Source organism: Phodopus roborovskii, unplaced genomic scaffold (genome assembly GCF_943737965.1).
Source record: "Phodopus roborovskii unplaced genomic scaffold, PHOROB, whole genome shotgun sequence".
NCBI lineage: Eukaryota > Metazoa > Chordata > Mammalia > Rodentia > Cricetidae > Phodopus > Phodopus roborovskii.
Genome location: NW_026125546.1, coordinates 1,241,742 through 1,523,312, shown reverse-complemented (window position 1 = coordinate 1,523,312; position 281,571 = coordinate 1,241,742). Strand labels below are relative to the sequence as shown.

General features: G+C 38.6%; 3 protein-coding genes across 4 annotated transcripts; 2 read left to right on the top strand and 1 right to left on the bottom strand.

Annotated features, from left to right (window-relative positions):
- Positions 1-22,626: 22,626 nt before the first annotated feature.
- Mios (meiosis regulator for oocyte development) lies at positions 22,627-51,228 on the top strand. The gene is made up of 11 exons (XM_051177128.1): positions 22,627-22,771; positions 28,622-29,955; positions 30,231-30,329; positions 33,780-34,034; positions 35,627-35,796; positions 38,037-38,102; positions 39,361-39,519; positions 42,357-42,509; positions 44,056-44,260; positions 49,818-49,947; positions 50,997-51,228. The coding sequence occupies exons 2-11, from the start codon at positions 28,662-28,664 to the stop codon at positions 51,091-51,093; spliced, it is 2,628 nt and encodes an 875-aa protein (XP_051033085.1). The 5' UTR covers positions 22,627-22,771; positions 28,622-28,661; the 3' UTR covers positions 51,094-51,228.
- A 14,845-nt stretch (positions 51,229-66,073) lies between these two features.
- Positions 66,074-69,050, bottom strand: Rpa3 (replication protein A3). 2 transcript variants are annotated; one of them, XM_051177127.1, is made up of 4 exons: positions 68,886-69,050; positions 67,750-67,824; positions 66,854-66,962; positions 66,074-66,352 (listed from the first exon to the last, which is right to left on the bottom strand). In XM_051177127.1, exons 1-4 carry the CDS (start codon positions 68,982-68,984, stop codon positions 66,333-66,335), a joined length of 303 nt encoding a protein of 100 aa, XP_051033084.1. In that variant the 5' UTR covers positions 68,985-69,050; the 3' UTR covers positions 66,074-66,332. The 2 variants fall into 2 exon arrangements, with proteins under 2 accessions (XP_051033084.1, XP_051033082.1); XM_051177125.1 differs by having other exon boundaries at positions 66,074-66,415; positions 68,886-69,048.
- A 201-nt stretch (positions 69,051-69,251) lies between these two features.
- Umad1 (UBAP1-MVB12-associated (UMA) domain containing 1) lies at positions 69,252-223,627 on the top strand. Its single transcript, XM_051177124.1, has 4 exons — positions 69,252-69,360; positions 85,342-85,445; positions 182,194-182,255; positions 223,191-223,627. The coding sequence occupies exons 2-4, from the start codon at positions 85,364-85,366 to the stop codon at positions 223,446-223,448; spliced, it is 402 nt and encodes a 133-aa protein (XP_051033081.1). The 5' UTR covers positions 69,252-69,360; positions 85,342-85,363; the 3' UTR covers positions 223,449-223,627.
- The last annotated feature ends 57,944 nt before the right edge of the window (positions 223,628-281,571 follow it).

Below are 281,571 nucleotides of genomic sequence, written 5' to 3'. Positions count from 1 at the left end.
AATATGGAAACAAAAATCATCTCTGGCAATAGAGCTCAGGAAATGGGGCATTGCCTAAGCCTGGGACAGTGGGTGCCACGCCAGCTTCCTCATCAATTCTGATTGAGTTTACCTTTTCTGCACCCTCTAATTTTTTTTTTTTTTTTTTTGGCTATTATTATTTTAAAATGTTTTCTCTTAGAATGACGTATGCAAACAGCAATTTGAAACAATTGTTTTGTTTTGCTTTACATTGTTTATTCCCTAATATAGTTTCCTTAATCTTCTGGCATTTGGTTCCCAGCTTGAGTAATGTCACATATGCAACACACATTGTCTCCAAGAGGAAAGTGACAGCATAAATCCCCACAACAATCTTACGACTAGCAGAATGTCCCTTTTTATGTTTCCGTCTTTCAAGTTGTTTCTTTGCTTCCTAAGCAACTACTTCCGATCAAAAATATTGGGCTGCTATCTAGAAAAACTAAACAATTTTTCATTCTAATAAATACCAAAAAAGAAGTTAGATAAATCTTAACTGTGAAAGTTCAGTTTTAATTTGATTCTTCCCTTCACTCAATGGATAGAACACTTCTTTATTCAACACCCATTGGGGAGGAAGTAGATTTTTAAATAACAATGATTGACCCCTGCTTTAAAAGAAATTGTGAACATGGGGTATGTATGGTGTGTGTGTGTGTGTGTGTGTGTGTGTGTGTGCTTGTGTTCATGTGTGGGAATTCTGGCGCATGGGTCCCACAGTGTGTGGGTAGGTGTAAGAAGAGTACTTTGGGTGTTGGTCCTCCCCCTCTGTTATGAATACTGGCTTCCCTGTAGTTTCTGTAGTTGCAAGCTGTATCTTCAGCCCTAAATCCTGCTTTTAATAGAGAAAATATTTTCTGGTTTTCAATTAGTTGACTCTACTTTCTGGAATTGGTGTTGTACTATATGTGGATGACTTCTTTGATCCCCCAGTACAATGTATTGAAACTTTTCTTATACTGAAAGCAAAGAATAGTATCAAACCTCAAAACAGAATGTAAAGACAGAGCACATTTAATTTTTCTCCATTGTAGAGTTTATAAACTATGGGAGAAAGTTAACAGCCACAAAAAGGATAAGCCAGAATTAGAGAGAAAATAAAGTTGAGCTCTTTATGCAGCCACCTCTCATTATCCCTAAACACCCCCCCCCCCGGGGCTCATAGCCTTTTACACTATCCAGGCTTATGGCAAAGCAAGAGAAGGAGGCTGCATGGCAAGAAATTTATATTTGGAAACTATGAGTTTAACTTTAGGGGCAAGTGGCTCAGGAAAAGTCATCATGGGCCAAGTTCCAACATGTTATGAGTCTCGCTTTGCACTGTGTAAATCTTAATGTTTGACCATCAAAGGTGTGAACACTCCATCATAGAACTTTCTACTGGCTGAAAAACCTTCTCCTCCAGATTTGGGTAGTTTTATCCAAGTCTGAAGGTTATGAGCAGTCCATGTTTTTTGATACCTGACTAAATACAGCTAGCAATATGGTTAGGGATCTGTAGAACACATAATAAAAATCAGAGACAGATATTGGGGTTAAAGCTGAAGATCAGAGAAGCAAAGCAGCCAGCCACTGAGAGTGGCTGCATTGCTCCTCAGACTCACTGAGACTGCACTGACTTCCTGTCTCCTCCTGCCTTGTGTTCCTCTCTCTGCCCAGCATGCCACTCCTGTCTCCACCTCCCTACTGCCGGGGTTAAAGGTGTAAGCTCTGTTTCTCTTTTAGACTGATTCACTCTCGTGTAGCCTAGGGTGGCCTTGAACTCGCAGAGATCCATCTGCCTCTGTATCCTGAGTTCTAGGATTATAGGTATATTGCACCACTGCCTGGCCTCTATGGCTATGGCTAGCTTTGCACCCTGATCTTCAGGCAAGCTTTATTAAATCATAAATAACATATCACCACAGGGCTCAGCGCTGGTATGAATAATAAATCCAATAAACTGGTCAGTGTGCATAAGATTCGACAAAAGTGAATAATTTTTGAATTCCCGAACAAAAATGTTTTAAGAACATCATGTAGCTTATTATCCCCCACTGTGTCTCATTCTGTCTCTGCCATAGCATACTGTTTCATACAATATTACTTCAAATTAAGGTCACGGAGTCATTTTTAAGTTTTTATCAAAATGCAATTTTTCTAATATAATAGCTTGCTTCTTCTAGTCTTTTAAATTCTGCATGAAGGATATATCAGTTGTAGATAAAGCTTAACAGGAAAATGAATTTGAAGCAAATTCTCAATTTACTATTTGGGGTTTTGAAAGCTTTTATACTAAAGTCAGTTGCTATAATAAGTAATCATTGCATATATCAAAAACTATATATATGTAACTTTATAAAAGTGATTTTTGCTTACAATCGCATATTGTATGTTTTGCTAATTGATCAAATTCAGAAATGCCAAATACTAACATAAATTTGCCAGGGACTACCATAACTCTTAGACATTATTGCTTGAAAAAAGATATTTGGGCACCACCTTGTGGAACATTGTGGAAAGTGTGAGCGTCTAATGTCAGCAGTGCTGAATGAGTGGGATAGAAGTTGTTTCCTACAAATTTTCATTTATTAATGATTTATTTATTTTTGATTTCTGTGCATTAGTGTTTTGCCTTCATGCATGTCTGTATGAAGGTGTAAGATCCCTTGGAGCTAGAATTACAGACAGTGGTGAGCTGCCTTGTGAGGGTGGGGGTTGAGCCAGGGTTCTCTGTAAGAGCAGCCAGTACCCTTAACAACTAAACCATGTCTCCAGCCCTGACAAATTTTACTAGAAGAACAAAGATGTGAGTCAAAACAGTGGCCAGACTATTTTCCTATATGAATGGAAAAACTAGCTAACGTAATATCCCCACGAAATCCACCTTCGTGTTAATTAATTTGTTTCCTACTATGTGAGGAATAGGTAGAAACAAGTAACAATGCAGTAGTAATCTGGTGTGAGAAACAAGCAAGTAATAAAGCAATCGGGAGGGTCTGTAGAGATGGCTCAGAGGTTGAGAACACTGGCTGCTCTTCAGTGAGACCTGGGTTTCATTCTCAGACCCACAAGGCAGCTCACAACTGAACTGCCTATAACTCAAGTTCCAAAGGCTATAACACTGTCTATTGGCTTCCACAGCACGCTGCCCAGGCATATATGCAAGCAAAACACCCAAACCCATAAAATAATAATATTAATTTAAAAGGTAATGGCAAATTTTACCAAAAATGCTTATATAGAGAAACATTTTTATGTTTATGGAATATAACATGATAATTCAGTACATGTACACATGTATGCACTGATTTGTAATTGGCATCTTAAACTTTACTACTTAATTCAAACATTTTTTCAGAAGTAATCTGTTTTGCACACTTTCCTGCCAGCCGGGTCCCAGAGCTGCATCAGCCCCCAAATATAGTAATCAAATTTGAATTATGGAATTCTGAAATGTCTAGGGGAAAGACTACACAGAATTCCACCTGCAGAAGAGTGAAATTGGTTTATATCACTTGGCTTGTACAAAAATCAATTCAAAGTGAATCGAAGACTCAAATCTTAAAACTGAAACTTCTAGAAGGAAACACATTCAATGTCCTTCAAGATAATGGTTCAGTCAAGAACTTTTTAAAAAGAGCACCAGTACCATAGGAACTAACCCCAAGAAGTATTAACAGGTAGGACTACAAAACAAAACGTTTCTGTACAGCAAAGGAAACAATCAGTAGAGTTAACAGACAGCTCACAGCATGGGAGATCTTTCCCAGCTACACTTCAGAGAACGTGCTAATGACAAAAATTTTAAAAAATTGCAGAAATTAAATACTTAGCATTTAATTTAATTTAACTTGTTATTTAATAGTAAGATAAATACCAAGGAGAAAAACTGCCAATCAACAAATGGGCAAATAGCTTTTTAAAAAGAAATACAAATGGCCAATAACTATTTTAAAAAGTGTACAATATCCCTCGTCATCAGGGAAATGTAAATTAAAATACTTTGAGTTACTACCTCACCCCACTCAGAATGGCCATCAACAAATCTGACAACAAATGTTCAAGAGAATGTGTAGAAAAACAAGCTATTATTCACTGTTGGTGGAGGTGCAAAGTAATACAGCCATTGTGGAATTCAGTTTGGAAATTTCTCAAAAATTAAAAATAAAACAGCAATATGATCCAGCTATTTCACTCCTGGCCATATGCCCAGAGAATTATATCCCCTACCATAGAGATATTTACATCCCAAGTTTATTGGTTCGTTATTCACTGTAGAAAATAACTGGAATCAACTAAATTGTCGATCAGCAATGAATAATCAAAATTTGGTATATATGTTATATAAAATATGCATATAAGTTGGTATATATAAAATATATATATAAGTTTATATATATATGTATATATATATATACTAAAACACTACTCATACCTAAAATGAAGATAAAATGAAGATTAAAAAAAAACTTGCTAGAAAATAGATGGACTGAGAATGTACAATATTAAGTGAGGTCACACAATCTCAGAAAGAAATAAACCTCATGTTCACTATCATATGCAGAATCGAGTCAATAATATATGTAGATGTGTAAACAAATATACATGTCAGTGCAGGATATGATGAAGAAGAAAAAGCAAAGAAGACTAAACAAAAGATAAAGAAGAACTGCGTACAGGTAATAGATATGACTTCTGAAGGAGGATATAAAAATAGTTACAGTTTCTATTGCTGTGAAGAGACATGACCATGTTCACTCCTTTAGTCCGTTATCACCATGGCAGGGAGCATGGCAGTGCATAGGTAGACATGGGACTGGAGAAGCAGCTCAGAGTTCTGCGTCAGGATTGTGAGTGAGACTCTAGGCCTGGCTTGAGCATCTGAGAGCCTAAAGCCCACCCCTAGTGACAGACTTCCTCTAAAGAAGCCATAATACCTAATAGTGCCACTCCCTGTGGACCAATGTGGACTTTTTTCATTCAAACCACTACACAATTTTTCTAGTTCCATTTCTATCATGTTTTGGGGGTTTGAGGGTACAAAATATATTCAATACTTAAAATGTAAAATTTAACATGAAGCTTCATAGCTTTCATTCAAAATGCCTATTCTAACTCTATACAAATTCACTGAGTTGTATGGATTTTGGGTCTCATTAATTTGGATATGCAAATTTTTGTTTTTTTTTTAAGTTTTTAAAAATAATGAAGTTCATAAAATATAAAAAGGAGTTTATTGGTGTCTGTAAATTCTTTTGAAAAGCATCTTTACTTTTTTTGGTGGTGGGGGGTGTTCAAGACAGGGTTTCTCTGTGTCAACCTGGCTGTCCTGGAACTCACTCTGCTATAAGGTAGGTCTTGAACTAAGAGATCTGCTTGTCTCTACCTCCTGAGTGCTGGGATTAAAGGTATGTGCCACTACCACCCAGCTTGAAATGCATCTTTTAAAAATGATAGAGTAATGATTTGGTGTGTGTATGTAGGTGTGTATGTGTGTGTGTGTGTGTGAAATATCAATTCTGGGATGCAAACTATGGGTAATGTGTGTCATTGTCCTATGTTATTCTATTTTCTGCATGTTTGAAAATTTCACAATAAAATTGTAAACCAATAAATAAATAAGTAGATAAATAAATAAAAGATCTGTAAAATAATTTCCTACCCAGGCTATCATGGAAGATGGAGTTATAGGAGTGAGGGGAACAGGGTCTCCACTGATTTAGTTAGGTTTCTATTGTTAGGATAATGATCACGACCAACAGCAATTTAGGGGAAAAGAGTTTATTTGACTTATATACCCCAGGACAGAGTTTGCTGAGGGAATTCAAGAGAGGAAACTGAAGGCAGGAATTTGGAGGTAGAAACTTAATCAGAAGCCCTGGAGCAATGCTGTTTGCTGGCTTTCTTCCCTTGGCTTGTACCGCCTGCTTTCTACACACCTAAGGAACACCTGCCAAGGGCACGGCACAGTCTGAAGTGCACTGGACCTTCAGCTGCTTTCTTCTACACCCAAGGACCACTTACCAAGGGGTGGCACAGTCCACAGTGTACTGGGCCCTCCCACATCAATTATGAATCAAGAAAATGCCCATAAGCTTGCCTACAGGCCAATCTTAGGGAAATTTTTTGTTTTCAACTGAAGTTCCCTATTCAGTTGGCTAGATTGGGTCATGTTAACAAAAATCTAACCAACACACTTGCCCCTAGGATCCTATGTAAGATCCCACACAATCCACTATCTGTTGGATTTAGTCACCTTTTTGTTCTCTAATTTCCAACTTACATTAACAGTTTTATTTCTTAGCTCAAAAAGTGTTTTCACAGCCTAGAACTTATGATCTTAACAATTTCTTTTTGCACAGAGTTCTTAGATGCTCAGCTTTCAGATATCATTGTGTCAAGCTCTTTATATTCATAATTCTTGTCCTCAAGAGGACTTTCTTATACACACGTGTGCGCGCGCACACACACACACACAAAGCCACAATTTTTTCATCATATTTCTGTTTCTTTCTTGTGTACTACTGGAACATGACTTCAAGGAAGCAAGGATTCCATCGGTCTTGTTCAATAATTGGCAAACATTTTCAGTTAAAGGACAAGTGAGTATTTTTGGTTTGACAGTTACAGGATATTTATTACAAGTACCCAAAACTATTACTATAGCACAAAGGCAGCCTCAGACAAATGTGCATACAAATGAACACAGTGGTGTTCCAGTAAGATTCTGTTAATAGGCAGCAGAATAGATTTGGGTAATTGATCATAGTTTGTCAACTGTAGGTAGATTACACTGAGAATAACAGATAATTTCTAGATAGCTTATGAAATATTTAGAATCAATGATTGAAAGTCTGAAGACTGCTGTTAGGGCCACTCAATCAACTCACTAGATAGCTACCAAACACACAGTTAAGAACACAGTTTAGGTTTCAGACTGCAGCTGAAGCAGCATACTTCTTAAGTGGATTTCTTGACCCTCATCTTCCTTCACTCCAAGTCTTCTGTAATCTATCCTTTAGTTGAATGACTGATGGGAGATATCATTCTGTAAATATGTTTCTCATACTGGTTAATGAATAAAGCACTGTTGGCCAATAGGAAACCAAGACAGGTAGGACTAGGAGACAAGGAGGAAAGAGGAAGTAGTAAGGAGGAGTCAGGATGGAGAGACTGGGGAGAGCACAATGCCAGCCCATTCCCTGGTAAGATGAAACCAAGTGGAAGTACTTAGATTAACAGAAATGGGTTAATACTTAAGACAGAGCTAGCCGATAAGAAACTAGTACCTGGCCAACAGCATTATACCTAATACAGTGTCTCCGGTGTGTTAATTGGGGCTGCCACCGCAGTGGGTCCAGGCCATCAGGGAAAAACTACTTGTAACAAATAACTTTGAGCTGATAGCTTTAAAGGTATTATGCTCTTTCAGTGTTAGTGACAAAAGTCCAGCTCAAACTAGGTTAGACAAAACCAACACAGTATTAAATGTGTTAAACATTCTTGGGTAAGATTGGGGTCTGCCTGAGATGCTGTGTGTCTAATTACCAGGAATCCTGTTGCTCTGCAGGACAAACACACTGGAAAAATGAATCTAAGCCTTAGTCGGTTTAGTTAGCACATTCTCCCTGTGCATTTTTTCAGCTCTGCGGTGTTTCTCTAAATCCAAACATGTTTCCTGTAAATGAGAGACACTGCTGACAGCTCCATTTGCATATCAACCCAGCATCAGGATGAGCCTACAAAAGGTCAGAGACTGACTTATTTGTGATCTATAGCTAAGAGTCCTGGGATCATGTGTTCATTACTAGTCTAACACAAGCCAGATGAATTATCTATCTTCAGTCCTGTTGTGTCTGGAAGACACTATTTCCTTGGAGTCATCCATCACTTAGTTCTCTTCTACATAGAGTCTTGAGCCTTGAGGGGAGGGGTGTTATAGGGTCTAATGGGTTTCTCTTAGAGAAGGAGGCAAGTAGATGAGGAATCAATGGCACAGGCTCTGGAAGCAAATCAAAGCAACAAGCTCTGTTTATTAAGGAAGGGGCAAGCCTTATATAACCCCCAACCTGCCTAGAGTGAGAGGGAAGAGGATCTGCTGTGCTAGCATTTGCTGATATGATGGGGCTGCTTTTCCTTAGTCCACATCATCTCTTGCTACAGCTCAGCTACTGTTATCAAGGCCCTCAGGCAGACCCAGGTTGGCTCTCAGGAAGTATTTATGATACATGCTTTTAATATTGGTTAGGTCTGATCTAGATAAGCTGGCCATTAGGGCTTAGTCATCCCACAGAGGGGTTTAATGAAGACATCCCATTTAAGACTTGAGTGTTCCAGTATCTATTCTCTATACATTGTCCAGTTGTGGGTCTCTGTGTTAATTTCCATCCACTGAAAGAAGAAGCTTCTCTAATGAGGGTTAAGTGATGCCAAGTATTATCTTGTGGAAAAGAAGCTTTCCTGTAAAGGTACAGAAAGTAAACATTTTAGGCATTGGGGACTACTTGGTCTCTGTGGCAACTGCTCATCTTATATATAGATAACTTTTCATCCTTGTTAGAGGAAGTATGGCTGATGGCCTCATTGTACTATGTTGAACAGTTCACAGAATGAAAGAAGGGCTTCTTCTAGACAAAAAGCACCATTATCTGCAATAGCTATTTGCCAGGCATGATAGTGCTTGGAAGGTTGAGGAAGAAAGATCACCAAGAGGCCAATGTGACATAATGAGTTCCAGGCCAGCTTAAGCTACAATGTGAGGTCATAGTCAAACTATCAAAGATGAACTACCAAACAAACTAGCATATCACTGTTATGTACAGCAGACATTAGCCAGCTTTCCACTTCTATGCCAAACCTGCTGTTGTCTGAGCTCTGGAGAATGATTTAGAGTAGCAAAACTTATGGTTCTGAATAAGTGAGTTTGTTAAGTAGCAACCTAAAGTTAAAGAAAATAGCAAGAAACGGATATAGATTGATAGATAGCTAGATGATAGCTAGATATATAATAAGTAGATAGATGATAGATAGATAGATAGATAGATAGATAGATAGATAGATAGATAGATAGATCAGCTGGAGTTCCTGACAGAGTCCCAAGCAAAGCAGCATCCCCTAGGGTGAGACTTCCAAGTAAAAGAACAAATAACAGTAGAGAATTAACACAATAAAATTGGAGACTTAACAAACATCCAAAAACAACCAACCAGGTAAGTTGTGCCAGTCATCTGGAGTTACTGTTCCATCTTTCTTTCTGTGGATGAGCTTCCTGTGGCTTAGCTTCTGGCTTCTCTTTCCTGCTACAGGCATTTTTACATCACAGGAAAAACACTAGTAATCTCTGTTGGAAATAGTTCACTCTTCTGGCTGTTTTCCAGGGCACAATGTTTTTACTCTTGGGTGGATTTCCTGTTCGCTTTTCTGTTTATAACATAGTTAGGGAACCCCGCTAAAAGATCTTGGAGAAAACTTGACATAAATGTGTTTGGGTCCAAAGTGGGGAGTGGCCACTACAGCTACCTTCTAGAGCTAGCTTATCAACGAGTTCAAATGACATGTGATATAAAGTACATGTGCCAACTGACTATTCTGTTGTTGGTGGCTGCTTTCTAATACAGTTGAGTCATTGCAACAGAGGCCATTAGTCCCCAAAGCCTAAACTGTTCACTTTCTGTCCCTTTAAAGGAAAGCTTGTCAACTTCTGTTCAGCATTGTTCAACCTTTATCAGAGAAGCTTCTTGCAGTAAATGATAAATAATACAGAGACCCACAACTGGGCAATGCAGAGAGAGTGAGAGACTTTGGAGCACTCAGTCCTAAATAGGATGTCTTCATCAAACTCCTCCCCTCAAGGCTCATAGCTATATGTAGAAGAGGAGATGATGGATGACTCCAAGAAAACAGTCTTGAACACACAACAGGGCAGATACATGTGTAAACTTACAAAATCTGACAGCACATCCAAGGTTTGCACAGGTTGAAACCAGACAAAATTCCAGTAGTGAAAAGGGGACATGGACCCAAAATCCTGTTCCTAACTAGAAGCTATGTAAGTGAAACATGTTGGAAAAGGGAGCATCAGTTTTCTAGAGTAGAATGTCACTGGATGTATCAAGCCCATTCCAGGACAGGCTCTGTGGTGATTTGAAAGAAAATTGTCACCAAAGGGAGTAGCATTATTAGATATGGCCTTTTGGAGTATGTGTGGTCTTGTTGGAAAAACTGTGTTACTGTGGAGGTAGAATTTGAGGTCTCATATATGTTCAAGCCATGCCCAGTGTCTCAGACTACTTCCCGTTGCCTGCAAGTAAAAATGAAAGACACTCAGCTACTTCTCCAGTACCATGTCTGCCTGCATACCACCATGTCAAACCATGATGATAATGGACTAAACCTCTAAAGATATATGCCAACCCAAATAAATGTTTTTTTCTTTATAAGGATTGCCATGGTCATGGTGACTCTTCCAAGCAATAGATAGGACAGAAGTTGGTATGCTGAGTGGGGCCTTGCCATGATAGGTCTGACCAAGCTTTTGCTTGAAGAATTATGGACCTTGTGACTGTGGATTAGAAAAGCAGTTGGATGTTTTAAGTGCTTCTGAATGGGCCCTACTAATGGGAGCATGGAGGACAGTGGTGCTAAGTGTAATTTGTTGAACTGTGGGTACATGATTCAAGAGATTTCAGAGGAAAATAATTAATATATGGCCTAGATATGGTTCTTGTGATATTTTGGTAAAGAATGTGGCTGCTTTTTGCTTTTGTCTGAAGAGTATACTTGAGGCTAAAGTGGAGAGATTTGGATTAATTCCATTGGCAGAAGAAATCCCAAAATAGTCTAGTGTAGAGTCTGTCATGTGGTTACTAGTGCTCATGCTTATAAAGATATATAATGAAAAGGACCTTGCTGAGCAAGGAAAGATAAAAATGTACTATTTGAGAAGAAAAAGAACACTAGGAAGTGGAATAAAACAACTACGCCCTGTGTTCAAGGAGATAAACAAATTAAGAAGGCAAGGTCCCACCCAGCTAGGTTTCTAAATTACAAAAAAGAAATAAAGGAAAGCTGATATCCAGGTGAGACAGGGCAGATCTTTAATTCTAGCACTTAGAAAGCAGAGGCTGGCAGATCACTGAGGTCAGCCTGCTCTACAGAGCGAGTTCTGGGACAGCCAAGTTTAGGTAGTAAGGGTCACATCTAAAACAGAAAGCTGGAGAAGAAGTAATGAACAAGGGGGCCATGTTCTAGCCTAGCAAGCAGCATTACCTATCCATCAAACACTTTATATCTCATCTTTTCTATGCAGCTTCCCCAATTTCCCTAGCTATAAACATTGTAATTGTCTTACAGTTATCTACTTTAACTGAGTTTTCTATATAAGATGTAAATAATCTTGGAATATAGTTCAGTGGTAGAGGGCTTGCTTAGTATACATGAAGTCCTGGGTTCAAATCTCAGTAATAGAGAGAGAGGGGGGAGGGAGGGAGGGAGGGAGGGGAGAGAGAGAGAGAGAGGGAGAGAGACAGAGTTTGTGCTTCAACAAATAAAGCTTTCCTGAAGATCAGAGTGTGGAGCTAGCCACTAGTTAGCCACAGAGACCAGGGAGTGGTGACCCACACCTTTAATCCCAGTATTAGGGAGGAGAAGTAGGCAGATCTCTGTGAGTTCAAGGCCAGCCTGGAAAAAGAGCAACAGAGCCAGGCCGTAGAGGCTCACACCTTTAATCCCAGCACTAGAGAGGTGGAGACATGAGTGATGGCTGAGCAGAGAAAGAGAGTAATATAAGACAAGAGGAGATAGGAGCTCATTGCATTCAGTCTGAGGATTCCTAGAGACAGGATCTTGCGCATTCAGTCTGAGGATTCGTGGGAACAGAATGGCCACTTTGGTCTAAGGAGTCAGTAGAGGTAAGAACTACTGGCTGGCTGCTCTACTTCTCTGATCTTTCAGCATTAATCCCTATATCTGACTATGGGTTTTTATTATTAAAATTAGGATTTGTACTACACACACATATACAAGAAAAACATGTAGTCTATCCAGTTGATTTTGAGTTTCAGTTAAAAATACATGGCCTGTTATCATGTGCATATCATAATATTTAGAACATAGTTCTGAAAATTTTTATTACCCTTCTGAAATTTAAATTTAAATTGATTTCCTGAGCAATTTTGTAACTCAAACACCAACCTATTTTCTGATTATTGCTCAGACATTGTTCAAATATTAACATAGTCATCATGGATAACATGTATACAATTGATTCATATGCATATGGGTCATAATAAGTTAATGAACAGAATCCCATTCCCTGGCTATAGCAGTGATTCTCAACCTTCTTAATTATGTGATCCTTTAATACAGTTCCTCACGAGGTGATGACCCCCCAACTATAAAATTATTTTCATTGCTATTTCATAACTGTAATTTTGTTACTGCTAGGAACTGTAATGTATATTACCTGATATGCAGGATATCTGATATGAGACTACAAAGGGGTCACAACCCACAGGTTGAGAACCCCTGAGCTATAGTGACTCATTTAAAAGAGGACACAATATAATTTCTAGTTTGGGCCAATAAGACTACAAAGATATTTGTTGGTGATTTCTAGGGAAGAAGCTTTCTTGCTCTTTGGAACTTTCAGAAAAGACCCCACATGTGAAGAAATCCCTATAGATAAAAAGAGCCAGATGAAGCCAATCAGAGAGCCAGAGAATTAAAAAAAAAAAAAAAAAAAAAAAAAACATGGTCCACATTTGCATCACTCCATCACTGAATCAACATGGATGGTCATTATATTGCTGGACTCATGCATGGCACATGATCCAGATTTCCCCTTTGAATTGAACTGGCTCAACCCAAAGTCTCTTAAACTCTCTGCATACTGTGATTTCTTCCAGTATTACCTATAGAAGCATTCATCTAACAGAATTTACAGCATTTTGCACTGGGATGTAAACACTTTCTATTGCCTAATGTTAACTCACAAGTTAAGGGAAGACATTCATTATTATTTTACTTCTGTCATTGTGTGTGTGTTTATGTATGTACATATGTAGACATGATGATTATTATTCATCAGTAGTAACTGTAGGACAAAGAATTATTTGAAATGTTATATTCTGAAACTATCTTCTCTTTCCAAAGACTTTGGTCACTTAAACTTGAAAAATTCTTTAGGATCTATCATGAGAATCCTATTCCTCCACCTTCTTATTCTGTAATATTTCTGCTACTGTATATTTTTTTGACATTTGTCTGCCCCTGGTTCAATCATACCTGTGGGAGAAGTAGTGATATGTATTCTGAACAATTAATGTTAAAGACCAATATCCCTTTTCCATTTTGCTTGGACTGGAAGACTAAAACTGTGCTAAACATCATTTATATGTGTGATTTCATCTTCTTCATACTTATGTTTCAAGATTCAAGAATGAGAGTCAGAAAGTGACATCCTCTAAAGCTGCAGTTTCTGGAAAATAGAGTGCCAAGAGTTCAAAGTCTAAGAACAGAAACTAAGAAGCTTGGTTTGGATCATAGGAAGGGTCCAAGCCATACTCAGTGATTCATACTGACATTTGATTTCCTTGTTTCTGACTATAAAGTATATTTCTTATTTAATGCTAAACCCAGAGGAAGAATGCTCTAGGCACTCACTAATAATAACCATCTCCTGTGTATATATGTAGACATAGTTTCAAAGTAACTATGTATTATTTCATCCCTTTGGATAGTCTCCACTCCCTAAACTCTACCTGGTAAAATAAATACAAATGAAAGAAAACTTTAGCTTCAAAGGAATCATTTACAGTAATCAAAATTTCAAAGAGCTAGTAGTAATAGATGTTCATTTTAACCACAAAAACTTCTGGAGTCAATACTTTTATTAGAATGAGTAATCCTGTGAAAGTCTATTGAATGTGGTGTGTAGACTTACTTATATCCAGAAACATCAAAGCAGCTGCTGATACATTCACATCCTTTAGAGGCCCATAAATGAGAGTCTTATTTCCCAAATATTTACATAAAGTTACAAGAGAGAAGAACTTTCTGTCAATAAGACAGGTATTTAATAAATGCAATTTTAATATTTATATGAATTAACATAAAGTATTCCTACATAAACAGAGAATATCAAAAACCTCCCATTAGGCTGGTAAATTTACATATATTAGGTTCAAAATGACATTTAAAAATTTACCATGCACCAAAACCTCAAGCATGAACTTAGCCTGTTCCAGATAGTACTAGAGAATGTTTAAGGTTGCCTGTAGAAACAATTGGCCAGGCTCCCTTTTTAAATAGCCCAGCCCCTTGTAATCAGATTCAGTCACTTGGGACTCTTCAATTATGCTCAATACATTTACTTCTGACATATTAATAAAGGAGTGAACATATTAACATGGATTGGAATTTTAACTCTTAAACAACTATGGAGATTCTTTTTTACATTAGCAAAAGTAAAGCTGCTTTCTAGAGAGACTGTTTATTAATCAAAGTTTGAGCATCCATCACATGATAATTTATGTGCCATGTGTGAGCGTGCCTCATTACTTATGGTATCATTCTCAGTACTATTCCACACTGAGAAAGTTCCTCTCTTGCAAACTGACAATGGCAATCTGGAATGACAGCAATTGATGCCATTGCCCCTCCACATCACATTGCACTTTTTATGCAATTCAATCTGTATGTAAAAGAAAGTTTTGCATACTGGGTATTAAATTTTATAATTTGTATTATCATGACTAAAGAACCACCTTTTTGTTTTTGTTTGTTTTTAAGACAGGGTTTCCCTATGTAGTCCTGACTGTCCTATAACTCGATCTGTACACCAGGTTGGACTAAAACTCAGAGATCCATCTGCCTCTACCTCCTGAGAGGTATCTCACTTGCCTAGCATGTGTAAAGCTCCAGGTTTAGCCTCTAGCACTGCAAATTTTAGTTGCATAAAAATTGTTTTCTTGTTTACAGCTCTGTGTTACTATTTCATTAAAAGAGTAGGAGCCCATTGGCTGCATCACAATACAAATTTGTTCCCCTACTTTCATACTCTGTTTTCAGCAGAATATAATTTTCCTTGCAGGCAGAGATCATGAATCTTTGGGCCTGTCTTTAACAGAAAAGTGATTTCTTTCATATTTCATTATAAAGCTATGTTGTTCTTATTGGTAACATGTCCATAGCATGTGATTAACTGAACTGAAATTGGGGGCTTTCTCTTCCTCAGTCCAGGCTGCTGCTGACTGGAAGCTGGAAGTGAAAAAAGGGCATCAGAAACTCTCTTGTTTCCCTATTTGGGGGTTCCTGTTTTCCCCAAAATAATGAATAGCAGTGTCTGGCTGTTTTGGGCAGAAGTGAATAAATAAAAAAAGATCTACTTAGTTTGAGTGTTATTTTTCTGTTACTGTGATAAAACACCATGACTAAGGTAACTTACAGAAGAGTTTATTTGGGCGTGTATTTCCAGAGGAATAAGAGTCTAATACCATCAAGGCAGGGAAGGGCGGCATCAAGCCCAGGAGTCACATCTTAAACCACAAACAGGAAAGAAAAAGAACAAACTTGGACCAGTGAAAGACTTTTGAAACCTCAAAACCTATCCCCAGTGACAAACATTTTCCAGCAAGGCCACACCTTCTAAGCCTCCCCAAACAGTCACTAAATAAGGACCAAGTATTCAAATGTCCAGACTATGGAGGATGTCTCATCTCACACCACTACACTTGGTTGGTTATAGCCTGTTTTGATTTCAGAAAGTGCCCAAGTACTCTTGTATAATCTTTGGAGACTTCTTTGTTGTGACTCTCATATCTAAAGTTCTCTTAATGCTGAATTTAATAAAAATTCTCTTGCTAGGTATCAAATACAATTTCCATAACATATCATCTTGTCCTCAAAAGGATGTTTCCAGCATATTTCTCCCCAGGATGCTCTACTCTGGCCAGGAAGTCCTGTTGACACCAACAAGTTAAATCTTTCAGCCTGGTGGTTCCATTCATTTTACAGGGCAGGCTTAGCCAACCTCTGTGCTGACAAATGTTCAGAGTCTCAAAGCACATACCCCTAACCTCTTGGGCCATGTTTTCTCCTACAAGTGTACAGGCATTACTCTGTAAGAGCAGCTCAGCCTGTTCCTAACTCACTCCCCTATTCTAAGACATACAAAGCAAGTTTCCCACAGAGAACAGCACAGAGACCTCACCTACAAAATTAATTCCTCTAAAAATAGTATTTCACAGGCTCATCAGTTGAAAGAACTTCATATCCTTAAGAGGTTTTGAGTCTTAAGAGAGCAAATCTCATTCCAGCCTTGCATGGGCAGTGGCAACTCACCTTGAACTGTGGGAATATTCAGTCCCCATTTCCCTGTTCTAGTCTACTAGGGCTAGGGCCAACACTAATGACAAAATCTCATTTTTTACATCTTGTTACATAAATGATTTGTGAACAAATCCTGAAAGACACACAGATAAACAAAAATAGTTATTATGGTAGAAACATCTGAATTTTAAGATATGGCTTTCAGTATTACATTAGCAGCATTTTTAAAAAATCCACTCTGATTAAAGGTATTTATTTGCTTGCGTGGTATTCATTGTTCCTTGTGGAAAATTTAAACATTAATATCAACATAGAAATTTCAACTTTTATAGGTATGTATACTGGGAAAGGCAACAATAACAATGAAAATAAATGAGAGAAATTAGGATTTCAGAGAAAGAACTGAGTTTAGACAAATGACAGTCCCTAGATTTTGTCCCTCCCCCACCTCTTGTACTGACCACGCCCATTGGCGCATGGGCACAGGTGCAAATGTGTAGGGTAAGCTAGGTCTGGGGTCTGGGCTCACTCCCTTACTTTCTGGTCAAGTTTCAGAGAGCATCCAGGTGACATTCTTGGAGCAAGAACTCATGGCAGTCATCTGCTTGTTTGTTTGTTTGTTTGTTTGTTTGTTTGTTTTCAGGACAGGGTTTCCTTTGTTTTGGAACCTGTCCTGGAACTCGCTCTATAGACCAGTCTGGCCTTGAACTCAGAGATCTGCCTGCCTCTGCCTCCTGAGTGCTCCACAGATCATTCTAATGCAGACAATTCTTAGTCGACATTCTCTTTTTGTGGATGATTCTAGCCTGTGGAAACTGACAAAGCTAGTCAACACAATTGGCTCCTTGTCAACTCAACACACACATACATCACTATTAAACCATAACTTTTTCTTTTCGTTTGTCCCCAAGATCTCATGTTAATATCATGTTATAAAACACAGTACAACTTTAAAAGTCCTGCAGAAAAATTCAACATTTTAAGTATTTAATGTTTAAATAAATGTCTAAGTATTTAATTAAAAGTCAAAGATATAATAACTCTAGGCTTAATAAAATGCAAAATAATTTACATAGTTTCTTATTCCAAGAAGAAAGAGCCAGACCATGGTTACAATCAGATCAAAGTAAAACCAAATTCCAATAATCTAAATAGTTCAGAGTCTGACAGTTAAAACTCTTGATCTTCTGGGTTCTAAAAAGCTTGGGTAACCTCAACTTTGTGGTTCTGCCATCCACAGCACATGCACCTTATCTAGTAGGCTCAGACTTGAGTCATTCCATACCTGCCATTGTCATTGGTGGCCATCCCATAGCCTGGCATCTCCAGAGTTTCCACTGCAACTAAGGCTGTACCTTCATAAATGGCCTCCCAGTCTTTTTATAGGGAGGTGTAAACTCCATCACACTGTCAGCCTCAACTGACTTCCATGAGTCCTCCATACTTTTAAAACCAATACCATGTAGGGAATTCCTACACATTACCAAGTTCAGCTAGTGATACATTCTTGGATCTCTGCGAACCTCCGCTCTTAGGTGCTGAACCTTAGCAAATATGTCCTAGAAAATTTCACAGCGCTGCTGCTCTGGCATTAATCACAGCTGATTGTTTTCAGCTCCAGCTAACCAGCATAGATTGTGCCAGTAAAGCACAGGTTCACTTGCACAGATTCTTAATCAAATATATCATACAAAAGACCCTGATAGAGGCTTTGAGGGACTCTCAAACTTCCTTCTGAAACTTCACAAGCCATGCCTCTAACGCCTTCACTTATATCAACTTTCTTATCTTCCCCATTCCCACAATAATAGCTCATTAAGTTCTGAATCCTTACACTTGATAGCTTTTCTAACCCGAAGCTACAGAGTTTTCACAATATTTCCCAAAACAACATGGTCTGTTTCATCATGTTCCCCACATTCCCTGAATTCCTGGTTCCAGTTTCTTCCCTAAAGAGCTCTCTGTTGTTGTGATTAACACCATGACCAAAGGCAACTTGGGGGGAAAAAGAGTTTATTTTATGACAGAGGTCAAGGCAGAAGTTCAGGCAGGAACTGAAGCAGAGACCATGGGAGAACATTGATTACTAGTTTGCACACATGGCTGGTTCAGCTAACTTTTATACTCTATACCACCACCACCACCACCACCACCCACTGTGGGCTGGGCCCTCCTGCATCAATTAGCAATTTAAAACATTGCTCCACAGCCGATCTGATGGAAGTAATTCCTCAATTGAGGGTCCCTTATCCCAGGTGCCTCTATTTTGTGTCTAGTTGACAAAAACTAACCATTACACTGACTATTATCATCTACCATACTAACATCTTGAGTTTGGGTTGAGAAGTTATGTGATAAATGAAGAATCTAAATGAAGGGTCATTTGAGGGCTCTCCAAGAAGGTAAGTTTGGCTACATATATGAAATGGTAGGAAGAAGAGAGCAGGCACCACTAGGGAAGACTCTTAACCTGGTTGAGAACTAATCCCTAAACCAAGTCTATAGGTTATAGGAACAGAGAGACTATCAGAATGTAATGGCATTGTCTGTTTCTAAGTCTCAAATACAGTTCATTCAAATACTGTTCAAGGAGAGGCATAGGACAGAAAATAATAGTCATGATGTTAATTTCGTCTCCAGAAATCTTAAATGATACAAGGAAGGATCCTTCAGCTTTCCAAAATTGCTAAGACTTAAACTACTGAGTTCCCTTTGCATTCCTTAATATATAGCTTCCATTTCTGATTCATAGTTATTGCTGCAATTTGCCAGGCAGTGGATGAGAGAAGCTTCCCTTACAAGGAACACGGTCCATTTTTGCTCACACTCACAGCTTTTTGCCTACATCCAACTGAAAGGGAGGCCAAAAGATATAGATATAGATATAGATATAGATATAGATATAGATATAGATATAGATATAGATGTGCATAGTCATCAAGTGCCTTGCTAAAACTTGGAGGCAGGTACGCTATTATAAAATGGTAGATGGTACAAACATGGTAGCACACAACTGTAACCCTAGCACTCAGGAGGTAGGGGTAGGAGTAGGAGGGTCAGGAGTTTGTGGTCAGCCTGGTAAGTGCAACACCCTGTCTCAAACAAACACAACACAGAATTTTAAAAAATTAAAAAAAGGAAAGGAAGACATGTGAGAAAGGAAGGGGGCGGAGGGAAAAGACAGTGGAATCTGGACATGTTCGACTGTAAAACTTAATGGAGGATAACTATAGGTAAATAAGACATTGCTTTCTACATGAAGTCTTATGACGTCTTAGATACATAATCAGCTTTGGATTAGTTAAAGAACTTTCCAGCTGGGGAGAAATCACTGCATAGCATAGAACCAACACAACATTTGCCTGATCAAAGAAACCGACTCACAGGGACCAGAACAAAGAACAGGCTGATGATCTGGAGCCAAGTGAGGAAAGTGTTTCAAGAGAGAGAAGCAGTCGGCTGTGTATGATGTGCAAGCCTGAAGTCTTAGTCAGTGGAACTGGCAGAGTGACTATCATTGCTGACCTTTGGAAAACCGCATGGTAGGCATGAAAGACGAAGTGGAATAAATTCCAGAAAGACAGTAGAAAGTGGGATCAGATAGAGCAAGTACGATCCTGTCCTTTGAGGAAAATGGAGTGATTTGAGCATGTCAAGTAGCCTCAGCAGAAATGATGAAGCTAAAGACACCCAAACAGAAAAAAAAAAAAAAAAAAAAAACAAAACCCCACAAAAACTCAAGCGGATAATGTCATGTCTCACAAGAGCAGAGAAAACATGTGTTCCCTACATATGTCTGCTAGAAGTGTGATAGTGATTGAAGAAGGGTGGTGAGACAGTGAACAATGGGGAGCGGTGCTTTAGAGATCCCTGCCTAATAGTTTTAATTTTTTTCTGAAGTAATAAGTAAAGTCATGTATTGATGGAGTTGTCTTCATATGGCAGGTGCTGATAAAGCCATTAAAAATGTGAGGTCGGTCTTACTCATGTGCAGACATATGTACCATGCAAAAAACAACTAGAAGATGGGCATGATCATGCTGAAGTGATGGATCTTATGATTATATTCTCTTGATTATACTTCATGCTCTTTAAAAGCAGGAGTCAAAAAATGAAATACATTTCTCGAGCTCGTCCTCTTACCAAAACGACCAATCACTTCCCACTCTGCCCACAGCCAAGCACAAGCACACAAGCATAGGCTGTCAGCCAACTGAAGGGGATCTATGTCAGAGAGGAAACACCTGCAGCATCACTCAGGCACCACACCCGAGAACCTTCATCACTCACTGGATCAGTCACCAAGCTTTGTCCACCTCACTTTCTGAATTACCCCCACAGGCAGTCTGCTTGTCTCCTTACCACCGGTTACTTGACTCTTCATTATCTTTTACTTGGCTATGGTACCCTTCTAGCTCTCTGTGGAAAAACTGGTTATCCCACTACCTTTCTAAAACAGCCTGTGCAAAGAAGTAAGCTAATTTTTTAATGCATTTCTAATAAAACTTCTCAACCTCTTCCTATGTCCTTGATTTATTCATATAGTAGTTTCCCCTTCACCTTGATGGATGTGTATAGAGTTCATCAGTAGACACGCCAGTCCGTGATTAGTGTCAAACTTAAATATACTATATTTTTCTATTAATATATAGGTATTATAAAGTCTTATTTATAAATTAGGCACAGTAACAACAACAATAATATAATATAGTAGTTATAACAGAAACAGTTGTCCCTTTGTCCTCACCAGTGATGCCAAAATCTATATATCCTCAACTATTCTATCTTGGTGTGATATTGGCAAATAACTTACATACATTCTCTGTACTTTAAATAATCTCTAAATTACATATACTGGAGTACATAATGTAAATGTGATGTGAAAAGTTAGTATCCTACATTCTTTAGTAACCACAATAAGGAAAAATGTACAAGTTTAATTAATATAGGCATACGCAAACATACATATGGAGATGCAGACAGATGAGAGACAGAGACACAGAGAGATGGAGTAATTTTCATACAGCCAGTCTAGCTCAAGTTCACTATATAGCAGAATCTGGTTTTGAACTCTTGATGCTTCTGCTTCAATCTCAGGGGGGTGTTGATATTACCGATGTGCTCCATCATGCCAAATTTTAAGAACATATTTTGATCTGCAGGTGTAGAGCTGGAGGAAAAGGAGACGCAACAGTGCTATAATAAAATGTATGTGAATCTAACCCTTCTTGTGATGATTTGTCAATATGATGCCAACATGATAAGATGAAATGAAGTGATTGATGTAGGCCTTGTGATGTAGTACTAGGCTACCAGGTAAGGTTTACTTGAAGGGTAAGCCTGACTGATTTTATAGCACAGAGAGCAGATCAGGCACACTGGAACAAAAGGTGCTCAGGGATGGACTGAACAGGACCCAGAAAACTTTCATCACACTCAGAAATCACAATTTACGAATCATTTATTTATGAGATCATCCATTCAATGTTTTCAGACTTTGGCTGACGAGTGGAAATCCGAACTTCATACAGCAAACCCACAGGTAAGTGAGGGACTCGTTTTCCCACTGCTATATCCTTTCCTCACCCAGCATTTTCTCTTTTTCAGTACTAGGTTTTTCTCTTCCAACTTTTCCTGTGTTTTACCTTTTCATTTATTCCATGTTTGTCTTTCTTAGTCTAGTGGTCCTCAAAGAAGCTACGTTGACCCCCGACCCACCCCGAATTGAGTGTTCTCAAGTAGTATTCAATTAGCTTAAAATACTACTCTGAAGTAGTATTCAATTAGCTTAAAAAACCCATCACTCTACAGGGACCATGTCTTTCTACTCATTTCTGTATCCCAACTTCTCTTGGTGTTCATGATAACCAAAGGTGAAAGCATGAGCCCCAAATCCTGAGTTTTCTCCTGCATCACTGGTCATTACTTTCCAGGGTTAATTAAGATGGATCGCATATGTTAAAGCGTGTGCACTTGCCTGGTCCTTGTTATTTAGCTCCTGAGAACCAAACAAACTCCACAAGCCCACGAGTCAAGAATGGCTCGCTTTCGGGGCTTCCGGGGCAGGGCCTAGGCTGGGCGGAGCGCTCACGAGAGAGGAAGGCGGGGACTTTAGTCTGTAGCTCCGCCTACGGGCGGACGACGGAAGGGGCGCCACGCGAGGGCGGGGTCTTCCCTGGGCGGAGCGCTGGGGAGGAGGGCGGGGCCTCCGAGCCGTGGCCCCGCCCCGGGGCGGCCCCGAGCGAGGAGAAGGCGGGGCTCGAGGCGTGGAGCTCGGCTTCCGAGGCCGCGGTGGGAGTTTCGGTCGTGGGCCCCGCGGGTGGCCCGGGTCCCCGCCCGCGCTCCGGCGGCCATCTTGCCGGCGCGCGGCTCGCGCGGCGGGAGGGGCGGCGTCAGGCCGGAAACGGCTGTGTGGCGGGGCGGCTCTCCACCTCCTCAGGTCAGTGAGTGCGGCCCGCAGCGGGTCTCGGCGTGGGCCCCGGGGCGGCAGCTGCGGCCGCGTCCTCAGGGCCCCGCCGGCGGGTGGCGTCCGGTCCCGGCGCCGGGCGGCTGGCGGGCCTCGTGTGGAGCCTCCGGGCGTCCGGCGGCCGCGTGGCAACCGCCCTCGGAGCGGCCGCGGCGGGTGTGGGACCGCGTCCCCCCTGCCTTTGCCGAGCGGCTCGCCCGGGCGACTGTCTGGAACGTGGGAGTCGCGACCAGATTCCTGGTTCTCTCGGAATAACCCCGGGGGTTCCAGTCGTACCCGGTTCCATTCTCGTTAAAGGGCCTGTCACCCCGAGAGCTCTGTTCTCCACCTGCACGAGTAATGCACATCCCTGAGAGGAACGAAGCCTCCCTGCCTTGCTGAGTTGCTCAGCAAGTGACTACTCTAGTTGGCCTTTTTGAATAACTATATTTTAACGAAAATAGGGACGTGTGCCGTGCCTTCATCCTGGAGATGGTAGTAACTGCAGATTTCCCGAAACTGCTACAGCGGTGAAGCCCCTTAAGAAAGTAAAGAGACACCCCCTCCCCCTCCAAGCATACGCTTTTATGTTTTGCGTTATTATAATGTTTTGGACTTGTGTCCAGTAGACACGTGAGGCTGAGATGTGTAAAGTACAGACTAGATTCCCTAGACTTAATGCAAAAAAATGTAAAAAGTTCAGTGGGTTTTTTTTGTTTGTTTATTTGTGTTGGTTGTATATTTTTAAACATTTTTGATTTGATAGGTTAAGTTAGAAGATACTTAAAATGCCACTTGTTAGTTTTGAAATGTGCCTGCTAGAGAATTATAGACCATTGCTCATTGTATTTCTTTTGTATAGTGGTGAACAGAGACTCTGCACGGTTTTCATTTGTTGAGAAACCCTGGAAGGGAAATGACTACTTAACTAAATCCAAAGGTGAGGACCTAAATTATTGCAAACTCCTGCCTTCTCCACGGATTCTGCAGTGTCTCCCAGGACTGTTTGAAAGAATATTAGGAATACCAACATCTGTGTGAAGCAGAGAGCTCATCGTCTTGGATGTTAGAACTTGGTGGGGTGGAAACTAGGTAGATTTTACTAACCAAGTCTTAAGGGATTGGTAAGGGTCTGAGTTAATTAAGTGGCAAAGAATTTCCGAGTCTTTCTTTCTTTCTTTCTTTCTTTCTTTCTTATTTATTTATTTATTTGATTTTTCTCTCCAGATTCATATTATGTATGTTAATGAGCAAGAACCCATCCTTATTGTGGGTTAGATTTCTTCAGGATGGTTATAGTCACATTTTTCAGGCCCATCTTCGTAATGTACAACCTGTGTGGTAGCACCAGCCTACCATTAGAATGGCTAGAGTTTAAGTCTCTACTGTCACTATGTGACATTCTTCTTTTACACTGGGTCCTGTAAAAAAGGGTAGCTGATCCCTTCTTTCCACAGCACTTGACTAAGACGGAAGCTGACAGACCTGGCACAGGAACCACACCATCTGTTCTTGACTTCGTTCCCTCACAAAATGAGAAAGACTTATTAGTTCCTTTCTAACTCAAAAGTTCTGTGATTTCTTGTGTGTTACCTTCAGAGGGAAGAGTTCATTTTAGCTCCCTTTCCAGGTTACAGGCAGTCATTTTGGGAAAGTCAAGGTGACAGGGACTTGAAGCTGCTAGTCACATTACCTTTGTAGTCAGGAGCTGAAAGCAGTAAATTAATGTGTGCATGCTCACTGCTCCACTCTCAGACAATCCATGATTCCTCCACCTATTGGAATGGTGCTGCCCACATTGTGTTGTCTTCCTCCTTTGCTTAATATAATTGTGATAGTCCCTTTTAGACAGGCCCACAGGCTGTCTACACAATCCCTCATTGAGATCCTGATCTGGTGATTCTGAATTATCTGAAGTTGGCCATTAAAACTAACTCACATACACTAACTCACATCTGTTTTTGAGACAGATTTTCTGTCTCTGAGGTTGACTCTGAATTAATTCTTGATCCTCTTACCTCCACCTCCCAAATGCCAAGATTACAGGCGTACACCACTACACCTAGCTTACAGTAACAATTGCATTTTTGAATTGTATTTTCTATATGTAATCTAAGTTTATTTTTGTTTTTTGTTTGTTACATACTTTATATCAAGAATAAGTTTACAATATGGAATTCTAGGTTAAAGTGTGTTTATATTAGTATTGAGTTCTTTTTCTTCTTTTCGGGGCCTTAGCAAGAATCTCAAGTCATGTTTATTAAGAAGCTGCCTCTATTTGTGAGAATATAAGTGTGACTGTTATTCCTTACTCCAGGGTAGTAGTTTTCAACATTTCTCCAGTTGTGATCCTCAAACCATAAAATTATTTTTGTTGTAATTTTACTACTGTTATGGATCATGTTGTAAATATTTTTTGGAGATAGAGGTTTACCAAAGGAGTCCCAACCCACAGGCCCAGAACTAGGTGGTATCTAGTTTTTCTTTTTGACATCTTAGCTAGTTCCTATTACATGATTTGCTTCCCTTCTTCCTCATTTTTCAGTATTCAAACTCTTTTCTATTGAATGTGTCTATTACTAGAATGCAGCTTTGTTAGATGACCCTGTTTAACACTCTATTCCCAAAGTTGAAAATAGTGCTTGGAACACACAAGGTGCTAAATAAACAGTTACAAATAAATAGAATACAATGTATTAATTTAATCTTTTAGGATTGGGTTCTTCTGTCACTAGATCAATTATAACAGTGAGAGCTTTGTTCTTGACTTACAGCAAGGTTCCACTGCTAAAAAGAAGTGTTGATTCCTTCTGGGGTAGGAAAGGGTGGAAGCATGAGGAAACAGGTAAAACTTTGAAGTAACAGTTGTGCGAAGTGTTCAGGGACTCCCTGAACACATGCGTTCATTAGACAAATACTTACTGTGTACTTGAAGTACAATGGAAAACCAAAGATATTTCACCTTTGTCTTGGAAAACATAATCTAGTAGAAGAGACTTAAATGGATTAAAGAGAAAGAATATTATTAATTGAGAATATATTTCTAGACAGGAGAACATGGCTGATTATAAAAGTTTAGGCTGTTCTCTTAGTCAAGAGTGCTAGGAGTGTAAGGTGATTGGGGAGAGGAGTGGATTTCAGGAACTGAAAGAAAAACAGTGTAGCTAAAACACAGCAAGTAGAGTATGCCAGAAGGTTAGACCAACAGGTAGAAGCTGAAGGTATTCACAGATTGGTAAACTATTTAATTATGTAAGCTGGTTGCTCGTGTTGTGCGATGATTATTCTGATATGGAGAGATGATTTAGTGTAGTGCTTGCTACAGACTCTTGTGAAAACCTGAGTTGAGATCCTCAGAATCTGTGTGAGAAACAGCGTGGTGATGTAGAACTGTAATTTCAGCACAGGAGAGGCTGTGGAGAGCACAGGAGGGTCCCCTGAGTTTGCTGGCCAACTAGTGTTGCCAAATCCTTGAGCTCCAAATTCATTAAGAGACCTTGCTTCAAAAATAAAGTGTACAAATTGAACTGGGTAGGTTATCTTGAAAAAATAAAAAAAGACAAGACCTTGGGAGGCGTGAGAATGAAGGGATGTATTTTGGAAGAGTAGGGAGTGAATATGGTGAAATTACATTGTGCATATGAAATTCTCAGAGAATTGCTGAACATGTTATATTAAAAAAGAGGTAGAGAGTGATAGAACATGAACTGTGACCTACAAATATGTACACACCTGTATACATAAACCATACATGCTCACATTTATGCACAACATAAAGGTTATCCTGACTTTTAAAGGTTTGTAGTGGAAAGATAATTCAGAGAATTGCTAAGCTAGTATCACAGACTAGAAATTATATGTTCTCATGCCATTTATAGTGCCTTGAGAATATTTTCAGTGTAGTATCCTGAATTGAGGCGGGAAAGAGGTACTTAACTGGTATAATCTAGGAATAAGGAAAGGCAAACAACAAACTGGAAAAGGAAATAAAAAAAGTAAAAGTGGTATTAAGGATATAATTGAAATGACTGAGAGCTCCAGAAGTGTTAAAGAAGTAAATCCAATATAAGAATCCCTACATACTTTTTTCTAATCATCTAAATTAGATGAGAGTAGGAAAGATGGTGCAATATAGTTAAGAGCACTCTGCTCCTGCAGAGGACCTGAGCTCAGTTTCCAGAACCCACATCAGGTGGCTCACAGTAGCCTGGAACACCCATCTCTAGGAGATCCAACACCATTTCCTGGCCTTTAAAGGCACTGCACTCATGTGCATAAACACTCAGACTTGCACATATACACATCCTTAGATGTTTTTTAAAAGTTAAATATTTATGAGATTTCATACACACAATGTATTTTTACCGTATTCACTCCCTACTCCTCCCAAATGCATCCCTTCCTTCTAACGCTTCTCAGATTCTTGTCTTTTTTATTTTTTTTTACGATAACCTCCAGTTCAATATGTACACTTTATCTTTTTAAAATATTTTTAAAAGTATTTAACTTTTAAAAAATTAAGTACACACTAAGTGTATGAAATTCTGTATTGGGAATTCATGTCTAAAATTTTTTTCAAGATCAAGAGTTACAGAAATTATGTGTGAGTTGAATACTTACCAAAGCATATCTTTACTGGGGATGTATGGTAGTCCATACCTGATATTTGGAGTAGATGTAGGTAAATCATATGTTCACTTTTCTGAAAACTGAAACCTGGTTGTACAAATATAATTGCAGTGAAATTTGTAAATATTTTGTAAATTTGTATCTAACCTAGTAATTCTTGCAGCCACTTGGAAATACTTACTATTTGCATCCTCTCTTTACTATCAAAACAAGAATTTTAAAAACTGTTCCAGTTTTAGTCAAGACTTATCTAGCCTTATAAAATTTAAAACTAAGAGCTTCTAATGGTCACTTAACTCATTTTTCATGTGTACTGCTGATTATAAAGTAATTTTTAAGTAAAACACAATCAAGCCACTTTAATATATTTTAACATATACTAAAATATAATTAATATACTATACTCATGGTTGTTGAAACTACTGATGAAATTAAAGTTGTTCATATTTTAAAAAAGAGTCAGCTTAAAGAGAAATAGTCAGTAGATTATAAGTAGTTCATGAATGCATAAAATCTGGGAAGTACTAATCTAAATGACATTATTATTGAATAGATGAGAAGGTCATCCTGTTACTAATTATAGCAAAGTTAGAGTCAATCTTACATCTCCTTTGTACATTTCAGTTTTTATTCTGCTGTAGAAGTTTGGTTCTTACTGTTGAAAGATGAAAACATCAATGTCCTAATGTTATACTTTAAATTATATTATACACATATAGTAAAATTAGTCAAAAGTAAGTAAGTTAACTAGCACTCAGTAGCTCTCTGTGGCTGGGAATTCCCATGTTTGCACAGATATAGAACACTTACCATTGAGGAATGTTTCATTGAGTGCTGCTCTAACCAGTGCTTAGGGATGCGATTCATACATTGCTTAAGTTTTCCTTTTCATGGGTATGGCACTTATTAATTTACTCATCATGGTGAAGTTATTATAACCTGAGGTTAAGTTGAAGGCACCAGTAACTGTATAATTAAGATAATTCATCATGGGAAATAAAGCTGGGATAGGGTTCTCATATTCCTACTAGATCACTTTATTGGAGGAAGTGATTATTCTTTCTCCATTTTTAATCAAATGAATATTATCTGAAATCTGTAGGTGGAGAGAAAAATATAAATACAGAGAAGAAAAAAAGGGTACTTGGTTGAGAATTCAACTGAAGGATTGTTATTTGTTGATATTTTAAACCTCTTACTTTTAAACACTTTCAGTGAATGGACCTGACTGGACTTTTTGAGCCTATCAATAAACATGAGCGGTACCAAGCCTGATATTTTGTGGGCACCACACCAGGTTGATAGATTTGTTGTGTGTGACTCAGAACTGAGCCTTTATCATGTGGAATCGGCTGTGAATTCAGAACTCAAAGCTGGATCATTACGTTTATCTGAAGACTCTGCAGCTACATTACTATCAATAAATTCAGATACACCCTATATGAAATGTGTTGCGTGGTATCTCAATTATGATCCTGAGTGTCTCCTGGCAGTTGGACAAGCAAATGGTCGAGTTGTACTTACAAGTCTTGGTCAAGATCATAACTCTAAGTTTAAAGATTTGATAGGAAAAGAATTTGTCCCAAAACATGCTCGACAATGCAATACCCTTGCATGGAATCCACTGGATAGTAACTGGCTTGCTGCTGGTCTAGACAAGCACAGAGCTGACTTTTCAGTTCTGATATGGGATATCTGCAGCAAATATACTCCTGATATTGTTCCCATGGAAAAAGTGAGACTTTCAGCAGGTGAAGCTGAAACAACGTTATTAGTAACAAAACCACTGTATGAGTTGGGGCAAAATGATGCTTGTCTATCTCTTTGTTGGCTTCCAAGAGACCAGAAACTTCTCCTTGCTGGCATGCATCGTAACCTAGCCATATTTGATCTTCGGAATACAAGCCAGAAGATGTTTGTAAATACAAAAGCTGTTCAAGGAGTGACAGTAGACCCATACTTCCATGATCGTGTTGCTTCCTTCTATGAAGGTCAGGTTGCAATATGGGATCTTAGAAAATTTGAGAAGCCAGTTTTGACTTTGACTGAGCAACCAAAGCCCTTGACAAAAGTAGCGTGGTGTCCAACTCGGACAGGTCTGCTTGCCACTTTAACAAGGGATAGTAATATTATTAGGCTGTATGACATGCAGCATACACCCACTCCCATTGGGGATGAAACTGAACCCACAATAATTGAAAGAAGTGTTCAACCTTGTGACAATTACATTGCTTCCTTTGCATGGCATCCAACGAGTCAAAATCGAATGATAGTTGTGACTCCCAATCGAACAATGTCTGACTTCACAGTTTTTGAAAGGATATCTCTTGCCTGGAGCCCCATTACGTCTTTAATGTGGGCCTGTGGTCGTCATTTGTATGAATGTGCAGAAGAAGAAAGTGATAATTCCTTAGAAAAAGATATAGCAACAAAAATGCGCCTCCGGGCTTTATCAAGGTATGGACTTGATACAGAACAGGTATGGAGAAACCACATTTTAGCTGGAAATGAAGATCCACAGCTCAAGTCACTCTGGTACACACTGCACTATATCCTTTGTCTTGTTAACATTTTGAAGGAAACTGGGTAAATATACTGAATGTTTTCTGTGCAAACACAAATTATATAATCTAAAATTCTGAGGTAAAATTGTTTAAAACTGTTGAAAGTTTTAGTCTGTAGACTGGGGACAGAAAAGATGATCAGTAAAGTGAAACTGTCTTATTTGTATAGAGTCTTAAGAATTTGCTCCATATAAAAATAATTTTAACTTTGAAACACTTTATTATGCATAATGACCAGTATTTCCTATGCATTTAAATACTTATGAAGCAGTATACAGAAGATATGGATCAAAAATCTCCAGGCAACAAAGGATCATTGGTTTATGCAGGAATTAAATCAATAGTAAAATCATCTTTGGGTAAGAAAATTTCATTTTATATTTTTAAATACATTTATAACTTTTGGGTTCTTACTTGATCCCTAGTTGGTTAAAATTTATATATGCGCACACACACATATGCATACACACACACATATATATCTTTATCCCTCTTGGCTTTCTGTTAGATATTTTAGTGAATTGTTAAGTATATTGAGTGTATTTATGTCCAGATGCTTTGTGGAAGCAACTTTGATTCTTTGATGTGACATAGACATTTCTTAACTCTCTTCATTTGTTATTCTGTGCTGTTTATTTGAAGACCCACTTCAAGTGAGGTAGTATACAAGTTCTTTTATAAGATGCTGACTGTTAGTTTGGATTTTATCCCCGCATCATGTGTTTTAAATACTAAATTAAAAGCTCTCTATCTGAAGAAGATCCCTTTGATTTGCTTCCCAAATACTTTCACAAGGGCTATATGACATGAAATATGGCCTAACTTGAAGAAAATACCTGGAAGTCCTTGATGAGTAAGTGAAGGAATCAGTTAAAGGATAAATTAATGTAAGATTTAAATTGATAACTATTTACAAATAAAAGACCCCCCCCACCAAAAAAAGTACTTTCAACCTAGTTGCTTTAAGCAGCCGTTCTTACTCTTTTTGTTGAAATTGTGATAATGTTATGTTGTCTTTTAACTTAGGGTTCAACCTCCACATTTTATTAGTTGATTTGTACTCCATCCAGTTAAGATGCTAGAAAAATAATTTACACTATTTAGTCAAAACCATACCAGAAATAATAAATTCTATTTAAAAATAAGTAATTTGGGGGTGAGAGTTAGGAGAATATTTGTCTAGCATACAGGAAGCACCAGGTTTAATCCCCAGCATTGCATAACATTGAGTGTGTTGGTGAACTCTGTAGTTTTAGCTCTTGGGAGGTGGAGACAGAAGGCTCAGAAATTTAAGGTCTTCCTTGGCCAGCTTGGGTTACATGAGAACCTAGTTCCTGGGGGAAAAGTAATTTTGGTGTGAGAGTGTTATTCAGCAGTAGATTGGTACTTAGCATTTCGCTCCCCATCTTCAATTTCTCTATACTGCCCACCTTCGACCCCCCCCCCCCCCCGAGAAAAATCCCTTTTGGTTGGTGATATACCTCAGCAACAGAGGACCTGCTTAACACATTCAAGGCAAGGTTTAAGTCACAGCACCACAAAACTATTAATTCATATGTAATTATTAGTTTATTATAATTAATTAACTTACCTTACAACTTTTCTCTAAAACAAAAAGCTATAGTTTAAAATACTAACAGGATAATATTTTAGGCTTGTCACAAACCACCAGCAAGGTGATGATCACACAAGTTATTTAAAAGCATGAATTCTAGGTATTGTGGAAAGCTTCGACCTGTTTTTATTCCTGGTAAGGTGTTTAGACTAAGTGATTTTTATTTATATACATAGATGTTACATGTATAAAGTTTAACTTAAAAGTGACAACAAAGTTCTAAATATTTATCTGTATAAATTTTTTTGTTTGTTTTGAGACAGGGTTTCTCTATGTAGTCCTGGCTGTCCTGGAACTCACTAATACAGTCCAGGCTGGTCTGGAACTCATAGAGATCCATTTGCCTTGGCCACTGTGCTGGGATTAAAGGCATGCACCACCACATCCAGCTATTTTTCTCACTTTGATGTTGATTTTTCATCCCTTGAGAGATTTATTGTTGCTAGGCAGTTTTGGGTCTTTTGCTGCATAGATTGTCTTATTGTCTCCAGGAGTGGAGTCTGGGCACTGCTCAAAGTCTCACAAAGTTAAAATGAATGTTGTGCCTAAATGTTAGTGTTTTCTTCTAGAGATCAGAATACTCGTCCAACCTCATGTGGTTGTTGGTCAAGTTCAACCACTACAGAAAGAAGACACTTGTAGGAGATAAAATTCCTAGGAAGGGGAAAGAATTGGACTTAGATAAGATTCAGCTTTAGATAGAAGATGAACCTATCCTTTACTAACCAGAGTTGTGTGTTGGGGGGTGATTTTAGGGTTTAGTGACCAGAGGCTGAGAGGCTGAGGATTCCTTATAATTGTAGTTGCTATGTCCTTTCTGGTTGCTTGGTGGCCAGGGCCTACACATGCATGACTCTTGAAAGTGGTTATAGTTCTTTGCTTTTCATAGACTCCGTAAACAAGGTGGCAGTTCTGACTGCTTTAAGACCCAGAGATCTTGTCTACTGCTTCTCTTACTTGTAGACTGTCTTTAAGGGACTGATTAACTTGAGCCTAGACTATGTAACCACCTATTGAATCACTCAGAGTCAATTGAGTAAGGAATTCAGTCAGCTCTGTAAATTTTTTCATCTCTTGTTAGCTTTCTTGTCTAGAAGCTAGTCATAGATTCAGATCAAATTCCAGAGGAGGTGATTATTTAAGGGGGTAGTTCTCAAGCTGTTGGAACCCTGGGGCCCTATTTCATTTTGTCTACAATCAATGGATGCCCCCCCCATCACAAAACCCCCACCTACCCACACAGAGTTTCATTATGTAGCCTTGGCTGACCTGGAACTAGCTGTGTAGACCAGGCTGGCCTCAAACTCAGCGATCCACCTGCCTCTATTCTGGAACTAGCTGTGTAGACCACTCATTAATAATTTTCTCTGAAAATCTTTTTGTATTTTTGACAATTTGATTATAAAACTTTCTAGAACATTTAGGAATGTGTTATAGTTGATAAAGTCCCTAAATCTCATGTTTGTACATTTTGTCTTTATTTGTTTAAATGAAATTCCTTTACCTTTATAACTAACTACCATGATTTCAGTATAATGCTGTAAAAGTAGTTCTTTTTTCTTAAAAAAGATACTATATAGTTTTCTAATTTAATAGCAGAGTAAGACATAGTCAGATCATTTCCAATTTATTTTCTTTTTATTATTTATCTTGAAGTCCTTTGATGATTGTAATCTCATTTTTTTTCATGTATGTGGGTAGTTGTGTAGCAGATTACAGTAAGGTAGTTTAGCACTCTCTTGTTAAGTAATATGTGACTGCACATACACAGGAGAAAATGAAGAGGGCATTCCTTGCAAATAAAATAATTCACCCACCTACTTTGTTGGAGTTTGTGTTCTAGTGAGAGAACAGATGTGAGAATTTATGTTAAATGCTGTGTATAGGACATGCAGGAAACAAGTGGTGAGTTAGATAACAGCTATCTAGTTTAGAGGGTAGAAGCGGTGGCTCAGCTTAGCCAGCCTGAACATCCATTCTTACAGCAATAGCTTCTTAGTAATTCAACTGTGGTGTAAATGTTTGATTTAAAATTTCAGTGTACTGCTTATTTATGCTATTGTAAGGTTATGGCTGAGAAGTCGAATATTCTAAATGTTGAAACTTTTTTTTTTTTTTTTTGTAAATCTGGTGCTGCCTAATAATGTTTTAAAATAACAGTGAACAAAACTATAAAAACATTTTCTGTTTTTAGGAATGGTGGAAAGCAGCAGACACAATTGGAGTGGCTTGGATAAACAAACTGATATTCAGAACTTAAATGAAGAGAGGATTTTAGCACTACAGCTTTGTGGGTGGATAAAGAAAGGAACAGATGTAGATGTGGGACCATTTTTGAACTCTCTTGTGCAAGAAGGAGAATGGGAAAGAGCTGCTGCTGTGGCTTTGTTTAACTTGGATATTCGGCGAGCAATCCAAATCCTGAATGAAGGAGCATCTTCAGAAAAAGGTATTAGGTTATGTTCGGAGAATTAGAGGTTCATAGAATCCACTAAAAAAAGGGATGTTGATAGTTTTTAGTTATCTAGCTAACATTTTGTACACATTTTTATTGAAAGGGAAAGTTTATCATGCTAAGATAACATTAGCCAGTCCCATTAGCCAGTCTTGATAGATCTGTAAAAACAAAATGTTCTTAAATGGCCTTTTAATAATAATGTATTTCCACTTTCCCTTTAAAGAAGGATCATATACATTAAGGCATGTATGTTGGATCTTCTTTTGTTTGTAAGCACTTTTACTACAAACATTTGGTTATATTTTAATGTATATTCTCACTTTTGGTAGTATACTAAATAGTATTTTTGTTTAGACCAGTGAAGATTCTTATGAAAGGCATACTGTGATCTGGAAAACGTTTCTACTTAAGTCTGATTAAAATATATCTTCTGTGTAGCAGAAGAGAGGGAGGAAGAAAGGAAGGAAGGAAAAAACAAAAGTGATTAAGTTTCAATTAGCCAGAGTATCCTTAGAGAAGCAAATCGGTCAAAAACCAAAAATATCCCCTCCACCTGTTTTTTGAATCAGGGTTTCTCTGAGAAGCCCTGGCTATCCTAAAACTCGCTCTGTAGACCAGGCTGGCATTGAACTCAGAGATCTGACTGCCTCTGCCTGGGATTAAAGACGTGTGCAACCACTGCCTCAAATGTTTTCATTTTAAAAGACTTAAAATTCAATAGAGTAGGCAGAGGAATGAAGCACCAAGTAAGTATCTTGGAAAATATTTTTGTAAAAGTGAATAATGAAGCTGGTAAGAACAGAAAGTGGGGGTGGGGGTATCGTTTTAATTGGAAAAGCAAGAATGGTTAGAATCAAAAAAAGGTAGAAAATGCTTAAGAGAAAAAGCAATGAGAGACCATAGCTTTGACATTTAGAGTGAAACTTAAGAAGGCTGTGCAGAACTGAAGAGCAGGTTGGCAGCTTGCTAGCAGCCCTGTATACCACAGAGCAACTGTTTATACAAATCATTGGTAAAGAATGCTTTGTTGCAAATATGCCTAAGTGCAGTTTTTTTTTTATAATTTTTTTATTTAAATTTGAAACAACAAACTTGTTTTATTTACATGTCAGTCCCAGTTCCTGTCATCCTCTCCTGTTTCCCCCACCAACCACCATCCCATCGCCTTTCTGCTCCCCGGGGAGGGTGAGGCCTTCCATGGGGAATCTTCAAAGTTTGTCATATCATTTGGAGCTAGGCCTAGGCCCTCCCCCATGTGTCTAGGCTGAAAGAGTATCCCTCTATGTGGAATGGGCTCTCAAAGTCCATTCGTACGTACACTAGGGATAAGTACTGATCCACTGCGGAAAAGAAGTATTTATTATACATAGGATTACAAGTGTGTATGTGAATTGTTTTTTAAGAATGGAACTTTTCCCAGTGTAATCTACCAAATTAGCAGTCTTAATTTTTTTTCTTATTGAGGTAGGCTTCTTTTCTTGGGAAAATCCACCCTCTGATTACCGTGTTGAGTATTTCAGAACTGTGGGAAAAGGTTATTAAGCTTGTGATCACTTTGATTAGTGTATATTTTTACCCTCCAGGAGATCTGAATCTCAATGTGGTAGCAATGGCTTTATCAGGTTATACGGATGAGAAGAACTCCCTTTGGAGGGAGATGTGCAGCACACTACGTTTGCAGCTCAACAATCCCTATCTGTGTGTCATGTTTGCATTTCTAACGAGTGAAGCAGGAGCTTATGATGGAGTTTTGGTAAGTTGTTTTGTTTCCCCAGATCCTCCTTTGAGTTAGAACAGGTTTGCTTTTTGTAGTTTTCTTAATACAGTTTTTAGCTACATGACCAAGACTATTTACTGAAGAACTGCAGAAATGTACAGCTATAAACATACACACATATTTGCTGTTGATTTTGTGTATATGTGTGTATATATGTGTGTATGTGTACAACTGATCATCAGTTGTTTTTGCTAAAGTGTGCATATATATCTCAAGTTAATGTTCATCATTTTCAGACAAGTTTTGTTTGGAAAGCAAATTATACAGTCATACTGCTTATAAGAAATTACATTTTATTTAGTCTTCAGTTCTTTTAGTCACTTGTGTAACCACATCATTTCTCTCTTGTCATGAAGTGAGGTTCCCTTTCCTATTACAGCTGTTAGTCACAGCTTTACATAAAACTTTTTTTGCTTTGTAGTCTCTATTTTCTTTCCAGCAATTAAACAAAACAAACAAACAAACAAAAAAACCACTTTCTATATTAAGGTTTATCCCTTTGGTTTACTGTTAGAGCATTTCTTATAAAATATGCATTGTTTCAGTAATTGTCAATCTATAAGATTTGTAAAAATATGTATTTTATTGACCTCTCATACTGAAGATTTAAATAAATGTTAGTGTCCTTTTTGACAGTGTGTAGTTTATTTTGCCCATTGCTTTTAATAAATTTCTGGTGAACCTTTCTGAGCTCTTCAAATTAATATCAAGGAATGTTTATTTTTACCTGCTATTACTATATTTGTTAAACAGAAGATTTTTAAGTCTCGTGTTTGAGCTATCAGAATACTTATAGCTAGAGAATGAGACTAGAAAAAGAAATGACTCAATTGCTCACAGTTTATACATTACATCTCTGTATTTTAATTTGTTACCTATAATAAGATGCTGTCTTCTCTTATACCAAAAGGGAGAGCTGAGAAGGAAGTTCATATATCCAAGCTATTTCAAGAATGTATTTAATATCTGCAATTTTATTTACATCATCATATTTATATAAGTACTGAATTTAGAAGCCAGATAAAGATCCAGTCTTTACTCTGGTACAGTTTAACTTTAGCTATTCAGTTAACTGTCAGGACATTATGTTTCTCAGATATGAAATGGGTCCAGTTGTGTTCTAAACCTTTTTTTTTTTTTTTTAAGCACATGTAACTGAGTCTATGAGCTTATTCCCTTTAGAGATAGACTCATTTTATAATTGAGGGAAGATAGTAAAATGGGTATCAACTGAAAGGATGTTAGGTTTTCAAAAAAGAAACTGTTTAATAGAATGATTTTGATAGTAACTGGATCTTTTTGCTACCTATAAATTATTTTTTATTACAAATTTACTTGGACCTTTCTAAGTTTATACTAACAAAGTTATTTTTTGTAATATTGATGAGTAATGTCTTACCTCTGAAGAGTCTGTTGTAAACTATCTTTATAGTAGTATTAGACAGAAAGGTCTGTTTACAACTTCTAGGCTTTGTTTTTAAGAGTTATAGATGTTCTTTATTTTTTAAAGGTAGGTTTATTTTTATTTTATGTGTATGGATGTTTTCACTGGATGTATGTCTGTGTACCATATGTGTGCAGCGTCAGAGGAGGCCAGCCAGATGTGAGTATCAGATTCCCTAGTATTGGAGTTGAAGATGTTTGTTTGAGCCACCATGCTGGTGTTGCAGTATTGAACCTTGGTCCACTGGAAGAGTACCCAATGTTCTTATCCACTGAGCCATGTTTTCAGCCCCAGGTTATTAGTATTCTTATTAAATCTGTATTTGTATACTCAGTCATAGATTTCCTAAATTTCATGATTAATTTTATTTGTCCAAAATTAATTGCTTTGAAAGAAAGATTAGATGTCATTTTAAACTTGATATTCTATACTTTGTGGCTTATAGTTTATATTGGTGTTATAGATGAAAGAACTGATTTTTTAAAGACATACAACTGAATTAGGCAAGTCTGTGTTTGAAAGGTAAATCTGTACTGTCAAAGACATTGACCTTAGTACTTTATTTCCCAATAGTAACATCAGAAAAGGCTTTTTTTGGCAATTGGTGAGTCTTCCAACATCTGAACATATATACATATGAAAATGTATATAATACATATGTATTTTGTAATACATATAAAAATAAACTTACATATTAGGTTCATATTTAGTCTATAAAAATTGAAAAATTATGGCATGAACAGTTGTTTGTTTTTTTTTTTTTTTTCCCCAGTATGAAAACAAAGTTGCAGTCCGTGACAGAGTGGCATTTGCTTGTAAATTCCTTGGTGATACTCAGGTGAGAATTGATTCAGTTGTATATCTGAGGTGATTAATGTTTACTATGAATTGTTTTAAGAAACTAATCTTTACATATAATTATGTGCCTGAAAGTTTTTGCATAGAACCTAAAAAGATACTTATTAAATTGAAATTATAAATATGCATGTGAACTAAATTTGTTTTAGAATGTTAACTTACTAAATTTGTTTTAGAATGTAACTTGATGTTTTAGTTTAATTTTGTTTTTAGAAGAAAACTTAGCAGATACAAATTTTAAACTCAAACAAAAATCTTTTATTTCCGTACCTAAACACTTACCTGTTGCTTCTGAGGGCTGTGAGGATGAAATGCACACAGAATGACCAGCAGTGCTATTTTAATGACAGGATGTTGGGGGAAATGAAGAGGAATGTTGGCTGGAGTTTAGAACAGGATGAATTAGAACATGTAAAGGAAATGGTTATTATTGATGATTTTCAACGTGTATTTCCAATTCTGTGGTTCAATTACATACTACCAGGATAGACAAGAATTTGCTGTAAAGAGGACACTTCTTAGAGTAAACATAGGACATGTTAGTTTTGAAAATGATTGTGAGAACTAGGGAGATAGCATAGTTCAAGGAACCCGTGAAAATACCTGGGTGTAGACCTGTAATCCCAGGGTTGGGTGGCAGAGACATGAGGATCTCTGGGGCTTAGTGTTCTGCCATTCTACCAAATCAGTGAGCTCCAGCTTTAGTGAGAGCCCTGTATTCTAATATACTGTGGTAAGCTCCTGAGAACGACATCTGATGCCCATCTTCAGCTTCCACACAAAAATAAATTAAAGTATGAACACCGTATTAAAACTTGAAATAGATGTAGACATGCTCATTTTCCCTACATAATTGAATTATTATTACAAGTAAGTTACATATTAATGTCACTATCACTTTACTGACTGGCCTGAAAGTTTTTTACTATTTCCTTAATTTATAAAGTTTGCACTGTAAAAGTAAAATCTTTATTTATGGTAACTCAGGTAACCTTATAGATGCTGGCCAACTTAAAATTGATGACTAAAGCTTAAATATGAGTGGTTTTATAGTTAGACCATTCTCATAGCTTCTACCAGTATTTCAGATTTGATACTTACATACTTAGATTCTGGCAAGAGTTTCTGTCTTAAAATGCTTTCCATCAAGGACAAAATTGTTCTAAATATAGTAATTGAATGTTATAAAATGTGTAGTGAAACAGATTGCATTAGAAAAATCACTTTGAATTTTTCAGTTAAATAAATACATCGAAAAGCTGACCAACGAAATGAAAGAGGCTGGAAATTTGGAAGGGATCTTGCTCACAGGCCTCACTAAAGATGGTGTGGACTTGATGGAGAGCTATGTGGATAGAACTGGTGATGTTCAGACAGCAAGCTACTGCATGTTACAGGTTAGTCTGACACAGCCCTTAAAAATCAAGTGCCAAACCATATTCTGCATGTTGTGTTCTTAACTAACTCATACATGCTCTCTTCCTTGCTTAGGAGTTTTAGTTTTAGTTCTACCTCAGTGATCTGTTGGGGGCTTGTATTGTCTCTTACTGGCCCTAATCACATCAGTTTATCCAGGTTCTTCTCCCCCCCCCCCCCCCCCCCCCGGTCTGAGAAATACCTGTGTTGACTGCATCTGAGTTTATGTGAAGCTCTTTTGGAACCCGAGCCTCAGGTTGGAGTCCAGTCCTCCTTATCAAGGACTCCTTTCCCTGATCTGAACTGTGGTTTCATTTGAACAGCAGAAGAGAACTTATACTTCAGTACTTTTAACCCCCAATGTCCTTTTTATTAACAACAAGGTAATTTGAATAACTAGTTCATCAACAATTTTCTTTTTTTCATTGCTTGAACAGTCCAGTAGTTAAGCCAGACTCCAGGAAAAAGTTGCTTTCTACTTTTGTGGCAAACGCTTCTCTTCAGCAGTCTTAGCCTTTTGTGCGTGGCATGAGCGCCTTTCTCTTTGGTGTCTTCTTTCTTTTATGTCAAAGCCTGTCTTACCTTGGTAAACAAATCAAAATGTGCTTACTCCTTCCCTTCTGCATGTTTCCTGTGAGCTCACCTAATGCCGGCTCAAAATGCAATGTCAGTTTATATAAATATCAAGCCACTACTCATGCGAGAAAAGGTATTCTGCTATACTTTTCTCACTGGAATGAGATCTTTGTCTTTTAAATGAACTACTGATATATGGCTACAGAGTACACATGGTTTGGTAATAGCACAATTTGTAAAATATTAAAGTGCATTCAGTATATAATGTGACCTTTAAAAAGTCTACTCTGATAATTGCTGCTATTTAGTTGAGATGTTTCCTCTGTTTATATTTATGTGGCCAAGATGAACTCTACCATCATGCTGTTTTCATTTTGTTTGTCCCTTTCCTTTTGTTCCTTTGTTTTTCCTGCCTTACTGTCTTTTATTGGCTTTTAGCCATATCCTTCTCATTGTCTTTTTGTTAAAGCTGGTGCCTTGGGTCTTACACTATGCATCCTGAACTCATCAGAATCATATTTTCCCATCATACTGCATTTCACACTTGACAAATCATAATGTCCTCTCTTTACTACCTCACATCGAGGACTGGGTTTTTCAGTATAATTTTATTTATACATCTTTTCCTTTGTCTAGTGATCACATATTTTACTTTATATATATTATAAGCTCCAACTTACAGTGTTGTTTTTGCTGTAGTTAATAATTGTCTGTTCTATGAATTATAAGAAAGGAATTAGAGACTTTTTTCTTTGTTCATTTGTTACTGTTCCTAGTGTCTGTTCCTCAGATCCTGTGGATGTGAGTTTAATCTTGTTTAACCACCTTGTTTATTCAGTAGCATTTCTTGTAATTCAGGTGATGGTCCCAGGTTATCTTTACCAGAAACAACTAGTCCTTCTTGGTTCTTCTTCAGCGCTTTAAGAAGCATTTTCATATTCATCTGGCCTCTGATTAGCAATTATGTTTTCCTTGCTTCCCTGCATGTGATGTTTCATGTTTTTATGGATTTCTTTCAAGAAGTTCTCTTTCTTTTTTATTTTTCAGGAAAAAAAATGACACTTATGTGCCTACTTATAGTTCTTTGTACCCTGCATGTTGATTCCTGAGCTTTTGGGGGTCTATCAGTTAACATTTTTTCATCAGGTTTAGGATGTTTGGGTATTTTATTTCTGACTTTTTTATCTCTTCTTCTCCTTATTATACATATAGTAAACAAGTCCTAGTGTTCAGAGGCTGGGGTTTCTGTTCATTTTTTTTCTTCCTTTTTTATATAATTGACCTCCTCCTCTTCAATTGAACAATTTTTTTCCCCCTCTTTTTCTTTTTGGTTTGAGACAGTTCTCATTGTATTATCCTGCCTGGCTTGGGATTGATTTCGTAGGCCAGTCTGGGATCTGCCTATGTCTACCTCTGTGTGCTGGGTTTAAAGGTGTAGTGTGCTTCAGTGGAACAATTAATGTTGGTTTGTTTATTTGTTCTTCTCTGTCACTTCCCTTGTCCATTAAACTTGCCAGAAATTTTTTTTTTCTTCTTCTATCCACAAGTATTTTTAAAAATAAACTTTAGAAGTTTACATTCATGATTTACTCACTAGTTAAGGGGAAAGGGATTATTTTCCATTAGCCTTTAAGTGTTTTTTTTTTTTTTTTTTTGAGCATATTTTGCATTAAAGCTTTCTTCTGCAACTCTGACACTTATATCTGTTTTAGAGATATTCTTATTGGTCAGAAATTGATGTTCTAAATGAAGAGTTTTGGAATAAATTTAGGAAAACCAGCTCTTGCTTCTCATTAATGCCTATGTGCATTTCACATTTAATTTATGTGAAAACAGTATTTAACTGTTAAACATGAAGGGCCAGCCCCAGTCATAGTTTAAATGTTAAGTATTTTGATGTGTAACTTGGATACATTATAAGCAGAGTTTTTTAATCCATAAGCTTTAATAGTTAGGACAAGGGCTTTTCTTATCAGTGCTGACTTCGTTAGCCAGGAAGGTGGATTGTTTGCCACTTGCTCCTTAAATTCAAAAGGGAGTTTCACTTCCTAGTCAAGTAGGTATAGAGTTACATCACTAATGAAGTCCAGCTTAAGGTAGGTGAGCGAGGCTTTCTTCATTAGGAACCAGTTTCAGGAAAAGGCCATTTCTTCTGTTAACCCACACTCATGTGCTACCCAGAAACCTCTGATTTAAACCAGGACATTTGAAGTGTGTGAAATAATTCATGTTTTCTTTTTAGGGTTCACCTTTAGATGTTCTTAAAGATGAAAGGGTTCAGTATTGGATTGAGAATTACAGAAATTTGTTAGATGCCTGGAGGTTTTGGCATAAACGAGCAGAATTTGATATTCACAGGAGTAAGTTGGATCCCAGTTCCAAGCCTTTAGCACAGGTAAGTAGAGAGAAGCCAGTGTTCATATGTGAGAATCAGATTAATGAATTATTAGCACCCTGTCTTTTATTTATATTGGGTTTCTCCTATTGTCTTTGTCTGTCCCAGAACACACCTTGTTCTTAATTTTTTCCCATTGTATTATTATTTATTTCTGATTGCTAACAATCATCTTGTGCAGGTAAACTTTACTTTGACATAAAACAAAGGACAGTAGGCCCAGATGATCTTAGGAAAGCCTAATTGCTAGGGTTGTCCAAAATTCATTATCTGCTAAATTCATTTAGAATCTCCAATGTTAGTAATCCCATGTGTGTATTGTTTTATATATTATTTATATGCAGCAGAGCAGAATTTGGAGATTTAAAAAAACAGAGTAAGTATAAACCTATATCTATACGTGGCACTTTTAATATGAGATCAATTATCATATATCATACTATTACTTCAGATGTTAAATATTTGGTTATCTTTACTGTGAACTCTGGATGGTGTTATTTTATTTTGGAAGGAAGTTGAAAATTATTGTGATAGTTGAAGTAGGTGTTTTAGTCAGACAGTATTATACCATATGTTACTAATCTGGAAAAGCTGGAGTTTTCATAAAGCCTAGTGAGCACCTTCTAATGGCTATTTTTACCATCTTACCAGCTTTGCTTAAACTTTTAACGTACCGCTGGAGCCTTAATTCCTTTTCATCTTAAAAAATATGGGGGATGTTTTGTTTTTTATCCTTAAATGGAACCTGGGGCCTTGTATGTGCTAAGTTGTTGGTCTCAGCAGGCCTCCCTTCCCTCCCTCTCTTCCTTCTTCTTTTTTTTAAGAGACAAGACTGTCACTAAATTACTCAGGCTGGCTTTGAACTTTCAATCTTCTACCTCAACTCCCTGAGTAGTTGGGTCAGGAAGCCCAGCTCAGAGTATTGCATTTATAAGGAGATTTTGTTCATAAGATGGGTCACTGAACTTTGGTTTAGTGGTTGGTTGCATGTTGGTGTCTTAGTTTCTCTTCTTGTTGCTGTGAGCAACTAACAAGAAGCAGCTTAAGGGACTGGGGGAATATAGCCCTTCGTGGTGGGGTCGGCATGGGAGCAGGACCATGGCAGCTCATACTTGTGCCATAGTTAGGGAGGCCAGCCTAAGAAACTTGAAGGGCCACACCAAATGACCCACTTTCTCCTGCTAGGCCATATAACAAGGCCTATTCTCAGCTGTGAAACAAGTGTTCTATGGAGCACATTTAATATTAAACCACATTGGGTATTTTGTAATGGCCTTGCATGCATTCCAATGTCCCTGCTAATTTAAAATGTTAAGGTCTAAAGTTCTAGTATTTCACAATATGAGGGTCTTAGGAAGAATGTAATTAAGTAAAGTTAACAGGAAATACCAGATAATGTAACTGCTACATGGAGACATGAACTGAGAGCTAATCAGACAGATCATTTTATAATGTAAAATAAAATTTTAAAATGTATTTTCTTAGTTTCAGACGTTATAGTTCCATTGTGGTTTGCACTAAATTGCTCTTTTCATTTGCTTTGTAGGTATTTGTGAGCTGTAATTTTTGTGGCAAATCAATCTCCTACAGCTGTTCCTCAGTGCCTCATCAGGGCAGAGGCTTTAGTCAGTATGGTGTGAGTGGCTCACCAACAAAATCGAAAGTCACAAGTTGCCCTGGCTGTCGAAAACCCCTTCCTCGATGTGCACTTTGCCTCATTAATATGGGAACACCTGTTTCTAGCTGTCCTGGTATGACATAATTGTACAAAATATTTTTCTGAACTTACTTTTCCTACATAATTGAATTATTGTTGCAAGTAAAATATTTATTAATGTCTCTCACTTTATTGACTGACCTGAAAGATTTTTTTTAATTACCTCTTTAATTGATAAAGTCTGTACATTAAAAGTAAAATCTATATTTTTACGGTGGCTCAGTTAACCTCATAGATGCTGGCCAACTTAAAATTGATGACTGGAGCTTAAATATTAGTGGTTTTATAGTTAGACTGTTCTCATGGCTCCTAGTTCAGATTTGGTGCTTGGAATTCACTGTGCTCACAGCTGTTACCAAATGCCATGTATCCATAGGGCTTTTTGGTATTCCCAGAGTACTGTCACATTCCTTCTTGTTTCATCCTCATTTCTAATACATAAATTATTAGCCCAGAAACCAATACGCCTTTGTTCTTAGTTTTAGTCTTGCTTCTGCTGTTTTGACAGTTATGTAGTAAATAGATGTGGGGTTTTGTTGTTGCTTGTTTGTTGAGAAGGGATCTCATTATGTAGACCAGGCTAGCCTTGAAATCAAAGAGCTCTGCTTGCTTGTGCCCCCCAAGTGCTGGGATTAGAGGTATATGCCACCACTCTGGGGCCAGGGTATGGTTTTCGATGATTAAAAATACTAATTTTTTTTCTAAATAGTTAATATGGGATTTTTTTTATGAACAGCAAATAATATAATATACTTGGTAGCTTTGACATTCTAATTATGTAACTTGAAAATGATACTAATGTCAAAAGTCTTCATCAAAAACATTTTGACATGAGCTGGTCATGGTAGAGGAAATGTTTAACAACATTTAGGAAACAGGCAGGCAGGCAGATCTTTGTGAGTTCATGTCTAGTATGGTATAAATAAAAAGTTGCAAGACATCCAGACCACCTACATAGAGAAACCCTGTTTTTAAAAAACAATTTAACAAAAAAATTATTTGGCTATTTGATATACTGGTTAATGCAAAAGTAGCCATTGTGTCTTTTCCTCCATGTGTAATGTTTTCAAGATACACCTTGGTATTTATGACAGTGTCTCATTATGTTACCTTGGCTGGCCTAGAACTCATGACCCTCTTGCCTTGACCTTTGAAGTACTGGTGTACACAACCAGTTACAGGTGTACACAACCACATTCCCAGGTTTGGTTTAAATTTGAATTAAGTGTTTTTATTTTACATACTACATGCTATCCATATTTATGTGGTCTTGATTATACCAAAATTGTAACAATTTGGAGCATCTAGTACAATGACAAAACAAAACATATCTGTGAGGACTGAGATACATAAAAATAGTTATATTTAGTATAGCCTTTGGGCTATAAATCTCAGGGAGTTATAGTGGATGTTTCCCTTCTGTTGGCACTATAGTGCATTTCATTTTTTTTATTACATATTAGCTTTTGATCTTTCCTAGTTTTGAAATATATATGAAAAGATAAATGATTTAGAATTGAAAAAAATCATGAGTCAGTTTAAGCTATTGTGGAGACTAATATAATAAATGTGGAATACTATGATTTATTACATCATAATGTTTGTTGCCTATAACACAAGTCTATACTAGTATTTACATATTATGATAAGGTTGATGAACTGAGTCCAGGAACCTTTTAGAGCCCATGATGAACAGTAAACATGGGACATGGAGAACGAATAGAGAATAAGGAAGAAGGGCCATATCTTTTGAGTAGTAAGGAATGGGCCACAAGTCCTGTGTGTGTCATTTCAAAATCTTTAGAAAGATCTGGGATTCCAGAGGATTTGTTTGTTTTTCAAGACAGGGTTTTTCTATGTAACATTCTGGCTGACTTGGAACTCAATTTGTAGAGCAGAGATCTGCCTGCCTCTACCTTGAGAGTCCTCGGATTAAAGGGATTCACTATACCTGGCTTCAGAGGATTTTTTTTAAAATGAATTTATAATACTCTCATTTGACAATAAAACCTGGTCAAAATCAATAAGAGTAGTAAGATTTTTATATACTTGTGAATATCCACATGTCTTACTGCAAACATGCTACTGTACTTAGTTACAAATGTATCTGACTTTCTTGATTTGTTATAAAAAGTGTATTTGTTATCACTTTTACAAAATCCTCAAACCTTTTGAATTTTGAAATGCTTGTCCATTGGGGATAGAATGAAGAGTATTTTACAAGGAAATTGTTAGGAATTTTGAAAGAAACATTGTAAGTTTTAGAAAGGCTCAGAAGGAATCGTTTGAGCTACTGCTCTGGTGCTTGGCCTGCTTTACTATGTTATAGTCATGAAAACCTTTCTATGTGTGGGTTGATAAGGATGGAAAGTGTGGGGGAATTTATGCTGAACAGCGCATGCCGCCTCAGTGTTGTTGGATCTAGGATGTGCGTTCATAGGAAGCAGAGCACAAAAATGCGGAGTCTCAACACATCCTAAAGACTCTGATACAGTAAACAGGAATAGTGAACACATCCTAAAGACTCTGATACAATAAATAGGAATAGTGAACACATCCTAAAGACTCTGATACAATAAATAGGGAATAGTGAGTTTGTTCTTTTTATCAGAGAATCCTTAGTTTCAAAATTAAACAGAACTAATGGAACTCAAACATTGTCTCCCAGTTTAGAAACACAAGCACACAGACCTCTGGGGTGCTATGCCTGTAGTCAGACATTATATTATCATACCTCATGGTCCTAGTAGTCAGTATTCATGAGCTTACTTAGTGAACCTCTCTTTTTCTGCTTTACAGGCATCCATGTGCACACACACACACACACACACACACACACACACACACACACACACACGGTGAGCACACATTCTTCTGAGCACAAGAGTTGCATATTGTTAACTCAGTTATGTATTCAAACCCTCTTAAGTTTTAATTAACATAAATTTTAAACGTTTTACAAACACTTGTTAGTACTTGTTATGTGTACAAATAAAACCACACATAAAAATCCTTGCCTTTCTAGAACATCTAGATGGTGACATATTTTATACTGATTTCTTCCTTACATTAGTGCATGGGTGAGTCTCTTGATTTCCAAATATTTTGCTGTGTGTATCTTCTCAATTCACTGTAAGTCTTTAAAAATTCTAACACACTTGATCTTAAAAAGTATTACCTCTTTGTAGAAAGGAGAACTTTAATATGTCAGGTTTATTTAAAAAAGAAAAATGTACACAAGAAGTACTCTGTTCTAGACTGTCCCCTCTATAAGTTAGGAGTTAAAAATAAAGGAGCTGGAGAGGTGGCTTAGCAGTTAAGAGCACTGGAGTTGTTCCTGAGTTCCCATATGATGGTTCACAACCACCTGTTAAGTCCAACTTCAGGGCTCCAATGTCTTCTTGACCACCTCAGACACTACATGCAGACCTGGTACACAGACATACATACAGGCAAACACGCACACACGCATACACATACATATAAATAAACTAAAAAAAAAAAGCCCATAATCATTAAAGAGATTGTTATACAAGGGTATAAAATACATGTTTATAAAAATCTGTATTTTTCTTCTTTTCCTTTTTCTCACTGTTGATTTGTTGGTAAATCCTTTAGAACAATTTCAGTGCAACTACCTCCTAATTATTATTTATACATTCTTTTACCTTTATACCACAAGCAGAAACTTATGGATATTTTAAGAAACTTCCTAGCTATAAGATTATTCCTGTAGTTATTAAAAAGTGACTAGCAATGATACAGGTAAATTTTTTATTATATATGATGTCTTAAAAGGTAATAAATAATTGCTTAGAGGTAACTTATTTTACTTTAATTTTTTTGTATTTTTATCTTTTAATTGTGTGGGATCTTAAAATATTTTAATTTGATTTGTTGTTTTAAAACAAAACATTGGGGTAGCCAAAATTAGTAGAATCAACATAGTTTTGAAGCAGAAAAGTGGCATAGCAAATGTAGAAAAGCCTGGGGATGTCCAACATGCATAATATGTAAGTACTACAGGAAGGGTCAACAAGAAATAAGTACGAAGATGAACGTGTATAAACAAATTTTATATAGTAGCACATATCTTTTATTTTTAACTGAACATGGATGAAAATATTTATTTCACATATAGTGATAAATGGAAATTCTAAGAGTCCCCTCCCTTCCCTTGCTTAAGTCATGGTCTACACCAGTCTTTTTCATTTTTGAGAAAGGATCATAGTATATAGCCTTGGCTATCCTGGAATTCACTATGTAAACCAGCTAGCCTCGAACTCAGAAATCAGCCTCCTTCTGCCTAAGTTCTGGGTTTTGAAGCATTTGCCACCACACAGCAGCCCTTTCTATACTAGTCTGTTGTTACCTGATGTCTTTTTAATTAAGATATGATTATGTTACCTTCTACTCCCAGCCCCTTCCAAGTCCCACCCCTTCGTTCCTTCTCAAATTCATGCCTTTATTTTATTAAAGAGACAGCACACACACATACAGATACAGAAAATATATAAATATATATTTATATAGCTCACTGATTCCATTTAGTGTTGCTTATATGTTTATGTTTCAAGGATGACCATGTGATACTGAGTTTCTTAATCAGCCTATTGATTATATGCAAACATTACTTTTGCTTGAAGTTTGAGTTTTGTGCAGAAGGCAAGAAAATTTTTATTTGATTTTCCTGTTGTATTTAATCTCGGACTTGTACTTCTAGGTTTTTTTTTTTCTTTTTTTATGCAGATGAATTCTGCTGTAATTTGTTTATTTTTCACTGCTATTAATTTTCTCATTCAGGAATATAGTAGGATTTTCTGCTATACTATTAAACATTTAATTTCCCCATTTTTACTAGAATGAATAATGTGCTGCTGTGAATATTTCATGTGTCTCCTTTAATTATGTTCACAGTGTCTCTGTTACATTTACGTAGAAGTAGAATTGGGTTGTGTCGTTGCAGGAGACTGCCTGTATTTTGCCTGTTATTTTTATGTCTGTTCAGGAGATCGGTTGGTTTGTAATCTTTCTTTCTCATGCTGTTTAATTAATTAATTGTTTATTTATTTAGTCATTTTGTTAGCACATTGTACTGAGCCCAAGAGGTATCACATGAGCTTTCTTTTTTTCTTCTTTGTAAAACTCACCTGAAACCTGTGCCTAGATTTCTTTTTGGAAAGGCTTTTGACTAGTGAAATATTTTTTAATTCAGGTAGTTTCTTACTGGGTTTGGATAAGTTACATTTTTGCACTTTTTGTTGACCATAACAAATATAGGTAAACTTGCTAGGTGTAATGGCACAAGCCTTTTATTCCAGCATTTAGGAGACAGAGGCAGGTGAATCTCTGTGAGCTCTAGGCTAACCTAGTCTACATAGTGAAAGGACAGCTAGAGCTATATAGTGAGACTGTCTTGAAAAAAACAGCAACAAATATGTGTGTGTGTGTGTATAAACTATTTAGTACTAGGTATTAACATTAAAATTGTTATTTCAATATGGTATATGATTTCTATTTAGCATAGTTACCCTTTAAGAAATTTAAACTGCTCTGATGGTGCTAATGGCGATCACTTTCTGTTTCCATAGGTGGATCCAAATCCGATGAAAAAGTGGACTTGAGCAAGGACAAAAAGTTAGCTCAGTTTAACAATTGGTTTACCTGGTGTCACAATTGTCGGCATGGTGGGCATGCCGGGCATATGCTTAGTTGGTTCAGGTAAACAGCACTTTCCTTCCTTGATAATCTTACAGTTACAAAACATAAACCACGTAGCCTTTTCAATAGTTTGGGCTCTTGGTATCATTGTGTTATGTCAAATTAAGGAACTAATGTTAAACTAAAAGTAATACCTATGTCAGCCAGGTTTGTGGTGGTGCTTGCCTTCAATCCCAGCACTTTGGAGGCAGAAGCAGGTGGATCCCTATGAGATGGGTTCAGGGATAGCTTGAACATAGCAAATTCCTTCCTATAATATTGTGACCTTGCCTTTATGGATTAAATGTTTAACATTATTTAACCCCATTAGGGGATAGGATATTTATCGTTTTATATGTCTTATAATATCTCATATAATTAAATTATGAGTATAATTATATAAATACATACACACATGAATATAATTACACACACACACACACACACACACACACACAGAGGCAAATCTAGTACATTAGTTATTTCCAGGTAAGCTCTGCATAAATAGCTCTTGCAATGGAGAGTATCAAATAAACTGATTTTGACCAGTGCTCGTGGACCTGTGCCATTCATTAGCATAACCCTCTCATGATCCTTGTCTCGTTTGTGCTAACCTTAATACAGTCCCCATACCCTTAGTAATTGTTTTGGTATATTAGTGTAGAAAGCGAGACTGTTCATTTTTAGTATCATTCTCTTCAGAGTTTACCTTGGTGATTGTTTCTAATTTGATGCTCCTTTTATTTATTTATTAAAATGTATTTATTTATTACATATACAGTGTTCTGCTTGAATGTATGCTTGAATGCAGGCCAGAAAAGGGCACCAAATCCTATTATAGATGGCTGTTGGCCACCATATGGTTGCTGGGAATTGAACTCAGGACCTATGGGAGAGCAGCCAGTGCTCTTCACTTCTGAGCCATCTCTCTAGCCCTAATTTGGTACTCTTAATGCAGTTTTTTACTAAGGGTTTTAATTTATATGCTTAAGCCAGTGGCATTTTAAAGATAATTACTTAAACATGTTTGAGTATGTGAAGATTCCTAACTGTTATTTCACATTTTTCAGGGACCATGCAGAGTGTCCTGTATCTGCATGCACATGTAAATGTATGCAGTTGGATACAACAGGAAATCTGGTACCAGCAGAGACAGTCCAGCCATGAAATGTTACACCTAAAAGAAACCTTCAAGTGTGGAGTTTTTTAATAGATGTCCGTCATAGTTCAGCAACATACCTCAGAACAAGTCACTCATGACTTCCTATAATGGGAAAATAAATCATTCTGTCCGACCAGCAATTTGATGTTTGAGTGATTTTGATGGCTTCTGAGAGGCAGATGCTGCTGAAATAAACATCAGCATTATGTGTGCTGTGCAGTATGTTAAAGTTCATTTGAAACAGCCTTCTAGGGTTTTGTCAGTAATGAATGTGTATAGAAGGTTTTAGAATAAAAACAGACTTTGTGTCTGCATCTTTAATCTGAACTTGATATGTTTTGATAGAATCTGTACATATTTAAAGCCAACTGGCAAATTCAGTGATTCAGATAAAATATGAATTTTTACATTGAAAATTAGTACCTGACCCACACTGGAGAATAAATGTTAATATGTTTGAGAAAAGTACGTGTGTGTGTGTGTGTGTGTGTGTGTGTGTGTGTGTGTGTGTGTTTGTGTGTGTGTGTGAGAGAGAGAGAGAGACTTCCTCATTTATATTTTAATGCAAATTTTTGACATAGGTCATTGTTGTCTTCCTCAAAAAATCGAAGTTAAGAGTAGGCCAGTGAGATGCTTCAGCATATAAGGGGCATGCTTCCAATCCTAATGACCTGAATTCAATCCCTGGGGCCCACATGTTGGAAGCCGTGACTCCACTGACCTGTATAAGGGCACCATTTCATGAGGCAGGCAGGTGGACACAACACTTAGAAAATAAGAAATGAATAAAATAATTTAAAAAGAATGTATCTCTAAACTTGTTTTCTTTATAAAGAAGTGTGTGAAATTTCAGGAAAACATGCTAAAAAGGTTTTTAGTTTAATTTTTTTCTCTTCCTGTGTTCTGATTTGTCTTTGGAGATTTCTCTATTCATCCATACTAACTTAGCATTCTCACCATAAGGAGTGTTGTCTGAATATAAAGTCTTTGCAGGATCCCATGTAGGAACTGGTTTGATGGTGCTGTCAGTTCTGGGGTCTGCCTTTTACCAAGGTCATTCCTGAGGTATACTTTATATGTAAGTGGCTAAAAGTATGTGTATTGGGGCCAGTTCAAGGACTTTGTTTGCATTTTTTGTCTGCCTAATTGGACAGATTAAAGAGAATGGATTTGTATAATGCTTCTTTGTTATCTGCTGTGTATAGCATCTGAACTGAATTTTTTGCTGGAAATCATAATCTTAGAGGATCCTTTTCTTGTAGATTTTGGGGAGATGTCTGAAGCTGAATACTATTAAAAGCTTGTCAGCAACTAGACTATCAAAAGACTAAGGTCTCATTAGACAGGACACAAACTTGACTTACATATTCAAGAGAAATTGAATCTTGTTTAAGACTGATGATGCAAAAGGCATAGAGTAATGTTGGGGCTAGTGTGTATCTGCTTTACATTTCTCCTGGGTGACAGTTTTCAGATGGGAAACTTGGCAATAATGACTTATTTCTTAGAGAAATTGCCATTATAGGAATAAATCTTAGTACTTTTATTAGTATATTATCTTTAATAATAGGTATAAGTTAAAGTACTCTTTTTTTTTTTTTTTTTTTTTTTTTTGTCTTACTGTGTCCTTAACATGAGCTTCAAAGTAATGTCAAACTCTTAGGATGTAAATTTTTACTTCTCCTAAAAGTTCAGTATGAAGTTAAGTTTTTGATACTTAGTATAAGGCATAAATATGAAGTCTGTTATTTAAAAATAGACTTATTTGTAATCATGATATTTTAAAAGTTCGTCTGTCATAGCTTTCTAACATTTCCTTTGAGACTAACAATACAGCTTCCATGCTGTCTATCTTGCCTTGCATTGTATGTGGTAACAAAATAGATTCAAATCATTTCTCTATTTTTACTCCTTAGGTCACTGACATTTGAGACTAAACAGATATTGTTGAGTTATTTGATGTTGTTCCCATTCTATACATGAGGTAACAGACATAGGGACATTTTTACTTAGACAAAATAAATTATGACAGCTGAAAATATATTAGAACATGATTAAAAGGATGGCAAAGGATAGAAGGAGTAGGGTCATTGTGAACATAGCTAAGCATACATAAGGTGAGTTCGCAAAGTTTTCTTAGTACCACATACGTACACACAGAGGGAGAAAGTAGGGAGGGTGCTATTCACCTGTCTGCATCTGTTAACAGGGAGTATCTGCATTTTAATGACTCTGGGAAGGAAATAGTTCTAGAGAACACCATGAGCAACAATTAAGTCAGTGTAAGTGTTCTTCAAATGAAATGAGCAAATACATATTAAGATCCTTAGAAGGGCTGGGGAGATGGCTCAGCAATTAAGAGCACTTGTTGCTCTCTTAGAGGACCTGGGTTCAATTCCCAGCACCCACATGGTGATTCACAACCTTCTGTAACCCCAGTTTCATGGAATCCGGCAGGAAAGCGTCTGGTGCACCTATGTTCATGTAAGGTAGAATAAATAAACCTAAATTTTAAAAAAAAATTCTTAGAAATAGTCAACCTTTTTGTCATAAGATGGCAGAAAGTTATTTTATGAGTTAGTAGGTAGTTGGATATCCAGTTGGATAAATGCACAGATATATGTGCATATATATGTTATATATGTATGATGTAGTTCTCTGCTTCAACAATAAATATTAAAACATACACAGGGAATACTAATCAACTATTTGATAAAGTAGATATTTTTACTAAGGAAGCTCCATGCCATTGGTAGGTGAAGAAGGCTGGTTACATGGGAACATAAACAGCATGTTAAGTATATTTCCAAGGGAATTTGACAATCTTCACATTGGCTTTGGGTAATGTTTCTCTTTTTGCTATCTAGCATTTACTTTCAATAATGAGAGATATAAAAATAAACACAAATGTATATCATCCTTATCACCGGCTTTTACAAGATAACTGTGACCAGGTATCCTCTGTTGCCATCATGAAACAGCCAGTTGTGATTTATCCTCAGATAAAGAAATGTGCTTCCTAATAGGAAAGTTATTACAGTTGTTAATTTATTCAGAAAGTGGTTTTTTTCGGTTTTGTGTCTAGTAGTAATACTGCAGTAACAGCATACTCTTAGTCTAGCACCTAAATATAGTTAGAAATTGTACTTCACTTTCCATTTAGCACATTGAGGAATGTTTATAAAACTTCTAATTTCCCTGAAGTCACTGGTATATAATTATTAACTATCTCAACCTTTTCTCTCCTGTCTTTGTCATAGATTTTCTGAGTATTCCCTTCCGGCTCTGTGGCCGTGGTAGGAAGTCTGCCCTCTCCATTGTTGTTATCCAACTTGGAGTGCATATACATAATTCATTTATAATAAGTTCTTTACAGTAAGTGGCGAATTCTGAATGTGCCCAGATGCCCATTCTTCTAATAGACCAGCAATCATCTGCATGCCTTGATTGGTGGACATTGTTAAGGTCATAGAGTTAAATGATTGATGGTGCCATCATTGCTGTGGAATGAGTGTCTGATGAAAGTCATAGCCAAATGCACAGTTCCACCAGACTCAGGTTCAGAGTCATTCACATCAATGTTTAGATGTGCTTCCTCATTTGTACAGATTGAGATTGTTGCAGCATTTGCATCCTCACATTCAAAATGTCAGTCTCTTTCATTTTTGTTTGAATTTTAAAAATAATTTTCTAATTATTTTCAAATAATTGAAGGAAATAGTTGTCCATGATATCTTCCAAAATACAATTTCCTTACTAATACCATTGATAGGACAATGCTTTGCTTTAGGATTAAGGATAATTTGTATAATGGCAGAAATGGCAATAATAATTCAGCACATAGTCTTTCATCCAATTTATGAAAAGCATGCTGCCTTAATGTAATTTCCTAACTGGAAATTCAGATAGAGTAATCTAATTAAGTTGGAATCTTAAATCAAAGTCACAAAGACAGAATTGTCTGGAAGTATATTTGAAGAGATTCATGTCTCAAATGCAAAACAGACATGTATGAATTCACAAAAACCATTAGCTTTGCATCTTTTTACTTAAAAGAATGTTAGTTTCCCTTATGTATGCTTTATATACATTTGAGTTTACAAGAAACCCTGAAGTTTGAAATAATAAATGCCCAGATTCATACTTATCCACATTTATGGTATAGCCATCTTTAGTTAATGATCTTTAGTCAAATATGAAGTTACCATTGTCAAATATGACAATGTTTTTAAATTATGTAGTTATGTTTTTAAATAACATATAATAGCAGTATTTTGTGAAAAAAAATGAGTTTTACAAAGTTATGCTCCAATTTAATAAAGTAAAATTACTTCATCCATTTGGAAATTCACGTTAGACAAGAATACTTAATACTTGCACAATGTAGGTGTACATAAATTTCCTAAATAGGTGGAGGTATACATTTATAAATACAAATGTTAAGCAACAAATCTGAGAGTTGTCTGTTGCAAAAGAAATATTTTGTCTTAAATCTTCTGACCTTCCATTCCTCAAAAACAAGAGTGTACAGAAAAAATGACGGCAGGTAGCGTCCACTGAGAGACAAATGCCTTTCCTGACCACCACACTTGGGAGACAAGTAGCCAGGCTGGCCTTCAGCTCATGACCTTCCTGTCTGTGCCTCCTGTGTGCAGTTTATCGAGCCTGACTAAAGAAGCATTTTTAAAAATTTAGTATAATTCTTTGAATGAATGCTGCAATATTGTTCCAAACAGGGAATATTAATTTCCACTAGAAATACTGATACAGACAGGAAATGAATAAACTGGCACAGCTTCTCAGGGTCATTTTACATCACCACTCCTGCCAGTGTTCTGAATGATAATTTTAAGTATACTGTGTTGAATTACTTCTGCCACGAGGAAGTATTGAATGAAGTATATGACTATTTCCCATTCGGACCTTGAGATTAAAACTGTATCATCCTTCCAGATAAAACATCCTTAGGAAAGACCTCCCCCCACCCAATAATTTATTACTTCTAGTTTGTCTCTTCTACCGTTCTTTATTTGGAGTTCACTTCCAGTATGTGAAACTTGGAGATTTCTAAATATCCTTTTGCATGTATATTCTAGAATTTGAATATTTTTCTCTAGCATTTAAGCAGAGTGAAAATGGATTTTCATAGAACAAAATTGCCAAACATATGTGACGGAACTGTAAGGAAGTGGCAAACAACTTTAATCTGCAAAAAGGCTTAAAAATAGCCCTGGTAGTTATGCATGAGGCCTGACAATTGACATTTCCCATTTTGGCAGCATTCACCTACAGGCCCCTCTCTGCCCCAGAACACACTTGTCTCTGGGATAAATGATTAATGAGCTGCCTATCATTTCCACTTCTTCTGTACTGAGTGGTGGAGGCTTCAGTTGATCACATTCTAGCCATCAGCATTCTTACTGAAACTGAATCTGCCACTGCCAAGTTGTGCTAGAACAATTAGCATTTCAAAAAAATTATAGCATTAAAGATAACAAGGCCTTTCCTGGTCATTGTCCTATTTGCCAAGGAGGTTTTGTTGTTTGCCTTCCAGGAGCAATATAAAACTTTATGCTCTTGTCAAGATCTGCCATGTCTGGAATTACACTTCTTTTTCTGGGCTTTCTGAGACTGGACTTGCTTCTTAACCGAGAATTTCTCCTACCTTGGTATTCTGAGTACTGGGATTGCAGATGTGCATCATTATGCCTGGCTTGTTCTTTTTGTCTGTCACTGGCATGTTGTATGACATGCAAATGTATCTTCCATGGTGAGCAATACAACTGCCAAATTATCTTAGATTGACACATGATTCTCAGATCCTCTTGTATTTGAGCAAGCAGATGTTGGAAGGAAAGGACAAGAACATCATTTAGCTGTCAGGACAATGTGAGCTACATTCTAAAGCAGATGGCAGAAAATGTGGGTCTACATAGCCAATGAAAACAGGACAGCTTGTGGTTTTCGTAAAAGATACATACAAGGAAAAGGAATGGGGCTTAGACCTTGTATTTTAGCATTTCTCTCTACCCCTGGGATTGTCAGCAAGCATTCCTGAACTTAAACAGCTCCTTCATTTACTTGTAGCTCCCAGTTTACCCAATCCACTTGTTTTTCCTTTGTTCCTTTCCATCCCTTTCTGAATTTCCTAAGACTTACTGTTTAATTTATCTCTGAATAAGATTCATTCCCCCAGCTGAAGTGAATATGCCCCTAGAGCCAAGGCTGATTTTGAACAGAGGGCAACTATCCCTATACTTAATGATCCTTTCCAGAGTTTAGCAGTTGGGTGGTGGGTGGTGGTGCTGAGCGCATTTTAAGAAGCAACTAGAAAAGGTTGTTTTGAAGAATGCTAACTAGAGGGCATTTTTATCCAATATTGATTAATGCAGATAGCGGTCATTTTCTTGGATTTGGGGAAATGGGTAGAAAGGGATCATATTAAGCAGCAACATTGAAATGATAATTAAAAAAGAGGGGGGGGATTTCTATAGGATTTCTTCCTTCATCTTTTAGATTCTCCAGTAAGAATTAGTACTCTTTTCAGCCACTGATGAACTGGCTAGGCCAAGCTTTGCTTAACAGCTGGGTAGCAAGTAAGCAATGAACACACTCTTCTCTGTGCTTGATTCAAGTAGCTTACCATTCACAATTTTCCTCTGCAGCACAGCATTCTAGGTAGCAACTACCAACTGGTAGTTGTTTGTTGTGCATTCTTAACTCAACCACTTAATTGGAGTCTGAATAATAGGACATGTAAAATTACAAATAAAGTAGAAGAAAAAGGACCAATCTGGGAAGTGTTCTAATTAGGTGGTAAAACTAGAATTAGGTCTAGGGTCTAGACTGAAATCTGGCACTCTTCTGTTTGTCATACTATTTTGTCTGTTTCCTTTAAGGGTGTGGTTCTGGTACATTGAGCATGCTCCAGTGGATGGCCCCACACCCAAGAGTGTATTGCAAACACAAATTAAACTCTATGGGACATTAAAAAAAGAAAAAAAATTCCCCCAGTCCTCTGTCACAAGAAGCAGGAACTGAAGATCAAAACCAGGTGGAGACTGATATATATATATATATATATATATATACATATATGTATATATATATATACATGCATATATGTATATATATATATATACATACATACATACACACACACACACACACATATATTTGTGCCTAAAGTTTTCCATTTATATATTAGATGTTTTGCCTAAAGCAGGAGATCTGTCTTTACTGTTCATATAGTGATTAAGCAAGATACTTAGCAAACATTCCCTTTTCATTTTAAAGTCTGCTATCTTGGACATAATAGTCAGGTTTCATGAGTGTCATAATCTACCCCTTCCTCTGCTGGAGGGGAAATGTTTCCCTGTGCCACCTTGATTATTGCTGTTAATCTTGTGATCACAAGACACATGTAGTTGAATTTAGAATATGTAGGGAACAAAGAGGCAGCAATGCTGTTCAAAGGTCATTGACTTGGATTTTTAAAAGCTGAAATACATCCATCCACCCTGTCAATGGTTTCTGTGATGTATTTTTAGACAATGTGAATTTTGTTGTTACAAAGCTGTTTTATTTCATCAAATCCCTGAAATTCCCTAGCTTCCTTTCCAGTGAGGCATTCATTAGAATTTGCAAGCTGCATTTCATGAGTTGCAAACTGTACCAGACATACCTAGATATGGCACATTATATAATACTTTGCCTCCCTTTAATTAAGACTCACAGATGTGCACACTGTAGGTGGACTTTATTTCCCAAATAACCACACAGTTACTTGTTATTAATTATAAATGCTTAACCAATAGCTTTGGCTTATTTTTAGCTAGCTCTTATAACTTTAATGAACCCATTTCCAGTAAGATATGTGCTGCCCCAATGCTCATTTTACGTCATACACATACTTGCCATGTTATTTCTGAGTCTGGCTCCAAACTCCTCTGACTCTGCCCTCCTTCTTCCCAGCATTCACACTGCCCCAAAAATCCTGCCTAGCTATCAGCCGGTCAGCTTTTCATCATCAATGAGAGCAACACATCTTCACAGTGTACAGAAGGATTATTCCTCAGTTTCCCCATTTTTGTCTAATTAAAAAGGAAGGTTTTAACTTTAACATAGTAAAACTATAACAAAAAAGTTATCAAGAAGTAGTCACAATATCCAGTCCATTTGTATTTGGCAAAATTAGAGAAAATATTCTGTTATCTAGGTTATCTTTGTGAGTCTAAAGTGTTGTACCTAATTTACCTTTTACCAAAAGAAAGGAAAACTGTAAGTTTAAATATTTCGTTTTTAACTCCATCAAAGACCCCAGAAGGACATAATGTTATCTAACAACAGGGACATTTGACTGCCTGGACAGTCATTCATAGTTCTTTTGTAACACTGGAACATCCATCTTTGGCCTACAGACCTAATATATCTATCTGACAGACATTTTGAGAAGCAGAGACTTTAGAAGGACTGGCTTACCTTGTCATGACAAAGTTTGACAGTTGCTTTTTTTGTGTGTATCCTTCTGGTCCTGTTTGGACAGTATATTGTCAGCAGTTGAGGCAAGGGTAGTTTCTTTGCTGAAATGGCTATTTTTGCAATAAAGAAAACAAACTTCATACAGGTTTTTTTTGATGCTCATCATTCCTTTTTTGAAGTAGATTGGTTCTGTCAGGAGCAGACATGTTTCACTGTCAATGAAAAGCCTTAGGCTATTAAAGTATTTTAAATGTCATATTCTGTAGGTCTCTGAAGTGTTTGAATACCATCTATCTATCTATGTATCTGTATAACCTTAAAAACATACCTAATGTGACCTTAAGTTTGACAGTTACTACTATTATTTTTAAACTGTTTTTATGACTATTAGTACTTTTTCTTTTCTCTCCCAAGCCTTTGTATATTTTCAAATACAATGCAACCCATTTAGAGGATTTTTCCATCTTAGTGCATATCTGTGATCTTTTCTGTCTGCAAGGGTAAAACTTAAACCTGCCATGCAGCTTGGTTCATGGCATGCTGGTGGCTCTTGCCCTGAAGACACAAGCCTGTAGGCAACAGATAGTAGACATCTCTCTGTACCATGGCCCATGTGAGGGACTGTTTGACTTCCTTTTTGTGTGTGTCTTGTTTTTGAAACCTTTTCTTAAGCTTTCTTAGGTTTTATGTGGATATATGTGGCCTAACCCCATGTTGGAATGCCATTTGTAGATGGAATTTTCTGTCTAGACCACTATCAGCTCTGTCCTACCAGCTGCTCTCCAAATAACCAACCACAGGGAGACTAGGTATTAATTGTAACTGCTCAGCCTATAGCTTTTGCTTGTTTTTTAGCTAGCTCTTGTAACTTAAATTAACCCATTTCTATTAATCTATTCTCTGCCCTGAGACTTGTTTACCTCATGTACCTACTTCCATGTTTCTTCTTCTGAGTCTAGCTCACAATCCTGACTCCACCCTTCTTCTCCTCAGTATTCTTTCTACCCCCAAAATTCTGGCTAGCCATTGGATAATCAGCTTTTTTTTTTTTTTTTTTTTTTTTATTAAAGAGTAGAGCAATACATCTTCACAGTATTATAGAAGGATTATTCCATAGCAGCACACAAGTGATATCTTAACCATACACAAATTTCTTTTCTGAGAGCTTCTCCTTTAAGCTTTCAGTTGAGTCACAGAATACAAGAGTATTGTCCTTACTTATTTGAACACACCTCAGTTTTAAAGCTCAAATGTTCTCATAATGTATTTTTACTAAATTGCTTAAAAGATATCCTTAAGTTTATACCTCAAAGTTTAGGTCATATGATGAAAGATCAAGGGACAATGACAATACAGAACCCATTTTAATTTCTGGAGAAATAGGCAGGCTATTAGTGCTAATTTTAGCAGAGTGGGAAAACCAAGGACAATAAATCACCCCATTTAATGCCTACTGGTAACTAAGTTTACATTTTGGAAAGTCACAGTGTCAGTTCATAATGGGAAAAGAGAGAAAGACTGAAACCTCTGCAGCCTTAATCTCATTTTTTCAAAAATAAGAACACTATAAATGTCATATTTAATCCCAACTTGTTTTCATAATTTGTACTTTTGGAAGTGAAACAAACTGCCCAGAGGCCCAGTTCTTTTAGGTCACTGGTTTCCAATAGAAAAATAAGTCCACAAAACTCTGCTGGTTTGAAAGAAATGGCTTCTAATTACTCCTGCTTCTCTAAGTCTCCAGTGTGTTCATCTGGAAAACGTTTAGTCATTTCTAAGGAAATTCCAAAATGAGGCAATCCCTGTTCCACTGTCTGCCTTGCATAAAAGGTCAACTACATGACCAACTAAACCATAACATTGCTGAGACATATGGAAGAAATAATTTGCTAAAAGGAACTCTGATCATTTCAAAGGGCAGATGTAGCTCTTAAATAAAGTGTATTCGGTTATCAGGCTCAGTGATTTAATATAATTTAAAGCCTCTCAAAAGCAAAAGAAATATTACAATGTTACAGTGAAATATGGTGCTATTTCAATTTGTCTTAAATTCACTTGACACTATTTGACTAGTATATGTATGCAGTATGTCAGTTGGAGTTGAACTAAAATAAGCATTGGTATCTTACACCTAGACAGTGCCTAATGTAATGGTCTTAACTTTTAATTAGTAATTATCCATCAATAAAGATCTTCCTGTTGATTAACTTTAAGAATTCAGGTAACAAGGTATATAATTTTTCTACTCATTTAGAACTATCGTTAAATAAGATTTATTACCTTAACATTTTATGATGTGAGATTTTCTTGAGTAATAATTCAAACTGTGAAGAATGAAGTTGCTTGGACAATGAGACTAGTTAAGTCAGTGTTAACTATGGCATTGACCTACAAACTCTTACTCTAGTCATCTATATTATTTTCTTCTAAATTGTGGCATTTGATAACTGCGTTCAAGTCTTCTTTATTTGTTCACCCAAAGAAACAATCACATCGAAACAGAAATTTTTAATATGCAGAAACCAGTGTATTTCAGACTATGTGTTTTAAAATGAGGAACTACTACACAACTTAATTTTCTGTTATGTTATGTAATATGAAAGCAGAAGTAATATTAACTGCAACTTTATTCCTTGCAATCAAGAGGAACATAATACATTATAACTTGTTCAAAGCCTACAATTCTGGTCTTAATTAGCCATCTCATATATAACCCTATCCTGTAGATCAATGGGGTCATAAGAAACAAATGGCTTACGTCAAGCCAACATCACTATTAGAAAGTAACTCAGAACATGTGTTTTACTGATATTCTAGGTTTTACACCATCTCCATATGAAAGGCAACTTGATGGCATTAAGATTAGCTTTATCTTCAAAACAGATATGAATAAAATTCCATGTGAATTAGATAAAGGAAGAAACCAAATTGAAGTTTCATAAAGTAAAACCATATCTGGCAGCTCACAATCAGTATTTCTTTGAAACCTTGGATCAATTGAATACTAACTAATTAGTAAGAGATGACACCTTGAGAGTAGGCTAGGCTGCTGTGGACAGACTTCAGACTTTTATATGTATCTTCAGTAATTAGCTTAGAACTTAGGACCAAGTATTGTAGAAGGACAATCAATGCATATTATATTAATATACTAAAAACCCAACCTCCAAATTCTATACACTTACTAATAACACTAGTTTGTTACTCATTTAGCTCAGAAAAAGATGCTTTCCCATTTGTATATAATTTTGCCATGAAAAACGAAACATAACAGTGAGCTATACAGAACTACCACTTAAGGAAACCATTTTGGATTTGTCATCTTCTACATTAAATTCTGATAATCCTTGTAAAATTTCAAATTTGAATGTGTCAATAAGTTTAAGACTATTACAGTTCTAGAGCTGGCATTTTTTTTTTACAAAGTTTTTGTGCTATGTCATTTCTGTTTCTTAGTTTTATAAACAAATAGTTTTTAAAAGGTGTAAGTATACCTACCATATTAAAAATGAATGAGTGTACTGAAACTCCTTCAATATTTACTGAGTTCTTACTAGGAGTAAAAAATTAACATATAAATACTGGAGAATTTGCATTTGGGAAAATGAAAACATTCTAAAATTGAGCATGGTTAGCAATTCTACACACACACACACACACACACACACACACACACACACACACACACACACAAATCACTCAGTTATATGCTCAGAATAGGTGAACTGTATGATTTGTGAATAACATGTCAATGAAATCACTGTAGAAAAAAAATCTGGAATCGTGGCAGGGAAGTACTTGTTTAGACAACACTTCTTCAGTTGCTGGGCCAATGGACATCCTGGTATACAGGTTAAGTTAAAGCATCATGCCATTAGCAAGAAGGACTCAAAGAAAGCAAGGTCCTAGGCTGACTTAGTACAATTTGAGGACACTCAATATTTGATAACACTGGGTTGGTTAACACAGAACTGGAGTTTGACCCCTTCTCTAGTATTTCAGACAAAACTTACTGGAAATGGCTGATGTTCCTCCTTGATTTCAAACTACACTTAACATTCATTTCTTATAATAAAAAGCTTTACCATAAGTAGCTGTGGTACTGTTCTTTAAGTAATCTGTAGATTATTTAAGGGCTATAAAAACTTGAAGGTAATCAAATTATTCTGACCAAAGCATTTGATAACCTAAATTGAAGATTTTGGCTCATGGTTTCAGAAAGTTCAGTCCATGGCCACATGGTTCCCTTTCTTTGGACCTGTGGTGAGGCAGAACATCATAGCAGCTGGAACTTGTGGAAGAGGCTGCTCATGGCAGGCAAGAAATAAAGAGAAGGAAGGAACAGAGACCAGGTAATCCCCTTCCAAGCTGTGTCCCTAGTGACCTACTTAATCTAGAACTTTCCAAAATAGAGCTCTAAATGGGGACCAGATGCTTACCACATGAATCTGTGGGGTAATTTCATACTCAAAAGATAACACTGCACGTGTGACTATAAAAAGATCATGGCTGTTTCACAGTGCATATATATATATATATATATATCACCTCCTATAGGCCACCATTCAAAATTATAAATTCAAACTTGTGCAGATATTTCAGCTCTTAACAGGGCTTCTATAAAGTAGAAAAAACAAAGTTACATATCTCCAATATACAAAAATACAAAGTTGAGAACAACTAGAGAGAATGGGATTAAAGACCAAAATCCAGTTCGGCAAAAGTTAAATTCTTGTAGTTTCAGGTGTGGCATGCATGGCATGTGGTGTCGTGATGTGAGAGTGCTAATAGGTTGGGGCAGTCCTGCCCTGATGCCCTTGCCCATTGTAGTCCATGTGACCTCTCTTCGGTTGGCTCTACCTGTTGCCTGTAGTTTCCCTCTGAAGACATTGCTGTTGTTTGTTTCTGGCATCTTTAACACCCTGGAGTCTCCACTGCAACTTAAGTTTCATGTTTCATGCTGTCATACTACCTGCAGATACTCTGACTCAAACACACTGTCTAGACTCCCAGGTCTTCCTTTAAATATAGGTGGAATCCTTCATGACATTCAACTTGAGTTCTACATGCCTGAAAAAACAAGCACCATGTAGATGATGTTAAGATGTACTGACTGCCTGGGGAAGAGCCAGGCCCATTTAGGCCATGTCTGAATAGGCTAAACAATGCCTGCATAGCTAAACACTGGGGGGGGGGGGTGACAAAACAAAACCAAAAAAAAAAAAAAACAAAAAAAAAAAAAACCAAGCCTTAGAGCTGTGCACACAATGTTCCTGGAGCTCCCTTAATAATGTAAAACCTCCCAAATGAGTAACAAACTCATTCTGTGATGCCCTCATGGTATCTTTCCTACACATTTACTTTCTTTTTCATGGTTCTAAGCTCTGAACAACCACATATATTCTCTTTGTGACCACTTTAAATGTTCCCTTTCTAGCCCAACTATACATTTTCCAACACAGCTTTTCTCTGGTTCTTATTATAAGCCCAGCTAAAAGCTGTGTGCAATGAACATGTCATGGTCCAATATTAATCTGTCTAGAAATTCTTCTGCCAAATGAATGTCTTCATTTTGAATTTAGCCTCACTTAGGTCTCAGAACATGGGCAAAAACATAGACAAATCCTTTCACAGAATGTAATACAGATCTTCCAGTCTAATTGCCAAGAGCCTCATCTCCACTGGAAAACTCATGAGCTATCTTTATTTTTATTAGCATTTTGGTCTCCCAAGCTCCCAGTGTTATTTATTCCTCATTAAACTGTGCTGTTAACATTCCAGGACTTCTCTAGTTGGTTCCCCAACACTTAAGAATCACAGTGACATTTATCACAGCAATCACCTTACTTCTCTGGTACTCAGTGTGTGAGTGTGTGTAAATAGCTGTTCTTGTCACTGTGACAAAATACCTGACATATACAATTTAAAGGGAGGGCTTAATATTGTTGGGTAGCTCATGGATAGGGCAGAAGAAATGCATACCATTGTGGCCAAGAAACATGACTACAGTGAGGGAAGGGCCAGGGACAAGCTCTACCTTGAGAGACAAGCCTCTAGTGATGTACTTCCTTTAACTAAGCCATATCTAACGTCTCTAGAACTTCTCAAAATAGCTTGATCTGCGAAAGACATTCCATATTCGGAACATAAAAACGGTGAGAATTCCATTATAAGAACAATGACAGTTTAAAGGCTAGAAGAGAAAGTCAGATGACTCCACTAACTCAATAATCAGAAATCACTTCTTTGTCATTGGTATATGTTCATTTTAAAACACAGAATGAAAAAACACTTCACAAATTAGATATATGCCTGATCTTTCACGCGCCAAAAGCATTTTCTAAATATTCTATCAAGCAGTAATGAGCATGGTAAATGGTTATTAAATCTGTACCACAGTTAGCCCAGGCTTTCATTTGGTAGATCTAAAAACCGACCTTACAGCTACAAAATTCCAATTTTAAGACTGAAAACAACAACAACAACAACAAAAAAACAATTGACTAACAGCATGTTATTTTGGTTTTTATTATACAACAGAAATCTAAACTCTAAATTCTTGATTCAGACCCTATGCAGAAGTAGTTATTTTAAAAATTTTATAGATTGTTGTAACCTGTTACATAATAGATTTACAACAAGATACATAAAAAAGAGCAAATTAAATATTAGATATTAGAGGAGTCTCTCATTCAAACTGAAGAAGTCTTCTTTAAAAACTTTCAATGTAGCTCACTGACAATCATAAAAAAATTCAAGAAGTTCATTCATGTTGTATAAGCCCTAAAGGAAAAAACTGAGGTAACTCATTGATAATCTTCACAGCTTCATTGTAAAGTTCAAGATCTGGAAGAGACATTTAAGCAAACACTTAATCTACAGTAGAATCTGCAGCATTGACAGTCACCTGAAGTTTCTACCTATTCCTCTCCTTTTCAGAATCCATGTTTATTTAATCTGGGTGCCCCCAAAGAAAGGAGAGATGATAACCTATTTTGTTGTCTATTCCATAGTCATTTTTGCTGGGTCATAATTACTGCATGTTCAAGCTTTCAATTCACATATTAGAATATTAATTTCATCATAATCTAAGTCATCTTTATCTATAAATAGTATTTACTAAGTTTCCTTCACCTGCAAGAAATGATTAGTTTAAAAGAAGGTCTCTTCTCATTCTATAGAAATTAAAAATATCCAGGACTGAGATTTAAGACCAACACAAAGTAAATAAAAGTTTTTCTCCTACTTACATGAGACTGCTAAGTAGTATAATGCTTTACTTACCAAAGCGAACACAATCTTCCTTAAACTGGACATAAGATGCACACATTATGGTTGCTTTGGCTGTGACTTTCCCAACTACTTCCACAATTCCAGAGATTTCTTCATCAAGCTAAAATGTTGATAAAACTGTCAGTTAGGTATATTGACTTTTTCAGCTGATCATGAGCTTGGAAAACTGTTCTATAGTTTCTTGTTTTTCAAATTGTTTCACAGCTTACTAATTTTTCATTGTAAAAAAAAGTTTCAAATTTTACCAACATTAAAAACAGAAATTATAGTTTGTCAAAAATCTAAGTTTTGTTATCTTTAGAAGATGCTCAAGATCCAAAGACACAGTTATTTAAGTTGAAGGCAAAGACACTGAGGATTTCAGAGTTCCTGAAATATAAACAGGGATTTATATGAAGTCACTGAGAACTGCGTATAAATCTTACAATGTGTGTTCTATATAGAATAACCAAACACTATACGGATTTGTCTTCATAAGATCACAAAGATGTTTTTAAAAATACATGTGACTTAAAAGTTAAAAATAGAAAATAAAGATGGTTGGCAATACCATTAGCAGTCTGAAGCAGGAGCAGTACCTGGGGCCACCACTTCAAGGTCAGGCTTGTGTATATGACAGAAGTTTGAAAATATTTTCATATGTACTTTATGGGTATCTTTTTAAGTAATAAAAATTATTATCTAACCAATACTTAAGGACATATTCAGAAACACGGAGCTCTAATAATTAGTACAGGTTAGAAATGGAAATAAAATATTAGGGCACAGGTTTGATTTTAAAGCTAAGGTTTAACAAGTGCAGCCTTCATACACCCATCCACTAAATCAGAAGTAATAAAAAAACAAACAAACAAAAAATTAAATACAAGACATCACTTAAAACATACTGGCTCCATCAATTCAATCGTTCCATTTTTCCCTTCTCCATCTGAAAGAATAAACATTTTTCCAGTGGGATGAATCTAAAAAAGAAAACAAAAACCCACATAGATTTACAAAGTAGAATCTACAGTAATGACATAGTTAAAAAATTCATTGACATTTTACTTGAACATAAGGTAATTGGGTTTTGGACAGTTTATTTGGTTCAAGTTATAACCTTGTTACCAAATCACTGGAGGAAGCCCAGCTAATTTTGAATTTCTAGTAAACAATGAATACTTGCTTAGTGTTATGTGTGGCTTCTTGTTTTATTTGTAAAATCTGGCAATTGTATACTAAAACTAAATTAAGGAAGTTTTCACTTACCTAACAGTGGGAATTCTGCTGACATTCATGGTTTAGTTAGTACATCTCACAGAAGGGATGCTTTTAAAGTTAGGAATGAAGAACTAAAGAACTGGTTGCCAGATCTGAGGACTTCTCTTGGGATCTGAATTGAGCTCTGCCCCTTGTGGCCCTGAGCATTTCAGTTAATTATCAACACTCTGGCTCAGTCAGCCTACCTGTGAAGTTAGAATAACATTCCTTTCACTTTGGGAATGTGTGAATGAAATGAGCTAGTAAATAAGTCTTACAAATGATTTTCTTTTCCTCGGCTTTCTCTGAGATTTAGGGCTAATTGCTCAGCTATACAAGGAAAGCTGTAGTCTTAAGACTGGGCTAGAAGATACTGGGGAGCTACAAGATATGGGAGGGGCTATCAATGTTTCTCAGAAAAGCTACTGCAACGCGAAAAACAGGCCCTTAACAGAGACGGTAGCAAGAGACCAGGAAACACACAGATTCATCAGCCAAGCAGGGCTAAACTACAAACTCAGACAGTAGGCAGTGGAGCCAGATCTATCAGGTAAATACAGAACGGGCGCGGGAAGCGCTGGAACTACAAGTTAGCTCATCCAAAAACACTGTTTTTGCGACACAGAAGAAGCGGCATCATGATGGAGCTGCAGTGGCCTAGCAGTGGAAACTCTTGCTCGTGGGAAATAAAGCAATGCTGCTTAAGGAAGACTACCTGCTTTCACCCTCCGCAGCCACACCTGGGTGGCCACAGTGCCCCGCTCTTTTGCCCGAGCCCGCGCACCTTTTCCAGCTTCCCCACGAAGCACACGGGCCGGTCGATGAACTGCGCTAGCATGCTGGCGTTGATCCGCGCTTTGGGGAGCTCCATTATGTCCACCATGATGGTGCCGCCAACCCTTGGAACCAGCGGGAAAGCAGTCAGGTCTGACTGCTAGCTGCCCGCCGCGCCAACACACGCAGATTTCCCGGTCACCAATCAGAGGAGACCCGCGCTCCAGCGCCACCAATCAAATCCACAGAATCGTCCAGTCGCATTGCTTGGGGCTTGGGGAGGAGCACCGTGCGTCCGGAAGTACGGGTCCACTGCCTAGTGACTCACAGCGTTCCGGAAGTTGCTCGGGCTGAAAGGAGGGGGTGGAGGAGGCGGGACTGGGAGGGGCGGGGCCGAGGCCACGGACCCGGGATCTGCGGTGCCCGAGCGGCGACTTGACCCCGGAAGTCGGCTGGAGTACCGTGACGGCGGGCGGCGGCGGAGTCTCAGGTAGCTCTTTCTTGCGGGAAGTGTGTCCATCTTCGCGCTCCTCTCCTCCAGAGGACTGAACCGTAGGGCTGGGGGGCGGAGTCATGCGCAGGTACCTGAGCGCCGAGGCTCCGGGGGTGACAGTTACCCGCTCCTGTGTGGGAAGCGCGGGTGCGTGCCGAACCTGGGGTTTGTGTTTTTATTTTTGATGTAGATCTACCTGAAGGGGATCATCATCTCCTCCCTCAAGAGGTTGTTGCTAGGAGACTGAAGTCTATTTTATATAACAACGCGGTGTCACGTACGCGCCTGCTTTTCCCACCAGCAGGAAGAGGTGCTGACCTTTTCTTTACAACTAGTACAATTTCTAGCTTTGGCGGTACGGAGTGGTCTGTTTCCTCACTTAACTGGGTGTGAGCGAATACATGCATTTGGATTCCGGTAGAGTAGGACCATTGGGCAGAATCAGAGGAGGTTGGTTTCACCAGCTGTTGAATCCAAGCTAGTGCTTCTTTACCAGCATCGCATTTCCTCCATCTGCAAAACGAGGGGTTGGCTAATTTGCAAGGTCCTGACTTAGTATTCAGGTATCTGTACTGGCCAGTCCTTGGGGTTCTGACAGGACATGTCCTCAGCTGCAGCCACTAAGAACACCAACTGTGCATATTCACTATGTTCCCTTTTTAAAAGGGCCCTGCCCACCTCCCATCCTTATCTCTTTCTCTCAGTGTTTCTATCTCTGCCCGTCTCTCCCTCTGTCTCCCTATTTCCTCCCTCTTGGTGCTCCTATCTCCAGAGGCTGGTCTCCCCCCTTCCCTTTCCCCGTTTTATGACCCCTTTCCGTAATTACCCCCCCCAACCCTGTTGCATGGCATCTTTCTCTCATGTGCTGCTTTTCTTAGGTTACAACACTGGCTAATTGTAATTTGGGGATATAATATTATATATAGTTCACTGAAGTAATTTCAGGCATAGAGTTGACTGAAAGACAATTTATTCCAGGATTTGGGGGTAAATTCTCGGAGGTTCCCCTGGTTCATAGTATGACTGGAAGCTGGTGGCTATTCATTCTAGTGATGTCACCGACGGGGATTGGGACCAGGAAATTTCAGAACGAGTGCACATGAAAATACTTTCAAAAGAGGTTGCAGAAATTAGAACACAATTTTAGTTGGGTCTCATAATTATGTGGAAACAGTGTCTGGATTTTCCTAAAGCCACATTCTATTATCTTTAAATTAAGGGTCCTAATTGGAGTTACAATGTGATCCTGCACTTGTTTAAGGTCTTGAAATAACTGCTTTGAGATTTTTATATGGCAATTTGAGATTGAAATCTTAAATGACTGTTAGCTTTTCTTAATATTTATAGTTAATGTTTGTCTTAATTCTGTTGTTGCTAAAACAAGTTTACAGCATTTCATTAGTTGTGGGATGCATTTTGTTTGGGCCTGGCAAGTCAGTATTACAACATTCCGGGTCTCCCCGAAGCTTTTCTATTCTGGTGTGTAGCACTCTTCAGCTCAGTGAAAACTAGGTGGTAGGAAGTAAGTTAGTTCCAGCTTGCTTTCTCTGTGTACTGTAAGCATATTTAACGATGCGTTCAGCAGTAGATTCTTCCTGTCGAATTATGGAGAGCAGCTAAGAGCAGTCAGTGGTGGAGGGCTGTGTTGTTGGGTGTTTCCGGGGCGGCCTCCTCCCACCTCATGGGGAGGAATCTCCCAGCCTGCACTGAGATTCTCATTCAGTAACCCATGTCTTTTGGGAAAGCAGTCTTCACCCATGCAGGTTACCCCCATTTAAATCCTTTTGAAAAAAACAGTTGTATTTTTGAGTTAGCTTACAAGGTAGTGGGTTTCCTTGAGGTCCTTTCATACATCCTTAGTCTTAGTTAGACTATTGCAGCCCCCTACTCTACCCCATCCTCTGTTCTCATCTCCGTTTAAGCCTTTTCTCTCTAGAATTCTCCCCCAACAAAGTATTTCATAGCACACATGCTCTACTGCCCCCCTTCCTTAAGATTTCTCTACTCCCATCTTTGACATTTTGTAGCTTCCTGACTTAACACAGACACCACAAGTTGAACACCCAAATCTAAACATTTAAAGCTAGAATCCATATATGAGAGAGAATAAGTGGTATTTGTGTTTCTTGGCTTGAGTTGCCTCATTCCAAATAATAGTTTCCAGTTCCTTTCATTTTCTTGTAAATGTCATGCTTTGCTGCACACCTGAATAAAACTCCATTGTGTATACATACATCTTTTCATTTTCTGTTCCTCAGCTGGTGGACATTCATGATGATTCCATTTCCTAGCTATTGTCAACAGAGTAGCAATGAACATGGATGTCAGACTATCTCTGTAATAAGCTTTGAATATAAACCTAGGAGTGGTATAGCTAGGTCATGTGGCACTTAATATTTTTTTTTATCTTTCTGAGACCAGCTTCCTGTCTTAGTTACTTTTCTGCTGCTGGGACGAAACTTTATGACCAAAAGCTTTGTGATACAGAAAGGGTTTCTTTGGCTAACATATCCTGAATCACCGAGAGAAGCCAAGGCAAGAGCTCAAACCTTGGCTCCTAGAGGCAGGAGCTGATACAGAGGTCATGGAGGAGTGCTGTTTATCGGCTTGCTCCTCATGGCTTGCTCAGCCTGCTTTCTTATAGAACACAGAACATCAGCCTAGGTGGTATCCATCCACTGTGGACTGGCCCCTTTCACATCGGTTGTATATTAAGAAAATGCTCTGCAAGTTTGTCTTCTTGTCAATCTTTTGGAGACATTTTTTTTTCCAGTTGAGACTCTTCCCTCTTAGATGACACTAGCATGTGTGAAGATGACATAAAGCTATCCAAGACATTTCCATATTGTCTTCACTAATTTACATTTCTACCATCAGTAGATACCTATACTGGTATCTTCTTCTTCATCTTCTCCCCCTCCCCCTTTTTTTTTCTGGTATCTTCTTTTGTGTGTGTTTTTCTGTTGTTTTGTGTTGATGATGCCTGTCCTCATTGGTGTGAGATGGAATCTCCAAATAGTTTCCCTGGTAGCTAAAACACTTTTAAAACTGTTTACTAGCTGCTTGTGTTTATTCTTTTGAAAATGCTCTGTTCAGTTCCATACCACTGCCTTTTTTTGTTTGTGTTAATTGTTTTCTTGAGTTCTTTTTATCTCCTAAATACTAATGCTCCTAAATACTAACTCTAACTCTAACTAGAAAATATTTTCTCCCCCTTTGTAGGCTGCCTCTTCATTCAATTGATAATTTTCTTTGGATATACAAAACCCTTTGAATTTCATGAGATTCCCACTTGTTTATTGGTCTTGTCTCCTGAGTGATAGAAATTCTATTCAGAAACTCTCTACTATGCTGGGGTTTTATTGCTATGGAGAGACACCATGGCCCTGGCAACACCCATAAAGTACATAAAGTAAAACATTTAATTGGGGCTGGCTTACAGTTCCGAGCTTTAGTCCATTATTGTCATGGCAGGATCATCACAGCATGCAGGCAGACACAGAACATGGTGCTGGAGGGATAGCTGAGGGTTCTACACCCTGTTCAGCAGGCAGCAGGAAGACAGAGTGCCACTGGGCCCGACTTGGGCTTCTGACACCCCAAAGCCCAGCCCCAGTGAAGCTGTTCCTCCAACAAGGCCACACCTCCCAACAGGAACAACTGCAGACACATATTTGTAACCTTCTTATTTATTTCTGTCTTATTGCTCAAGCTAATCCAGTGCTACACTAAGAGTGGAGGAAGTAGACACCCTTGTCTTGTTGCTGGCTTGTGCGTGTGTTCTTTCGAGTTTTCCTCATTTAATACAATGTTGGCTATAGATTTGCAGTATATAACCTTTGTTATGAGAGATAGCCCTTCTATTCCTAGGTTCTCCTGGCCTCACATTCATTTGTATAGGTTTAACTCGCTATTCTTCATGAATTTCAGGTTTAAGATGGATCTTTATGTCTCATGTGTGAGATGCACAGCCTTTCTTGGTTGGAGTCTATGCTTTTAAGCCAGCTGACAATTTCTTGCTCTGGGTTTTTTCTTTTTGTCTGGTAATTTAAAATTATAGATTTATATTTTGGGGAACTTTTCTTGTTTTCTGGTTTGATTTCAGGCTATGTTTTTCAGGAAACAATGTTTCCACTTTACACAATATTTGGCCCCAGGCTTTGTGGCTGTTCATTGTGGGACATGGGTCATTAAAACCCAGGCTTGTATCCATTAGAAATCACTAGTGGCCACAGGAAGGATGCAAATTGTTAGTACTCAGATATTCCCCCATAGACTTTTAGCCCTTTCTTCTTTTTGGCCTCTGTAGAATTGCCTTATCTTTTATGGGTTTGACTGTACAACCTTAAATGGCATTAAGATGTATTTTTACATAGTTTGTATGTAAAACAAACAAAAACATAAAAGCAAAACAAGAAACACACACACGTGTGTGTGTGTGTGTGTATGTGTGTGTACAATTTTTTGGAAATCTGAATTTTCATATTACCAGAAATGTTATATATGCTCTAGTGTTATTTTTCAGTAGGTATCTGACAAGAATGTAGTAGAGTTTTACAAAAATACTTGCAGTTAGGGAACAAAGTCAAAGCTGGATAAGCCCATGCAAAAGGAATACTACTTCATCACTGCATTTGCATAAGGAACCCAACATAGCCATGCACTAGAGAAAGAAAGGTGCTGAGGAATGAGTGAGTTATGGTCAAAGAATTTGAGTTTAGAAGATAAAGAGTTCTGGAGATGGGAATGGTGGTGGTAATGGTTGCATTACAGTATGAATTTACATAACACACTGAACTACATGGTTAAAAATAGAGTTAAGCTGTAACTTTTCTGTTATATGTATTTTAGCAAAATCAGTGAATAAAAAGGTAATGTTACGTGTACCGAAAGTACATTCATTAGGCTATTCCCAGCCATTCTCCATACTGAACTCTCAATGTTTCTCCTAAAATCTGAAACTGGTCATTCAACTCTTCATCCGGCATTCTTCCAGCACCCACCAAATTCTTCGACATCACCTTTGGCTGGTATTAAGAAATGCATGCCTATTCTTCTTCATCCCATGAATGTTATTTAAGAGAGTTTGTGTGGGAATTCTGGTTGGTGAAGACTACAAATACAGTTCTACATTAACCAAGAAAATCCAAGTTGCTGTCCAGAAGGAAGTGTCTGGACTGGAGGTCTAGAATCCATATAGGGGAGTATTTTTCCTCAGCTCTCCCTAGCAGCCCGGATAGGTAAGAGATCATGGCCTCTTATAATCAAATGTGTTTAATCAGTTGTTTTCTACATTTTCATCTACTTCTTGTGAGACATCAGACAGGTAATCTTTTAGCCTTTGAATCAATCCCTCTTTCCCCTTGCTCTGTTGATCTCCATCTAATCGATGGAGAGGCTGGGTTGATGACGTAGCTTTTTATTGTTGTCATAGAGCTTCTTGCTGTGTCTATTCCTGGAAGTTAGGTGAATGAGTGACCAGGTTGCTTTGATTCATTCGGTTCTAATGGCTCGTAGACATTCACCGTGTATGGCTCTTCTAGGTAGTAATTCGGTGTTAGGTGGCTTAGACTATAAAAGGCCTCTAAATGAGTTGGAAAATGAGGACTGTTTTGTAACTCTCTGAACTTGAAATTAGACAAATCCCCTGTTCTGTTTACAGAGCCTTTTGTGTTTTGCTTGTTTGTTCTGTTTTGGTTTGTTTTTGTTTTTCAAGGCAGGGTTTCTCTGTGTAACCCTGACTGATCTGGAACTTGCTCTGTAGACCAGCCTGGCCTCAAACTCATAAGGATCCACCTGTCTTTGCCTCCCAAGTGCTGGGATTAAAGGTGTGTGCTACCACCACCCCGCAGAGGTCTAATGGGCACACCAGGCACCCTAATTATCACACTCGCTGACTTTATTCTTCATGGGATATTGTTTATTATATATGGTCATTTCACCTAAGATGTTTGCCATACTAGAGATGTGTTTTATGTTCAGACTGTCAGAAATATTTTTCAGAATGTGTTTTTCTTTCAGGGTTGCAACACTAAATGGAGTAGGAAATATTGTTTTGATAGCCTATGTAGTTTTTTGGTTTTGGGTTTTTTGTTTGTTTGTTTGTTTGTTTTGTTTTGTTTTTTATATCCAACCAGCAAGAGTTGTCTTTGGCATTTACGTAGAATTATGTTTTTAATTTTCTTAAAGCAGAAAAAATAAATTGTTAAATCATTAACTTAGAAGGATTAATATGATCCTAAATGCTATAAATTATTTTCTTGGTGAGTGAATGAGACTGGTATGATAATTTGCAAGTGCAACTTGCAAAGTCTCAGAAGTTGGTAACTTGGCCTTTCAGATTTCAGTATCACCCCAATATTTACCATAGAAAAATTATGCACAGAGGTTCAGCAGACAAGGTGCTTGCTGCCAAGTTTGGTGACCTACAAGTTGTCCTCTGATCTTCCCATCTGGACCTTGGCATGGGCTTATGCACATGTGCCTGTGTGGATGAGTGTGAGAGTATTTGTGTGAGCACAAACACAATAACAAAAACTGTTTTACACTTCAAAGGTTTTAAAGAGAGGGGGGGAGTTTGTTTTGTTTGAAATAAACCCTCTAACTTGAAGGTGTTCCCTGACTGGAACTCCTTACATGGTAGGTGATAATGACACAAAACATCAGAGGACCAAGAAACACTCTGTTTTTTAATTATGCACTGCCAGTATTCACAGAGAAGAAAGGAACACTGTTCTTCATCCCCAGGTGAAGTCTACACTCCCGGTTCTCATGGAATTCCTTTATTCAGAGGGCTCTCTGCTCAGTCGTTAATATTGCAGGAATCCCTTTCATCAAATGCCTTGGTTTTCAACTAAGGCCAGTCTTGTTACATGGGGAGCATTTGTTAATGTACAAAGGTCTCCTGAATACCAGCATTGAAGGGTATTTAGTAGGTAGAGACCAGGAATTCAATTTAGCATACATTGTATAGGATCACTGTGAGAGACTTGCAGGGGTGGGGAAGAAGAGCCTCTCTCTCTCTGGTCACTGTTAAAGCATGCTTGGAATCTGTACAAATTGTTTATGGTAACGATAAGTTCTTTATGTTTATACCATACTTTTCCACTAGATACTCGTTTTCCCGTAAATCCACAAAGATGTCGGGGATGGGGAAGTTGGATTCCTAATTCACAGCTGTTGCACATGTCCTTGCTTCCCTAGTTTTCTTGAGCAAAATGACTGTCAGTAAAACAGAATCAGATTAGCCTCAGCCCACAGTAGCTGGAGCACTCCAGGAATGCCTTGAGGCAACTCTGAAACAGATTGTCACAGATTACCTGGACTTCTAAAGGTGCGGCCCCAGCCAGGACTGCTGAAATAGCTTGTATGTGCTATCACGGACCTGGATGAATATAGGACTCTGTAGCCATTCCACCTTGGCCAAATGGGGGAGCACTTCCCCTGGGTTGTGACTGGTTGTGACACTGTGACATCTCTGGAGCTCCCTTGTACTTTTCCAAAGTCCTCTCTAGTTTGATGCTCTGCGTGCAACTTGTAGTTAGTTTGTGATCATCTAAATATTTTTAGTGTTTTTTGTTTGTTTGTTTGGTTTTTGTTTTTATTTGTTAGCAGTTTGCTAAAATTACCCATAAGGTCATGTTAGGAGAGTAAGGTTCATTAGCTCAAATGTTTTTATTTTCTGTTGACATATAGGCATCTGTTGTCACTTTCTATTTAGGCTATAAGTGAAAAGGTTAGGAATGTTAAGTTGGAGCATGACAGCTCTTAAAAGTGAGGCTGTGGAATGCTTGACTCTGCCTTATCTTGCAAATTCCCACAAGACTTTGAAAATGAAGCCATTACTGTTGGAAACAAAGGCAACATTGTCTTGCAGAATCAGATGTAAACTGGTAATAAACTCCAGTACAGTCCTGAGTAGGAAGGACTGGAATGAGTTGCAAATGAGATGGCACACATCTTTATGTGGCATCAAACTCACTAGCATAGTATTGTCAAATTGAAAATATCACCATTATCTACATAATCCAGCATGTTTAATTTGGTAATCTGGTGTGTGTGTGTGTGTGATACCTTAGTTCATTGGCTGGTTCAATAGTAAAAATATGAAACCTTTAACGGCAGGAAGTACAGTTGCCACCATCAATGTGTCTGTCTGTGCTGTTGAAGTTAGTCTAATGCGATCTGAAGCTATTTTCAAGCTACTCCTGGCTAGAAGGGGAAATAGAAATCAAAGAGAAAGAAAGAACAATGAAAAGTTCCCTACTGTTAGTAAAGCTCAAGCTGTTTTATTTATTTGTTTCTTTATTTTGATGTCCAAGAACATTTTTATTATCTTTTGAGAGAAAAAACAACAGATCAGACCTGCTGTAAAATCTGTGCAGCTGCCAGGAGAAGGGAATTGTAAGAGAAAGCCATGTTCTTATTCTTAGCAGGGGAGAAGGCACAAGAACAGGCCTTCAGAGGAAGAGCGAATACTCCCAGATGTCAGGGAAAGCAGGCTTGAGTTCAGCCAGTGTCTGTAAGAGATAAAGAGAAGAAGGAAAAGGTTAGGCTTTTCCGAGTTAGGACAGGTCACGTAGCAGAGCGCCTTGGAGCAGCCTGACACATGCTCTGTGGACTACTATTTTTCAAGGATCTTAAATGGTTGAGAGTGGGCATTAAAATGCACTGTTTAGGTTTCATTGGATATATATATCTTAAAGGGTTATAAAGGGTTTTATTTCAACATATAAACATTTTCAGTGGGTTGAGAAGTACAATGTCTTAGAATTTTCAGTGGAAATCTTCAGGTATAAACTTAAGACGTGGATGTAGCTGATCATTCTTTTTTGTTTGTTTCTGGTTTTTGTTTTTCAAGACAGGGTTTCTGTGTGTAACAGCCCTGGTTTTGTAGACCAGGCTGGTCTCGAACGCAAAGATCTGCCTGCCTCTGCCTCTTGAGTGCTGCGATTAAAGGTGTGCGCCACCACTGTCCCACTAGCGCTTATACCAGGAGTAGGGTACAAACACATGCGGATGAAAGGGTCATGTGAGAGCCCGGATACAGTCAGTAGTTTTGAGACTTTAATGACGTTTATCCTTTCCTGGTTTCTTACCATTTATAGTGAATTTGGGTCATGTTTGCCACTGTCACCATTTCCTTTCTCATCCCTGCACACTCCTGCTGAGCCCATTCACGACAAGCCGGTCCCACACTTCCACGTCTTGTTTGTTGTTTTTCTGTGACCCACTGATTTGATTCCAGCGTGGATTGGGGGTTACTTTTGGGAATATGGGCTCCACTGATGAAAACTACTCTTTGTTCTGAGCTAGCATTGCTTGGCAATAGTTCCTGAGGGAGGAGTAGGGCATCAGGAGCTCCTTCCCCATCCATGATGGAATGCTGCGAGGCCTCATCTTGTGCAGGTCTTGTTCAGCTAACTACCTCTGGAGGTTTATAGGTGTAACGACCAGACATCAGCATCACATAGCACTTCTTCAGCTCTTCCCACCCCCATCTTCTATGATGTTCACAGAGCGTTGGAGGAGCTGATACAGGTTTCCTTTCCAGAGCTGTTTTCCTTAACAGTCACTTGTTACTGGCACTTTACCAGTTATGAATCTCTGTGTTAAACATTCCCTACTGCAACCAGAAGCTTTTCTGACCAAAACTGAGTGCAGCACTTACCTCTGGGTATAACCATGTATATTTAGAATTCATTTGAGGTCCAGTTGATTGAATATAACAGTAGCAGTTTTCCCCTTAGGGCCTATTCCACAGCCATAAGATTTTGACTAGAGTTCCAGGTCCAGGCGTGAATATCATCCTTTGAAGTGTGCCTTAATTCCAATCAGAAAGTGGTTGGTTACACCATAGTAGTCATGCCACTATTGGAACATTGGGCACATTATGCCTGGTAGGTTGGTATTCTAATTCACCATGTTCACATATGGGTAAGACTGTTGATGTTTTCTCTTCCTAGTGGCCTACATAGCACCTTTTGGTACTGTGAGAACCTGCAGGATGGAAGCATCTAGCTTGGTTCCTATATATTCTTCAACCATAGTATGTGGTGTCTTCAGCAATAGCATTTTACTATCTAGTTCCGGTTGGCTTTGTGACTCTCTTCCATTTATACCCAAACTAAAAACAATACATTTTTCATTGTGATCAAGCAGGTGTACTCCTAAGCAAAGGCTCACAAAACTTAAATTGCTGGTAAACAATGCTGTCAGATAATCATTTTACCTTGTTTTCCTCTCCTGCCCCTCCTCTCCCCCAAAAAGCTGATTTTTGTTCAAAAAGCTCTTTTTGTTTCAACTGAGTGAGACCTATACTGAGTGGGATCTATAGCTTTAAACAACAACAACAACAAAAACAAAACAAAACATATGTAAGGCTCTTATTGCCAGTGTGAACTACCTAAATTTAAACCCTGGGAACCACATGGTAGAGGGTGAAAACTGAATCTTGCTACTTGCCCTCTGATTTCTGTATGTTCTCCATGTCTTATACTTCCCCACTCCATACTGTAATAAATAGTTGGAATAGTCTAAAACAAAACAAAACTGCTAGATCCAATATTTAGTTACTTAATTTATGTGTGTATTTGGCCTAAATATAAGTCAAAGAAGTAGAAAATAAATTATTTTACCATTGTGATTTAATGATTTTCCTGTTTTGTGTTGTTCATCTGTGATATGGAATGCAATGCCTTTCTGTGACTGTTCTACAAATATCTTTTGCTTGTTCAACTAGTATTTTAAAACACACAGAAACAAAAATCTAAGTAGAATGAGGAACAGGAGGTGACCCTTTGAGAAATCCTAGTTGGTGATTTAACTGGTACTTCAGGAGGCATTTTGAAACAATTCATGCTTCTCATAAACACAACATCTTTCGAAGACTGTTGAGCTGAAGGAGCACATAATGAATGGCTGCAGCTGATTTACTAGAGAATCAAAAAGTCCATAGGTTTGTGGTCAAGTAAGGAGCTTTTAATCACTCAGTAGCACCAGGTAAATACTGATGCGTTTTGTCAAAACTGTGTTTACCAACAGGGATTAATTATCTATCAACTTCCTACAGGCTATCTCTTAATTGCTGTAGAATTTCAGATTAGCCAAAATAGTCAGTCACAAGTGGACAGACTTCAGGAATGATTTAGAATACCTAAAGTCTTTCAAAAGATTTCCCATGCTGATTTGATTTAAGCTATTAAAAATTAACATTTTAGCTCTAAAATTATTATCTGAGGCCAACTCCAGTTTACATAATATTCAGTCAAGCAACCTAATATTTTACAAAATTGCTTCCTTATAAAAATTATGTTTTTACATAATGTTTGAATTTCTCGTATGCCTTAAAATCATATTGAAATGGAATTGGTTTTCTTTTTGTTACTAATTTTTTTAGTTTAGCATTTAAATGAGTGGGCCTCATGGTGTCTTTTTCATACTGTTTTTCTTCTCTTAAACATTGCTTTCCTTACTCAGCTCATCACTCTTTTCTCTATAGTCATTTTTTACTGACTCTTCTTTAGCCGCATTTTGTACTGTAAGAATAACTGAGCTATATTCCATATCATTTCAGTACACTATGCCCTTTTCCCCAGACATTTCCTGTCTTAATCCAGTTGTCATGCTTAGCCTCTGTAGCATTGCTTGAAAAATTTAATCTTTGCACAAGGCTCTCCTAGAGTGTATGATTTAATATTCAACAAATCTTAGTATACTGCTCTGTATATTCTATTTTTTTAGACTTTTCAATAATTTGTCCTTATTCTTCTCAGTCTTGATTTCTGTGGCTTATCTGCATATCACCCCGATTCTAGTGAGATTAAAGTCTTTGCTGTCCTGTAAACACCCTGTTCCTTCTTACATATTGGTCCTTCTTAACAGAAGACTTTCCCTCTCTCTCATTTGTATTGAGGCCCAACGAGTAGTCTACATGGGCTTTAGGAACTTGTGGTGATCTTTTGGAAGTGATTTATACTGTTTAATGCATTCTTAATATAAGATTAAAATTGCAAAAAACATGGAGCACAGCTCTACACTATTTTGGTACTTCTCAGTAGAAATTAGTAAACTTCCTTTACATTTGTGTTTTATTTCCATAGTCATGCACTTCATAATGTATTGTTGCAGAAGAGGATTCCACATTGTTTAGGATTTTAATTTTTCAGAACTATGAAATTTACACATTGTTTGAATTTTGGCACAAGCATAAAGAAAAAATGTGATTATAAAAATATGTATATATTTTCTATCATAAAGCGTCTGCTCTAGTTTAGTGTAGTTACATTAACTGGGAGTCTGGTGGAATTTAACAGATAATAAACCTGAGAAATCTATGTTTTTCTTATGTCTTAATCTTTTTGTAAGTTATGTAACCTAAAAGGAAATCCTTGCAATAGTAAGAAAAGATAATTTTATTATATACTCTACCGACCCCCACTTCAGAGCCATGAGATGTGTCCTGCCCAGCTTCTAGCATACCTGCTGGGTGTGGTCAGAGTATATCATTAAAATTGAATCCACTGACCTTTATGCTTTGGCTCTGTTGATTGCCAAAAGAAATGTTTTGTTTTCTACATGGAGATTACCTGTCCAAACACAAATTGGTTTAACACTTTGAGATGGTTTTCTGAATAATTATGAACTAAAATGTTTATATAACACCTAAATATGCTATTAATATTCATAGCTTTATTGAAGTATCATTTGATTTGCACGTTTCTTCTCCCACCTGTGGCTTTAGAATGTGAAGTCTACCCCCATGTACCTCTGAGATCCCTTGTCTGTCTATTAGGATGACTCAATTCTAGCTTAGTCAGGAACAGTATCACTGCTAGCAAATAATGGATTTTTAAGAATAAATAAAATTTTGCTCATTATAAATATTTAAAATACTGAAAACAGTAGAGAAGGAAAAGAGGCTGGAGTCTGCCCAGGACCTCATACAGACATCATCACCCTTGCACATCAGAAGCAGCCCTGGACCACCGTGCTGTTTACAGGTCCTTCTTATTTCGGGGTGCTGCTCTAAGATTATACCCTTGCACATTATTGCCCCAGAAGAACTGTAGGCTGTTGACAGTTTGTCCCCCCATAATACGAGTCCAGTGCTGTGTCAGCCCTGCCCTGAGCACCTAACCAGTGGTGGCAAAATAGAAATACAAAGTAAATCAAAGTCTTGAACATAGATGCTGTGGGATTTGGAGATGCCTTCAAAACAGAGAGGAGCGAGGCTTGGAAAAGTAGGGATTGATCGAGACAGAAATGGAATGAAATGCAATCAAAAGAAGAATGTTAGTGTTGAAGGCCCACACAAATGTCAAGGAGTTTTAAGAGTTCCTTGTCTTCCAGGTTTTGTTTTTACTACACGCACACGTGCGTGTGTTTGTGCGTGTGTGCATGTTCATTTTGCAGCACATTATGACATTGCTTGAGTAGAGGTGAGGGAACAACTTTTGGAGTCAGTTGTTACACCACTCAGGATTCTAACTGCAGGTTAGCCAGTCTGGGAACTGTGAGCTTGGGCTGTTACCTGGTCTCTGCCTCCCTTCTTGCCATTGGAGCACTTGGGTTACAGCAGGGAGCTGCTCCTCCTGCTTTGTCCATGGCTTCCAGGGGCCCATATTCAGGTTGTCAGGCTTGCACAGCAGGTGCTTTGACTCACTGAACCCAGGTTTCACTATGTAGCACTGGCTGAGAACTTGCTCTATCGACTGGCCAGCCATTACAGCCATTACCTTACTGTGGTCCTTTTTCCTGTGGTAGCCAAGGACTGGAATTATAGACATGAACCATCACACCTGGCCTTGACATCCTGTTGATTTGAAAGCAGATACCACTAAGATTTGGCTGTGCATGGTGGTGGGTGCCTATAGTCCTACCTGTCCTAGATGCTGAGGAAGGAAGATGAGTGAGGTTAGCCTCCATACCATACCAAGAACCTGTCTCCACCCTCTTGGATGCTGGGATTCTAGGCATGTACCACAATTTCCCTCTTTTCTTTTTGTATTTTCATCTAATCTTTTTTTTTTTTTTTTCACTCCTTCTGTGGAGGCCATGTCTCCTGGTTTTCTCTGAAAGGGTACCAACCTATTTTCAGGGCTTTTTTTTGGGGGGGGGCACCTTAATATTAAAGCACTATCTTTGAGAATGGGGGAGGTCATCTTCCTGTATTGAAATACTATCCTTTTCTCATGGCAGGTGTTTTGTCCTTTACATTTTTTATTCCTTTCTTTTAAAAGAGAAATCTGCTGGGTGTGGTGGCTCATGCTTTAAATCCCATCCCATCACTGAGCACTGGGGATTTGGGACTGGCAGAAGCTGCCAATTTTGAGTTCAAAACCAGTGTGGTTTAAAAAAGTAGGTTCTAGTCTAGTAATGCCATTTTTAAAACAACAGCAAAATAAAATAAATAAAAAAAACAACCACACACACACACACACACACACACACACACACACACACACACACACTGAAATCTGCCAGCTCTGTTTTCTGTCAATAGGTTCAGTAGGTTCCTTCTGCCATTTGTTTATATTGGGCTTAGTGTCCTTCCTGGACCTACAGCTCTGGTCAAGATAATCTGCATAAATTCTAGGACCCTTCCTAGCATCACAAGGCTTTTGCTATTGTTAAATATTAGGGCTAGAATTTATGAAAATTAAAATTAGGAATGCTTTCTACCATTAAGACTCTGCCTTATCTTTATTCTTTTTCCAAAGGGACTGCAGGTAGCATATAATGTGCTCTTGTTAGCACTCTTTAGCTTTTATCCTAATTGTTTTCCAAAAGTTTTCATTCCACAGGAATGTACAAAGACAGTAGTGGTAGGTGGGGTGTCTCTGTGGGGGGTGGGAGGTGGGCGGGGGACAATTCACCAATGCCAAGATCTGTTGTGGAATATTATTGTGACTAAGCAAAGATGCGTTACTATTTGTTTTATGCTGTAAAATATAACTTTGTGAAGGTATGTTACATTTGTTTCTGCTGCCTTTGTTAACAAGGTGAAGATGTGTTACATTTGTGTATGCTACATTTGTCTAATTATGTAACAATGTGTGGTTGTTTTTTGCCTTGCCTGCCTAAGGCACCTGATTGGTCAAATACATAAACTGAACAACCAATAGCTAGGCAAGAGAGGGATAGGCGGGGCTGGTGGAGAAAGAATAGATAGGAATCTAGGAAGAACACGTGAGAAGGAGAGAAGGAGGGAGGAAGGGTCAGAAGCCAGGCAGCTTCCAGTCAGACACAAGAAGCAGTGAGTAAGATATACATATAGAAGAAAAGAAAGTTAAAAAGCCCCAAGGCAAAACATAGATGAAGAGAAACTGGTTAAGTTATAACAGCTAGCCAGAAACGAACCTAAGCTAAGGCCAGGCATTCATAGCTAATAGTAAGTCATGATTTGGGAGGGGGTAGGTGGACCAAAAGAAAGCCGGGTACAAAGATCTGTCTGGATGGGAGTTTGGGGTTGGCAGTGGCTTGCTTTTTTATAAAGTGTTCAGCACAATGCTTGAAGCAGGTACCCGGGGGTAAAGGGTGTCTGCGGCTCATTCTTTTCTTAGTTAGTGGCCTTGGCTTTATGAGGCTTCAGATAAGTATGGTAGGGAAAAAGCCCACACAAGTCTTTTCCCTCCTTCAAACTAATGTTTATTCTGTGGTTTGTGAACTTCTTTAGATTCAGGGTTGCCAGTTGATTTTAGTCTTTCATGGAGCATTTTCCCGAATGTTTTTCTGAATCCTCAGAAAGTGACAGTGCTTGTACTATGAACTCTCAAGGCACAGATTTTAGACTATAAAGATATGTGTCTTGGTTTATACTTTTATCTTCTAATAGCTAGAGAACATTTGATGCTTTTAAGTCTGGCAATAAACTACGTTAGAGTTGTTGTTGTGCTACCTTTATGACAGGCTCTCTGCTAAGAAGGGTGGGAGTTTGGTGCCATCTGAATTGACCTCATACAGAATGTCTGTTTCAGATAACAGCAGCAGCCGCTATGTTTCACTTCTTCCGAAAGCCTCCAGAATCCAAAAAGCCCGCTGTACCAGAGCCAGAAGCAGATGGATTTGTCCTCTTAGGTGAGTCTTTTTAAGAAACAAGATCCTAATTAGATGAATTGTTTTAAAAGTTAGTTTGGTGATTATATGGTTGATTTCTACTGTGTTTTCTAATTTCAGAGTAAGTTGTGTGTGTCATTTAGAAAGCATTGTGGATAAGACTCCTTCTCTGACCCTTCCCTTTGACTTTCAGGAATCAGTGCTTGGCCAGACAGAAAGGCTCTGTTAGCCCCAGTGATAGTGTCTGGGAAGCTGCAGACTCTCATGGCTCCCTCCTCCACCTCCAGAGTTTGTATACAGACTTGAGAAGACTCTCAGGCCTTCTGGAAACGGTTATCTTCTGGAGTTTAGCAATAATGGTCTCTCAGGAATTTATTCCAGCTAAGTCTGATTTTCCAACCCATTCCCTATTTTTTTTAAAAACATCTTTATAAACTTAAGACATATATATAGAGAACTTCGCTCAGTTTTTGTTTACACACAATTAGAAATGGCACCATTTCTCTTTGTCACTGTATACTCACTTCAAGAACCCGACAGTGACACACTTGTGTGTGTGAAGTCATACAGTTTCTAGAGTTTTGTTTTATGTATCTTTTTACCTTCTACCTCTTCAGTTAGCCAGCCTGGAATATGAGAGACAAGGCCTATCCATGGGAAGTGACTTGCTTTAGTTTGATCTCTGTAACCTTGACCAAATGTTGTGTCGTTCATCTTACAACTGCTCTAGTAGGGGTCTATTTTGCAAGTCTCCTGCCTCAGCAGGTACGGTTCATCTGCTATGGGCTGCCTGTCCTATCCCAGGAAGACTGGAGTGAGAAGCATCTTTGATTGAGCCTCGGAAGTCTCACAGGCTTCCAGATTTGCTATTTCATGAGGGAATTTCCAAGATTTAATTACTCTAATATACTCAGTAGCAGCTGCTCTGTCTGCTGTACCCACACTCCAATGGTACATTTTCTCAAAGGCTGACATGCTGAGCTTTAAGCCAGCTTTCCCAGGACCATCTTGAACTGAGCATGATTTATATTCCCAGGACTATATGTCTCTGGTTGAGACTTATGAAGAGGAATCACTTTGAATGTAGTCCTAGAAGAACATAAAATATGTAGTGTACTTGGTAGTACAACTTGTTCAAATGCCCCATAAAGACCAGAGTTCCCAGTGCCAGCCAAGGCCTCCTGTCTCTCAGGAACCGGCAGCTGAGACTCGTGTCTGGGTAACCCTGTTTGGTTTTAGATGCAAAGATTCCAGCTTCACTAATTTCCTTGTAAAAAAAAAAAAAAAAAGGTATACCAGGCTTAGCTGGCTGTCCTGAAGTGTCATGCTATCGTTAGTCACTGTCATCTCTGTCCTTTTACTTCCGGCTTCCTTCCTCTTTTCATCTGTCACACCATCTCCTTTGTCCCTCAGGAGGACTGCACAGGGTGACATTTAAGCACAAATATGAATGCTGACTCTACAGCCAGAGCCTTTGGCATGGGAGCCCAGCTTCACAACTTATTAGGGTTTCTAGCTTTAGGAAGCTGTTTAACAATCTTGCGTGTCACCGAGCATGTTATCTACGTACCCGTACCCTATGTGGTCAGTGTGGAATTAAATGAGTTAATGTGCATACACTACTTGGAATAACCTGCAAGGGAGGTGGTTCTGTCACGGTACACGGAGGACTTAATTTCCCAGCTTCTTCTTACATAAAGAAAATTGAAATTAGCCTGGGTCATCTGATCCCAGCGCCGTCTTTTTACTCTCTGTGCTGGTGCAGTCTTAAAATGCTGCACTGTCAGCATTGAAATTTGTAATTAAACTTGTTTAGGTGATCTAAAGCAAGAGGCATATGAAGTTGTGATGCGCTGTTAACAAACAATACGGGGACTGTAGACAATGATACTGTTCTGAACGTATCAAAGAGGTGGACGAGAGGGGTTAGTGTTTTCACCAAGTCCTCAGTTTTAACCTGCCATCGGTGATAGTTTAAGCTTAAAAATGTTAATGTAAAATATCACCATCACAAACCTGTCAGCATTCAAGGCCTGAACTGACTTTCCTGATGACAGCCCTGACAGTTACTAGGAATGTTGTATTGTCTTTAAAAAATATGACAAACTTTAAATTTTATTTATTCTGGGAGGCTGCCCCTTTTGCCATGCCGTTCAATAGCAGTGTCTGTGTGGCATCTACTTTAGTCTCAGGGCATACCATATGAAGGTACTTTGAAAGGATAAGAGGTACTCGTGAGATACTTTTAGTGATTTTATTGTTAACATGGAGCCATACTCTGTATTCTGGAATATGTACTAGTTACTTTTCAATGGCTATGATAAAAATACCACAGCCAAATCAACTTATAGGAGAAAGAATTTATTTCAGCTTAGGGTTCCAGAGGACTAGATGTCCATAGTAGCATGGAAGGCATGGCGGCCAGAGGTTAGGGACGTAGAGGCATCACATCTCACCTTTTCAGTCTGACCCAGGAAGCAAGGGGAGAGAACTGTAAATCAGACAAGGCTGTCAACACACAACCCCCAGCTCTTCCTCCAGCTAGCCTCCAGGTCCTAAACTTCCATAACTTCCCGGAACAGTACCACCTACTGGCGATCAAGTGTTCAAACTCAGGGGTACGTTTTGATTAAAATATGTGATCTTAATCCTAGCACCCTGAAAGGCAGGATCTCTGTGAGTTCAAGGCCAGCCTGGTCTATAAGTCGAGTTCCATGGCAGCCAGGGCTAAACAGAGAAACCCTGTCTCTGAAACAAACAAATAAAAAATCCAAACCACTCAGTATATGTTCATGTAAGATTTTAAAACTATTGTATGAAATAGGTACATTACAGAAAAAAAAAAAAAAAAACATTAGTTTTGTTTTCTTTCTTCTGAATGATAAAAGTATATGATGTAGAAACAGTTTCCTGGCTGTCTGAATTGGTTAGATATCTCCTTACTGACCCTTAAAACCTGTTTCTAAGAAGGTCACAGTAAATTGCACTCTTAAGGCTAGCAATGACATCCCTTCTCTTTTTCCACTGGGGAAAAAACCCTTTTCTGAAGGCCTGTATTTCTTGCTTAACATTGACTTGACATTTGGGCTCCAGCGCGAACCAAGGCACTTTTGTTGATAAGGGGACTATCTAGAGTTGGCTTATGTTGATGGAAAGCCTCTTTCCTTCCTAAACTTTCTACAGCTTTTGGCCTTTGTAAATTGAAGCGTATGCAGAATAAGAATAAAGGGAGAGGTGGGGCTAGTAGAAAAACATCCTTTCCCTTGTGTAACCAGTGTGTATTCACATAAGAAGGCAAGAGTTCATTCAGTAATGAAGTTGAAGTAATCCTCCAGGGTACTCATTTTACACAAAAACAAATTGCAGTTTTCATTTGCATCACTGGGTGGCGATTTTTCACAGCCTTGTGCTACTGTTTAAAAAGCCAGCAAGCATGGCACTGTTTGTAATTACCAGGGCCTTCTTCTGTTATGACACATTTAATTGTGCTTTTAGCACATTATCTTTAAGTTGATTACAAATCTACTAGTGCAATGCACAACCTTGAAGTTATTTTCAATTAGGAAATGGTGTTGCCTACATGTTGGCATATAATAAGGCATGCATTAGCTTATTACGTTATAGCAAAAATAGGGAAAACAGTAGCAACAAAAATCATAGAATATAAAATGAAAGAAAGTAGTGTAGATTATTGCTGTTGCCTCCACTAATATTGTTGACCAAATATTGCATATAATTTTGGAGCTGGCAGAATGAAATTGGGCAAGCGGACTATTAGACAAAAAGAATTGGGTTACGGTACAACTGAAATCAATCACATTTTTCAGTATATGTAGGCACGTCTTAAACTAGGGCGTGAGAACTCTTAGTTTCCATCAACTCCTTGTTTTGTAAAACTGAATTTTAAAACTATTTTAGTAATTCATAGTAGCTTGGGTTTCATTTTTAAGTATTGGCATTGAGATACATATCTTATTCTCCCGCCTTTACATAGCTTAAGTATTAAATCAGATTTCAGGAAGTAATTGGTTGTCTAAGGGTCTTTCCTATTACATTCTTCATTCTGGGAATCAAAGCATGTACATATTCTTCAGTAAGACCACTGTATTTTTACTTGGGATTCTTAAAAGACAGTCTCTCATCCCCCGCCAGCCCCCATCACTGGGTTCTGATGAAATGGGCCTGTGTTTGGCTGAGATAGTAGGGCTAGAAATCCCCTGCAGATGTTCCCAGAGGATATGTAGGGCTAAGGAATACTGTAGTTCACTCTCTGATTTAGTAACTGTATACCATTAAATAACATGTCATGATGCTTTGAGAAAGACCCCATTAAACAGGAAGTTGCAGTTTGTCTTCCACTTCCCTTGGACCATGTCAAATGACAAACAGCAAGTGAGAGCACAAGACTTTTGGAAAACCAAGCTTTTAATAATGAGCAGAAAGCGTCATTATTGGAATAAGTGAAGTCTGTCTATACATGTGATAAATTTGGGAACTTTTTTTAAGCAAGTGGAACATTTAGGAAGCATTTTGTTGTTTGATTACATAAGTGCACATTCCCAGTGCTCTGTAACTGTTTTGTCTAGTTTCAATGTATCTCTATTGTCTTTAGGTTAGAGTGTTTCACAGATATTTAAGAATAAGAGCCAAGATATTTTTAAACTTATATTTGTTGTCTAAAACCACCGTGCAGTCATATTTCTAGTATAGCTATAGGGATGGCCAAGTTGGCTGAATTATTGTGATAGTATGCTCTCAAGGATGCTTGTTGAGAGTATGATCTGTAGGGGAAATGTTAATGTGCACATCATTAGGAATCTCCTCTAAAGGTTTCTTACAGGTTTTCTTAACAGCAGTTTCTGCACCTGAGACTAACTGAAAAATTGTGATAAGTAGTTTCCATGCTTTCACTTAAAATTCACCCTGATCTTACCTGTTGAAGAGATAAAGAACAGACCTTGTGAAATGTCCAATCACGAGTATTGTATTAAAGTAGCTCAGGTGGGATTGGAAGACATAAAAGTCTTTCTGATGGGAACTACCACAGCTGGCTTTCTGTATCTGCAAGTTCCGTATCTTTTTTGTTTGTTTGTTTATTTTTCAAGACAGGGGTTCTCTGTTGTTTTGGAGCCTATCCTGGAACTAGCTTTTGTAGATCAGGCTGGTCTTGAACTCACAGAGATCCGCCTGCCTCTGCCTCCAAAGTGCTGGGATTAAAGGCATGTGCCACTATCACCTAGCTCTGCAGGTTCCATATCTAAAGAAAGAAATGATGTCTGTACTAAATGATGTGTGTAAGGTGTTCCCCCCTTGTGATGGATCATTCCCTAATATATATTGGATAACTATTATTTTTGTGTTATATTGCCTTAGGTTTAGTAAATTGTGTAAAGCTGATTTAAAGTGCATGTGATATGTCTAGCTACATACAGATACCACATCATTTGTTTGAACAGCTGAGGAACCTGGTGGGATCCTGAGCTCTTTCTCTGGCCCAGGTACTGTGTGGTTTGCTAAGGAAGCTGCTGGTTTGTAGGCCTATCCTACATCTAACAAAACAGAGTCTTAGAACCCAAACCAGAAAAACCTCACATCCTCCTATCAATGTGGGGGGGGGGTAGTGCTGAGGTGTTGGTGGGTGAACAAAGCATTCTCAGGTGATAAGGCAAGACAAGATAGAAGGTCATTCAGGGCCAGTGGAAGTTGCTCTTTTGCTAGAGAGAGTAAGTATATCAGGGCCACTGATGATCAATTTGTCTGGAAAAATAGTTTCTGATGGGCTGAGACATCAGAATTTTATTCCCTATGCAGTAAGAACCTTTTAGTCCCTTTTTAAAGCATAGATGATTTAATTTTTATTTCAAATTTAGTAATAGCTTTTAAAAATGAAGTTAATTTGTATTGTTCTATGAAAACCAAGAATCATTTAAAATTATTCACAGTATTATGCCTTGAATTTATTTCTGTATTTGGGAAATTTCCACACTAGGGTGACACATAAACCAGACAAACAATAATTGCACAGCATGGGACTGTACATTGTATAACAAATACCTAGGATTCAAAGTTTTCATATCCTTCAGTTTTAACGTGACCCAAGGCAGAATATAATAGTATGTATTTCTCCTTCTTTCTTCCCTTTTTTTTCTTGCCTAGTGTCCACTTTGCATTTAGATATGGGATTGTGCTGTTTGCACATTCTAGGAAAACTTTCAAAAACACAGTAGTACTGGGTGTGATGGAGCATGCCTTTAATTGCAGCAGAGGCAAGTGCATCTCTGTGAGTTGCAGGACAACTAGGTCTACACACTAGAGATGTCCTATCTCATGAGAGAGAGAGAAGTAGAGAGAGAGAGAAGTAGAGGGAGAGAGAGAGAGATGACAAATAAACACCAAAAATTAACGTACAAACGCAGCTGGTGTGTGTCTTCCCTCACTTGCCCAGCCCCTCCCTCATGCTGGGTTGTGGACTTGGTGACTTGGGCTACCTCTAACTGCTATCTTGGCCATGATGCCTGGTTATGTTGTGAAGGTAACTGGAGAGTACAGCCGCAGAGCTGCTGGCAGACTGGATGCGTCCATGTGCTGCTGTAACAATACCGTAGACTGAGCGATTGGTACAGGAAATTTATTGACTTATTCTTCTGGAAGCTGGAAAATGGGAGATCTAGGGCCTCCAGGACATTTGATGAGGGGCTTCTTGCTGCATCATCCTGGTAGAAAGACAGGGAAGGCAAGAAAACCAACACAAAGAACTGGGCCCTTTGCCAGGAACGTGCTCTCACAATGCCCTGGTGTTGAGATGATGGCATTAATCCATTCTTGAGGCTAGAGCTCTCCTGGAGAATCACTTCTTAAGTTCCATCTCATAATACTGTGACACTGTCGTATCTATAGGAGCTTGGGAGGGAACGGTGTTTCCTGATCTTAGAGCAGGCTGGAAGGCCACCCTCTGCTTAGATGGTCACTGGCCAAATCTACTGAAAGTGTGCCTTGAGCAGGGGAGCCTGGCTGCAGAATTGGGGCTTGCTGCCAGAACTGATGATCAGCCTGAAAAGAGTGTAGCTAGTGACAAAGAACTTGCCTGCAAAGTGTAAGGCCCTTGTGTCACCCCCCAGCACGGAGACACACAAGTATTCTTTTCATCAAGAGTGGTATAGACGTTTATGGCATGCACACTTCATATCATTAATGATGTGTTAACTACTGAGTCAATGACTTACAGGAATCGTTGTTCAAATTTTTGGAATTCTAAGTCAAACCATTAAGTACTAAACGTATGGAATGACTTATTTTTTATTTCTGGAGCCTTCCGTTTTCTGATACATAGGCTGAAAATATGCTTGACAGCAACAAAGGAAAACTGTAGCCGTCAAAGTAGCTTAGTGATAGATTACTGTGCTAATCAACCATTGTCCTTCTGTTAGGGCCCGTCTTAGCCATTATTGTGAATCATTCTAGGAAGTCAAGTGGAATGGTCTGGAAAGATGCTGAGACTACATGCAACCATTTTTATAGGTGTCTTTCTGGGAAAAGAGTTTGCACTGCCTCATTTAATATCTATTACCCTAAAATTGCCAGGCACTAAATTTTTGATGCCACCTTGTTTTGTAAGCTGTTTGTTGTTCTTGTTATCAGGTACCTGAGAGTTCAGCTTATGAAAAGAAAAGGTTGTTTTAGTCTACAGTTTTAGATGTTTGAGTCCACCTGGCTAGCTTGTTGCTTCAGTGGTGTGATGAGGCAGTATATACATCAGAGTGGGAAGACTTTAGGAAAAACACTTCCAGCTAGAAAGTGAAAGAGAGGAGGACGGGGAATGAGGGTATGCCTGCAAGGACCTGGGATACTAGTGACTATTGAGCTATGAGAGATGCTGTGTTCTTAAAGTGACAGCATGCCTAAGAGTGACGCATCCAGGACCTAGCATTTACTTTATGGGTCTCTGAGGGAGATGTAAGAACCAGACTGTTTCTTTCAAAATTAAAACTACCACAGTTTACTTGAATTGTACATTAATAATCCTCAAAACAGCACATTATAAGGATGATGGTCAACATTTTATTTTAAAATATTTAGTATTTCATCATAAATTGAGTTATGGATTTTAATATTTCTCTATTAGAAGATAAGAATGAGGCAGCATCAATAATTTTTAAGGCTAAAGGAATCTTAGGAATAATTTTCAGCTACCCTCACCTGTAATTATTTTTAATAGTTACCTATTCAAAATAATTTAAAGTATCTAATTTTTTTGTTTGTTTGCTAAGTCAGATAAATATACAATAGAGCTACCCAATTAGAAAAAAAACAGCCAAAAATACATTTGATTACATTTGAACCAGTTATAATGGAAATTCTCTCTCTACTGTGAGATGCCTTTCTTGCCTATAGGCTTCTTTTTATTGCTGAAGCTGGGTTAAATATATCACCGTTATGAAAATATGCTAATACATCCAAATACATTTTAATATTCTCAGTTGGGATATGTGTAAATGTTTTGTGTCCCTAACAGTATGCAATTTCTCTCAGCTCCTTTTAAGCCTCCAAGGTTACAGGATCTTGGAGCATGGAGTGTTCGGGGTGGTACAAAATTGGTACTTCTGAGGTGGTGGTTTGTGTGCAGCTTCCTGAAATCAGGGAGAGGGGCATTGAACTGCCAATATTGAGTAAATGTCATCTTCTCCAGGTTCTAGGACACACAAGGCTTGGGATTTCAGGCTCTTCATGCTAAGATTTTCTATTAGTGCTAGAATCAAGCAACACTATATAAGCAACTCTCTTGCAGGCATGGTGTATCGATTAGGAGCAATGTCACTAGAGGAACACTTGCCAAAGGGCGGTATTACTTATGCACGCGCTCCTTCCTCAGACAAATGTGTTATGCTCACGATTTTTTGCCTTGTTTTATAACCTGCACATTAAAATAAATGGCACATTAATAGAAATTTAAAATTAGACCCATCAAGGACATAATTTTGTTTAATGTGATAATTTATATTATAGCTTAAGAGAATGTCATAGTGGACATTTGACTTTGAGTACCCGGACAGCACTCAATGTGTGTAGGGATTATGCTGTGAAGGCCAGGATGCGGCTGCTTGCTGCCTATTTCCTTTCCCTTCTTACATGTTTCAGGTGTTCTTACTGGGTGAGATGCCTTCTCTGATGAATGAGAATTAGGCTCTCCTAAAGCTTTTTTTTTTTTTCTTTTTTACTAATACTCTTGTTTTATATATTTAAAAAGATTGAAAAAAATCCTTCAGTTGCCTTAGTCTCTGCTAGACTACCTCAATGCTACTAAATGTTTTCTTATATACATTGAATTCTTTGTCAGGACAGCAATAAATCTGTGTACTGACTGCCAAACAAAAGGCATATGGCAGTTTAGTCTGACTGCCTTGGCTGAACTTTTACTGAATTTCTCTTAAAAAGAGATAGAAAAACATAAGACTGACAGACAGCTAGGATCTTGGGGAGACTTAGGCTGGGGACAAACTGCTAAGCTTCAACGCTTTCAACATGTGCTATACTGGTTATTCTCCACCTCTGGATCAAGACCACTTTCGACCCTCTCTCAGGGGTTACCATCTTAACTATCACACATTTACATTACTATTTCTAACAGAAGCAAAATTATACTTATGTAATAGCAACAAAAATGATCATATGGTTGTGGTCACCACAACACGAGGAACCCTTAGGAAGGTTGAGAACCACCTTGCTATAGAATTGAGACATACATGATGAAATCCTGTGTTGACGGCTGTTCTGAGAAGGAAGCGAGCACTTCGTTCCCTAGTCTTGCATCTCTCCTAATGTCAACATCTCTTTGGGCTCAGTTTAGCTCCCTAGTTCTTTTGTTGGAAATCTAGTTGCCAATAACACTAGGCAGTTAGATTAGAGAAGTTCTGCCTTCATGAACCAATTAATGATGTAGTAGTTTGGAGTAGATCATAGGAACAGGTTCCTATTAAAATAGAAAAAAAAAAATAGAGGGTGTGGATGTTTGTCCTGCATTTGTCTGTGTACCACATGCTAGTGTGGTACCCTCAGAAGCCTCAGAAGAGGCTATGAGGTCCTCTGGAACTGGAGTGGGTGCTGGAAATTGAACCCAGGTGCTCTGTAAGAGCAGCCAGTGCTCTTAACTGCCAGACCATCTGTCCAGCCCTCAGTTTGGACATATTGTAAAGACTGAGTACTTAGTTGCTGATTCCAGGAGTAAAATAGATTGTACTGAGAGGTGGTATCTTTAAGAGGCCCTAAGAGGGGAGATTAGGACAGGCTCCTCCCCCTTCAGAGAGGATTAATAGTCATCTCTCAGGACTGCTTGCTCTAGGATCAGATTATTTACTGTGACAACAAGTTATTGTGGAGAAAATTGGGCCGCTTCTCTTTTCTTGCTGCCTTCTGTCACTATGTAGCTCTTTTCCATTCTACATATTCTTGTCACTGCTTTCACATGAACTATTACAGTGCTGTGATACAGTCAGAGGACCTTCTAAGCCAAATGCATGGTGTAGCCCAATCTAACACTTCCACCGTACCTTTTCTGCATCAGCTACCTGGCCTCAGATGTTTAGTTATGTAAAATAAACTAAGATATGGATTCAAAGATGAATTCTATCCCTTGCTATGGAACAATACATAAGAACAATAAGACATGTCAGTTTGTCAGCCTGAGCCCTTCTGGCCTCTGCAATTTTAAGAAATGAATCCCAGTTCTTTACAAATTATCTGCTCATCAGTATTCTGTTATGGCAGGTACATAAAATAGTCTAAGCTACCACTTTTGGTCTCTTGAAAGCACTTAGTCAGCAAATAGAGGAGGTAGCATTGGTTATGGTTGTTAATGGGGAGATAAGTTTACATCCCAAAAGAAAAGTGGCTTGGGTAGAAATAAAGATGGAATTAGGAGAGGTATGTTATTTTTCTTGCATTCCCCAGAGCTAGAGAGTAAAAACAGGGATCTCCCTTAGAAGGGAAGAGCTGCATTGAGGGACAGTCAGGAAAGCAGATGACTGGGTAGGATGTTATGTGCACATTCCTGCTACTGTTTGATGGGAATTTGTATTTGTACAGTCGTGCTAGGAGATTAAGTTGACAATATGTACTGGATGTTGACAAAGTAGGTATAACAAAGTAGGTGTTCTTTGCCTCAGTAATTACACTTTTAGTTGTTTATCTTTGATACAGACAACTGTAGCTTATAAAGATGCTATAGTTAATGTTTTTGTTGTGTGTATTTTGTATGTTCACCATGGCTTCTGAAGGAAAAACATTGACTCAACATCACATGACAGGTGATTTAACTCCTTTGTTACAATATACTGAAATTGTATATTTTACAGATTGTCTGTAAATGATTTAAATTCTCTAAGATATTTATAGCAATACTTACATTAGTTGATAGACTTAAGCTATAGTATAGGAAAGTCTCAAACTTGTCATTTAATGTTCTATAACAATTTAGTAGTTTAAAGCATTCCCAATAATGAAAAATGTCTTGGCCAGTGTTTTATTAATTTTTCCAGTGTTTTCATGGATGTTGATAATACTTTTATTCCCAGAGTTGCTTCGTGAAACCAGAAATTACAATCTTAAACATTAAGGTAATTTTTTTTAGCTAAGATTTCACTATATTTAGAAGTGTTTATTTATTTTTAATGGGTTATCAAAACTTATGCCATTTACTTTGTGATAATTTTTATCATAATTGCAATAATATAGCTATTTTGGTAATTGTCTTATATTTCTCTCCTCTCAAATTAATCTGCAAGGTATTTCTCTGAAATTTTGTTTAAAGCTCTTTTTGCATTTATGTTTATCTTGTTTGTTATTAGTGTGTGTGTGTGTGTGTGTGTGTGTATACATTTGCAATGGGTACATGTGTAAGTGTGTGTGTGTGTGTGTGTGTGCACAGACACTCCATGGCACATGGAGGGTAGTCAGAGGGCACATTTCAGGCATCTGGTCTCACCTTTGACCCTCTCAAGGCAGAATGTTGTTTCTATCATGCTATAAACTCCTGTCTAAGTAGTCCTCAGACTTACTGGGAATTCTCTTTGTTCCACACTCCCCTACCCCATCTCATAGGATGTGTATCTGTCATCTAGGCTGCCTGGTCAGGAAATTCCAAGGAAGCTCTGCTCCTAGTGTTGGAGTTATAAGGAAGTGCCAGGTCTTTCAAATGGGTGCTGGGATAAGTTAGCCCCCTAGTGCTTTCTTAGAAAGCATTTAACCTGCTGAGCCATCTTCCCAACCTATGAGATCTTGTTGTTGTTGTTTTTTTTTTTTTTTTTAATTTTATATGTCAGTGCCCATATGTGTATGTGTATGTTTACCACTGTATGCCTGGTGTCTGCAGAGGTCAGAAGAAGGCATCTACCCCTCGAGACTGCAGTTACAGACAGTAGTGAGCAGCAAGTCCTCTTACTCAGTGAGCCATGTCTACAGCCTCTGTGAGGTTTCTTTCCTTTATGGCTATTATCAATTGATCTGACTGTTACTACGTTATTGACTGGAGGGAGCTAACTTTTTTCCAACTTACTTATTGAAGAAATTTTTACTTAAAAAATGGCAAACTCTTGGGTGTCCTTCTATACTTATGGGGTAGCATTGTTAAGTAATCGGAAATTTATTTCTCTGCATCATATCAAAACATTGCTAAGAAAGATTTAGGCTTGGTTTGCCAGTGAAGAGAGGCACTGTTGTTCCCTTCCAGGTAAACATACATCATTTTGTTTATTTGATGTCAACATTTTCTCCACTACAGTTTATCTCATGATCTCATGTACAATTCTAGGCTCAGCCAACTTTGGGGTTTGATTTATAACATGCAATAGCTATGCTCCATCAGATAAGAAAGGATTGGAGAAACCAACATCTGCTAACTTTGGCTTCTCCTGTCTTTTGCTAGACTGAAATGATTGTTAATCTGATACTGTCCAGTTAATGTTTGTTGCATGATGTTCAGCGATGGACTTCCCTTGTCAGTTTCCTGTACAAAACTTCCCCAGTGTTTAGTCTCAGAGCAGGAACATTCAGGCTCTTCCTAGACCTTGGCATTTGCTGCTGTGACACAGTCAGTTTCTGACTGTGGACTTTCTGCCACAGGCTCTGACCCGCTGTGCCGCAGTCTTGAGTGAAGAGATTCTGCTCTGAGCATGTGCACCTCAGCAAGGTCCATCAGCAGTCATTTTTGTTCAACATAGTCATCTGTCTTTTGCTCCTGATTTTTGTAATAAATATATCATCTTTAGATTTTTTTAATTTTTCTACATCTGTCTTCTGTAATGCTTAATTTCCACTGTATTTGCAATAGCATTTTGTACATTATGTTTTATACATTTAACAGGCAAGGGTTTGGAAGATGGATATGAAACATTGACCTTTATTTGGGGCATTTTATGTGTCAGTGCCCATATGTGTATGTTTACCACTGTATGCCTGGTGTCTGCAGAGGTCAGAAGAAGGCATCTACCCCTCAAGACTGCAGTTATCATATAATGAACTAATAACTGATTTTATATCGTTTTTACTCTGAAGTTGGTGATAACTCTCAAAAAAGCTTCCATTACATTTATATATGTGTGCGTGCATGTATGCATGCCTGTCTGTATATGAGCATGCACATACTGTGGTATGTATGGGGAGGTGAGGGGGCCACTTGAGGGAGTTGGTGGTCCTCTCTGGTCCCAAGGATTGGACTCAGATCACCATGCTTGTCAGCAAGTACCTGCTCCTGCTGAGCCCTCATGCCAGCCTGAGATTCACTGTTTTAGTCAAGATCATCAGGTATTTTTTTGGTGTTGTTGAAACAGGGCTCTTGTATGTGTGAGAAAGAGAGACAGTTTTGCTATGTAGCTGAGGTTATGGTTATTATAGTGTAAAGTGCTTTAAATTACGAAGTGTCCAGCAATGAACTACATGCAGGGATGTGCTATTTGTTTTGTATCATCAGGTGTCTCTCACATGTTGGGTGTTCTGGAGTAAGCCTTGCACTTTAAATGTGACTCAGAGCCCTTCCGTAGCTGAAATGACTCTTGTTTAATTAGACCAAAAGTGTGCTTAGATAAAAATGGTGACACTTCTTCAGACTACCCTCACAGGATTTGTAACTTTCTCTTTAGAGAATTTCTTGGATTAGACTCCTTTTCTGGTGATTGCCATTGACTGTTAGAATGTACAACAATTTGGAACCATCTCATAGGTGGGGAAGATGTTGGGGTGTGCCAACTCAAAGCTCTGGATCCGTGCCTGGGGATAGTTGAGTTGGTCAACCTGCTGGCTTTCCTGCATCCACACCAATAGAGCCTCTTCCCCCTCTGGACAGTTGAGGGTTGGGACCAGCTCCCCCATGCTCATGCCCCCTGGGCCAGCTCTCCTTCATCCTCAAACCAGGGTCTGCTGCCCTATGCTACTAGGGCCACACCACCAAGGCCAGCTCTCCTGCACTTCCCTGGTGTGGGGCAGGGCTGGCTTTCCAGCATCCATACTGTCCAAGCCAACTCTCCCAAGCCCATGACACTTCTGGTACCACCATGGTATGGTGGTTGGTTGGGAATTGAGCCAGCTTAGAGCAGCCCTCGAACATCAACATGGCTTCTGGGTGCAGTACAGACCCTATACATCCTCATAAACTTCAGTGATTGTATGGGCCACTGGCATCATCCTGGTCCTGGCTGCCTCAGGATCATGGGTCCATACATGCATGGCCCTAGGATGCAGCATGGGACGGGACATCACCAAGGTCTCACTCAGGTGGCTGTGAAGGGCTCTCACATCAAGGAGTTCCCCCAGTTCTGCCTCTCTTCATAGTGCATAGACCACTCAGCTTCTCTTTCTCTCCCATCTCTCCCATGCATACTTGCTTGCTTCCTTCCATCATGCCCATTTTTTGTTTGTTTTTAATTAGGTAATATAGCTTTGTGGCTTGTTTGTTTGGTATGCATATGTATGGGTATGTGTATGTATGAACATCCTTACGTGAAGAACAGAAGACAACTTCAAATTGTCTACCATCCCCCTTTTTAGGGGGAGGGATGCAGGGCATCTCATTAGCCTGGATGGCCCCAACTAGCTTAGACTGACTGGGCAATGAGCTGTAAGGGCCTTCCTGTCTTCCTAGTGCTGGGCTTACAGTTATACACTACCATCCCTGACTTTCTTAAAATTGGTTCTGGGGCTCAAACTCAGGTCCTCATGCCTCTCAGACAAGTACCTTACTGACTAAACCAGCTTGTTAGGCCTGCTTAGTTTTTTTGAGACAGTCTCACTCTGTGCTCAGGCTTGCCTTGAACATGTGGTATTCTCATGTTTTGCATTAATATGTGCTGTAATTATAGGCATGAGCTACCATGCCTATCCAGAATTAGCTTTGTCATCTCCTAGATTTATTTTTGTACTTTTAATTTGAAGGTTAAGTTTATTTTTGTTTTAATCATTCATAACTTAAGCTTAGAGTTTTATAAGAATTTCTGAATTAGAAGTACAGAGCTGTTTAGTTTATACTTGTGTTAAAATAGTAAAATCATTACACTGTTTAAAAATAGTGGCACCAGACTGTAGTAAAGAGGAGGACTGGAAAGTTTTGCTTCAGACACTGCTGGAGAATTGAATCCCTAGGGTGGTCTACGGCTGAGATGCTCCGGTCTCTTATATCATCTCGAAAATGGTTTAGTTCTAAATTTAAGACTAGAAAAAGCTCTTTCCTTCTTCTAGGCCATCACATTTAGTACGTTTTCTAACTCCAAAGCTGTTGGGGAACCACACCTTGTGAGACTCTGGAATCTTAGTATTTGTAAAATGCTTTTTAGATATTAGGTGTTCAGTAAATCTCAGTTGAGTAGATGAGAAGATGAATTCACATGGGAAAATCTCTGTGCTAGACTCCAAATTACAGTTTTAAGCACTAGAAATTTTACCTATGGTTAAAAATAAATCTGCAAGGTAAAGTAAATGGAAACAGAAATGAAATATCTTTCCCTTGTAGTGATATTTTACCTACTTGTAAGCCTTTAGGGTACTTTTTGAGTTGCTCACTTGTAGTTGACCTCCAGCTGTCCTTAGTTCCTCTTCATGTTCCAATAGTGGAGTACCATAGACTGGCACTTAGAGATTTATTTCTCAGATGGGAAGGCTGCAGAATGCACTCTGTCTTCTCCATGTGTGGAAGAGGCAGGTCACCTTTCTAGAGCTTCTTGATCTAGGACACTATTCCCATTTGTGAAGACTCCAACCACATAGCTAAGTACCACCCAGAGGCCTCCTAATACCCTCACCTTAGGGGTTAAGATCCCAACAGACTCATTTTTGGAAGACAAAAATACTCAGTTCATAAAGGGGATCACCAATGAGCTCAAAATATAGAATAATAAAAAAAAATTCATACAAGTGTAGCTCACACTTAAATCTCTACAGCTATTTAATTAATAGCATTTAGTAATATATTCAGTATCCTAGAGGAAACCTGTGAGGTGGAATGGAGTCTGAACTATTTAAAATATATGCACACACATATATGTTTATATATATATACATATATATATATATATTAATTACATATATACATATACATGTTATATACTTTCCTCCAAACTGTGAAGTTTAGGGCCTTGAAAACATACATAAAGATGAAATTTCTGCAAGGAACTTAGAATCTTAAGGGGAAACTGGGGTTAAAGATCCTTAGACTGGAAGTGCTTCATGGAATTTTTGTTTTTTTCTGGAGCAGCCTTGGTGCATCAAAGATAATCATTGGGGCATTTTGTGCATGCTAAGCTTTGGGTATAAAAAGCTGTACTGCCTGTTTACCATCCTTATTTGGAAGAGACTTTCCCAGATCTTACTCTTCCACAGTTTCTGAAGATTAAGGATTTCTAAAGTAGTCGTTGTGAGTGTCTGCTTGTCTAGTGATATGGTCTGTCTGTGTCTTGTTCCCTTTGCTGCACTGAGCAGCCAACTCAGGGTCAGCCAACTCGAGGCCAGCACCCTACCACTGACGGCCCCCTCATCTGCGGTACTGATTCATAGTTTACTTCGGTCCCTGTTTTATAGGTCTTTCTTGTTACTGGTCTTTCAAAAACATAATTAGGTTAATTAGGAGCATCTGTAGAACAAGAGGTTGGTTGTCTGTTAGTCAGCTCCCTCCAGTGTTGCCAAGCATTTGTAGTTTAGGTATTCTTAGATATTTTCTGGCAAGTCCTCACTACATCTCTGACCACCTGCTCTGGACAGCTACCGCAGTGTATTTGTATATCCTTCCTTCTCCCTTTACCTATCTCTTATAGTACTTCATTGTAGCCATTTCTGTTAGTTAGGGTTTCATCAGCTATGTCTCCCGGTTTACTGTAGCTGTGAGGAGACACCATGACCATGGCAACTCCTAAAAAGAAACCATTTAATTGAGGGTGGCTCTCCTGCAGTTTCAAAGGTTCAGTCCATCGTCACCATGGGGAGGAACAGACAGATGGTGCTGGCTGAAGCTGAGACTGCTACATCTTGCAGGCAACAGGAAAGCTACTGACTGTCACACCGAGGGAAGCTTGAGTAAGAGACTTCAAAGCCCGCCTCTGCAGTGACATACTTCCTCCAGAAGGTGTGGCCCAGATTAGAGGTGTGCCGGCAAAGCCTCAAGGTCTGGATTAAAGGCATGTGTCATCCAGTCTCCTCCAACAAGGCCACACCTCCTAATAGTGCCATTCCCTGTGAGCTTATGGGGTCCAAAAACATTCAGACTACCACAAGCTATAGCCCTTGTTCTCTTTCAATCCTCTGGTGTCTTCTTTTATGAACTGTTACAATAAGATGTCGTTTGTAAATTGTAAAAATCACTGAAATTCAGTCAGAAGGGAAGGGTATACAAAAATATAGTTGAAATTTATGTAAGGTATCTCAATGTCAGGAAGTGATTATGTGAAGATCTAATCGTGCCCACTTTTATTATTTTTTGATTGAAACCTAGATTTTATAGATGAGTTTTCATAGTTTGGCTTTGGCAACATGGCATTTGATGATATCAGTGTAGTACCTGCAGGCTGTCTTGTATTTAGACTCTCATTAAGATCTCCTTGCACTGAAACAGTCACCAGTGCCCTCTTCAGAGCTTGGAGTCCCCGTGCTTCTTAAGCTAACTTTCAAAGAAGAAACTCTTTTTTTTTAAACATACTTTTAGTGTTATGTATTTTACTAGATCTAGTTCTTTGATTTGATATTTTATGGATAAAATGTAAAACACAGTGAGAGAATCCTAGTGTGGGAGGCAACACAACTGGGTTTCACATCTACCCATGACCAGAGGAGTCCCATGCTGTTTTTATAAAAATGCTGAGTGACAAGCCACTTTGTGTCTGTTATGAATAGTTTTGTCACCATCTGTAATATTCACTATTCTGGCCACAGAGGAAAATCACTTGATTCTTACTTATATCAGTCTTTGATCCTGTTGGAATAAAAATTTAAGATGTGTTTTTTGAAGGAATGTGAGGAGCCTCCCCAAAATTTCAGGGTAATGTCGTCAGCCAGTTTTCTACTTAACACAATACTGAATTTAGTGCCTCCTTAAGAGTTCTTCCTTGCCAGACTTGTACCAAATGACTATTCATATAATCAAGTACAGCTAGTTTATGTTATTTGCCCAAGGTAATTACTATTGCCCACTAAAATGGCAATTAAAGTCTACTTGATATTTTGAAAATGTGCTTAAACTGAGGCCAAATTAGGATTGGGTGTGTGTGTGTGCGCGTGCGCGTTTGTGTGTGTGTGTGTGTGTGTGTGTGTGTGTGTGTGAGAGAGAGAGAGAGAGAGAGAGAGAGAGAGAGAGAGAGAGAGAGAGAGAGAGAGAACATGCTTATTTTACATGATTGTCTATTTAGTTTTGGAGTCTTGTCAAGCTCATCCCTAGACAAACTGATTTTCCTTCCCTCAGTCATCCATCCCTCAGTGAAACTATGCTTTCTCCATGTTGGCATATTGACTGTGTAGTCTCCACATGCATATCTTGGTAGGATGCCATATTGTTGAGTGTTCATGAGTACAGCATCTCTGCCATGTCTACAGAACATTAGTGAAGAATAGTCATTCTTTTCCCTTGGTTCTTTGAATCATTATACTTCCTTTTTCTTTGAAAAATTTCAAAAGATGTGGTCATTTTATTTATAGGTGAGTGTTCTGCCTGAATGTATATATGTGCACTGTATGCATGCCTGAGCCCACAGAAGTCAGAACAACATCAGATGCCCTGGAGCTTGGAGTTACAGAAGATTGTGAACCACCGTATGGGTGCTGCTCTGAGATTCAAACCCAGGTTGGAGTTAAACATCCCATGGTCACTTACCCTCTGCATTTTGACAAGTTGCAGATCTGTGTAACAGCCTTTCTCTACTATAAAAGCAAGCTTTAATGTGGAGTAAGAGCTGCACTTAGTTGGAGGCTGTGTTTATTTAGACAAATAGTGGTAGTAGTTTGTCCTTTAGAGTCTATGACTTCTCCAGCCCAGGTTCCCTGTTAGGTGTACAGTATGAGACATGCATTCCCTCCTTTTGAGCAGGCCTAATTCCTATGAGACAGCTGTTTGTACCTCCAACATGTAAGTGCCATTGCTAGGTGTATCTTGCCAGGCCTGGCATTATTATAGTTCCTGGGATTCATAGCTAGAAGATGAAAGTAGTTAACTTTTCTCTCCAAGCACCTTCCTACACTCTGACAACCATCAGGGAGGAAACATCCAGGTCAGGACCAGCTTAATTCCTCCAAGACCTGTGACCAAAATATGCGATGTCTTCAGCAATAGAACATTACTTTCAAGTTCTGGCAGAATAACAAGGCATTAGCAATGGCCTATATTGCTTTGTGTCTCTAACTTCTCTAATCAACAAACTGAAGGAGGGTATTCCTTGCCTCTGTCTTATAGAGTTCTTATCTTTTCTTCTAGAAGTTTCAGTTCTTCAGGTTTCCTATTAAGGCTTCTAATCCATCTGGAGTTGATTTCTGTGCAAGATGGCAGATCCTTGATAAGAATAACTCTGGATTGAAAAAGTTTCTTTTGGCTCACAGCTTGAGCGTATAGTCCTTCAGGGCAGGGAAGTCACGGAAAGAAGTAGTGTAAGGAGACAGATGGCCCCATTGCACCCACAGTCAAAACATGGAGAGTGCTTATTGCTGGTAGCTTAGCCCACTTTGTCACTTCATGCAGTCCGGGACCCAAACCTAGTTAGTGGTGCTGCCCACTTTAGAGTGTTCTTCACATCTCATTTAACCTGATTCTTAGTCCCTCATAGGTATGTACAGATGACCACTGAATCTCAATAATCCTTCATAGGTATGGCTTGTCTACTAGTTGATTGATTGCAGGTCCCATCAGATTGATAACACTAAGCATCATGAAGGTCAAAGGGGCTCAAGAAAGCTACACTGTAGTATATGAAAAGCCTACAGTAGACAGCTCACTCCCACACTAAAGACATCAATATATTCATGAAGCCATCATGCTCTAATCTTCTCATAGCAGAGTCCATCTCCCAACACTGTTACATTAGGGATTAAATTTCCAACACTTGATCTTTGGGGGAACTCATTCTCATCATAGAAGTTATCTTGTGTTTAGTGTTAGTGTATATTGGCTACTTTAAGACAGAATAATACAGTGAAGATAGGTGAAATCTATAGTCTGGACAAAATGTAGACCATCTTTTGAGAGGGAAAAACATTTCTAAAAGATGAGTTATTGATGTAGGTTTGAGAAAACCCTAGATGGAGTCAGTGAAGCTGATCCTGTTAGCCTAGTCTAGGTTTGCTGGTTCAAGGACAGAAGGACAAGTTCAGGAAATATCAGAGGGACTTGGGAATTTGAGTAGTTCAGTGATTGAAAAGGTGATGGAAACTGTAATCATTTACACTATCAACAGTATACGTCAGGCTTTTGTTAGTTTCTAGTAGGTGATATTTGTAAGTGTCCCAGTGCCGTTATTATTTTATTTCTGAGAGTTGGGGGAAAATGAGGTATACAAAGCTCAAATAATCCATCCAGAGACACATACTAGTTGATAATGATTAGGAACATGAGCCCCTTTCACATGAGCACTAAGAACGCTGGACTGTTAAGAAGCTAACTAACTTGCCAGTGATTGCACAGGGAGTGAGTGACAGAGTTGAGATTTTGAGTTAGCCTGTCCGTGCTTATAACTAACCTACATTCTGACTGCTAGTTTTGGTATTTTGGGCTAGACCATCTTAATTCATGTAGGTTTAAAATAAATCCAATGCAGTACACATTCCTGCAGTTGTGGAACTAACAATGGCCCAAGGGCTGATAGCAAATCTTTCTGAGTGTCATGCTCATATTTCTGTCCCCTTGTTATCTTTGAAGTCAGTCCTTAAAAACAATAAATTGTGTTGATGATTTTTTTTTTGCTGACTATAAATATAAAACTATTACATTAGCATTCTTGGATTGATAAAATTGTCATTTGTGTATATATTGAGAAGTTGATATACATAGGCAAAGATATGTTTCTGTAGCCGTGTGTGTACTACTCTGTACAGCAAACATTGTGTTAGCTATGATGGTAAACTGTGTGGTACTTGCCCTCCTAGTGGAAATGAATGCTGCCAGCACATTATAATATCTTTATGACTATCAAGTTAAATTTGTAATTAGGCACTTTTTATTTGCCTTGAACAACTTTCATGGAAGCAGGGTCTTGCTTTCAATTCCTAACCAATGCTACCTTGATTAAATCTTTTAAACATGTTAAACTTATGCTCTGTTTGGCAGCAGGAATGCCATGTGCTCTTAGATTGTTCCAGTGTAATTTTTAAAATGAAATTGATTTAAAGTGTGAGTAAATGATTTCAGCACTTATTAAATAATACCCATCTTATACGTAAAAAATACTTTGGAACTTAAAAAAACCAAATCTCTCATTTTCTCTGATCCAGAAGCCAGTTTAATTTTTGCCTTAAAGCTATTCTTAGTGTTACTATCTAATGCTTTTTAAAAATCAGCCAAGATACCTTTGGGCATTTAAATTCCTTTTCTGTTCGGAAATGTCATTAGCTTGAAATATAAAGATGCTCTCCAAGGAAGCTGGTTTGCCTCGCCAGATCCTGTAATGTAGTTATTTTGCAATGTGATCCTTCAAACCCAAACACGGAGGCTGCTTTCCACAATGCCTTGTTGCCTAGACAGTGATGTCATGTTTTAAGCATGTTTAGTTTGCAAAGGTCCTGCTTTTGATCCTTTGGTTGTCACTTTTTTTTTTTTTTTTTACCCCAGCTTCTTCTGAATTACAAAGGTACTGAAAGTAATTTGCTTCATTAAGGTCTGTTGCTGACACTGTTGTATTTCATTCCTCATTCTTCTAGCCTCCTTCATTAAGACCATATTCAAATTTGGATCATGGTTCTGCTGCTACATCCACGCCATTATCATCTAAATAGCAATTACATATTCAAAAACAACAGCTTCTCCTTAACTGTCTGTAACTTAACATTACACATAGATTCAAGTGGGAATTAGGAGTAAAATGAATCTTTTCTTTGTGCTTTAGGGCCCTGCCTTTCATTCTTGCTTTACCAGATAATGTTGAATAAGCTTTTTAGGACTGAGAAAGACCAAATGGATTGCTCAGCTGTGTGTGTGTGTGTGTGTGTGTGTGTGTGTGTGTGTGTGTGTGTGTGTGTTGTATACACTTGTATGTTAGAAGTTTCTATATTAGCTAACCAACTTGCAGCGACTATATTCAATCACTCACATGTTTACTATTTAGCATTTACCCTTTTGGATACACTGGGACAGATTAGGAGATTAATATGTTAACAAAAGCAGCAGTGCTTTATAACTTGAAACATTTAAAGGAACTCATTTAAGACATAACATTGTATTTGTCCTTTGTAGGTTGGACTTCAAAAACAGAAGCAGGTTCTGGCATTAAAAGTAATATACTTTTCTAACTACTGTGTTTTAGTAACCTTACAATTATATTGTATGAAGAGTAAGTACTGAGCTGACTTGCCTTAAATAAACATGTTGCTCTTATGGGATACTAAGGGTCTTGGCAGATGTAATAGGCATAAGCATTAAGGTGTTTTGCTGTTAATAGATGGTTTAAATGAAAGTTATCATGCAATATCAAACACACTGTGTGTGTGTGTGTGCATGTATATAAGTATAGCAAGTTATATTGTGTAGGTTTCACTTTAGAATTTCTTAATCAGGAGACATGGGGGGGGTAAGAGGAAAATTGGGAAATAAAGATAGTAGAACCTTAGTCAGAGGGAAGAAGTATTTAAGAGCCGGAAAAGGTCAAGGACATCACAAGAAAACTCACTCACATAATCAACCAACCTGGGCTCATAGGAGCTCATAGAGTCTAAACCAACAACCAGGGAGCCTGCATGGGACTAACCTAGGACCTCAACATATATGTGACAGCTATGTAGTTTGATCTACACTCGGGCCTTCTAACAGTGGGAGCAGGACCTATCCATACCGTATTGGCTGGTTTTAGGTGCTCTACTCCTCATACCTTACCCAGACTTACTACAAAGGGAGGTGCTTAATCTTACTGCAGCTGGATATGTCATGTTTTGTTGATCCATGGGAGGCATTCCCCTTTCTGAACAGAAATGGAGGAGGAATAGACTGAGGGACAGAGGAAGGTTGGAAGGAGGGAAAGGAAGGAAAGGGAAGACAGGAAACTGTGGCCAGGATATAAAATGAATAAATTTAATTAGTAAAAACTGCATATTGCCAAGTGGTGGCGGTGCACGCCTTTTATCCCAGAACTTGGGAGGCAGAGGCAGGTGGATCTCTGAGAGTTGGAGGCCTGCCTGGTCTACAGAGCAAGTTCCGGCACAGGCTACACAGCTATACAGAGAAACCCTGCCTCAAAAAAGCAAACAAACAAACAAACAAAAAATGCATGCCTTTTAAAAAATATTTAGTATATTCAGTTTGTATCTTAATATATTTTGTAACTTTCTGCATGATCAAGGAACTTATTAAGAATTTTTGCTTTCAGTTGTTTGAAATGAGCTTTCATTACATTTTAATGTGTATTCTCAAATATTTTGTATTAGGTGTATGTGTGTGTGAATGATTTTACATTGGGTTGCTTCTAAATACAAAATTGTTAAGTGAGATTTTTTGACACATTTTGGGGGTAAGAATATTAGAAATCTGCTCAATTGTGGATCCTCACCAGCTACTGTCAGGTGATCTACCCATTGTCCTCTTACCATCTTGTGAGGTAGTCCTCTGAATAGTCTGGAGAGATCAAATGTTGGTGTCCATTTCAACTGGTGCCAGCTGAAGAGGACATAGTGCAGGCAGAGAAAGTGGAACATAGGGAGAATCCCAAGGAAACTTCAAGCTGGAAGCAAAGTCAGGCCCTCAATTTCAAGCACAGTAAAGCTTATGGGATGCATAGGGTGTCTTTGCTCAGAGATCATCTTTGCTAAGCATCCTGTTGGACCTGCCCCTGAATTATAGTTTGCAATACTACTTTGTGTAGCAAGCTTTTTTTGTTTGTTTGTTTGTCTACCTTTGGACCACCATCCTGCATATAATGACCCAGAAACTTATTATTAATTATGAAAATTTGGCCTTTAGTTTAGGCTTGTCTCAAGTAGCTCTTATAACTTAAATTAACCAGTTTATATTGATCTACATTCTGCCACATGGCTCAGTTATCTCTACTTAGTATGGTACATCTGACTTGCTCCGAGTCTTCTGGTGAAATCACACACCTAAATTCTTCCTGGAATGGAAGTCCTGTCTATACCTCGCTCCTAGCTGTTGGCTGTTCAGCTCTTTATTGCATCAAACAGAAGGTGCTCTAGGCAGAGACACTGCTTTATAGTATAAAGAAATATTCTATAACATTTCTCACTTTTTATCTAAATAAAAAGGAAAGCTTTTAACTCTAACATAGTAATATGATATACAATAAGAACATTACATTTACAGTTATTACATGTATGATATCCAGTCCACTTGTATTTGGCAAATTCAGAGAAATTACTCCATTATCTATTCTATCTTGGTGAGTCCAAAGTTTAATACCTAAACAATCTTCTATCATAACCTGCATTACCATTCTAAAAATATATTTTTAGACCTAAAAACATTTCCTGAACCTTATAGACTTTTCGTCCCTTATGTAAGTTTCTTTTCTGAATTTGGTAACAAGGAAAACTATAACTATGTAGTCCAACACCATCAGAGACCCAAGGATATAATATTACCTGAGTAAGCAGAAATTGAAGAGCAAACAACTTCTAAATCTGTAGAAATGAGAGAGACATTTGGCTGTCTGGACAGTCACCCAAGGTTTCTTTGTGTTGTTGAAACATCCATCTTTGTCTTATAGGCCTAGATTGTCTGACAGACTTCTCTGTGAAGCCAGAATTTTAAAGGAATGTCCTACCTTGTCTTGGCAAAGTTTGGCAGTCATTTTTTTTTTTTTTTTTTTTTTTTTTTTTTTATCCTGCTTGTCCATTTGGGGCAGCATACTGTCAACAGACCAGAGTATTTTCTTGCCTAGTGACTAACTTTGTCGCAATCAAAGCAAACTCTATATGGATGTTCTTTGATGCCCACCATCCTTTTTTTTTTTTTTTTTTAAGGTAGATTGGTGCTGCCAAGAGCACACATACCTCACTATTATGAAAAGCCTTGTATTAATAAAACATGTTAGATATTCTATATTCTCTGAATTTTATAGCTCTCTGAAGTGATTGAAGTTGACCTATCTAAAATATATCTTTGTTTAACCTTGAGAATATACCTAAAATGATTACAAGTAATAGACTACTAATTACCAACCCATATATCTTAATTATACTTCACATTTTAAATAAGCTACATAGATACAATACCTTAACAAGTGTAGAAACACACACACACACATATATAACATTTAATTTGTATCAATATACAAAAATCCATACCACTGTAAAATATTTAAGATTAGTAATTGCCTTTTAGTTTAAAGTATATTCAATATTTTACCCTTTTTTCTATAATTTCTATACCATATCCCCATTTTTCTTTTCAGAGAGAAATCACTGAATCCACCCTTCTTTGTTTAGCTTTTTTTCCCTGACCACGACCAATAACAACTTGCAGCCAACCCCTCTAAATGATGATAAGCAATCATAATCTATTGAATGATCAAATCCATCCACTCTAAGTGTTGGGAGTATGAACATTGTGTTCTCTAGACTGCTTCCTGTTGTCTGGGGGCAACAGCATATTTTGGGGACCCTGAGAAAATTGAGATAATGTTCAAGTCCTGGGAAAACTAGCTGTAATGTTTGTATTCCAGTCTCTGTGTAACAGAAAATGCAGGACTTTTTTGAAGTTGTGGTTAGATTAGTCTGTGAGGCTGGACCTTCAGCTAACAGCTTTAAGTTTCCCTGAGAGGTTTGTAGTTCCAATCTGATCTGTGGGTAGTGTTTGTCAGCTTAATGGCATTACCACAATCCATCATTGGGGGGGGGGCATCAATCTTTTTTTTTGGGGGGGGGGAATTTTTAAAGGTTGCTGGGAGGAATGGCCACATTTCACTGCAGAAAACTTAAACATTTTAAATGTTTTTCTGTCAATTCAGCAGCTGAGCGTGAATCTACTGATACTTTAATTATTGTCTGTGGCCACACGGCCCCACAGTCAGCACCTGCTTGCCAATCAGAGTGTGGCCTAGTGGGGCTTCAGGTCCTACAGTCCTAGATCTATTGCAGCCATGATATGTAGGTTTAAATTAAATCTCTACCTTTGTATTTATCAATAAGACTCAGGAGTCAAAGGCTGGGGTAGAAACCTGCTAACTCAGAGAGAATGATTAAACACTAAGTGACCTTGCTTTTTGGCCAGAGATAGATACCACAAGGGATAAGTCTCTTCCCTCATCCCAGAACCAAAAGGAAACTCAAACCTAAGTCCTCATCCTTTCCTTCCTGTGTGTCTTCTCTAACCAAATTGCTGGTTTCTCCATGGTTAATTCTGGCCAGCTAGTCACTGGCTCTGCTCCCTTGATCCAAGGTAAACTTTACTTAACTGTTATTTATTTAACAGTCTGGGAGGGTCACAGTGTGATCAAAATATCCTACAACAACTTTGTGACCAACAGAAGGAAGTCTTTAAGATGACAGACTTTTATTTTTGTTTTGTTTTGTTTGAGACAGGGTTTCACTCTGACTGTTCTGGAACTTGCTCTGTAGATCAGGCTGGCCTTGAACTCACAGAGATCCACCTCTGTTTGCCTCCTGAGTGTTAGGATTCAAGGTGTGGGCCACCACTGTCTGATTTAAGATGTCAGATCTTACAAAGCACTATTTTAAGTTGATTATGCTAAATAGAATTTTGTGGTACATGGTTGTAATCCCAGCACTTGGAAGGTCTTGAGGTCATCTTCAGCTATTAAGCAAATTGAAGAAGAGAAAAAAAAAAAAAAAAAAAAAAGAAAAGGAAAATGAAAAAAAAAATGAAACAAAGAGTTGTTTTAAATAGCTCATGCTTATGCAAATAGAAAATTTAATATAAACTTGAAGTGGTTTTGTTTTTTTAATAATAAAAAGGTATTCAAATGACAATATAATGAACACCTGTGTACGAGCTATTCAGTTTAAAAATAAGTAATTTATTGTTCATCTTGAAGTTCCCAAATCTTTTATTCCCACCTCAGAGCTAAATTCTTCTCTGTAATTGTATCTTTCTGATTCTCTTTAAAACAGTTTTAGCATATTATTTCTATTTCTAATTTAGTTTTGTGTGTTTTAGAACCCCATCTAAATAGAACCCACAGTCACAATGCACATGAAATACTCTGCACCTCACTTCTGGCAAAATCATATAGTTTAGTAACTGTGACCTGAATGAGTTTGAATTACTGACCGCATGATTTTCATTATAACTTGCTGCTGTTGTATATGCTGAATTTTACCCGTCCATAAATAATGTCCTGTTAGTATATTCTGTCATGTGAAAGTATGCTTAATATGCTCCCCTATCAGTCAAACTAGATGTTTAGTTATTTTCAAATATTAAGAAGAGTGAAAAATACTATAGATTCTGCTTCTCATGTTTGTGTTCTTATTAAAGATAATCTTATGTTTAGAACTGGTATACTGACATTTTTAGCAGTGGGTTGAGTAACATTTCATATACCATTCATTAGGTTCATATTTCATATGATAAATAGAATTTAGATCAGATAATGAAGTTAAATAATAATGTAAATAGAGGTTATAAAGTAATACTGGCATTGCTCATTTGGCAAAGAGAAACATTACAGAACTGGGATGTTTTTTTCCAGCGATGTCCACTCTATCTTGAGTACACCATCTTGTTTCCACAACACCCCCAGTGATGCTGTCTTTATTAGTGCATGCCGTGTCTACTGCCATTCTCCATCTTTACCTGGAATGAAATAATTACTAAGAATCAAGAACATAGAGGCAAAATCAGAATTTAAAAATGTATACCTTCAAAATCACAGTTTAACTACTTTGAAGGAACAACTTAAAGATACCTAAAATTAAGATTGTTTTACATGCATGATATATGTCTTGTCATTATTGTTAATATTATTAATATTTAAAATTGCCTCAGGGTTTTGATTCTTTTATTTTAATTTTTTTCATTGCCCAATCTCTTTTTGTTGATATCATTCTTGATACAGCACTCATTAAATATGGATGGTAATGGTGGTAGAAACGCCTGCCTGAGGTAGGTTTATTGTTGTTGTTGTTGTTTTCCTGACTCTAGATACAGTAACAACCTAAGCTGGGGAGTGTTTGTGTGTCTGCATGAGTGTGTAAGTCTGCATGAGTGTGTGTGTTAAGCTTCAGAAGTCATTTTGATTAACAGTAAAGAACCAATTTGAATTAGAATTAACTTCCTTGGGATTTGCTAGTAGTATACATAATTTCTAGCAGAGAGAAAATGGAAATTTTTCAAATAAAATAGCATTTCTGTGGATAACTTCTTTTTTATTAAAAAAAAAAAAAACATTAAGAATAGTTTTTCCTGACTTTCTGTTAGTTGACAAGATTTAGTGAAATTGTGGTTTCAAACATCTTTTGAGTAGATTTGTAATATGATGGGTGAGCTATGTGGGAGGATCACAAATGTGTGATTTTAAGTCTATTTGAAACCAGGTCTGAGTCTTGAATTTGATCTACTGTGTAGTATGCTGCAAAGGACAGATTAAACGGGAGCAATATAATTAGGATAAACCATTGCATCTGCACTTGTAGCACAGCAACTGAATTGAGAACCAGCTGCAAGATGGTGACTAATCTCTCTGGCAAGCCTACATGAGGGTGTAGTACAATATGCCAGCTTCAGCTTCCTGAGCACATGTTCCTGCCACTGGCCTTTGAGCAGGTGATGGCGGTGATGCAATCTGATTATACTGCTGAATGTATTCTAACCACAGCCAACAGTTGAGTCTCACGATGGATTTCACAAAAGACTTAAATATATATTCTCAGAATTTCAAATAGTGGTCGTAGCACTGTGTAGTAGTTTATAACCCTATGCTTGAAAGGCTTTCATTAGTGTTCACATGTAAAATGAAAGTGAAGAAAATAATATGGAAAGAAGCTCTTACTCAGAACTGTTCACAGCTTCTGAACAATACTCAGTTCAAATAATTAGACTGTCCAGACAGTTTCACTCTGAACAAACAAGAATTGGTAAGATAGTAGTGTGTTCTGAAATGCTAATGCAGTACATTTTCCATAGTCAGAGAGGCAGCTTCCTAACTCTTACCTGTTCTGTTGAGGTGACATTTAACAGTGTCTTTCATTAAAGGTGATTAAGAAATCCTCTGCTTGTCTTGGATCTGAGCCTTTTCTCCTAGTGTGAACAGAATAATAGTTTCTTCTTCCAGTGTTAGTACAGAGGAACTTGGTAAGGATGAACAAAGCCACATGTCTGAGAGTGTGTGTTGTCTTTGGAAAGAAGTACTGCCTGAGCCAAGCTACACAAGGATTTCTGATGGGGAACTGAATAGAATACTTAGAACTCACCTGTTTGTCTCTGTTGTTAACATCCACAAGCATATGGTACAACATTGCAATAAAAGGGATATGAATTCCACATGCTCATATAGAGTTTTCAAATACAGAGTTTGTAGATTACCTTTGAGAATATAAAAGGAAAAGGAGGTGCACAAACCTCCTTCCTGGTAGTTGATACACTTGGTGTACAGGAGAGTAATGGGAAGCATGTTAGATGCAAATAAACCTGAACGTGATCCATTACTTCAGAATCTGCAAGCTTGGAGAGAATCCCAGGCATTTTCCTCCCTCACCACCTCATGAATTGGATATATGCTAATGAGATAAACACCAGCTACTATAGTATTAACTATAGTATTATAGTATTACAGATCACTAATTGTAATTCTGTAGCCAAAGCACTGGGGTTCCAAATATCAGGAAAATTTTCAGTATTTTCAAGGGGACATTTTCATAGTAATTATAAAAAAATGAAAACTCTAATCGCTATTATACTAAGTAATTTTCTTTGCTTTGATAAAACACCATGGCCAAGACAATGTATAGAATTGGGGAGTTTATTTGGGTGATGGTTCCTGAGGGCTTGAACCCACGAAGGTGGAGTGGAGGCAGCAGGTGTAGGCCTGGCAGCTGAAGCAGAAAGTGGAGGTGACATTATGAACCGTAAATGCAAGGCAAAGAGGTGAGCTACATCTGAGGCTAGTGTGGCACAAGTCTTCTAACTCTCCAAGCCCAGATCCAGTATTCTTGTTCTTCCCACAAGGTTACAGTACCTGAAGCAGTACCACCATCTGGAACCAAGTTCTCAAATGCCTAGGGCAGTGAGGGACATCTCCTTCAAAATACCCCCAGTTATTGGCTTCTATATCAATTTTGTGGAAGGTGCTAATTTGTTGGCATACATTTTAGTTAAGTAACATTATTCTTTTTATGAGATTATGTGATTACAATATTTCTCCCTTCTGCTTCCTCCCTTCACACCTTCCAGTATACCCGTCGTCTTCTTTTACATTGAAATTGGCCTCTGCATTGGGGCCTGCAGACCAGACCAAGGTACTGTTTAATTATACTAATTGAGCTTTGGCCAAGTTGCACAACATCCTAGAGCCTGTGAACCGGCTGAGCTGTAAACAGTTAATTAGATGAGCTGCAACCAGGGAGCTAGCTGACTGACTAGATGTGGTCTGTGCCTCTCAGTATTTCCTGTAAATGTTGTCTGATCATGTCATTGGGTGGGAGTTCTCAGAATACACCCTGGTTCTGGAGACTGCCCCATTTGCAAAAGTTGTTTGGTTTGGTTTGCTCAAATAAACTCTGTTCAAATCTCATTTTTCTCCAATACATAAAAACATAAAACCTGTGTCCATAGAGTATGTGCAATGCTTTATTGTGTACATTCATATTTAATGAATACTATTTCATTCTGAGAAATCATATTTATCTCCTCGGATATTTTTTTGTTGTTTGTACCTGGCAGGGAAAAAAGCTTAAATATTCTTTATTCTGCAGTGCCAAAACTTACTCCTCCCTAGGTGTCACTAGTCCCAGGGCTAGCCATTCCTGGGCTCTCCCAGCCACCTGCTCTTGTGAGAGCAGTGCTGTTAGACTCCACATGCCTGGGCCGTGACCTCCAGTTCTACCCGCATCATCACAAGTTGTGTAATTTTATTATTTCATTAATGGCCACATTGTGTTCTACTGTGCATATGTACCACATTCTCTTCATTCGTGGATGAATCTTTAGTTTATGTATCTTGGCTGTGTGATTACTGCTGCAGTAATTACAGGAGCATAGATGTCTCCAACATACTAAGTAGTTTGATTTCTGGATCATCCAGTAGTTTTCACTTTGACTTTTTTTTTTTCTTGAGGAACCTTTCATAATGGCTGTATTATCTCTGCTAGTGTGCAGATTCTCTTCCATGCATCCTAGTAGCACCTGTCTTTTGATAATACAGATTTTTACTGGAGCGAGGTAAGAGCTCACTGTAGTTTTATTTGCATGTCCTTCCTTGATTCTTATTGATGTTGCGGTCTTTTTTAATATACACAATGATCATTAGAATTGGCTTTTTAAGTGTATGTGTCTTTTTTTTTTTTTTTCTTAGTGAATTTTTGGGGTTACTTGTATATTTTGGTCATTACCTCTTCTTCGATGAATAGTTTTCACATGTTTTCTCCTACTCTATATGATGTCTGCTTGTTTCCTCATTTTACAGAATCTTGTAAATTTAAATTATTAACCCATTTAGAGTTGGTTATTTCTAACTGATGAGAGATAGGGGTCTACTGTGTGGTATACTTTTGGTATATAGGCTTTCAAACTTCCCAACACAATTTATTGAAAAGACTATCCTTTTCCCGATGTGTTTTCTTGGCATATTTGTTAAAAAAAAAAAAAAAATCAATCACTTCTGGGACATTCCTCTATTCCTTTGTCATGCATCTGTTTTTATGCCAGTTCAATGATGTTTTAGTTGTGACTAGATTTAATTAATCTAAGGATTTTTTTTCACATTTATATATGATAAAAACAAAGGGCAGATTGCTGAATAGTTGAAGGCTTAATGAACTGAGTATAAGTATGCTGCCTTCTATTTCCTGAAGCTATGGCTAAGTAGCATGGAGAGAATTTGGATGAATGGGTGGGTTGAATTTGCCCTGACCCAAAGTGTGTTTTTATGAATATATGTGGAACTACTTTTCAGAACCCTTTGACTATGGGTCTCTGTATCTGCTACCCTCCACTGCTGAAGGAAGCCTCTCTGATGACCATTGGGCTAGGCACTGATCTGTAAGTATTGCAGAATATTATTAGGAATGAGCTATCCATTCCCAGTTGCTGGCTGTCCATGCAGTGGGCTTCTTTTTGTGCCTTGGGCCTCAAGTAAGACCAGTCATTGGTTGGCCACTCCCACAAGCTCTGGGCCATCATTGACCTAGCACATCTTGCAGGCTGGACAGGTAGAGGAGCCTAGCCTCCTTACAGAAGATGGCCAGTTCAGCCTCCATATCCTCCATTACTATGAGTCCTCATTAAGGTCATCCTCATAGGTTTCAGGAAGTTTTTACTGCATTAGGTTTCCACATCACCCTAAATGCCCACCTATTCCAATCATCTATCTCTCTTCTTTATTTAACTTCTATGTGTCTGTGGCTTGTAGATCAATTATCATTTACTTATCAGCTAATATCCACTTATAAGTGAGCGTATATCGTGTTGGCCTTTCTGGGTCTGGGTTGCCTTGCACACGATGATTTTCATCTAGTTCTACTCATTTGTTTGAAAATTTCATGATGTCACTGTTTCTAACATTTGAATAATATTCCATTGTGTAAATATATCACTTCTTTTTTCTTCATTGTTGGGTTGAGGAGCATCTAGGTTATTTCCAGTTTCCAATTATTATGAACAAAGCAACTATGAACATAGTTGAGCAAGTGTCCCTGTTATAGGATGGAATATTCTTTGTGCATATGCCCAAGAGTGGTATAGCTGGCTCTTGGGGAGATCAATTTTCAGTTTTCTGAAGAAACATTATATTGATTTCCATAGTGGCTGTACAAGTTTATACTTCCACCAGTAATGAAGGAGTATTTCCCTTGCTCCACATCTTTGCTGGCATGAACTGTCACTTGGGCTATTGATCTTTGCCATTCTGATAGTTATAAGATCAAATCTCAGATTCCTTTTGATTTGCATTTCCCTGATGGCTAAGGTGTTGAACATTTCTCTATTGAGAATTCTCAGTTTAGATCTGTACCCCATTTTTTTTAATTGGATGATTTGGTTTGTTGGTGTCTAGTTTCTTGAGTTCTTTATATATTTTGGATATTAGCCCTCTGTAGGGTTTGGAGTTGGTGAAAATCTTTTTCCATTCTTTAGACTGCAGTTTTGTTCTATTGATGGTATCCTTTGCCTTATAGAAGCTTTTCAATTTCATGAAGTCCTTAGTACCTGTGCTATTGCTGTTCTGTTCATTAAGTTGTCTCCTATGCCAGTGCATTCAAGGCTATCCCCCGCTATGTCTTCTATTAGATTCAATATATCTAGTTTTATGTTGAGGTATTTGATCCACTTGGACTTTTTGTTCAAGGTTATAGATATTTACCTATTTGCATTCTTTTACATGCAGACATCCAGTTAGACCAATACTGTTTGTTGAAGATACTCCCCCGCCCACCCCCACCCCAGTGTGTATTTCTGGCTTCTTTATCAAAAGTCAGATATTTATAGGTGTGTGAATTTATGTCTGGGTCTTCAGTTTGGTTCCTTTGATGAATGTGTCTGTTTTATGCTAATATTATACTGTTTTTTACTATTACAGCTCTATAGCACAGTTTAAAATCAGGGATTGTGTACCTCCAGAAGTTCTTTTATTTTATAGTTCAGGATGGTTTTAGCAGAACCCCACAGAAGAGGAGGGGATTGAAAGAAAATGACTCCCAAAGGGAGTGGCACAATCAGGAGGTGTGGCCTTGTTGGAGCAAGTGTGTCACTGTGTGGGCGGGCTTTGAGGTCCCTTTCCTCCAGCTTCCCTCAATGTGACAGTCAACTTCCTGTTGCCTCTGAGTCAAGATGTAGGGCTCTCAGCTTCACATCTGTCTCCACACAACCATACTTCTCACCGTGATGACCTCTGAGACTGTAAGTGAGCCATCCCAATGAAATGTTTAATAGGAGTTGCTGTGGTCATGGTGTCTCTCCGCAGCAATAGTAAACCCTAACAAAGACAAGGGGGAGGAAGGATTGTAGGAGCTACAGGAGTCAAGGACACAGCGAGAATACAGACCACAGGAGCAACTAAGCAGGCCTCGTAGGGGTTCACAGAGACTGAAGCAGCAACCCCTAACCCCACATAAGTCAGCATTAGCTCCCCTCATACAAACTATGTTTGCTAAACTTGAGATTTTTTTTGTGGGACTCCTAACAGTGGGCATGGGGGTTATCAATGACTCTTTCGCCTGTTCTAGAGATCTTTTTCCTCATACAGTATTGCCTTGTACAGTCTTGATATGAGGGCTTATGCCTAGTCTTGTTGTGTCTTATGATATCATTGGGAGTCTTTTTTTTGGGGGGGGGGTTTGGTTGTTTTTTTTTTTTGTTTGTTTGTTTTTTGTTTTGTTTTGTTTTTTTTTGAAGGGTAATGGAGAAGCAGTAGAATTAGGGAAAAGGGGAGGTGGAGAGGAGACAGGGAGGAATGGAGGGAGAGCAGACTGTGGGGGTACTGAGAGTTGTGGAAGGAGGGGAGGCTCTAGTAGGGATGTATCATATGAGAGAAGAATTTTTTTTTAAATAAAGAACTATTTAGAAATTATCTTCACAGATACAATAGAGATGTAGCCATCTACATGAAAATAGGCCTTCACCAATGAGTGGTATCCTTATGAAAACATGGAAGAAGAGGAAAATGCCATCTGGCAACAGACTCTGAGTGATGCACCCATGAACCTGGGAGCACCTAGAATTATCAGGAGTACCAGAAGTGAGGAAGAGAAGGAACGATCCTGCCTTAAAGGCTCATAAAGTATGGCCCTCCTGACATTTTGAAGTCAACACAAGATGGTGAGAGGGTGGATTTATCACTATGACCACTTCGTAAAAATAGCAAAGTGGATTGGGGGGGGGCAGAGAATGGGAGGAGGACTAGGAGGAGAGGAGGGAGGGGAAAGCACAGCTGGGATATTTTTTAAAAAGCTGTATCATATATGAATGTTTCTTCTTGATTTGGATTTTTTTCCAAAGCTACATCAAAAACCAAAACCTAAAGACGTAATGTGTGTAGTGAGGTTCATGTGGTCTAGATCTGCTAATGTTATCAAGTTTGAATTCTTTCTAAAATGCCCTGGAGTCTTTCAGATGCTTTCCCAGTGGAAATCAGGTGACCTTTTCATGATTACAAACCACTGGGATTACTGCCATCAGGACCCATGTTACCTTAAAGAGAAGCTCATTCATATGGTGTTTGATTTTTGTCTCATAGAGAAGAGACTTTTATAACCAAAGGAACTGGGTCTTTCATGGTATCCCACCAGCAGGAAGACTCTCTTCTCCCTCAAGGACATTCTCTATGCAGTGTGGCTGAACCAACTGCTTTATCTCACTCCATGATCTTTTGTGACTATTCTTGTGAATTTTGGATACCTGTCTCCCTTTTTATTTTGTAGAGCTTCTCATGTTCACTGACCCAGTTTCTAGCATTTAGAACTTGATTCTGTTGTAAAATATTATAAAGAAGAATACCAGTGTGGAGCCAGTCAGATTGGTTCATATTCAATATGTGTGCTCATCAAAAGATAATTTTGGAGCAATTATTTGAACATAAGTATAATAGTTTTGGCCACCTCCAAAACTCCAAGGTAAGCTATTTTTACCAGAGAAAATCCTATCTCTGACACCTCCCAGGTGACAGACAGTAGAGTAGGCAAGTCATTTAATGTCTTTTAGCATCAGTTTGCTAATTTATATAATTAAGATGATAGCACTGCTGTCAGAGCTTGATGAATGAAGTAATACATAGCGTGTCTAGCAGAGAGCAGCAACCAATAAATGGTTTCTTTGACTATCTTCTAAATGGTATCAATATTCTTTAATAGTTTTGTCTGTGTTCCTTCTCCTTCACTCATCTAGCAACACAGTGGGCTACTACTGTTAGTCCTGTTGGTAGGCATTTGGAATAAGTGAAGTATATGGTATATTTAACTGCCCTTATAGCCTTGAAACTCCAGGTGGAGAGCTAGATAAAGTATAGGACCACTTAAATACATGTCAAACAGAAACATTCATAAAGGGTGAAAGCAGTTGATGAGATGTAGAAAATTGAGGAAGTCTTCTCTGTGTAACTAATATTTGAGCTGAAAATGGTAAAATGAATGTGCTAACTGTATATATAGAGAATAGAGCCTGGGAGTTTAAGACTGCATACAGGATATGTATAATGGCCCTTTGGAGGGAAGGATTGCAGCACAGTGATTAGTTAGCATCAGGCCTCAGTGCATTGAACCAGTAGTATGACCACGATGAAGCAGACCCAGCTCATACCAGATTCTGTACTCCCTGGTCCTCTCTTTATCTTATGAGAAGTAGACCTGACTTAACAAATACAGACTTGGTCAGACACTCCACTTTCTTCCTTTGAGAGAAGTTAGCCCTTCAGAAGGATGCAGGATGTTTACACACTTGAAACTTTGCTTACCTGCTTGTTCATCTCTCATAGCCATTCTCCACTTCAGCACATTTCTCTTTCACCTATAAATAAGGCATCACGTTTTAAGCATATTCCAAATTTTTCCTGCCATTGTTCTCTAATTGCTCTTACCTCAGCTTTAAACTTCTTGGAACCCATTAGCAGGATTTCTTCCCTTCCCCCATCCTGGACCACTTTAAATCCATGATGCTATTTCCTTTGGCTTCCATCTCTGCTCTGAAGTTTTGTTTTGCCAGTAACACTAACTTGTTTTCCTCCAGCCATCCTTTGTATTGGCTTGCTCTAGGTTATATAATCACTAAAAATGTTATCTCCTCTGAAATAATTTATCTTAAGCCCAGAAATCCTTCTTTTATATAACAAATTTGTTCTCCCTTGGATCACTATAACCACCTGTTAACTTACCTCATGGATAGCTGCTGCTCAGTTTCTCATCACATCTGTCTACTTTTCTTGTCTATTCCAAAGCTTCAGTAAATGGTGGCAGGGTTAAGTTTCTGTTATTTTGATCCCTTTCAGTTTTCTACACTGAGAAAACCAAACTTTAAAAAAAAAATCTTTATTTTTTTTCATTTTATTTTGAGATTATAATATAATTACATGATTTCCCTCTTCCCTTTCCTCCCTTCCTGCCTCTTCAAATACCCTTCCTAACTCTCTGTCAGATTCATGGCCTCTTTAATATTTTTTACATACATATATGAATGTGTTCATCTATATGATCATAGATATAACTACTCAGTTTGCATAATGTTACTTTTATGTATGGTTTTTGAGCTGACTATTTGATATTGGAATTGGAGGAAACTATTTCTTAGTTGCCACTAACTTTTTTTAGCATGCCCCATTTCAAGGATATTAAGTATTGCTGGACAAAGTTAAAATGCCGTTTTTAGGTGCTGTTGTTGTTCATTGTGGGGTATTAAACTTGGGGCTTTGTTCTGGCTAGTCAAGTGTTCTGCTACTGATCCATATCTCCAGCTGCTTCATTAATGCTATAATTTGTTGTTGCTTTCCAGTTGTCTGAATTGTCAGTTCTCCCTGGCACTGCATTTCATCTGCGTTGTCTTAATATGGAACATTTCGACCACAGCAATGCATGGGATCACTTGGGTGTGCTCTAAAACATATCAACACTGTTAGAATTTTGGTATGAAATGCCCATCTCAGTGTTACGTGTTGAATGTTTGGTCCCCAGATGATGATGAGACGATGGAAATGTGGAAAGTAAGGCTTAGCTAAAAGAAGAGAGTCGCTGGGGACATGCTTTTAAAGGTACACCTAGTCTCCAGTTTCTTTCTCCTCTGCTTCCTGTCTGCATATGGGAGCTGCGCAAGCACATTCTCCCACCATATGGACAGAACCCTCTGAAACTGTGAGTTTAAAATCTTTTCCTTCACTTAAGTAGTTCTCTCGGGCATTTTGGTCATAGTGATACAAAAGTAATACAAATACCCGAGATACTCTCTGTGGTTCCAGCCCTAGGGAGCTTATCATAATTGGCCTGAAAAACACATAGCAGGGACTTTAGACTCTCCCCAGGTGATTGATCCTAACATGCAGTCAAGATTGTTAACATAGAGGCTGATGGACATGTTTGAAGTTTCTTATGCCTTTTGCAAGCTCTTACTTCAAATAACATTTTTTTTTTCTCCCTTTGGGCTTCCTTTTAGTTACGTCTATATTTTTATCATTCTTTTAGACTATATTTCTATTTATAAACAAGAAGGTATACTGTAGAACAGCATTCTTGACTATGCCTATAGCAGCCTGGTGTAGGTAGTGTTTACCACATCTTGCTTTCATCAAGAGTCCACATCAAGTAAGTACACTCCATGCTGTTCATAGCATGATATAAAAGTCACCTAATAATGCCTTGCCTGGATGTATTCCCATCATTAGGTGACTGTAATCCATCAATTCTGCACAAATCCATAAAATCCACAAAAAGAGCAAGTAGATAACAACTGAAAAGGCTGGGAGATGGCTCAATAGGTAATGTGCTTGTCATGTAAGCATAAGGTAGTGCATGCAAATCTCCAGAATGCATGTATTCCTGGGCATGGTAGTGTGCATCTGTCATCCATGGAAGCTCACAGGGCAGCTACTCCAGTAAACACAGCAATGAATAGCAAATAGGACCCTCACATGTGTGCTGTGGCAAGTGTGGCCTGCACTTACACACACAGGTATGCATACACATGGATGTGTGCAAATACATAACACACACACACACACACAATTGTTTTCCCCTTGTATTTTTATTTCCCTTGTGCTATAACTTCCTTGGTGCATGTTGGTAGTAACTTTCTCTTATTGACTGCTGCTAGAGATTCATCTGTATAAACAATAAAAAAAAGTTAATGTGGTCTAAGCCAGTGGGGAAATGAAGATATATATATATATATATATATATATATATATATATATATATCTTCATTTCTAGGATGCTATAAAACATTTTCTAATGAGTCCTTATTATTTTAATAACATGGGAAAAACATGGGAAAATAACAGCCATTTCAGTTATTTAAATTGTTTTTCAGGTTAAATTTAAACTTTAATCTGTTTTATTTGTGGCAGAAGAAATTATAAATGACTGAAATCATAAGACTTTAACACTGTAGTTTAAATTTACAGACTTCAACATAACCACCAGTTTTTGGTAATCCAACATTCAGGCTGATTTTCCACCTCATTGAGAACGTTCTCCAGCTGCTGCCGAGTGATTTCATAAATTGCATTCATGATCCTGGCTTGAAGTTTCTTTAAAGAATGTGGTCTGGATGAATACACAGTTTTAGCACAGTCCCATAAAACACAGTTCAGTGGGATAGGTCAAGTTTAAAGTTGCACAAGGATTTCATAAACACCCTGAGTAGATGGGCACTAAAACTCTGTGTTATGTGGAAAAACCTTATAAAAGGATGGCCACGTTCCAAAGGTAGATTAAGTTGGTCATCTATGAAACAATTCCCACTACTGATGCTTCTTAATGGTACCACCTGCTGGTTCTTTCATATTAAATTGTGTGAAATAACACATTCTGTAAACTGATGAACTACTTATTTATTTAATAAACCCGTCAATGAAAGAAACCTCTGTCATAAGAAAAGGAGTTATTTATTAGGCTCAAAAGGTCTTAAGCCAGAAATGTCAGGCATTTTTGTAGACAAAGAATGTCGTAATCTGGCATTGTTTTGTTTTGTTTTGTTTTGTTTTTTTTACCAGCAGTAAGCAGTACACTGTACCCAGTTGGGATGTTTGTCATTTATTTGGCAGGAGACTCCAGAATCTCTGGGTAGTCAGCTGGATGCCAAGTGAAGTCTCATAGGAGGACTCTGTGCCCTTGGTGATCTTTACGTACTGTGAGGCTCTAAGCTTGCGTTGATGCCTTCCCTGTGTTCATTATTTATTGCTTTTTTGTGAAAATTTCTTTCACCCAGGCATTATGTTGTTATTTTAGAAAACAAAGCCAGTTTAAATTTTATATTCCCACTTTAGAATTGTGGCTCTCTTGTTAGAATAGATGTTGCTCATGGTTTGAAATTATTGCGGTGCATGAAGGGAACAAAGCACAGAAAACATTAGCAGTATGTGGCCATTTTGGCTATATGGGCTGGTGTGTTTTCAGCCATTGTATGGAATTAATCCCAAGGCACTCTTTCATGTTCCCAGCCACATTAGTTAAGTCAAGTGTCCTATTAAGATACTGCACTGAGTTTCAACTTCACTGAACTTTAAATGTTCATGATAACATTGTTTCTATTTATATGTTGTATGTTTAGCATACTTTATTCTCATTAATAGCTTAGATCCATCATGGAAATAAGTGTTCTCCAAGGCAAATTCACTACATATTTAAATGATTATGAACATGTACCATACTATGAATATCTTGCAGTAAAGAAAATATGAATGTAATATCTGGTAGTTCTAAGCATTTAGTTTTCTTGCATTTAAAGGGATATAATTCTCTCTTTTGTTATAGTAAGATAAATAGCAATACATCATTTTTTAAAAAAGTTTTGATAATTTTGCTCAGTGTTATTAGCAAACTGATTATGAAGCTACTGTCTGGCTATTTGGGAGAATTTCTCCCCCTCCCCTAGTGCATGGGACTGCAACCCCTGGAGGAGGGGAGTCCCATACCAGATATCCTGCATATCAGATACATACACTATAATTCATAACATTAACAAAATTATAATTATGAAGTAGCAACAAAACAATTTCATGGTTTGCGGTCACTGTGACATGTGGAACTGTATGTATTATAGGGTTGTGGCATTAGGAATGTTGGAAACCACTGAACTGGAGACTCATATATGCTAGGCAAGCACTCTATCACTGAGCTATAGTTGTAGACCTTAAAATTAGTTCTGTAATATTTAGACAACTCTTCATCAATGGAATGTTAAGAGTTTGATTTTCCTATAGGATGATTTGAGCAGGCTAAGTCAAATTAAGCTGTTAGATTCACCCTAAGGTGGATGTGAATCTTCCCTCAGTTCCCAAAAATGCTCTTATTTCTGTACTGTGGGATTATAGCTAACATTTATTATTAAGTGTTTTATTTCAAGAAGTTACTGATACCTTTGAAATTGTCTTCTCTAATTTAATTAAGCCATATTGTTAGTGCTTATACCTTTAAGGTTTAACATGCCTTCCTATTTGGCTTTCAGTAAAGTAATTGGAAGACATGTTTATCCGCATTATTTGGGAAACTATGTAAATGTTATTATGGATTTGAAGTTGTGGTGTAAATGTTAGAGACCAGTTCAGAATACAGTTGGTAGGGAATGGAAGAAAATTGTGGCCAGGGGTGAGTTATATCACATTATAGTGTGAAGGAGAAGTTCTGGTGTTCTGGTGCTAATTGTATGCTGAGATGACTAAAAGTAATGAATGATAAGGTCCCATATGTTAGTATTTGGGCATCTGTACTGGCCTGTCCTTGGGGTTCTGACAGGATACACCATCAGCTGCAGCCACTAAGAGTGCCACCTATGTACATGCACTGTGTTCCCTTTTAAAAAGGGCACTGCCTACCTCCCATCCTTCTCTCTCTCTCTCTCTCTCTCTCTCTCTCTCTCTCTCTCTCTCTCTCTCTCTCTCTCTCTCTCTCCCTCTCCCTCTCTCTCTTTCCTGCTGCTCCTGTCTCTGGATGTCAGTCTCCCTCTGCTTTCCCTAATTAAAAAAACAAACCCTCTGCTTGAACCCTGTTTCATGGCATCTTTCTCTTATGTGCTACTTTGCTTAAGTTACAACATTGGTGGTCTAACGATTAGGATTCCTGGCTTTCACTCAGGCGACCTGGGTTCGACTCTCAGTATGGGAACCAGCCTCAGGAGACAGAAACATCAGGAGAGAGGAGAGAGGAAAGAGGGGAAGAGAGAGTGGAACTGACAGAGGGAGAGAAAAAAGGAGAGAGAAGGATGGGAGTTGGACAGGGCCCTTTTAAAAGGCAACATAGTGAATATGCACAGGTGGTGTTCTTAGTGGCTGCAGCTGAGGGCATGTCCTGTCAGAACCCCAAGACAGGCCAGTACAGATGACTAAATACTAATATCTTATTTTAAAAGTACAAAGCAAAGGATTTTGAATTTTTTAAACCTAAAGCAATGATAAATGTTTGAGTAGATAGATCATGATTTAAACATTGAACAACACATGCATGTTTTAAAACACTCCCGAATGCCTAAAAAGTATGTTCAATTTTACTTAACAAGACTATTATCTGCTACACTAACAAAATTGAAAAGAATTTATGTAAAAGCTTATGTAACTACAATCTTGACTTGAAAAACAACTCAGTAAAATATGTGTGCTGATGGTTTAACAATAAAAAAATCAAAAGGAATATTGATAAAATTAGTCCTTTCTCCACAGCACATTGAAACTAGATGCCTAGTCTCTTATTCTACATAATCTCTCATTTTACATTTTCCTTAAAATGAAATAATTGTGCATTGGTTTAATTACCCATGTCATATCTTTTAGCCTTTAAAGCAAATATTATGCTAGCTAGCTCTTACTTTTCATTCATTAATACTCTTTTTTTTTTTTTTTTTGAGAGAGAGAGAGGTTTTATACTCTGAAGCCCAGATTCACCTCAAAGTCCTGTTCTTCTGCCTTAGCATTCAGTTCTGTAAATACAGGCCTGAGGTCTCACCCTTGACTTTGTTGTAGTGTCTTAAACTCTAAATGCATTGATTAAAATTTCATTGCATTTTTCCATAATGCTCAGGAGGTATAAGACCTAAGACTACTTACTATACCAAAAAAAAAAAAAAAAACTTAATTCAGTTGGATTGTAGTTTTTAGAATAAAAATAAGGTTACTTAATATTTTATTATACATTATACCACCAGAGATGTGCTTAATGAATATATTGTAAACACAGCATTATTTTAGGCGACTATCCCATAAAATATGTGTCTTATGAAGGTAATGGCATAAACTTGTTTTTGAGGAATGTACCATAGAAATTACTGTTTAGTAAACAATAGTTTGTTGGTGAAGAATGATTATGCCTTAAATAAGTATGGTTACAAGGTTAAAGAGAAAGGTTTGAATTAGGTGATTGCTGCCACTCCTGATAAGACAGCTATTCTAGCTAGAAATAGCACATAATGGGATCAGATTACAAGGAATGGTAGCATGATATCAAGTCATTTTATTTTATAAAATACTTTTCTCTGGTGCTGGAACTTTACTCCAGGGTCTCACATATGTTGGGCAAGTTCTTCACCACTGAGCTACATCACCAGTTCTTAAGGTAAATGTTATATTTTATGTGTTCTTAAGAATGGCATGCATGCATACAATTGATTTCAGCCATTATGCCCCTTCCAACTCCACCCAGATTGCCCCCATATGCTCCTTTTAGCTTTATCTAATCTTTGTCTGTTTGTTTATAACCTAGAGTCCAAATATCATAGATGTGGAGTCTTCCCCTGGAGCATGATCAACCTACCAGGAACCACACCCTTAAAACCAACTCTTTTTCCCTTGGCAGCCCTGATTCTCAGTAGCTTCTGAGTTAGAAGAGATGGGATCTTGGGTGCCCCTCTCTCCTACCCATGTTAAAATGTTTACTGGATTGATCTTGTGCAAGTCTTGTGTAGGAAACCACACTGCAGTGAGTTCATGGATGCAACAATGCTTTAATATCAAGAAGACATAGTTTTGCTCTAGCCTTCCCCAACTTCCGGCTTTTAGAATTTTTATGCCCCATATCTCAGGATATATCCTGAGCCTTGTCCCATCTACAGATGAACACTCCACAGACACTGTTCCCCACACTTTGACCAGTTGTGAGTTTCTTTCTTACCCTCTGTCACTAAGCAAAGATTCTTCTTTAATGAGGGCTGAGAGTGACATTAATCATCAGTCGGTTAGAGGTATCTTTAGAAGGCAATTTGATTCTGTGTCCATTCAGAGAAATAATAATAGAGGCTCCCCACCCCCAGGGTTTAAGATCTTCCAGCTGTAGATTGGTGGCTAGATTGACAGTAGAAGGCATGAGTTTTCTCCTGTGGATCAGGTCTTAAATCTAACCAGAAAGCAGTTGATCTCAAGGTAGTTTTTAAAGGTACAATATGTAGAAACATGTATAATGTAGAGTTCTGTAATATTTTAACCAAGAGCACTGTCAGTTTGTCATACACATTTCATGGACAAGCCATGCAGGATGTCCCACATCCTCAGCTCAAAATGGAACTTTTCCTAATTCTTTCCTATGAAGGTAGTTTTTAATCCAATAATTTTCATTTTTATAAATGCTGCTGTATTAATTTAGGAGAATTTACAAACAACTCTGAATTTCCTTCTATAGAATTTTTGCCACACATTGTGTTTTAAAGGATTTGTGCTGATGTTAGGAATAGGTCTTCGCTACCTGTCTGTGACCTGAGAACCATTGTTGTTTTGTTTTTGCCTTTTGATAAAAATATTTCCATTTCTCAATGAAAGAGAATCTGTGGGGTTTGTTCCACTAGAGAGTTTTGCTATTTGGTGAGAGAGGGGATGGGTGTCTTCTAAATGTTCAGTAAAATGCATGACATGTAATGCTGTGCTATATCATCCAGTATCTTCAGTGTGTTCCCTTTGGTAGAAGGCTGGTTGCAGCTGGGGATTTCAGTGTTTTTTTGTAGGTCAAGGTGCTCCTAAGTCATTTCTCTTCAATTCCCATAATGGATGGGGTATGTCATCTCTTGAAGAGCTGTTGAAACCTTTTGCTGAGGCTAAGGCCCTTGAACTTATAGTTCTACTTTGAAATAAATGCATCTCCATAAGTTCAGTTCTTATTTTGAGCCGTGCACTCCCAGGTCACAACTTAGTTTTGCCAATTTGATGACTAAATGCCTCTCATCTGCTGAGTGCCAGAGGAAGGCATTCTGCCTAGGTTAGATCCCTGATCTTAATGCCTTTAAAGGTCCAGTTGTCTTTATTCATTTAATTCCAGTGTGCTCTTCAAGCTCTCTGCCAATAAAGACTACTGGGTATGCATGAAATCCCTTATTTACTTGCTGATCTTCTTAATGCATCTATGAGCATCCCTTCCAAAAACCACATTTTATTTTTTTGAGAAAGAACACCTTCACTTTTTCTTTCTTTGATTTTTTTAAGTTTATTTTATGTGTATGGTGCTTTGCTTGCTCTTAATGCTGAGCTACTGTTCTAGCCACACACTTAATTATTTCTTAATATTTTCATGTATAGTATCAGAGCAGTGCATGAAACAACTGAGATAGTGGTTCCTCAGGATGGAAAAATGGGAGGAGTCAGTGTACTGTGTGTGTGTGTGTGTGTGTGTGTGTGTGTGTGTGTAAGCTTTTCAAAAAAAAAAAAAAATATCGTGTTACCAATGGCCCCTTGCTAGCTGAACTGTGGTTTCTAGTGACTTCTTGTAGAGTAGGTCACTTTGCATTCCCCAGTGGCAGGAAACAGAAATCAACCTGGGTCCAGGCTTATTGTGCCTGTCTGGCTTCTTGTCTCCTTGCATGTTCTCTTCCTTGTGTTGAGTTGTGGCTCTGCCACTAGATCTACCAAAGCTTCAAGAAATTAAAATATCACTCACACACACACACACCTACCTCTCTAGGGGAAAGAGCCATTGTCTATTAAGTTACACATTTGAATCTGAATCTCAGGCTCTGCTCCTTACTGCTGGGACTTTAGTGAGTTAATTAACCTCTCTGGGCTTCAGTATTCTTGGCTATGAAATGAGGATGATGACACAGTCTCAGTAGGGCTGTTGTGATGTTAACCTATGTAATACACAGAGGCAGAGATGAGATCCTTGGGCCTGGCTGGTTAGTTAGATTAGCTCAAATAGCAGAGCTCCAGGTTCAGCAAGAGATCTTGCCTCAATATAAAAATAAGGAGTGAGAACTCCAACTTTGACCTTCCACATGTATGCGTACACACATGTACACACACCTGCATTCATTAGGGCACTCCCACACATGCAAACAAATATATGAACATAAACCACACACACATATTTACTCAGAAGAAAGTTTGCCCTTATGTTTTTATCTCTTATAAAATTATTTTTGCTTTTCTTACCTAAGCATCTTTTCTCAGGTAGACTTCCTTGACTTTGCTATTTTGTCTCTTTATGTATTGTAACTGAAGAAAGAATGGGCAAGATAAATTTAGCAAGAAAGTATAGAACCATCATAATGTAAGACATTTGCTTCTTTTCAACTATTTTCTTTTCCTGGAAATCAAGTCTTTCTTTGATTTTATCTATTCTTTTTGCATGCTCTAAGTGAGAATCTTACAGATTTGTTTTAAACAACTCACCCTGGTATTTAATGTAGGCTTGTTTTCTTTCTTTGTTTGTTTGTTTGTTTGTTTGTTTGTTTGGCTTTTGGTGGGGGACTGGAGAATCTTGCTTGTTTAGGAAGATAGTCTGAGGTAGCTTTTATTTATGGGGCTGGTTGTGAGTGGTGAATTACAATGTGAGAGCCCAAAAGGAGAGTCTACTCTAGTGTCCAGGGACTTGGCCTCTGGAATGTGCTAGATTTTCCTGTTATAGTTCATGTCTGGTTCCTGTAGCATTAAATACCTATTTGTTTGCAAGTCCTTTACTTTCTTTATGCCTTGGTTTCTCTATCTATGGAACTGAATGATGGTAGTATCCAATTTATCAGATATTTATAAAGATGTCAAAGCCCAACACAGTGTTTGTGTACACTTGTCTGTAAATATTAACAGTTACCATTATATATACTGGAAATTTTCAGTGTTACTAAAAAAAGAAGAATGTATTTGCTTAGGATCACATCAGCTTCTAAGGCCCTAATATAGCCAAAGTAACAACAAAAGTTGTGCCTGAAATGAAAAAGTCTGTAGACTAATAAACAGTGTTAGTTAATGAAAACATTCAGTTTCTTAAAGATAGCTAATATCCTCAACGACTAATGTAGACACTGTATGGATTTAGTATTTTTTCTAATGGTTTTCCCATTATGGGATCAATGAAAGTGAAACAAACAAAATGCAGGTTTGTTCCCATAGGTCTTCTGTGCCAAAAATTAAATCATTGTGGTATTAAGCAAGTCATAAGTTTACATCATCTCTATTTGAGGCAAATGTCTTACTGTGGTATCTGGTGCTAGCCAATGATTGAAGCAGGACCTCTTGGTATTTAATGAATTATTATTCAGAATCAGCTAGCACTGGGCTATTGCAGCAGTATGAAAGCACAAAACGGTATGGTTTTAAATTTCCATTAAACACTGAATACCAGGTGTCTGTCCTGGTAACTAATTTTATCAGGGTCTTCTCTGTAGTGTTACTATTAATCTAATCCCCCACCCCACCCCGGGTTATGCCTAGGGCTGTCATTTTTCTTTATATCTTTCTTCTGCTTCACTATTTTTGGTAGGACAGAACCCTCAGCCGTCACCTTTTCTGGAGTATTAATGATATATCCCCAGATACCATTGTTTTTTGTTTTTGGTTTTGTTTTTTTTAATCTGTGCATTGAAGCTACTGTGTATAGACAACTTGATATAGTACATATGAAATTTTGTTGATACCTAGAGAAAATTAATACAGAGATTGGGAAGAAGTGATGGCAAAGAGAGTTAAGTGCAGGGAATCCTTTTGTTTGGAATTCTACAAGGAGAGACAAAAATGAAGATAAAATAGTAATGAGAAATTATTTTCACATCTCAGTACCAGTATCCAGGCACAATATCTAAACAGTTTATAAGCTTTTAAAATAATTAAAAGGTTTACATGTTGCTTGTTAGATTTCTTAAGCAATTTAGATTACTCTATTTTTAAAGAGGGAAATTAACTGGAGGTTAATTCAATTCTGCATGCTGACTGAGGACATGGAAGTTCTTAGTATGGGTGGCTGGGTCAATAGGAATTGAGGATTTTATATCTCACTGCCATTCCTTTGAAGATCCCTGAAAAATCTATCATATTTTCAGCAAATTTTGTCGTCTTCAGTGAGATTTGACATTTTCCCCATTCCTCCCATCCAAGTACTAACCAGGCCCGACCCTGCTTAGCTTCCGAGATCAGACGAGATAGGGCGCGTTCAGGGTGGTATGGCCGTAAACTATTTTCCCCATTCCTAATACCTATCATTTGGGTGTACATGTCAACAGTATAACAAGTATTTCTTTGGAATAAGTAATTGGTTATTTCTTCATGTGCATTGTACTATTGATATTTTGACTGTGATATGTCATGGAAGGATTCTTTTCTGGTCATATCTATTTGGGGTTCTAAATGCCTTTAGTGTTTGAATGTCCATTTCTTTCTTTGGATTTAAGAAATTCTTGGCTATAGTTTCATTGTATAAATTGCCCAACCTTTTAGACTGCAGTTCAGCTCCTTTTCCTATAATATGTTTTCTTGGGCTTGGTCTCTTGAACATATCCCATAGTTTGTGAACATTTTGGCCATGTTCACTGGTGTTTTTTTCTTTATTTATGTTTATATGTATTGTTTTCTTATCATTATCTTGTGTCCCTGAAATTCATTCTTTTGGTTAGCCTTATATGTTGATTATGTACCCATTACTTTTAAAAATTAAAATATAATTACATAATTTTCTCCTTTTCCCTTTCCTCCAACCCTTCCTGTGTACCCACCTTCTCAAAATCATGGCCTCTGTTTCGTGTGTGTGTGTGTGTGTGTGTGTGTGTGTGTGTGTGTGTGTGTGTGTGTGTTTCTAAATATATAAATACAACCTGCTCAGTATGTATAATTTTACATGTATATGACTTTAGGACTGACCACTTGATATTGGATAACCAGTTTCTGGAATCTTCCCTGGGGAAGACTTTCACCTTCAACATTCCTTAGTTGTCTGTAGTTCTTTGTCTGCAGTTGAGGCCCTATGAGCTTTCCCCTTTTCATGTTAGCATGTCTGTCAATGTTGTCCTTGTTCAGGTTCTGTTTAGGCAGCCATGTTGATGAGATTTGATGGGTATAGCTTCTCTGACATGCCGGGAGACAAAAGCTCACAGCAAACTTTTTGTTCTTCTGGCTTTTACTATCTTTCTGCCCCCTCTTCTGCTCTGATTCCCAAGCCTTAGGTAAAGTTGTGTTGTAGATAAATAATTTCCTTGACTGGTTTTCAGTTGGGAAAATATCTACTCAGCTACACATGTATATATAGATTTCTCTGTCTTATATGCAAATTTTGGTAGATAATATGATTGATTCCCTATGATTTTTTCCCATTATGTTTTTAATGTGGTTGAATTTATAAATTTATAAAAGTTATCATAAATGTTGTCACTAGACCAATACTGGCTTGAACCACCTCCGTTGTATAAAACACATCCCAGTGCATGATAGATTTATTAATAAATGTCTGGTGACATGTCAAAAGTTTACATAGTAAAGGCTCTTTTGTGTAAAACATACTTATCAAATTCTGTTTAGTTGCTATTATAAAAGTATTTTCACTAGATTTACTTCACATCCAAAAATTTGTAAATATACTGAAATGTATTTGTGTTTGAATTTTATTTCTTTTAAATGTGTTAAATGTATATCTGGTTTTCTTTTTAACATTTCATTGCTTTTTTAAGGCCCTGGGAATGGGGTGTGAATGGTGAAGGGGACTTACAATTAATTAATTCAGTAGTCCTTTTAAGCAGCTGGTTGTGTGCCAGACGCTGAGCGGTATGTTGTCTCTGTAGTGGTGCCCAAAACAAACACAGTCCCTGTGCTTGCTCATCTTACAACCTAGTGTAATAGCCAAGATTTGTACATGCATATGTATATACCTGCATACATAATGCTATGCATATACATTGTGAATACATACTCATTTAATTACACATAGTAATGATAATAAAGAGGAAAAAGGAAGCCATGCAAGAAAGAATTATAAAGGAGAACTAATTTAATCTGAGGAGTTACCAAAGTCCTCACTAAGGAAATGATACTATTTATTTAGTAGTAACAATAGTTGTGTATGCACACTCACATATGGAAGTTAGGGAACAAATTTTACGCAGTTGGTTTTCTCCCTCCGTTCATGTGTTGCTTTCCAAGAATCAACCTCAGATTGCCAGCATTGCTGGCGAGCATTTGACCATCTGGGTCATCTCATCAGCTGTGGAAATGATATTTGAACAGAAACCTGAAGGACAAGTCATGATTACCTGAGTATCATGTATCATAGGTGGATGAAACAAGAGGTACCAAGGCCTGGAGGCGGTTAAGATTGTAGTTTATTACAGGAGCTAAATGTACTAAAGCTGCCCTATTGAGGAGAGCGGAGTGTGGGACAGAGGAGAAGAGCGGGCAGGCCAGAACACACGAGGTACCCACCCTAGCAATGCCCCTTTAGCTTTCCTAGTTTCTGCTGTCACTCTAGGACATGACTCAGATCTGAAGAGTTGGAGCTGCTAGCCTCAGATGCGAGAGAATATGGGACATTTGTCTTTCTGAGTCTATGTTACCTCACCACATACGATCTTTTTTAGTTCCATCCATTTACCAGACTAGACCCTGGAGAAGAGTGGTATTTTGAGATTTTATTGCTGTTTCTCTCTGATTTTTAATTACACCATAACTTTATTTTGAAAAACAGCTGCATATGGGGTGCAACTATCAATGACAGAGTCCATTTCCTTGCTCTACCATTCAGACGGCATTTGTGATGTCTAGCCAATATGCTAGACACCATTTAGCTTCTGTGGCATAAGAAAGAACTCATTTTATTGAGCTTACCTTCTAGTTGGAAGGTCAGAATGAGTTGAGTTATCAGGAAAAGTACTGTATCTTTCCAAACCAAAGAGAGTTTATTTTATTAGATTTATGCTAGAAACTTGCAAGGAGTTGAAGGAGAGCTGAATGTCACTGAGTGTATTTCACTTCAGGGCCTATAAAAGCTAGTCTAGTGTAGTGATAAATGGTCTGTTTCCCTACTCTTTCCACGGCCCCTCCTTAGGCTTTTACTTCAGACTCTCTGGACCATGGAAGCTTATGTTGGGTCATTAGTCTCTTCTTCTCCTTGGCTGTTTCTTCTCTCCTTGCTTACCCAAGTCTGGTTGGCAAGAGGATCTCAAGTATCTTGTGAAGGTGCCTTTCTCACAACAGATGGCTGTTCCATCTCCAAATAGTGTGGTATCTGTGATGCCTGACCAGGTCTTCACTAACAATGTCCTATCTGAATGCCTGGCTGCCCCCATCACCTGCATGCAACTCGAATTTGTACTGTTTACTTGTGACACAGCTGTGGATCTGAGCAGAAGAAACATGGCAAGAAAAAAAAAATAATGTGTGTATGCTAAATTTCACAAAAACAGTTGGGAAAGGGATCTAGGGGGACATACTAAGTCCAAATCATAGCAGTTAGTTAGAAAGTGCAAGAAGCAATATAAGTGATCAAATTAGCTGATAACTTGAAAGAAAATTTGCAAACTCACAATTCCATTTTTGATGATTTACAATGTCCGCCTTGCTCTAGCCTTTTCCTGGGATGGATAGGTCTAATGTGCTAGGCTGGATCTCCTATTACTTTCAGGTTTTCAGTTCACACATGTTGCCTAAATATGTGCATGCAGGTTTTGCTTTAGCTACTGGCCTAGTAAAAACCTCTTGTGAATGCTTATCACCTTGTAAAGTAGTTACCAGAGTTACAGTTCAATTGGCCTGCAAGTGAAAAGGCTCTGACTTCCCTAGAGGGAGAATAAAAAACATATGAGACAAAACAGCAGGGACCAAAATGATGTGGTGTAGAAAGTGGCTGAATGCCAGACAAATGTCCTGTCCTTCAAATCTTTTACACCTTTATCTGGACTCACTAAAAAAGCCACCTTGCTTAAGCAGCTTTTGTACAACTTGGAACTGTTACCGTTTACACAAATAACCCCTATTGCCACTGTCAGATAATAAGGTACTTTAGAGTTACAAGTATTTATTTTTTTTTAATGTTGCTGTTCCTTTTAAGTGGAAGGTATACATGTGTGCAAATTGTTGTTCACGAATATTACCATATTTATTTTAGGTGTTACTTGCATGTATTATTGAAAAGGCTGTTGAGTGCTAACTAGGCAAACTAGCCTTCAAGTATACGATGAGGCCTTGAGAACTCATTTCTAAGTATTAGATAAGGGAGGAATTAATAGAGCCTAGTGTTCTGTTGGAGTTATTACAGCAATACTGAGCTAATAGTGCTTTTCAATTCCTGCCTTAGGGCAGGGAAAATCAGCCTGTACTTGCTCGGTATCAATAGTTGCTGTTTAAAAAATAAAACAAATCTAATATTCTGTTTCTTCATAGTTGTTAAAATTCTTAAAACCAGAAGGTTCTATAAGGCCCAATTATGCTTAACTATATTTTATTTCATCATTATTTTTGTGTGGTATCCCACTTTGTAGCCCTAGATTAGCTCAAGTATGTAACTCAGGCTGGCCTAGAACTCTTCAGTCCTCCTGCCAGGATTGTGGGTTTGTCTTGCCTGGCATGGGTGGATGAGTATCTTCAGTTCCTACTTCTTCCTCAACCCCTTTACTTCTAGTTACTTTCCCTCCCTTCTTTATTACAGACGTTTATCATGCCTTACTTATGTATGTCATGAAACTGGTGGGTTTTTCCCCTCTTTTATATTAATCAATATTCATTGTACAAAATACTGGATTTCATTATGAAATTTTCATTACCTTGTTTCTAGTTAGGGAGAACATGTGATCCGCACTCCATTTGTAACACTTTCTATATTACAGAGCATTTCTTAACATGCTTATTTCTTTGATACTTTTCATGAATGCTAGAGCAAGGCCTGGCAAATGTTTCATCCTGGCTTATGAATGAGAAAACCTGAGACCTGGAAACATGCTGTGACTTGGTCAAGATCAGACGCTCAGAGCAGAGAGTGGTTCTAGCTCCATCATAGTGCCAGCCAGAAAGCTGTGAATCCCATGTTATTGAGACACTTGGCAATTCTGAAAGATATTTTTGCCAAGATATAATATACATTTTAGCCAGTTGAAACTGCCTGAAGGCTGCCAGAGTACTGACTCCCAACAACAGAAATGCAAGGTTTCCATCCTTTTGTCTGTGGATGGCGCCCTCTAGATCCCGATTTCAGAAGGTACAGTTCTTTATTGATATTTACTAAGTTGTCCTGTTTCTTCCTTATAATGGAGAACTTCACCGTTATTATCTTCATGTTAACAAGTACTTTTCCATGTTTCTTATGTTTTAGAGTAAATAAATTGAATCTTAGCAGGGCATTGGTGGTGGCTCACGCCTTTAGTCCTAGCATTCCGGTGGCAGAGGCAGGTGGATCTCTGTGAGTTCGAGCCCAGCCTGGTCTACAAGAGCTAGTTCCAGGATGGGTTCCAAAGCCACAGAGAAACCCTGTCTCGAAAAGCAAACAAACAAAAAAATTGAATCTTAACCATGCCATTGTTTACAAAATATACTATTTCTCAGCCAAAGATAAATTATAATCATTTAAGACAGCTTTATATATGGTTTATATATTATTTTATAGGTTCATAGTTTTGTGTTTATATTTTATGGAATCTCTATCTCATAAAGTTATGTGATATTACAGTAATTCTTTAACCCAAATTCTATTTCATGGATTAGAATGACTTCTAAATGTAGTGTTCATTCAGAAAAGAAATACTTATAGAAACATAACAGACCAACAATGAACTTCATTACTAGTCCCAGAATCATTCAGTGTTGCTAGAACTGCTATAACCGAGGATCTCATAGATGAGAGAGGACTTAGTTTGTCATTGTCTTTTTATTTACAGCGAAGTATTATGACACATGAATAGTGTGATTGTATTGGCTGTTTGCCCCATTCATCAAATTTTGTAAAATATTTTACCTTTTTATACCTGTGAAAAGTTCTATACTATGGATTCTGTTGGGAGTCATAAACTCTGCGTATAAATTAAACGTTTTGTTGCTTTTAGAAGCAAATATCTAAGGAAAGGAACATAATCTTCAGAATCCTTTGGGACTTAACTCTGTCAGCATGAGACTTTGCATGGCCACCAATGAGCCTGGACACTAACAAACTTCCTGTGCTCCGAATGCCCTCTTTTTTTCTCTCCTTATCCCTAGTGAGAAACATTTTCGTTACATATGACAGTATTCTCCTTGGACCACTCATCACCTAAGTTAGCATGCAGCAGTGTCTCAATTTGCTTTTCTTTTTCTTGTTTTCAGATTTCCCTTGATAGTCCTTTCGCAAGGTATGACCTTTTCACACTTAGTATCCCATCAGCAGAACTGTTTGGTATTCAAAGACAAACTCAAATACCAGTTACTTATTTTTTCGAGTTAAAATAACTACAACTTTGCCATGAACATGGTGAACTTTGATGTGATAAATTATTGGAAATGGCCCTAACACTTTTCCCTTGAAGAGCTTCTTTTCAGATTTTTATAATCTGACTTAAAGTGATGACACACTGTGGTGTGATTATTTTCCGACAGCACACATTCTAATGGCCAGTACACGTGTGAAGATGAAATGGCTTCTCTGGGTTTGAACTGTGTCCACCCAATACAAGGGAAAATATTTGAGGACATTAGTTAATGTATTTTCCAGGAATGGAAGTAGGTAAGCATTTTTTTTTCATAGCTTATGGAATTTTTAGCAATTTTAGACTCTACTCCTTAATTTTATAGCATTCTTAGTGGCAAAATTTTTTTCCAGAAAGAAATTATATGACCCCTCTTTTGGCATGCTCAGGAAGGCAAGTCATAAATCCTTGGCCTCGTATTTTTCTAAAGTACAACTGAGCTTTACTATTTGATCTAATGTGCAGATATGATGAAAAGATTCATAAAGTAATATATATTGAAAACTTTGAAAGTTCTTGTAAAAGGTGCAATAAACTAAAATTTATTGCACAGAAAACATCTAAAATTAAAATGAATCTTTTCTATGATGGCATATGCAAGCTATGTAAAAAATTAATAATGTAAGAACTAATGAAAGGCCCAGTGTGTCACATTTGCATTCATAAATATCCGTGAAGGGTCTCTTTCACCAATGTTATTCAGTCTTAGTCCAGGACTGGGTCATACATTAAGTCTTAAGAAGTAAGGAGAAAATAATTTCTCTTCATTATTCTGCTAGACGCTCGGGAGCTGTGGTCTATAATATTATAGTTTAATATATAAGCAGAAATCTTAAAAGAATAGAGTGATGATGATTAATTGTAGTTATAGTAACTAATTTTTTATTGAATGTCTGCCAGGATCTATGCCATCTACCGCATCTTTGTATATAGTTGGGAATTTTTGTTTTTCCTTTTTTTTTTTCTTTTTGCATGTATATATATATATATATATATATATATATATGTGGCATGTGTGTGTGCACATTTTTTTATATATCTATGTGCACACACGTGTGGGTGTTTACATGTAAAGGCCAGAGGTTGATGTTTTCTTTAGTGCCTGCTTTATTTACTGAGGCAAGGACTCTCAGCAAACCTAGAGCTCAGCAATTAATTCAGCTAGTCTAACTATCCCACTTGCCCTAGGAACGTCCTGTTCCTGCTCCTGAGTGCTGGGATTACAGCTGGCCTGCCACACCCACCCAACATGTATATGGGCTCTTGGATCTAAATTTTGATATTCACTCTTCTCTAACAAAAACCTGATGAATCCAGCCATGTTCCCAGCCCCATGTGTGCTTTATGTATAATGTGATTTTATCATGTTATAAGAAATTTATATAGAATTATACCCATTTCCCCATATCTGGGAACTGGAGCTCCAGGAAAATAAATGACTTGTCTAAAGCTGCTTCAATATATATATATCACTATATGACTTCATGAGACCAAATGATCAGTCTTTGACTACTCTATGACCAGAGATGGATGGGGCATTGATGATGTACTGTTTTGATCCATTGTAAGGTAAGTCTTTGGCACACTTGGTAGAAACTAGTAAAACGCCTTTCAAATTGGTAATTTCTTGATTATGCTTCTCTGCTTATTTCATATTGCACATTGATACATATTTTCTCATATTTGCCACGTGTATGTTCCTGTTTAGTGTCTGACTGTGCTCTGGATATTTACATTCATGAATTCATGAAATACTCATTGGTATCCTTATATCCTTGTGGTATCCTATTATTATTTCACAGATAGAATACCTGAGGTATTTAAGAGGCTTGATAAGGTCATGTCCACAGAAAGCAGTTAAGCATGGCTACTTTGGCCCCGAAGTTTGTGCTCTTAATTGCCTATAGTTTAAAGTTGTATAGAATTTGGCAAAAGCAGTAACTGTACGAGTACTACTGCTGGGTACCCAGTAGGAGAGGATAAATGGGGATACTGAATAGTATCAGTAGAATACTTGGGGAGCAATAACCTCCATGGATGTCTTGAAATTCTGTATCTTAACCATAGGATGAGTTGTGAAGAGAAACTGAAAAGCAGCTTTAGTTGCAGCTGTGTTCAAGTCAGTTGAGACCCCTGCTTTATAGGCTGCTTGAGACTGGGCAGGAGTTCCCTGTGTACATGGTGTACATGGCCGAGCAGAGGGACTATACCCTTGTATTGCTGCCCATATTCAGCCACTAGTTACACTGGTTTAACCAATTAAATACTCAACTCTGAAGAGTATTTCTCCCTTAATTGTATGTGCCACAGCTTCGACTCATGTTATAAATGAGAGCAATATTTGTGGGTGTGTGGGGCAAATGAAACCATTAGAGTTGTTCCATTAAAGTAAGTTGACATTTCCAAGTTTCCCAAACGTTAGAGAGACAAACACTGGAGCGGCCATCAATAGATTGGTAAAACTGTAACTAAAACTTCTGAGGTGAGAAATTTCAGTTGATTAAGATTTTAATTTCTTTCAATCTTAAAATTTTGGCAAAACTGTCTTTAAGCAATCCCAGCTTTGATGGGGGAAAGTCAGAAAAGTAAATTAGAATTTGTAGTACCACTTCCTACTAGCTGTACTAAAGCCTGGAGTGGAATCTCCCGGCGGGGACTGGGGGTGGGGGGTGGGCGTGTGTGGGCCAGTTCTCTGGGTTTGCTCAGGAACCTTTTATGCTAGTTTGCTAACTGTAATCAAGGCAAGATGACCAGGACCTGATTTCCTGGGATTTAAGTCTCAGGGCTGGGAGAACCTGAATCAGTGTGCTCACATCTGCCTGTGGTTTAGCAAAACCTGAAACATTTTAAGATATTTAAGCCACAATTAGCCAATAGCACACACTTTTTCTCACCCTGAGCCTTCTCTCACATTCCCTTCCATGTGATGGCTTTGAAGTGATTATTATAGGCTTTATCCAAACTGTCCAAAGGCAAACTAAGTTGAGGACACATAACTGCAACTGTAGCTTGACAGGCCTTTTAATATGTTTTTAAAAGACATAAAATTACAGATTCCTGATTTAGACAAATGTAAAGTGTTAATTATTTTCTTGCCTTTATGTTTATTTACTAAAGAATTGGAGAACTTCAGATAATTAAACACAGAACCAAATTAATAAAGATGCACCGTGAAATAAAATGAAATTATTCTGACATCAAAAAGTATGTAAAAAAGATTAGATCATACCAAGACCAGTAATTCATTGAGAAGGACAGTTAAATTTTAAATAGAGGTAATAAACAAACCTGATGGATTGCTTAAAAATCTAGTTAATGGCCACTGGTCAAACAAAGACTATGGAGAATCTGAATTGTCACTGAGGTACTAAATGTTACATAAATTGAAGAACAGTATTCTGTTTTGGATTTCAGAGTGACTTTCAGAGGGTCATTTTTTTTTACCAGTAAATTTTGTGAAACCCACTGGTGTGTATGTGTACACACAAGAATACTTCTCAGGTGCTACGCTGTATGTTTCATACACCTTTCTATTGCAACTTCTGATTTATATCTATTTATTAGTATACTGTATTCTATTTCTACACTCTTTATGTAGCCCTTGAAGTGGTTTTGTTTTTAAAGATTAAATAAGGTCATGCCCTTTCTGTGCTCAAAACCCTATAGTAGCTTCAAATTCATCTGAAAATTAAACTCCAAGACTTCTGAGTGTGTCTAAGGCCTAGAGTAGTGAACCTGTTTTTTCGCTGCCATTTGCTCCATTTGGGGGTGGGTAGACATCTACTCATCTGTGATGTGTTTCTGTGTTCTACTCTTTAAAAGCCAGGACTGTAATAGTAAAGTTGTATCTCTGCTTATAAAATGTAAAGTCAGATTCAGTTCCTCTTTTCTCTGGCCACCACTGGTTCCTTCTATGGTGAGATCATTCTTCTCTTCGTCGCTAATAGCACTCACTGAGGACATAGAAACCTTGCTAAACAAAGAAAAAAATGGAGGCTCCTTTTACTGGGGAGCACACTGAAAGAATATTGTGCGGTGGTTCCCAGCTGCATAAGAATCTGGTCCTCCTTAGGCTGGTGAGATGCTCAGTGTGTAAAGTTGCTCATACCGAGCCCGCCCATCCAGATTTATCCACAGGACACATGGCAGCAGGAGAGACCTGCCTCTCAGATTATCTCCTTACCTCTATCTGGGCAAAGTGACACATGCCACATAATAAAATTTAAATATAAAGAAGAGGATAGAGAAAGACAGAGAAAGAAATAAAGAGAGAGAAAAGAAAAGTGAAAGAAAGGAAGGGAAGGAGGGAGGGAGGGAGAGAGAGAGAGAGAGAGAGAGAGAGAGAGAGAGAGAGAGAAGGGTTTGATGCTTCCCTTGTGCTAGATTGAATTTTAGCATTCACATTTGAATTCTCTCTTTCACATTTTAATCACTGTGCAAAAGGAGTAAAATCTGTCTCTCTTCTCTCCATGCATCTCACCACAGTCTAGATTATGCCAGAAAAGGAAAAGGCTTTCACATTGGCCCACATATCCCAAAAATGATTCCTAAGTATATAAAAAGTAGATATTTTTTTTTCAGAAAAAAATTATCACCCTCCCTGTGGAGTGGGGGATGGGGTGGGATGGGAGGGAGGGAGAGGCACCTGGGATTGATATGTAAAATAATAAAAAATTAAAATATTTTTAAGCAAAACTATTTTTAAACAAAGTAATGATAGGTCAAATGTTTTGGCTGAGTTTGTATATAATGTTAATCTATCACTGCCTATTGAGCTGTTTATATTTTAAGAATGTAGCGTTTCAGAGGACTTTTGGATATCTGAAAGCCAAAGGGATTATGGTATAAGATTGTAGTAATAGTTATGCATGTATATACTAGCAAGCATACCTGAATAGATGTGATAAGAGAACAAACTAAAAAGTATACAGCCTTTCATCTTTAAGTAGTATTTGTTAGAGCTGTGTTACCCTAGAGCAGAGGATGAATGACATCAAAGAATATTAAGTGGAAAGTCAGTTATGTGTAGTGCTGTCAGAGAAGTGAGCAATACAAAAGCTGACGATGTATGAAGCGGGGCCCCAGTGGGTGAAAGACAACTTTGTGTGAGAGAGTTCAAGCAAGTGGTAAAACTTGTTTGGAGATAGTAGGACTTTTGAGCTGAAATTTTAACTTAATGAGCCTGGGGGATTTACCAAAAAGGAGCTGTTCATCGTGTTCTTGGAAATTAAGAATTAACACGATCGACCTTGATAATACATGGGAAATTATTGATAATGAAGGCAACAGAAAACCTATCTTAATCTTGGTTTGAAGTCAAAGGCACATCTTATCACCAGTCCTTGTGTTGACTGCTTTATACAGAGGGAAGTAATGCCCCGGGTATTTCTCTGTGTCTAGGTCTAGACTTCATTCTGGTTGCAGGTTGGCTGCACATAGCAGTTGCAAGCCAGTCACACAGTTCTTCAATTTGTAATGGTGGTTACTTCTATTCTCCATACTATGTATACTATGAAGGAGATATATATACACACATATATACGTGTATATATATGAAATTCTCAGTCTTTCTCCCTTGGGTTTGTATTTTCTGAACATGGTCCTTATCTCCCCCGATATCGGGAACACACTTCTATAATTTTCTAGACTTTTACTGCCTTACTAAGCACATTTAGACTTAAAATCAGCTTGGAAATCTGTTAAAAGCTTCTGGGTAGCTCTACAATGCTGACAGGGTTGCAGATCTTTGAGCTCGACGATTCTGAACATTTTTCTGAGATTTAAATACTATTTTATACTAAGTTAATGTGCATCTTCTTTTATCTAAATGAATGCTGCTCTTTCGAATATGATTTTCTCTTGTGAAGAAAGGAAAATATAACTGTTTTAGTAGTTGGTTAATGGAGAAATATTAAGAGAGGATATCTAGTCATAAGCAGTTGTCAGTTCTATTTTGTTCCAAGTCTGACATCTTGAGACCCCTGGTCTTCAAGGACTCCTTGATCCTTTGTTTGTTTGTTTGTTTGTTTTGTGTTGCTACTACTATGAGGTATTTAAGATGTGAGAAAAGAAATGATTCTCAATCCCATTCCTTTTTCTTATTATTATTAGTAGTAGTAGTAGTATGTTTCCATTTAATCCTCTTCCTCAGGAAAAAAAAAAAAGTTCCCCTTAGAAGTGTGTCTGTCATTCATACTCAGTTTGAAACTTTGCAAACTATGTAAATATAGAATGGGAGGAGGAGGTGGTGGCAACTGTCTTTTTTGTGCTATCTTACAGAGGGTACAAATATTTCATTTTATTCGGAAGCTGATATAAATGAGTGACGTTTTTGTTTTGTTTTGTTTTTTTGAGAGAAGGTTTCTCTGTGTAACCGTCCTGGCTGTCCTGGAACTGGCTCTGTAGACCAGGCTGGTCTCAAACTCACAGAGGTCCACCTTCCTCTGTCTCCTGAGTGCTGGGATTAAAGGTGTGTGGCACCACCTATAGAATCAAGTTTTTTTTATGTTAATTTGTACATATTAGGTAGTATTGATTGCACATCTAGCATTGGCTTGAATCCTGTGTCCACATTTGCTATCTCAGTTAACCTTTCTGAAATGAACTTAGCATTCCCACCTTGTAGAGCTGTTGTATGGAAACAGAGAATAGAGACTGTAGCTATAGCAATGACTGGTACATGGCAAAAGTAGATATAATATTAGCAGGTACTAAGAATAACACAAACCACGAAGCCTTCCTCCTCTTTCAACTGTATCTTTCCTAGTATCTACAGTAATTATAAATGATTTAGAATAAACATAATTATTTGCATACTTAAAATATGTTATTTGTGTGTCCTGGATTGGCTTCATCTGGTTTCAGCATAGACACCTCTAGCTGTTCCTCTATTTGATTCTACAAGAATTCTGGTCACAGGATGTCTGACCCACTCACATGTGGAGTCTTGTACCACTGTTTAAGAATGAAACTAGCTTCAGGTCAGCATTCCATAGAGGCTGGTTTTGTTTTTTTTTTTTTTGTTTTGTTTTGTTTTTTTTTTTTTTTTTTTTTAATGATCTGCTTTTAATTCTTTGGGATTCAGCCTTCTAGCTGCTCTGCTATTGGAATAAAGTTGTCTTGGGCTCTGCAGTCTAAATGTACCACTAACCCAGAGCATCCTCGCACTTCCTCACACCTCTGCCTCATTTTCTGATTCTCATGCATGTGAGGTATAACAAAAGGAGTCATTGTTTTCAGGTAGCTTTGAAGTCGTTTGTCATGTACCAATGGATAATTAAAACAGCAACCAAAGTTTGGGGGTGGGTGGGGGTGTGCTTTGTACTAACAATGCTCAGTCTTTGGAACATCACCCCCAGTATATACTAAAATTAGGATGTCACACTTCCAGCAAGAAGAATGTTTGGAGAGAATTTCTATCACAGGAAGTGACAAAATAGCTACATAAAGGGCAGGGCATATATAAAGCTGAGGGAACAATGGAAGGCTAGATGGGAAGAAGAGGTTAAGGAGAGGGTAAAGGGAGTTGATAAAAATTGCATAATATGGAACCGCTAAAGACCTTTTGCAAAGACAAATACTTTTCTGAAATTTTTTTCATGTATTTATGGAATTGGCTGAATTATGCAGAAATAGGGATCAATGGTAGCTAATGCAAGATGTTAATATGATTCTGATTTGGTGCCTTCAGGTAGCCAGAATAAAGTGCAAAGACTGGATGGATAGCCCTGGTACTGCCCCGCTATGTGCACATTCTGGAATTTGCAAAGGTGGCCTTTTGCCGTGCATTTTACTTCCATCTGTTAGGAAGATATAAATAGTATGTAGATGCAGGTATCCATAGAGATATTTTGATTAGGATAAGACACTTGACTGCCACCTGCTGGGAAATTGTTGACAAAAATTGCAGTGTATACATCTGTGGTATGACTGTCTCTCCCCGGGTGAAACACTCTTGTGTGTTATACAGCTTTTATCAGTCCTGTTGGTTACCACAACATAAGTAGGAGTGATAGACTGATCACATTTGTTATCAAAGTGAAACAGGAAGGAAGTTAAAAGCCTGGAGAGTAATGAGATTGATTATCACATTAATAAAAGTGGATTTTCTCTGAGTGTCACATAGTAGATTATTCTAAAAATGGAAAATTCAATAGACTTGTTCACCTATTCATTCTAGTGGTTTGCATTTAACATGGTGACAATTTTATCTTTTCTTCTAGTCTCTGATTTTGTTTGTTTGTTTGTTTGTTTGTTTGTGACATCCAACATCCCTTCCTTCCATAGACTATACACCTGAATCTTTTCCTTCGCCTATGAACATTGCTTTTTCTCATTTCTCCTTATAGTCTCCCTCAGGTCTCCATGTTTGTTCTTTTGAAGGCATTAGATGCACAATAAATGTCCATTGAGTTGTGTTGCCTTTGTAGAAATGCTTATAGATTTTCTGTGAGGTTATTTGTAGGCAGCTGGAGACTAAGGGTGTGCCAGAATTAAGAAGGTAGAACCCTGTCTTAAAAACAGTTCCTTGTTTTAGAATGCATTCTCTTCGCAATGGACTAGACTTTGATGGCGAAATCCAGTACTGTGTCGACTCCTTATCATGGGTCCTTTGGCAACAACACTGGGAGAACAATTCAGTTGGCTCTTTCAGATGGGTGTGTCTCATGCAGAAAGGACTTTTTTTTTTCCATTTTAACTTTTTTGAAATTAAAATATAAATATAGAGACTACCTTTAAAAGTGACGCTTCTCAAGATTTTAACCTGGGGGAAAATGAAAGTGATTTTTAAAGATTTGAAGTTTAGTCAAGTAAGTTGAATACATTGATAACTAGTTACTTTCTGGTTATCACCACTTACTCCTGTTAATTATGTTTCCTTCCATTTTTAATAGGATATGTGTATCAAGGCAAGCTCAAGAATTTCACTCTTGTGATCTGACAAGCATCAATCATGTAGCTGTTTTGAGCAAATATTATGGGAGGCCTCTGGAAAGAGACCAACACTTCAGTTTGTTCTTGCTTTTCAGGCGAAGACTGGCTTAGTGGAAGAGAGCACATATGTACCTGCTTCAGTGCGAGCAAGGACAGGAGTCATAATATAGGACAGATAGCTGGATTCCCTGAGTAAACCTTACTGTGAATGGGCCACATATGTGGACTAGCTTTATTTCTTTTCTAAGTTGTACATGTTTTTAACCCTTAACTTGTTTTGGTCATAGTAGAATGTGGGTTCTGTTCCTAAGGTCTTTTGAATGAAAAGCACGGTAGGTATAATTGGTTTAGCAGAATTTAATTTCAAATTCAAAGAATAAAATTTTTAGCCACTTTAGTTTTTGAAATGCTCTTAAGCTGCTATCAAAAGGAAGGGAATGCTAGATTAAAATAAATAAGGATATAAGACAGGAGTTTTGTGTTTATGTAAACCTTGTGCTGAGGAGATAAATATCCTGAAATCCCATAGCCAAAATATATTTTTAAAATGTTTTGAGCACAGGAAACCAAGCTGTAAACAGTCTAGTAGGAAAAAATGCATACTTTCATAAATATAATTATATAGTATATAACAATAGGAATCTCTGATATTTAATTAAGTTGCCTTTGACTTTATTAAAATTGATGAAATATTCTCTAGTTATTGGAAATCCAAAGGCATTGAACCTTTTTAATTTGAATGTATGAGATTTAAGCTAAGATGCCAGTCTTGTTCTATTTAAACATTCATCACCTCCAATGTTAGCTAACTCTCAAGAAAAGAACTATCAAGAGCCAGACATGATAGCTCAACCCTGAGGAGACTGAGACAAGGGATTGTTATGAGATTAAAGGCAGCTTTTCTTGCAGAGTTCCAGGCCAGGCCAGTCTTTGCTATGGGTTGTGTCCAAAAAAAAAAAAAAAAAAAAAGAAAGAAAGAAAGAAAGAAAGAAAGAAAGAAAGAAATTATAATTAAAGTAAGCATATACATCATAGAAAAATAAATACTCTTGAAAAATCCTGACAATTTGTGTTAGAATCATCTCAAATAACAATTACAAAGAAATGACAGCAATACCTGAAGAGTTTAGGACTGTTCCGGAAAACAGTGATATGCAGAATACTGCATCAAAGACCAGTCACGCTGAAACTGGTGTTCAGAAGGATAAAATACTTAGTAGTGCTGAAAGGAAATCAAGGTTAATATCAGACAGAAAAGTGGGGTATGGCATTTGCAGAGAGCCCTCGTAATTGGTAGGTCATTTTGAAAACTTGTTACAGTGAAGCAGAAAGTAGAAATCACCTAAGAACCATGAGTACTAAGACCACATTTGCCCAATAATATAACCAACAGCTGTTACTGTTTTGAATGGTTTGGAAAATAGAGATTATAGTGCATAATAGAGTGTTTGCCTCTCCTATGAGGCTATGGATCCAATGCCAGTACTTCAATTAGAAAGGAAGAAGGGGGGGGGGGGCGGTTCTATAAGAAGGAAGAATTGACCTAATGGAAAAGAATTAAAAATTTCTTTGGTTAAGAAATAAAACAATATGGAGTTACTCACATAAGAACAACTTGGTGGAAGACAAATTTATTTTCTTTTAACTTTTTTGATAATTTCAAATATGACTACTGTGTTTTCTGTTCTTCCCCCCAACTTCTGTGTCCCCTCAACTACTTTCTCGTATATTCATCTCTTCTTTATTATTGTCACACACAGTCATGTATACGTAAAAATATAGTCTGTTGAGTAATTTAGGTATGTACTTACAGCTGCCTGCTTGGGGTTGGATAACTTACCAGGGGGCTTGACAATGAAGGAAATTGATTCTCCCTTTCTCAGCAGCATTAATCATCTGCAGCTCTTCATCCATTGGTAGAGCTATTTCCCTCATCCACATTGGCATGTCAGCTGGTATTGGCATTGTTTGAGTCTTGCTTAGGTAACCATATTGAGATCTCATGGGTGCCCCTTTCCTGAACATATAGAAGACACTGTCTTCCACAGATGTCCAGTCCTCTGGCTTACAGTCTTTCCATCCCCTTCTCCACGGTGTTCTTTGAGCCTTAGCGATAGGGGTTCTCCAAAGTCAGTTGTCCTCTGATATTTTGACCAGTTTTGGGTATCTGTGATGGTTCCACCTGTTGAGCAAAAGAAAAGAAGCTTTTTTGATGGGAAGTGAGAGCTCCATTTCTGTGAGAAAGCCACTGTGAGCTGTGCTGCTGGGGCTAGACCTCCAAGTGTAGACATGGCAAGATCAACTTCTAGACAGTTATTTAAATTAAGCTGAGACCCATGGAAGGTGGGGGTGGTGTGAATCCTTCCATAGGCAGTTCTCAGTGTCTAGGTCAGTTCCACAGCTGCTCAAGTAGCATTTAAGGCAGGGATGGCAGCTGGATTACCTGAAGGCCCACGCTTGGCAATGGTTCGAGATTGGATTGGCAACAACATGTTTTAACAATGAGGTCATGTTTCCACTGTTGTCTGTCCCGGTAGGATTACTGTTGTCTGTCCCGGTAGGATTACTCTTTCCCGTTGTTTATAATCTGTGGTTCAGTGTATACATTCAGGAACCATTCAGATGTCTTTGCCAGGGGCCCTGCTGTTTTCTTAGCACTGGTTTTGATGTAGGCTTCTAGAATTTCTCTTATCATCTCTGAGCCTGTCCTGCTCTCTTTTCAAAGTACTTCCTTCCTCCTGCAGTGTGTGCCCTCTGTCCTGGCTTAGTCCTCAGGCTTGCACTTTGTCACTGTCTATTGATGACACTCATTCCTCCAGTGCCACTTTTTAAGAACAAATAAGTTGGATACATTAGCATCTTGCCTGTAAAACTTTTTTCCGGGACCCGACAGAGCACATCTTCATAAAATGGGAAGACAGCATTCTAACTAAAATCCCTGAATTCTGTTTCATTGCTTTTCATATTCTGCCTCTCTCCACTTCATTCTTTATGTAACTGTTGTTCTCCAGTAGCCTTATTATTAATCTGGCCTTGGAATCTGTCAGTGAAAATGTTCTTTAGTTCCTAGTATAATATTCCAATCCTGAATACTAGTGATACTTAGGAAAATCACACTATTGTGTACATCTTGTACTTTTTTATTAAAATATTTATGATTTCATTAAGTATAATAATTTTTGTAGCAGCATTTGAACCCTAAATCTGCTTTTTAACATTGAAAATTACTTCAGAACTAAAACTTACTACTTCAGTTGACCCTTTTAACATTTCCTGAGATCCATTTCTATGTCAGGTGCTGGAGTTAGGACTGTAGTGAGGATGATGAATTTATGTGTGACCTACGAAGCTCACATTTTTGTTCTAAACAATAATTTGTAAAAAGTCATGCATGGGTTTAATAAATATGTATTGAACTCTAGCTCTGTGGTAAGAATTTGGCTAAGACCTCAGGATATATGTAGAGTGAGCAAGACAAAAATAAAAGTCTTGCCTACATGGATCTTACTCTCCTGAAGAGACAGATCATTGAACATAAATAGAGAGAAATGTATAGAATTTGTGCACACTTAACCGACCCGATGAGTGAGCCAGATGAGGCAGTAAAAGAGCGCTGCCCCACACAGGGACCTTGCCAAAGAGGGGGGATGGATGTGAGCTTTACTCTTCGAGAGAACAGAGAAAAGGGTCAGCAGCTAGCGGAAGACCTCGGATTCTTTCAGGCGATCCTGATCAGCACACATGTATCTGAACTGTTGAAAATAAAAACACCCTCCTGAAAATTATTATTTATCCCATATTTGATATCTTTGGGATGTTTGTTCTTTGCAAGTACACTTCCTAATTGTTAGCCAAGGAAGTAGCTGTTGTTCATATAATAAATGCTAGGCTACATGGTACTTTGGGCCATGTCAAGTGTGGTGAGCAAAAGACAAACACAGTAGCCATGACTAATTGTTCTGGACAGGACGGTGTTGCCAATCAGCAGCATTTCTCTCCCAGGATATGTACACAGTCGATCCTGTCACAATTAAAAATCCATATTGCCACAAGGTAGTGCTTAGCCAAGGCATGCTGCAGTGCAGCAGTTTTTATTGGGAAATAAAATATTTACTGTTTGACACTGAAGTTTGTCTGATTAATAAATGAATATTGCCTCAAATTTCAAACTTTGTCATGGAAAAAAATGGATTTTCATGTAGTTTAGAAATAGCACATCAGGTACAAGTATAGAGAACAGTTGTGTTACTCTTGTAATAAAAGAACCCAGAGCCTTCTAATGTGTATATCTGTAACCACTTCTGAATGGTGCATGTGCTGGTTTGGCTGAACATGCAGCCTTCTTTGAGCAGTCAGTAGGTTCCCCAATGTTTTCTGCTGATGCTGTAGCTGGTTAGCACTGGGGCTAAACACAGGACTTCACTTAAAGCACAAAGGTAGTATTTAAAAACTGTTCCCATCTCTATTTGGTCGTTATTGAAATGTGTATTATTTTCCAACAACTGAATTTGATTATTTAGGTAAGATTTGGACAGTTCATTTTAAATTACAATATTCATTTATTTGCGACTTCAAGATCCTGTCATGTTCCAGGCATAGACCTAGATGTTGGTGACATGCTGATGTTGGGGACATGCTGATGAGCACAGCAGATGCCGTCACCTCTAGTGAGCTTTACATTCTGGTGGTTCTTATACTCAATTTTGCTCATCTGCCTTCATGTTGCCTCCGGCCTGGGGAAACACAGACAAGGAAAATAAAAGACACATTCTGTCTTTTAAAAATCTTTCTACCCAGGAGATGGCTTGAGTGTGTGGCCTCAGAGATGATTACTACTATTTATTGTGAATAGTGAACATTCCAAGAAATTAAGTCCTTAGCCAAAAGTAGGATTAGACATTATGCATTGCTAAGCTTGTTTATTTTGGTTTCAAGTGTGGAATAGCTGGAAAGCAGCACTTTCATACAGAATAACGAGGATAAACATCTTTGCAAGGGATCCTCTGCTGTGGCTGATGTGACTTCTGTGACTGAATGGCTGCTGTGGCTGCCGTGGCACAGCAAACAGCTCCAGATCATACCAGCAAAAGGAACACTATCCTTCCAAAACATTACAGTGTACACCTAGCGGCTAAATTCTCATTTTTATCACGCTGATCCTCAAAGTACCTTTGGAGGTAGATACTATTAACCCTCCATATTATAGAAGAAAGCTCTGAGGATACATAGTTTGCCCAGCGTTCAAGCTCTGTGAGAAGCAAGGCTGTGACAGCTGTGTTCTGGCTCTGACCTCTGCTCCACTGTTTCTCACATCCGAATATACACTTGCTTTCAGGCTTTTTCATGTTCTGAGTTTGCCTTATGAAGCAGGAATGGTCTTAGTTCCTGTGAAGAAAATGGGCACAATCTCCACCCTTACTTTGAAAGAGAGATTTCCTTTCTGAGTGAATCTTTTAGAAGGGTATTTTAGGTTGAGTTCTCTCTCATGTCTGTCGTTTGCTTCCTGAAATACCATTTATGGACCACCTTGTCTGCACTTCTGCTCATCCAGATCTCCTCTGTTGTAATCAGCTCCTTTTCCCTAATGGACAGTTTATAGGCTCTAGACTTCGTATCCAACTCATTAGCTTGGTAGTAGCATGTTGGCTGCACCTGATCAGCTTTATTGTGGAATTTTCCTTTTGTCCCATAAAGAAGAAAGGAGAGGAGAGGAGAGCAAATGGGATACTTGGGGGTAAATTGTATAAAGGAAGTACATGTCCACCATAACATGGCATGTGCTTTATGGTTGCATTATAAGTTACTGAAGAGGATGAGGCAGTTGGCTAAATAGATACATCTGGGAGTGGAGAGGCTGAACCTGGGTAGAAATTAGAGAGGAAGTGCCTGTTCAGAAGATAATGAATGAAGGTGATGGTGATGGAGAGTAAGAGGCAAGTTTGGGAAGTACAGCTGTGAGCTGAGAACAAAGCATGATCCATGACAAGTCCCTCAATTGTGAAAGTGTCCACAGGAAACAGAGCAAGTTCTGCAGAAACTATGACGAGTTCACTGGGGGAAGTGCTGGGGTTAACTGCTCTTGAGACAGTCAGTTGGAGAAATCAAGTAAACGATCAGAAACATGGGATGCAATGGATGGCCTTGTAACCCAAGAAAATGTTTTTCTTTGGAAATTGCTTTCACAGTCAGAGACCTCTTGGTATATCCCAAGTTACAGTTTTGGATAAAATCCCCTAGAGATGGAATAAGAAGAGAATAACCGTAGGGAATAACACAGGAAATGGGAGAAAGGAGCCTGCAAAACAGCCAGAGAAATATAGCCAATAATATGTATGTATGTATGTATGTATTATGTATGTATGTATGTATATACATGCATATACACACACATACTGTGTGTGTGTGTGTGTGTGTGTGTGTGTGTGTGTGTGTGTGTAGCTTTAACAGTTTTTAATGTTTTCCTTAGGACTCTTTGAAGACAAAGAATTTGTATAGCCAAGTTCTAGCAAAATGTGGCCAAACTGTTTCTATTCCTTAAATATCTGTTGCATTGCCTTATTCACAAGTCCCAGTTACAACAGCCATCATCAATGACCCATAGTTGATGAGAACCATCTTTGCTTAAATCACATACAGTCACCATTTCAGGAAAGAAACAGTTTGTAAATGAGACAGTCTGGAAAGGTCATTTGTTAGTAGGTGACATATGGAAGGCTAGGTGGCAGCATGGTGAAGCGTGCAATCCCTGTAGCAGACATAGGATGTTGTTTTCACAGGAAGCCTGTTTATTGATTTAGGTGACTGTTGTCTTGTGTGAGTAAGGGATCATTGCATGTAACAGTTCTCCCGCTGAAGTGAAAGCACCTATCTGATCACATTCAAGTTTCACTACAACACTCTTCCAGTTAAGTGGGTTGTATCCTTAAACTCACTCTCTTTCTCTCTCTCTCTCTCTCTCTCTCTCTCTCTCTCTCTCTCTCTCTCTCTTTCTCTCCCTCCCTCCCTTTCTCTCTCTCCGTCTCCCTCTCCCTACCTCCTTCCTTCCCTCCCTCCCTCCCTCCCCCACCTCTCCTCACACACATTCAGGGTAGAAATGTATAGCAATAACAGAGTTCATCCAATGCCATGGAGGGTGTAGCTGATACTAGCCATGATCCACTTAGGATCCCCATGCTCAGAAGTAAGGTAGTGCTGCCCTAGGGTATGTGTTCAATGACGTGTACAAAGAGATTTTAAAACTTACATTTGTAAGTTATTTTCCCATTATATGGCAAGTTTTGTTTTTTAAGTAGATGTATTAATACAGTACCTCATGTTTGTAAATAAATTATATATGATTTATATAAATATAAAGGGGCAGAAACTCTAAAACACTTAAGTTGCTATGTGTGTTTGATTAAAATGTACTTCCAAGTGAAGCCACAGTGACTCTTCAATTGTAGCAAATAAACTGGGAATGTTCCAAAGCTTTAAAAAAAAAAAATTATCAACCATTTTACCTATCAGATTCCAGGCAATTTGGTTGCAAAATGCAGATATATGCCTCAACCATATCTTCGTATTCCAGTTCTTAAGGACATGGCTAAACACAAGTTCACAATCATTTGCTGTATCCTTTGTAAGCATGCTGAAGTTTTCTCATGAACTACCTAATGTCTCCCTGCATACAGTATGTTCCTTGCAGTCACCCTTTAGTCACAGGCAGTTTAAGCTGTTAAATAGTATCTGGCTCTAAAAGGTAGGCTGATGGAGTTCCTATCTCCTGGTACATCTGGTAAGTTAATATATACAGTCTGTGAGTACCCTGCAGGGACCTGTTTTTACATGCATACCGGGACGTTTATGTCGAAATCAAAGGCCATGAATCAGAAGAACACAACTCTTGTTTCCAGCGTACTAGAGGCTTAAAAAAAAAAATGGCTTTGAAAAATTGAAAGTAGTGTGGTTTGTTTTTATTGTGGAACCGATCAGGAAGAACAATTTACAGTCATTGCCATTCTTCGCAGCTGAATGGAGTAGAGGTGCCCGCCTCGTGAAATGGAGCAGCTGCACCCGTTTTCTCTGGGCTCACAAAAACATTTGCTTTTTAATCGAGAACTTTAGATGGCGGGGTACAGTTTGTTTTCATGATGGAAGTGGTCAGTTGTGTCTTACCAGACAGCTGTAGTGTAATTAAGAAAAACTGTGTGAAAGTGGATTAAATATAACAGAAAGACCCTTTTTTTAAAAAAGGAAGGAATTTCATCTTAAATTTATTCACTTTTTTCCTTCCATGTGCAAAAGTGGAAATATCATTATAATTTCTGCACAGGTTCTGCTGATTTGCAACATTATTTGGCTCTAAGGAACACATGGTGCTCTGCTACAGTGCTTGTTTTTGTAAAAAGTACTAACTAAAAAGTACCAGTTTCAAGATGATTTCATTTCTGAAAGATATACCTTCAAAATGCTGTTTTTAAGAGGAATTTTACAGTTATGTTTCTGCTAATTTTGATGCATTTAAAAAGTCCGTGATCTTCTATGGAACGGAGTTGCGTTTGCTTCTCAAACCCACTTTATAAACAAGAAGTCGAGTATTCTGGGATTTTTTCTCCTTTGAAATTAGAAAGTGAAAAGTGGGAGATGGCGTTTATTCTCCATGAATTGGAATAATGGAATAAGCTCGGGAAGAGCAGCCCGGCTGCGGGGGAACCCTCAACATCAGGCTGTCAGCTGACTTTGAAAAGCATACACTTACTTTATGCAGCAGATTCTGAAATAAGAATAGAAATGCCTTCATTTGCATCACAGTCTACAGTAGAAAAATAACTGCTGCAAGGTCAGAGGGAGCTGAATTAGAAAACTGTTGTGTGCACAAATAAGCAAGATTGGTGGTAGACGCTTACCCATTGTGAGTTTTTATCCTGGTTGCCCAACACTAAAATACAAAGTTTCAACCTTGACAAAATAGAGGTGCCAGCTGTAGATTTGCTAGTAGATTTTATCATAGACCAATGATTTTTATGCAGACACCCTCAGAGACTGCATTGTAGTTGGGGGAATTTGGAACACTAGATGCAGGAAGGATGTGAGATGCTTGGGCTACAGCCACTCCTAGGGCTTCTTCCTGAAAGAGGCAGTTTGTCTGGACTCTGCTGGAAACTGAATGTTGTAGGGAAGAAGGCAGCAGCCATTTCCTTCTCAGCCTCACACTGCTGCTCTTCGGGTTCCTTTTCTCTTCTTTTGCCACAAGCCATCAAAAACACCCAAGACTCAGGCCTGAGCTGTCCTAAATGGCGAACCATGATGGCAATGTGAGAGTCACTTCTTTTTCCGGAAGCCCTGGTGTGCATCACACTCTTGCCCCTTCTGAGGAGCCTGGCAGTTTCAGATGCTGGCAGCTTGGGACTGCCCTCTACACTACACTGCCCCTGTAGAGCATAGGCACCAGAGCAGGGTGTGTGGTGGACCCTACGCTATGAAGGGATCGTCTCTGGCAGGCTCTAAGCTCGGGAGTGTTGAAAGGAAAAAGCAACATGATACAGTAAGAGAATGAACTGGAAATTCTAGTGATAAAAAGATTCAAGTCCCCGCTAGCTGACCATTCCGTAGGATCATTCTCTAGGTCTCCATTGCTACATACCAAACAGGTTGTTAGTCTAAAAACATCCCTGGAAAAGAGCACAAGTAAAACTTTTATTACTATGTAGGTAGGAAGCCACTTCATTCATTCATTTGCATCTTTCAAAAGAAAAGCAAGGAAGCAAGCAAACAGCTCTTGGCAACCAAAGAAAGAGAACACAGCAAATACTAAACTTTCCAACCAGATCCTTTGCAAGTGCTGCAGGCCTCCTGGATAAATAATTTATAACCGTTTGATTTCAGCCCACCACTTTCTCAGTGCTAATCCAAACCCACTCCTCCTCCTCAAGGTCTAGCTTCACTCTCTTTCTTAGTCTCAGTAGACAAGCTCCTCCTCAATGTTTCCAGAAAAGTTGAGCAAGGCTAGAGAGAACTTCCCTGACCAGACTCAAATGTCTCGTATCTAACTTCCTTTCTAGTTCTCCTTCGTGGAAGGTGTAGTCTTCACGATCCGATCTCACTCTGCCTGTCTGCTACTTGCCTCGCCAGCATTTCAAGTGCTGCCAAACTGGGCCCTTTTTCAGGGTCACGTGTTGCTTCATTTTCACTGTCAAAAGTTTCTGCATCACTGCATCACTCGTTCATCACTGCCCATGCTTAGTTTCCGTGTATTGCAGTCTGCTTTCCATCTTCCCCATTATGTTGAGGTTCATGTTGCAGAAGCCACTACTGCATTTTGTTACCTTTTGTAACATCCTAAACATCCTATACTTGAACATTTATCCCTCATTGGCTTCGTGTGTCAGTTTTACTGCCTGTCCCCTGTGTCTCAGGGGACACGGGACAGGTCCCTGTGGCAGATCCCCCTAGGAGTCAGTCCATAGCTCACACACACAGTGCACAACGCTGGACTCAAACAGGTAGTCTCCCATGTGAAGTCACAGTCCTTGGAGCTGACTAATGAATTACAGAAGAGAAAGTGAGGCTCTGCAGTATATTCTTGCTTAAAATGAATTAAAGAAAGAGCTGTAATAGGAAATGGCTAAATTGGACTTGGTCAAAATTAATAATCTGTTCTTCAAAAGATATTCTTCAAAAATGTAAATTTTCTCAGATCAGGAGAAAATACATAGATAAAGAGGTTGAATTCAGAATAAAAAGGACTTCCAAATTTTAATAAGCAAACAGCTCTTCCCTTTCAAAAAATGACAAAAGGTTTGAATGACTTGATTAGAATCTGATTAAAGAAGACCAGTGAATTTTAAGTAAACTCAGGAAATATGCTCAACATCGTCACTTGCTCAGAGAATGTAAAGTAGTGTGTAAGGAGTACAGGTTTTTCTGCCTGCCGCCGCCCGGTCTTGTCCCGCCGCCACGCCGCCAGCCCCAAATAATACACAGAGACTCTGTATTTGATACAATACTGTTGGCCCGGTTACTTGTTTCTTATCGGCTAGCTCTGTCTTAATTATTAACCCATTTCTGTTGATCTATGTATTTCTCTTACTGGGGAGCCGGCGGCATACTGCTTTCTCCAGACTCTCCATCTTGATTCCTCCTTACTACTTCCTATTTTCTCCTTGTCTCCTAGTCCCTCCTATCTTCCTTTCCTATTGGCCAACAGTGCTTTATTATTAACCAGTATGAGAAACATATATACATAATGGCATCTCCCATCATCTCCTCTTTTCTGTCTAAATAAAAAGAAGCGTTTTAACCTTAACATAGTAAAATATGTAACACAACAGTTATCAAGTAAGAATCACAGCTAACAATATTTAGTCCATTAACATTTAGCAAGACTAAAAGAAACTATTCTATCATCTATCCTATATTTGTGAATCTAAAGTCCTATATGTAACTTATCTTTAAACCTAACTAAGGAAAACCATAACTATTTGTCTTCAACTCCATCAAAGACCATAGAAGGATAGTATATAAACTCTAGAAATGACAGAGACATCTTGCATGATCAGTCACCTGAAGTTCTTCTGTAATCTTCCATCTTCAGCCCATAGGCCATAGTGTGTCTGGCAGACTCTTTAGCAAACAGGAAACTTTAAACTGTCTTTTTGTATTGGCAGTTTGTCAGTCACTTTTCTCTGTATCCTGCAGACTGTCTGGCAGACTCTTCCATGAAGCAGGAACTCTGTAGCAATGTCTATCTTGAATCAGCAGTCACTTTTCTGTGGATCCTGCATGTCCAGTTTATACATCACAAAGTCAAACAGTCCAGACAAGAGCAGTATCTTGTCCACATGGCTAGTCTTGCCATATTGAAAGCAAACTTCATAATGCATTTCTTTGATGTCCATCTTCCTTTCTGGTGCAGGTGGTATTGCCAAGAGCAATTATGTCTCACTGTCACGAAAACCCTAAACCACTTTAAATGCCATATTCTGTAGGTCTTTGAAATGTTTGAAGAATGCCTATTCATCTCAAATACATCTCTGTATATCTAGAAAACTTAACTAACTTAACTCTAAACTTTGACTATCATAGATAATTATCTATTATCTGTACTACATTATACATTACATTTCCAAATGAGCTATATAAACACAATACCTAAACAAAAGAAATATAGATATCACAAAATTGACCTTAAGCTGTATCAATAAATGAAAATCCATTCCAAAACAAAGTATTGATATCTATACCATAATTCCCTTTTTACCTTTAAAAAGAACTGGCTGTGATCATTAACCATTTATAACCAAGTCCATTTAAATGAAAACAAACATTTATAAACAATATTTGGGAATTTGGGCGTCATTCTTTCCAAACTACTTCCTGCTGGTAAAGGGCGCTGTCATGGGGGAATCCTAAGAAGATGCAGAAATCCTGGCTGTAGTCTGCAAGGCTGCTTTGTTCAAGCTGTTTTGAATGTTGGATAACCAGGAACGCTGTTTTAGGGGGTCTGGCTTGATCAAACCACATTAGTCTGGAAGGAATCCACAGCTTTTTATTTCCTGTTGAAACAAAAATAGAAATCCTTTTCCCCAGTAACTTGTCCTTGAACTTAAATTTTTGAGTCAAAGCATTTTTAAAATATATAAATTGAGTTAATCCAGCAACATTTCCTTTATCAATTGTTGTTATTTTCTCAGCAGTCAAACAATGCAGAGACAACACAATAGCATACAGTAACCAGATTCTCTCTGAGTTTTTTATCTTTATGTGGCTTTATTATTACTCTGTTTCTTTTACTTTTTATTTTTTGAGACAGGTTTCTCTGTGTAACTCTTATCTGTCCTGGAATTTACTCTGCATACCAGGTTTACTTTGAAATCACAAGAGATCTGCTTGCCTCTGTCTCCTGAGCATTGGGATTAAAGGCGTGTGCTACAACACCCAGTTCCTCTTTGTCTTTTTAAAACCATTTTTCTTTTTATGTCTACGTATATTTTAAAACATACTGTAAACCTTTAGAGGTTTTTCTTAATATGAATCTGTCTTTACTGTAAATCTTTATCTTTGTCTGGCCACAAGTCTTTTATCTGGTAAACAACAACTTTGCTAAAATGAAAGTCATAGCTGTGTCAGCCGCGGTTTACCAAAAATGGGCGGGTACTTTTACCTGTCAGCACGGAAAGCTGTGCTCACCGCCTTGGTCTGCGCTACCACCCAGAAAGCATGCTGCCGGCTTGGAGATGTGGTCACTGCCATTGTCATCTCTGATACACACCAATAAATTGTTACCAGTGCTTTTTTAAAGCCGTGCAGTTTTTTGCCACTATGCTGAGTCAGGAACCTTCCCTTAAAGGAGCCGCACGAATATCTGCTTGTCTCTCGCAACGCAGAGTCGTAGAGTTCAACCAAGAAAAATGCTGCTACCAAGAAACCTTGCTTGTCTCTGTTGTGTTGCTTCTAAAACCCTTTTTTAAGCTTTTGTTAAAATTTAAGTGGAAGTTCTTATTAACCACGTGGGCGCCATTTGTAACAAGTACAGGTTTTTCTGCCTGCCGCCGCCCGGTCTTGTCCCGCCGCCACGCCGCCAGCCCCAAATAATACACAGAGACTCTGTATTTGATACAATACTGTTGGCCCGGTTACTTGTTTCTTATCGGCTAGCTCTGTCTTAATTATTAACCCATTTCTGTTGATCTATGTATTTCTCTTACTGGGGAGCCGGCTGCATACTGCTTTCTCCAGACTCTCCATCTTGATTCCTCCTTACTACTTCCTATTTTCTCCTTGTCTCCTAGTCCCTCCTATCTTCCTTTCCTATTGGCCAACAGTGCTTTATTATTAACCAATATGAGAAACATATATACATAATGGCATCTCCCATCAGTAGTGCCATATGAGGCATGACTGCATCCACTAGAGTGGCCAGGTACAAAGGTTGATGTAGCTGATTTAGTGTGTGTGTTACTGAAGGAAGGGAGAACAAACGGACAGCCATGTTGGAATTTTGCCAGTTTACTTAAAAGGTAAACATGTAACAACTTATCATTCTATCTGGGATCTTTACCCAACAAAAGTGAAAAGAGCATTCAATTTATTTGAAAACACAGCCTTTAGTAATGGAAAGCAAAACTGATCACAGTTCCCCTCTTTCAACTCCTCCCAGATCCTCCCCACCCACCCAACTTTCTATCTTTCTCTCATTAGAAAATAAACAAACAAAAACAACCCAAACAAACCAGAATTTAAAGAGAAAAAGAAAAACTATAGAAACATACAACACCAAAACAAAACCTATCATACAAATACATAATTAGAACCATAATATACAAGCAAAAGACCAGTAAGACAAAAAACACGACCAAGCCAAACAATATGAGGGGGGAAAAAAGGTCTATAAAAATATCATTTGAGTTTGTTTCATGTTGGTCATCTACTCCTGGGCATACCCTTGAGTCTGGTTAATATACCCAGTGAGACTCTGTAGGAGAAAATGCAAATTTTCCTTTGCAAAAGGATGTCAGTTGTAAAAAGTGCCTTGCTTAGGAGTGGGAAGCTGAGAACACTTACCCCTCTCAGTGCTGGGCCTTGGCGGGCTTGATCCTGTGCAGACCGTGTGCATGGTACCAAAGTCTCTGTGAGCTTATATGTGGACCAGTTCTGTTGTCTCTGAAGACATTGTTTCCTGGAAGTCATCCATCCCTCTGGCTCTTCCGATATTTGCACCTCTCCTTCCACATAGCTCCCTGAGCTTTTGTGATGATTGAGGAGTGAAGGGTAGTTGATGAAGACATCTCCTTTAGGACCAAGTGTTCCAAAATCCCTTGATCTGCTTGTTGTCTAGTTGTATTCCCGTTTATTGAAAAGGAGCTTCTCTGACAATATATGAGGCACTAATTATGTGTATAGGAGAATGTTAGGAGTCATTTTATTGCTGTGTTCCCTTAGTAGAATAATAGTATTTGGTTTTCCCCTAGGTCCGTGGCCTATTCAGTCTCAGGTTCTTGACCACTCTAGCAGTGTCCAATGTGGATCCTGTCTTGTGAGGGGAGCTGTAAGTTCAGTCATAGGATATCTGGCTGCTACCACGATGTTTGTGACACTATTTGCACCAACATATTTTGCAAGCAGATCTCAGTTGTAAATTGCAAGGTTCGTAGCTAGGTTGATGATTACCTTTCTCCAGTGTTCATATACATAGTACCTTCCAGTACCATGAACACTAGTCAATAGGGGTGAAAGCTCACAAGCAAACTTTGAAGGGTTATAGGTATATCATTATGTTGGTTATGATTACTGCATATGCTTTGTTTATTATACATTAAGCAAATTATAGGATCCTAGCATTTCCCAGCCTACCCTTTTGTTCACTTAACTTCTAAAGGTGTCTTGATATAGATAACAGCATATATAAAACACGTGAGTGGAATTGTGTAATGTATTTCTGCCTGACATTTTCACTACAAAATATTGCATTGATGAGATTCAACCATACTGTTTGATGCAGGTATAGATTAGTATTCTCTTTGTTATATAATTTTCTAGAATAGGAATGTGTGGCCATGCATATAAGGCTACTCAAAATACACATGAGGTGCTAAATCTTTATTTATTTATTTTATTTTTCAGATTTTCTATCTGTAGATTTTGGGTATTACAGTTTCTTTCCATTACATTTATAACTAGTTATATGAAAACAAAGTTTTGTATATTAATTTTGTGTTAATCCCTATAATGAACTCTTATTAATGTTAGTGGTTATTTTGCTTCTATAATGCTTTTGGGTTTGAGACCTTCTAGTTTCTAAGTTCAGAAAGAGAAAAAAATGGACATCTGTAATAAAGTATTGAAAAGTAATAATCAAGGAATATATTTTTAAAATAAAATGTAGAATTATTATTATTTGAAATTTTCATTTTATATATTTTATTATATTTTCTTATTTTACATATTGATCCCAGTTCCCTCTCCCTTCCCTCCCATGACTCCTGATGCCCCCTCCTATTCTACCCCCGCCACTCCACACACAGGGTGATGCCTTCCAGGAGGGATCATCAAAATCTTTCACATCATTTGGAATAGGGACTAGGCCCTCCCTTCTGCCTCTTCTGTGCACCAGGGATACTTCCTGGTTCCACTGTCAGAGGTCCCATAGACTGTCCAGGCCTCCTAACTGATACCCACATTCAGGGGATCTGAGTCAGTCGGTCCTATGCTGGTTTCCCAGCTATCAGTCTGGGGGTCCATGAGCTCCCCCTTGTTCAGGACAGCTGTCTATATGGGTTTCCGTAGCTTGGTCTTGACCCCTTTTCTTATCACTCCTTCTTCTCTGCAACTGGATTCCAGGAGTGCAGCTCAGTGTTCAGCTGTGGGTGTCTGCTTCTGTTTTCATCAGCTACTAGATGAAGGCTCTGGGATGGCATATAAGTTACCTTGAAGTATTCACCTATGTCAAAGCCAAGCTTTTCCTCTAGCCCTGTATTCTGAAGGATGAGTCAAACTACAAAGTTAAATACAAAATTAACAACATTTTAAATGTAAATGTAATTTGTCACCACATTAGGCAAAGTAGTTATTTTTAAGACACATTTGCCACTTACATTACTCTGTTTTTGTTTGTTTGTTTGTTTGTTTTCCAGTATCTTAGCTTATAAGTATCACATATCCTATTCTCTGTTTTGTTTCCGGGAAGGCTATAGTATGAAAAGAAATTATTTGATTCCCAGTGAAAACCTTAAAGGAAACAAAGCACATGGAATTCTTTTTACTTTTGTTTTCAGATTTTATTTTCCCTGTATCTTTCTTCTGCCTCTTTCTAATGATTTCTTTCTCTTATTCATATGTATGTATGTAAGATGCAAATGGTCATATTTTGTCTTTTTACCTTCTCAAAAAATATGTCTATATCATATATGTTTGTATATATTCTGTTGCAAATATAATAAAAGTAAATTTTTCATCGGTTAAATTTACCTTTATACACCTTTTATTAATGTTTTCCTTTATTGTATAAAACTTTAAAATTTGTTTCATTATTTCCTTTGTAATCATTTTAAATTGTATGTTCTTTCTTTAAAGGTTGTTTTTTTTTTAAGCACCTAGAAATGTGAACCACCAGTTTAATCAGAAAATAATACTTTAATCCTAGCTAATCCACATTATTGACCTTCTGTGCCTGCAGCAACAACAATAGCAGACTGTCTCATGGATAATCTCTGGTGTAGACCCACAGACTCACTACAAAGGCTGATCCAGAGATTAGCTGCCCCCCTTTAGATGGTAGTTTGCTGGTTTTTAGGAAGAGACTTTATAGGGTCTCATTTAATCCTTACAAAGACAGACTGGTTGTACCCATCTTGTCTCATTTGTAAAATGAAACTAGGTCAGATCAATTATAGATGGCTGTGTCTTGCCCTGAGTGCTCTGTTTGCCAAGATTATGAAAGTACAAATTTTCCTTGTTGGAAAAAAAACAAAACACTGTCCCTACTGAAAATACAATTTAAATATAATTTGACAGTGCTATACTTCTATACTGTCTTCCATGCAAACAAACACAACTCAAGTATGTGTATACACACACACACACATACTGGCACAGATACGTACACATCTGTGCACGCATACACATTTTTAAAATATTCCTTGATTTTTATGTTTAGTGGAATAGGTAAGATAGAACAAGGGAAAGCGCTCCCGGCAGGAAATGACACACTTGATAGTTAACATATTTAAGGGCCTGAAAGTTGTTTTCTGGCTGGATATAGAATTGAAGTTGGTGGCCTGGAGCTGGGGGTGAAAGAGGACAATCGAGGACCAGCCATCTCATCCTAGACTTGTAAGCTTTGTAAAGGAATGTGTCCTTTATCTAAGCTGGATGGGGCTGTTAGGTAGCTGGGAGATGTAGGTAGACAGAGGGTCCAGATGTGTGCTTGAGAGAATGCAAGAATAGATAGGAGGAAAGACAATGTGACTAGATGGAGGAGGCTGAGATTGTGTGGCCAGGCTGTGATGGTGATGGCCTGAATAGAGTTGGGTCAGTTGAGTTGGAAAGGGGAAAGTGGAGGCCAAAAAAACCTTGGTGGAGGTTAATGGGTTAAAGGAGCCTTGGTGGTATGTCCCTGTCTATCAATAGATCCGAGTTCTGTACCCATCTGTGTCTATATCCTACCTTCAGGATTCTTGCTTATTTATTTATTTTTTAATAATGTCAAAGATTAAAAAAATAAACAACAACAACAAAAAAGCATTCTTTTTTTCCAAAATCTTGTAGGAACCTATATTACTTCAACTACTTTAGTATTTTCTAAAAATGAAAAGAGACAGAGAGAAAGCAGTCTACATGCTAAAATACGTGTGCATAAACCATCAAAATTAGGAAATTAGCTGCCCAAAACTTATATTTTATCATTTATGTTTGTATATATTATATTTGCTTGAATGATGTCATTCAAGTAAAAGGCTTTTATCTTAGCAAGATATCTTGTGTGTGTGTGTGTGTGTGTGTATACATACATATGTTTTTACTGATAGCTATGTTTTTTTGCTTTTGTTTTTGGTGGGTTTTTTTTTTGTTTGTTTTGTTTTGTTTTGTTTGGGGGGGGACTTTGGATAGAAAAGAGCATTGATTTGACAGGAAGAATGATGCCCCCACACTCCTGCCTGAAGCAAAACATGGCTTTGATTTTGTTGGTGCAGTATGTGGTCTCAGTAGAGCCTGTTCTGGACTTCTTTTCTGTGTTAATGAAGCAGGACTTCGCAGTACCACACAGAAACCCGAGCCTTGAGAACCAACATCCGGGTCACATATTACCCCTGGATCAGTGTTGCCAGTTCTTGAGAAGCTGATAGTTGGAGGGGGTTGATTTTTTTTTTTTTTTTAAACAGGATTCCTTTTGTCCTGACTCCCAGACTATAGTGGGTGGCATTTTTTATTTTTCCTGAAGCCAAAGGAGCTGGCAGTGTACCTAGCCTAGAAACAGCTGCTTCTGTCCTGTTAGCTGCTCTAGAATCTTGGATGCTCAGGTCCATTCGTCTCTACTCTTACCCATACAGCTCTTGAGAAAGAATTTGCCTCTGTAGGCCTCTGTTGGAGCTCTCTGTTTTACCTGTGCCGTAGTAGACAGCAAGGAACTGTCTGGTCTCCTTCTTGAGCAAACAGTTCCTCAGTGTTTCATCGACCTTCAACATCTGCACATTTTTTAAAAAGATTGCAGGTGAATTGTTTTTATCAAATAGACCTCATTTTGGGATTATCTGACATTCTTGATTAGACTCAGGTTCTGACAAAAATTTTGGTTAGGAACATCGTGGAAGTGAAGTGTTCACATTGCAATATGTCAGTGCACAGCTCCTAGTCATTACTTTTTGGAGATGTTGAACATGGTCACTTCCTTAGTCAGATGGACCATATTTTTCCTCATCCTCTCTTCCTCATCATCTTATTATTATTTTCAGCATCTTGGCTGAATTATTACTGTGATAGTTGTTAAATGGTGATTTTATAATTTTTTAGGTTAATCATTTATATTATATTATAAGGAATGCTTCCCTCCAATCATTGTATCTGCTCATTCTTTTATCTGTGTACATTAATACAGTATGTTGATTTCTATTTTTAAGTCATTATATGATACTATCCTTATTTATTAAAATTTCTCAAATTTATTAAGATTTGGGTCAGCTGCAGCCACATTTTATTAAGATTTGGGTCAGCTGCAGCCAAATTTATTAAGATTTGCTGCAGTCCCTTCAAAGTCCTCCTCTCATTCTCATAGCACTTGCTGTGTAACTGTGTACACGTTACAGATGGCATCTCCCATCATAACTGAGATAACAGTTGATGTCGGTCCTTCTGTATCCTACTTGTATGTTAACGGTACAAACTGAGCTCTTGGTACTTGGTACTACTGCTCCCCATGCCTTCTCCTCCTCTCCTTCCAAGATCCTGCCTTTCTGGGACTGAGCTGTTCAGCAGGGGTGTGTGTGTGTGTGTGTGTGTGTGTGAGAGAGAGAGAGAGAGAGAGAGAGAGAGAGAGAGAGAGAGAGAACACTCTAATAGACTGCATGCAGGGTTTTTCCTAATGCAAGTTCAAAGTCACTGTTGGCTCCTTGTCCTATATGTTCCCCCCTTTACATACTTCTGGAAGATGTCTCCATGTCTCATGTCCTTCCCTGTCCTCTTGTCACAGAATCCCATCCAAACCTTAGGTGAGAGCTGTGCTTACTGATTTTTCCTTAGCCTCTTGTTCAGCCTCTGCCTTTCATCCAGATCAAATTGCTATTAATAAACTTACTTCCTTTTAGCAGACATTGTACACCCATTTCAGCTTCCTTCATCCAAACCAATAGTTTCATCAGAATCTTCTTTTCCTCTTGATCTTGTGAGCCTTTGCTGCTATACATCACTCAGAAAATGGACCTGTACTTAAGGGCCTGTGTGTCTCCACCATACCATTCACTGTGTCAATGTTGAAAATATGGTAACAAGTCAAATAAGCATGGCATTGGCCTCAGGGACAGCATTCAGCAAGTGTGATTCCTGTGCTTGACTCTAACTAAATGGTTATTGCAGATGTGTGGGGGGCCCCAGAGAAGAGTGAGACAAGTATGGGGCATATTGTTATTTGGGGGGATCTGTATATGTAAAGTTGAGGTTGGTATGTATGAATCTCTACTAGCTGATTGTAATTTGGCTTGTGGAACCTTCTAGATGCAAAAAAAAAAAAAAAAAAAAAAAAATCTGGGCCTTTCTCTCTCTGTGATTTCCCACATGGTATGCAAGCAAATCCTCAGACAGCTCACACACCCACCTGTTCATTCTCACCAGGGAATCAATTAATTCATAATTAATTAGCTGTTGTTTTTACATCTTTCCATAATTCTGAATTAGTGGTGTCACCTTAGGAGGTCTCAAGTCAAAGTTTCCGCATTGTTAGAATAGAATCTGCCAGGAACGGATTCCCAAAGCATAATTCTGTCCACTGCTTTCTTCGCCGTGACTCCTCCCTTTCTTTCCTGAGCTCATAGAATGTTTTTCGTTTCTAAAGAAACACAAACCAGCAGCAATAAAGACCTTTGAATGTCTGGTAATACGAATCCCTGTCCTTTAACACCTGAACTCTGTCATCAACAACCTCATTTCTCTCCTACTGGCATGAAGACTTCAGAGGATGGAAAATGTCTCTCCTTCAAAAGTCTCAGTACCTGCTTTGAAGAGTTGTATTAACACTGGAGTTTTACATAATGTCTAACTGTGGTTTTCAGTGTTTCCAAATTTCAGCACTTCGTAGTTTAGGTTTCTTAGTTTGAGTTACTCAGATTTTTACATTTTTGTTATTTTTAATCTGCCTCCTGCTCCTCCTCATTTCCTTCTCCATCTCTCCATCCCACACCGTGTCTGTTTCACTATGCTGCATGAGATGGAATCAAGCAATCCTCTCCCAGCTGTTGGGACTATAAGCACTTGGCCCCAAGCCTGACTCCTCCCTGAGTTCTTAAGGGAACCGAATCCCTTTCCTTATATGACAACCTCAAGTATGAGTGAGATGTAATGCTCACTCAGGGCATAATTTCATACTTTAAAATTATGTAATTTAATGACAAATATGGCATTCTTGATAAAGCCAACCAACTTCCCCTGCATTTTAAGTTAAACTCTGATTTAGTTATCATGTCATACCATATCCTTATGTCTAACATATCTTTGCTTTTCATTTGCCCTAATTGCAATAAGTATATGTATCATCAGCTATTTAAAAAAATGGTGTATTTTCAACTTTTTTATTTTTCAAGATATATATATATATATATACATGCATATATTAATATTTTGTGTACAGATGTTTTGCTTACATATATGTCTGTGCACATTCCTGGTGCCTGCAGAGGCTAGAAGGGGATGACAGATTCCATGGAATTGGAATTACAGATTGTGAATCTGACGTGGTCTGCTGGGACCTGAATGTTAGTCCTTTGGTTGAACAGCAAGTGCTCTCAGCCACTGAGTCCTCTCTCAGCCACTCATTTTTAATCCCTGTCTCTGTGTGTGTGTGTGTGTGTGTGTGTGTGTGTGTGTGTGTGTGTGTGTATCTGTTGATATCTGTGGAAGTCAGAAGAGGGTGTCTGATCCCCCAGAGCTAGAGTTACAGGCAGTTGTAAACCACCCAGTGTAGGTGCTGGCAATTGAACTCTGGTCTTCTGTAATCTCTCTAGTCCATTGGTGGTGTGCTTTCAGGAAACTCTCTTGTGCCGTTTGTGATACAATAAGCTCATAGTTGGTATTTGAATTCCATTTAATATAGTGATCACAATTAACTTTAGACTTTGCTGTCACCACTCATTATTGTGAGTAGCTCATAAGCCCCAGTGAGGACTCTTGTGAGTGTTGTAGCTGACCACTTTTTCACAGTCTTTCTACCACCATTTTGTATGGTTTTTCCATATGCTTGGTGAAATCTTGAACTCTGTAAAGGTGGGGATAGTATGTCATTCTAGTTCACATGCTGCCCAGCCTGCTGCATGGCATATACACTATTCACTGAACATTTCCTAAAGGAATAGGACTTAACTTGAACGTGATTATGAATATACTATTTTTGTTTCAACTAGGATTTTCTTTGTGAGCCTTTGATGGTATTCCAGAGGCTGGACTGCTTTTTAAATTAAGTACTATGTGCTCTATATGTCTGTTGAGATGCCATGCCCTTTTGTTTCGTTTCTCACTCTTTCTCATGTGTTTTATTTCTAAGTCTTGGTGTATAGTCTTTTTGGGCTTTCAGTCCCTGCCACTAGTTAGAAGGATTGAAGCACATAGCAGTAACAAAAGCAGCATTTGGACGAGACCAGTATTAAAATGGAATGCACAGTATTTGTGTGCTTCGTTTTCACTCTAGAATCTGCTTTGGAAAGCGGGCTGGAGAGATGGCTTAGCCATTAAAGGCTAGGCTCACAACCAAAAATACAAGCTTTGGAAATAAATGAGCTTGGATACTTTTAGGTTAAATGCAGTTTGAAATTTTTTTTTTGTCTTTGCTTTTGTTTCTTTACGCTAAGGTTCTTAACAATTAAGAAATAAAGAAAGAATGGGGAAGTAAAAAAAAAGGAGTAAATTATAAATAAGGGAGAGGTATGAGTACATGATATGAAAACTAATAAAGTTTTATATAATAGATACACAAAAAGAACATTCATGAAATTTTCACCAAGTAAAATGGAAACTTCAACTAATGTAAGATACAAGAGGGAAAGTTTTAAAAAAATATATAATATATATATATATATATATATATATATATATATATATATATATATATAAAATCAGTCAGTATTTCTTCCTTACTGGCATTAATGTAGTCCCCTCTACCTTCATGTATGTGCAGGTAGAAAGAAGGCTGCTAGTCTCTGTTGTTCAAATGACTTAAACCAAAATGTCTTCAGTGATGGGACAGATTCCTGCACAAGAATCAGCTGTCCTGAGGGGTAATGGTTCTCATCCTGTGGGTCGAGACCCCTTTGGGGATTGAAGAATCCTTTCACAGGTTCGCATATCAACAATCCTGAAGTCAGATACGTACATAAAGATTCGTAACAGTAGTTACAGTTTGAAGAAGCAATGAAAATAAGTTTATGGCTCATGGTCACCACAACCTGAGGAACTATATTAAAGGCTCACAGCAATAGAAAGGTTGAGAACCTCTGCCCTAGGGATTTGTCCCCTTAGTACCTACCCCCTCATTCTCCAGCTACAGCCTCCTCTCTGGTGTGTAGGATAGCTGTGCTTTCCACAAGTGGTTTTCAGTGTCCAAGGCCTGGGCAGTGTCTTTTATTTTCCTTACTTCTGAGTTCTTTTTCCCTATTAGGACCCTGTCTGGTTTTCGGCCAACAACCCACAGCCTTGTTGAATATGTGTATGCCCATAAATCCAGGTTACTTCTCCTTCCCATGTGTTTTCCAGGGTGACTTGCTCAGTCCGTGGAGAGAATGGTGGTCCTGGAGTTTGAGTAGGGTAGTGCTAAATTTTTTGCTACCCCCCCAGCAGAAGTTCTATAACAGGGTTTCACTGAGGAATTGTCCCCTTCTTCCCTTAGTGGTATAATAGCACTAAAGGCCCCTTAAGGGAAAGCTATTTCACTCTCATCAAGAGAATGAAATCTGTGTCCTGCGTGGAAAGCCAGGATTCTAGCTGGACTGGCTAAGGGACCACTCAAAACAGATGCACGTAATGAGATGATGTACTTTTCCTTCCCAGTGTGCTTGCCCTCTGTATGGTCCCATGTGAGGTCCACTGGGGGTCCCCATCCTTCTGAGCCTTGACTCAGAACTTCTCATTTCCTTCCATCTCTTTCAGATGCTGGCCAGAGACTTCCTCTGGTACTTCAGGGTTTCCATTCTTTGAAGTGTCCCTCAGAGTAGCGGCCTCCAGGATCCTGAGATTTACAGCTTGCTTGTCCTGGAAAACTTCTCCTTCTGCTTTCTTCTGAGTCCATTCTTGGGTTCCTTTATTAATGGCACTAAAAACCTTCAGTTGGGATCCTCATGGCATCAGTAGCATGTGGTATCTCAGGTGGGCTTCCCAGAGTTTCACAAGCACTAGAAGGAAGAGAGTTTCCTTTCAGGTTCACTGGGACTAAGGACATGGTGTTATCTTCACCTTCAACAATGTTAGAATTCTTAGACTCTTAGAATTAACAATCTTAGTCCTTCCTTTTCCTTTTTGCCTACAGCCAATTCAGCACATGTTTGTTGAACGAACATTCACTTTGTCACCAGAATGATGTCAGTATGCCAACTGTGTTCTGTCCATTGTGGATGTGTTCTAAATTGTGGTATGCTAATTTAATGTGTTCTTCAATGTTTATTTTGATTTGGCTTTTAGTCTTAATATGCTTGAATTTTTGTCTACATTTGTTTGTTGACTGCATTCCATCCTTTATTACTTAGCTGTTCCTATTCTTGATTCCTTTAGGATATAACATTTGTCAACAGAATCTGACCAGAGTCCTGAGCAGGCCATGTGTGGAACATTCAATACTGTTACTTTTCTCTGTGTTCCTTTTTTTCTTACTATGAAAGAAAACACACAATATACTGGCAGAATTAGAAAAGGTGGAAAAAACTAAACTGAACTTTAGGAGACTTAGATGTGTATTCAGCTCAGTTGGATAACAACTTAAAATTTAAGACATAATGAGTAGTATGTTGTGGGATCAAATGGCATCTGCAGCAGCCGTGGGTTCTAATAGGTCACCTGCCTCTGTTGAGTGAATCCAGAGTATGCACGGGCTTCTTGTCACATTGACTGCCTCTTTCTGTTCAAGCTGTTGTAACAAAATACCATGAACTAGGTAGCCTATAAATAACAAAAGTCTTGGTTCTCAAGTTTAGAGGCTCAAAAGTCCAAGGTCAAATGACTGACTGATGTGAAGTCTGGTGAGGGCATGTTATACTATGCAGACCTTATAAGGACACCTCACATGGTGGAGGAGGGAACAGTGGCCTCTGTGGCCCCTTGTGATAGCATAATCCCATTCAGGAGCACTCCACCCTCATGATGAAATCAGGGCCTTAGTCCTAATATTGTCGCGGTGGGGATTAGATGGATGGGGATTAGATGTGGGTTCTGAGGGAACACTGACATTCAATTCAGTGATTGTACTGAGATAAGGCGGCAGATACTTGACAAAGGGAGGACAGCAGTGACATCTACACTTGAAACTCCATCTCTTCATTGTCTACAACTAGTGTTTGCCATGTTCTCTCATTTAGCCCTTGTAACAGCCATCTTGTGTATCATCGTTCCCATTTTTCAGATGAAGACATTGAGGCTGTAAGAGCTCAAATAACTTACATAAGGTTTTAGAAGTAGTAAAGGATTTGGGTGGAGCTCTTGACAGATTTCAAAGCCATTCTCTTTCCACGGTGCCAGACTGCCTTGTATAATGAGTGTGACTGAAGATTAAAAAGGAGCTAATGGCATGGCCGGTCCACTGTTCTTTCCACTACTTCACTTGGTGAATGACTAATAGGCAAACCCTCCCAGAGGGTATTTGCATTTTAAAAGCAGAGCTCATTAACTCTAATGAATGTCTAATTGGTAGAATTTGTGGCTGTGATATTTTTATTTTTCATCCTTTTTAAAAAGTGTTAGTTTTGTGAATTAGCATGCTAAGCAGTAAGTTTTATTATGGCATTTTCATACATAATTTTGTTCTTATTAGTCTCCCTCTTACATACTTCCAACACACACACACACACACACACACACACACACACACACACACACAAATTCCAAGATGTTTTTTAAGTATTAGCTGGAGCTTTGTCCTGTGTCTTCCAGGTAGCTGGCCATCTTTTTCTCCTCTACAGAGTATCAGCTACTCTGGAATAAGTTATTCAGTACAATGCAGCCACATATTGCTTAGTCTCTTCTAAACGAAACATAATGAATTTGCAGGGCATTGTCAAGAAAGTCACAGAAAGGCATGAAGTGTGGGTTAGCATTTTACAAAATGAGTGCTCAAAGGTGAATAAATGTGGCCATATAAGAGCCCTCTAAAGTGTCAGATAAATATATTTTAAAATCAATGTTATGCCAACATTGCTAAAACATGTTATATCTGCATTTCTCATAGAGTGTTAATGAGCCTGTGTAAGGTGGTTACTGGCATTAGGTGACTAAAATGCTCCAGAATTTAAAAAGAAACAAAAAGCATTGGGAAAAACATTTCATATCTTTGCCATTTAATTTCTCAGATGCTAAAATAAACTAAAAATCAACTGAGAACTTAGGTGCTGCAGGTTTTCCTCATACTCTGTTCACAGAAATATTTTTCCTATATGAACTCCTTGGAATAGTTCTCTTATATGTGGAATTCTAGAAATAAATCCTTTCTAATAAAGAAAAGGTAAAAAATATTTTTCTACTATCATTTTCATTTTTCAAGATTATAATACATGTATATATATATACATATATAAAAATATTTCCCTCTTCCCTTTCCTCCTAATTCTTCCACCTGCCCCCTCTTTTGAATCTGTGACCTTTTTTTAATTGTTACTGGTGTGGGGGGGTGGTCGCATATGCATGTATGAGTGTACGAACACGTGTGTATGATGCTCAGTCTATATAATTGATGTGTTCTTCTATTTTCATTTTTTTTTTTTAGTTGCATGTAGTTCTTTGTCTAGGGTTAAAGACTCATGAGATTTCTTCCTTGTTAGAATGTATATTGCTGTCATCCTTGTTCAGTTCCTGCTTAGGTAGCCATATTGGTTAGAATTCGTATTTGTAGCTTAATGACATTTCTTTGAGACACAATATCACAGCAAACCTCCTGTCTCTCTTGCCCTTAAATCTTTCCCCCTCTCTGCAATGATCTTCAAGCCTTGGGTGCAGGAGTTATGTTGTAGATGTGTTGGTTGGGACTGGACTCCAAAACTGCATTTTTATAGATTGTCTGTGTCTGTAGCAAAGAGACAATTTCCTTGATTGTGGATAAGAACTACACTTATCTATGGGTGTAAAGACAAATATTTAGAATGTAGTTAGCGATTATGCTAGTATACCAACCCTATGTATTTGGCTAGGTTTCCAATACCATGCATGTCTTCATTCCTGTTGAGGTAACTCACTGAATATGATCTTTTCTAGTTGCTTCCTACTCCTGTCTTTTTGTATGGAAGCAAATTCCAGTTATGTCCACATCAGTTCAATCCTGGTACTTAGGCGCTCAAGGATGTGCTGTAGGTAATAACAATCCTCATAGAAAATATGGCCAATTGCGACAAAACCATGATACAGACCAAATTCTTTTGCCTGGAAACTTGAGTTGAATGTTGTGGTTTAAATCAAGAAGCAAATGGGTTTCTCAATGTGCATCCCATAATTAGACTGACTTCTACCCAGTTGCAGGATATGCTGAGTTGGAGCAGGCTTCCCCCACTGGGAAGAGAACTCAGTGGAACAGCATGTTCTCTGTGGCTGTCTTTTATCAAGAGAAACTAAAGAAAGGGTACAACCATATAGAACCCGGTCCTCCAAACTCACCAATCCATAGAGAAAAGAATGGCCAGGAGCAAGTGGTAATGGGACCTAAGAAGTGAGAACCATGGGTCTGTTCCTTACCGGTCTACCACCAAACCCTCTATACAAGGCTCCTGGGTGAACCAAGGGAACGTTTGGTCTCCTTCCCATGTGTAGACATGTCTATGCTGCCTACCTTCCCTTAAGTCCAGTGTTCACTGTCTTCTACTGTTATTCCTCTTCTACCCTACCTGCCCATAGTAGAATTGGGATCGTGATGGTGCTCCAGTGACCCTCCCTTCCTCATCTCCTTGAAGAGCTCTAACATTTTTCCACTTTTTTAAAATCCCCAAAAAGGTGTGGTACACATATTCCTCTACAATGGGGATTAGAAAACTCCCCAGCCTGCCAGCTGTTTTCATAAATAACATTGTCTTCAGTCATAGCCACTTATTAACTTACATGATGTCTATGGCTACTTTTGGCAACAGTGGCAGAGTTGTGAAGTTGTGACAGAGACCATATAGCCAGCATGTTTACTATTTGGTCTTTCACAACAAAAATTGGCCAACCTCTAAATTATTTCACGTTAGTCCTGTAAGATCTGAATGAGCCATGTTAGGATGTGTAGCCTTTATCATTTACTGAAAATAAAATCTATATTTTCAATCAAAGAAACTAACATGTTATAGAATATAAGCAATTTTACTTCTAGTAATAGTAAAATTGTATCTGGTCTTCAAAACTCTGGAAAAACACCAAGGGCACTGTATGTTTTCTTTGTAGACCAGAAGGAAGGACAAAGGCTAACTCTGGTCAGAAGTAGTTGTCATTGCCATTGGAAGGAAAGAAAACACATCATGTGTGGATCTTGGTGAGGCAAGAAGGAACGGGAGAATAGGATTGAGGGAGTGCACCAGCCCCAGGACCTGATGTCAGATCTTTTCAGACAAGTTGGCTTTCACACCCTGTACCAGCTCTGGAAATGGGTTCTTCCACCACATATGTGGCTGCCTGCCCTCCAGAAGACTGGGGCAGGTCACTAAGTGCCTGTGTCCCTTGAAGTTTACTTGCTTGTCAAGTAGAGAAAGGTGGAGAGCAGACCAAGTCATCAACAGTTTTACAAAAGATAAATTACTATGAAGACCTTATCGGATTTTCTTCTTCCTTCTAAATGGATGACTTGAAAATGAGCTTTTGAAGTCTATGTAGCCTGTAGAATGTAAATAATGTCTCAAAACTAAAACATCTTACTTCACGTTTCTCATATTTGTTTTTATTTATTGTTGTGGTATCTAACTTCTAAGATAATACAAAATAATTGTTCATCGTGATAAAATAATTCCCTTGGAAAAAAATTCAAGAGCTGTATTTCTTTCACTGTGACCTGTTCTTTTCCTTTGTTGTGTTCCACTTCATTTTGTGCCTTTGTTTGCAGAAATAATCTTGCAGATGGCAATTTCCCTTGTAATCAGTGATTGTCCTATCCGAGTCATCACCCAGCATGGCATTTCAGTAAATAGTGTTCTGCATTGCTTCCAGGCAGATGTGTTGTGTGCTTTCAAGAACACTGGCTGATAACCTTTCTGGCTTTTCAGGCAGTTGGGGGAAATAGAGAAAATTTAGTGTACTCACCTTGAAACAAGAAAATGGCCAAGGAAGCATAGATTTCATGCTGGATAATTCCATCTAAATGCAGTGTCAGTGTGGCAATGGATTAAGTAAGTGGCAACTATTTAAAATGAATAATCTTTTGTAGACTGAGTAAGTTTTCACAGTGGGTCTGTCATGGTTCTTATATATTTTGGTTGTATTTTTATATGCATTATTAATGTGGTACATACATTTGTATCCTGATAGTTACACATGCTGCCATGTACTTGTCTATACTCAAGCAAACTGAGAGCATTCTACTCTGGCTTCTCTATTTGCGTGTTGGGGATGGATCCTGACAGAGGATGGAATTGCTAAGGATAAAGCGCTTTTTGATGTGTCAATGTGTGAATACTGTAAACAGTATTCACTGTATACAGAATACTGTATAAAGGCAGTCAGAGCTTTGGACATCCTGGATTACAACAGTGGGTTGATGTAATAAATTTAGTTATTATATGCAAACCAAACTAGTAGTGTCTATCTTTCAGTACAAATTTTGAAAAGTACTATTAACTTTTTAAAATTTAAAAATTATCTCACCTTCTGTGAGGGACCTTATATGAATCTCTTAAAATCCTCTTTGTATTCTAGTTCCTCTGGCCGTGTGAATTATAGGCTGGTGATCCTTTGCTCTAGGTCTAAAATCCATATATGAACAAGTACATACCATGTTCCTCTTTTTGTTACTGGTTACCTCATTCAGGATGTATTTTTTTTTTTCAAGGTCCATCCACTTGCCTGTGAATTTCAAGATTCCATTGTTTTGTTTTTTGTTTTGTTTTGTTTTGTTGTTGTTGTTTGTTTTTTTTCTGCAGAGTAGTATTCCATTGTGTAAATGTGCCACATCATCTTTATCCGTTCTTCAGTTGAGGGCCATCTAGGTTGCTTCCAGGTTCTTGCTATTACAAATAATACAGAAGGGGAAAGGGACAAGAGCTCCAGAGTACATAGGGGGGCGGGGGCGGGCAGTGAGTGAAGAGGGAACTAGGAGAAAGAGAAGGGGAGGAGAGGAAAGCACGTGGGACTAGGAAGATTGAGTCAGGGGAGGAATAGACAAGAGAAAAGAGAGAGAGGGAGAGGGAGGGGGCCATTATAGGTTTGAAGAGAAAACTAAACCTAGAGAAATGTCCAGAGACCTACAAGACTGACCCCAACTAACAATTTGAGCAACAGTGGAAAGGCTACCATAAATGCCCTTCCCTGATAATGAGATTGATGACTAACTTATCCACCATAGCTGATGGAAACAGAAGCAAACACTCACAACTAAACATTGAACCGAACTGGAAGCCAGATGCAGAGAGGGAGGACAAGACCAGGCTACAGAAACACATAGAGACAGCTGACCTGAACAAGGAGGAGCTAACAGGCCCCAAGACTGATAGCTGGGAATCCATCATGGGACTGACTCAGGCCCCCCTGAACATGGGTCTCAGCCAGAAGGCATGAGCAGTCTAAGGGACCTCAGACAGTGGAACCAGGATGTATTCCTGGCGCACAAAAGGACTTTGGGGGCACATCCTCCGTGGAGGGATACTGCCTTAACCTAGAGACAGGAGAGGAGTCCTAGTCCCTACTCCAAATGACCTGACAGATTTAGATGAGCCCTCCTGGAGGGCATCACCCTACATGTGAAGTGGGAGGGGGCGATGGTCGGGGGGCATGAGAGGGTGGGAGAGAGTGAAAGAGGAAGGGAGGGAGGAAGGGAGGGGGAACTGGGATCGATATGTAAAATAAAAATTGTTAAAAATGTTAAAATAAGAAAATAACAATGATCTCACAATTATGTTACAAATAACAAAATGTCAAAGCCATAAATTTGCCTTTGAAATTGCACATATTTTAGAAGAAAGTTTTTGTTTTTTTATTAGCTACCTCTAAGTGTTTTGCCACAGATTTATAGGTGAAATACTACAAAGAGAAATTCACTAATTCATTGAACCAATAAGTATTGAATACCTTCTATTTGTTCTGAGTCCTGCCCAGCAACAGTCTTATTCGTAGAACTGAAAACATGGCCAATAGACGGAAATACGCATTGATTAGTCTATAGTGAAGCATTTGGGCATGATAGCTATCACCCGAAACCATCCATGGCTTCAAATATAACAAAGTTTATTTAGTTCTGTGTAGTTTTCAAGAGCCTTCTCTGTGATTGCCATCACTGATAGACTAAACATTTGTGTTTCATAGAAAAAGTTTACCTCAGTAAAGATTTTCATGATTTATTTCTAGTCCCTGCTTATAACATTGCTTAACATTAACAAATTCCTCACCTTAGATTTCTGTCAAACCACCATCCATAAGTGTGATAATTTCACTGTCACGTACATTCTTAAACTGACCTAATTTTATGGTAAGGACAATTTACAAATTACTAAATTAGCTTCTGATTATACTTCAGAGAAATAGGCTAATTGGGCGTGTACTGATATGTACCAGTCACTATTAGTAATAAGCAAATTAAAGCAGACCATTAATAAGTTTTTATATTTGCTCAACTGTGTATGCATTCTATGTCCTTTAAGTCAGCTGGTCCAAATTAGTTTAGTAATAGAATCTAGTGAGGCACCAGACTTAGAAATCACAGTGCTAACTGAAAGCTATTTATGTGTTTGTTCATTGTTCTTTCCTGCGGGGAACATTGCCTTCCACTTGGTTTATTATTACACAGAACTATACATATCTACTTTAATCCACAGAGACAAAAAAAAAAAAAAACATAAAGATTAAACCTTATAAAAACAAGTCTGGAGAACAGTTACTCATGTCATAAAGAAATTTGTGTTTTAAACTGGTTTTTCTGTCTTTAAGCCATCGCTTTCTTGGTTTGTTTAAAATATGAGTTGGTATACACAGTATGAATTGATTTTTTTTTTTTTTTTTGGTAAAAACTTATGTAAAGCCGGACACATTTCAGTGTGTGTTTATGGGCGACTCATAGGCCTGAATAAAATATATTTTATTGTTCTTAGAAACTAATTTGTTTACTTTGTAACAAGGGCAACAGTGGTCTCTTCCACGGCACAGAACATACAGTAACAAAAAGTACTGTAAACAAACAGAAGGCAATTGGTCATAACAGAACAGTTCTCTCTCTCTCTGTCTTTTTTTGCTACATAGGAGATACAGCAAATGAAATGAGATGTAAAACTTCCGAAGCAGAAGACAGCCAGTCTTTGGAGGTAAGTGAAATGCAGTAAGAATCCTTTGGGAGCAAAACTGATTCCACATTCTCCTGAGGCTAAGTAGTAACTCACACCAAGATGCAGGTGGTCTACGGATACTGGGAGTGAATTCCCAAGTATCCTGTGTTCTCTGGTGCAAGAAATGGGACCTTTGGGAGGGAGTGAAAAAGAAGAGAAGGATAGAGAGAAGAGGAGAGGGAGGATAGAAAAGGGAGAAAGGGAAATTAGGAAGGAAGGAAGGAAGGAAGGAAGGAAGGAAGGAAGGAAGGAAGGAAGGAAGGGGGCGAAAGAGAGGAATAGAGTTCCTGAGTTAGAACATTTTGACTACTTTGGAATGGTTTTTTCCCCCAGCACATTTGAATAGATAACATGCGACCTGTAGAGAACTCCATTGTCTATTTCTGCATCAGAGAGTACTTCCTGGCTCTTCTGGAAGAAAACCAGAACATGAATAGGCTGTTTTCTTCTGGAGGGGATGGTAGTGTGTTAGCACACTGTGTTGGCAGTGTTTAGTCACTGAAGCGACAATCCTTACGACTTCAGGGGATGTGAAGTAATGATGTAACACTGAGGTAGCAGGCTTGCCACACTTTTGCAGCTTTCTGCTCTGTGATGCCCCCACTTCTCATGAGTAGCAGGAGAGCCCTGCTGGTTCCAGCTGCAGCGAGTGGGTCAGGGGTCTGACCTGTTTGCTTCAGCATGGAATCCCCAGTGCCTAATACAGAGTAGGCGGTCCAAAAAATTTGATAAGTGAATACATTAATTACAATTAATTAGTTGCTAATGAGCTGTAAGTAGTAAGTTACATTTATTTTAAGGGATTTTTAGTAATTTTCACTGAGCAAATGTTTTATAATCAAGGGAAAACTTATTTAAATTGATGAATAGGAAGAAAAATCTTTTTTTTTTTAACTTACCTGCATTCGTTTTTCCATTCATTCATTCATTCATTCCACAAATACTTGCTAAACATTGACTATACCTAAGGCATAGTATAAATAACTGGCAGGTAGTGATGATAAAAACAGATGCAGGAACAAAGAAAATTGTCTGCCTTTTATTCTGAAATACCTTGATCTCTCTGTTTTATTTCACTTCAAGCTTACAGCAAGAGCTGACCCTGAGTACCATCTACGATAGTAATAGAAGTTGATGCATTTGAGGCTTAGGACTGCTTAAGTTTAATTGCTTAGTGTTTTAGCAGGCTACTATTTCAAAGCACCATACACTGTATACTGGCTTACAGACAATAGGAAATAATTTCTCTAAGTTCTGGAGCTTGAAAACCCAAGATCAGGGTGCTAACAACTTTGCTAGCTGATAAGAATCTGCATTGTGGTTCATGTATGTCACCTTCTTGTGTCATGGCACAGAGCCCTGATCATCACCCCTTATTAAAAGAACCAATCCCCCTTATGAACATTCCATCCTCATGACATAATTATCTCCCAAAAGCCACATCTCCTAATACTATCACCTTAAGAATTTGGTTTCCACGTGTCAAATGGAAGGAACATGGGTGCAGGGGAGGCACATTGAGACTTAGCATGCTTCATGATAAACTAGAATGTCTGTAGAGCTGGATAGTTTAGTGCTGTTTTTAAGTTTACTAGTCAGGAACTTCAAGGTTCCTCCCTAAGGAAAGGAACTTATTAAAGTGACAGTCTCCAGGTGTTTGGACTATGCTGTTTCTAGACTTTCTGTTAGAACAGTAGAGCTGATGGATGTACTCAGATGCATCAGAAGTATTTTTGAGCAGTGGAGAAGCGTGTGTTTGCTCTCTGAGAACACAAAGGAAACAGGGACACTTCACAGGAAATCACACAGTTAAATCATAATGCAAGAGGCTGGCTATGCCTTACCATAGAAAGCCAAAGTTATTTATCTTTACTTTAAGCATCTAAAATGCAATTCTCTGTTTCTCTTCTTTAAAATGTTGCTGTGCTGCTTAAATCATCATGTAGAAACAAACAAGAATGTGCCATCTACTCTGGTTGTTGATCTGGCTCATGATCGCACACTGTATTCTCTAGTCTGTGACCCTGAGCTTAACCTTTTAACCCACTGAGTACATTTTACTTAACATCTAAATATTTCAACCTTAACTTGCCCAGAGAAGGCTTTACTTGTTGATTTTTTTTTTGTGCACGCGCACATGTACATAGACAGACAGACAGACAGACAGACACACCAAGGCATTGCTGTCCAAGTTTTAACATCATCCCTTCATATCACTCACCATCATCTATGACATACATGATGTAGAACTGAATCCCCCAAGGCATCCTTGGCTCCACTCTGACCTTCACGTTCCATTTTTATCCCTTTCAAATCTTGTCATCTTAGGCTCTGTGTCAGGATTCCAGCCGTCCCCCAGCCTTGTCACTATTCGAGCAGTCAGAGCCACCCCTTTTACTGGGTTTTCACTCCCAGTCTTCCCCTAGAGGCCATTCTTCACATAGCTGACAGAAATAAAAGTCAGGTTGCATAATTCAGTGACTTGAAATGGGCAGAGTACTCACTAAGGAAAATGAGCACTACACTTAGAGAACCAGGCACTTCTCGTTCTCATTTCTCCTACATCCAACCCCCTCACCCCCTACCCACCCGCACCCCCTGCCCCCCCACTACACACACACACACACACACACACACACACACACACACACGCACACACACACACACACACACCGCCTTCCATGCCGCTGGCCTCCTGTCATTTGATGATGTTGAGCTCTTTCTCTCCTATTCCTTTGGGTTCCTGGCCCTCACCCCCATTACCAGAGCTTCCCTTGGCTCTTTGTTATGGTAAAAGTTACCTTTTATTTTGTAAGCATTTCTCATGACTACCTCTGCTGAAGTGTCCCTGCTCCAGTCAGCATTGCACAACCTTGTTTAATCTTCTCCACTACATTTGTCAGTTTGTCACTGTCTCAGATCATTTATTTACCACCAGCCCCCTGTCTAGAATTAAAATAGGCTTATATACTCAGATTCACATCTGGTAGATGAAATGTGCTGAAAAAGTGTAACTGATTAATTTCTTTCAATGCCATGATTCAGCTACCAAACTAAAGCCTAAGTGAGATTTGGATGCTTTTGTCTTACCACCTCATCCGGCACTGATGATTCTTCCTACTGAAGGTTTCATAACAGGCTTCTCTTCCACCAGCAAGGCCCTGACTTTTCACCATTTTTTCCTAAGATCTCTTTCCAAATAGTGGGGTTTTTACTTCTGTACCTCTATTTATTTAATGGCTGATAGATACATGCCATGCACAGCAAACAATATGTGTTTTGAACAAACATGCATATGTACACATATAAACAAAAATATACACATGTGCACAAACATATAGACACTTACACATACAAACATTTGCACATGTAAATTTACACAAATACACACATATACATACACACTTAAACATATATGAACATATACCCATAAACATACATATATGCAGATGAGTAAACATACATATGTACACACATAAACATACATGTGTACATACAGGCAGCCAACCAGCCATTTCTACACTTTTAAAGTGAATTGTAAATCTTTCTGCTAGTACAATAATTATAATTTCTTTATTAGACATTTACTCTTCAAAACTAAAAATCATTAAATTTTTTTGTTGCTAATGAAGAATCCAAAAATAAGATTGTATTAATGGGCAATTAAATAAATACTTAGTGTTTCATCTGTACAAACACTTAGATTGGAGCACAAGGAATTTATCCAGTTCATAACTGTAAAATTAACTGGACAGGCACCTACCTTTCAATGTTAGAATAATGAAGCTATATGTACAAAGTAATTCATCTCCCATAACCATTCTTGCCTGTCTCTTCCTGTTTTCAGTTAAGCTTTTTGAGTATGCTAATAGCTAGCTGGAGTTTTAACTTGATATTGGAAGAAAACATGCCAAAGGTGTGTGGAATTCCAACTCCTAAATTGATTTGTATCTTTCTTATCCAGTTCAGCCTCTTATAGTCATCTTTTATTGTCTATATACTATACCTTTCTTCATTATTCACTTGTGTTAAAAAATTATTTAAAAAGAAAACCTAAATATATTAGTTTCAAGATGAAATTGAATTAGCATACTGTGTTTAGTCTGTTTGCCACTGTGCGTTAAAACCAGGGAAACAAAGGCTGTTTCTCCCCATGCTCTCAGCGTTCCTTAATTACCTATAGCTCTTTGTGTTTGGTTGGGGCCCTGTGAGGTTTTTCCACTTCAATGCTGGCATGTGTACTCCTTACTCAGGTCTTGTTTAGGTAACCATGTTGGTGAGACTCATGAGTGTAGTATAGCTTCTGGAGTTTCTAGACTCCTGAGTTTTATAGCCTTCTGACCCCTTCTTCCAGGATGTCTCTTACCCTTGGGTGTGGCAGTTGTGTGGCCGAATTATCAGTTGGGGCTGGGTGCCACATGGTTACTTGATCTCGGCATTTTGGTTGGCTGTGTTTTTCTGTCTCCATGTGTTGTAAGGAGAAATTTTTTTGATCGGGGGTGAGAGCTACATTTATCTGTGGGTTTAAGGATACATATTTAGAGTGCACCTCGGAATTATGCTGGGTTAGTTAAGTGGTGATTGTAGTAGTACCTCAAAGATCCATGACATCACTAGCCCTGAGTCGTTGGCTAGGTTTCCACTACCAAGCATGCTTTCCCTCTTGTTAAGCAAGTCTTAAGCATAATTTGAGTTATTGATTGCCATCAAAGTATGCATGCCACAACTGCACCTTTAGGGTTCCTGTGCCACACTGATCATTCATAGGCATCATAGTTGGATAGGATTGTTGGTTGCTTTCCTCCTTTGGAAGCTTCATGATGCCTTCTAGTACCATGAAAGCTAATCTTCAAGGTGATTGCCTTCACAGGTTAGATTCAGCTCCAATCCTATGTCTGTGCCAAAAATGCATGGTGTCTTCAACAGTAGAGGTTTACCTTCTCAAGGGTCTTTTTGTATGTGTTGTGTCCCCATAATATAAGACTTTCTTGTACAAGAATTAAGGGGTTTGCAAAATAACAGGATCAAAAAGACAGATATCAGACATTTTCTCTCATAAGTATAATATAGACTTAAAAAAATAAGATATGAAAGTAAATAGGGGACTGTGCTCAGAGAAAGGAGAGGAAAAAAGAGTAATGGGTAAATAATGATTTGAGGTTACAATATGCATGTATCAAAATGTCATAATAAACTGTTATTTTGTGCAATAAATATAGGCTAATTAAAGTTAATTAAGTGATAAGTATTTAAAGATCTTCAAATCATGAATATATTGCTACTTTTCAAACTTTTATAATTATGAAATCTTTCTTAGTAAGATATATCGATATCTTGGTAGCTTCATAATAAAGTGTAAGATTTTTTTTTAAAAAAAGGTTTCTTTAGCCAAAGAATATAAACCATGAAGAAAAAAAGGGAACAGTGTTGTAGAGAACTGTAGAATTACAACAAAATGGCCAAACCACATGCTAGATGCTAGACAGCGCCTTTCCACACCATGATATTGAAAAACATCATTCGTAGCAACTTAATTGGAATCTTATATGTGAAGGGGTTCTACTCAAAGTACACAGTCTTAATAAGGTTAACTAAGCCAAAAGTTACCTTACAATTGTCTTTACAAAAGTATACCATCAACAATTCTTCACATCAAGAATATTTAATCATGTATGGTTCCCTATATGAAGTCTGTATGGAAAGTTATATGCATTATCATATTTCAGCCCTACAGTACTTTCAGATCAAATGATATTTACACTCCATAATTGCTTATATTGTATAGTGCAGTGGTTCTCAACCTGTGGGTTGTAGTGAGATATTCACTTTGTCCACACCTGTGACACAGATCACAGCCATTGGGGGTGCGGACAGGGGTGGATGTTACCTCGGGGAACTAAGTCTGAGGAAGAGGCTCTGGGAGCTCTTGCTTGCAGCACATGGGGACAGGAAAACATCTGGAGGCATCCTTGGGACCAGGAACCTGATGGTGTTCCTCTGTCTATGTTGTAAGTTATTTCTCCCTGAATAAACATCTATTCGGCCTATTTGTTTCTCCTGATCCTTATTAAACCTCAATAGTGGGTCTCAACTCCTTGGGGGTCACATATCAGATATCCTTCATATCTGATATTTATAATATGATTCACAACATAGCAAAATTACAGTTATAAAGTAGTAACAAAATAATTTTATGGTTGGGGGGGCTCACCACAACATGAGGAAATGTATTAAAGGGTCTCGAGTATTTGGAAAGTTGAAAACCACTGGTCTATGTGTGTGACAAATTGCAGGTAATCACCAGAAGAGTAAGCTTTGTTTTTAAACATTTATTTGTGTGTGTGTTTATGTGTGTATATGTGGGGGGGGGCACATATATGTCATGGCACAAGTGTGGAGGTCAGAGAACAGCTTGAGTGAGTTGGATGCCTTCTTCTACCACATGGGTACCAGGATTGAGCTATGGTTGTGAGGCTTGCCAGAAAGTACCTTTACCTGCTGAGCCTGAGACAATAAAATAAGATTCTTGAGAACGTATAAATTTTATTCACATGAAGAGTTTTTGATATTGTGTTGAATACTCTATTCTTAAAGAAAACACTTGCAAAGAGATAATAGTTTTAAAGTATGTAGGCCATATTTAGTTAGTTTTGTCACAAAAGGAACTGATTTGCACTTTATCATTGCCTAACTAAAACTTGTTTGCATTGGTTAATAAATAATAATTTTCTGGCTTCTCACCCAAGTACATTTTTGAAATATGAGGCCACTCCATTTATTTCAACAAATATTTCATTAAAATGTATTTTGAGCAAAGCTCTATTAAACAGTCTGTGTGCCTGAAAATGTCTTGAATTATACTCCTGAAAGTTCACCATATGAAGAACAAGCAAGACAGCTGACTATGAATGAATTCCAGAACTAAAGGTATATCTGTGTCTTTTGGAGGAAGCCACCTTAGGAAAATTTTATGGTATTACAGAGGTAATCATTATTTAACTAAAGGAATAAACATCACTGTCCTCAAGTGTGAAGGAGTTTATAATGCACAGAGATGATATTATGTAATTATTTGAGACACAAGGATGATATAGTCTGAGAATTATAATTAAATTATAACTAGATTATACACTGAAGCATAATATGGCAAGCAGTTTTAACTATGTCACTTAATACCATTTTAAGTCATTAAGGTGAATATTCTGTTTACATATGAAGATCTTTTAAAGCATTGTTGTAGAATCTATAATCTATTAACACCCTGAATTGTATTGTGTTGCCTAGAAGGAAATGAAAAGCCCAAAGTTCAGTTAATACTGTTCTATCAATAAGAAGACAAAAGAGTTAACAGTCATTACAAAACAGATTTACATTTTGTGTGCTCAGATTTGAGGATAAAATGCTGGCATGCTTCCTACTGTTCTAATACTGATCATATCTGCCTTAGTTTGTCCAAGTGGCCTGTGGGGTCTCAGTTTAAATGCACACAAGCCCTTAAGCTGTGTTGTGTATTGCATGAGAGCTTCTTAACCTGGAATTTAGTCTATTTTTTTGCTCATTTGTAGTTAATTTTGTTGTGATTTTTTTTTCAGATTATTTTCATGACAAGAATTGATGATTTTTATCAAATTAGCTATAAACCACTTTAGCTTTAGAGATTGAAATAATTTAATTCCTTTGAAGTATTATCTTATTTAACAGGCAGACAAGTGGTAAAGATGTGAGTATTTTCCTCAGTGTTGGGTAATGTGGCCAATAACTAGATCCTAGAAGAAAACCCAAGTTCCTGAAATTTGACAGAATCGAAAAATATGCAAGAAAAGCAAGTAGTTTCTTTTTGACACATGCATACTGTTAATGAAAGGTCAGCTGGGCCGTTTTCAGATCCCATGTTTATTTCCAATGGTATAACATTTTGTACTTTAGAGACTACTTTGTTCGCTAACACAAAAGAGCAAATAACCTCACTAGGGGCTTGATGTCCAACTCACAGGAAAACATTGGGTAGTAATCAAAACAAGGAACAGGACCCTTCTTACTTAACATTTAGTTTAACATTGCATAACCTAGTAGCCCCTAGCCACAGGTGGCCCTTGAGCATGTGGGATGAGCTAGTGTGCATTTGGAAGTAAAGTACATCCTGGCTTTTAAAGATTAGGCATGGAAACCTATCTCAGTATTTGTATCACATGTAGGGATGATGCTGTTTCCACTAGATTGTGCTCAAGGTGAGGCATTAAGTTAATCTCACTTATTTCTTCCAGCTGCTAATTTGGCTACCAGAAAGGGGGGGAAATGTTAATTGCATGAGTTACCCTTAGTTTTATTGGACAGTGCCAACATATTAGCATAAAAAAGCTTGAATGTGTTTACTAAATGTTGTCAATGGCATATTTACCCTCATTCTAACCTGAGCAGTGAACTCTTTTGGAAGTCTGAGAGTCCAATTCCTCTTTGCTCTTTTCAAGACCTATAGTTCAAAGCAGCTGTACTTTGGCAAGGCCACCCCTGACATAGTTGATTGGAAGTAATGACTGGCTAAAGAAGGCACAAATGCCACTCCATTGTTCTAAAACTCCGTTGTTCTAAAATGAGTGACTTGTACTTACAATTTTCTGCTTCCCCCCTCCTCTCCTGATGACTTTAATGCTGTGTTCCTATTCAGTTATCTAAGTGATTAGAGGTTTCCAGAGACCTCCTTCATGTTTCCATACCTCAGATTACATTATAAATTACCATAGTTTAACATCTTAATGATCTTTGAATACCATTGTACTTACTCTGTTAGTCCATACTATTTCTCATGTGTCAACAACCGAAAGTGAGTTTTTGCAGGGATCAGGCAAAGCAGAACTTCAGTGTCGAAGGGACTGGTATACAAGCGTTCTATTATGTTATCAGTACCATCCATCAGTCTCTACTTTCTAGTGACACTTGACTATTTTCTTTGTGGAATGAGAAGGTAAGTTTTGTGTGATTATTTGAAATGCTTTAACCTTTGGCAGCTTAAGCATCAACTTAGGGGTTGTAGAGCACTGAAATCAGCAGAAGTCGGATGTGTTAAGCAGAGAGAAGCAATTGCTTGAACATGCATGATAATGAAGTTTGTGAAAGTCCTCTGTGAAGGTAAATATAATAATTGAATTAGTGACATACTTTCTCTAGGAAGGGTAACAAGTTCATCTGTTTCCCCAAACGTCAAGACTGGTGGTTTTCTTGAGAAAGCCTTTATCTTGGGCAGTCTTTCATTTGTCCTGCAAAGGACCATACAGTTGCATGAAGTGGAGGGTGCTCTTTAAATGTGATGACTAGGCGCTCCTTTTTCTTTATCTCCCATCTCTTCAGTAGCCAGTCTACAAGCTAGGCTTAGTTCTTATGGGTACCTTAATGAAGAAAGGGTTCCAGAAGGCATAAAAGGAAGGTTAGTATACAGAGAACGTAACCACAGTAGACTGGAATAGTTGGGCTCCTTTCCTGGGTCCCAGAGTTGCTCAGAACCCTCTTTTTATGTCTGTCAATAGAGGACATATTAATAAGACCCCTATGGCAGTGAAAAAGATGCTTCCTTTTTAAATTATTTATTTAGAAGATGTTTTATGCCTGTATATTCTTATTGAAGTATTTGCTTTTTAGAAATAGGACAACTTTGATACAGTAGTACTTAGAACACCACTTAGTATTTCTTTAAGGTATTAATATGCCATTTTGTTAATTAGGAGTGACTCATAGGTTTAAAAAAATGAGATCCCACTGATGATGGGGAAGTTTTCATAGCTTAAGCTAGTTAAGTTTACATTTTTTATATTATGTGTTCTAATTGTCTTGTGTGTGGCCAATGGTATTCCCTGAAGGAAGCCAGAATGCCACCATAAATATAATAGATATTTCATCCACCTATCTTTTTCACTTGAAGGTAGCTACTTTATAAATTATGATTGTTACTTTAGTAACAAAAATAGTAGAGGTCCACTGCTTCCCAGGAACTGGGTCTAAAGGTGTATGTCACCATGCTGGCAGTAGGTATGCATTTGTCCCATGTAATATTTGGGACATACTCAGAAAGTTGCCTGTAATTGGCCTGACAACTCTTAGTTCACAAGACTCCAGAGTTTTTCTTGGCCTGCTTGTACTCTGCTGTTTGCTCGTTCTATCCCACCCAGTGCCTAGTGAGAAAGTGATAGTGCAGGTACGTTCTTTGAGTGCTTTCAGCATGTGTCCTGACGTGCACACATATTTGTGCAAGTCATAGTATATTCTTCTCCTTGTTTTCTTTTCATTTTTAAGAAAGACAAAATGCTTGCATATGAATACTGTCACAGCTAGAGTGATACCTACAGCAAAACTATTTTCCTCTGTTCTTACCTTGGCTTGTTTAGTGTGAAATTTCTAATCATATCATCACAGCTTCAAAACTTTAGGAGTGAATCCTTAAAATATGCATTTCCTGTGAACAGTGAGGCTTGTGGGTTAGGAAGGGAGGGAGGGAGGGAGAGAAGGAGGGAGGAAGGAAGGAGAAAAGGAAAGATAGGAAGGAAGCAAGCCTGCCAGCAGATGAAGTACAGCATAGCATTGGCTTGCCTTCTAACCAGCTCCCTTCCACCCAACCCCCACCCCACCTTTTTATTCTTCTTTTTCCTCCATGCTCCCAGTGCTACAGCAATAGTTTGTACTGCCTCAACCGTTCATCTCCTGAGTTTTCTGTGGAGTTTCGCCTGACTGGGATGCACATCCCTTTTCACAGTATTACAAAATTTTTCACCCTTGAAGATCCCATGTGGGTATCATTGCTTCTTTGTAGATTTTTCTGACCATCTTCTCTACCCTTGGTGTGAATTCTTCTGTCCTACTTCAGCTTTGGGTTGCGTTAGTGATAACCCCCACATCACAGAATGTTGTTAGAGCTTGTTTGTCTATCTCTTGGAGACACTTAGTAGAGTTTTGAAGGTAGGACGTGATTGAGGTCATCATACTGAGTTTCTAGTACCTAGTCCAGAGTCTCAAAAGCAATAAGATTTGAGAGATATTTTAATGCTTACCAGAGCAACTGTCTCCTCAGGCATGCCTGGCTTTTCTAAACTCATCTTGTTTCTTTCCCTACCAGAGTTTGTAGTGCCCACAGTCTGGAGAATATGAAAATGACTCTAAGTTTTCAACTGGATAGTTAATATACTCACATGTGAATTTTTAATATTTGGTTGAAAAAATAAAATGTGCCCTTATGGAGGTAGCCATGTAGTATTTTATTATGAAATGAAATAACCTTGCCTTTAAGGGTCTCCTTTTCTAAGTTCTTGTATCATTTTCTCTTCACTCCCATTCTTTTCCTACCTGTCCTATCCCTCCCTGTATCATTTTATCTCTTCTCTTTCCCTTTTAGCATCCGCCATTAAGGCTGTCATCAGTGTGTCTCTTTATAGGTTGAAGTAGTGATATAATCTTCCTATAGAAAAAATTACAAGCCTTGAGTTCCATCCCTCTAGAGCCTACCCAGCTACCAAAGATACCCGATTCACAGTGATATACTCAATTATATTGATAGCTTGAAATATAACTCTTCTCAGACTACATTTGCATTTAACAGAAGCTTTCAATCCCCAATAATGTTAACATGATATACAACTTTATAGAGAGAATAGGGAAAATGTTTTTGAAAAAAGCTGAGATAGTTTTAATCGCCTTTCAAAGCGTATAAATGTCTCAGATTACATAAATGAATGATGAAAGCCATTTATCTGCTCAAGTAATAGATAGTCCTGAATCAATGACTTAAACCAGGGGCTGGTTTTTCTTCATCTAAAAATGTCCCAAGTTGGGCATTTGAAAAGTAGTATAGTGGCTGCTTAATGCCATCGATGTCTCAGACTTTTCTATCTCCCTGTGACACCACCTCTAATGTGTCACACCCATGTGCCACTGGCTACAAGATGGCCACTGCATCTCCATCAAAGCAGGTAGAGGTCTGACCAAACCTTTGGGAGAATTGGCCTTTTAGGTGAGATTTTGAAAGTGTGGTCCAGCAGCTTTCCTTTGCATCTCATCAACTGCCACTTTCAGCAAGAGAGGCCAGGAAATATTACTCACTAGACACATTACTAACCTGCCAAGAGATTTCTCTCCAATTAAGGGAATAGTCCACACATGTGTGACTAGTAGCCATAAAACAGTTCAAATTAAAGCAAATAATTTATCTTTTCCCTTTTAAAGTTACTTTGTTATAAATTTTAGTTTAGTCTATATTTTAATAGAATGTTCTAAGATGCAGCTATCTTAATGAGTTTGAGACTATCCAGGAGATAATCTAGTGTGTCCACCAGCTGCATAATTCTGCAGTCACTGCCAAAGGAGGCAAATGGATCATTTTGTTGGGTCTTTACCAGTCTATTGGTGCAGACATACATGTGTGAAAATGGGAACAATAGAACTGTGGTATGATTTTATGCTGATCGTATAGTGAAACCTAATCTTGCTTAATATACACAAATTGTGTAGGATAAGTTTGTAATACAGGGTGTGGGTACTGTAGCTTCACACTGCAGAATTTAGGACACCAATAAATTTGGCAAGAAGTGAGAATAACAGGGCCACCCACACATTGCACTTTTTACCTGTCACTTTAGGAAATTTATACTGACATCATTATATTATTTGATGTTTTATTGTGGTTTAATGTTTTAAAAGTTTTTCTTAATATTTAAAAGGATTCTTTAAAAAAAAAAAAACAAAAAACTTTCATTCAATGTCTTCTGATTATTTCTCCTCCCCAGACTTCTTCCTAAACCCTCCCCACTTCCCCACCCACACACTTCTGCTCCCTTTCTCTCCCCCTTCAGAAAGCAAATTGGCAAACAAAAACAAACCAGAATATGAAATTTAAAAAGAAAACACACACACAAGAAACATATACACAAACAAAGCCCATAAAACCAACTATCACAAAATCAGAAACAAATAGATCCGTGTGTGTGTGTGTGTGTGTGTGTGTGTGTGTGTGTGTGTGTTAGTTTTGACACAGAGTCTCACCCGGTAGTCCCAGCTGGCACCAAATTTATGGTCTTTGTATCTCAGCTGAGTGCTGAGAGGGTAATCATGAGCCTTTTCACTCACCTTAGTACATATATCTGAAGAGAAAGTTGTATGGTGTTGTCATACATGTACTTGCAAACTAAAACATAACGTTATCACCATATATGCATTATGCCAAAAAATGGGTTTCATGATCACATTTTCATGCAGGTGTGCCTCGTACTTTGATTGTGTTCACTCCCACCACCCCCTTTTTTCCTGCCTGCCCTTTCTTCTGGTCTCCTTTCTCTTTATAAGCAGTCCCCTGCTCTCTCATTACAATGGAACCCTTTTATTTCCATGCTTGCCGGTGCCACAAGAGGATAGAGACTTCAGATAGCCTTGGAGCTGGAGTTTACAGGTGGTTCTGAGCCACCTAGCATGGGTACTGTGAACTGATTCTGGGTGCTGTGGGAGCAGCACACACTCTTAAATGCAGAGCCGCCTCTCTGTCCCCAGCATTTTCTCTAGAGTGCCCTTCCTCTAGAGAGCTCTAGTACTAGCATTGTCAGGAGCTTTCCATGCTTAGGACATCTAGCAATTTTCATAACAAAACTTGCACAGGTAATGGTAAATCACTTAGCAGATATGTCTTTCCTAATGTTCACTTAGATTGTTGTTGATTGAAGAATGGCAGCTACTTCCATACTGGCCTTCTTGTCCCAGGCTAGCAGCAGTGACTAACTCTGTCCCGGTTTAGGGAACAGATGATGGTTTTCTTTGGTTTTATTATTTTTTTTTAATGTATTCATTCAGCAAGGGCTTATCAGAGGGGGGGGGGATATTGTCAGTGATTACCAGTCATGTGACTGGGGAAGGAAGTCAACTCATTGTTCTTTAAAAGTAAATGAGCAGGGTTAGGGGAGATGATTCAGTCACTAAAACACCCACCACGTAAGCATGAGGACCTGAGTTCAGATCCCTAGCACTCCTGTAAAAATGTGGACGTCAGTGCTTGCCAGCCAGCTCCACGCTCAGAAACCCCGCCCTCAGAAAGTAAGATGGAGTGAGAACAGCTGACACTTACATCTGTCTCTCCATCACATACACACACACACACACACACTCATACACTCACTCACACTCATACACACTCACACAGACACACACATTCACACACACACTCATACACACATGCATGCACACACACACACTTAACACACACGCTCACATACTCATGCACACACATACACACATTCACATACACACACACACTTGGTTGTACACACATAAAACATATACTCATACATGTTACACCCATATAAAAATATGTAAAGGAAATTAATAAAGGGATAGAAAAAGTATTGAATCCTGATCTAGAATATAACCATAGTATTTTATGTCTCAGATTATAGATCTGGCAGAAATAATAGCACGTTTCACTTTTGTTTTAAAGGGGAACCTGTTTTATGTTCTAATTTTAGATATAAAGTATGGACATTTCACAAAAACAATTTTACATCTTTTTCATTGGTGGAAAAACCTAATGATACCAAGGTATATGTATCAGCTCTACTAACGGTAACCTGAATGAAGCATTAGAAAGGCTTGCAGTGCCAGCCCTCGGGAACCCTGGTCACAGAGACGAGGTGCACACCAGTCTCGAAGGATGTCTCCTCCTTTCTTTGTTTGAATTATTTACTAGGACATGTCAGGGGGTCTGCTGTCTGTCCTGTCTCTTACCCCTCCTGTGTTAGGAGCACAAATCAGGCAGGTCCTTACCACCTCATTTCTTTATCACGGTCTTCTGTGAGATCTTTCATCTTCCTCCTGACCTTTGACCTGCTCTGTTCCTAACACAGTTACAGACTTGTCTACTTTTTAAAAAAATGAAGGAAGACAAAGTGATACTCCTTTCTCCCACCTCAGGTCTGTGTCTTCTGAATTCCATAATAACACTTGCAATAGGCTACAGCTCTCCCAGGCCCCTCCAAATCTGCATCTGACCTACACACAGTGCTGGAGTCAGTCTCCCACATCCCAGCATGACACATGGCTGAGCAGTACTGTGCCCTTGCTGTGTGCTGTGTGTGGAAATCCTTTTCACAGCAGCCATCATGAAGGGCAGCCCCTTAAGCCCTCCCGTGTTCTCCCAGAAAAGTTAAATCTCTGGTGTAAGCAGCCCAAATGCAAGAAAGCAGGTTTTTGCCTCTTGGCTGTGACAAATAAACTATATTACATGATCTGTAGTCTCTTTTAAATTGTTTTTCTTCTGGGCTTTCTTCTGTGAGTGTACAGTGATTTTTGAGCCAACTTTGAAATATACTGATTCTTACTTACTGATTCTTATCTTGAACGGGTTCTGTTTCTGCTTTCTTTGTATGAACTTTGAACCATTGTTTGCTATAGTCTGCTGGTAGTTGCCTCAAAACCTTTGTAGAGGGAGACATAGTAGAGCATCATGAGTGTGTAAAAATGCGTAGAACAGAAGCTCCCTGAGAGCTGGGCCTTGGCTTTGCTCTTTTATCTTCTACTAATGTAGCCTTGTTAGACTGAACTGAAGCAGAGAATTTATAATTATTTCTTATGTATAATTAAATCATCCAAACATTTCCTAATGTGGCTACAAGAATTTTTTTTTAATTATACAAGACAAATTCAGTGCTGTGAATATGGCATAATGGTAAAGAGCTTGCCTGACTTGCACGATTTAATCCCCAGTACAAAATAAGTGAATAAACAAACCAATCTTTAAAGAGTCTTTACATTTGTTAAATGTATATCTTGAGTTTTAAGACACTGAAGTAACACAGAATACCAGCAATGTGCTGATGTCTATGTATATAATTATATTACATTGTGTCAGGTTAGGTATTCTGGTAATGTAAATTGGACACTACTGACTAGTAATTTCCTGCATATCTAAATATCTGCACTGAGGTAGCATGAGTTTGAATCCTTCGATCATGTTAAAAAAAAAAAAAAAAAGAATCCTTCAAGCATCTTTTGAGGTTCAACTCATCCTAATGTGCCATTCTTCTTAGATCCAGAACATTCCAAATATCATTCTCTAAAAGAAACATAATTCTTTTACATAGCTGTGAAGGTATTGTTAATAGTGTATCACATAATTTTCTGTACTTTTCAAAACTAGCTGAGTTATTTGATCATAAAATGAAACTAAGGAATGGTGAACTTTTGCTTCTTAGCTCCAGTCCCTCTGTGTGCATTTGAATAAAAGTAGGGAATGGAGAGATGGCTCAGCAATTAAGAGTGCCCTCTTTTCTTTCATGGATTCCCTCACAACAGCTTGAACTGTAGGGAGGTTCCAGGATGTGATGCTCCCCTCTAGCCTGTACAAGCCCATTCTCTCTCTCTTTCTCTCTCTTCCCCCTTTATCCCACCTCTCTCTCTCTCCCTCTTTCCCTCCCTCTCTCCCTCTTCCTCTCTTTCTCTTTCTCTCTCTCTCTCACACACACACACTCACACAAGATTGTTTTTGTTTCAGAAAAAAAATTATGCATGAAAAAAGTCAGCATTATCTCTAAATTTTGGGCCATTTTCAGGCCCTAGAGATTGTATGGTGAAGTTCTGTGTTGTTTTTAAGCTTCTTTCTGCTACTTATGTGAACTGAGCTCCATATCTGAGTGTCTCTGATGACTTGAGCCAGTGCTGAGAGAAGGGACTCCAAGCTCGTATTGTGGCTTTTGGACAATTACCTAATCTTGCTGTGTTTCCTCATTGACATCATTGAGAGAACCTCCATTCATACCTCACAGGAGTATCATAAGACTAATGTTTGTGAAGTGTTTTCAGGGTCAGAGTGAAAGGTATTAATTTGTAAGCATGTGTTAGAATTATAACTATTACTAGTAATGGGGATGGTTGTTTAATGTGAATTTTCTTCTAAGTATAGTGTCATATTTTCAAAAGACAACCTCTTTCTTTATGGCCAGATGTGGATACAATTAACCCTTTGCCCTTTATTTTGAAGACACAATTAGCCAATTATGTATGCAATTAGATGTGTATGCAGTTTTTGCCTGAATGACTAATTACAGCCTGGGTAAGAGTCCTTTTGAAAATGCTGGCCTTTTGAATCTTGACTGTCTCTGTCTCTGCAGTAAGCAATTTATGCTGAGCATCTTTAGGGGCCACGGTGGCTCCTGGATATTGAGGAATTGCTTTTGCGGTTACTGGAGAAAGATTTTTACATTCTTGAAGCCTTAGCTTTGTATATTGCCAACAGGCCTAAAAGGCCTCTGACATGGTTCCAGTTTCAAAGGTTTTATTGATTTTTTTTTCTTTTAATCTTGCCATTCAGTTGATTTTTCTACAGACTGCATTTTATGAAGCAGGTTTTTCTTCTGTAATTTTTTTTTTCCTCCCATGAAAACTCATTTCCTTTCTGCCCCTTAATTCAAACATGCCCTCTCATGTTCCCTTTACTCACTAAGTAGTAAGTAGGGGACAGATTAGTATTGCCACTTTCCCCCCATATATAGCCTGGTGACACGTGTTTACAGGGAACTTTAATTGCTGTAATGTAACCTGTATTTATGTGGAAGAGTACAAAGAAATCGGTATCTCGTTCAACTTAAGTCCCACTCTTCAAGGAGGAACCATACTCATAACCGGCACTGCTCGGGTAACCAAGTAGCAGAGACTAGGTAACCCAGATACCTAAACTAAAACCAAACACAACTGTTCTTTTAAAAAAAAAAAAAATCAATAAAATGATTCCTAATGCTATTCTGCTATACTCATCTATTAGTTCCTTATCCATCCATCATCAGAGAGAGTTCCCTCAGCAGCAGAGAGGAACAGATGCAAACACCCACAGATAGACCTGATGCAGAGAGAGAGTCTACATTTGGCAGGCTCCATCAAATCCCTCCCCTCAGAGCTCAGGGAATCCAGCAGAAGAGGAAGCAGAAAGAGTGTAAGAGCCAAAGGGGATGGAGGACCCCAGGAGAACAAGGCCTTCTGAATCAACTAAGCAAGGCTCAAATGCGCTCAGAGAGACTGAAGCCATGAGCACAGCACCTACATATTATGTAGCCCTCTGCCTACACATTCTAGCTATTAGCTGAGTATTTTATGGGACTCCTGACTGTGAGAACACATGGGTTCCTGACTCTTACCTGTTCTTGGGGCTCTTCTGCTGTTGGATTGCTGTCTTCTACTTTGATATGATTGTTTTGGCTCATCTTATTTTGTTTGTTTGTTTGTTTGTTTTTCGAGACAGGGTTTCTCTGTGTGTCTTTGGAGCCTGTCCTGGCACTCACTCTGTCTTATTTGCCATGTTTGTTGTTACTTCTTAGAAGCCTGATCTTTTCTAATGAGATACAGAAAGGGCATGGAAACTACAGAGGGGCAGTTGGGAGGAACTGGGAGGAGAATAGGGAGGGAAAATAATAATCAGGGTATATTGTGTGAGGAAAGAATCTATTTTCCACAAAAGAAAAAGAGAACTGTGAGGAGGCCCTGAAGATATTACACCTATTGTGTCCACGAGTGTCCTAAGGAGCAGGGGAAGCATATCGATTGTGTTGATACTTAGTGATGGCCTTCTGCAGTTATTACCTTTGATTTTATTTCATCATTTATTCATGTATTGTTTCTTTGGTAGTGTCTCACTCTGTAGCCCTAGCTGTCTTGAATCTCCCTCTGTAGTGTGCTTTGAGCTCAGTGGCCCTCCTGCCTTCCCTCCCTGTTTCTGGGACTGTGGGTGTGAGCCACCATACCTGAGCTTTAAGCATTTACTCTCTTTCAGTCTTCTACACCGGTAACTGTTGGGCTCTACTTCATGGTACTATGCTGCTACCAAGGCAGGTTCAGAGATGCGTAGACGTGCAGGATCTGGAACATCTGGGATCTAGAATAAACTGCTGATAATAAGGAGGAGTCTCTGTAGGTGGCAGTGAGTGTGGTGCATAGTGTATGAGGAGTGTGTTAGAGGTAGTGATCATATTAAGAATATCAAAATTGCTTCATAGATCATTTCTCTCCCAATAGTAACTAACACAAGTAACCATCTGATAGAAAAGGAAGATTTAAGTAAGAACTTGTCGACATTTTTATATGGGCAAAACCGTAAAGCTACCAACACATGAGCGAGGTCAGAGGAAAGCAGTTGATGTAGGTAGAGTTTTGGTTACCTTGTAAAGGAAATTGTAAGAGATATGACTAGAATAGCAGCTTTGAGCCACATTGCAGAAGGCCCTGAAGGATAGGTAGAAAATTGTATTTCATTCAGCCGTCAGTGTGAAGCTGTTGTATGGTTATGATGGAGAACACTAACACCCTGAGCCATGTTGTAAAATTGAACCGGCCCCAACTTGTCAGATGAGCAACACAGTGGCAGACCATAGGAAAGGAGATGTTTAAAGATACTCCCAAAATTAAGACCAGCATCATCTCTGCCTGGAAATGGGAAGGCAAAGAATTACACATATGGGAATACTGGGCTGTTAGTATTTCTTAGTGTTGGCAACAGTCCTTACAGAGATGGCAGACAAATAGCACAAAATGAAGATGGCTAAGAAGCACCATAGGTGTAGTTCTGAGTGGAAGAATAGGAGTATTATGTGGGATGCTCTGTATTCCATCCTGTCATTGAATGTAGGGAGTGGCAGCCAGGAAAAAAAGAGGTAAAGAGCTTTAATTGAAATAGCGATGGTGTCAGAAAGATTGCAGACATAAGAGGTCTACCTGTCCCTTATGAATTATTCAATATTAAATGACATGATATGTTATATAATTTTTCTAAATAATTAATAATATTGATACTATATATTTCATATATAAAACTAAATAAAGTGACACAACACTATATTTCTAAGTGGATATATTATTTTCCTGGTTTTTTAAAGTATTTTTGAGACAGGCTCTTGACAAGTAGCACTAGCTGGTCTTGCAACTGAGCTATATAGCCCAGGCTAGTCTCAACCTCTTATCCATCCTGCTGATGCTTCCCAAGGGCTGGGATTACAGATATGTGCTGCTACATTGACTGCAGATATTTTGCTTAATGAGAAAATTCCCCTAAATAGCACTTACTAGATTTCCTTCACAAAATGAGGTCTCTTTGATCAGAGGTGAGAACAACACTTATCTGTGGGGCATAGGAACAAATACTTAGGATGCAATTGCACTGAGTTTAGGGAAGTGGCAGTAGTAGGTTCTCCTCGAGGGTCCATGACCTCAGTAGCCACAGCCAGTGGGCTAAGTTTACAGTACCGAGTATGAATTTCCTCCTATTGAGCAGACCTTAAGCCTGATTAGATGGCTATTGGTTATCCCTGGAATATAATTGTCAAATATCACTTTGCACCTGGAGAATTACACAGAAAACCACAATTGGTCAAAAATGCAGAGGACAGCTGCCCATGCATGCCTACCTCCTCCTGGTACCTCTGTAACGCAATCCCTACACCCAAGGCTTAGGGAACATCCCAAAAGAGGGGACCAGGAGATCTGCTTTGAGATAGCATCTTCTATATGATAGGGAATCCTTAATGAATTTTCATTTGATAGTCATTTTTGATATATTTAAGCCTTAATGAATTAAAACCAATGAAGAATTTTTTTTAACATACTACTCAATTAAGAAAGGAATTGCTAAGAGTTTCAGATACTCTTTGGAATCAATAGCAAAGTATTTATTAGTGCTTTTAAAAATAATTTTATCTAGACATGATGACTCATGCTTTTTTCCCGGCACTCAGAAGGTAAATGGATCTCTTGAGTTTGAGACCAGCCTGGTCTACACAACAAGTTCTAGGACCACCAGGCCTACATAGAGAGCTCCTGTCTCAAAAATCCAAAATAAATAATAAAAATAACTTTTAGAATTTATTTGTTATAGTCTCTCTATCATTTTTCTATAATAATTGATTTTAGTAAAATCTGTTAAGTTAAAATGTACACGTGACTAATCTATTTCAATGCACCATCTCTAAAGGAAGCCAATAGAAAATTAATGTTCTTAAAATGAGACCACACTGTGGCAACTTTGAATGATACATTGCAATAAAAATGATAGTTGGTTTGAAGTGCATTTTCACTTAGGAAGTCTCCAATTCCTACATTAGTTTTGTGCCTAAAGTGTGCAGTTTGGTTAAAAGTATTAATCGTATCAAATACAACATTCAATCAAGGTGTCTAGAATCAGGTGACACTCTGCTTCTTTACCATTATCCCACAAAATGTGTGCTAAGTAAAGCCCACTCAATTGTCTTAGGGTATCATAAATGAAAAGAAGGAAGAGTGTGCAATTTTGGTTGATTGGGATACTCCCTTGGTCCATGCTATCTGCTTTAAAAACCAGGAAGTCATTATAAAAAATATATACTTGATTCTTTATTATTCAGTCATCAAACATAAAGATGATGAGGAAGGCAAGTCTTTCTGATTTTTTAGGTCAGTTATCAGTATTTCTTAAGGAATGAATTTTTTAAACTATATACACTTTGACAATTGTGACATTTACTACTAGTTCTATTTAAACTACATTCTTAATTGGTAAAGAAAATAAAATCATTTCACTTGTTCCTTTTGCCCAATCCTTATGGTGATATTATCTGTCAGTTGTGATTGGATTCTGTATTACTTTGGCTTCTCATAGTAAAAGACTTCCTGTAAAATGCTGAGTAATGCTGAGCCCAGTGGCCCTGATGGACATTTTCAGATTCTATTATAGAGAGGAAGGAGGTGATAACATAATAGAACAGAGCGTCCAGAACCTGTGTGGAATAGCTCTAACATTTCAGCTTGTCTGCTTCTGACAATATTGTAGAGAATGGATGCCCTCACTCCTGTTTCATAGACATGGATTGGGAGTGTGAGGCATAAATTACCAAGCTGCTGAGCAGCTTTTCTAAGGTCTCACAGTCGGAGATATTTAAACTGGTATATTTTTATTTCCTTTTCTGCAGTTCAGCTCAGTGCACTGCAGTGTATTTGTGGGATGTAAGCATAGAGAGTCACACAGAGTAAAATATTATGCATATCTAAGAGTTAGACTGTAAACTTTGGTTCCAGTGGGTTGCGGGAAGTGCACGGTTTGATGCTCTTTGACCCAACCCATGACAGCCGTACTTTCGGCAGTGATGAACACCTACTGTATGTCAGGCACTCTGCTTCATTCTGACATGTGTAGTGTAGTTCACAGGCCTATGCTTTGTTGATGTCACCTCTTAGTAGGAGTGACATCCCAAAATCTAAAGATGAAGTAAAGATGGTTGCGTTAATATAGTGATCACAACTGATGGCAAGTAGAGCAAAGGAAAGAACTTGTGGTATGGAGTAGAGATGGCTGGCTAAAGTGAAGAGCAGGGAGCCACACTGAGAGGGGGTGGACAGAGCATCCTCTCTGGGTGGCCTTTAGGCTGGAGTTTCTAGAGTGAGGAGAGTTACATCCAGCCTGGAAAAGATTTGAAAACATAAATTTCTGATGATATTCTAGAGGCAGAAAACCACTCATATTCATTATAAGTCCATACATCTACTCCAGGGAGCAGTTTAACAATATTGAGTTAATGTGAAGATGCAGATTTTGATGTAAATCTTAGAGGCATTATTCTTAAAGTCAAAAAAAAAAAAAAAAAAAAACCCCTATTTGTAGGCATTAGAAAAGAATTCTGTTTAACTTTAATAGATACAAAATGTGAATTTTCCCACATTATAAAGATTGACATTTAATCATGAAAGTCTTACATCATTCTTTCTAATATAGCCAATAATTGACATCTGGTGATCTGATACATGACATCATCCATTTTAAAAATACATGAACAAGCTCTTTATCAATCAGAAATTTTATATCATTCTTTTACTTGAACTTAGATTTCCCCAAAGAATTACATTCTTTATCTTGAAAGTTTCTTATTGATCACTGTCCTAGAGTGTGTGTTCTGCTATAACAGAGTACCTTGGTTGAGGAACTTACAAATAACAGAAAATGACCTCTTACTCCTCTGGGAGATAGGAAGTCTGATCTGAAAGAGCTGATGCCCAAAGCGGGCATTCTTGCTGTGTCACTCTATTGCAAAACGAGATGGACAAGAAAGTGCTTGAGTAAGCCAGTTACTGAGGATCATCTCACATTTGTAGCAAAATGATGAAAACCGCTCCCAATATAATGGCATTAAGTCCACTCTGCCTTGATGACACCGTCGTCTCTTAAGGACACTACGTTTTAAATGCTCTTGCGATGGAGTTTAGGTTTTCCAGACATCACTGATGGACACATGTACCAAAGGAATTTATGTTTCTTAGCAACAAAAAGTTGCTGTAAGGTAATCTTTTCAAACATCTCAATTGGCATGACCCTAAGGTCCAATGTTAGAAATTTTCTTTTAATCAATTCACATTTTAAGAATTAATAGTATGCAATTAATCAAAAATGTGAATACTTTCTCATTCTAGTGATTATTAAACACAAAATGCATTCTTTTTAGAAAGTATTTTTTCAATGTGGCATACACCTTTAATCCCAGCACTCTGGAGGCAGAAGCAGGCAGACCTCTGTGAGTTCAAGGCCAGCCTGGTCTATAGAGCTAGTTCCAGGGCAGATTCCAAAACTACATAGAGAAACCCTGTCTCGAAAAACAAACAAACAAACAAAAAAGAGTGGCTTTTCTTCACTGAGTTCTGTATCTGAAAGTGATTACTAGAATGTTAGCAGTGGAATAAGGAGAAGGTGGAGGTGCTTACACAATGTCTTACTAATTATAGGTATATGTAGCAGAATGTAAATTCATGATCAAATATTTTGACAGAAGACAAAATGACTAAACATTATAAGGGCCATTATATATTCCTATGACCTGAACTTATAACACTGCCATAAGTAAAAGTGAACTCTGTACAACTTATCTCCATTCTTTCTCTCAGACGGAATCTGTTCTGAATAGTTCATATGAATGAAATCACACAAAATCGCCATTTTCCCCCCTTAGGCATAGTGTCTTTAAGTTGCCTATGCTGAAATAGTACTTCATTTCCTTTTAATTTTTTATTGCTATATAATACTCTCTTGTGTAGATGTATTGTACTTTTATTTATCTATTCATTACTTTGTGAGGATTCAGATTACTTCTCCTTTGGATGCTTTGAATAACACCCATGAACAGTATGAGTGTTTATGTTGATCGGTTAGGAGTGAGTTGCTGGATTTGGTGTAACCCTGTGACTAACCACTTGAGAAACATTCAGACTTGTTTTCCAAAGTGGCTTCACCATTTATATTTCTGCCAGCAGTGTAGGACACTACCAATTTCTCTACTTCCTGGCCAACTGATGTTAGTTTCTACCATTTTGATTGTTGCTCTGAAGTGGGACATCATATCTTACTGTGGTCTACATTTGTATTTCCTGATGACTGGTGACCCACATTTGCTTTATTTATTTATTTATTTATTTATTTATTTATTTATTTGTGCTTGGGAGAAATATCTACTCAGAGCCTGGCTTTATCAAATCTTTGCCTTATTGAGTAAGTTTTTTTTTTTTTTTTTTTTTTTTTTTTTAAGTTACAGATGTGGGTTGGGGATATGCCTCAGTAGTCAGGAGCACTTGATGATTTTGCAAAGGACCATGGGCCCCAGGCACACATGATGCATAGATATAAATATAGACAAATACTCCCCCACACAAAACAAAAATCTTTAAAACTATATACAGATATACTTCATTTACCGACTACATGGCTCACAAATATCTCCATCTATTGTGTATGCTGCCCCTTCACTTTCTTGATAGTGTCAGAGTTTATAATTTTGAGGAATCTTCCTTTCCAAAATATTTGTATTATTGTGTATATATGGGTGTTTTGCCTGCATGTCTGGCTGTGTACCACTTGCATACCTGGTCCTCTCCGAGGAAGCCAGAACAGGTCCTCAGAAACTGGAGATACAGACAGTTGTGAGCTGCCATGTGGGGGCTGGGAATTGAATCTGGGTCCTCTGGAAGAGCAGTCAGTGCTCTTACCTTCTGAGCCATCTCTCCAGCTACTTTGAAAAAAATGTCTTGATGAACTCTTTGGTTGGTTTGGTTTATACTTGGGTGTTGTTGCTAAGGCTCCATCGTGGGACTGAGGGTCTTGAAGCTTTACTACCACATTTTCTTCTAATAGTTTTATAGTTCAACTTTTATTGGCCTTTGATTCATTTTGACCTAGATTTTTTTTCTGTGTGATGTGATACAGGGCTCCAGTTTTTATTTTTTATTTTTCCTTATGAGTGTAAAACTGTCCCAGCATTAAATGCTGAAATAACTTGTCCCTCCATGGTGCAATATACTCTTGTGAATAACCACATGACTGTTGGCATTTGGGTTTGTTTCCAGACTTTGCATGTTATTTCATTGATCTGTATCCTTGCCCTATGTCAAGGGACACTCTTAGCTATTGTGATTTTGAAATTAGAAATCTCACCTTTGTTTGTTTGGGTTTTTTTTTTTTTTTGGTTTGTTTTTGTCTCCCCCCCCCCCCACAGTTGTTTTGGTGACTCTTAGTCCCTGGGAAGTCCATATGCATTTGGAATCTGTCACAAGAAAGCCACTGTGATTTTGATAGGAATAGCATTGATTCTGAAGTGCAGTTTAAGGAGTTCATCTTTCACATATGATCCTTGAATGTGGGATAGTTTTACATTTATTTACTCAGGTCTTTATTCTTTCAAAATCCTTTCTAGTTTTCAGAATGTAAATTTTATGCTTCTAATAAAATTTTCCTAAGTATTTGAAATCGATTTTGATGGCATTATAAATGCAGTTTTATGTTACTTTTATGTCTGGGTTATTCGTGACAATGTACAGACGTAGACCCATGTGTCACTTAACAACAGGAATGTGTTCTGTACACTGCATCAATAAGTGCTGTGAGACATCAACTGTACTGAGTATACTTTGCTGGTACAAGCCACTACATACATAAGCGATAAGTATTGCCTGTTGCTCCCAGACTACAGACCTGCCCAGTGTGCTACTGTGTTGAGTACCGGTGGAAGTTATAACACAGTGTACTTTAGCATCAAAAAGACTTTTTAAAACTATACTACCCGAGTTTCAAAATTATATACCTATTTAGGTGCTCACTGTGAGTGGCCATCATAGAACTGGAAGTTTCTCTGTGTGACTTGGGGAGTAAGTAACTGAATGGTGTATATAACTGTTCCTGCCATAGGCTATAGTTGCTGTGCACTTAGACTGTGATCAGTGATTCAAGTATTTTTCATCAATGACAAATTAACCTTAGCCTACTGTAACTTTTTAGTTTATAAACCTACATTTACCTTTATTTTAGTTATTTTTGAAATGACAACTTAAAATACAAATGCATTTTGTAGCTTTCTTAGTCACTGCTCTATTGCTATGAGGAAAAATCAATACAAGAGAAACACCGTCTCAAGTAGAATAGAAAACAAGGATGATGACACCTATGGTTGTATTGTGACTTCCAAGTGTGCTATGTGGCATGCATACTCCCACACTCACATGAATTCACATGTATGTGTGAATGCACGAATGCACACACACACACACACACACACACACACACACACACACAGATAACGGGGTTATTGTGAGGCTGATTTCCTGAGATGACAATGCAAGGTAATAACATGGCTTTTGTTTTATTGGTCTAGTGTATTACATTAATCTTCCCTGAAAGAGTTGGCCCAGGGCTCATTGTTAGGAGCCAGTACAAAGCTTATGCTGTAACTTTTTTTTCTTAAGTATCATTTACGTGTACTGTCTGTTATTCTCTTTTCAAAGAGAGTGAACTCTTTGATTACTGGAATTGGAGCAACACCAACGGAGAACACTTTTGCACAAATAAAGGTATTTTCTGTGCTCCTCCTCTTAAGTGATTATTCACTCAGAGCCTTAAGGTTGTTTTAACTTGAAATTCATTTTACTTTTCCTGTTTTATGATCCCAACTATGTTTATATCTTTTAAGCAATCTCGGTGCTATTTCCATCTTGAACTTTATCACTCTTATCAAATTTTGTTTGGATTTTAGTTCAGAGCAGTTAATAGGAAGTGATGATGTATATGCTCAATGTCCTCCAAGCAGTCAGCTGTGCTCTTCAAGAGTGAAAGCGCCACTTTCCTTTCTGCTGGTCTGAGCGATAATGTACTTCCTCTTTTTCCATCGCCGAGGTCCGCCCAGAACCTTGCTACTATATAGAGTCCCGGAAATGTTCTCATTCCTTTTTCTAGCCTCTGATATCATCTGTTAGCATAGAGAGTACAAGAATCATGTTAAATGAACCCAGATCTTGTGTTTGAACCCATTAAAGGGACAGCACCTTCCCCTTCCTAAGAACAGATTGCAGCCCATGTCCTAGCCATCTGGCACCTTCTTGCCCTTGTCCCACAAGTGCTGTGGGCTAGAAAATGTGTGTGGTACAATGTAGTCAGTGCCAGTTGCTGGACAATTAACCACAAAGGGCTTGCTTTAGGAAGAATCATCTTCCTGAACAAAGAGCAGTGTGCTGTCACTTTAAGTTCTTAAATTTAACTGAATATATTTGGTGAAGGTAAAGCAGTTACTTTAAAAATACATTATTCAGGGATCACAGCGGTGCTTTCAGGGATTAAAATAGTCTAAACAGTATGTAATTTCAGGGTTTCTAAGATCTGCATAGAATTAGCATATCCAGCTGGATATAAAATGATACATAATACAACACCCACCCCATCCCCCAAAGAAACCTGGTTTCCTCTACATTGTATGTTCCTTCTTTGCTTTTGAGAGAAAGATAAAGTGTTTTGTAACCTCCTCTAGGAGATACTGTAGGGACTTTAGAAACAAGTGCACTGCCTTCCAAAGGCAATGTTTCCTCCCACAGGTCAGTTGAGGAGAGCTTCAGAAAACGGGGGGGGGGGGGGGAGGTGAGGGGGACAAACATGTGGTGTCCTAGTTCAGTATGTTGCTTCTTTGCACTCTAGCATCCCCTGTCTGCTTCAGCAGAGATTAAAATGGAACCTACCACACAAAGAAAACTTAATGAGATATGTTATCTAAGATGACTGGCAAGTAAGTACCATTCAGTGCAAGCTAATGCCTGCAATCCTGGAAATCAGCCCACCTTACAGCTTACCCAGGGTAAAGTTAGCAAAACAAGGTTCAGTAACAGCTAATATAATTCACTTCTTAATAGTGTGTCAGAGCTCTTTCTCTAAATGGCTGAATTTCCAATTTCATGGGGGAGACTGTAAATTATTTAGTGTCTTCAGAGAATTCCCATCATCAGCTCACCTGCAAAGAGCAGGGGAAGGAAAACAGAATTCCTTATTTGACTCTAAATGTGGTTTCTGTACATTTAAGACCACTTTTGGAAATTATAAGTGTACACGCTTAGGTCAATTTAGCAGTTGAAACTGAGCAATTATTTCTAGAAGGTAGAAGGAAACTCTGTACTTACAAAGGTTCTGAAAGTGGCTGGCTGCCTACAAACCGATGAAATACCAAACCTTTGAAAGCCCTCATTCAGTTATCAAACACCACATACACACCTGGGACCTAGGGCCTTGTGCAATGCTGTTTCTTCCTGCCATCCAGCTCCCAGCCTCTCTATTCCCTGGTCTAGCCATCACGGAAACAAAACTGACTGATGGAAAAGAACTGTGAGTCTCTTCCCTATCACATTTCTTCTTCTAGCCCTGTCAGCCAGCAGGTGGATTATGTCTACTCTTCCCTTCTAAGGACTAGTTGTTTCAGCCTCCAGTGAAGTGTGTGCATGCTGGCTTGTTTGCCTCTTTCTTTCTTCAAGCATTTACTTTTTCTTACTTTTAAATTACGTGTTATATGTTTAGATATGTGTACATGAGTCCAGTCGTCCGCACAGACCAGAGACATAGGATGCCCACAACAGGCCAGTGTGAGCCACCTGGCATGATGTTGGAAATTGATTTGGGTCCTCTAAAAGAGCAATATATGCTTACTTTCTTGTATATGCATCTTTCTTTTCCTTTCTCTCTCCAGACTTTGCAATTGTCCTAGGAAAATTGTACTTTTTCATCTTCCCACTGGGTAGAAAAATAAAAATCTAAACACAACTCTACAGATTCCCTGGAACATTTCTAATGGAGATAACAGCTCCCAGAATACTATGTCAACAATCCAGAAAGAACTCCCAAAATCCTTTCAGCTATGGCCCCAAATTTCAACTACTTCAAATTGAATTTTCTATTTTCAGACAATGACATTCATGATCATTTTATTATATTGAGTATAGTTGTTCTTACTCTGGCCATAATACTGTAATTAAGTTTTCTATATTTATACAAATATAAATATACATATAATCTATTTATTACAAATATAGATAATCTCTGAGAAAATACATTTTAAGTTTTTAAATCCTTTAGAAGTAGTTTTTAAGCCATAACTTCTGACAAAATGGCAAATGCCTGTCATTCTTCTCATTAGCTAAGTGTTTATTTCTTACATATTTGAGAACACTATAAGCTGGGCATTCTTCCATTATAGAAATTCTTTTCATAACTTGAGAGTTCTGTCCTCAAGATGCAAACTCCTCAGCCATTCATTGCTCTGCAGTTCCCAGCTGCACTGATTAAAGTTTTTTCCTTAGGGATCCTATCAAGAGGAGCTTAGATTCTAATGCTCTCGAGACTGTGGCCCTTGCTGCTGGCTCGTCTGCTCCAGGTAGCTCATGTTTCAGAGAACTGAGTGGGAACCAGGAAAGTGGGGAGCCTTGAAGAAGTCCTGTGGCTTAGCAGCAGGCAGGTCCAGGTCTTTCCAACTGGAAATCCACCAATAATGGTACCTCTCCCTCATTCCATTCCCTCTCTCTAAAACAGTGGGGATCCTGTGGAAAGATAACCCTGAATCAGTTATACATGTGTAGTTCACAGTTATTGATCTAGAAGCATCTTCTCATGATAAGGTGCATTTTTTTTTGAGAAGTTCTAAGTCCTTTGTAGAAAGATGATTATTCTGATAAAGCCTTGTGACTTTTAAAGTATACAAAACTGACCTTTAAGCTTTTTCTCATATTGTGGGTCCTATTTGGCCCATTTTCAATCCATTGTTAGCATTATTGACACCATTATTTTTATTGGGTAGACTTGGCTCAAGAGCAGGTAATAACATATTATACTTTATAACAACACACAGAAGAAGCCAGCACACACACGTTGTCATTGTGACTAGAATGGTTAGGGATTGCGAACTGCCTCAAACAAGATTGAAATGGTTTCACTTATGCATAGATTTTAATTCTGAAGAGATTGTTAGAAAAACTTGAATTATGATTTTTAAGTCAAACAAATTGTGCTTCAGAAAAGTGTATAATAACTTCAGTGCAAGCAGGGACAGCTCTACATTTGAAGTTCTTGTTCCCTGACCCTCCCCATTCTTAAAACCTAAAAATCCAAAAGATTGTAAATACCCAAATTTCCATCTACAGCTGGATGATAAAGTATATTTATACACCCTATGGAATATTACTCAACCTTAAAAAGGCTCTGACACGAGTTACGTGTGTGACTGGATCTTGAAAAGACTGCCACTCACAACAGGACAGTTACCTTGTAATACTATTCACACAAGACTTCCAGAAGAAACAAATTCATGGGGCTAAAAAGAAAAAGCATAGTGAAGATTCCTGTGGGCTCAGAGAAAAGAGGAGTGGGTGGTTTGGTGGGTACAGTTTCGTGTGAGATTGACAACGCTAGCAGTGGAAAGTGCTGATGACTGTGTAATGTATAGGGATTATGGCTCTCGTTTATGCTTTTAAAGGCAGGTAAGATGGGAAACGTTATGTTGTGCATATTTTGCTACAGTAAGAAAGCAATGTTGACCTGAGTTCTCTGTGATGAGAATAATAGTCTGCTCCTTTGAGTTCCGACTGTACACCCAAGGAGCGACTGACTCGGCCCCTTCCATTCTGAGTGGCTCCTTCACTCTCACACAGGGGTGGAGAAAACACAGCTGTATTTACTTTTGCAAACCCATCTTCTATTTTGAAATATAACCTGTTTGAAAATGAGAGCCAAGGTCAAACATCACAGCTTTCTGCTCACCTCTTTGGTTTGCCAAACATTGTTTTTCTAGGGGAGTTCTGGGAGGGGCGCAGCAGCAAGGGCAAGTTCCATCCTCACTCATGTTCAATGGTGGCATTTATTAGCCTGCCTCAGGATGTCTGTATGTGTGGAGCTGTGGCATATTTGCTTTCATATTTGTGCATATGTAAAAATGCACAGTGTGGGCTAGCAAGATGGCTCAGTGGGGAAAGGCACTTGCTGACAATCCTGAAGACTTGAGTTTGGTCCCTGGAGGCTACATGGTGGAAGGAAAACACCGAATCCCACAAGACGTCCTCTGACCTCCACAAACACAGACACACACAATAAATAATAGATAAATCAAAACTTAAAACACACGCACACACAGTTTAAATTCACTGGCTACAATATTTCCAAGTGTGTGGAGTTATCCACACATCAAATTCAAATGACAAAGAAAATGGGACTTTTTCATTTCTAATTAATTGCCCTGTTTGTTGAAGAGTTACTTATTTTCTGAGATTAGATCTTCAGGGTTAACTTATTTTTCAGATTTTATACTTTCTGCAGGGTGAACATGATATCCTCCTGATAATTGCATTTGAATTCTGGTTACGATATGATAATTATCAGTTTGTATTTAAAGTAATATATTTATATTTTTCATAATAATGTAAACAATGATAACATAAACCTCCAGAATAAGTTAAACCAACAGAGCAGATTAACTTTGTCCTCAAATAATACACATGGCATGAACTAATTACATTATTATATATCACAACATTAAAATATTTACCTGGCTTATGAATTTCAGGTGTTCATTCTACTAACACATGGATGAAAAGAACAAAAGTAATTATTGTTTAATACTTTTACATTTGCTTTTTTGTATTTCTGGCTATATTTGTTATTTCTATTCAACCAACATATAAATTGTGTATGTTCAATATACATATCCAGACTAGTATAACAATTTTATTTTGAGTTTTAAAAATATAAAATATCAAATAATAGAAAGTATCTGTTTAGTTTATTGTATATGCAAACAGTTGGAATATTTTATGAAAACCGTTCATTGAGTGAGATTTATATTCAGTATACAATGGTGTGCAAAGTCATCTTTTGTTATTGTCCTTTGGAATTATCTATAAAAAAATGTAATCCTGTTGCATTACAGGCTGAAGACGTTTAAGAGATATTCAAAATAAATAAGGCTGTATAAATGGGAAGTTTAGTAGAATGGGGTGTGACTCATAGGGGTTATCAAATTCTTCAGACCCGGGCGGACCTAATAAGCTTGAAGAACTTCTTCGTAAAAGGCTGAGCTGTTTTGTAACCTAGACTGTGATCAGTTGCTGTGGTTCTCTAAATATGGCCACATGCTGTCAGCTTCTTAGATTTAAGCCAGTATAAAATGCTTAGTCGAACTGTTAAACTCTTTGTTTCTGTAGTTGCACAGTCTGTGTTTTTGGACCTTCACCCTCCACCCAGATATACTTATGCGTAGAGAACTGGCTAAATACAAGTCCTTTAAATAAAATACAACACACACACCTGACAGGTAACCTCCGAAGTTATTTACTGACTGCATTTCATTGGAAGGCTTTGATTAGGTTAATGTAGTCAGACTCAAAAAAAAAAAAACTATTCATAATTTTTATGTAAACATCACCAGTGAAATGTTTGTATGAAAGTAGGCAATAGTATAGAAGTATTAGAAAAGCATTACGTTTAGGAAAGTGGTAAGCTCTCTGATGAGTTTAAGATGGCCTGGGAAATTCCAAGAGGAGTCTGCACAAAAGAGATGTGCAAATGTGTGGGCCAAGATCTTGATAGGGATCTGACAGGAGACTAGAACCCATGTCCAGGAATGTGTGTGTCAGTCAAGCTTCTGAGAGTGGAAGAGTAGGACAGTTGCTGTAGAGACAGTTCATCCAAAAAGTGTGCTGAGCCTGAGGGATGAAAGAGCAGATGGCGTGCAGCTCTACTGTCTTCAGAAATCAGAAAGGAGGAACTGCAAAGACAAAGCAGAGAAACATCAGGAAAGTGAAGATCTCAAAGCTCAAAACAGGGAGCCGGTAGCCCTGAGTATATAATCAGGTCATAGGCGATTAGCACTTACAGACTCCTGAATGATTGTTAGTGAAATCAGAGCTAGAGGAGCAGACATGGAAGGCAGAGAATTCAGGGAGTTGGGGGTGAGTGGCTGGCAGCCAGTGTCAGCCTTCCTCACAGAAAACTGAGAGAGAGCGCGGTAGTAAAATAGGTGACTCTAATGAGTGATGGGCATGAGGATCATTTCTTTAAGCGCCTAATCTGCTTGAAGGAAAGAACAAGTCAAAGATGCCTCCTATTGGGCAGAGTGTCATGCAAGAGCTGGGACAGGGTGGGACTGGCAAAGTCAGTGAGCAGTTAGCTCTGGACCAGAGTCCAGATGCAGACCCAGATCACTTCTGGGCACAGCAGAGGGAGGTAACCCTCACTAAGAGCTCCCCTTTCATCAGGGGAGGAGAAGCCTGCTGCAGCTGCCCAGGAGTGAGAAGGTGATCTAGGGCCAGGAAAGAGGAGAAAGGTGACGTACGTGCTGTAAAGAATGACCGGGAGGCCCGCTGGGGAAATGTGAGATGTCTTCAGGCTAGACATCATTACTTTTTATAAAGTAACTTTAGCCTGCTTTTAGAAAGAAAAAGAAAACGGTTGGGTCAGCCTTTTGTGCTGAGAGGCAGCATGGAAGCAGAGCTCCTCTCTGGGCCCCCTCCCTTGGCTCACCCCTTTTCCTAATAAACTTCTCTCTCCCCTGCCCACTCCACCGTGGTCAAGGGAGCTGCTGTAGATGAGTTCTCAGCTTCAGACGAGCTACCCTTCCAGGAATGCATGGAACAGATTACACAACCCAGCAGCAGCCTGCTTACTTCCCCCTCTCCGCTGGTGCACACTCGGCTGGAGGTCTGAGAAGAGGGTGGGTGGCAGATCCTTTTTCTTCCTCTTCTTCTGTTTCAAGGAAGATGGGACACCCAGGAAACTCAAGCAGGTGGAAGGGGAAAAAAAAAATACTGAAAAGTCATGAGCCAGAATAGAACGAACGTGACACCAGAGACCAAGAAAAGGAGAGGGAACAGAGGGAACAGCATCTCTCCAGGCCCCCCTCTTAGAGTGAAGAACCCAGTCTTCAATTTGCTACTGAAACCAGCTCCTTGGCCTGGGATCTCTAGCCCCCAGGGAGTTAGTGCTCAGGCCACATAGCAAACATGGTTTTTGTGGATTATTCTCGCCTGCCTAATTTATTTATATCTGTGGCAAAATGTTCTAGACTTTTGCTTATTTCTGTCACCTAACCCCTCAATTAAAACCAAGTCTTGACGGATGTGAACCTGTGTGATAGAGTACATTCTTCCCGGGATTGAGTCTCTGGATTCCACTTCTAATACCAAAACAATGAGTAAGGATCAATTCTGTACCAAGAGCACTGAGAAACGGCGGGGGGGGGGGGGGGGGGGGGGGGGGAGGGGACAGGTTTGGTTTAATTTAAAATGTTGTGTTGATTGGGCATGTATTATGTCAGGTACTGGTCTCCTCATTACAGATTGTGAGAAAAATAGAAAGCAGCCTCTACTTTTATAATATAAGTTATTCCAAGTGAAAAGAGCTATTACTGGAAGCTTCCAGAATTGCAAGGGGCAAAGAAAGATGAATCTCTGGCACTTTTTGTAGCCAGGCAGACATCCATTAGCAACTGACTTAAAAGAAAACAAAGAGACAGTGGCAATAGCAGCTTGAACACCCTTCCCTTATCTGTGCTAAAGCTTGTGTCACCTTCTGACCTCTGTCCCCTGGTGCTTCTAACTCAGATTTGCCCCTGTACCTCACCCCACCAGCTAGAAGCTGATGTAATGAAAGCAGATACCAGCTGAAGCCAGAATAGAATGGATGGCTATCTGGGGAGATAAAATGACACTGTTACTTGTTCAAGCTATTGTTCAAAGAAGCATGTCTTTTATTTATAGACATTACAGTTTAAAGACATGGAAGGCCAGAGCTTGATAGTGCCTTTTCTCTGTGTGACTTGTGACCTCGAACTATGCCTGGTAGGGCTACCTGCTTTGGTTTGTGCCTGGTTTCATATTCTTTCAATGAGTTGTGTTGCTATTTTGGTGGAGGTTGATTTTTCAATTTCAGTGCATCAATATTGTGTTCTTCCAGGCCCGTCTTTGATCTCTGTCTAAAGCCTGGGTTGGAGAAAGGGCAGGCGGCCGTCTTATAGTGCTAAATGTAGGGGGTTTGTATTACTCAACGTTCACAGTTTGCTTAGGGATGAGTTAACAGACGAGTGTCAGTAAGGTGCCTCCCAGCAGATTCCATGGTAGTGACTGGGCTTTTGTCCTGGGGAAAGTGTAGCTGTCTAAAGCCTGAAGTTCCTTGCTCCAACACCTAGGAGAGGGGTTTATAGGGATGCCACCAACAGTCTGCTGCTCTGGGGAAGTAACTGCGTTTCTGGGCCTTTCCTGAAAAGAGTCATATGCCTTGTATCCTTGGAGTGGGTTTTTTTTTTTTTTTTTTTTTTTTTCTTAATCTCTTAGAAGACTCTTCAAATGGAACTTCATGAATTTTTATGACCCTTTTGCAGTCGAGAAGGCGGAATAGTGCCTATAAACCTTTTCATCAGAAGGAACTCAATGGAAATTTAGCCAGCCAGTCCTTAACAAGTTACCTGGTGGCCAAGAAATTGTTTTCACACAAACAAAGGAAAACAGCTTGTTGTAAACGTGGTTGTTGGTAATATAGATAAGGGCTTAAATTTTCTCTCTGAGATTAAAAACAAAACCTGGCACTGTTTCCTCATCTTTAACAATATGAGGGAAAACACTGCCTTGGAAAAGAAGTGTTGAAGCTGGATGAAGGAACCGAGCACCTAGAACCATGACACCCAGTGCCCTTTCTATGAGCAGGACGCCTCACAGAGCAGCGAGTCTGCTGTATGAACATCATGTTTGAAATCGTCATCTGCACTTTGGCTATTAACCAAAAGGCTAATTGATTCTTTTCTTCTGCCCCATTGTGGTTAACATACTAATTCTTCCCAGTAAAGATCCATTTCATTATGCAAATGTAAAAAAAAATCACAAGCCTCGTGTCTGAGTGAGGGTTGCTTTCTGCAGAGAAGGGGTGCACCTGTTCCAGCCCTCAGCCCCCACCTCCACAAGCTGCCAAGCTAGAGGCTTAGTGATCTGGTTTAGCTGGTATGGGGCCCTTGAATTTTGACTCACATTTTCTTTGCGACTTATTCTTGTTTTGCCTTATAATTTCTCTCCTTCCAGCTCTCAGCATGCCAACAGCAGCTGCATCATGGCACTCACCCTGCTGCCAAGAGGGCAGGCAGCCTCCTTGGAGACTGTAACGTTGTACTACGCCAACTGTTAAGAGATGGAGGATGGAGCCATCCATCCAGCACAGCTGAAATTTAGATCGGTTTAGAAGGCATTTGGTAGATTACTGTTTCTGGTATTTTTTAACTCAATAAAACTTTCAGAACTTGGATGTAGGAAAAATTTCAGACTTGTGCAAAGACAGAAGGGATAGTGTGGTACAGCGTTCTCACACACTTTCCTATCTGCCACAGCCGTCATCAGCTCGGAGTCTTTCACTGTCCATGGTTTTCCCATGGCTTAGCCAGACTGCTGGTAGACTTGTTCCCATGGAGTGAATTTATCTTAAGTTACAGTTGCTTTTCCATCTCTTTTTAGTCTGTCTGCAGGATGTTTTCTCTGTCCTTTCTTCCTAACAGAAAAAGACATTAGAATCTTTTTTTCCTTCTAAGTTAAGCCAAGATACGCTACTTAGTGACTATTGTCTTTTCCTTTCTGATATTATGTCATGAACTGTCGCTACACAGTTGCGTCTCTGCAGAGCATGTCTGAAATGTATAGGTTCATAGAACAGATTATTAAGCGACCATTGGCTTGATTCTCCAGTTCACTACTGACAGTCTATGTGTATTGAGGCATCTTCCTTAAACATCCTGTCTCACTGTCGCCTTACCTTTCACATAGCACATACCCTGTAGGACCATGACAGAACATCAGTGAGTGAATGCCTTAAGAGCTGCTGTGTAGCGCATGGCTCCTGGTACATGGTCAGTCCATGATGGTTGCTCTCCTTGTCATCCCCACTGTTTTCGGTCATTTCGCCTCTTATCACTCACTGTACAGACTGGAGGGCTAGGGCCCAGATGGCTGCTCTATCAGGACAACTGGAACAAGATGTCACATATACCAGGTTCTTTATAGTACCAGATGTGATCTGGTATATTCTTGCCCTTTAGGAAGCTGGTTTTTGCCAGACAAGAATGATCTTTAAAGGAAATGGAAGAGGGTTGGCAAAAGCACAAAAGGGAATAAATCCTGGTGCTAGACTCAAGCCTTCAAAGTTCTGTGTTTAGAAAGGAGAATGTTAAGGAATCGTACGCCACCTCCTTAGTGGAGGAGGTGAGACTTCAAGAATGCCCTTGGGAAGGGACAGTTTGATTAATGAAACGATAGTGCTCTGTTCACAGGCCAAAAAGAGGTTGGTCAGGTGTGGTAACAAAAGCCTTTAATCCCAGCACTTGCGGGGCAGAGGCAGGAGCATCTCTGTAAGTTTGAGGGCAACTTGGTCTACTTAGTGAGTTCTAGAACAGCCAGGGCTATATAATGTGTAACAGAAAGGACAAAAGAAGGGAAGGAGGAAGGTAGAGAGGGAGATTGGCTAGAGTAGAAAATGAACTAATCTGGTAAGGACTTTCTACTGAGATTGAGAAACAAGGAAGAAATAAAACGGAAAAGGAAAGGGCCTGTTCTTGACCTGATATCCCGGCTTAAAGAAAAGGAGAAGTTAGATTATCCCAGACCATTTGCTTATTGTTCTAGGCTTTCTACCCCAATAGTCTGAGCTAGAACGTGTGCTCGTGCCTATTCTACTATCTTGATTTGGGGTAACCTAAGCCCTGGCACATATGTGATCTTGAGGGTTTGATGGTGCACACACAAGCCAGCACATAGGGAAGCCCTTTACATGTCTGGAATGACTGTCATTCTTCACTACTTTCCACGCATTTGACTGACCCTAGTATACTTGGCATTGAGAAGACCGGTTAGAGTTAAGTTAGGACCTGTGCCCCACATTCCTGTATCTATGTAATAGGCTTTCTCATAACAGTGGATAGTCTATTTATTGGTTTTCATTGCAGACTAAGAAAGTTCTTTGGTGTTGTGTACCATTTTTTAAATTGTTATATGGATTAAATAATCTTATGTTTATAGATAAGCAGAATAGTATTGTTCTGAAATTATTAAACAATATTATAAGACCACTATTAATAGGCATGACTTGAAAGATTTGTTGAGTCCAAGTCACTCCCTAAACTAATGTTTCTTAAGGTCCTTCATCTAGACTGTCCTGGACATCTTAGGAAGAGAACACTTCCTTTTCTACTGATCTTTCTCATTATAACTATTTCCCCAACCTCATTATTACTAATTTTTTTCTTCTCATTATAACCATTTCTCCAATCTTGTAATAAAAGCAAACATGGAAAGAAGCTTCCCTGGGTACCATACACCTTTCTAAAAGCCAACTTGTCTCTGCCCATATACAGTATAGCACCTAGGAATATTGTCCTTCACCCCCCCCCCACTTTGTTCAGCAGGCCTCGCGGCTGCAGACTGACATCCTATGTCTTTCTACTAAAAGTTCTACTTGATGGCTTTCAGACATCTCAAGCCACCACCACGCTCTCTCAGTGTTGCTGCCCAAACCTGTTCACAGCACCCCCCTGTCCCAGTAACTGATTGACTCCATCCTTCTCATTGTCAGGCCAAGAACTTCTACACTCTCGTTCCTACCCCACCTCATTTCACCAGCAAATCCTGTTGAATTTATACTAAACTCTATCCAGAATTCATTCATGTCATCTCACCTTTGCTGTAACAACCTTAATCAGCATGACAGCCTGTCTGTTCCCAGTTATCTTCTCGATTTCTTTACTGGTTACCCTTCCCCGTACCCAATGCCCAATGCCCACTGTCAAAATAACAACCAGAAGACTCCTGGGATCTCAGTTAGTATACATCTTCTGCACTAATAATTCCTAAAATGTGTTCATGCAATACGTAACAGTATAGATACATCCTATGCACATAATATTGATGGAAAGAAGTCCAAAGCAAAAGCTTCCATCCTGAGTAGTGACATTCGTTGAAAATCCAAACACAGATCCATCCGTTCATTACTGTTAGAATTCATGATGGTGACTGAGGGAGACTATACTGAGGCTAGAAAAGAATCCTATGTATGCTGTATCTTGATCACAGTGCTAGCTACACATTCCCATTCAGTTTGTGAGAATTTACCGATTTCTTCATTGATAATGAATGTATCCTTTCATGTATTGTCAACTTAATAAAATGTCTGATGGAAATACTGTTTCTCTGTAAGATTGCTCTCCTTAGACAAGGAAGCTGTGAGCATCTGTCATCATTAGAATCTAAGCTCGCTCTCTGCTTTCTTTAGTGCAGTGGACATTCTTGAGCACTGGGTACTGATGATAGAGCCGTGAGCATGGGAGAGAAAACCGGCTTCTAAGAGCTGATGATTAGACTGAGTCATATGACCAGACACTAAGGGCCAGAGGCAAAGGCAGAAGTGGGAGAGACGGGGAATACAGAATAGAGGTGAGAGGGTAGTGTTCAGTTTAAGTAAGGAGTGAGAAAAGGCCTCTCTCGGATGGTGACAGATGGATCAAGACAGGCGCGGTCAGTGCAGATGTGAGAGGACAGTCTCCTGGACAGAGGAGCAGACGCAACGATCTCAGTAGAAACAGCCTGGGAGTGAATAACAAGAGCCAGGCTACAGTAGAATTGGAGAAGAGTTGGCCAGGGCAGGATATCTAGGGATAACAAGTCAAGACCTGCTCAAGGGGGGCCTGGTAGGTCTTTGTGAAGATGAGAATTATTCTGCATGAGGTTAAAGATAAGAAAAAGATTTTTGTTCTCTGAGATTACTTGCCTCACATTTCAGCTGCTTGTAGTAGCAAGCCATTCATTTTCACTGCTATGTACAGATACTTACTTCCTGTCCACTCAAAGTATTAATGGGTTTTTGTAGTTCTGGGATTTGGCCATATGACAGATGCTGCTCTGAACATCCTAATTAGTACATGCCTTTTGATAAACTAGTGTGTATAAGATAGGACAGTTGAAAAGAAATCAAGCAAGGTACTCAATATTTATTTGAAAGTTTGGGCAATAACTTGTGGGTTCCAGCCCATACTCATGGTGCACACCTCAAGTGTATGTCACGACAGAGCAGTACACTGTGTCAGGCAAGGGCTGCAGAGGCATCGATCACTTGATTTGAGGATGCTAGCTAGCATCTGCTTAAAGATAGAATGTAAATGGAGTAGCCACAAACGAGAGCACACACCAGAACACCTAATGAGATCTTGTGCAGTTTGCCTCATGAGCGTTCCAAAGTGGGCAACTCTGATATGACACTTCACACAAAAACTGAGCACGGAGCAGAGCCTGAAGGCACCCCCAGGCGTATGTGAGAGCTGAGACAGGCTCTGGAGACACCTCAGGACCAGGGAAATAACAAGAATGAATTTTTGTTTATGGGAGCTGTGGATGGCCACTCTGAATAAGACCAGACTATATGAATTTTAAATCTTGGAGAGATTTGGACGGATTTATCTCTCAAGTGGGTAAATACTTATGTTCAAATTTATATATTCCACATTCCCCGGGCTTTTTGATGTACTGATACCATATTTACCATTACCAAACCTCACAGTTCATATGTTCTAAATGTTTTAAATATATATGTATTTTTAGACCGGCAAAGAAGACACATCCAGTGTGACTGTAGCAGGCCCCAAGACAGGAAATGAGGCAGGCCAGACGCTGGAAAACAACTCACTAACAGCTGAGCTCCTGAGTGACGTGCCCTTCACCTTGGCCCCACATGTGCTGGCAGTGCAGGACACTGTCAGCGACCTTCCTGACCACTTATTGTCATACGATGTTGGCGACAACTTATCCAGATTCTGGTATGATTTCACTCTTGAAAATTCAGTACTCTGTGATTTGTAGTCTTTGTGTCTATGTGTACCTTAACAGCTTTAAAAGAAAAAGAGTTTGCCTATTTCATTGGACCTGTTTGGTGTTCCTTGTCATTTTGCCCTTGAAGGCCTTGAGGCAAGCAGGGATCATAAAATGACATCATGTTCATGGTTTTATTCTTCAGAATAAAGTGAATTTATGTCAACATTGATGTTAACAATTGAATAAAGGGAAAAACTATGAATTCAGACCACCTGTGCTTCCCCCTCAGATAGGTAGAAAAGTGAAGCTGTTGAACTTATAAGAGGCACAGAGTGCTTTTGCTGCCTCTGAAGACACAACGTAGAAAGAAAAGCAAGGCTTCCCGCTGGTTACCAAGACTCTGCAGTCTGAGTCTAGAGCAAGTGTGGAGGTGCTTTTGGGGTTCCGAGCAGGTTGTCATGTTACTCCCTTAACAGCTCCTGCAATGTTTGGGAGTGGGGTCAAAAGGAAGCTTCCAGTTAAGGTAAACTTTTCGTTGTCAATTTAGACAAACTGATGGGGAAATTTGAATCTTCTCATAAGCATCATTGACTATTTACTAATTCAAGAATGCCCTAAAGGGGGCACCATGGTTTGCTTAGACCCATGTGGCTCTCTCCAAGCTCCTGCAGGGTGGCTCTGCCCCTCCTCTTGTCCCCCTTCTCATCCCCTCTGGGAATGCTTGGACAAGTTTTCAAAGAGGTTTTCCCACATGTGCCTCAGTTGGTTCGTTTCCCTTACTGCACATGTCCCTGGTTTGGGAGACCTGCATCTCCTTTCGCCTCCTCTGCCTCCTAATGAAAGCATCTCATGATGATACTTATCATTGCTGATAAGACTTGTTTAGGGATTTGTTGGCCGCAGTACAGTTGGTGGTGTTTAACTGGTAAAATTCACTCAGTTTCACTACTTTCCACTTAGAGTGTAGGCAGACACCCAAATATGACTTGTCCTTCTTGAATATTCATTATTTATTCTAAATAAAACTAGGCAGGTCTGCCATTGGTCAGTGAACTATAAGAGATTTGGTAAATAATAACAGGAGAATTTCTGTGCCATGAAAAAGTTGGCATTTCTTTTAATTAGTTATAATGTATTAATCCTGTGCCAAAGTTTTAAGTATATTTTTTAACAAAGAATATCAGGAAAACTAAACACTGTGCAGAAAAGTACAAGAATTATTTTAATTTTAATGTGCTGTGCATGTTCATTTAATAGGTGTGGTATGGTCTTGATAAAGAGTACTGTGTTGTTTAAAGTTAAAGGAACATTTGTACTGATAAAAAATGTAATTCATTTACAATTAACATTACCATGTGAGGTTAATGATTAAACTAGGTCTTTATAGAGTTTTCATAAAGCATCTACATAGGAAATATGCCTTATTATTGATATAAATGTGAACATCTTGTAGCACTTTTTGTGAAGGTACATCCTTTTCAACTATTCATGTTTATGTATTTTCAAAATTTAATGCCTAAAATGTGTGAAATATATATAATTATACATTTCATTTATATTTATGGCTACCATGTTATAAATGTGCTTATAAGTACTGTTTGTCTAAAATTGTATTTTAAGAATGTGAATTAAAATAAATGTCTTGATTACTTTCATATCCACAAAATGGCATCCACTGCATTATTAATATCTAAAAACAAGTTATAGAGTCTACAGAAGGCAAAGAGTTAAATATATTGTTTGTATAGAGAACACTACATCTTCTGTAGGAACATTGAAAATGGCAAACTCACTAGTCCTGGCTAATAAATTAGACTGAAAGGATTTGAGAGAAATGGATGAAAATCTACATAGATCTCCATCATCAGAAAATTTAGTAAAGACCAGTAGTGCTAATTACCTCATTTTGACGAATACATTGTAAGTTGGCAATCTGTTTTTCTGTATGCAGATCATGCAAGAATTTTAACACTAGAACAAACATCATAAATCCACCAGCCAACTCTATTAGAAATTTAGGCCTAGAAATTTAGAAGCCTTAAAGGAAGATAAAGACCATGAACTTCCAGCAACCGAGGAAGGGTAGGAGCAGGAGGAGCGGTCTTCCCCAGGAAAGCACGTCACCTGGTTGACTAGTGCAAATAGTCAGCCCTGAAAACATGCATACAAGTAGCATTTTATGGACTAAATAGATTATCTTTAAGTGTGTGTGTGTGTGTGTGTGTGTGTGTGTGTGTGTGTGTGTGTGTGTTATATGCATGCAATAATAGTTTCTTTAAGGCCATGGATTTGAAGGAGAGTTGGAAGGGCTATATGGAAGGTCTTGGAGGGAGGAAAGGAAAGGGAGAAATATTGTAATTAAATGATAATGAAATTTAAAAACATGTAAAATACATTAAAAACAAAGCTGGAACATATGCAGGAAAGAGTTGAGGCATTGGAGGTGGCCAGGGAGTCAGTAATGACTCTTGTTTAAGCTGAAGGACCTTGATTCTGTTCCCTCACTTCTGGCGTCCTCTGTTCCCAGGCTTATTAAATAAGAATTTTCCATACCTTGCAGAGTTATGTTGAATAGAAAGAGATGATTGATAAATGCCCAGTAGCCTAATGATTGATGTGTCTTTAACTGACAAAGGGACTGTTTTCATTATTTACACACACAGTACTCTATATGATGGGAAGTACATATTTTGTGGACTACTTATGACTAAAATTAGAATGATCTACCCACATTCATTGTAGACTCCACTCACCTCAATAATGTTAGGGTTCTCATCTATGTTCACTAAAGTTCCACAGCAAATGCTTATTGTCAGAAAGCATGTGTTCCTCTTATGCTGGAAATCAATACAGGTATAGAACGTGTGACCTGTGAATCTTGATTTTAAGCCTTTATGTATTTAATGCCCTTTGCACTCTTTACTTTAAAAGTAGAGAAGTAGCCAGGTGTTGGTGGTCCATGACTTTAATCCTAGGAGGCTGAGGCAGGCAGATCTCTGTGAGTTTGTAGAGAAGTAATTCCAGCCAATTTGTTATTTGGTTAATTAAATTATTAGCTCAACTTTTCAAATTGTGCAGTTACAAAGTTAACAAAATACAATTCTTACTAACAATTCTAGGAACTTTAAAGTACTTTTTTTAAGTAAGCTTCTTTGATACCAACTTTTTTGTCTTCCCTCAAATAAAATAACTGAGACCATTATGGGGAAAAAATGCTGTGTTTTCCCAGAAACATCATTTCTTATCATTCTGATGGAACGGTGAGGCATATCAGGGAAGCAATCCCATTTCCAATGTGGAATAGTGACATATCAGTGTCACTATCCCTCCCCCCGCCTCCTGAGAACAGCCGATCAGTACGAATGCTGCTGTGGGTTGTCTGACACACACAAGATGTTACTTTCAGAGATGAATGTGCTGCCTTATCACTCATTCCTGAATAACAGCCACATGCAGTGTTCGCATATTGCACAGGAAGCTGAAGGATGTCACATCTTTTCAAGCCGCTGAGAACTTTGGGTTTTTGGATGTTATCTTTTAAGCATTTGTGACACATTACTGAGGGCATGACCCAACTATTCCTGAGAAATCTAAGACTCCAAAAATAGGTCTGACTACATTTGGCTTTAAAGATGGAATAGTCTTGTTTCAAGAAAGTTACTCCTGCCATATGGCTTGGCGAATAGATGTGTGTGAGCATGAAGGAAAAGGAGATGTATTGATTGATACATAGGAACTCTGTTACGTCAGCATAGCAGGATGTTAATCTTTTGAATGTAAATAACCTTTCTTCTTTAAAGCAAATTTAGATCTATAGAAAAGTTACAGATAAGTAGAGTTCCTCACAGGTCCCCTCTTGTTGACATTTGTCACAATCAAGGAACCAACGGAATTTAACACACACCATTCAGATTTTGTAGTTGTCTTCTAGTAACTCTCCTGCCATGTTTTCTAGTGTGACTTAGTATCACCTCACCCTTTCTTGAAGATTTTCAGCAGTTTCTCTGGGATTTGTTTTCCCCTAAACTGGCAGTTTTGAGAAATACTGATCAGGCCTACTAGACTGTCTCTCTGTGGTGTCTTTTATAAGATTGGCCCTCATAGGCTTATATACTTAAATGTTTAGGGAGTGACAGTATTTGAAAGGGTTAGGAGGTGTATCCTTGCTGGAAAAAGTGTGTCACTGGAGGTGATTTTGAGGTTTCAAAAGCCCAAGCCAGGCCCAATGGCTCTCCCTTCCTTATGCCTGCAGATCTAGATATAGAACTCTCAGCTGTTTTTCCAGTATAATGTCTGTCTGCATGATGTCATGCTCCCAGCCATGATGTTAATGGACTAAACCTCTGAAACTGTAAGCCAGCCCCAAATAAATGCGGGGAAAAAAAAAAAAAAAGAGTTGACAAGGTCATGGTGTCTTGTCACAGCAGTAGAACACTACTACATTGGCTTAATCTGTTTCCATATAGCACAGTGCCATGGCAAATGCACCTCTTTAAGGCCAACACTCTGAAGTCAGAAGCAGGAAGGTCTCTGTGAATTCCAGGCCAGGCCAGTCAGGACTATGCAGAGAGACCCTGTCTCCAAAAAAAAAAAAATCGGCTAAACAAAAATGGTGAGTGTGACATCACCACCTTTCAATGAGAACATGTCATATGTCATATCAAGAGTAAGAGTAGCTGCTCTAAACACAACCCTCCAGTATTAACCTGGACCACCTGGCCAAGATAGTTGTACTCAGTTCCTTGTGTTCTCCACACTCTTAGTGTACTCTGAGCTTCAGAACCAAATCACAAAGCACAGCCCTTACTCCAGGAACAGGGAATTAAACACCCATCTTATGGAGGAGGAGGAGCATAGTACATCATTATTTGGACTTCTGTGTTGGAGACTTATCTCTTCACACCAATGTGCTTTTCTTGCCAACTACTTACATTATCTTGAATTCATGAATATTCTGTTTTCTGTCCAAGATTACATTAGTGGTGGCCAAGGGACATATGTACACTTTTACAGGAGTTAATGAAATTTGAAACATTTTACACGAGGACATCTGATATGGGATGCCATGCTCTATTTTATAGTCCTTTAGAATTCATTTTCCTGTAAATATCAAGTATATGTATTCTTAACTTGCCATGACTTTAAGTGTATACACAGTCACAAGTCACATAAGGACATTTTAGTCAATAACAGGCTGCACATATGGTGATGGTTCATAGGATTATAATGGAGCTGAAAGATTCCTCCTGCATAACATTCTTGCTGTGCCTCTTCTATACTTAGATGTATACAGATAACACAATGACAGTTGTGTTGTACAATGTTCCATGGAGTAACATGCAGTTCGGGTTTGTAGCCTAGTTGTGCAGGAGACTATGCCATCTAGTTTTCTCTCAGTACAATCCTTGATGGCCACATGAGGAGTTCACGTGGTGGCTCATGACTCAGACCACATCGAGACCCAGGACTCTACAGAAGACTTCACCTAAGTGTTACATCATAAATGGAACACCGTATCCCACCTCTTGCCTGAGATGGTCCTACCACAGTGGTAGGTAGGCAGCCATTCTAAAGCAAGTGCTGTGGACATGAGATGACAGAGTGGTCATTTTCCTCTCCAAGGAACAGAGAAATCTCATGACACCCAGGCTCTTTCTCCCTGATACATGCTACTTATTTTTTTTTTATACTAGTAAAAGTGGCTCCTTAATTGCTAAATTTGTACCTCATCTTCAACCTGTACAAGGTGATTTAAGGAGCCGGGAAAGGAAGTTCTCTGTCCTTTTAGGAGAGAAAGAGCACAGAAACTCTGCTTCTGACAAATGAAAACTTGCTGTGCTCAAACAACATTGCTCTCATCCAGTTTTACTCATTCCGTCTTTGGAAGAAACCTGAATGTAGTTCTTTGTCAAGAATTTGCCCAGCCCCAATTTTCACCCTTACAAAGGAAATTTCTCCCTCCCAGTCAAAGCTAAAACAAAGGATAACTGCACCCGAATGCCCATTCTCTGCTAACTCTGAACTGGCCACAAGCTTAGCACTCACCTGGCATGCAGACCATTCAGAGGCCACTCAGAGACTGGCCTCAGCTTAGCAATACTGTCACAGAAGGACAGTCCAGAGTGGCCAAGGGTATAGACAATAACCCTAAAGGGTTACAAGGCTGAGGAGGACTGCCTGGTGTGGATTTTATTGTCACTGTGTGGTTTTCCTTTCTACTTTGCTTTTGAAAAGATGCATACGTTATTTTGTTTTTAAATTAATGTAAATACCTAAGAACGTTTAGGAAGCTAGTGAACAAGTAACTTTGTTCAAGAACAAGAGCCAGGCAGAGCTGAATTCTTCTGCACACTGGAACAGGCCTTCTCAGGACAAAAGGGAAGCACGTGGCTGCTGACAGGCGCATAGCAGTTGACCTGAAATAAAGCCTGAATATTCATTCTCCTCCCATAGTCTCCCCTCAGCACTGTTTTGGACTTTCTGTTTATCTATACACGTATTTGAACCTGGAACAGACTGTGGTCTTCAGTCTCACACTATACCAGCTGTAGCTGTCATTTAACACAGCTTAAAACAAGACTGCTACCCCTCCACCTCCTACCTCTGCTTCTGTGGAAGCATGGCTCAGAGCTGTGAGGAAAATCTCCGTGTTTACACCTCATAGGCATTTCAGTTTCCTAACTGTAAAGACAGACAGTGATCAGGAAAAGACAGAGAATGACATTGGCAAGAGCTATCAGGAACCAGTACTCTGTGGGGTTTAAGAAGCAGATGTCTCCGCCTTCATAATTAAATATACTCTTTTGGGCGGGGGCTGCCCTACATTCTGAAATTGGAACTGAATGGAATGGAGGGAGAAGGCATCTTCACTTTTCATCTTCATCTTCCTCTAAGAAGAAAAACTTGAGCCATTCCGGCCAATGTCTTTACCCCTTTTAGACCAGTGGTAGCTTCTTGTCTGATATTCTTGAACTCGAGAGTCTAAGGCAGGGGGATTGAATTGCTACCTTGAAGCCAGCTTGGGCCACAAAGCAAGACCCTGTCTAACAACAATAGAAGTCATTCAGTAATGAATAAAACCAATGTGTTTCATAAATGTTTGCTTCCTCCATATAGTCCAACAGGCTTCACTCATAATTGTCTTCTTATAAAAACAATAGGTATGGGCTCACTCCACATACACAAAGACAAGAAAGAGACTTGGTGAGCTGTCCTGTCCCCTCCCCGCCTCCCACTCCACCTAACAATCTGTGGTTGCCTTGTTGACGTTCTCCTGGATTGGTACGCAGCACGTGTATAACAAATCTTCCTTTGCTGCAAGAGTGAACCCAAGAGAGAAGTCACTGGGTTATTTATAAATGGGATTTCCCAGAAGCAGCGTATTGGTTACTTACTTGAATAGTGGCTGTGGCTGAATGTCCGACGGAAATGGCTTAAGCGAGAAAGGATTTCTGCGGGCTCATGGTTTAAGGACTCACAGAGCGTGAAGGTGAAGGAAGCAGCTTGCCTCTGTGAGGGAGGAAGTATGAGGCAGTGTCACGTCATATTGGCAGCTGGGAAGCAGACAGCTAGGGCCTGGACCTGCCAAGCCATAACCCAAACAATGCCCTGTCAGCTAAACCTTGTAGCTAAAAGATCCCTCAACCACCCCACCACCACCACCACCAAAACGGTGCCACCAGCTGGGACCAAGACTATGAGTCTCTTAGAAGCCATAAGCAGCCTTTAAAGTCTGTATCAAAAGGTAATCCTTCCTTAATGCTCTCAAATTTACCTTATATTTTGCATAGCATCCCAAATTGGCCTTTTGTTAGTTAGCTATGTCCGCACTTATATAAAGATACATTGTGTTTGAGCCAAACTGGAATCCAGATGCAGAGAGGGAGGACAAGACCAGGCTCCAGAAACACATAGAGACAGCTGACCTGAACAAGGAGGAGCTAATGGACCCCCAGACTGATAGCTAGGAATCCAGCATTGAACCAACTCAGACTCCCTGAACATGGGTCTCAGCCAGAAGGACTGAGCAGTCTAAGGGACCTCAGACAGTGGAACCGGGATGTATTCCTGGTGCACAAAAGGACTTTGAGAGCCCATTCCCCATGGAGGGATACTCCCTTAGCAGGAGGGAGGGCCTAGTCCCTACTCCAAATGGCTTGACAGATTTAGATGATCCCTCCTGGAAGGCATCACCCTACATGTGGAGTGGGGGGGGGGGAGATGGGGAGCATGGGAGGGTGGGAGAGAGGGAAAGAGGGAGGGAGGGGGAACTGGGATCAATATGAAAAATAAGAAAAATAAAATAATCTTTAAAAAATACTGTGTCAAACCTTTCAGATGGTATTTTAGATTAAATTTTGATATATGAATTTCTATGAATCTATTATAACTTGCATTTTATTTTTTAGTTTTCTTTAATGTCTACCTGGTGTTAACACCTGGAACTTTTCTTCTGCTTTCTTGTAAATCAATATTGGTTAGTACTATTTAAAATATACATTTGGACTTGTCTTGATTTAAATAGAACATAAAATGGAATGCCTGATGTTTTGATGTTTTAGTGGGCTGTGACAGTCTGTTTTTTGTTTTGTTTTTACCAAACCTTACTGAAGGAACTGGTGTGTTCCTTATGTAGCTGACCCATAATAGGTTTGGAAGATGTTCTCACTTTACTGTCAGAGAGAAACAATTACCTGAAGAAGTAAGACTCATTTTCTGATTTTGATACCATCAAAGCAGACTTTAAAATGCACTTTGATCTGTCCCTTTGACAGACAATTCACTGGTTGAATTCAACCTTTTAATTTTTTTTGTTTATTTGTTTTGGTTTTGCTTTTTAGAGGCAGGGTTTCTCTGTGTAACAGCTCTGGCTGTCCTAGATCTCACTTTGTGTACCAGGCTGGCTTCAAACTCAGAGAGATCCACCTGCCTTTGCCTCTGGAGTTCTAGGATTAATTGCATGTGCCACCACACTGGCAAACCTTTTAATTCCTGCATTAAGTGATCATGACCTGGTTCTGCACCAATAAACTGCTATGTAATCAGGGTGATCATCACATTAGCTCTTTGTACCTCTAAGTTCCTAATTGTCATGGGGTCTCCCTTCTGCTAGCTATAAGGGTATGGGTGCAGACACAAAATAACAGCCAATCTTATAAAAGCTTCCTTTAGTCCATGAAAGGAAATGGGATGCAGGGGAACCCTGTTACTTAGTTAACAAAACTCTAGTTTCTGCAATCTAAATAGCAAGTTGCAATCACTTTATAGCATCAATAAGTCATAAAAATATTTTATTGGACATGATTTTTAAAAGTAGTCTCTAGCCCTGAACATGAAAGTGGTGTCTTATTCTTTATCACCTTCTGTCCTTGATTAAAATACTATGCGAAGTGAATATCGGCGACAGTCATTTCCAGGATTCCTAATTGAAAGACTGTGGGCTGAGTCTCTCTTCCTGTCTTGAGTTTATAATTTGAGTCACTTTAAGTGCCTCAGTTTCACACCTGCCAGTGTTCTGCTGGAAGAGGGTAGCCAGTTGTCTTTTGAGTAACTTATTTTCCTTCTAGCATTTTCAATGTTTGTGGGCTAGACAAGTGTTCTCTTTCACATAGATGGTGATGAAGACCTAGCTGTTGTGTAATCTGTCACCACACTATGGTAGAGACCTCAAGGTCTGTTTGTGTTCATTGACAAAAGCCTTATCCTCCAGCCTAGAGAAGAGAGCTTTGTGGAGAATGTTCAGATACAAAGTGCCAGAAAGGTAGCCTGCACTTGACAAAATAAAAAATACAGAAGACCATGTCTCCGTCCTCCTGAGTGCTTCTCATTCCAGAATGTGAAATCACAGCTAGCACTAACATAAGCTGGACCAAGGACAGGAATGTGATTATCCAGAGAATCCCAAGGAATTTAGGCTGTTTTTTTGTTTGTTTGTTTTTGGTGTTTTCATTTTTGGTTTTTTGTTTGTTTGTTTTTGTTTTGAGAAGAAAACAGATCTACCTTGCCTAGAGAGCTTGTTTTGAAATACAACAAGACTTGAAAAGAATGGCTAGGTGATGGGGGAGACCTCATTGAGCATCTTCAGCGTCTAGAAATGTCATATGCTTTTCTTGTTACCAGCCTATAAATATGACCTGCTGCTCCCTGTCTCCTTTGGGGCACCACTTATAACTGAATCTGACATTCCGAGTGATACCAGCATCTTTACAGAACCCTGAGTACGCCCACACCCCATCTCCTCATTGGTGGCACTTCCGTTCTGCCTGTGCTTTCCAGGATGAATGGCGTTTGCCTACTATGTCAGAAGCTCACAGCACCTGATTTTCTGATTCTACTCCGTATTTTCTGTTGATATTATGTAGTAAAGCTAAACTCTAAATAAATGAAATTCATAGGAGGAAGCTGGTGATTAGTTTATAGCACACAGTGCATACAGCAGGTGGTCCATGCCTGCCTGACTTCCAGGTGACATTCCGGTTGATGGGTCTCAGGTGACTTTCTCTAGTGTGGGTGGAAATCTTCTGAGTAAAAGTTTTTTCCTGATAGTTGTAGGGGCCGACTCCTTTCCCCTCTGTTTGCATGTGTTCGGGGGTATTATACCTCCCTCTCAGGAGATCCTTCCCCCAAGCTGGACCTCTACCAGCTAAGGTTGGCCTGTGATGTTCCTACACCCTGACATTTGCCCACTCGTCTTTACCTAGCCATGGTTCTTGAGAACATTTTCTTTTTTCTTTCTTTCTTTTTTTTTTTTTTTTTTTTTTTTTTTTTTTTTTTCATGACAAGGTTTGTCTGTGTAGCCCTGACTGTTCTGGAACTCACTCTATAGACCAGGCTGGCTTCAAACATACAGAGATTCTCCTGACTTTGCCTCCTGAGTACTGGGATTAAAGGCATGTGCCACCACAGCTTGAAATTACGTTTTTATCTCACTGAAATGAGCACTTTTGATAGTACCAGTCATGACAGTCATGGACCTTTTCTTTTGAGCCCAGTATACTTGAGATCTTCATACGGGAGATACATGCTTGATTGCTAACTAGGTGGAAACACCAGACCCCAATCCTAGAGGGAAAAACCTGAAGCTCATGAGTGATTATTAAACTGTTTTGTCCCTATTAAACATGTCTGTGTTTTGGTGATAGTTTGTGTGGATGCACATGCATGTATGCATTTGTGTAGAAGACAGAAGACAATTCTGAGTTTTGTGACTCAGGAGCTATCCACTCTCTGTTTATGACAGGGGTGAGGTCTCTCTATGGCTTAGGGCTTTTTGATTCAGCAATGCTGGTCAAGGGACTACAGGAATCCTTCGGTCTGCCTTCCCAAGACTAGGAATGTAAGTGTGGGCCACCACACCCAGCTTTCTAACATACATTCCAGGGCCATCCCCAGTCCTTATGCTTCACAGCACAGCCGACACTTTGCCTCTCCATCCTAGAAATGTCTAAGTGTCCCTTTCTTACTTGCCATTTCTATGAGTACAATTATGTAACACATGAGCTTGGGTTAGAAGTATATTGCTTCTGCCATAGAGGATACTTAATAAATCCTGTATGACTGGACAAATAGATATACACTTAGATGGATAATTGAAGTGGATGTCTGTCTGCTGTACTTACAGACAGCCACCAACTTTAAGATTATTTTCTTTAAATTATACAGTACTTTTTAATAACTGTTTTATACCAAGGTACCCACATCCCATTCTATTCCCTTTGCAACAAAACAAACTTTGCAAAAATGGATGACAGATTATGATTTTTGACTTACAGGTAGGAACACTCTTTCAAATGTGAAGCACTGATCTACACACTTTATATGTACTATGTTTTGAAATCTTGTTATTGCCAAAGGTAGAAAGGATATGAGAGCAATCTGGCTGCAATATCCATTGCCCCATTGCCCATAGAGTCTTTGGGCTGATCTGGCAAATGAGGTAGGTGCTTTCTTCTTCCCTCATTGCTCTGTATGCATCCCTCCCAAAGTTCCATGTTTCATCACATGGGCTAACCTTTCCCAATAGAGGAGGACTATTCTTAGGTCAAGGGTAATCAAGCAACTGTACTACTCTAATGGAACATCCTCAGAGCTCTTGTCCAAAAGATGGAAGCAATTCATCTTAATCAACAAGCAAATTAATGTATAGAATTTAGCATAAGCCAAGAATGGGATATTGATAACCACAAAAGGATAAAGTTCTCATTCATACTATAATATGAGTGAATATAAGTAAAATAAGCCAAACTCAAAAGGACAAATGTTGCTCCATTTGTATGAAATAGGTGTGTGTTGGTTTGAAAGAAAATGGCCCCCAAAGGGAGTGGTACTATTACAAGGTGTGGCCTTGTTGGAGGAAGTGTGTCAATGTGGGGATGGGCTTTGAGGTCTCTTTTGCTCAAGCTTCCCTCAGTGTGACTATCAGTCAACTTCCTCTTGCCTGAAAGATGTAGCACTCTCAGCTTCAGCACCATGTTCCAGCACAAACATGCCTTCATGTTCCCCATCATGATGACAATGGACTGAACCTCTGAAACTGTGCACAAGCCCTCTCAATTAAATGTTTTTCTTATAAGAGTTGCCTTGTTCATGACGTCTGCTCACAGCAATAAAAACCCTAAGATAAGAAAATTCAGATAGCTGGTGAATAGCTTAGAAATTACCAGGGATATAAGGGGGAGCAAAGGAGAGTAAAGTGCCAAGGGACATGATAATTGAGGAGTACTGTTGGTTTCCAACAACACTGCTGAATATTGCAGGCAACTGTGACACAATGGTGTCAGTGTATCTAAACAGTCTCAGCATGAAAGGAATGCACTAAAAATAGAGCATTAGAAACTTCTTGTCAGGAGGCGGAGGCAGGCAGATGTCTCTAAGTTCGAGGCCAGCCCAGTCTACAGAGCTAGTTACAGAACAAACTCCAAAGCAATACAAAGAAACCCTCTCTCAGACAGATAGGAAGAAAGGAGGGAGGGAGGGAGGGAGAAAAAAACAAGCAAACTTCTTGTTTCAAAAACAAACAGACACACCTTCATGGACCATTTACCACAGTGGTCCAGCATGGAAGTTGTCATGACAAGCAGTGAGTGAGTAGCCAGATGTGAACATGAACATGAGTCCTAATTGCTTTGCTGTGCACTTGAAAAACAATGCACACTTAGGCCACACCAAATTATTTTTTATATTTTCTTCAATAATAAATGAACCGCAGCTCTTTGTGGTTTTTGTATTTGTAAACATTAAAAAAAAAGTGTCCTGCCCCCTTGGAGGGTCTTCAAGGACACCAGCATCTTTTTCTAGGATCCCTCCTGAAGGACTTGCCTATGGCTGTTTTACAGGTTAAGTTTCATACACTGTCAAATAATGATTAGGATATGGCATGTAAGCCAATGACAGCCACTTATCATCAAGTATTGTGTTCCATATGTAACTGTGTGAGCCATACTGTCATGTGGCAGGCAGCATGGGACACTTATTTTCACTAGCAATGCCACTGGCATGCGTGCATAGCACTTCCTTGTCACTGGGCAGCAAGAAACGTTCAGCCCCCTAACATCAGGGCCACTGTGTTGGCTCAAATATTACATGATGCAAAGCTCTAATTTAAATGAAACCTCGAAAGGGGTTTCTGTAGCTTACGGAGCTCTTCTGTAGCTTACGGAGCTCCACAGAGCAAGGCGTGTTTCAGAGAAAGAGGAATGTCTTTTTTTCTTAAAATGCAATAACATGGGAATTCTAGAATATGAATGGCAAGCGGGAGTCCTGTGGTGTTTTTCATTGGGTCTTTCCCTTTGATGGTTTGTTGTTCAGTCACTAGTCATCTCGGGCCATTTACCTTCATTCTCTCCACAAATAAAATGTATTATTGCCATCTCATCAGCTCTTTTGGAATATATCTTCAACGAAGACTTATTCCCTTTCATATCAAAGAGGTATGCTAGCTAATGTCCCCTGTAGGAAGCAAAGATGGCTAGAAATACTGCATTCAAATCCTTTCTGCTATCAGAAGTCACATCATAGAGTAGGAAGTATTCCCAGGAAAATAACTGTAAGATTGTTAATAGAATATTTTATTAATTCATTAAAATATATGTGTGTGTGTATAATTTTTCTGTATTCTAAGTTTTTGACACCTTTTCTAACTTTATTTTAACTTATATTCTTCTTTCATATATTACATCTTGACCTCAGTTCCCCTCCCTCTACTCCCCCACCTCCAATCTCCCATCTCTGCCAGGTTAACTCCTCCTTTGTTTCCAAAAAGAAAGAAAGAAACAGAGAAAGCCTCCCATGGCCTAACAAGGTACAAACCCTCTTATCATGTCTGGAAATGGCAATCCAGTAGGAGAAAGAGTGTCCCAAGCACAGGCAAAAGAGTTAGAGACACCCCCACTCCTATTATTGGGAATCCAAAAGAACACCAAGCTACACAAACATAATGTATGTGCAGAGGACCCAGCTCAGACCCACATAGCATCCCTGTTTGTCACTGCTCTGTGAGCCCCTATGAGCCCTGCTTAGTTGATTCTGTGGGCCCTGTTCTTGTGGTTTCCTCAACCATTCTTGCACCTACACTCCTTTCTCCCAGCCTTTGGCGTGCCCCTGGCTCTGACTATTGTTTGGGTATGGGTTTCTGCATCTGCTCCAATCAGTTTCTGGAGATGCCCCTCTCATGAAAAGTAGGCTAGCATTGACCTATGGTTTGCTTTTTTTTGGTTTGTTGGTTTGGTTGTTTGGTTTTTGGTTTGGGTCTTTTGTTTTTGTTGCTGCTATTTGTTTGTTTGCCAGTTGTGTTTGGTTCTATCCTGCTCTCTGGGCTGCCCTGCCTCTGGTTCCTGGCCATCCAGACAGTGTTAAGCATGGGCTCCCTCTCATGGTGTGGGCCTCAAGTTGAACCAGTTGTGGGTTGGCCACTCCCACAGGTTTTGTGCCACTACTGCCCAGCACAGATTGCAGGCAGGACAGATTGTAGATCAAAGATTTTGTGGCTGGACTGATGGCCCAGTACCACTGCTTTTCTTGTTTAGAATAGTCAGTCTGGGCTCATATCCACCATTACTAGGGGACTTCACTAGAGTCACTCTCATAGATCCCAGGGAGTTTCCACATTGTCCACAAATATGCCTGAAATCCCACTGGGCTCAAGTCCACCCTCAAAATCTATTCTATTCCCCCTTCCCAGGGAGATACATGCATCCCCCTTTGAGCCCTCCTGCTCACTTAGCCTGTGGGTCTGAGGATTATAGCATGATTATCCTTACTTAACAGCTAATGTCCGTTTATAAGTGAGTACATACTCTTGTTTGTCTTTTCTGGGTCAGGGTTGCCTCACTCAGGATGATTTTTTTTCCAGTTCCATCCACTTGCCTGCACATTTCATGGTGTTATTTTTTAACAGCTCAGTAATACTCAGTTGTGTAAATGTGCCACATATTTTTTTACCCATTCTATGGTTGAGGGGCATCTAGGTTGTTTCCAGTTTCTGGCTATTGTGAATAATGCTGCTATGAACATGATGGAGCAAATATCCTTGTGGTAGCACAGAGGGTGTGTGTGTGTGTGTGTGTGTGTGTGTGTGTGTGTGTGTGTGTGTGTATGTCTATGTATATGTATATACATACATACATACATACATACATACATACATACATATGTCCAAGAGAGTGATAGAGCTGAATCTTAAGGTAGCTTGATCCTCTGTTTTCTGAGGAACAGCCATATTGATTTCCATAGTGGCTGTACAAATCTTCACTCTTAACAGTCATGGAGGAGTGTTCCCCTTGCTCCACATCCTTGGCAGCATGAGTTGTTACTTATGTTATTGATCTTAGCCATTTTGACAGTCGTTAGATGGAATCCCAGAGTGCTTCTGATTTGCATTTCCCTGATGGCTAAGGAGAGTGAATATTTCTTTAAGTGTGTCTCAGCTATTTGAGATTCCTCTGTTGAGAATTCTCTGTTTAGGTCTGTACCCATTTTTTAATTGGATGGTTTGGCTTATTGATGTCAAGTTTCTTGGTGTGTGTGTGTGTGTGTGTGTGTGTGTGTGTGTGTGTGTGTGTGTGTGTGTGTGTGCTCGCCTTCTGTCAGGTTTGGAATTGGTGAAGATCACTTCCCATTCTTTAGGCTGCCCTTTTGTCCTATTAACAATGTCCTTCGCCTTGCAAAAGCTTTTTCGGATTTATGAAGTCCCATTTCTAGATCACCATTCTTAGTGTCTGTGCTATTGGTGTCCTATTCAGGAAGTTGTCTCCTGTGCCAATGCATTCAAGGCTATTCCCCACTTTTTCTTCTGTTAGGTTCAGTGTATCTGGTTTTATGTTGAGTTATTTGATCCACTTGGACATTAGTTTTGTAAAGAGTGATAGATTTGTGTCTATTTGCATTTTTCTATCTGCAGGCATCCACTTAGACCAACACCTTTGTTAAAGATTATCTCTTTTTTTCCATCGTGTATTTCTGGCTTCTTTATAAAAAAAAAAAAAAAAAAAAAAAACAGATATCCACAGGTGTGTGGTTATACATCTGGATCCTTGATTCAATTCCATTGATCAACTGGTTTTTATGGCAGGATCATGAAATTTCATTGATTAACTTGTCTCTGTGTATGTCAGTATCATACAGTTTTTATTACTATAGTTCTGTAGAAAATCTTGAAAGCAGAGATTGTGATACCTCTGGAAATTCTTTTATTTCCACAGGATTGTTTTAGCTATCCTGGGTTGTTTGTTTGTTTGTTTGTTTGTCCATATAAAGTTGAGTGTGGTTATTTCAAGATCTGTACAGAGTGTTGGAATTTTGATGGGGATTGCATTGAATCTGTTAAATGCTTTTTGTAAAATATCCATTTTTACCATAAATCCTTCCAATCCATGAGCTTGGGAGATCTTTCCATTTTCTTCAATTTCTTTCTTCAAAGACTTGAAGTTTTTCCACTTATTTGGTTACAGTTACTCTAAGATATTTTATATTATTTGTGGCTATTGTGAAGTATGTTGTTTCCTTGATTTATTTCTCCATCCATTTGTCATTTGTGTAAGGGGGGGTGCTGTGTTTTTGTTATAGTTTTTTTTTTTTTTAATCTGTATCCAGTTACTTCACTAAAAATGTTTGCCAGCTGTAGGAGCTCCCTGGTAGAATGTATGGGGTCACTTAAGTATGCTATCATATCATCACTGAATAACTTCTTCCTTTCTAATTTGTATCTCTGTTGTATTTGATTTCCATTTGTTTGCTCTAGATACAACTTATAATACTATACTGAGAGTAGAGAGCCTTGTCTTGTTCCTGATTTTAGAGAAATGCTTTGAGTTTCTCTACATTTAATTTGATGTTGGTTATGGGCTTGCTGTAAATTACATTTATTATGTTTAGGTGTGTCCCTTGTATCCCTTATCTCTCCAATACTTTTATCATGAAGTGGTGCTGGATTTCAACATCTAATGAGATAATCATGTAGGTTTTTTTTTTTTTTTCTTTCAGTTGTTTATATGGTCGGTTACATTGACACATTCTCTTATCTTGAACCATCCTTGCATCTCTGGGATGAAGTCTACTTGATCATGGAAGATGACTTTTTTTTTTTTTTTTTTTTTTTTTTTTTGATGTGTTCTTGGGTTCTGTTTGCAATATTTTTTTGAGTATTTTTGCAACTATATTCATGCAGGAAATTGGTCTGTAATTCTTTCTTTGTTGAATCTTTATGTGGTTTGGGTACCAGGGTGGCTGTGGCCTCATGAAATAAATTTGGCAGTGTTCCTTTTGTTTGTTTGTTTGTTTGATTTTTTTTTTTTTGGTGTGTGTGTGTGTGTGTGTGTGTGTGTGTGTGTGTATGTGTGTAATAATTTGAGGAGTATTGAGTATTGTTATTATCTCTTCTTAGAAAGTCTGGTAGAATTCTGAGCTAAAACTGTCTGGCCCTGAGCTATTTTTGGTTTGGAGACTTATAATGACTGCTCCTACTTCAGGGGTTATAGGCCAATTTAAATTGTTTATCTGATTTTGATTTAACTTTGATAAGTAGTATCTTTTGAGAAAATTATCCACTTTTTATATTTTCCAGTTTTGTGACATACAAATTTTTAAAGTATGACCTACTAATTCTTCAGATTTCCTCAGCGTCTATTCTTCTTGTTTCTGATTTTTTTTTAACAGATATTTTCTTTTAGTTAGTTTGGATAAGGGTTTATCTATCTTGTTGGTTTTCTCAAAAAATCCCCTCTTTCTTTTGTTGCCTCTTTGTCTTGTTCTCTTTGTTCTTATTGTATTGATTTCACTCCTCAATGGGTTTATTTCCTATCTACTCTTCTATGAGCTTGCTTCTTTTTGTTGTTCTAGAGCTCTTAGGTGTGCTGTTAAGCTGCTAATATGAGATCTCTTCAATTTCTTTCTGTAGTCACTTAGTGCTATAAACTGTCCTCTTAGCTCTGCTTTCATCATATCCCATAAGTTTGGGTGTGTTGAATTTTAGGAAATCTTTAATTTCTTTCTTTATTTCTGCCTTCACCCAGTGGCCATTCAGTAGAGAGTTGTTCAGTTTCCAAGAGTTTATTAGCTTTTTGTTGTTTCTGTTGTTGAAATCCGGTTTTAATCCATGGTGGTCTGATAAGATGCAGAGGGTTATTTCAGTTTTCTTATAGCCATTGAGATTTACTTTGTGACGAGTATTTGGTTAATTTTGGAGAATGTTCCATGAGGTGCTGAGAAGAAGGTATATTCTTTTGTGTTTTGGGTAAAAATGTTCTGTAAATTCTGTTAGGTCCATTTGGTTTATAACGTCTGTTAGCTCCAGTGTTTCTCTGTTTGGTTTTTGTCTGGATGTCCTGTCCACTTGTGAAAGTGGAGTATGAAGTCTTCCTCAATGTGTGAGGGTCAATGTGTTTTCAGTATCAGTAATGTTTCCCTTAAAAATGTGGGTGCCCTTGTGTTTGGAGAATAGATGGTAAGAACTGAAAGATCATCTTGGTGGGCTTTTCCTTTGATGACCATGAAGTGCTCTTCTCTGTCTCTTAATTTTGAAGTCCATTTTGTTAGATGTAAGAATGGCTACACCAGCTTGTTTCTTAGATCCCTTTGCTCGGAAAATCTTTTTCCAACCCTTTACTCTGAGGTAATGCCTATCTTCCATGTTGAGGTGTGTTTCTTGTATGCTGTAGAAGAATGGATCCTGTTTTTGCATGCATTCTATTAGTCTGTGTCTTTTTAATGGGGAGTTGAATCCATTGGTATTGAGAAATATCAATGACCAATGATTGCTAATTCCTGTTATTTTGTTGGTGATGGTGATAGTGCTTGTGTGTGTGTTTGTGTGTGTGTGTGTGTTTCTCTTCTTTAGATTTTGCTTTTGTGAGTGTGTGTGTTTCTCTTCTTTTGTGAGATTACTTGTTTCCTGTGTCTTGGACTTTTCCTTCTAGTATCTTCCTTAGGACTGGATTTGTGGATAGATATTGTTTGACTTTGCCTTTAACATGGAACATCTTGATATGGTGATTGAAAGTTTTTCTGGGTATAGTAGTCTAGGTTGGCAACTCAACTATGACCTCTTAAAAGTCTGCAAAACATCTCTCCAGGCTCTTCTGGCTTTTAGAGTCTATGTGGGGAAGTCAAGTGTAATTCTAACAGGTCGCCTTTATATGTTACTTGGCCTTTTTCCCTTGAAGCTTTTAATATTCTTCTTCATTTTGTATGTTTAGTGTTTTGATTACTATGTAGTGAAGGAACCTTCTTTTCTGATCCAATATATGCTTTTTGCACCTTTATAGGTATCCCCTTCTTTAGATTGGGAAAATTTCTTTTATGAGTTCATTAAAATATTTTCTAGGCCTTTGAGCTGGGATTCTTCTCCTTCAACTCCTGTTATTCTTAGGTTTGGTCTTTTCATAGTATGCCACATTTCCTGGATGTTTTTGCTTAGGAATTTTTTTTAGATCTAACACTGTCTTTGACTGATGTATCAATTTCCTCTGTTATATCTTCTACACCTAAGATTCTGTCTTCCATCTCTTGAGTTTTGTTGGTGATGCTTGAGTCTGTAGTTTCTGTTCACTTATCTAGATTTTTTTCATCAGTTTGTGTTTCCTGTATTGCTCCGATTTCCATTTTCAGATCTTGAACAATTTTATTCCTTTCCTTTGCCTGCCCCCCCATCTTGGCTTTCTTTAAGGGATTTATTCAATCCCTCTAATTGTTTGGGGTTCGCTGGCTTTCTTTGAGGGGTTTATTTATTTCTTATAATTGTGTTTTCCTTGATTTCTTTGAGTGATGTATTCATTTCCTCTTTAAGGACCTCTAACTTCTTCATAAAGTTGGCTTTAAGGTCATTTTCTTGTGCTTCCTCTGTGTTGAAATATTCAGGGCTTGGTGTAGTAGAATAGTTGGGCTCTGGTGGTGCCATAATTGCCTGTCTGTTTTTTATTGTATTCTTATATTGCCTCTAGACATCTGGGTTTGGGGTATTTATAGGTTTAGGTGCCGATTTCTGAGTTTGTCTTTGTTGGATGGGTGTTTTCTCCCCTTAGTTTCCATTTTTTTCTCTGCTTTTCTGACCTGAATGGCCTGTGTTCTGGTGGCCAGTGAGTTCTCTGGCCCAGTAGGGTGCCTCTGTTTTGTTCTGACAGCATGCATGACCTCTGGAGTTCTAGGTGCTGGCATTGTCTCTGGGAGCTGGCATGTCCTCTGGTAAAGCAGGGAGCTCCCAATGAAAGAGTGGACCAGGGTCCCAACTCTTAAAATAAATGTATTAATATTAAGAAGATACAAGCTGGGTGGTAGGTCTTTAGTCCCACCACTGGAGAGGCAGAGGCAGGCAGATCTCTGAGTTCGAGGCCATCCTGGTCTCCTGATCAAGTTCCAAGATAGCCTCCAAAGCTACAGAGAAGCCCTGTCTCAAAAAAATAATAATAATAATAATAATAATTACCATAGCTTTATTTTATTTTATGTTTCTGACTTTATATCAAGCAATGGCTCACAAAATATAGCCATCACTTCCTTAAATGATGGCTGTGGTTTAAAAAATAACTACAATTTACTATGAAAAAGTATATTCTAGAGTAAATTTTGCCTGAGGTGCTGCTGATAATTCAAACACATGAAGAATCATGAGACTACTTTATAATGTCCATAGCTAGGCATGGGATTTATGTCTTCTCTGCTGTGGTACCAAATCCTTGCTTGAATGTTACACAAGTATTTGACTTGAAGCTACTGCAGCTGCTGAGTGTGGAACTTGGATATCTCTTTGATCTTCCCCCGCCCTCTCAAACGCATCACATCCTCTCATAGATAGAAATCTTCCCAAACAGTTCCCTTCCCTTCAACTAAAGCCATTTGCCCTCCCCGCCCCCACCTGCAATAGTATTGATTTTATCATCTGTCAGCTCTGCTTAACTATAGGAGTGGAATTGTCTGAATATAAAGTTAAAAGCACAAAAGTTGTGAAATGCCAAGCTAAAGCTCTCCTGCCAACACTTAATCCTCACTATGGCCTTTCTGCACACTGTGTCGATTTAATAGCTCAACTAGCCTTTCTGCACACCACATTGCTCATTTAAGAGCTCAGCTCGCTACCCTCCATCCTTTACAGGAAACTGTTAATTATGGTTTCCTGCGTTTTGCATGGTTTGTTCAAGTGTTTCTTTCACTTTGAAATACCTGGTTCATTTTGTTCTTTATGTTTCACCCCTTTGTTCTAAGGCACGGTGAGGCTCTAGATGATGTAGTTGAGGAAGAAAATGGTCCCAAACTAAAAGTGTTCCAAGACTTAATTCCCTTAGATTCAGGGTTAGAATTCATTGTCTACGTTATCAGTCCTTTTGGGGTTGGGGGTAGGGAGTAATGTGGAAATAGGAAGTCATTATCCACAGGGTCTAGTAGCATGGGCTGGCCTGGAATTCTCTATATAGAAAAGGCTGACCTCGACCTTGTGAGAGTCCTCCTGCCTCTGTCTCCCAAGTGCTGGTATTATAAATGTGTCCCACCACACCCAGTTTATGGTGCATTTTATCACCAGAGTAATTTAATTACTCCTTGCTGTCTCCAACACACTTTGCAAAGGCGTGATGAACTTCTCCCTGTAATCCTTCCCTCAGTGACAACAAAGTCGTCATCCCCCCCCCCCCCACACACACACACAGTGTTGCCTGATTAGTGCTGAGGAAGCTGACACTGAGCATTTCTCAGTTTGGAATGTGTTTCTTTCCAGAGGCTGCCCCATGTGCAGAGCTGGCCGAGAAGGACTTGGACAGCCATTCTCAGAATGGGAAGTCCCAGTAGGATAGCTGGGCAGGGAGCAAAGAGAGGTTAATTTCAAGCTCATCTGGCTTGCCTCTTCCACTCCAGTCTCAGCCCAGAGATGCTCTGGCAGGAGTAGGAGGCAGCTGGACAGATCAAGAAAGGCCTTTTGTCCCGGCCATTCTATAGTAGGCCTTATTTGGAGTAACAGATGCAAATGGGCAGGCTTGACTTCCGTCTAATGCAGAATGGGTTTAATAGCCCAAGGCTCTGCCTCAGGTTATAAAACTTCATGGAATTGCTTACAAGTTTTAGGAGAGTGTAGACCTTCATCTTTTGAAAGCTATAAGGAGAAATCCATGCTTCCTTCCCCAAATAAGCCACTTAACTTTCATTTTAACACATAATACTAAAACTCTTTCCCTACTTCCCTCACTCCCTTCTTTTCTTCCTTCTTTAAATAGAGATGGTTACTAAGACGTTAACCAGGAAGTGCCTGGTAGATGCTTAGCCCCGAAGAGGACCTGATTTCCATCCACAGAAGCCAAGTTTTAAAAGCCAGATGTGGTGGTATGCAGCTGTAACCTTAGCCCTAGGCAGGTTTGTGGGGCTTGCAGAGCAGTCAGCCTAGCTTACTCACAAAGCCTCAGGCCAGCCAGACCTGTTTCAAAAACAAGGTAGCTAGCATCTGAGGAATGACACTCAAGGTTGTCCCTGTGCACACACAAGCATGCACAGACACATGCACACACAAGCATACAAACAACCCAAAAGTGAATGTTAGTAAAAAAAAAGCATGGGAAATAACTCTTCCACTCTGTTTTTATATGCTGTTGGAAACAACCATGTGATGTTTTTATTCATTCTAGGGAGGAAGTGTGTCTAGAATGGTTCAGAAAACTTCAGCTTTAAAAACAGTATCATAGGGGCTGCAGAGATAGCTCAGTAGTTAAGAGCACTTGGTGCTCTCACTGATGATCTGGGTTCAATTCCCAGCACCCACATGGTGGCTCATAACCATCTCTAACTCCACTTCTGGGGGACCTGATGCCCCTCTTCTGACTGACCTCCATGGGCACATACACAAAGCATCCTAAGAAATCCAAAAGGGAAATTAATGTTTCACTTTGAAGATGTCCACTAGCACAAACACAAGAGTAATGAATATCTGAATCTCATGAGAAATATTATCTGTCACCTGATGCTTCCCATTGACTCCAGATGTAGAAGCCTTTTTCCCTGTCCTGACTTTTGATTCTGCCTTCAGAGGCCTTAGGAAGGTCATTTTCCCAAAGCAATTAGAAACATTGTATTATTTTATTAGGCACCAACTTATAACCATTGCAGAGTGACTCGAAATTGTCCAGTTTTCCTAAAAGGTGAAGTTAGCGGTGCTATTGAAAAACATTGACAGTCATGTAGACAGTCTGAAGTGCAGACATCTCTGTTGATGGAGGGGTGATCTGCTGCCCTCTGGGACAGCAGCTATGAGTAACCCCATTCATACAGGAACAGAGACAAGCTCCTAGGGTTGGGTTTTGGAAATTCAAGGCTCACCGAGGAACAATGAAATAGATCAGATATTTTCATCTTAAACTTAACAGTGGATTTGAAAGTAGGTGCAATATAAATTATTCATTTTCAGTGATATCCTATATTACAATATGAATGCTTACAGTTTAAAAACTAACAATGTCCTGAGCAAGCCCTAAATAATCACTTTCTGAAAAATGGAAAGTTGACTTAAAGGATACTATTAAACAGATCTGACTGTTGAAACTGCCTTTTCCATGCCTTGCTGCCTCGTGCCTTTTAAGGCTCTGGTACCCCAAGCTTCATCCTTAATCCTGCCTTGTGACAGTTATGAGTAGGACTAGAGAGATGACTTAGTGGGCAAAGCACTTGCTACACATACAGACCTGAGTTTGAATCGCCAGAACCCTTGTGAAGATAGGTGCTGTAGCACATATCTGTGGCCCTGGTGTTTCTGTAGAAAGATAGGGGGTAGAGACAGAAGGCTCCGTGGATGCTCACAGGTCTGCTAGCCTGGGATATGCAGCTGTGAACAAAGAGACCTTGTTTCAAACAAGATACATGATGAATACACACACCCTGGACGGTGCACACTTGGATTCACACACAAGTATGTACGTATACATATAGTACACTATACAAAACTTCACAAATAAGTGTGCTGTTAGTGGTCTTCAAGACCAGTAGTATATGCACCCATGCTGTAAAACACCTTAGCAATACAGATGCTTTAAATTTTTCTCAAAAAGAAAATCCCCAAGTACAACTGTATTCAAATTTAGGCTGTGTTTAGCTGAAACACTCTTTGCCTTCATGAAGTAGAGCTACATGCTGGGTGTTTATGGGGACACAGCTGATGCTTTTAAGGTGGGTGGGTATTAACCTGAGTGGGTAACAAAAATCAAAGCAGAAAAAAACAAGTAGGTATAGTTTCTTGTATATTAACATGGAAATAATTATAGACATGAAAATGTCCTTAAACAGCTTTCATCATAAAAATATTTGAAAACTTTTTTCCTTTTTTTGTTTGTTTGTTTTGTTTTAGTTTTTGAGACAGAGTTTCTCTGTAGCTTTGGAGCCTGTCCTGGAACTCACTTTGTAGAACAGATTGGTCTCGAACTCACAGAGATCCACCTGCCTCTGCTCCCTAGTACTGGGATTAAAGATGTGTGGCACTACTACCCCAGCTAAGGAAACATTTGATCTTCAGAGAAAGAGAGTGTGTGTGTATGTGTAAAACGGAGTTTAAATGTTGCCAATTTAACTTTGACAATACTAAACAAACAAATAAAACAGATAATATCAGCTATTAATTAAGAAGCCCTTAGGGGCTTCTAGTAGCTCCTTCTAATTTTGAGTGTGCCTATTTGTAATCCTTTCCACTCAGACTCCCTGACAGCATAATCCTCTAATGCCTGTCCCTGACCCCTCTCTGTCTCTTCTCCCTGACCTATATTATGATCGCTGTGCTCTTACTGATGTGCACATTGGTAAGTTTCCTAGAAGGTTGAAGATGAAAATTGTTCGTAAGAAATTTTAAATGTTCTCTTACCAGGACCTCCACATAAGTTACAATTTTATGCTTGAGTTGCCTCAACAGAAAGATTACTTAATTTTGTCATTTTAAAAATGAAAATTTGGTTTGTCTGGGAATAGTGGTGTTTAAAAATGAAAATACAAAAATAATTCTAGAGACTTGATTCTTTCAGTCATGAAGGAGATCATGTAGATCGTGCATTTTATATGTTGAGCTTCACAGGTTAAAAATTGGATTTCTGCTTCCTAAAGCAGTGGCAGACGAGTACCTGACTCATCTTAAATCCTGAATAAAACATTTTATTTTGTTTCAAGGCTTCCAGGAGGTGAGTAAAATCATCCCCATGTCCAGCTGTCTGCCTAAAATAAAGAAAAATAGGATCAGATAAAGTCAACGGCAGACATTGGAGCCGTGAACAGGTAAATGGGCTGAGCAAAGAGCAGGAGATGCTGTAATATTCTATTGAGGGGAGACACCAACAGGAGTACTCTAGACTGCAATGTAAATACTGACCCCAGAGTCAGTGGTTACAAGAAAGGCCAATAAGCCTCTGAGAAAGTAAGACATCTATATTAGAACTGTTACTGAGAAAAGAACTGCTCATGAAATGCTTAGAGAAATGCTTAAAATTAAAATAAAGAGCAAGCAACAGAAGACTATCAGGAATGACCAAGCAGTTACACGTTAATGATCACTAAGTAGACTGCCCTCTTAGCAAATATGTGAGTGTCTGGAGACAGTGAAACATGAACTTGAAGAGAGAAGTAATGGCCCTGAGAATAGAAATGAATAAAAGAAGAAGAAAACAAAGGATGGGCTAGAAAATATCAGAATTGTTTCAATTCAAAATGAGACGTTCTGACCCCTATCAGATCATCAGGAACACAGGGATTAATGAAGCTCATGAGAAAGTGAGGGTAGCTAGGCTTCTTCTTCCAATGCTGAAGTTATGAATCTACTGTGGAAAGTGTAGTTTGTCCAAGAAGGATAAATAAAGAGAAAAACCAGTACCTAGCTATTAAATGGAAGCTCTGTAGAACAACAAAGGCATGTTTAAAACATTTAGGTAGAAGAAAGATCATGACAGAAAGAAATGATCCCTTTGTGTGCAGTGGAGTGCTCAGTAGTGATGCCAGAATATAAAAGGCAATGGGATATTATACTGAAGTCCGGAGAGCAAATAGTTACTGCCTGTCAACCATGACAGTAAAGAAAGGCTTGTCCAGTTAAACAAAAGCTGGGTTTATAAAAAGCACCTGCGTGATAGTGGCATTAAATCTAAGCACAAGCCTTAGAAAGATGGTATATTCTGATGGCAATTTAAGATAAAAGAAATCAATGGCAAAACACACACATACACACACACTTTAGTAATTTTCATCTGTTTGTAAATAGTACTTTTTTCTTTAAGAGGTCAACTTAAAAATCACAATATTTTTTTTAAATAATTAAAAAACAGGAGTAGTGGCTTACGCCTTTAATCCCAACACTTGGGAAGCAGAGACAGGTGAATCCCTGATTTCAAGGCCAGCCTGGTCTACAGAGAGCATTCCAGGACATCCAGAGCTACACAGAGAAAGCCTGTCTCAAAAAAAAAGTTAAATATATATATATATATATATATATATATATATATGTGTGTGTGTGTGTGTGTGTGTGTGTGTGTGTGTGTGTGTGTATTTATATATATATATGTGTGTGTGTGTGTGTGTACACATACATAATTAATTATGATAGAAGATAGATCATGTGATAATAGTTTCTTTTTTGTTGAGATAAAATACTCTGGGAAAAAAAGTTTTTATTTTCACGGTTACAGACCATTACTGAGGAAAATTAAAGGCAGGGACATGATGCAGAAGGTCCCCTCACAGTCAGGAGCAGAGAGATGAACGCTGCATGCTTTGTATTTATAAACACCAGGCTGTGCCAAATCAGAAGCCAATAATAAGGTGAAGAAGACATCCCCACAGCCCTGACCACAGCTGCCCTGCTCCAGATAATCTTTCCCTGAGGTCCTCTTCCCAGGCAATTCTAGGTGATGTCAAGTTGACAAAGCTAGCCATCCTGCATATAATTTTATAGCTGGAATTTTCATGGCATCCAACAGCTAATTTCTATTATTCTCAAAAATTTATGTTATAGGACTGAGGAAATAGCTCAGTCCTATAGCGGAATGTTCCATATTAGAAAAAAGAAGCTGGATATAGTTATATGTACTTGTAATACCACTAAGAAGTTAAGATAGGAAGATGCTTGGGACTCACTGGCAAGCCAGACTGTGTCTAAGGAACAATACCTGAGATTGTTCTCTGGTCTCCATATATACACACATGCACTTGGAAATGCCTCTGCACACACTCACAAGCATGCTCTCCCATGCAGATTTATTCCCCAAATCAAAAATAATAGAAATAAAAGAAATCCTAGGGCAGTCTTATGAAGCTGAAAAAAAATTATCAGTCAGAATGCTGACTTGAACTTTTGAGCCCTAACAGTCATCCTCTTAGGATAAATATACCAGATGGATACTAAATACGAAAGCAAATTCTACAAGCTCTTCTTGGAATAAAAACAATCAAACCTCATGTATGACAAGATAGACAGCCAAGTATTTAGGCAGCAGAGAAATCATGGAAGGAAAATGTCTGCTGGTTAATGCAGAATTAGTAAAGCACAATCAAGACTAAACAAAGGTTTGAACCATGGTGTTAGTTAGAACCATAATTCTGACCAGATATCAGCATTGAAACTACAGAGAACAGGGAATAACTAACAACAACAACAACAAAATGGACCTTGTCATAGTCACTGTTCTGTTGCTGTGTCGAGACACCATGATCAAAGTAACACCCATGAAAGAAAGTATTTAATTGGGGGCATGCTTACAGTTTTAGAGGTTAGCCCATTATCGTCATGGCAGGGGGCCTGGCAACACACAGGCAGAAATGATGGTGGTAAAGTAGCTGAGAGTTCTATATCCTGATCCACAGGCAGAGAGAGAAAGAGGGAGACAGAGAGACAGAGAGAGAGAGAGAAAGAAGGAGAGAGAAGGAGAGAGAGACACTCTAGGCTTGGCATGAGCTTTTAAAATCTCAAAACCCATCCCCAGTGATGGCCACACCTTCTAATCCCTTCAAAGAGTTCCACTTCCTGGTGACTAAGCATTCAGATACATGAGCCTATACCATCACTCTTTATTCATACCTGAAGTGAAAAAAAAAATGGAAGTATGTCTTTTTACATTGGATGAATAAATCAAAACTGCAAAATTAAACATTATTTCATTATTTTTGTGTGTTGAAGATCAAATTGCTAGTCTTCCTTGTGCTAGAAACAGAGTTTTTAAAATACGCTGAATGTCTACTTCTGTGGAGGAATGCTATCGTTGAGAGACCAGCAAAGCAAGACTCATCCAGAAAGCAACTTCCCACACTCTCCCCCAATCCCCCCCCCATCAATAGACAAAGCATGGCTCAGTCCCACGCAAACAGCAGAATAGTGGAATAGTGGAATAGCACCATGCTACAGGGAGTCAAAGTCAGCTGCAGGGCAACCATACAGCTGCCCTCCTTAGCATGGCGCGAGGTGCATGCCCAGAAATTACACACAGAGCAGCTCCCGCAAATGCAAGAGAACTCATCCGAGGGGAGCCCCTGCCCCACTCACCGCCGTATACAAGCAGTCCTTCAATGCCTTCTGCTTCCTTTACTATGTACTAGACAAACTTAGTTTCTTTCTACTCCAAACTAAAGGATGAATCCTTTCACCATTTCACATTAGCAAAGGGAAAATGAACATGTAAAACCCACATTTGATATGAAATAACTTTTAAAGGCTTTAGTTGTTAGCTTTAACTGTGTGTCTATATGTCTATCAGTGTGGGGACTTTTTTTCTTTATAGGAGGGTTGACATCTCTGCATCATTAGGAGAGCCATGTCCCATGACAGATGTACACAGGTTCATTTCTTGATGTACCCGGGGAAATGTCATACCTTTGGGTTAAGAGCCTCTGCTCTAACCACACACTTTCTCTTAAACTTAGAAGAATGTGAGAGAATTAAAGTCCTTTGGTTTAACAGTATCAAAAGGGAATAATTTACCTGAAAGTCATCTGGTTTCATGTTGGGGTCCTGCTCTTCAATTAAACCAAATAACAGTTAAGTTTACTACAAACAAGCCTACTTGTCTGATGCAGCCGTTTTATTAAAAACATGTTGTTGAAATGAGAAAGCTAAAGAATATACCTAGTCATTAGTGTGTCTTTCATTACAATGGCTTTCATGTAACAATATTTTTTAATAATTTTAGGCATACAGTTCTGTGGTACACATGCCATTCATGCGGTTGCACAGTCATCCATAATATTTTCATCTTCCTCAACTGAAATGTATTTCAGTGTAAGCTATGTACAATGCCCTTTGCCATTTCCCAGGCTTTTGGTTTGGAGTTTATATCTTTTTTTTTTCCTGAATGGTCACTTGATTGGGGTCCCCAGGCCATGAGTTCTGTATGGGTTACAACAATGATGTACTCTCTAGATATCCAGCTTCAATTCTCTGTAAAAGGAAAGAAGAATAGAAAGGTACTTGGAGAGGAACGTGCACTTAGAATCCTGGTGTTCTGTCATTGTCACAGCCTGAAAGCAAATTTTGATTTTTTTTTTTTATTTCATGTTTAACTAGTAGTCATCCTATTTTATATGCAGACAAATACATCCTTTTTGTGTCTCGATTTTTATCAGTTTTTATAACATGTAGCTAAGTTATATAATTAAACATATCCAAGTTCAAGCACAGCTGGAAAACATCTAGCTACCTAGCTGAACTGAATGGAGATGGAAATGTGGGACATCTGGAGAGCCATCTCCTTGCTGTGAGCATTCCAAGTGAAGGCTTCTGTTGACAATATGATCTGGCAAGCTGATTATCATGTTAAACTAATAGATTAAAAGTAGCATGTATATCTATGATGATTAATGTTATGTGACAACTTGACAAAGCCATGATGCACCTATACATTTAATTGAACATTATCCTGTGTGTCTCTCAGGGCACTTCTTGATGTAATCCATACTTGGATGAGTAGACTGAACAGAACAGAATGGCTTCCCTAATATAGATGGACCTCACCCAGCCAGTTGAAGACAGAAGTAAAGCAAAAAGGTTAAATACTCGGGATTTTATATGCCTGACTGCCTTGAAATGTGATGTTTTGATGAAAATATTAGCTTCTCTGGACCTATAGACTGTCTGAGGCAGCCCTCAAAACCTTTAAGTCTGCTTAATCCTGTGAGACAATTCCTTGCAATAAATATTTATATATTTTCAAACGTGTCTGATAACACCTTTATTGTATAATTGTATCTTGTATTTTATTATTTTATTATTTGTAAAAACTTAAGAATGGAGGGAGCGGAATGAAGCATACATCAAATACTCCTATGTTTGCAACATTTCTCTAAACCCAAACTTACTCCAAGATATAAATTGTTTTAAAAAGTAGTACATGCCATATGATCCCTCTTGAGGCCATTTTGAACTACAGAGTTAATGTTCACAAAATGTTAGCAATCTTTCCCTTAAGAAATTATTTTCTTCTTTGTAGCATTTTGTACTGCCTGACAGTTAAAAGATGAATATCATATAATTTTACTAAACTGTGGAAGTGCCTCTTTAAAACATTTGGGACTCTTTGACAAAGTGACCAGAAAGGCCATCAAACTCCCAAATTACAATTGTGATCTATATGCTGTTAGTATTTAATAGAATGTTATCCTCTTCTGGTTTCCTTATAAATACAGAGCATTTGCTGAAAAGACTGCAAGACTAACATTATGTCAGTCATACAACTAGAAAACATAATCCAGTTGTAGTAGTATTAGGAATATGTTGGCCCTGGCTATCTTAGTTCATTCAAGTTACTATAACTTAAATTACTATCACTTAATGCCCAAACTACCTTATAACCAGTAGATGTCTTATAACCAGTAGAAACTTGTCTCACAGTTCTAGAGGCAAAGAAGTCCATGACCAGAACATAAGCAAATTTGATGTCCCATCGGAGCCATTTTCTGGTTCATGGATGACCACATTACTTTGTCTCTTCATGACAGGAGAAACAAGGGACCTCTCTAAGGTCTCTTGTAAACCATTTACAAAAACTCCATCTTCATTTACTAATTACTCCCCAAAGGCCCCATTCCACACACCATCACTTGAGAGAGGGTAGAATTTCAGCATATGGATGGGGGCGGTGGTCACAAACATTCAGTCTATAAACTGCCCTGTTTGGAGCTTAATGGTTTATGTGACTTTGATAGTTACAACCATCACAAGGGAAGGGAAGCTCTTGGCTGCCGTTGTATGGCTCCGAGTAGTTGCAGATAACTGAGACACAGGGGTGAAGAACTATATCTCTTAAGTCATAGCTGAGCTTAGAGGGATTCAAAATCTGTTTTCTTCCCTTCTTTTCTTTATTCTTTTCATCCTATCTCCCAACATTCCTACTTCTGTCTTGTGATTGTTTCATAAATTCTGAAGTGAGCCATTTCTTTTCTGGTTTGTTGTTTGTTTCACTGCAAAAACCATAAGCATTTTGCATGTGGGATAAGTACCATCTTCATTTGTGTTCTTATCACCTAGCAGATCTCCCATCCACCTACCTAGGGATCTGAATGCTTGTCTTGACGGGAGACATGGTTGTGAACTTAACCACTGCTCCTAAGAAAATCCTCTGGGGTTTTCTAGTTTTTCCTAGTCTCCTTCTTTTCTTCTCTATTGGTTTTCTTGGTCAGACATTTTTTTCTAGGGATACAGCCCATTGCCTTCATTATGTGCCTTCTTAATGTGTCAACCATAGGCTCATTCGGGTGTTTGCATGGAGGATGTTTTCCCCTTAATTGGGGCTTTTAAAAAGTAATAATAGTCTATGTGAATGATTTCCATGATTCCCAAATGTTATTGGGCATCAGAGTCATTTGGAAATCTTGTTAAGAAATTATGAATAAATTTCAGGTGATGTTGGAACTGATGCTGATGTGCTGGTCCAGAGACCACACCCCGAGTCACTGACCTATACAGCATAAAAGTATAAAGTAGCTGTTTACTCTCCTGTTCATGAGACAAAGAAATTACCACCTGTATATCAATGTATAGAACTTAGCCACAAAATAAAAATAACAGGAAGAATATCCATATTTTGTTTAAAACTTGAGGTAAAAGATTGATTTCCTTGTAATTATTTCATTCAACTGAAATAATTTTCATGGAACATAAGTAAAGTTAAAACTGCTAAAGAAGGGGAAACTATTGGTTAATTCTACTAGGGTATGTAAAAAGGTTAATTATGGTATGTACATCTTGAAGATCCTCTTTCTGTGTGAACCACCTCCAGAAATACTTGCCATAGACCTGAAATAGAAATGATTACACGAGTAAATTATCACCCACACTCCTTGCAGGCATCATTTCATACCGAAGCCTTTTTTCTTTTCAGGGAATAATGGTTTTACATTTTACTTGTGACGGCACTTTAATAGCTAAATATAATAGGGGCATTATGCTAAAAAGTAAAAAGATTCCAAGTGAGACGATAAGTCAAATATAGTAATCTCATCTGCCAATGAATCTATAAAGCTTGCTCCTCCTTTCTTCCTGCTGTCCCCCAAATTCTGAGCCTACACGTAATCAGAGAAACTGAATAGCATAATAGAGAAAAACTAACAAGGATTCTAAAATTCCACTAGTGATGTCTTCTAGTTATGATCCTTTGGCCATATTTGTCCCACTGCTGATTTTCATAAATAAAATTTTGGTGGAAAATAGCAATGCTTGATGGTTTATATAGTATTTGACATGTCACTCATGACAGACCAACTATGTGGTCTAAAGCCAAAAATATTTACTTTCTCACTACTGACCAAAAAAAAAAAAAAGAAAAAAAAGATGCATTGACCCAGTCCAACATAATCATTTAAATGAAAAATCTGTCTTGAAGAAAGAGGCAGCTCAAAGTTCAAAGTTGCATATTTCAACACAGCATGAGAAGGCAGGTATCCACCTTTACCAACTCCTGTCCCAATCAAATCGTCAGACACCAAAGGACATTGGTGTAGGCTTGCATCTCACTGCAGTTTTCAAAGATCCCTTTCAAATGGCAGAGACACCCTCAAAAAATAATAAAACAGAAGTGTGCTTTGATGTTAGTTCAAAATGTATAAATGACATATTTTCTACACATCTATGAAGTATACCAGTAGTGTAAGACTGAGGGCTGTTTCTACAATACGACTATCACAGATGAAAGAAGTAATTGATTTTTTTCTTTCAGAAAATACACTAACATTATATTAGACAGTATTTTTCCTATGTGCAGAGTTCACAAAGGAACATGCTTGGTGACATGAATTCTTACTCTTGCAAGCTAAATTCACAAAATTGTCAAAAACGTGCATATCTTTCTGTAAGTTTGTTTTTTAACATATTTTATATACCCATGTTTAAAATAAAATTATATAATAGTGCTAGGTGACCCCTTGCTCTCCTGTATTTGTACATAAAGAAAAAATATTTATTTTGTAAACAGGAACCCCAATTCTATTGTTTCAGGAATGGCATTATACAATGAATTAAAGTATTTTCACAAGATAGGCCATTATGTTATTCTTTAGCTCTTCATTGGTTTTCTCCTACCAACTGTGCTGAGACTGATACATGAAGCAGAAAGCAGACCTCAGTCTGATTGGGGGTGGCTGGATCATCACATAAAGACATGTATTACCAGGTTTGCAGGACTGGACATGGCGTGGGTAGGCATTGAAGGGATATTTGAGAGAGCCTGGAAAGGAGGACAGGGGCTTGCCATGTAAATGCACACACTCCAAAAATGAACCATCACTTTTCATATAGATGCACTTGGGAGAATTTTCAAAAATTAGAATATATTCATTGCACACAATGGTGGGTTTTGTAAAGATACTTTCTCTTCAGTATATCACATACTTGATAATATTCCCTCCATCATGCACTCTATTTCTTTCCCTTATCTATTCCTATCAGATCCCTTCCTTGTCCTAAATAGTTCCTCCTCCATTTTCATGCCATGCATATATATGTACATATGTTGTGTATATATTATATAAAATATGAGATCCTCATATGAGAGACAATGTGCTATTTGTCTGAGTCTAGCTCAATTATTACTTAATTATGATCACTAGTTCCATCCATTTTCTTGCCAGTAGTGTAATTTCATTTTTGTTTATGGCAGAATAAATCCCTACTGTGTATATATACTGTATCTTCTGCATCCTGGACTGATTCCATAGCCTGGCCATTGTGAATAGTGCTAAAATAAACATAGGTATGCAGGTATCTCTATACTTTACTGACATATATTTCTTTGGGTTTATTCCCAGAAGTGATAATGTATAGATCATGGTGTAGTTCTCTTTAGTATTTTGAAGAATATACATACTGATTTTTATAATGATATGATCAATCTATATATGGACTCCTTCCCATTCATCCTTTTCACAATTTATTATTATGTTTTTGTTTGTTTTTCAACTATAGTTGTTCTGTTGGAATGAAATAGAATCTCAATGAAATTTGATTTGCTTTTTTTCTTTTCATGATTAATGATAATGAACATTGTTTCATACATTGATTGTCAGTTTCTATTTTGTATTTGAGAACTGTCTGTTAATTTCTGGAAGTTGAGGTTTTTTGTTCTTTATGTATACTAGATACTAATCCCCTTTCTGATGTTTAGATGACAGAGGATTTCTTGGGAGAATTTCTTGAACCATTTGTCTTTGTTCCTTTAGAATGTGTCTGTCACAGAGATTTTTCTCTGCCTCACTTTTGAGTAATTCAGTAAAGGAATGAGCATGAGTGCGTGAAGGAATAGATGTATGAGTAATGAGAGAGTTAACTCACATATAAGCAGCAGAGCTGTGAACCACTCTGACCTTCTCAGAGGACTCACTATACAGCTGGACAACTGGGCCTGGTAAAGAAATAACAAACATTCTACAAGATGAGACTAGAGATGAACAAACATACAAGGTAAGATTATAGAGTAACTTATATGCCACTCCATGCACTGAAATATATTAAATACTTGAACACACCCATGTGCCAATCCTCTGCCAATTAATATATGCCAAGTTCTTGTTAGGCTCTAGAACTACACAACTTGGCATCTGCCTTTACTGTTCCACTAAAGGAATAAGATATGGGATAAGGCTCTGGGTACAGGCTGTCTGTGGTCTGGTAATAATTTATCCCTAATTAGCTATGTGTATTTCAGTTTCTTGGTGGTTTAGTTTAGTTTCATCTGTAACTGGGGAGGGTGGGGGATAATAGTAACTGTAGTTGTGAGGATTAAAATGAGATGAGGTGTGTGAAATCGCCTAGCACATAGAAGTGCTCAGCAAATTTTAGGCACTCTTGTGACTGGAGAAAACAGACATTGGACAATAACTAAAATGGGGAGTTACAAGAAATGAGAACCACAATGTAATTTAGAGTGCTGTAGATCTGAGATTCAGGGACTACCTGTCTAGTGAAAGAATGGGTATATCTGTGTTTGTTGATTGAGCTATTGAAAAAGTCCATGTGTCCTTTATGCATGAGGTAAACATCAGACTTTATGACTAAAGAAGAGAATAATTGAAGTTGAGATGCCTGCATGGATACCAATAGAGGTCAGAATGTATATAAACATGGAAAGCATACATGGTGATATATACCAGAAATCCCAGAAAATTAGAGGTGAAAGCAGGAGGATTAGAAATTCAAGGCCAGCTTTAGCCACCTAGTTCATTTGAGGTCACCTTGGGCTATGTAAGACTGTCTCAAAAATCAATCAATGAATAAATAACCTAAGCATGAGTCAAGACAACAATACAACAACAACAAAAACAAACAAACAAACAAAAAACTAATAACCAGAAGGAACACCAGGGCTAGAACAGGAACCCAGAAGAGACTGAGCAAGAGTTGTCAATGAGACTGATAACCAGGGAGGTGGTGACATTGTAGAAACAAGAGAAGAGAAGGACAAAGAGAAAGATGGACATGGCCAATAGTATCATGTTCTGCTTCATTTTTAATAAGGACTGAAAATGGCCTACTGTATGTGACACTTAGGTCATCGGATTAGTGTCATCTAATACTCCTAGATCTTGACCAGGGTGTTTTCTGGAGATTCTATCCCATATTATAGCAAACATTAAAATGTATGAAATTCCAGATTAAGTATTTGTGTAGATGGAGAAAAGTATGTGTGGTAGATGGATGTTCGCATACTATAGCTACTACTAATGAATGGTTAAAACCAAGCCTTTGCCAAGTAACTCCAGCACATTCAGCACAGCTTTCAAGACCAGAGACCATGTGGTAGTGGAAACTCTGCTATAGCAGTTAACAGTGAACACTGTTCTGTAAATCACCACAAGTACTCTGTGGTGCAGGCCTATGGGGGTTTTGCCCTTGATTCTTTTATGAGCCAAGAAGCAAGTACACTTGAAGTAAAATATACACTTATGTCAGGCAAATTGATTTGGCAAAAGCACCATCTAATAAGTTGAGGTATATAGAAAATGTATTAACTCTTAAGACTATTTGGGCAACATTAGTTAGCCATGCTCAATTACTAAATGGTGCTTCTAGTGCCCCCAAAAGAGAATTCACCCTCACCCATAGTATCTCAGATGGTCCCCATGGTTATCTACCTTCTGATATTTGCCCTCCGAGATTATAAGTGCTTTTCTAACTATTAGATCATTGACCTACTTCCCACTTTACAGACAAGGAAATGGAAACTTATTCTAGGTTACTTGGCCAGTTAATAACAAAGCTTAGATTAGATATTTACCAGTTAAACTGGCTAGCTAATAATTAGCATTCCAACAATCATCTCAGTAAATGCTTGTTATCCAGAGTATGTCTGCACACTGAATGAAGCAGGCCATCTTTGGGGGTATTGCCTATCATGAAATAAATATCTCAGAGCCAATAGAGAATCAGGAGCTGCAATTCAAGGGTGATTGTTTTGGAAATGAGAAAAGAAAGAAAGGAAGGAAGGAAGGAGGAAGGAAGGAAGGAAGGAAGGAAGGAAGGAAGAAAGAAAGAAAGAAAGAAAGAAAGAAAGAAAGAAAGAAAGAAAGGGCTCCAAATCCACCAGGCTTTCTGCCTTGGGCTTATAAAGACTGAAAATGCTCACTTACCTGATGACAACATGGGCCTCTCAAGCCACTTGCGGAGGAAGGAAGAAAAATTGCCTCACACATGGCTGTTGTTCCAGTACAGGCTTATTATAACCAAAAGTCTACACTTCTTTGCAAATCATTCAGTGACTATGTCTCCACCCTTTTAGAAGAACAGATGTGTAAGGAAAAAAAGCAAGAAAAATGAGTCGCCAAGCATATGAAAGAAATGAGAGGCAAAGCCTCTAATTGTCCCAGCCTCTGTGCTGGTCAAGAGCTTCCAGGCACTGCACACAGGCTGCAAAGTTACGTTTACCTTCTAGAAAGAGAAAGTAAAGGCTGCAACATTCAGTTTTGCTCTATAAGTACAATTAAACCTTGACATAGCTTCTGGTTGTGGCTTGTGCATTATGAATATACTATATTTTCAAACTATAAGAAAAGCAATGTTGGGTATGATTTTTTTTCCTAAAATGGTAGGATTTTTTTTTTTTTTTTTTTTTTTTTTTTTGGTCAGTAAACTAAGAATTAGGGAGGATCTGATCTCAGAAATTGCATGAACATTTTGTTTGTTTTGTTTTGTCTTGTCCCTATGATTAGATTTAGGACTTAAGCACCAGAATAGCCCATTTTAATAAACACTGGGACCTCCCTGTAGAAGTGACACACACAAAAACAAGCCTGAATGAGGATAAAGGGATAGCCTGAAAAGGCAATCAAGCTTTCTTGTCTAAATAAATGATACATATGATTATTAACCTAAATAGATAGAAGGATCAGCAAGTTATAATTGCATTTAACTCTCTGGTGATCTTGGACTTCAGTAAGGCCTATGAATAGATAATAGCCATTAGAGGATTGATTCCTTAAAAAATAATCCTTTGTGTTTATACATCATCTTACAAGGCATGTAACTCCGTTTGGTGTTCTCATGTGAGTTGGGCAGGGCAGGTCTTATTCACCCCATTTCACAGATGGACAAATGGAAGCTGTAAGCAGTCCAGAGGAGTTCTTTCCATGGGCAACAGTGCCTCTAAGTCCTGGTGCAGTCCCTTACTGATGAAAAGTCACCCCCTTTGTTCAATAACAGCCAAGCCATCATTTAATAAAAGAAACATGCAGCTGACATATATTCATGGAACCTAAGCAAAGATCCCTTATCATCTGACACTAAAGATTGAAGTAAACTAGGAAAAGCACAGATCACACACTTCCAGTCAAGTGTCAGTAGACAACGTGTGCCTTGGTTAATGAATGTCTCAATGGCTCCCTCCACTTTGCTTAACTCTCAGTTCTCAGTGTCAATGAGTTCTGGACATGGACCAGGATATGTATCTGTTTCTCCAAAAGCGATTTGCTCTTGCTTTTGAGCTGAGGTTCCTGAAGCTGTTCCACACACTTTACCAGCTTGGTGGTGATGCTGAATGTGGCCAGCCAAGTGCTCCCCCAGAATGGCAAAGCATTCTTTATGGCCAGCTGTCCTGCTCATCTGATCCCTCAATTTGCATATGTTCCCTTACTGAACACGGGAGTTTTTCTTTCTGTTTCACCAAATGCAGGTGTGCAGTCATTCCGTGAGAACTACCATAATTGGTCATGGAAAATTGCCTCCCAGGTCCAAGGTCTGAAAAATATTATCTTTTCATAAGGACAATAAAAAACCCACAATATTTGTATTTTACCCCCCTCACCTCTAAAGGTCTTCTCTTTCTGCCAGTTGCAACCTCACAACCTCACATATGGCACCAGTCACTGTGATTGTTGGCAATTCTTTGTCTGTCCTGTGTCCTGTGTAGGTTTACAAGTTAAAAAATAAAATTTCAAAGCTATAAGTGGGTAATGACATGTATTGGCTTACTTTGCTCTCTGAAAAGCTCACCAAATCTCTTTTCTATATTTACTTCTAACTAATATACATATATATATAAGATATAATATATCTTATATATAACATATAAAATTATATAATATATACATCATTCAACATACAATGTAGAAAGTAATATAATATCCAAATAATATAACATAATCATTATATATTCTACAATAGTTATAAATATAAGACATTTATAATCACTGTAAATATAAAAGTATATATAATATTTATATTTACATACACTTCTACATTTACTTTTTTATATTTACTTCTAGAAATTGTCCAGATTTTTAAAGCTTCTTGACTCTATCATCTTTTCAAACACTACTTTCTTTTTCCTCCCACAGATTTCCCTATAAAATATCCTTGCTTCACAGCAAACTGGAATTCAGGTGGAACAACGTTGTCCTTTGTCTCCAATTTCATTTCTATGCTACCCGGAAGAAATAAGGGTGTTGTTGAGCTATACTAGGCTGTTGTAGGTAACCTGGGCTTATGAAAATATGGAGTGTCTTTGGACATAACTCCTCAGATTTGTCATAGCCAGAAGTCCAAAGGGTTTGTTAAGATCAAATATTTGCTCTTTGTTTAAATCAGGCCCTAGTGATAATAGGTATTTATTCCTTCATCTTTTAAAGTAACAGCCATCATATTACATCGTATATAAAGAAAGCTGAGATCTTCATGTAAACTGAGAATGTCATTCAGATTCCAGATTTCACTCACTAGCAAATATAAGATGGTTTCTAAATAAATACAAAAATCAGTTTAATGGGTAGGAATTGTTTCTTTACTCAAAATTTTCAGAACCCCTATATGAAGTATAAAAAAGCAACATAAGTTTCAATTCCAAATCCCTGCCTTTAGCAAGCTTTGCTTAAAGCTTTGCCAAAGATTTTTTTTTCTCAGCTTAAAATGATAAACTTGTAATTCAAACTTATGATCACATCTATGGGCATTCAACTTTCCGTTAGCTAGGGATGCAGCTTGAATCACAGAGTGCGTGCAGGAATCCCTAGAGTTGCTTCCCAGCCTTAATTAAAGCACACATAAAGTGTACCCTGTAATTCTAGAATTTAGGAAGTGGAGGCAGGAAGGCCAGAAAGTTCAAGATCATCTTTAACTACATAGGGAGTTCAAGGCTGGCCTAGGCTGCATGAGACTCTGTCTTTAAAAAATTAAAAAAAAAAAAAATGTAAATAGGAAAAAGAAATTTACATTTTGCAGCCAAGTGGGGGGGTGGTAAAGTTGGTGTCTTTAGTAAATTGAAGATGGGACCTTGAGTCTCTGCAGTGATAATTTGATTAGAGAGCAGTGCTGCTTATATTACGGTATTTGTTTGGCAGACACCAGACTGTCAACCTTTCTCTCAGGCTCTGTGAACCGGATAGGTCACTTGGCTAGAAGGGCTGGATAGGTAGAGTGGGGTTCTGACAATTCATACAGCAACTTGAGAGGCTTGGACGAACTTGAGAGACTTCAAATTTCAATAGACTTTGCAAACAAACGAAGTTAGTAGTTTGTGCCCTAGACACAGGCAGTTTTCCCCCAAATTTTCATCTTAAATATGCACTCTGATCAGCTCTATTCTGTTTCTGTGGAGCTGATTGGGGCAGGAAAGAAAGGGATTCTTGCAAAGTCTTTGTCCTTCTCAAATATCACCCCACGCCCTCCTCAGCTGCCTTCTCAGTAAGCCACCTCCCTCACCTGCCATTGTTGGAGCTCATTGCCACCTTTTGCACTTAAAATGGGGCCAACCTGCTTTCTTCAGCAGATTGCAGGTGCTAAGTAAATGGTGCTATTTGTAATAATAGTGGTGATGATAATGAATCCTAAGACACCCACAGGAATCCTGGTGAACTTTCTGTGATGTTACAGCCATGGCTGATGAACAGTGATAATGAGTGAAAATGAGGTGAAAAATCACTGTGAACGTTGTTGATGGCTTACTAATTGTCTCAAAAGAAGGGCTGTCCATAACAGACAAACGCCTTTTAAATAAACACACATCCAGCAGTGTAGACATACAGGGACTGTATCTCCATTTCCCCCCATTTTACAATAACCTGCTTCATAAAACAGAGGCACCAAAGGACTTGACAAACACTCCTGAGGTCAAGGGCTTTGGGAGGGGAGGATTAAGGCTGTGTTTGCTCTTTGTTCAATGTTGCATTGTTCCTGGGTCTGCAAGCCTGACTTTAGGGACTCCACCAACATAAACATAAAACTACCTAGTTATGAGCCAGTGTTTACACAGCCAGGATCAAAAGCACAAGACAGTCAGCCTCATTTGCATTTGCTTGCCAAAAAAGTCTTGATTCTTTTTTTTTTTTTAAAGGAGTAATAATTCATATTATGTTGCCATTTACTCTCAAGGTTAATTTTGATTTAGACATTTTATAAAAGGCCCCCTATTCTTTCCATGTTGCTAGCACTTTTCTTTTCCTTGGGGTTGATTGTTCTTTTCTAAGGAACTAATTGTGTGGCAGGTCGTCAGATCATTGCAAGGAACATAGATGAAGAGCCTGTTACTCCAAAGGATTAAATTACAATTCTTAGTGAACCATTGCCAAGCTGTTTTTTTTTTTTTTTTTTTTTTTTTTTTAAGCCCAGAGAGGATTGGAAATAGGAAATGTTACGGCTGGAAAAGGGGTGGGGATAGTTGAGTGGATGAGCAAAAATTATCCAAGGGTTAATACTCTCTCTTCAAGTAAAACCCTGAAGCAAATTAAAGATGTTAAAATCTATAAAATATCCAAGAGATCAGAGGTAATAAACATCTGAATTTGAAAAGAAGTAAGAGCATGAATTTTTACTGAATATAAAAATTCCAGGAAAACAGCGCAGTGATAAGAGATGAACATTTTAATAGATAAAAAGAATGAAACGTTGACCTTGCTTTAGAACCTTCCAGGTTTATGGAGTCTGAAGACCTAACCTTTGCAAATTGTCTGAGTAAAAGCTTTCTTGGGAGTGATCATAGATGATTTTGGAATGTGTGTGGATTGGGGGGGGGGGTGAGGGGGTGAAAAGGAGTCTCTGTTCTAAAGCAGGGTTAGCACATTCTCCAAAACCTAACTGGGAACCATGAGAAGGAGTTCTTGTTGAGGTACCAAACACCAGGAAGTATAGAACCTTGGAGCAGAGAGGATAAAGAAGTCTTGGAAACAACATTCAGAAGGCAGAAAGACGCAAGTAGATCTCTTTGAGTTCAAGGCCAGACTGGTTTGCATAGTAAATACCAGGCCAGCCCAGACTGGGCAGACCCTGCTTCAAAAATGCAAACAAACAACAAAATGCAATACTCACTAGACTCATCAGTCTGACAGATCTTTAAAAGAGGAAAAAGGAAGTTGAGGAAAGAAAATTTCATAAAAAGAGATGTTTCCAAATTCAATTGTGCAATGTGGTTAATGACCTGAGAGGAAGATACAGGATGAAGAAGTCCAAAGGCCAGAAGAAACTGAGGAAAGGTGAAAAACTGTTGTCTGCGTTCTCATTGTGACATCTTTAGGATGCCACTGTGGCTTCTGTGTATGTCTTCCTGTAGGAGGCAGGATCAGACCCCACATGAAATGCTTACAGCAGAAGTTCAAAAGCTTTCACGAAGGTTATCCCCTGTTTCAGGACCACACCAAGCATTGGTGGTTCCAATGAAAAGGATGGTGATATGAAATCTCTGCTCCCTGGGAATTTATAGTATTTTGCCCTAGTCAATGGCCACAGTAAAACTTGAAGCAAATGAAAATGTCATATAAGGAAATTTAAAGAGCATGTAACTTTGGAGAAACCAAGCAAAGCTTTGAAAAGGAGGTGAGCTGAGTCTTAAGGGATATAAAGGAGTCAAGAAAACTAAGGATTAAAATCTCAGGTGCACACACCATGGCATTTTCTGGGAGCATGGGTCAGGGGCACCAGCAGATGAGGCTTAAGAATGATAGAGTCTGATTGGGAAGGTATTCTGTGTGTGTACCCAGGGGTTTGACCTCATCCAGTTAAGTGGAAGTGTATCGCCAGCCTTGAACTTAGAGTATGGCTCAGTCAAATGTGTGTTGCTGAAGAGAAGCTCTGGCTGTGAGGAGAAGGGAAAGGTATGAATCTGCAGAGGAGGCCATTGGGGTAGCAATAAAAAAGATAGACCCGATGGTGGTGGGGATGAAAAGACCATCAGCAGCTGTTCCATACTAAGGGTGACGAAGAGGGGAAAGTTGAACAGAGCTCCAGTTCCAAGCATGTTGATCCCCCTAAGATAGAGAACAGTGCAGAAAGGAAGCATTCATGTCAGAGTGCAGCAATATGGGGGGAGGTAACAGACTGACATGCCTGTGCTTAAATTCTTCTTTGTATGGCGGGGAAACGGCAAGTAAGAAAGAAAACAAGAAAGCCGGAACTGAGTACACACACTCTGTACCCTTGTGTGTCCTTGAAGAGACTCAAGGGGATCAGAAAACATTCCGCTGGCATTTTACTTCATTTTTTAACTGTTATAAAACTCTTGGAATAGTAGAGACCAACAACATGCTAACTTGTCTCTGGGGTTAGCTTTCTGGGTGCAATTCTCAAAGCATGTGAAATTCCTTCTCGTTCTTTGTAACTGGAATAATATCCTAGATCACAAGGCAATCGGCCTAAAGAAAAAAAATTCATTTTTTTAAAAAAAAATACTCCCAACAGTATAGCTCTACCATCAAGAAAATCTTGGTACTATACAACCAATAAGATCTTGCAGAAGCAAATTGGCAGCTGAGGCTGATGTTAAGGTAATTGTCATCACAGGCCTCAATTTTTACTTTTAACCTAGGGTGTTTATAAAAATAAAAAAAAAATTAAAAAAAAACCTTACTTTTCCAACTCATTGAATTTACATAATTGTAATAAATTTGAACTGTTTAACAAAAGCCTCATTTTTCATATATTCCTCCTTACATGGATGGTTATACTCTTCATTGGAGTTCTTCTAAAATGGAATTCTACATCTGAAAGTGTTTTTTAAATTCCTAAGTGGGAAGAATATTATACTACATCCTGAATTTTATTTTATTTTGTTTTGGACTGCTTACCACATCTTCAGTGTACTGACTGGCCTCTTTTAAAATTCTAAAATGACATATCCCCATTCTTCCTGATCCCCACTAATCTTCCTGATCTCCTGGTGGGTTGTGCAAGGAACTAGCAATAATAATTTGGCTTTGGTTCATAATAATTAGTTAAAACGTCACTTGTCCAAGTTTTGTTTTTATTTCGCTTAACCAAAACAACTTCAAAACGCAGTAACAGGTGAACTCTTCCGAGGCATAGATTTTGAGGAACCTGGTTACTGATGTGGATATATGTGACATCTCATAGTTAGCATCAACAGCAACTTGCTCTGTCATTATTATGTTTTTGGTGTGAAAGCAATGACCTGGACAATCTGGCAGAAATGCATTTTAAAGCAGCTAATGTTTTGTGGACGAATAAAAACATATGTTAATTCAATTTCCATTCATTTTATAAGTTTATGAAATCTTATCTAAGCAATCAAGTATTCTGTCACATATAACTTTTTAAATATGTTATTCGAACTTCATCAACAATGTCTTGATTGAGTCTCAAGCACTAATCAGGACCATCACAAGTATTATTGGGGGCTCAAACATCTTGCATCCATCATAAAAAGTAAGCAGGACCATAATGAGTAATCGCATTAGCATAATTTTAAAATGCAGAGAACTCAAATAGCTTTTCCCTCAAGACTTGTAGTAAAACCATACAAACAATAAGATTGAAATGATTCATTACTCCGTGGGCTTATTTATGTTATAACATAGTTATATGCCTGGCAGAATGAGACCATAAAACTGCCATTAACAAGCGAAGGAAAGAGGTTCTGCTTTTTACTAAATCACACCGACTTATGATGAACGTATATAAAATGCTGTGCAAGGAAATTTCTGCTATGCCTTCTTGGGTATTGAACTGAGGTCTTCAGACTTAGCCAGGAAGTGCCTTTACCACTGAGCTGTCTTGCTGGCCCCAAAATATTTTTTGAATAGATCTTTCCATTAATCTGTACTTTGCGAGCCTCACTCAGGCTGTAAATAAATAGAGCAATTTATGAGCCAATTTCTGCCCTCATAGCAAATCAGTGAATTTGCAGGTGGTGCTGCTGCCCAGCACTGAGCACTTAGGAATGGGAAATTGTATTGTTAGAGAAAAGACACCAAAATGTACCAACCAATCAATGGCCCCCATCCTCTGTTTCATAGCCACTTAGAAATCTTTAGTACCCAAACTGCTGTGTTCACTGGTTTTCTCTCAACACCTTGGGATGTTTGCTTTGGGGCTGAATGATTCCATTAAAATGTACTTACTGAGCTCAGAGCCAAGTGCTTCAGGTACATGTAGCTTCTTACTTCATCAGAATCAGTGAGAAAAATAAGTGAGTCTGATGTTCAGGCTACAATTTAAAGAGCTCTGCCACGGAGGCACTAGCAGGCAAGGCTTCCTGGTATAATGACAGCACAGATGCCTGAATTGTGGCAGAGGTTTACTAGATGAAATGTCATGAAATACAATATTTCAGGCAAAGAGCAGTAGCTAACATGGGTGTTTAAGAACCGAGAATAATTCATCCTTAGAATATTAAGTGAATGTCAATTCCATGAACATCAATTACTAGAAAAAACGAGAGCAAGGGATGAAACTAGAAGGCATTTAAGGATTTGAAGAGGCTGTCTATCTCAACCCTTCCAACAACAGGGACATCCTAAAAGAGGGGCCAGAGAAAATGTAAGAGCCAGACAATGGGGAGAAGGACTATGAAACACTCTTTTTGGTTGGGATATGCTGTTGCACTCATACACTCACAGCAACTGTGGTTGCCTGCACAGGGCCGGCACAAGACTGAACACAACATTCTGTCATGGATTTGGGAGTGGGTTCTGGGAGGCTGACCCCTCCCTCTCTAGGGTCTTATTGGCAGTTGGTAGCTGCTTGTGAACTGGGAGTCCTTGCCTTGTGATGTAGCCACTGTGAGTTGCCCATGCTCCAGTGGCTAACTCTACATCATGACTATTTTGGCAGCCCTGGTTAAACTCAGGGAGTCACAAAAATAAAACTATGTTATAGCAGGAGGGGACTTGCAGGGACGAAGGAGGAGGTTTGGTGGGAAGGAGATAAGAGATGATGGTTGGAGAGTAAATGAAAACTCTGTGTGTGTGTGTGTGTGTGTGTGTGTGAGAGAGAGAGAGAGAGAGAGAGAGAGAGAGAGAGAGAGAGAGAGAGAGAGAGAGAGAGAGCACAGAAACAGACACACACAGAGCAAGTTGTCAAACAAAAGAAAAAAATTAAAGCTGGTAGGAATCTATCAATGTCCAAGGAAAACATGGTCTTTGTTCTCAAAGAGCTTAGAGTTTAGTAAGAGCAATAGGTTTTAAAAAATAATTCATGTGCGTGCTCGTCATATTGGTGCGTGACTTTAATACCAGCCCTGGGAGGTGAGAGTGGGATAGGTCGATGGGGAGAGGTGGATCTCTGAGGTAGAGACCAGCCTGGTCTACATAGTGAGTCCAAGGACAGCCAGGGCTACATAGTGAGAACCTGTCTCAAAAACAATACAAAACAACAACAACAAAACATACAACAGTGTTCTGGATTACCAACCCAGTGGAGAAAACAAACAAGGTTCTGGAAGATAATTACAGAGAGGACCTACTTGGAAGTGGTCAGGACAGTGCCTGTCCAGGTGGTGAAATTGGAGGAATGAAGGTCTTAGGCTTATCAGGACACGGGGTTTTTATCTAGAGGCTTATCCATGTTTAAAGGCTTCAAGCGGTATAGAGACGCGTCAGTTTGCTGTTTTAGACCAGCCTTTCCAGCTGCTATGCAGAGCCTGGAGATGAACAAGAAAACAGAGAGGGAAAAGCCAGTTCGATGGCTTTTCCACTCCACTGGGTGAGAGTTGATGCCTGAGTGCTGGAATCTCTTGGCAACAGCAGCATTAAGCGAGGGGGAAGTATGGTCAAGTATTTAACAACCCTTTTGGCTTGAGCACTGACCCATTAGAATGGCTGCTGGCCTGGGCACCAGAGCAGAGTCTGCAGGGCCAGGCTATATCCAGAGGTGGAGCGAGCATGGACAGGGACTTGGGCCAGCTGCTCTTGGTAACCAGTGTTTCAATATTTTCCTTAAAAAATGCAGCTAGCCTGGGAAACATTAAGGAGATAAATAGAAGAGAGAAAGCCTACATCTCAGTAATATGAGTAGAAGCAAGGGGGAAGTTAGTGATTAGGCTCTGGTTTCTGTTGGGGCAACGAGGTAAACTAATTTATGTATTCAATAATACTTGCTTACCGCTTTGTGTTTAAGACATCCAGAGACTTGGCTTACAAGCGGCATTTGATATAGAAGGAACGAACTGGGGGTGGGGGCGGGGAGGGGGGGAGAACTGAGCTGAAGAAATAAACTTGGGAACATAAAGATGCCATTTAAAGTGACGGAACAGATGAGGTCTCCTAGGGAAAAGGCAGGGGGAGGGGGAGAAGCAACAGAATGCAGGCGGAGCCCTGAGCAGTGCCAGCATTCAGTGTTTGTGAAGAGGAGAAACCTGTGAGGACTGGGGAGTAGCTACTGCTGCAGAAGGAAAAGCAGTCATGAGAGCTCACAGGAGCTAAGAGTGGAGAGGTTTCCAGAAGGATGAGGGAGTGGCTGGCTATGATGAAAGTCGTGGAGAGATTAAGACAGAGCGAGCTGAAATCTCTCAGGGAACGAGCAATATGGAGATTGGCAGTGACCTTGATAAAAGCAATTCCAGTGGGTGGTGAGCAAAGAGGTCATACTGTCTAGCGCTGAAAGTAAATTAGAAGGGAGGCAAAGAGATAGTGAGTACATGGGGTTTTGCAGTGACATGGGACATTGCTATTATTCATTATTGGGAAGATCTTTGTGCAACTTAAATTAGAAATGGGGGAACCAGTAAGGGATTTTGATAGATCGTAGGAGCCAGCAAAGTGGAACTCCTGCCTAGCTTTGCAAATAAAATTGTATTGGAACACAGCTGTTCATCTATGCATTATATAATGGCTTTCATACTATGACAGCATAGTTTAGTAGTTGGGAGAAACCTATGGCTCACCAAACATTAGTATTTCCTCTCTTGACCCTTATTGAAGATGCTAGATGCTAGAATAAGCTAAACTGTTATATATCCTAGCCCATTACATTTCCTTAGGAAATCAAATAATATAGACATACAGAGTAAAATGCATGCATGCATGCATACATACACGAAAATATACAGCCCAAACACATGAGAACTATTTCCCTAGGCAGACATGCCATGGCGATTTTCTCATGCCAGTCTTCCAATTTATTAGCCAAAAAGCTTTGCTGATACTGTGTCTCTGTTTCTGACAGCATGAATAAGCACACTTTGTTGACTGCTACACAGTTAGTAATGACGGCTAAGCCACACACATGACAGGTGTCTCATATATACTCTTAAAAAAGAAGGGGGCAGGACCAGACACTAGACTAGGGAATTGCCTGGGCAAGTGGTAGATCTTTCTTAGACCACATAACAGAAGACCCTCTGAATATTGGGTTTATATGGAGCCATCACTCACTAGGAAAGGGCATTCCTCTAGAATGAATTCAGAGGAGATAGGTGGCACAGATGGGTTCATACCAAGGCTGTGCTTACTGTGAGCATGAAGACACAAAGAGGGAGTTTGTAGTCAGACAGGAGAAAAGCACAGTTCAGACTGCCCTTTATTTGTTGTGATGAAACAGAAAAGAGACAGACTAAATGTCTGCACAGTCTAAGCCAACTCGTTCCTCAGGATCAGGACTAGGAATTGGCCTACTAGAAAGTAGGTCAAAACGAGAAATCAAAATTTTATTTTCACAAATATAGTTGAAATATGAATAGCCTCAATGTACCCATCTTTTGTCATAAGGGTGAGGCTTTGTCTTTGAGCACAGAGCATTGGTCCCGAATAAAATATACACCTAACATAATAAAATTTAAAGGATGCTGTGGTGGTTTGAAAGAAAATGCCTCCAAAAGGAGTGGCACTATTAGGAGGCGTGGCCTTGTTGGAGGAAGTGTCTCACTGTGGGGGCGGGTTTGAGGTCTCTTGTGCTCAAGCTTCCCTCAGTGTGGCAATCAGTTGACTTTCCATTGCCTTCAAGATGTAACACTCTCAGCTCCAGCACCACATCTGCCTGCATGCTGTCATGTTCCCTGTCATGACAATAATGGACTGAACCTCTGAAACTGTACGTTAGTGCCCACCCCCCCCTCCAGTTAAAGGTTTATAAGAGCTGCCTTGGTCAGGGTGTCTCTTCACAGCAATAAAGACCCAAAACTAAGACAGATGCATTCCTTCACAGGGAAGGCTAGATTCCCATCACATTTTGCACAGCTAAATCACACATATTTTGTCAAATTTTTTCTTTTTAAATAACGCTCTTTTCTTATTTCATCTACTTGTATACTATTCAATAAAATCACACCATTCTAATCACAAAGAGGATGCTGCAAGTGCTTTCAGGAGCATCTGGTTTATATCAGAACAGGATTTGTGCTCTGCTTTGTGTTCTGGAGTGTTACATTGGAAAGGCGAGAGTCAGTCATTCTGGTGAGTTCAGGAATGGGAGTCGGGTTCAAAGTGGTTGTCATCGAGGGTGGTGCAAGCCTCTTACAGGCCCCAGCTGTGCCCCTTGAGTCTTGAGCTTGCAGCAGGGCTGGGTCCCCTGAATATTGTCTTAGGGCAGCTGTCCCAAGTCTTCCCATTCTAGGGATCTGGGAGGATTATGTTGGAAACCATGCAGTAAACACTTACTTTAGCTTCCTTTAGAATGTGGTGCATGGAGCAATAGATCATTCCTTTGAACACTGTGACTTTCAGAGAGGTGTGACTTTGAAAAACTGGCTGGGCTTCTTGTACAGCAGATTTAGGTTTATAAAATGCATATAAAATTCTCAAGCTTCTGGATTTGTAGACAGAGAGAATAATACCGCAGAGAGCATACTTGGCATCATGTCACCTGGTAACTAAAGAAGGATGACTCAAATGGGCAGAGATCCCTGGGCAATGTAAAAGTCAGGAGCTAGGGTTGTAGTTCAGTTGTAGAGTGCTTGCTTCGAATGATAAGTTGTAGGTTCTGTTCTCAGCACTGTATAAGCCAGGAATGGTGGCTATAATCTTTGAACTCATGAGGTGAGGGCAGGAGGATCAAGGGTTCAAAGTCATCTTCTGCTATATAGAAAGTTCAAGGTCAGCTCAGTTTATGAGAGACCCTGTCTAAAGAAAATTAGGAATCTAAATGATACCATGAGCTGACACTGTGGATCCCCAACTGGCTTTCAAACTTATTTATGTCACAACTGGGCTCCTAAAAATGATCCTGTCCTGCAATGTCAACATTCTGGACTATTGTTCACAAAGTTTGGATAGCAGGTACTATGATTATCCTAGAGACAGTTATTTATAAATCTAAATATTATTAATAAAGATGCATGTTTTTTAAAAAGTGTTTCTGATGTAAAGACTTATATATACACTATAGTGAGACATTAACGGTAGAAACTGAAGGAACCTAAATGTCCAAATATCTTCTTTGAAAGAAATAGATAGGACCCAGAAAGGCTACATTATGTGTCCAAGGACCAAAGGGAATTATGAGTTAATGAAGCCTACAATCTATTTTCAGTGTTTCTCTCCTTATAACATCCTTATTCTACATGAATTTTCTGTTGAATTGGGGGAATAATCCATTTATAATGATTTGATTACTTTAGCTGAGTAATAAATTGGCCCACTACTCAAAGATGTATTATGTTCACTGAGTTTGTGCCTCACAATAGTACAGGACACTTAGGAGATGGCTTGGCTCTGATCTTCACTCTGAGCCTTCATTCAGATCAACAGAAAGCTCACTTAAATGTCTATTGATTGATATTACCCTAAGGTTGTACTGGATCTGGGGCCCAAATGCACACCATAACCCTTTCTATGTAGAACTTCTTCACAATATGGTGATTGGCTTCTAAGAATGACCACCACAAGACCGAGAAGAAATTACAGACCATTTTGTCATTACAAACCATCATGGAAGTCACCTGTGTCTTACAATCATTTGTTCATTATAATCATAAAGGCCCTCTCAGGTTCTAGGGAAAGGAGGTAGGATTCTATGTTTGGGGAAATAGGGTCTCACTATGTAGCTCAAGCTTCCCTCAAATGTATAATTCTTTTGCTTCAGCTTCCTGGGTACTGGGATTCAGGGATGGAGTTCTAGGATTTGCCTTTTGATAGAACTAGTAAGGTTTTAGAAGAGTATTTGGGACAACAGTTACTATGTAGTCCCATTCTGAAATTACATGAGTTAAAATAAGAATTAAAGGTAACCTTTGTGAGAACTCTGAAGGTAGAGGAGAGATATTGGAAGTAGCAAACCATCCCTGAAGGCTGAGATGCCTGACCCATGTCATTTCTGGTCAGCAACCCCACAAACTGCACTTAACTACAGATTGAACAAGAATAAAGCATTCAACTCAACATTTCATTTAATTCATTCAACCCCTGTTTCATTTAATTTCCTAGTTTGGTATGTTGGAAATAATGTTTACATAATATATGCCAAGCATAATGGACTTCACAACAAAGAAAAAAGGAAACATTATTTTAAAAGAGGAAACTGAATAAGAAATAGTTCACATATTAGACTAGAAAGAACAGGTCAATAAATCTTTTACAGCACAAAGTAATGGACATATTATCTGACCGCAGAATAAAGCTGCAAATTGAGAACAAACATTTTAAACATAAATTTCCCATCCATTTAGAAACTTAAAGCATACGCATCTACATACTGTTGGGAATACAGAGGAAAATATGAGTACAATTATCTCTAGGAAATGAGAATAATGAAACTACTAAGTATCAAAAGTCTTGGGGTATGCCTAAAGCCACATGTAAGGTGCATATCATATAAAGAAGTGAGATATGACAGCAGCAGTAAAGGTTGATAATTAGGTGTCTGAACTTGGCTTAAGGTGGATACTGTTCTGCTCATTCTCATGTAACCAAACAAGAAATTGAAGCAGAGAAGGGATGAGTGAGTGGAGGGAGGACATGGGGCTAGATCCCAGGCAGTGCTCTAGCTTTGGCATTGGAACAGAGATTTTACCACAGAGTCAGAGGAATGCAAGAACCACTCCACACATGGCCTCCAATGAGGTTGAGTGGCAAAGATGTCTCATGACTCCCCCACTGTAGAGAAAGCAGAAGCTCCATGGAGCTGGCCTCTGAGGGTAACCCAACAAGAAGGGAGGAGAAACTTCGTTACTACCAGGTTCTGTGTGAAGGTCAGAATCCTCAGGTGGTCTTTGCTTACATTGAATGGGTCTTTAGTGCCTGACAGGAAATCTACAGAGCATAATCTCATACTGTCTTAGCAGGCATATTTGAGTGGGTGACAGCCTAGCAGAAGGTTCACGTCTAGCCTCTCCAACAGGATTTTGCTAGTGTAAACAGGACAGGTGTCACACTTTTTTCCCCTGTAGCTGTGACTGAAGTAGAATCGTGATTGTCTAAGATTTTCTGTTTGCTAGGCTGCTCTTTGCCTATTCTTTGGCAAGACAAAATAGGCTTTTGTTATAACCATTTGTTTTTACCTTTTAAGTTTGCAATTGTCTGAGCTTATTCTGATCAACTTCTAGGATATATAAGCAAATGAAAAAGAACCAAAGGAATTAGCTGCTGAGTTTTCTTCCAGTATTCCTGACTTCTGGTCTACCCTCTCTCCACCTCTCTATTTTCTCATATGTGATTTCCAAGATTTCTTCATTTCTCTAGGTGAAGCACCAAGGGAAAGCATTTCTATTTCCTTTTCTAGAAGCAGAATTATCCACAGTGTCTTAAGGAATCTGACAACATTCAGAACAGAAACAGGAACATGATTGTTGAACGTAATTTATGATGAGGAAGGTGGGAAAACGGTATGGGATCCATACCAAGTTCACAAGTCATAAAAGAAAGACCTGAGATTAGATTACACATCTCCTGGGTCCATGGCTATGGTGATAGTGAATGAAGGTCTTGAACATTAGGTTCTGTTTTCTTAATGAAGTTGGAAGGGTGTCAATCAATCAGGAAAGAAGGGCTCAGGGAAGGCTGGTGATGTACAGAAAGGTGTGAATATCTTTCTTTAAAGGGCACTAAAGTGATTGAGGAGACAAAAAAGTGGGACTGTGGCAATACTGAAGTCACAAGAATTTGGATGGAAACCAGTCAGGATAGGTGAGTATTTCCTTCCAGAACTGGGTACAGGTTAGGGAGGTAGATTCGTATTAAATGCATAATTGTCATCAGGTTAGCTAGCAGAAGAGGAAAGGCACAGGGGCCAAGAAGGTGTGGATTACAGAATCAGCCCTATTGCATGGAACATCTCAGGAAGACACAATTTACTTTTTGTTTTGCCACCTTGTGACCCTGTCTAGATTTTAAAAGGTGGTCTGTAAGCATTTGGAGTAACTGGATTAGAGGTCTCAACAGCAATGGTGAATTGCTAAAGAGGCAATTAGAGGCACAAAGGACATGAAATGATGGTTACGGAGTAGACATTTGGAATTGAGATTGTGAAGTAAAACAGGTATTGGAAATGAAAACTTTTAGGCTATGGTGTGGGAGTATATAGCCAAAGTAGAATGGATGAAATTTCAGTGAAAAGCTTGATTCTTTCACCAATCCTCCCATTGAAAATAGTTTTAAATTATGAATAATGGATACATGCATGTATTTATTTGAATATTTTATAATGCTGGTAGAAATTAGGATCTCATATATGCTCATATATGCTCTTACCTCTGAACATTGTCACCAGCCCCCATCAAAACACATTTTTAAATGCAACAGTGACCTAGAACAAAATCAAGACAAAATGAATTCAATGTTCTAGGAGATGCCCAAGTCACTGATGTTCTTTTGTACTGAAGACTTCCAACAGACCTTGGTGTTCTTGAGTTCTAGTTTTTATAGCCTTGAGAAAGGCATAAATCACAGAGCCCAGAACCAGGCCAAAGAAAGTAGTCTGAAATAACATCCTAGGGCAGGGGTTAGCTCAGTAAATAAAGGACCCGAGTTCATGCTCCAGAATTGGTGTTTAAAAAAAGAAATCTTGGTGTGGTGACTCAGTTTGTAATCTAAACACTGGGGAGGTCAAGATGTGTCGGTCTCTGGGGCTCCCTGGCTAGCCAGTCTAATCTACTAGGCCAGCTCCAGGATAGTGAAAGACCCTGTCTAAGATGATAAATGGTGCCTGAGGAGTGAGACTGAAGCTGTTATCTGTCCTTCACAGGCATATACACACATATTCTCATTTGTACACAGGTGCATACATGTGCACACATACACACATACAAAACAATCTCTATGAAGCTCAAAAAATATATACTAAACATAAAATTGTCCCCCACAGTAGACAACAAGGAAAACTCAAAATTTGGTGCTGGGAAAAAACAGGAGAAAAACTTCCCTGGAAGTTCCTAAGGTCAAGCCAGATCTCATGTGTGTTTTACTCTTGGAATCTGACTTCCTGGGTAGTGTGGAAGGGGAAATGTCCAGCTGAGAATCCAGTTTAGAGTGGATTCTCGGTAGTGCCCATGGGTGTCTGGCAGGAACAAATGCAAATCCTCTTTAAATGAACCCTCCAGCATCATATTTCCAGAGCTCCCATGGAAATATGAGCCCACAGTTGAATAGCAGAAGTACTGTGAGTGACACCCAACACAAATAATGAGCAGCTGAATGTCACTCCCAAATATCAGTCAGACATGGAAAACCCGACAGCACAGAATCTACACGTCTTTTATAAGGATTGCAGCAACCCCAGGATCATCATTTATGGAGGATGAGATATATTATAAAGGCAGGATAAGAAAATGTGTACCAATTAGAATTAAAATTCCTTAAAAAAAAAAGTTAAAAGGTCAACATTTTGGAAATGCATTTCTCTATGTAAGCACATGCTTTACCATAGGGCTATACTCCAGCTCCTGTAATCAATATTCAATAAAAATAATACCATAGCATTGTTTTCATGTTAAAAATCAGAAATGATGACATTCCCAAGATTTGTTAAATAGATTAATCTATGACTCTATAAAATAATACATTCAGCAATGAAACATGATATACAGATCAGACATACATGTATTGATATGAAAAGACAGGTCTCCTATGGGAGGTGAAAGAAACTGGATGCAGAGCATCCCATCTTACATCCACTCTGTACAGGAAGATAGATTCATGTAGATGAGGCTGTAACTGTTTAGTAGGCACACCAAAAAGTTAATGATACTGAATTCAGAGAGGTCTCTTAGGATTCTATATATATTCATGATTTTCTTCTTGATTTTTCCTATTTTTCTACCATGGACATGTGCCCCTCTTATTTCAGAAAACAATTTGAAGAAAAAAAATAAGAAAGAATAAGAAAAAGTAGAAAAATATAACCAAAAAATATGTGGAGATGACCTTCACAAAACATGTTTTGTACTTGAAGAAAATTACTGTATGTTTGAGCTGATAAAAACATAAGACTTAACAATAAGTGGCGTGTGTGTGTATGTGTGTGTGTGTGTAATAAGCTTCTGGCTAAAAAGACTATGTGTATTAAGTTGAATTCTTTTCAATTTAATTTAATAATTGTAAACAAAACCCAGTTGAGGATTTTACATTAATAAAATGATTTGAAGTTCATCTGGGAAAAGTAATTGATACCGTTAATAAATATAATTCTGAAAATTAAGGAATTGCAAGGTGAGATTGCTCTAACAGATACTAAGATCATATGGTGAGACAAAGCAGTAACCATTTCCCATCGCAACTCAAGGATGCTCTTAGACACCTGAGGAGAGCCTCAATATCTTGCTATACTTTAAAAATATTCTTGAGATCATATTATAATCATGCTGTTTCCTCTCCTCTTTTCTCATTACAAACCCTCCCATATGTCCCTCATTATTCTCTTTCAAATTCATGACCTCTTTTTCATTAATTGCTATTATAAGCATGCATGTGTGTATATTCCTCAACACACCCTTCTCAGTCTGTTTAATGGTACTTATACGTATGTTTTCAGGGCTGACCATTTGGTATTGAGTAACCCATTCATGAGCTCTTCTCTGGGGAAGACAACTTGTCCCACTCTGTGCATTCCTTAGTTGCCTGTAGTTCTTTGTGTAGGGCTGAGGATTCCTGGGCTTTCCCTTGTCCACTTTGGCATGTGTATTGTTATTGTCTTTGTTCAGCTCATGTTTTGGAAGTCATGTTGGTGAGACTTTACTAGGAGACATAGTCTCACAGTAAACTCCCTGGTTCTCTGGGAGTTTACCTTTACAATCATTCTGCCCACGCTTCCACAATGTTTCCTGAGGCTTACAAAACTTGTTTTGTAGATGTATCCATTGGGACTAGGTTTCGCATCTCTGCATTTTTATTGGCTGTGTATTTCTGTGATAGTTTCTGTCTGATGCAAAAAAAGAAGTTTCTTTGATGAAGTGTGAGAACTACACTCATCTGTGGGTATAAAGACAAATGTTTAGAATGTAGTGAAAAATTTTTGCTAGTTTAGTAAAGTGGTAGCTGTTTGTTCATCTCAAAGATCTATGACTTGGGTAGGTCTGTATAGTTGGCCATGTTTCTAGTGCCAGACATAATTTCCCTTTTGTGGAGGGGTCTTTTTTTCATTTAATAATTTTTCTTATTTTACATGTCAATCCCAGTTTCCTCTCCCTCCCATCCTCCTTCCCCCAACACCCCCCCCCATTCCATCCTTTATCCACTCCTCATGGAGAGTGAGGCCTTCTATATATCAAAATCTGTCAAGTCATTTGGGGTAGGGCCTAGGCCTTCCTCCATGAATCCAGGCTAAGGGAGTATCCCTCCATGGGCTCCCGAAGTCTTTTCATGCACTAGGGATACACCCTGGTTCCACTGCCAGGCCTCCTAACTGAGACCCATGTTCAGAGGATCTGGGTTGGTCCTATGCTAATTTCCAAGCTGTCACTCTGGGGTCCATGAGCTCTGGAGTCCATGAGCTCTGCCTTGTTCAGGTCAGCTGTCTCTGTGGGTTTCTCCAGCCTGGTCTTGACCTCTTTGCTCATCATTCTTCCCTCTCTACAACTGGATTCCAGTGTTTAGCTGTGGGTGTCTGCTCTGTTTCCATCAGCTACTGGATGAAGGCTCTAGGATAGCATATAAGGTAGTGATCAATCTCATTATCAGGGAAGGGAATTTAAGATAGTTTCTCCACTGTTGCTCAGATTCTCAGTTGGGGTCATCCTTGTAGACTCTGGATATTTTCCTAGTGCCATATTTCTCTTTAAACCTATAATGGCTCCCTCTATTTTCTTGCTCTCCTCTACTCCTCCCCCAACTCAAATCTTCCTGCTCCTTCATGTTCTTCTCTCCCCTTCTCTTTCTCTAACTCCCCCACCATGTTCCAAATTTGCTCAGGAGCTCTTGTCCATTTCCCTTTCTCCAGGGACTATGTATGTCTCTCTCAGGGTCCTCCTTGTTTCCTACTTTCTCTAGCACGGTGGATTTATGCTGGTGATCCTTTGCTCTATGTCTAAAATCCATATATGAGTGAGTACACATCGTGTTTGTCTTTTTGTGACTGGGTTACCTCACTCAGGATTGTTTCTTCTAGTTCCATCCATTTGTGAATTTTGAGATTCCATTGTTTTTTCTCTGCTGAGTAGTACTCCATTGTGTAAATGGACCACATTTT

What these genes read in the sequence shown, in the direction of transcription:
- Mios (XM_051177128.1), top strand. Translation starts at nt 28,662, where the DNA reads ATGAGCGGTACCAAGCCTGATATTTTGTGGGCACCACACCAGGTTGAT. An exon ending in AGGAGCATCTTCAGAAAAAG is followed by an intron (nt 34,035 to 35,626) that starts GTATTAGGTTAT and finishes TTTACCCTCCAG; the next exon opens with GAGATCTGAATCTCAATGTG. An exon ending in GTTCCAAGCCTTTAGCACAG is followed by an intron (nt 42,510 to 44,055) that starts GTAAGTAGAGAG and finishes TTTGCTTTGTAG; the next exon opens with GTATTTGTGAGCTGTAATTT.
- Rpa3 (XM_051177125.1), bottom strand. Translation starts at nt 68,984, where the DNA reads ATGGTGGACATAATGGAGCTCCCCAAAGCGCGGATCAACGCCAGCATG. An exon ending in TCGTGGGGAAGCTGGAAAAG is followed by an intron (nt 67,825 to 68,885) that starts GTGCGCGGGCTC and finishes TTTCTTTTTTAG; the next exon opens with ATTCATCCCACTGGAAAAAT. An exon ending in GGAAGATTGTGTTCGCTTTG is followed by an intron (nt 66,416 to 66,853) that starts GTAAGTAAAGCA and finishes TGTCTCTTCCAG; the next exon opens with ATCTTGAACTTTACAATGAA.
- Umad1 (XM_051177124.1), top strand. Translation starts at nt 85,364, where the DNA reads ATGTTTCACTTCTTCCGAAAGCCTCCAGAATCCAAAAAGCCCGCTGTA. An exon ending in AGATGGATTTGTCCTCTTAG is followed by an intron (nt 85,446 to 182,193) that starts GTGAGTCTTTTT and finishes TTTGCTACATAG; the next exon opens with GAGATACAGCAAATGAAATG. An exon ending in AAGACAGCCAGTCTTTGGAG is followed by an intron (nt 182,256 to 223,190) that starts GTAAGTGAAATG and finishes ATGTATTTTTAG; the next exon opens with ACCGGCAAAGAAGACACATC.